This window comes from Oncorhynchus masou, chromosome 25, assembly GCF_036934945.1.
Source record: "Oncorhynchus masou masou isolate Uvic2021 chromosome 25, UVic_Omas_1.1, whole genome shotgun sequence".
Lineage (NCBI taxonomy): Eukaryota > Metazoa > Chordata > Actinopteri > Salmoniformes > Salmonidae > Oncorhynchus > Oncorhynchus masou.
This window is the reverse complement of record NC_088236.1, coordinates 28,199,070-28,487,427: the sequence shown is the minus strand read 5'-3', so window position 1 is coordinate 28,487,427 and position 288,358 is coordinate 28,199,070. Positions and strand designations below refer to the sequence as shown.

At 43.6% G+C, this 288,358-nt stretch overlaps 7 protein-coding genes across 25 annotated transcripts in view; 4 read left to right on the top strand and 3 right to left on the bottom strand.

The window, feature by feature from the left end:
- LOC135513531 (transcription factor COE2-like) overlaps positions 1-12,794 on the top strand; it is a 68,154-nt gene extending 55,360 nt beyond the window's left edge. Inside the window, exons 7-16 of the mRNA XM_064936411.1 lie at positions 6,306-6,387; positions 8,167-8,308; positions 8,990-9,120; positions 9,370-9,496; positions 9,644-9,732; positions 9,859-9,924; positions 10,034-10,208; positions 10,382-10,567; positions 10,748-10,912; positions 11,128-12,794. Coding sequence (XP_064792483.1) covers positions 6,306-6,387; positions 8,167-8,308; positions 8,990-9,120; positions 9,370-9,496; positions 9,644-9,732; positions 9,859-9,924; positions 10,034-10,208; positions 10,382-10,567; positions 10,748-10,912; positions 11,128-11,159 — 1,195 coding nt within the window. The 3' untranslated portion in view covers positions 11,160-12,794. The remainder of the gene's footprint in view (positions 1-6,305; positions 6,388-8,166; positions 8,309-8,989; positions 9,121-9,369; positions 9,497-9,643; positions 9,733-9,858; positions 9,925-10,033; positions 10,209-10,381; positions 10,568-10,747; positions 10,913-11,127) is intronic.
- Positions 12,795-84,708: 71,914 nt separating this feature from the next.
- LOC135514047 (ankyrin-1-like) lies at positions 84,709-234,036 on the top strand. 13 transcript variants are annotated; one of them, XM_064937204.1, is made up of 45 exons: positions 84,709-84,848; positions 148,166-148,258; positions 180,003-180,104; positions 184,265-184,363; positions 184,561-184,659; positions 187,750-187,845; positions 188,066-188,251; positions 188,414-188,512; positions 188,633-188,731; positions 188,909-189,007; positions 189,118-189,315; positions 189,402-189,500; positions 189,637-189,735; positions 189,870-189,968; positions 190,092-190,289; positions 190,440-190,538; positions 190,675-190,773; positions 190,862-191,059; positions 191,608-191,706; positions 192,355-192,453; positions 192,610-192,708; positions 192,795-192,887; positions 193,016-193,088; positions 193,360-193,380; positions 199,293-199,389; positions 199,619-199,697; positions 199,840-199,955; positions 200,408-200,632; positions 200,858-201,012; positions 201,165-201,376; positions 203,787-203,991; positions 208,216-208,312; positions 208,515-208,743; positions 208,862-208,990; positions 209,257-209,376; positions 209,541-209,631; positions 209,883-209,957; positions 210,091-210,222; positions 210,592-210,747; positions 219,329-220,055; positions 220,420-220,786; positions 224,327-224,410; positions 224,932-225,075; positions 226,995-227,105; positions 230,171-234,036. In XM_064937204.1, the coding sequence occupies exons 1-44, from the start codon at positions 84,723-84,725 to the stop codon at positions 227,064-227,066; spliced, it is 6,183 nt and encodes a 2,060-aa protein (XP_064793276.1). In that variant the 5' UTR covers positions 84,709-84,722; the 3' UTR covers positions 227,067-227,105; positions 230,171-234,036. The 13 variants fall into 13 exon arrangements, with proteins under 13 accessions (XP_064793276.1, XP_064793277.1, XP_064793275.1 ...); XM_064937205.1 differs by having other exon boundaries at positions 187,747-187,845; positions 209,541-209,625; XM_064937203.1 differs by having other exon boundaries at positions 187,747-187,845.
- Positions 234,037-234,546: 510 nt separating this feature from the next.
- On the top strand, positions 234,547-243,975 carry LOC135514046 (eukaryotic translation initiation factor 4E-binding protein 2-like). Its single transcript, XM_064937200.1, has 3 exons — positions 234,547-234,924; positions 241,533-241,721; positions 243,352-243,975. The coding sequence occupies exons 1-3, from the start codon at positions 234,789-234,791 to the stop codon at positions 243,381-243,383; spliced, it is 357 nt and encodes a 118-aa protein (XP_064793272.1). The 5' UTR covers positions 234,547-234,788; the 3' UTR covers positions 243,384-243,975.
- A 3,620-nt stretch (positions 243,976-247,595) lies between these two features.
- On the bottom strand, positions 247,596-251,050 carry LOC135514044 (nodal homolog). Its single transcript, XM_064937197.1, has 3 exons — positions 249,812-251,050; positions 248,364-249,181; positions 247,596-248,247 (listed from the first exon to the last, which is right to left on the bottom strand). Exons 1-3 carry the CDS (start codon positions 250,101-250,103, stop codon positions 248,095-248,097), a joined length of 1,263 nt encoding a protein of 420 aa, XP_064793269.1. The 5' UTR covers positions 250,104-251,050; the 3' UTR covers positions 247,596-248,094.
- A 295-nt stretch (positions 251,051-251,345) lies between these two features.
- Positions 251,346-257,058, bottom strand: dguok (deoxyguanosine kinase). Of its 2 annotated transcripts, none has more exons than XM_064937198.1 (7): positions 256,512-257,058; positions 255,054-255,163; positions 254,662-254,840; positions 254,407-254,554; positions 254,094-254,209; positions 253,766-253,865; positions 251,346-252,203 (listed from the first exon to the last, which is right to left on the bottom strand). In XM_064937198.1, the coding sequence occupies exons 1-7, from the start codon at positions 256,768-256,770 to the stop codon at positions 252,177-252,179; spliced, it is 939 nt and encodes a 312-aa protein (XP_064793270.1). In that variant the 5' UTR covers positions 256,771-257,058; the 3' UTR covers positions 251,346-252,176. The 2 variants fall into 2 exon arrangements, with proteins under 2 accessions (XP_064793270.1, XP_064793271.1); XM_064937199.1 differs by having other exon boundaries at positions 254,662-254,837.
- A 465-nt stretch (positions 257,059-257,523) lies between these two features.
- Positions 257,524-262,195, bottom strand: LOC135514041 (transcobalamin-2-like). Its single transcript, XM_064937189.1, has 10 exons — positions 262,071-262,195; positions 261,821-261,888; positions 260,705-260,897; positions 259,655-259,824; positions 259,372-259,524; positions 259,027-259,196; positions 258,742-258,920; positions 258,471-258,647; positions 258,164-258,282; positions 257,524-257,979 (listed from the first exon to the last, which is right to left on the bottom strand). The coding sequence occupies exons 2-10, from the start codon at positions 261,876-261,878 to the stop codon at positions 257,918-257,920; spliced, it is 1,281 nt and encodes a 426-aa protein (XP_064793261.1). The 5' UTR covers positions 261,879-261,888; positions 262,071-262,195; the 3' UTR covers positions 257,524-257,917.
- A 74-nt stretch (positions 262,196-262,269) lies between these two features.
- On the top strand, positions 262,270-266,235 carry LOC135514042 (coiled-coil domain-containing protein 117-like). Of its 6 annotated transcripts, none has more exons than XM_064937194.1 (6): positions 262,270-262,394; positions 263,023-263,213; positions 263,369-263,419; positions 263,536-263,811; positions 263,997-264,143; positions 264,316-266,235. In XM_064937194.1, exons 2-6 carry the CDS (start codon positions 263,065-263,067, stop codon positions 264,554-264,556), a joined length of 864 nt encoding a protein of 287 aa, XP_064793266.1. In that variant the 5' UTR covers positions 262,270-262,394; positions 263,023-263,064; the 3' UTR covers positions 264,557-266,235. The 6 variants fall into 6 exon arrangements, with proteins under 6 accessions (XP_064793266.1, XP_064793264.1, XP_064793262.1 ...); XM_064937192.1 differs by having other exon boundaries at positions 262,958-263,213; XM_064937190.1 differs by having other exon boundaries at positions 262,270-262,428.
- The last annotated feature ends 22,123 nt before the right edge of the window (positions 266,236-288,358 follow it).

Genomic DNA, 288,358 nt, shown 5'->3' with positions numbered 1-288,358 from the left:
AGACGGGGTGGGCTGGGCCGGAGGGGTGAGGCTAGGGTGGGCTGGGCCGGAGGGGTGAGGCTAGGGTGGGCTGGGCCAGAGGGGTGAGGCTAGGGTGTGCTGGGCCGGAGGGGTGAGGCTAGGGTGGGCTGGGCCGGAGGGGTGAGGCTAGGGTGAGCTGGGCCAGAGGCGTGAGGCTAGGGTGGGCTGGGCCGGAGGGGTGAGGCTAGGGTGGGCTGGGCCGGAGGGGTGAGGCTAGGGTGGGATGAAATGGAGAAGGGGCCATGGGGGCACAACCAATCCAGCAATCAAACTTTAAGAAACAGAGTCCTCATTCCCCATGCTCTGTTTCAGTCTATGTGGCACATCGCCAATGAATCTAGCTGCTATTTTGATACAACAGGCCAATCTGAGTCCTACCCTCCACTATTGATCTGGTGTACCCATCTCATGTCAGTGTATGATTGTTAGTGTGTAGAGCGGTGGGTGTTGGTATGCCTGACTGTCAACCCATAAAGACAGGTTTAATCCCTGGATCAGAAAAGGCGTCAATGAGAGATTTACATTGTCCAGATTATAGATTATGACAGGTTGGGATTAGGAAAGGTGGGGGTTGCTGGAAATTCGAGAGGACAGAGGTGCATAGCCGTGCACCCAATAAAACTTAACAAAAGTAGGAGAAACCCCTGCTAAAACAAGTTGTTAAGGGTTAGTTAAAAACATATTTTTGTTGTTGTTGATTACTTTTAAAAAAATGATGCAGTTGGACAGGGAGGGTGAGTGATAGGAGGTGAGAGTTATATAAAGTATGTTAAGTAAAGTTGAGTGCACGACTAAGTATTATTTCTGTTGTAAAATATGAGGGGACGGGTTAGTAGGCTTGTGTGAAAGGTCCCGTGGTGGTATGCGACAGAGGGGTATCAGTTCGTGGAGGGTTCTCTGTGCCCCATTAGCAGTGTCAAAGGTCAGGTGCCCCGGGTGTTAACCCTGGTGACCAGTCTAGCTTCCAGTCTGCCAGGGGACCCCGGGATCCAGGGGTATTTATTACCTGCTCCCTAGCCCCCTCCTCCCCAGTCACTCCCTAGCCCCCTCCTCCCCAGTCACTCCCCCCCTCCCCAACTCTCCCCATGGAGAAAAAAAACTCCCCCATCCCTCACCACAACCAATTCCATATATTCATTGGATGCATATCCATACATTGATGCATGACGACCCATCTGTAGAGTTCTGCATCAGCGTAAAATATGATCAGGTCAACTCTGGCCTGTGCACAACTCAGCCAATAGCTAGGAGCCATGACCCTTGCTTGACCCAATACTTGCATATTTTGCGCATACATTTAATTTGTGTTTAAGTTGTGTTCATTGTAGTTTGTTTGTGTGTATGTAATGTTTGTGTGCTTGCATGTGGCATGTGAACATGTGAGCGTGTGTATGTGTGTGTGTGTGTATGAGTTACTGTTCCCAGTGTTTGAGTGTGGCAGAAGAAGGTCCTCAGCATGTCAGTATGTTTTAATGCCTCACATCTGTTTTCCTAATTTTCCTCCCCTACCCCCCCCTCTCCCTCTCCCTCCCTTCTTCTCTCTCACTTTCAATCTTGTCTTTCCCCACCACCTATCCACACCTTCCCTCTCTACTTCCTTCAGTCTTTCAGCCTGTCGTCTAAATACTGATAGAAGGAATATCATGCTCCTGACCTGTCACTCCATCCCTGTTATCTCTCTTCCTTCCTTTCTATCTTCCTTCCTTCTTTCCGCTGTGTTTATTGGTGTTCCTAGATAGAGAACAGAGACACTCCCACCCTGTCAGACTAAATTATCTCCATTTTAGTCCTCTTTCGCTACCTCTCATGGTTCAAATCCCTCCCAAGTCTTTTATTGAAATGTGATTATGTCATCATTAATGCAGATGTCTGAAACTACCCGTCTCCAGTCTCACATGAGCAGGACTGATCTCCCACAGGAAGACAAGGCTGCAGGAACTGGTCTAGTTATGTGGGAGCTTCATATGGCCTCTATAAAGCCTGTATTATAGCTGATAAATCTATGTATGTAGCATAAAGATCTGTTGACACTGATACAGCTTTGTGTCTAATCAGCATAGATAGAGAGTGATGTGTTGTGTCTTTGTGACATGGCAGTTCATGTCAGTAGTAATTAAGGTTGATAAATGCCAATAAAAGTTATTGTTAGGGGTCCTGTGCAGCTTTTGTTCTAGCAGTGTGTAACGGCTCAGCTACATGTAACAGATGCCTTAGATAGGACTGACTGAGGCTGAACGTGGTCTGAAGGCAAGTCGATGCATAAGTGAACATGTAGGACTAATACAATTACAGAGTTAAGTTTGTAACTTTGCTGTTACTGCAGTGTCATGACTTACTCTGTCATTTTTTTGAACTCGTTTTAGTTAAGAAAGTTGTCACCCTGCGAATTGCTTAACCCACGCTGTGAGGCCTGTGTTTAGTCTTGGGAACTGAAGCAGATGCAGACAAAGGGGATCTGGAGGCCTCGACAGAGATACAGACTGGAAGACTGAGGGGAAAACAGACTCCCCATTGAGCCAGTGTGGAAATTGATCCCAAGGCTTAAGACTTGGGCCTACCTTTTGTTTGTGTTTCCTAATCAGGGTCTCTGAGGAGGGTCGTGGGGAACACCAGTTGGAGGGGTTATAGCTTGATCTACATTAATGACAACTGGACAACTCATTAAATATTAAACTGGCATCTCAACTAGTCCCCCCCCCCCCCCCACAATTTTTTTTTCTCCAAATTAAATAGTGATTGAATGGGAAATATGATCGAATGGGAAATAAATTCCAGTGACTGTGTATGGTTATGTACGTTTATGGAATAACAACTTTGAGTAAGAGAGGCAGAGCTGCAAATACATACCTATGAGTCTAATCTACAGTGTAGCTAATAGAGTTCTCCTATGAAAGTCCTGGACCTTCCTCCGCGCACACAGTTTCCTTCTGACATCCAGATGAATGTTTTCCAAGTCCTCCTCTTCTCTAGCCTGTGGGCGGGGAGGTGTGTGGGCGTGTTGCATTACCTAAACAAAACAAACAATGGTGATATTAAACTTTGCGACCACAATAGAGGGGGAAAAAAGAGGGTCCTCGACTTCTTATTAATTATGCAAGATTAGTCTAATTATAATTCAGCAAATGAATGTGTGGCAGAAGGTGCGAGGCGACGGGGCTGGAAGATTTGCATGTTAAGTGGGTAGGGGAAAGTGGCTAATGCATGCTAATATATGCACCAACGTCTCGCTTTAATTTCAGCATTTGCAGCTGTGTGTGTCCGAACTGAGGGGGGTGAAAAGTTGACTGAATGGGGTTTGGGGCGACAGAGGTGGTGGTGGTGGAGGGTGTTGTATGGAAGTGTGTATGATGTTACACAAGTTAACACAGTGAGGGAATAATGGGTGAAAGTCAGAATAAAGGAGAAACAAATCCACACTGACCAGTGGGAATGTCTGCATAGAACATGTCCTATCTCAAAGAGGGTCGTCGCTACATGTACAATGTGTCCTTAATGGGATGTCACACATCCCTGCTGTGAAGTCACCAATGCGACTGGTTGGAGTGAGCGGTCAGTGCTGGCTGGGTGCACTTGAAGTGGCCAGAGATCCAAAGAGCAGGTGGCCGGGCAGGGAGAGGAGAGTGTCTAGGACAGAGCCGGGCCATGGCCACAGTCATTTAGCCCAACAAAGGAGCCTGCGGTAATGTTGTCATAAATTACTTTGCAGCGTCTCTGTATGGGAGTTCCCACATGAACTTGAAGCAAATTAATATAATGTTCCCTGTCATATATCAGGGTAGAAGTCACATATCTCAAGTGCACTGTTAAAAAGAAGTGGACCAAAACAGCAGAACATAATCCAATATATCCCTCATCAGCAGATATGAAGCCAACTGGATTCAAACACTGAGCATAACACACTGTAACATATCATATAAATCATGACAGCATGATAGATACTGTACAGAGAGAGGATAGAGAGGTAAGGGAGGGAAATACAGAGAGGGGGGAGTGAGGGCGTGAAAGATGGAGAGAGAGATGGGGATTGGGATAGAAAGAGGAGGAAGTAGTTAGAGGGAGGGAGAGGCTATGTGGCCTGTTGTGCACATCCACCCGGAGCCCAACTGTAGAGGAGCGGAGAGGTTGGAGGTCCGAGCTCTCACTAATAAATCATAATCATCCCCCGCCAACAACAATATTGATTGTCCTCCACTGAAATAGTTCAAATCAAGAAATATTGGACACTGTTTTGGAAGCAAGCGTTCGTTCTGAATAAGGGCCTGTTCGTGAGGGAGGAGGGGAGGAAGTGATGGAAGAAGAGAGAGAAAGCGGCTGAGAGAGGGAAGGAGAGAGAGAAAGCGGCTGAGAGAGGGAAGAAGAGAGAGAAAGCGGCTGAGAGAGGGAAGGAGAGAGAAAGCGGCTGAGAGAGGGAAGGAGAGAGAGAAAGCGGCTGAGAGAGGGAAGAAGAGAGAGAAAGCGGCTGAGAGAGGGAAGGAGAGAGAGAAAGCGGCTGAGAGAGGGAAGGAGAGAGAGAAAGCGGCTGAGAGAGGGAAGGAGAGAGAGAAAGCGGCTGAGAGAGGGAAGGAGAGAGAGAGAAAGCGGCTGAGAGAGGGAAGGGAGAGAGAGAAAGCGGCTGAGAGAGGGAAGGAGAGAGAGAAAGCGGCTGAGAGGGAAGGAGAGAGAGAAAGCGGCTGAGAGAGGGAAGGAGAGAGAGAAAGCGGCTGAGAGAGGGAAGGAGAGAGAGAAAGCGGCTGAGAGAGGGAAGGGAGAGAGAAAGCGGCTGAGAGAGGGAAGGAGAGAGAAAGCGGCTGAGAGAGGGAAGGAGAGAGAGAAAGCGGCTGAGAGAGGGAAGGAGAGAGAGAAAGCGGCTGAGAGAGGGAAGGAGAGAGAGAAAGCGGCTGAGAGAGGGAAGGAGAGAGAGAAAGCGGCTGAGAGAGGGAAGGAGAGAGAGAAAGCGGCTGAGAGAGGGAAGGAGAGAGAGAAAGCGGCTGAGAGAGGGAAGGAGAGATTACTATTGGATTGAAGGGTCCTGGGCTGCGGAGCCAATAGAAAGTCCCTCGCCAAACAAACTCTATCCATTAACATGACTTATATTTGCAGTGTTCACAATGTGGGTGGGATTGGATAACTGGCTGCCCAGCTCCTGCTTCTCAAGCTCCCCATCATTTATCCTCATCACTGTTGTTATTTGTTTAATTTCAGCTTTGGGTGTGTCAGTGAAATTGAGCCCATATTTGTGGCTAAAATGACAAAGCATCTGATCCATGAACACACATATATCAGTTGTCCTGATCTAACCATGTCCCATTTCACTCTCAGTCTCTTTTTCTCTTCAGACCATTTCTTTACTCCCTCAACTCCCTCCACTATCTCCCCAGCTCCCCTGCCTCCTCTCCATCTCCCCTGCCTATACCCTTTCTATCTCTTCCTCCCCCACCCCACCCCTCCCTCTCTCTCTCTCTCTCTCTCTCGGAATGTGTTCCTTGTGGTTGCCTTCTCTTTCCAATCTCTGTCTTTACCTATCAGCGTGGGGACTTTGGGATTGCGGCAGAGCTGCGTTGCCATGGCAGCGGGCTGTGTTGCCGAACTGTGTACACCTGGGATTTGGAGTCTCTCCCCTCCCCCTCCCCTCCCTCCCCCTCCCCTCCCTCCCCTCCCCTCCCCTCCCCCTCCCCTCCCTCCTCAGCTTCATTTCAGACTCTCCAGCTCTCGCTCCCTCTCTCTGCTCTTCTCTGCTGTAGTGGAGGCTATCAGCCCCCCCTCTCTCTCTCAGATATACACACACACAAACACAGTTAATGAGATACATACATATGAAAACACACCCACAAACCTCATTCAAACATGCACATGTGCACATGTACATACAAATTCTCTGTCCTTCTAGTTTCACTTTTTCTCTTCCACCACAGTTCTAATGTGGGGGTTCAAAAACAGCATTGCGGGGTACCATGTTCCCCAGAGTCCCCTGGCATACATCCCTGTCTCCTGTTCACTTTGAAACACAGCAGTAGTTTTCACTGGACTGAATTTCAAATTCTTATCATTTGATTTAAAGTGTAATAACATTGGCTCTAATGCTAAACTAAACAGCAGTGATTAATGCCAGGGCAGATATCACGCAGCAGCATTGACACACACTCACTCTCAGATGTTCATAATGCATATATGACCGGAACAGTAATCAGCATCTTCTTGACTGACAGGCCAACAAATAATGAATGCATTGTTCACGTTATGTTTTCTTGTCTATTGAGTTAATGATTTTTATGTACTTGTCCTGTTTTTTTCTCTTACCCCTGCAGGTTCTTCTTGAAGTTTTTCTTGAAGTGTAACCAGAATTGTCTGAAGACAGCAGGAAACCCAAGGGACATGAGAAGATTTCAGGTATGGAGAGTAGGAGAGAGAGGTTTGTGTACATGTGCGAGAGGGAAAGAGAGAGAGAGGTTTGTGTATGTGTGCGAGAGGGAAAGAGAGAGAGAGGTTTGTGTACGTGTGCGAGAGGGAAAGAGAGAGAGAGGTTTGTGTATGTGTGTGAGAGGGAAAGAGAGAGAGAGGTTTGTGTACGTGTGCGAGAGGGAAAGAGAGAGAGAGAGGTTTGTGTACGTGTGCGAGAGGGAAAGAGAGAGAGAGGTTTGTGTACGTGTGCGAGAGGGAACGAGAGAGAGCGTGTGTGCAGCATATATGATGTTGAAAATAGCAATTATTCTATTCTATCTAAAATAGAATAAAAACTATCCCACCTTGCCTTCCTCTCTACTTTCACAAAGAGGGATTTTTTTGTTCAGGGTCTGCCCAGGTATAGTTGGGACCACATTTCTCCATTCCGTAGCCCGAAGCACTGCTTAGACATTTTCCAATGGAAGGAATGGAGGGGAAAGTTAAAGGTGAAAGTACAAAATCTACAGTGAAACAAAGAGGGAGAGAAGGGAAAAGGGTGTATTGGGGTGGGAGAGACAAGGGGGAGGCGGGCAGGAAATAGGCTGAGGTGTTTCAGGAAGTTGTCAAGAATTGAGTGATTGGCTCCAGATGGGGGAGGTCATGCTCCGTGACCCAGGAAGTGGTCACAGGGGACACTCCCGCTTCACTTCCTCTGCTGTCTTTCAGCACCGGAGCCACTGTCTGTCTCTCTCTCTCTCTCGTTCCTCTTCTCTTTTCTTTTCTCTTCTCTCTCTCCCGGATCTCTCTGCCTCTCCCTTTTTCTCTCTCTCCCTGTCTTCTACCATGTTTGTTTTAACTCCTGCGCTTTGACGCATGCTGAGAAGTTATGAGCGGGCGGCCGCTCCGAGGCCCTCACCTCCAGGTTAAAAGGCGATTAGAGCTGGACAGGAGCCTGTTTATGGTGCTTGATCAACAATTTACTGTTATTTTCCTATAGATTCCTCACCACTCAACCATCTACAAGCACATCTGCTTTCTCTCTCTCTCTTTCCTTCTCAGCATCTGTGCTCCAGAGTCTCTTCATGTGCAGCTCTGGGATTCTGAAACACTTCTGTCTTATCTTTGCCCTTACACATCACTTTCTTATTGTAAAGCCTATTTCAAAATGTCTCAAGCTTAGTCTTTCAGTACTTCATAGACATAGACCCTACACCACCATCAACACCCCCTCCTGCATGTATACCTATAGATATACAGTATGGACACTCTTAAACACACAGACCCAAGGCAAGCACACAAGAATACACATTTTGTATGCATGTCCTCCATGGGGAACTGATGTATCTCGTGGAGAGGGTAGGGACACACATGCTGTTGGCCAGGAATCAAATTAGGTTCACCATATATCACACTCTACTTTAACGGCCAGTACAAATAGGAGATTCAGTCCATATGTCTGGTGTCAGTGAGGGATTAGGCCTGAACCTCTGTGAGCTGTTGGTCCAGACCACAACTCCAACCACAGTCTCAGGAGGGGAGAGGAGGGGGGAGAGAAAGGGAGAGGCCACAGAGAGGGGGGCGGTGATGTAAAAATATGATATAGTGTAGTAGGGTTGTCACATTACCCATTGAGAAATATTCCTATCAGCTGGATGTTGAAATGGATTGTGGCCAAGGGATTTTGCAGGAAACCAAATCTCACAAAAAGTGAACTGATATCACTTATAAACCCAGATAGACTCATGGTATGTATTTTCCTCTTCCCCGTCCTCCCCTGTCTTTTAGGTGGCCCTGTCCAGCACTGTCAGTGTAGACGGCCATGTCTTAGCCGTGTCTGACAACATGTTTGTCCACAATAACTCCAAACATGGCCGGAGAGCTCGCAGGCTAGAGCCTGGAGAGTCAGTGGAGAACGGTATGGAGTATGGTAAGAAGAGACCCAACACGGCCTGCCCTGGGGTCCTGATACATCAGGAACACACTCATACTGTAGGCATTCATACTGTAGACATTCCTACTGTAGACATTCCTACTGTAGACATTCCTACTGTAGACATTCATACTGTAGACATTCCTACTGTAGACATTCATACTGTAGACATTCCTACTGTAGACATTCATACTGTAGACATTCCTACTGTAGACACTCATACTGTAGACATTCATACTGTAGACATTCCTACTGTAGACATTCCTACTGTAGACATTCATACTGTAGACATTCCTACTGTAGACATTCATACTGTAGACACTCATACTGTAGACATTCCTACTGTAGACATTCCTACTGTAGACATTCATACTGTAGACATTCCTACTGTAGACATTCCTACTGTAGACATTCCTACTGTAGACACTCATACTGTAGACATTCCTACTGTAGACATTCCTACTGTAGACATTCCTACTGTAGACATTCATACTGTGCTTCTACATCTGTAGAAGCACTTTGCAACAACTGCTGATACATTTGATTGATGGATTAACTACTGCTGTACTAATGGCTAACCTCAAGGTCTAGGGCTGACACCCTGAAACAGACACTAAATACATTGCCAAGAGATGCAATAAGTTATATTAAAATGACATTATTGCCCTTCCTCTCCAGCCACCCCATGTATCAAAGCCATCAGCCCCAGTGAGGGCTGGACCACGGGCGGGGCCATGGTCATCGTGATCGGGGAGAACTTCTTTGACGGGCTGCAGGTGGTGTTCGGCAGCATGCTGGTGTGGAGCGAGGTAGCTATGTGGCTTCACTGTAACTGTCTCTTTAAAACAACTCATTAACGAGACTTACTGATTGAAAACATAAGGGACAAGGTAACAAAAGCATATGGCTTGTCTCATTTTGTCCAGTCATTTAGTGGCTGCCTTCTACATGTTGGCATTATGAGAGCAAACCGCATTATTCTGTCAGATACTGTAGACTGTCAAACAGTCGTTGCTCATTCCTTCTCTGTCTTGTCCCTGTTTCTCTCCCTCTCTTAGTTGATCACGCCCCACGCCATCCGTGTCCAGACGCCCCCACGCCACATCCCGGGGGTCGTGGAGGTCACGCTGTCCTACAAATCTAAACAATTCTGTAAGGGGGCACCTGGACGCTTTATCTATACAGGTAAACACACACCTCCTATTAACCCCACCGCCCCAGCCATATCTACCCTATCCAGCAACCATTCACCAACAACATATCAAACAGCACCATTCCATGGGATGAGTCAGGACCAAGTGCTCATGTATCTGTGGGTGTGTTTGTGTATAGCGCTGAATGAGCCCACCATAGACTACGGTTTCCAGAGGCTTCAAAAGGTCATTCCCAGACACCCTGGTGACCCTGACAAACTAGCTAAGGTGAGTGAGAACATACCACACATAGTGAGATGATGTACATGCCATATGTCACCACACCTCACCTTTGACAATAAAGTACACTATGTAACACCAGAGGCTAATTCATGTCTCTCTGTCTGTGTGTAGGAGATGCTACTGAAGAGAGCAGCTGATCTGGTAGAGGCCTTGTATGGAAACCCACACAGTAATCAGGTAACCAGCACTGTTTAGTCGCTCCGTTTCTCTACTAATTCCACTCATCAATAACTACTGTAAATCTGTGAGGTCTGGGTTAGTAACAGTTTGTATTGTCTCTCTTTAGGACATGTTGCTGAAGCGTGCAGCGGACATCGCTGAGGCCCTGTACAGTGTTCCCCGTCCCCACAGCCAGCTGCAGGCCCTGCCCAGCTCCCCAGCCCACGGCAGTGTCATGGGCCTGGGCTCATACCCCTCCCAGCTGGGGGTTAGCATTGGTGAGCCAGGACAAACCAGCCAAGGTGAGCAGGACAAGACTTACAATTGGATCTGGCCCTTTGATTTCCTTCTAGTTGGTGATATTATCCCCAGTGGGAAAATCACTTGTGTCTTCCTGTCTTTTACTATCCTCTGTCTTTCTTGTTCTAACACTTTGTATTTCTCTCTCTCTTTGTTTCCCTCTCTCTGGCTCCAGGTTATATTCGTAACTCCAGCAGTTTGTCCCCCCGGGGGTACCCCTCTGCCTCCACCCCTCAGCAGTCGGGCTATGGGGGTGGTGGAGGCATGAGTGGGGGGTACGGGGCAGTGCCCATGACTAGTCTGGGGGTGCCAGGGTCCCCTGGTTTCAGCAGTGCCTCCCCCAATGGTTCTCCCTATGGCAGTGAGTGTCTCTCCTTTTACTCAATCAATCTATCCTGTGTTTTCCTCCTGTACCTGTTACAATAAAACATAATTTTCCACCATTGACAAAGGTTGACCATTGCCTAGAATCCTTCTGTTATAAAGTAACATCTCTCTCTCTCTCTCTCTCTCTCTCTCTCTCTCTCTCTCATATCCACAGTAATGCCATCTAGTCCCACTATCCCGGGTTCCAGCTCCTCCTCCCTCCTGCCATTCTCCTCCTTCCCGTCCTCAGCCAAACAAAAGAGCGCCTTCGCTCCTGTCCTCCGGCCCCAGGGCTCCTCCTCTCCTGCCTGTCCTGCTTCAGGAGGCAACAGCTTCAGAGGTAGAACCAAACTACAATCTTAGAAACATCTCTTTGTGTGTTAAAGCCCCCCTCTTTCTTTCTAAAAACTAATCTATGCCCACATACACATAGTTTAGGCAGGCATGACAATACAATATGTCTGTTTTTTGGGGGGTTATAATAATGATTGCCATTGTCAAGAATAAGATTTTATCTAAAACATAATAGATTATTACTATTCTCTTTCTCTATAGCGATGACTGGCCTGGTAGTTCCCCCGATGTAGCAGCACTCCACCACCTCCCATCCATCACCAACAAACCAGACCAGACCAATGCTCCCACACTGCTGCCCCTCTGCAGGCACTGACAGGGATAAATGGAACACACACTGACTTCTCAACCACCAACAACTCTCCTCACTGATGCCCTGCCGCTTGTTGAGTCCATGTTTCATCCAACTGAATGAAAGGGAATGGGACAGAAAGAGTCAAAAGACCAGCCAGTCACTCCAGATGCAGAGAGAAGAAGACCTCTTCATCTGCAGTAGCTGTAAAGACATGAGATTTCCTTGGGCCACACCACAACACAATGGAGCTCTATGGGTGTCTTTTGGTGTCTCTGTATTTTGAAAGGACAGCAGAAGTCAACGTCAAGATGCCTTCACGAGCTTCAAAAGCACTTGTACCACCCAATGCTACAGCCATATGCCTACCCTGAACTGATCAATCTCTTGGCTAGCAGTGTGCTTGAAGAAAATGTCTGTTGATGATTTGTTGTTAGAGTACTGAACTGAATGGACAATGGACAACTCTGATACTATGTGCTGAAAGTCTATGAAGCAGGGTGCTATTTGTCTCTGTCAGGACACTGTCAAAGGCATGTATGTACATTGTCCCTGAGAAGACTCCAAGTTTTTTGTAGCAGAGTTTTTGAAGGTGATTTACATTCCAGAATGATAGACCCTTTATTTTTTGTTCTGATCCCCATCATTTTACAAGGGCAAACTCTTTGTCCTCCAGGGTTGGTAATACAACATTTATTCATATATTGATTTATTTAAGAAGAAAAAAACAAGCAATTTAACTTATTATTATAGTTACTTTAGGGAATAATATAAACGTGTTTTAATTCCTTTTTTGCAATTGTTATAAATATGATTATGTTATCGCTATGTTGCCATTGTTGTTGTTTTAATTGAAATCTTTGGGGTTTTGTCAGACATGACTGATGATTAACACATAAGAGAGAATGAAGTAATACGCCATGAAACGTTTATTTGAAATCAGTTCTTGGCCAATACTTTTCCCTGGTTAGTCACATAACAAAATAGAACTGTTATGTTCAGTGTAAAAAAAATCACATTACCTTGCTGTTCTCCATAAAGGAAAATGAGTTCGCCTATATTATTATTCATTTCCTTTTTATGCATGTTATTTCCACACTGATTTCCTGCTATTATTTCATTACATGTTGCAAATTTGAAATTGTATGTCAAAGTTTAGGATTTTTAATTGTTCATTCATTTGATGTTTTTCATCCCATAGTCTCTGGTCACGATGCAGTAAAGTAACAAGCATACATAAACTGAAAACAAAGTAAGGAACATGTTGGGAATTTGTTATAAACCCATGCAACAGTTTTCTTACTCACTGTTGTAGCACAATACAAACATCATACTCAGGATTAGAAAACAAAGAATTGAAAAGAGGTAGCTAACATCTATTCAAAGTTGTTTGTTGTGTTTTGCTGGTTTTATTTATTTGAAAGTCGTTAGTAAAATGTAAGGTTACTCAAAGTTTTTTTCTCCCAAAACCTATCTTTCTTTTTTAATGGTACAGAATAACATGATGACTGTCTGAAAATGTGATGTGTATATCTTAAACTGTAATTATATTTTGTCCTCCCAAATAAAACAAAAAAATCACAGTAAGAACTCACTGTTGGTAATAATTCAGAACTGTGTGTTTGCATTATGCAATTAGACATGGTATAGAAATGTACAGATATCCATAGTACAGCATGTGAGTTGAGGTTTTGTTATGTACAGCATTATGGTAATATTTCAAGTCCACACCAAGACTATTTTTTAACTCACCTGTATGTTTGTATAGTTTGACACAAACCTGATGAGGCGCAGCATCTTAATTGTGGAGTGAGCGTTGCAGACTGTAGCTACTGCCTGTGAAGATAAACAACATCCCCCATCACTCTCCTCTCCTCCACTCCAGCAGCAAACCTGCTTATTCCTCTAAGGACCAGGCCTCTGGGGGCCCCACTAAGAACCACATGAGCCTCTCCTCCTTCGCTCTCTCTGGCGTGTGCCCTCTTTTTCTCCCTCTCGCTACCCTGCCATTACTTCTTTCAGTCTTTGTTTCAATCCCCTTTCATCCCTTCTTTCTTTCTCCCTCTCTCCCTCTGTAATGGCTTCTCTCTGTTAATGTAATTAGCACTGGTAAAGGAGGGCAGTTAATTACCAGCTCTTTTTTGATGGGGTAATTAATGTTATGCCAGGAAACAGCAACTGTTTCATTAACACAGCGCTCAAAGCAGCGAGGGGGTTGGGCAGTGCTGAGTGTATGCATGTCCATATGTGCATCAATGTGTGTGGTTGGATACTACATGTCTGCGTGTACACTACAGTAGAGTATAACACTGAGTGAACAAAACATTAAGAACACCTGCTCTTTCCGTTACAAAGACCGAAAGTTTCCCGTTAAGATGACGCAAGAGAGAAAGGCTTCCATTTCATGGGCTCTTAACCGTGCATTTTTGTTTGTTTTTTTTCATATTTTTCATAACTTATTTTGCACATAACGTTGCTGCTTTTGTCTCTTATGACCCCAAAAAGCTCTGGAAAATGAGAACACTGATTACTCACCTTGGACTGGATGAAGAATATCTCTTTAATGAGTTGGACAAGAGGGATTTACTCCAGACACCCGAACAGGCCCTCATTCCCGTCATTTGCAGGAGAAAAAGACGGAAGAGGATTCGCGGAAAGAGATCGGGGTGCCTTGTGAGGAACTGCCGACGAGTGGCTAATCTGCCTTTGCCATCCGTACTACTGCCACTTTAAACAAGGCTACCTGATATAATGTTTACATACCCTACATTATACATCTCATATGTATACGTATATACTGTACTCTATATCATCTACTGCGTCCTTGTGTAATACATGTATCACTAGCCACTTTAACTATACCACTTTGTTTACATACTCATCTCATATGTATATACTGTACTCGATACCATCTACTGTATCTTGCCTATGCTGCTCTGTACCATCACTCATTCATATATCTTTATGTACATATTCTTTATCCCCTTACACTGTGTATAAGACAGTAGTTTTGGAATTGTTAGTTAGCGTTAACGTACAATCGCTGGATAATAAATTGGACAAACTAAAAGCACGTATTTCCAACAGGACATCAAAAAAAGGTAATATCTTATGTTTCACCGAGTCGTGGCTGAACGACAACATGAATAACATACAGCTGGCGGGTTATACACTGTATCGGAAGGATAAAACAGCAGCCTCTGTTAAGACAAGGGGTGGCGGTCTATGTACATTTGTAAACAACAGTTGGTGCATGATATTTAAGGAACTCGGGAACAGGAAAACACTCATCCAGAGGCGGCGCTCCTAGTGGCCGGAGACTATAATGCAGGGAAACTCAAATCCGTTTTACCTCATTTGTTAAACGTGCAACCAGAGGGAAAACATTCTAGACCACCTTTACTCCACACACAGAGATGAGTAGTGACTCGGACACCAGTGACTCGGTCAATAAAAAAGTGGTAAAATGAAGCAGATGCTAAGCTACTGGACTGTTTTGCTAACACAGACTGGAATGTTTTCTGGAATTCTTCCAATGGCAATGAGGAGTATACCACATCAGTCACTGGCTTCATCAATAAGTGCATCGATGATGTTGTCCCCAAGGTGACTGTACATATATACCCCAACCAGAAGCCATGGATTATGGGCAACATCCACACTGAGCTAAAGGGTAGAGCTGCCGCTTTCAAGGAGCGGGAATCTTACCCGGAAGCTTATAAGAAATCCTGCTAAGCCCTCCGAGGAACCATCAAACAGGCAAAGCTTTAAAGCAGGACTAAGATCGAAACGTACTAAACTAGCTCCAACGCTCGTCGGATGTGGCAGGGATTGCAAACTATTATAGTCTACAAAGGGAAGCACAGCTGAGAGCTGCCCAGTGACACGTGCATACCAGACGAGATAAATTACTTCTATGCATGCTTTGAGGCAAGTAACACTGAAACATGCATGAGAGGACCAGCTGTTCCGGACGACTGTGTGATCACGCTCTCCGCAGCCGATGGGAGTAAAACCATTAAACAGGTCAACATTCACAAGGCCACAGGGCCAGACGGATTACTAGGACGTGTACTCTGAGCATGCGCTGACCAACTGACAAGTGTCTTTACTGAAATTTTCAACCTCTCCCTGTCTGTGTCTGTAATACCAACATGTTTCAAGCAGACCACCATAGTCCCTGTGACCAAGAACCCTAAGGTAACCTGCCTAAATTAATCACATCCGTGTTACAGCAAATGAGTGAGGAGGTGTGGAGTCAGGTGCAGAGAGCAAAAGATGTGGGAAAAAACACGCTTTAATGTCCCGGAAAAATAACATGAACAAAAGTAGGAAAACAAATAATCAGAAATAATAACGGACAATGCGAAACCCAAAATACAAACAAAATACACTCAAACATAGAACAGACGAACAAGCCCGCACGAAACAGAAGCGGGCTGAACAAACTATATATAACCCTACCCTAACAACCAAACAAGAAACAGATGATACCAATCAGACAAAACCAAAGGAACACAGAACAACGGATCGGTTATAGCTAGTAGACCGGCGACGACGACCGCCGAGCGCCACCCGAACAAGAAGGGGAGTCAACTTCGGTAATATTCGTGACAATCTGTAGCCAAGATGTGCTTTGAAAGGCTGGTCATGGCTCACATCAACACCATTATCCCAGAAACACTAGACCAACTCCAATTTGCAAACTGCCCCAACAGATCCACAGATGATGCAATCTCTATTGCACTCAACACTGCCCTTTCCCAACTGGGCAAAAGGAACACCTACATGAGAATGCTGTTCATTGACTACAGCTCAGTGTTCAACACCATAGTGCCCTCAAAGCTCATCACTGGATCCTGGACTTTCTGATGGGCCGCCCCCAGGTGGTAAGGGTAGATAACAACACATCCGCCATGCTGATCCTCAACACATGGGCCCGTCAGGAGTGCGTGCTTAGTCCCCTCCTGTACTCCCTGTTCACTCATGACTGCACGACCAGGCACGACTCCAACACCACCATTAAGTTTGCAGATGACACAACAGTGTTAGGCCTGATCACAAACAATGATGAAATAGCAAACAGGGAGGAGGTCAGAGACCTGGCTATGTGGTGCCAGGACAACAACCTCTCCCTCAACGTGATCAAGACTAAGGAGATGATTGTGGACTACAGGTTAAAGAGGATGGAGCACACCCCCATTCTCATCGACGGCGCAATAGTGGAACAGGTTGAGAGCTTCAAGTTCCTTGGTGTCCACATCACATTTACATTACATTTACATTTAAGTCATTTGGCAGACGCTCTTATCCAGAGCGACTTACAAATTGGTGAATTCACCTTATGACATCCAGTGGAACAGCCACTTTACAATAGTGCATCTAAATCATTTAAGGGGGGGGGGGTGAGAAGGATTACTTTATCCTATCCTAGGTATTCCTTAAAGAGGTGGGGTTTCAGGTGTCTCCGGAAGGTGGTGATTGACTCCGCTGTCCTGGCGTCGTGAGGGAGTTTGTTCTACCATTGGGGGGCCAGAGCAGCGAACAGTTTTGACTGGGCTGAGCGGGAACTGTACTTCACCAACAAACTAACATGGTTTAAGCAGACCAAGACAGTTGTGAAGAGGGCAAGACAAAATATATTCCCCCTCAGGAGACTGAAAAGATTTGGCATGGGTCCTCAGATCCTCAAAAGGTTCTACAGCTGCACCTTCAAGAGCATCCTGACTGGTTGCATCACTGTCTGGTATGGCAACTGCTCAGCCCCCGTCCGCAAGGCACTACAGAGGGTAGTACGTACGGCCCAGAACATCACTGGGGCCAAGCTTCCTGCCATCCATGACCTCTACACCAGACGGTGTCAGAGGAAGGCCCTAAAAATGGTCAAAGACTCCAGCCACCCTAGTCATAGATGGTTCTCTCTGGTACCACACGGCAAGCGGTACCGGAGTGCCAAGTCTAGGTCCAAGAGGCTTCTAAACAGCTTCTACCCCCAAGCCATAAGACTCCTGAACATCTAATCAAATGGCTACCCAGACTATTTGCAACCCCTCCCCCCTCTTTTACGCTGCTGCTACTCTCTGTTATTATCTATACACAAGTCCCTTTAATAACTCTACCCACATGTATATATTACGTCAATTACCTCAACTAACCGGTGCCCCCGCACATGAACTCTGTACCGGTACCCCCTGTATACAGCCTCGCTATTGTTATTTTACTGCTGCTCCTTAATGGTTTGTTCCTTTTAGTTCTTATTTTGTAGGTATTTTTCTTAAAACTGCATTGTTGGTTAAGGGCTTGTAAGTAAGCATTTCACTGTAGGTATTCGGCGCATGTGACAAATAAAATTTGATTTGATTTGAAAGCTATGATCTTTCAATCAAATCCACTTCAATCAATCTAGATGAATGGAAGGAGACAGGTTAAAGAAGGATTGTTATGCCTTGAGACACTTGAGACATGGATTGTGTGTGCCATTCAGAGGGTGAATGGGCAAGACAAAAGATTTAAGTGCCTTTGAATGAGTTATGGCAGTACAGTAGGTGCCATGTGCACTGGTTTGAGTTTGTCAAGAACTGCAACACTGCAGGATTTTTAACCCTCAACAGTCTCCTGTGTGTTCCAAGAATGGTCCACCACCCAAAAGACATCCAGCCTACTTGTCACAACTGTGGGAAGCGTTGGAGTCAACTTGAGCCATAATCCCAGTGGAATGCTTTCGACACCTTGTAGAGTCCATGCCCTGACAAATTGAGGCTGTTCTGAAGGCAAAAGGGGGGTGCAACTCAATATTAGGATGTTGTTCTTATTTTTTTGTACACTCAGTATAGATAATTATGCTCAAGGATGGAGTCATATAGAGAGGTATTGACTTTGTAAAACAGAGCTGTTCTCCCTTTCAGATGTAGCTTTTGTTTGATTCTTTGTCACCATCAAGTGGCACTTGACAAAGAAGTCAAAGCTGCTACCGATCCCCCCCCCCCTCTCTTTTTCTCTCTCTCCCTTTCTACCTCTCTCTCTCCCCTTCTCTCTATACTTCTCTCTTCCTTTCTACCTCTCTCTCCCTCTTTCTCTCTCCAGTTCATCCCCCCATTTCTTTTCTCTCACTTTACACCTCTCTCTCCCTATCTCACTGTAAACGTGCTGCTAATTTGACAAGTTAAAGTCAGCTTTGTTGTCAGCCCCTCAGCATTCATCCCACTGAGTGCTCCTTCTGCCCAGTGGTACAGGAGCCATATGCTCATCTTCCTGACTGTTTAGTTGTTGTTTTGGCTGCTGCATCACAGGGCCCATTTCTCTGTCTTCTGATCACACATTCCATTAAGGAAGGATGTTACACCGCCTGCCGTCAAGCACTTCTCACAGACTTGCTCTTATTGTAAGCAGCACCACCATTTTTATATTCATGTTTTAGATTGAATGTAAAAGCAATACAAATAAATGGATGATGTTTTAACATGAATTGACTCGTCATGTAGCAGGATAGAAAAGAAAATAGAAAATGGAGAGAAAAATGTAAATAAAGAGCATATCAGACAAACGTCCACCCCCCTTTCTCTCAAGGGATGTGTTTGTGTTTATATAATCAATTAGCCCTCTGGCCACAGCATGGGATCACATTAGGCTGACATTAGCCCCAGTGTGTGCAGTTTGTATAGCATGTGTGTGTGTGTCCATCCCGTTCTCATTTGGATCTTAGAAGATGGCCAGCTAAAGGCAGTCTGAGACTTGAGAGGGGGACTGTTTGGGCAAATAAATGTGTAGATTGGCTCAACCTTTGGCCAATCCCCAACTCCTGTATATTTGTCCATTAGACCACTGGACCCCCTTTCCTTTTTCCAAAATGAACCCCCCACCCCTCTATCCCCATTCCCTTGGGTGTCAGTAGAGTGGGGTGACAGATGGGATAGACAGAGAACTGCCCCATGAGACAACCTACCCAACAAAACACACACACACACACACACACACACACACACACACACACACACACACACACACACACACACACACACACACACCCTCCACACACACAGACCTCATCTGTCACTCTTATGCTTTTGTTCACTATGGAAAAGTGTGCTCTGTGAACACAGAGTGACGCCTCTACCACCCCTATTTCATTCTCTCTGTGTGTGTGTGTGTGTGTGTGTGTGTGTGTGTTGAATGACATTAGCAGAGTATACGTTTAATTTCTACTGTTTATTATATCTCTGGTTTTACTTTTCCATTATTTCTCTATTTTATTTGTCTCTGTATTGCTGGGAAGGGCCCATACAGGGCCTTTGGAAAGTATTCAGACCCCTTGACTTTTCCACATTTTGTTACATTACAACCTTATTCTAAAATGTATTAAAATTTTTATTTCTCATCAACCACACAACACACCATAATAATGAAGTAAAAACAGGTTTTTAGGCATTTTAGCAAATGTATTAAAAAATGTAGAAATATCACATTTACACAAGTATTCAGACCTTTTACTCAGTACATTGTTGAAGCATCTTTTGCAGAGATTACAGACTCAAGTCTTCTTGGGTATGACTCCACAAGCTTGGCACACCTGTATTGGGGAATTTCTACCATTATGTTCTGCAGATCTTCTCAAGCTCTGTCAGCTTGGATGGGGAGCGTCGCTGCACAGCTATTTTCAGGTCTCTCCAGAGATGTTCCATCGTGTTCAAGTCCTGGCTCTGGCTGAGCTACTCAAGGACATTCAGAGACTTGTCCTGGAGCCACTCCTGCATTGTCTTGGCTGTGTGCTTAGGGTCGTTGTCCCATTGGAAGGTGTACGTTTACCCCAGACTGGGGTCCTGAGCAGTCTTTCATCAAGGATCTCTCTGTACTTTGCTCCATTCATCTTTTCCTCGATCCTAACTTGTCTCCCAGTCCCTGCCTATGAAAAACATCCACCCAGCATGATGCTGCCACCCCCATGAATCACCGTAGTGATGGTGCCAGGTTTCCTCTAGATGTGACGCTTGGCATTCAGGCCAAAGAGTTCAATCTTGGTTTCATCAGACCAGAGAATCTTGTTTCTCGTGGTCTGAGAGTCTTTAGGTGCCTTTTAGCAAACTCTAAGCGGGCTGTCATGTGCCTTTTACTGAGGAGTGGCTTCCATGTGGCCACTCTACCATAAAGGCCTGATTGGTGGAATGCTGCAGAGATGGTTGTCTTTCTGGAAGGTTCTCCTATCTCCACAGAGGAACTCTGTCAGAGTGAATATCGGTATCTTGGTCACCTCTGTCATGACGTTGGCCTGGGGGTAGTTTTATGACAGTCATAAATACCTTGTTCCCCCTTTTTCCTCTCTCTACCCTACTGATGTTACATTTGCAAACCCCTTGGTTAACATAGAGATTCTGGAAACATCAGAAGGTGGGGGGAAATGAACTATATTCTGGTAATCCGACCAATTGAACATATGCGGTGGTACTTAATGAATATGATGTCAGTTTGGTTGTCATCTGAGACATTCTCATCAATGATAAGATGACATAAACTCTACAGTGGAAAGTCTACACATCAGAGTTATCGGATTCACATGGAATTGTTGTTCAATTTAAATGTTTGAATATGAAATTATTTGTGATGGGAGGAATGTGATTTTGGCTTCTAAAATGTGAGATGTGGGTTTTCATAAGGTTAGGGCTCTGCTCCGTCTATCACACAACAACGTTACTACAACGTATCCAATTGACCACCAGAGACATTCTTCAAAGGACAAAGGGCTCGGTTTGGCAACATGGTCTTCCATCTACCACCAACCTACCGAATCGCAGCTCAGAGTAAATATTTATTGCATTTTCCTTTTCCAAATGGGCGGTAATTTAGAATGTATAAAATACTTTATTTACCATAGCACAGCTTCTTCCTTTGGTCCTCAGTCTTCCCACTCTTTCACTCAAAACCAGCCCTTTTCTTTTGTGTAACCAGCTGTCATATCTGTTCTGCCCGCTAGGCACGTTTTCCTTTATGACGTAATTTGTAATCAAGTTATGATTAATTATGTGTATGTGTAATTCTGTGTGATTAGTTAGGTATTTAGTAAATAAATAATTAACCCAATTTTGCATTGCTGATTCAACTTGTTAGGCAGGGTTCGTGAAGATAACCAAGAATTTACAACTTTCAGATGAGACTGAATTAAGGTGACGATTAATATTGACTGCTATTGATGTAAAATATTACTAGGTCTTTAAGAATTTATTCGGAAGTTAACAGCTCTATAAATATTATTTTGTGGTGCCCCGACTCTCTAGTTAATTACATTTACATGATTAGCTCAATCAGGTAATATTACGGAGAAATTATTTTATAGAATAGCATGTCATATCACTTAATCCGGCATAGCCAAAGACACGACACCTTCCTGACCAAGGTCCTTCTCCCTCGATTGCTCAGTTTGGCCGGGCGGCCAGCTCTAGGATGAGTCTTGGTGGTTCCAAACTTCTTCCATTTAAGAATGATGGAGGCCACTGTGTTCTTGGGGACCTTCAATGCTGCAGAAATATTTTGGTACCCCTTCCCCAGATCTGTGCCTTGACACAATCCTGTCTCGGAGCTCTACCAACAATTCCTTCAATCTTGTGGCTTGGTTTTTTCTCTGACATGCATTGTTAACTGTGGGACCTTACTGTATAGAGAAAGGTGTGTGCCTTTTCAAATCATGTCCTATAAATGTAATTTACCACAAGTGGACTTCAATCTGGTGGAAACATCTCAAGGATGATCAGTGGAACAGGATGCAACTGAGTTCAATTTCGAGTGTCATAGAAAATGGTCTGAGTACTTAATTTTTTAAATACATTTGCTAAAATTCTAAAAACCTGTTGTCATTTTGTAATCATAGGGTATTGTGTAGATTGATGAGGAACATTTTTGACTTTAATCCATTTCTGAATACGGCTGTAATGTAACAAAATGTGGAAAAATTCAACTGGTCTGAATACTTTCAGAAGGCACAGTAAGTAAGCATTTCACTGTTAGTCTACACCTGTTGTTTACGAAGCATGTGACGAATACAATTAGATTTGATTGATTTGATTTAAAGTGTGGGGTGAACGATTCTCAGATGAAGCCAGATGTACTCAATCATCATTTTCAGAACTGTATGTTGTTAGTGTACACACAATGCCGTATGGTACCTCATTATGATGCTTGGCTACTGTGTGGAGGAGAGGACCCAGATGTGCAGGTTTTATGTCTGGCCACCTCAGAAATGACATCTAACCTAAAATCTCACGGGAAGATACAATTATAGGTTGCCAATTTAAAGTATGGACACTACATTTCCTTTTTATGGCAAACATTCCAACATGTCATTGTAGCCTAAGTAGAACATTTCTGTTGTGAATAGGCCTACAATCAATAGATACAAATATACACTGAACAAAAATATGAACATAGCATGTAAAATGTTGGTCCCATGTTTCATGAGTTTCATAAATAAATTAGCCAAGACATTTTCCATATTCACAAAAACCTTACTTCTCTCAAATGTTGTGCACAAATTTGTTTACATCCCTGTTATTGAGCATTTCTCCTGTGCCAAGATAATCCATCCACCTGACAGGTGTGGCATTTCAAGAAGATGATTAAACAACATGATCAATACACAGGAGCACCTTGTGTTGGGGACAAGAAAAGGCAGTTTTGTCACACAACACAATGCCACAGATGTCTCAAGTTTTGAAGGACCGTGCAATTGGGATGCTGACTTCAGGAATGTCCACCAGAGCTGTTGCCAGATAATTTAATGTTAATTTCTCTACCATAAGCCTCCAACTTTGTTTTAGAGAATTTGGCAATAGGTTCAGCCGGCCCCACAACCACAGGCTACCTGTATGGCCTTGTGTGGGCGAGCGGTTGGCTGATGTCAACGTTGTGAACAGAGTGCCCCATGGTGGCGGTGGTGTTATGGTATGGGCAGGCTTAAGCTATGGACAACGAACACAATTGCATTTATCGGTGGCAATTTGAAGACAAAGAGATAGCTTGACGAAATCCTGAGGCCCATTGTTGTGCCATTCATCCGCCGCCATCACCTCATGTTTCAGCTTGATAATGCATAGCCCTGTGTCGCAAGGATTTGTACACTATTCCATGGCCTGCATACTCACCCGACATATCATCAATTGAGGGTGTTTGGGATGCTCTGGATTGACGTGTGTACGACAGCTTGATCCTGTTCCCGCCAATATCCAGCAACTTCACACAGCCATTGAAGAGGAGTGGGACAACATTCCACAGGTCACAATCAACAGCCTGATCAACTATATGCGAAGTAGATGTGTCACAAGGAAAATGGTGGTCACACCAGATACTGACTGGTTATTTGATCCACACCCCAAACTTTTTTTGAAGGTACATGTGACCAACATATGCATATCTGTATTCCCAGTCATGTGAAATCCATAGATTAGGGCCTAATGCATTTATTTCAATTGACTGATTCCCTGATATCAACTGTATCTCTGAAAAATCTTTGAAATTGTTGCATGTTGCGTTTATATTTTTGTTCAGTATATTATATTGTTAGAGGATTTTATTACTTTATTTAGATTCTGAGCCACTTCAAGTATCAATGTAGACTGGCCTACAGGACAGACTTTGCATTTTGGATATTTTTTTAAACTTTTAATATTGACAAAAGCAGAGTAGAATCAGTGAATATCTAATCTGGCCTAACTGCACATATTGGCTGTTTTTGTAGAGTGGAGGTCTGAGGAGGTGAGAAGGCCCTGTACCAGTGATTAATTACAACCACGCCGGGTGACAGCAGTGGGATCTCAAAACGTGGTCCCTACAACCGACACAGACGGAAACCCACCCTGGCTAATTGACCCGGCTTCTGTTAGGCCATCCATCACCAGTGGCCCAAGTGCCCCCCTAAGAAACACATTATTCAGGGGTAAGTTAGTTAACCAATTACCACTCCACCTTTCATGAATGGTATTAGCTTCACGGACGTGCCTGGTTAGAAAGATTTGTGTAGGGGCTTGTTTTCCTAAAGGAAATAACCTTTGTGCGCCTAAATAAGTGCCAAAATTTGAATGCACTGATATTATAAGTGTCCCTTTTTGAAAAGCAATCAACAATTTTTCATTTTGTAGTTCTATAAGCCTGACAGGCTTAATATGCACGTGTGGCTGCTTGAGTAGGCCAAGGCCTAATATGGATGAGTGGCTGCTTGAGTAGGCCAAGGCCTAATATGGATGAGTGGCTGCTTGGGTAGGCCAAGGCCTAATATGGATGAGTGGCTGCTTGAGTAGGCCAAGGCCTAATATGGATGAGTGGCTGCTTGGGTAGGCCAAGGCCTAATATGGATGAGTGGCTGCTTGAGTAGGCCAAGGCCTAATATGGATGAGTGGCTGCTTGGGTAGGCCAAGGCCTAATATGGATGAGTGGCTGCTTTAGTAAGCCAAGGCCTAATATGGATGAGTGGCTGCTTGAGTAGGCCAAGGCCTAATATGGATGAGTGGCTGCTTGGGTAGGCCAAGGCCTAATATGGATGAGTGGCTGCTTGAGTAGGCCAAGGCCTAATATGGATGAGTGGCTGCTTGGGTAGGCCAAGGCCTAATATGGATGAGTGGCTGCTTTAGTAAGCCAAGGCCTAATATGGATGAGTGGCTGCTTTAGTAAGCCAAGGCCTAATATGGATCAAATCAAATCAAATCAAATCAAATTTATTTATATAGCCCTTCGTACATCAGCTGATATCTCAAAGTGCTGTACAGAAACCCAGCCTAAATCCCCAAACAGCAAGCAATGCAGGTGTAGAAGCACGGTGGCTAGGAAAAACTCCCTAGAAAAGCCAAAACCTAGGAAGAAACCTAGAGAGGAACCAGGCTATGTGGGGTGGCCAGTCCTCTTCTGGCTGTGCCGGGTAGAGATTATAACAGAACATGGCCAAGATGTTCAAATGTTCATAAATGACCAGCATGGTCGAATAATAATAAGGCAGAACAGTTGAAACTGGAGCAGCAGCACGGCCAGGTGGACTGGGGACAGCAAGGAGTCATCATGTCAGGTAGTCCTGAGGCATGGTCCTAGGGCTCAGGTCCTCCGAGAGAGAGAAAGAAAGAGAAAAAGAGAGAATTAGAGAGAGCATACTTAAATTCACACAGGACACCGGATAGGACAGGAGAAGTACTCTAGATATAACAAACTGAACCTAGCCCCCCGACACATAAACTACTGCAGCATAAATACTGGAGGCTGAGACAGGAGGGGTCAGGAGACACTGTGGCCCCACCCGAGGACACCCCCGGACAGGGCCAAACAGGAAGGATATAACCCCACCCACTTTGCCAAAGCACAGCCCCCACACCACTGGAGGGATATCTTCAACCACCAACTTACCATCCTGAGACAAAGCTGAGTATAGCCCGCAAAGATCTCCGCCACGGCACAACCCAAGGGGGGGCGCCAACCCAGACAGGATGACCACATCAGTGAATCAACCCACTCAGGTGACGCACCCCCTCCAGGGACGGCATGAGAGAGCCCCAGCAAGCCAGTGACTCAGCCCCTGTAATAGGGTTAGAGGCAGAGAATCCCAGTGGAAAGAGGGGAACCGGCCAGGCAGAGACAGCAAGGGTGGTTCGTTGCTCCAGAGCCTTTCCGTTCACCTTCCCACTCCTGGGCCAGACTACACTCAATCATATGACCCACTGAAGAGATGAGTCTTCAGTAAAGACTTAAAGGTTGAGACCGAGTTTGCGTCTCTGACATGGGTAGGCAGACCGTTCCATAAAAATGGAGCTCTATAGGAGAAAGCCCTGCCTCCAGCTGTTTGCTTAGAAATTCTAGGGACAATTAGGAGGCCTGCGTCTTGTGACCGTAGCGTACGTGTAGGTATGTACGGCAGGACCAAATCAGAGAGATAGGTAGGAGCAAGCCCATGCAATGCTTTGTAGGTTAGCAGTAAAACCTTTAAATCAGCCCTTGCTTTGACAGGAAGCCAGTGTAGGGAGGCTAGCACTGGAGTAATATGATCAAATTTTTTGGTTCTAGTCAGGATTCTAGCAGCCGTATTTAGCACTAACTGAAGTTTATTTAGTGCTTTATCCGGGTAGCCGGAAAGTAGAGCATTGCAGTAGTCTAACCTAGAAGTGACAAAAGCATGGATTAATTTTTCTGCATCATTTTTGGACAGAAAGTTTCTGATTTTTGCAATGTTACGTAGATGGAAAAAAGCTGTCCTTGAAATGGTCTTGATATGTTCTTCAAAAGAGAGATCAGGGTCCAGAGTAACGCCGAGGTCCTTCACAGTTTTATTTGAGATGACTGTACAACCATTAAGATTAATTGTCAGATTCAACAGAAGATCTCTTTGTTTCTTGGGACCTAGAACAAGCATCTCTGTTTTATCCGAGTTTAAAAGTAGAAAGTTTGCTGCCATCCACTTCCTTATGTCTGAAACACATGCTTCTAGCGAGGGCAATTTTGGGGCTTCACCATGTTTCATTGAAATGTACAGCTGTGTATCATCCCCATAGCAGTGAAAGTTAACATTATGTTTTCGAATAACATCCCCAAGAGGTAAAATATATAGTGAAAACAACAGCGGTCCTAAAACGGAACCTTGAGGAACACCGAAATTTACAGTTGATTTGTCAGAGGACAAACCATCCACAGAGACAAACTGATATCTTTCCGACAGATAAGATCTAAACCAGGCCAGAACTTGTCCGTGTAGACCAATTTGGGTTTCCAATCTCTCCAAAAGAATGTGGTGATCGATGGTATCAAAAGCAGCACTAAGGTCTAGGAGCACGAGGACAGATGCAGAGCCTCGGTCCGATGCCATTAAAATGTCATTTACCACCTTCACAAGTGCCGTCTCAGTGCTATGATGGGGTCTAAAACCAGACTGAAGCATTTCATATACATTGTTTGTCTTCAGGAAGGCAGTGAGTTGCTGAGCAACAGCCTTTTCTAAGATTTTTGAGAGGAATGGAAGATTCGATATAGGCCGATAGTTTTTTATATTTTCTGGGTCAAGGTTTGGCTTTTTCAAGAGAGGCTTTATTACTGCCACTTTTAGTGAGTTTGGTACACATCCGGTGGATAGAGAGCCGTTTATTATGTTCAAGGGCCAAGCACAGGAAGCAGCTCTTTCAGTAGTTTAGTTGGAATAGGGTCCAGTAAGCAGCTTGAAGGTTTAGAGGCCATGATTATTTTCATCATTGTGTCAAGAGATATAGTACTAAAACACTTGAGCGTCTCTCTTGATCCTAGGTCCACGCAGAGTTGTGCAGACTCAGGACAACTGAGCTTTGAAGGAATACGCAGATTTAAAGAGGAGTCTGTAATTTGCTTTCTAATAATCATAATTTTTTCCTCAAAGAAGTTCATGAATTTATCACTGCTAAAGTGAAAGTCATCCTCTCTTGGGGAATGCTGCTTTTTAGTTAGCTTTGCGACCGTATCAAAAAGGAATTTTGGATTGTTCTTATTGTCCTCAATTAAGTTAGAAAAATAGGATGATCGAGCAGCAGTAAGGGCTCTTCGGTACTGCACGGTACTGTCTTTCCAAGCTAGACGGAAGACTTCCAATATGGATGAGTGGCTGCTTTAGTAGGCCAAGGCCTAATATGGATGAGTGGCTGCTTTAGTAGGCCAAGGCCTAATATGGATGAGTGGCTGCTTTAGTAGGCCAAGGCCTAATATGGATGAGTGGCTGCTTTAGTAGGCCAAGGCCTAATATGGATGAGTGGCTGCTTTAGTAGGCCAAGGCCTAATATGGATGAGTGGCTGCTTTAGTAGGCCAAGGCCTAATATGGATGAGTGGCTGCTTTAGTAGGCCAAGGCCTAATATGGATGAGTGGCTGCTTTAGTAGGCCAAGGCCTAATATGGATGAGTGGCTGCTTTAGTAGGCCAAGGCCTAATATGGATGAGTGGCTGCTTTAGTAGGCCAAGGCCTAATATGGATGAGTGGCTGCTTGAGTAGGCCAAGGCCTAATATGGATGAGTGGCTGCTTTAGTAGGCCAAGGCCTAATATGGATGAGTGGCTGCTTGAGTAGGCCAAGGCCTAATATGGACATGTGGCTGCTTGAGTAGGCCAAGGCCTAATATGGACATGTGGCTGCTTGAGTAGGCCAAGGCCTAATATGGACATGTGGCTGCTTGAGTAGGCCAAGGCCTAATATGGACATGTGGCTGCTTGAGTAGGCCAAGGCCTAATATGGACGTAGGCCTACCTTCATTATTAGCCATGATCTCTCTTGGAATTCCTCAACTTGACTGAATGGAGTGTTCTTCAGAGAAGTACACATGGCTGTGTGTTACAAAGCCTCCCGCCGATGTACAACACCCTCTCACTGGCTCTCACAGTTCCATTGGAGCAAAACTGGGGAGGAACTGTCATACTTTGGCTTGAAGCATGTGTTATTCAAAACACAGCCATGTGGAACTGTGCTAAAACTGCATACAGTAGGTGTATCTTTTGTATTTGAAAGGTTTTTCTTGCTGATATGAAAGTTAAGTTCCAAAGGTTTTCAAAACCGTATCGCAAGCGAGAGGTATCAACGTTTAGACAGAGCAGAGCTTCAGGCCATTTCCTTCACACGGTATATATGTTTGTGAATACATTTACATTTTATATTTTAGTCATTTAGCAGAAGCTCTTATACAGAGCGACTTACAGTAGCAGCGCATACATTTTCATATATATATATATATTCATACTGAATAGGCACTAATGCACTAATGTTTACCATCTATGAATGGACAAATTATGTGGTATGCTAGAGATTTGGTTCAGTTTTCTCTGAAAATTGCATCCAAAAACAAGGAGGGACCAGATCTGAAGGGGTCATAATTTAACACAACAGGATAATTTTGATCTGAGTTAAGGGTTCTATTCAGTCTGTATCGCTGAAGCGTTATAGATTGAGTGATAGAAATGTAAAGGTTATTTCCGATTGAGCTGACAAGACATACAGCGTTTACCGTGAATGCAGTCTCCGCTAACGTGACAACATTGCCTTTAAATTTCAATCATGCTTTAACGCTGAATCTCCGCGATAAGGATTGAATAGAGCCCTAAATGTTTTTAAAACTGGGCCCTGGGTTAAATAGGCAAATGGTAGTTTAAGTGAATCCCAGTGGTGAAAGCCTTTGCAGGCTGTAGGTTACATGTATTTATATCCTTATATTAGGAAGCCTCATGAAACTCCATTTAATTTCCCAATCAACATAAGATACTAAAGAGGTCTTACTGTGTTACAGTTAGGGCTTCAGGTCATAGCTTGGTTGCTTTGTACTTCTCAGTCGTTTGCTTAATTGGAGTCATTCCCTCTCTGTCCTTAGTACACAGTAGGGTACATTAAGCTACAGTAGGCTGGAGTAGTGTAGAGTAGTCTACAGTAGGGTCCAGTAAGGTACAGTAGAATACAGTATGGAACAGTAGGCTACAGCAGGGTAGAGTAGGATGCAGTAGGGTGGAGTTGGGTCCAGTTGTGTACAGTAGGGTAAAGTAGGATCCAGTAGCCTACAGTAGGCTACAGTAGGGTAGGGTAGGCTAAAGTAAGGGACAAGTAGCGTCCAGTAGCGTACAGTAGGCTGCAGTAGGGTGAGTAGGGTCCAGTAGGGAACAGTAGCCTACAGTAGGATACAGTAGGGTCCAGTATGGAACAGTAGCCTACAGTAGGATACAGTAGGGTAGAGTAGGGTCCAGTAGGGAACAGTAGCCTACAGTAGGCTACAGTAGGGCTGAGTAGGGTCCAGTAGGGAACAGTAGCCTACAGTAGGGTTGAGTAGGGTCCAGTAGGGAACAGTAGCCCACTGTAGGATACAGTAGGGTTGAGATGGGAACAGTAGCCTACAGTAGGATACAGTAGGGAACAGTAGTCTACAGTAGGATACAGTAGGGTAGAGTAGGCGACTGAAGGTAGAGTAGGGTCCAGGGGGTCCAGTAGGGTGCAGTACGGTTGAGCAGTGTCAGGTAGGCTACAGTAGACTGCAGTAGGGTCTAGTAGGCTACAGTAGGGGGGAGTAGAGTACAGTAGCCTACAGTAGGGTACAGCAGGCTACAGTAGGGTACAGTAGGCTACAGTAGAGTCCAGAAAACTACAGTAGGGTAGAGTAGGTTCCAGTAGGCTACAGTAGGGTAGAGTAAACTACAGTAGGGTCCAGTAGGGTCCAGTATGCTACAGTAGGGTAGAGTAGGGTAGTGTAGGCTACAGTAGGGGAGAGTAGGGTCCATTACGGTCCAGTTGGGTACAGTAGACTACAGTACGGTAGAGTAGGCTACAGTGTAGAGTAGGGTCTAGTAGGCTACATTAGGCCACAGTAGGCTACAGTAGAGTCCAGTGGGGTCCAGTAGGTTACAGTTGGGTAGAGTAGGGTGCAGTAGAGTAGAGTGGGGTGTAGTAGGCTACAGTACAGTAGAGGAGGGTAGAGTAGGGTTGTGTAGGCTACAGTAGGCTGCAGTAGGGTCCAGTAGGCTACAGTAGGGTCCATGTGGGCTACAGTAGGGTAGTGTAGGGTACAGTAGTGTAGAGTAGTGTCCAGAAGGGCACAGTAGGCTACAGTAGGGTACAGTAGGTTACAGTAGGGTAGAGTAGAGACCAGTAGGATACGGTAGACTACAGTAGGATTGTGTAGGCTATAGTAGGGTGGAGTAGGGTCAAGTAGGGTGGAGTAGGGTACAGTAGACTATGGTGGGGTACAGTAGGGTACAGTAGGTTACAGTAGGGTACAATAGGGTACAGTAGGCTACAGTTGGCTACAGTAGGGTAGAGGAGGGTCCAGTAGGGTCCAGTAGGATACAGTTGGCTACATTAGGGTCCAGTAGGGTCCATTAGGGTCCAGAAAGGTAGATTAGCGTCCAGTAGGCTACAGTAAGCCACAGTAGGCTATGGTAGGCACAGTAGGGTTGAGCAGGCTTCAGTAGGGTGAGGTAGTGAAAGGAGGGTACAGTAGGGTCCAGGAGACTACAGTAGGGTCCAGTAGTGTCCAGTAGAGTAGAGCAGGGTGCAGTAGAGTAGAGTAGGATCTAGTAGGCTACAGTAGAGTACTGTAGGGTGGAGTAGGCTACTGTAGGGTAGAGTTGTTCAAAGTAGGGTCCAGTAGATTCCAGTAGGCTACAGTAGGGTGCAGTAGGGTACAGTAGGCTACAGCAGGGTCCAGCGGACTACAGTAGGGTAGAGTAGGGTAGAGTATGGTCCAGTAGGCTACAGTTGATTTCAGTTGGCTTGATGATCACAGCAGTTCAGTATGGTGTGTGTCTGGGTGAGGACAGCAGATAGACAGGAAGAGATGGAATGGCCTACGTCCTCTATCCTTCACACCAGGTCTGGTCAGGGCCCACATGTGGTTTCGCTTTGCTCCTCAGGAAACGGAGGGACAGTCAGCGAGAAGAAGGGAGAGGAGGGGTGAGACATATATTAGAGAGGGAGAGCCGTGGGGAGAGACTGTGAGCAGGATAAATGATTTCTTATCCCCAATGGGTAACTCAGTCATACCAGAAACTCTCCCAAAATTACCGCCACTTTCTCTCCCACCGAGAAAGCTGGCTCAGTGTTTACAGAGGTACACAGCTTGAGCAGTTAGAGTTGATGCAAACAAGCCTACTATGGACAGCTGTCTGTAACACAGGAGGTTGGATGCAACTTATTTGGAGAGGGCAGGCTCGTGGTAATGGCTGGAGCAGAATTAGTGAAATGGTATCAAATATATACGGTTTCCATGTGTTTGATTCCATTCGCTCCGGTCCAGCCATTATTATGAGCCATCCTCCACTCAGCAGCCTCCACTGGTCTCTAGTGAGATAAGGGTGTAATGGTCTGCACAGTATAAAAAGTTAGACAGTGGCGCTACGGTTGCTGCCTGTAGTTTTGGACTGTGCAAAGAAGCTCTAGAATGCCACCTTCTGGTAAAATAAAATACTGTCTCTATTTTAATTCTTATTGGTCTCTAGTCAAAGATAAAGTGATGAGTTGGTCAGTGTCCATCTGTTCTTGTGTGCGTGGGCATGTGCTTGTCTGTGTATGTGTTTAAGCCTGTCCCACCTCAGCTCCAGTCAGTGCATCTCTGTGGGGTAACAACATTGTGACAACACAAACAACCAGTGCATCTCCATTCCACCCAGTGCACCACTGAATAAAAACATGCATAAATATGCAGCAAGATATCTAATCAAATAAATCCATTAATTAACAGAGCTGCTGGTATTTCTTATTTTGCATTAATTACACAGTCATTACCATATCAATTAGGGAAATCAGAGATCATGTAATTAAGGTTTAACCAGGAGCACCTGCTACTTCAGTGTTGTTTGTATTTGTGTGTGTGTGTGTGTTCCAGTCCTAATCTCATCTGGGGTCTTTGACAGGACTCTCCCTCATCAATCTGATCTGTCGGAATTAAACGTTTTTGTTGTTTTCTTTCAGTGGGGGGAGGGGGGGGTTGTAAGGGGCTGAGTAGGAAATGTTATCATGGCGATTCAATTGATTGGCATGGACCCCTATTTAGAAAGGAGAGGGACAGGTGGAGAGAGGCTGGCTGGCCCATCTTAAGGAATAGATTGGGCTAGAGTGAGAACACGGGGCGTCAGGCGGTATTTTGTGTGTGTGTTATTAATAGTGTTATGAAAGCTCGGATAACACAAGGCAAAACAAATACTCTCTCTTACTGGTCACAGAAAATGTGTGTTGAGGGCTTGCTTGAAGCTTTGTCCCTGTTTACAAACATCTGGGCATCTGGATAGATGAAAAGCTGTCTTTTAAAAAGCACATGGATGAGTTAGTTAAGATGCTGAATAAAAATGGGCTTCTTTTATAGAAATAGGTTCTGCCTCTCCTTAAATAGTAGACTATGACGACATCATCTACATGAACGTAGCTGCTACTTCATTATAGCAGTTTGATGCAGTTTATCAGAGCTCACTGCACTTTATTGCGTGCAACAATTTTAGTACTCATCACTGAATTCTCTACCAGAAAGTTGATTGGCCCTTTTTGATGTCACGTAGGTTGATGCTATGTTTTCATGTATAAAGCCCTCTTACAAAAAGTCCCATTGTCTTTCCTTATCTTTAGACATACAAGTCAACACCCGATCTCAGGGATGGCTGACTCTGGAAATTCCTTTGGTCTCTGCTGAGTTAGGTAAATCAGCTTTTCGTTTTCTTCCACCTTATTTGTGGGACAATCTTCAAAATGTTCTTAAATTTGATGTTTTAGTGCCTCTAGGGCAATTCAGAAAGCTGATTGAGGACCTTATTACTGATGAATGTGTTTGTTTTTTATTATATAGATATAATAATGCAACATGTAGTATTGGTCCCCAAAATTTTCCATACCCACAAAAAGTAATTTCTCAAAAATGTTGTGCACAAATTTGTTTACATTCCTGTAAGTGACCATTTATCCTTTGCCAAGATAAAGAATCCACCTGACAGGTGTGGCATATCAAGAAGCTAATTAAACAGCATGATCATTACACATGTGTACCTGAGATCAGCCATCCAGACAGTGGATGAAACTGGGATCGTACAACCCAAGAATTACTGCACAAACTGTCAGAAACCGTCTCAGGGAAGCTCATCTGCATGCTCGTTGTCCTCACCAGGGTCTTAAACTGACTGTGTTGTTACTGACTTCAGTGGGAAGTCACTGGCATGCTGGAGAAGTGTGGTCTTTATGGATGAATGAATAATGGTGACCAAGGAGATGGCTGCCGTTTTACGATCACGTAACCAATTTTGCTATTGTGTATGTTTTTTCGCATTATTTGTAACTTATTTTGTACATAATGTTTCTGCCACCGAGTCTTATGCCTGAAAACAGCTTTTTGATATCAGGGCATCGATTACTCACCCCGTACTGGAGGAATTCCTGTTCTTCAACGCTTCGGACGAGTCGGACGAGAAGGATTTACCTCGGCACCCGACATTCGTAGGAGGAAAAGACAGAGATATTGTGGACGACGGCCATGTAAGGATCCGATGCTGAGAAGCTAATCTACCTTTACCATCGGTCCTATTAGCCAACGTACAATCAATCGATAATAAAATAGACGAGCTACGAGTACGTATATCCTACCAACGGGACATTAGAAACTGTAATATCTGTTTCACCGAGTCGTGGCTGAACGGCAACATGATTAACATACAGCTCGCGGGTTTTAAGCTCATTCGGCAGGATAGAACAGCGGCCTCTGGTAAGACAAGGGGCCTATGTACATTTGTAAACAACAGCTGGTGCACAAAATCTAAGGAAGTCTCAAGGTGTTGCTTGCCTGAGGTAGAGTATCTCATGATAAACTGTAGACCACACTATTTACCAAGAGAGTTTACATCTATATTTTTCGTGGCTGTATACATACCACCGCAGACCAATAAGGGCACTAAGACCGCACTGAAAAAGCTGTATACGGCTATAAGCAAACAGGAAAATACTAATCCAAAGGCGGTGCTGCTAGTGGCCAGGAACTTTAAGCAGGGAATCTCAAATCCGTTTTACCTCATCTCTACCAGCATGTTAAATGTGCAACCAGAGGGAAAGAAACTCTAGACCACCTTTACTCCAAACACATAGACGCGTACAAAGCTCTCCCTTGCCCTCCATTTGGCAAATCGGACCATAAATCTATCCTCCTGATTCCTGCTTAGAATCAAAAACTAAAGCAGGAAGCACCTGTGACTAGGTCAATAAGAAAGAGGTCAGATGAAGCAGATGCTAAGCAACTGGACTGTTTTGCTGGAATAAATTCTGGGATTCTTCCGATGGGAATTGAGGAGTACACCACATCAGTCACTGGCTTCATCAATAAGTGCATCGATGACGTCGCCCCCCACAGTGACCGTACGTACATAACCCAACCAGAAGCCATGGATTACAGGCAATATCCACACTGCGCTAAAGGGAAGAGCTGACGCTTTCAAGGAGCGGGAATCTTACCCGGAAGCTTATAAGAAATCCTGCTATACCCTCGGATGAACCATCAAACAGGCAAAGCGTCAATACAGTACTAAGATTGAATCGTACTACACTGGCTCCGATGCTTGTCGAATGTGGCAGGGCTTGCAAACTATTACAGACTACAATGGGAAGCACAGCCGCAAGCTGCCCAGTGACACGAGCCTACCAGACGAGATAAATTACTTATATGCTCGCTTCGAGGCAAGTAACACTGAAACATGCATGAGAGCACCAGCTGTTCTGAACGACTGTGTGATCACGCTCTCATCAGCCGATGTGAGTAAGACCTTTGAACAGGTCAACATTCACAAGGCTGCAGGGCCAGACGGATTACCAGGATGTGTACTCCGAGCATGCGCTGATCAACTGGAAAGTGTCTTTACTGACATTTTCAACCAGTCCCTGACTGAGTCTGTAATACCAACATTTTTCAAGCAGACCACCATATTCCTTGTGACCAAGAACACTAAGGTAACCTGCCTAAATGACTACTGACTCGTAGCATTCACGTCTGTAGCCATGAAATGCTTTGAAAGGCTGGTCATGGCTCACATCAACACCATTATCCCAGAAACCCTCGATACTATATGCCCTCGATACTACATTTGAACTGATTGCCCCCCATCTATCTTCTGAGCTCGTGCTACTAGGTGACCTAAACTGGGACATGCTTAACACCCCGGCCATCCTACAAACTAAGCTTGATGCCCTCAATCTCACACAAATTATCAATGAACCTACCAGGTACAACCCCAAATCAGTAAACACGGGCACCCTCATAGATGTCATCCTAACTAATTCCCCCTAAGGATACACCTCTGCTGTTTTCAATCAAGATCTCAGCGATCACTGCCTCATTGCCTGCCTCCGTAATGGGTCTGCGACCAAACGACCACCCCTCATCACTGTCAAACGCTCCCTGAAACACTTCTGTGAGCAGGCCTTTCTAATCGACCTGGCCGGGGTATCCTGGAATGACATTGACCTCATCCCGTCAGTAGATGATGCCTGGCAATTCTTTAAAAGTGCCTTCCTCACCATCTTAAACCTCTTGGAACTACCCATCCCGGATCCGGGAGAATTGTCATCAACTGACACTAATTAGCATAACGCAACGGACAAAAAATATTACTAGAAAATATTCATATTCATGAAATCACAAGTGAAATATATTGAAACACAGCTTAGCCTTTTGTTAATCACCTTGCCATCTCAGATTTTTAAATTATGCTTTACAGCCAAAGCAAGACAAGCATTTGTGTAAGTTTATCGATAGCCTAGCATAGCATTATGCCTAGCTATTAGCAGGCAGCTTGGTCACGAAAATCAGAAAAGCAATCAAATTAAATGTTTTCACTCATGAGACTCCCAGTTAGACAGCAAATGTTCATTTTGTCACATAAAGATTATTTTTATAGCCGAAATACCTCCGTTTGTACTTCACGTTTGGTTGAGAAAACCATGGGAAACTGTGGTCACGACAACACCGAAAAATATTCCAAATTAGATCCATAATATTGACAGAAACATGGCAAACGTTTTTTTTATCATCAATCCTCAAGGTGTTTTTCAAATATCTATTCGATAATATATCAACCGGGACAGGTGGCTTCTTAGTAGGAAAGAGAGAAACAATAGCCGCATTTGTCTATTACGCACAAATCACTCTGAGAGCCTCCAGCTGACCACTGACGCAATGTTGTCGATCAGGCTCATTTTTCAAAATAAAAGCCTGAAACTATGTATTGTGACACTAGACACATTAGGGAAGCCATAGAAAAAGGAATCTGGTTGATATCCCTTTCACTGCTCAATAGGGACGCATAGGAACGCAGAGTTTTTCTAAATAAGAGTCCCTTCCTGATTGGATTTTTCTCAGACTTTCGCCTGCAATATCAGTTCTGTTATACTCACAGACAATATGTTTACAGTTTTGGAAACTTTAGAGTGTTTTCTATCCAAAGCTGTCAATTATATGCATATTCTAGCATCTTGTCCTGACAAAATAGCCCGTTTACTTTGGGAACGTTATTTTTCCAAAAATGAAAATAGTGCCCCCTAGTTTCAAGAATTATATAATCATGCCCCTCTCAAAAAATGTAGAACTAGGAATAGAGTTCTAGGAATATAGTTCTTGGTTCACGCCAGACCTGTCTGCCCTTGACCAGCACAAAAACATCCTGTGGCGTTCTGCATTAGCATCGAATAACCCCCGTGAAATGCAACTTTTCAGGGAAGTTTGGAACAAATATACACAGGCAGTTAGAAAAGCTAAGTCAAGCTTTTTCAAACAGAAATTTGCATCCTGTAGTACTAACTCAAAAAAGTTCTGGGACACTGTAAAGTCCATGAATAATAAGAGCACCTCCTCTCAGCTGCCCACTGCTCTGAGGCTAGGAAACATTGTCACCACCGATAAATCCACTATAATTGAGAATTTCAATAAGCATTTCTCTACGGCTGGCCATGCTTTCCACATGGTCAACTTTCCTACCCCGGTCAACTGCACCCTCCACAGCAACCCGCCAAAGCCCCCACCATTTCTCCTTTACCCAAATCCAGATATCCGATGTTCTGAAAGAGCTGCAAAATCTGGACCCCTACAAATCAGCCGGGCTAGACAATCTGGACCCTCTCTTTCTAAAATGATCTGCCGAAATTGTTGCAACCCCTATTACTAGCCTGTTCAACCTCTCTTTCGTATCGTCTGAGATTCCCAAAGATTGGAAAGCTGCCGCGATCATCCCCCTCTTCAAAGGGGGTGACACTCTAGACCCAAACTACTACAGACCTATATCTATCCTACCCTGTCTTTCTAAGGTCTTCGAAAGCCAAGTTAACAAACAGATTACTGACCATTTCGAATCCCACCATACCTTCTCCGCTATGCAATCTGGTTTCAGAGCTGGTCATGGGTGCACCTCAGCCACGCTCAAAGTTATAAATGACATCATAACCGCCATCGATAAGAGACATTACTGTGCAGCTGTATTCATCGACCTGGCCAAGGCTTTCGTCTCTGTCAATCACAACATTCTTATTGGCAGACTCGACAGCCTTGGTTTCTCAAATGATTGCCTCGCCTGGTTTACCAACTACTTCTCTGATAGAGTTCAGTGTGTCAAATCTGAGGGCCTGTTGTCTGGACCTCTGACAGTCTCTATGGGTGTGCCACAGGGTTCAATTCTCGGGTCGACTCGGGTCGACTTTTCTGTATACATCAGTGATGTTGCTCTTGCTGCTCGTGATTCTCTGATCCACCTCTATGCAGGCGACACCATTCTGTATACTTCTGGCCCCTCCTTGGACACTGTGTTAACTAACTTCCAGATGAGCTTCAATGCCATACAACTCTCCTTCTGTGGCCTCCAACTGCTCTTAAATGCAAGTAAAACTAAATGCATGCTTTTCAATCAATCGCTGCCCGCACCTGCTCGCCCGTCCAGCATCACTACTCTGGACGGCTCTGACTTAGAATACGTGGACAACTACAAATACCTGGGTGTCTGGTTAGACTGTAAACTCTCCTTCCAGACTCATATTAAGCATCTCCAATCCAAAATCAAATCTAGAATTGGCTTCCTATATCGCAACAAAGCATCCTTCACTCATGCTGCCAAACATGCCCTCGTAAAACTGACCATCCTCGACTTAGGTGATGTCATCTATAAAATAGCCTCCAACACTCTACTCAACAAATGGATGCAGTCTATCACAGTGCCATCCGTTTTGTCACCAAAGCCCCATACACTACCCACCATTGAGACCTGTACTCTCTCGTTTGTTGGCCCTCGCTTCATACTCGTCGCCAAACCCACTGGCTACAGGTTATCTACAAGTCTCTGTTAGGTAAAGCCCCGCCTTATCTCAGCTCACTGGTCACCATAGCAGCACCCACTCGTAGCACGCACTCCAGCAGGTATATCTCACTGGTCACCACCAAAGCCAATTCCTCCTTTGGTCGTCTTTCCTTACAGTTCTCTGCTGCCCATGACTGGAATGAATTGCAAAAATCTCTGAAGCTGGAGACTCACATCTCCCTCACTAGCTTTAAGCACAAGCTGTCAGAGCAGTTTAAAGACCACTGCACCTGTACTTAGCCTATCTGTAAACAGCACATCTATCTACCTACCTCATCCCCATACTGGTATTTATTTATTTATTTTGCTCCTTTGCACCCCAGTATCTCTACCTGCACATTCATCTTCTGCCGCACTACCATTCCAGTGTTTAATTGCTATATTGTAATTACTTCGCCACCATGGCCTATTTATTTCCTTAACTTACCTCATTTGCACTCACTGTATGTAGACCTTTTGTTTTCTTTTGTTCTACTGTATTATTGACTGTATGTTTTGTTTATTTCATGTGTAACTCTGTGTTGTTGTATGTGTCGAATTGCTACGCTTTATCTTGGCCAGGTCGCAGTTGCAAATGAGAACTTGTTCTCAACTAGCCTACCTGGTTAAATAAAGGTGAAATAAAATAAAAAATATAAAAAATATGTGCGAATGCTATTTATTGACCACAGCTCAGCGTTCAACACCATAGTGTCCTCAAAGCTCATCACTAAGCTAAAGACCCTGGGACTAAACACCTCCCTCTGCAACTGGATCCTGGACTTCCTGACAGGCCACCCCCAGGTGGTAAGGGAAGGGAACAACACATCCGCCATGCTGATCCTCAACACAGGGGTCCCTCAAGGGTGCATGCTCAGTCCCCTCCTGTACTCCCTGTTCACTCTTGACTGCAGTGCCAGGCACAACTCTAACACCATCATCAAGTTTGCTGATGACGCATCAGTGATAGGCCTGATCACCGACAACGATGAGGCAACCTATAGAGAGGAGGACAGTGACCTGGCCGTGTGGTGCCAGGACAACAACCTCTCCCTCAACGTGATCAAGACAAAGGAGATGATTGTGGACTACAGGAAAAGGAGGACAGAGCACACCCACATTCTCATCGACAGAGCTGTAGTGGAACAGGTTGAGAGCTTGAAGTTCCTTGGTGTCCACATCACCAACAAACTATCATGGTCCAAGCACACTAAGACAGTCATGAAAGAAAAACACCCAGAGGAAAAGGGGCAGTGGTGGTGAGGAAAGGGAGCGGGCAAGGGGAAGGGAGGGCATTTTGGGAATGTGGCTCTTGGGAACATGTCTCAGCTGCATAGGGCCTCAGAGTGGCACCTACCTCCGGCCTGCTACCTTGTTCTTTAATGTTCCACTTCCTCTGTTTTCTCTCTTCTGCTACCCCCCCCACCCCTCTCTCATTCTATGGACACTAACCATATCCCTCTAGATGGTCCTCAACATACACTAACACTAACTTAGACAAATTCCCTTACTTAAACAAATATCTAGTACACACTAACATCATCACATACAGTGCATTCGGTAAGTAGGCTACCTGGGGCGGCAGGTAGCCTAGTGGTTAGAGCGTTAGCCCAGTAACAGAAAGGTTGCGAGATCTAATCCGACCGGACAAGGTAAAAATCTGCCATTCTGCCCCTGAACAAGGCAGTTAACCGAGGCCGTCATTGTGAATTTGTTTTGTTCTAGTTAATTAAAAAAATAAAAGTATTCAGACTTTGCATACAGCCTTATTCTAAAATAGATTAAATAAAACATTTTCCCCATCAATCTACACACAATACCCCATATCGTTTTTACGCATTTTTGCAAATGTATTAAAAATTAAAACAGAAATACCTTATTTACATAAGTATTCAGACCTTTTGCTATGAGACTCAAAATTGAGCAAAGGTGCATCCTGTTTCCTTTGATCAATCTTGAGATGTTTCTACAACTTGATTGGAGTCCACATGTAGTAAATTAAACTGATTAGACATAATTTGGAAAGGCACACACCTGTCTATATAAGGTCCCACAGTTGACAGTGCATGTCAGAGCAAAAACCAAGCCACAAGGTCGAAGGAATTATCCGTAGAGCTCTGAGACAGGATTGGGTAGAGGCACAGATCGGGGAAGGGTACCAAAAAATGTCTGCAGCATTGAAGGTCCCCAAGAACACAGTGGCCTCCATCATTCTTAAATGAAAGAAGTTTGGAACCACCAAGACTCTTCCTAGAGCTGGCCACCTGGCATATCTGAGCAATCGGGGGAGAAGGGCCTTGGTCAGGGAGGTGACCAAGAACCCGATGGTCACTCTGACAGAGCTCCAGAGTTCCTCTGTGGAGATGAGAGAACCTTCAAGAAGGACAACCATCTCTGCAGCACTCCACCAATCAAGCCTTTATTGCCAGAAAGAAGCCACTCATCAGTAAAAGGCACATGGTAGCCCACTTGGAGTTTGCCAAAAGGCACCTAAACGACTCAGACCATGAGAAACAAGATTCTCTGTTCTGATGAAACCAAGATTGAACTCTTTGGCCTGAATGCCAAGCATCACATCTGGAGAAACCTGGCATGGGGTGGCAGCATGCTGTGGGAATGTTTTTCAGTGGGAGGGGAGGGGGAACAGAGAAAAGTGGGAGGGAACAGAGAAAAGTACAGAGAGATCCTTGATGAAAACCTGCTCCAGTGTGCTCAGACTGGGGGGAAGGTTCACCTTCCAACAGGACAATGACACTAAGCACACAGCCAAGACAATGCAGGGGTGGCTTCAGGACAAGTCTTTGAATGTCCTTGAGTGGTCCAGCCAGAGCCCGGACTTGAACACGATCGAACATCTCTGGAGAGACCTTAAAATAGCTGTGCAGCAACGTCCCCCATCCAACTCGACAGAGCATCATACCCAAGAAGAGTAGAGGCTGTATTTGCTGTCAAAGGTGCTTCAACAAAGTACTAAGTGAAGGGTCTGAATACTTATGTAAATGTGTATTTCATTTTTTATTTTTAAAAAATATAAAAAATAAAACATTTCTAAAAAACTGTTTTGCTTTGTCATTATGAGGTATTGTGTGTAGATTGATAAGGGGGGGGGACAATTTAATCCATATTAGAATACGGCTGTAATGTAACAACATTTGGAAAAAGTCAAGGGGTCTGAATACTTTCCGTATGCACTGTATACACACCTGTAGCAGTTGTAGCGATTCGGATCCCTTGCCCTGACAACCTCCTAGGTCTATTACATCCTCTGGCCTCCTCCCTGTGAGCCCCACTGTGCATTGAGGTAGTAAATCCATCTCTTCCTTCTCACCAAGCCCCTCACCCCTTGTCCTCCCTCTACCTCCCACATTACATTCTCCTATCCTTAAATCACTCTCACACCCCCTGCTCAGCTCTGCAGATAGGGGGTAGTGGACCACAGCAGCACTAGCACAGTCTCTTCAACACCGCTAAGCCAGCCAGTAAAAGCACTCCTGTGTGAATATGGAGTGAATTGTCAAAATGTGAGTTTCCTGTGTGTGATGCAGTTGGTCCTGTGTGATGCCTCTGCTGGTTGAAGTAGGGCCCTATAAAATCTGTGTTGTGGAGAACCCAGACAGAGTCACGAAAAACAGACATTAAAACCAAATTCAACAATATTCCAACATTTATTGAACTTCAAATCAAATCAAATGTTATTTGTCACATGCTCCGAATACAACAGGTGTAGGTAGACCTTACCGTGAAATGCTTACTTACAAGCCCTTAACCAACAATGCAGTTCAAGAAATGGTTCAGAAAAAAATTACTAAATAAACGAAAAAATAAAAAACGAGATAAGAAGCAACACAATAAAATAACAATAATGAGGCTATATACAGGGGGTACCGGTACTGAGCCAATGTGCAGGGGGTACAGAGAGGGGGGGGGGGGGTAAATAGTCCAGATGGCCATTAGTAGGTGGCCTCAGTAGGTAATAAACTAAATGTATTGAACTTCTTAGAAAATTAATTAATTCATAAGATATGAATGAATGAACCTGATCTCTGGACCCTGCTCTCTCTTTTGAAGAACATATAAAAAAATGTTTCAAGGACAGCTTTTTTCCATCTATGTAACATCAGAAACTTTCTGTCCAAAAATGATGCAGAAAAATTAAGAAAAATTAATCCATGCTTTTGTCACTTCTAGGTTAGACTACTGCAATGCTCTACTTTCCGGCTACCCGGATAAAGCACTAAATAAACTTCAGTTAGTGCTACTGTTAGTGCTTATGTCTAGCCGTTAGCAAAGATGCTAATGATAACCGTTTTCTGGTAGAGATGGAAAGACTTTCTCAAAAACCTTCTCAAAGAAATGTTAACTACAAAGTAGCCTATGCCTACCTGGCAGAATGAGATCATGATTATTTGCATCAATCCATCAATATAGTGGCCATTTGTTTTTGCAAACTCTGCAATCACCTGAGCGTTACAGAAACATCTGGTGCACACTTGCATTAAAGGGTCTACATCCCCCCCCAAAGATGTATTTGACCACTCAAAAGTGGTCTCCTGAAGTGGTTTAAGCATTGTTGTGGAATTACAAAATCCAATTTGATTGTTTTCTATTAAAAATGTGTGATTCTGAGAGCCAAAACCTTAAAAAGCTGAAATCCAGAAAAACAGTTTTGGAAAAAAATAAAGATAATAGGCAAAACATATAACTGATTTTATAGAGCACTATTGATTAAGGCAACACTCTGCACCTCTCTGATTTAGAGGGGTTGGGTTAAATGCGGAAGACACAATTCAGTTGAATGCATTGTACCACTGACTAGGTATCTAGGTATCTGCTTTGCCCAGATGTCTTACTTTTGATATTTAAAGCCATGCAATGCCATAAAATACCACTAGGTGGAAGGAGTAAACTGTATCTTAATCAATAGCAGCTCAGCTCTGCATTTCTCCCTGCTGTCATGCACTATTCTAGCAGAGCTCAAATCTGTCACTAGATCCTAACCTCACCCTTTCCCCAGGTCATTTATAATTGGTCAGCTGATAATGGACTGTATTCTGAGCCTTTGACCATTTTTGGGCCTTCCTCTGACACCGCCTACTATAGAGGTACTGGACGGCTGGAAGCTTGGCCACCGTGATGTATTGGGCCGTACACACTTCACTCTGTAGCGCCTTACGGTCGGATGCCGAGCAGTTGCCATACCAAGCGGTGATGCAGACATCTAGTAGAAGTGTCAATAATTGCCACTCGGATCACTTTATAACTTTGTCTGTTTGTGAATGATGAGAGAAACAGCATATCTCCAGAGACCTGTAATACCCAAATTAAACTTATTAATAAGAGAATGTTTAGAAAAAAATGCTTTAACTCTCCCATTAGAGCAGCCTGGTCTCAGAGCAAAACGTATTATATGACACAGTTGAAGTCGGAAGTTTTCATACATTTAGGTTCATTTAGAGTCATTAAAATCCGTTTTTCAACCACTCCACAAATTTCTTGTTAACAAACTATAGTTTTGGCAAGTCGGTTAGGACATCTACTTTGTGCATGATACAAGTAATTTTTCCAACAATTGTTTAAAGACAGATTATTTCACTTCTAATTCACTGTATCATAACTCCAGTGGGTCAGAAGTTTACATAAACTAGTAGAAAGAGGAGGAAGGGAAGCGCTACTAAGGTACACAATAGTACATTTTGGTAGACAGAAGGTGATTTTTGGTAAAAGGGGTGAATTGGTCATCAAAAAGAAAGGAAGACCAATGCACTCATAATATAATTAATTAAAATGCCTTTATTTGTATGGAATGTTCAATAGAAACAAAATTGTAAAAATCTGTGAAATAATGTAGCTATGTTATCAAAAATGAAAGCTGCAAGCTAGAGTATTAGAACGCCTAGAAAGGTAGTTCTAACCTTAAATATGACTGGGAGAAGTGTCAAGAATAAGAAAGCAATATATTCCATAGTCCACTAGAACACAGCAAACATGAACAACAGTCTGAACATAGCTGAGGGCAATTGAGCAAAATGTCCACTAGATGACAGCAAATGGACCAATCACAACCCTACAGGAAGGGTGAGAAATTCATATCTTAATTTAAACCAGGGTACTTAGTGGCCTGTAGTTTGTAAATCCATATCTTCATTTAAACCAGGGTATTTAGTGGCCTGTAGTTTGTAAATCCATATCTTAATTTAAACCAGGGTACTTAGTGGCCTGTAGTTTGTAAATCCATATCTTAATTTAAACCAGGATATTTAGTGGCCTGTAGTTTGTAAATCCATATCTTAATTTAAACCAGGGTACTTAGTGGCCTGTAGTTTGTAAATCCATATCTTAATTTAAACCAGGGTACTTGGTGGTCTGTAGTTTGTAAATCCATATCTTAATTTAAACCAGGGTACTTAGTGGCCTGTAGTTTGCAAATCCATATAATCATTTAAACCAGGGTACTTTGTCGCCTGTAGTTTGTAAATCCACATCTTCATTTAAACCAGGGTACTTAGTGGCCTGCAGTTTGTAAATCCATATCTTCATTTAAACCAGGGTATTTAGTGGCCTGTAGTTTGTAAATCCATATCTTCATTTAAACCAGGGTATTTAGTGGCCTGTAGTTTGTAAATCCATATCTTCATTTAAACCAGGGTATTTAGTGGCCTGTAGTTTGTAAATCCATATCTTCATTTAAACCAGGGTATTTAGTGGCCTGTAGTTTGTAAATCCATATCTTCATTTAAATCAGGGTATTTAGTGGCCTGTAGTTTGTAAATCCATATCTTCATTTAAACCAGGGTATTTAGTGGCATGTAGTTTGTAAATCCATATCTTCATTTAAACCAGGGTATTTAGTGGCCTGTAGTTTGTAAATCCAAAAACTTTCCCTTTGGTTTAACTGTTTAAGACGGTCCCCTTTTCTAAAAGAGGCCGGAATATGATCAATATCCATAGCTTGTAGGGAGGCAGGGTTGCCATGGTGTAAGGACTTGTAGTGCCTTGCCATGGGGTAGTCTTCATTATCTACCTGTATGGCGTACTTGTGTTCCGCTAAGCGGTCTTGAAGGCGTCTCTTTGTCCGTCCAATGTGGAACACCTTGCACTGTGGACATTCCAATCTATAGATGACATGAGTGGTTTTACAGTTAATGAAATGCTTGACTTAATACTCCATTTTAGAAGCTGTGTCAACAAAATACTTCTGTGCAATATTACTGCAATGGTTGCAATGGTTACACTTAAAAGAGCCCTTGGGTTTGTGGTCAAGCCAAGTTTTTTGAGAGTCACCCGGAAGATAACTGTGGACTAATTTGTCATTAGGGTAGGACATCTCTTAAAGCTTATGACTGGTGGCTCAGGGAAGACTTGGCGTAGTAACGTATCAATTTGGGTGATTCCCCAATTATTTTTAGTGATTCTTTTAACGTTCTCTACATAAGTGCTGTATTTTGTAACAAATTACACTCTCTCTGATGTATCACGAGGCACTCCCCTTCTCAACAAGTTCTCTCTGTCAAGTATTCCACCCCTTATACCTGCATCTTTCAGGACCTGAACACTGTAGCCCTGATTCAAGAAGTAGTTCACCAATTCAGCAGATTTGACACTGTAGTCTGTTTCCTGATCGCAAATTTGTCGGACTCTTTGGAATTGGCCATATGGAATGTTCTCTTTTAGCCTTTTGGGGTGAAAGATGTCTGCCCTCAGAATGATATTCCCATCTGTAGGCTTCCTGAAGATTGATGTGTGCAAACAACCTTGGTCATTTTTACTGATGTCGAGGTCCTAAAAATGAATGTTATCCTTGCTGTACTCCATAGTTAGTTTGATGTTAGGGTTAATGTCAAGGTATTGGTGGAAGGAAATAAATTCATCTTCTGAGCCGGACCAAAACAGGCAAACGTCATCAATATAGCGTCCCCCCATATAATCTGGTCAAAGAACTGGTTATCAGAAGGATCCAAAATGAAGTACAAACCAGCGTAGGAAGGGCTGTAGCTCCCATGGCACACCCTTTGACCTGTTTAGAAATACTGTCCTGAAAGATAAAGATGTTATGATTAAGAGTCCATTCAGTCAGTGAGAAAATTAATTCTGTAGGAGGCATCTCAGTTTCAGGTCGGGTACTCAAGAAATGGTGCATAGCTGCCAAACCTTGTTTAAGCTCAATGGTGGTGTGTATAGAGACTCCACGTCCATGGGGACTGAAAAGGAAGCTGTATCTATATTGTTCAATTCCTTCATTTTGTTCAACACATCTGTGGTATCTTGAAGATGGGCTGGGAGTGACATCACAAAAGGCTTAGTAAAGTAATCAATGTACTTAGAGATGGGTTCTGTCAGACTTTAATTACCACTGATGACTGGTCTGCCTGGGGGATTTTTAAGAATTTTGTGGACTTATGGAAGAAGGTAAAAACATTTGAGCTCAATTCAGTTTTTAGGTCCTCTGTAGGGTTGAAGGTAAGAGATTGGAAGAATTCATCATTGTCTAATTGACAGTAGGCTTCTGTCACATATTTGTCTTCACTCCACACTACTGTAGTGCCAGTGTCTGCTTTTTTAACCACAAACAGCTATGTTTAGACTATTGTTCATGTTTGCTGTGTTCTAGTGGACTATATTTCTTTCTTACTCTTGACACTTCTCCCAGTCATACCTTTCTAGGCATTCTGATACTTCAAGCTTGGAGTCAATTGGAGGTGTACCTGTGGATGTATTTCAAGGCCTACATTCAAGTTCAGCGGGAACATGGGAAAATTAAAAAAGAAAACAGCCAAGACCTCAGAAAAAAAATTGTAGACCTCCACAAGTCTGGTTCCTCCTTGGGAGCAATTTCCAAACGCCTGAATGTACCACGTTCATCTGTACAAACAATAGTATGCAAGTATAAATGCCATGGGACCATGCAGCCATCATACCGCTCAGCAAGAAGACGCATTCTGTCTCCTAGAGATGAACATACTTTGGTGCGAAAAGTGCAAATCAATCCCAGAACAACAGCAAAGGACCTTGTGAAGATGCTGGAGGAAACAAGTACAAAAATATCTATATCCACAGTAAAACGAGTCCTATATCAAAATAACCTGAAAGGCCGCTCAGCAAGGAAGAAGCCACTGCTCCAAAACCGCTATAAAAACCCAGACTACGGTTTACAACTGCACATGGGGACAAAGATCATACTTTTTGAAGAAATGTTCTCTGGTCTGATGAAACAAAAATATAACTGATTGGCCATAGTGACCATCGTTATGTTTGGAGGAAAAAGGGGGAGGCTTGCAAGCCGAAGAACACCATCCCAACCGAGAAGCACGGGGGTGACAGCATCATGTTGTGGGGGTGCTTTGCTGCAGGGGGGACTGGTGCACTTCACAAAATAGATGGCATCATGAGGACGGAAAATTATGTGTATATATTGAAGCAACATCTCAAGACATCAGTTAAGTTAAAGCTTGGTCGCAAATGGGTCTTCCAAATGGACAATGACCCCAAGCATACTTCCAAAGTTGTGGCAAAATGGCTTAAGGACAACAAAGTCAAGGTATTGGAGTGGCCATCACAAAGCCCTGACTTCAATCCTATAGAAATTCAGTGGGCAGAACTGAAAAAGCGTGTGCAAGCAAGGAGGCCAACACACCTGACCCAGTTACACGAGCTCTGTCAGGAGGAATGGGCCAAAATTCACCCAACTTGTCGTGGGAAGCTTGTCGAAGGCTACCCGAAACGTTTGACCCAAGTTAAACAATTTAAAGGCAATGCCACCAAATACTAATTGAGTGTATGTAAACTTCTGATCCACTGGGAATGTGATGAAAGAAATAAAAGCTGAAATAAATCATTCTCTATTATTATTCTGACATTTCACGTTCTTAAAATAAAGTGGTGATCCTAACTGACCTACGACAGGGATTTTTTACTTGGATTAAATGTCAGGAATTGTGAAAAACTGAGTTTAAATGTATTTGGCGAAGGTATATGTAAACTTCCGACTTCAACTGTTTATAAACTCCGTGCCATTCCATTTAGTACAGGGGACTCCAGCCTTTTGGAAAAACTACATAGAATGCCCACCCCAACTCATGCCCCGACCAAACCAAAATAGAGACATAAAAAAGGAACTAAGGTCAGGGCGTAACAGTACCCCCCCCCCTCCCAAAGATGCGGACTCCGGCCGCAAAACCTAAACCCATAGGGAAGGGTCTGGGTGGGCATCTAACCGCGGTGGCGGCTCTGGCGCGGGACGGGGACCCCACTCCACCTTAGTCTTGGTCCACTTAGGTGGCGCCTCTGGAGCGGCTCTGGGCAGCCCTGGCGGCTCCGGACTGGCGGGCGGCTCTGGCGGCTCCGGAATGGCGGGCGGCTCTGGCGGCTTCGGACTGGCGGGCGGCTCTGGCGGCTCCGGACTGATGGGCGGCTCTGGCGGCTCTGGACTGACGGGCCACTCTGGCGGGTACGGACTGACGGGCGGCTCTGTCAGCTACGGACTGGAGGCAGACTCTGAAAGGAGAAGACGCAGAGACAGCCTGGTGCGTGGGGCTGCCACAGTGCCCACCAGGCTGGGGAGACCTACAGGAGGCCTGGTGAGTAGAGGAGGCACCGGATAAACCGGGCTGTGGGGGAACACTGGAGCTCTGGTGCGCAGCCATGGCACCACTCCTCCAGGCTGAATGCCCACTTTAGCCCGGCCCCTCCAGAGTTCAGGCACAGGTGAAACCGTGCTGTGGGGGATCACTGGAGATCTGGTGCTTACCACTCGCATCTCTCCATTAGGCTCAATGCCCACTTTCGCTCTGGCACGGGTGGAGCGCAGGCATAGGACAAACAGCAACCTCCCAGCGCCCTGGAGACACGGCACACAGAGCCGGCGCAGGATACCCTGGGCCGAAACGATGCACCGGAGACCAAACACGCTGGGCTGGCACAATCCGCCCTGGCTGGATGCCTACTCTCGCATGGCACTTGTGGGGGCTGGCCTATAGCGCTCCGGGCTATGAGCGCGCACTGGCAGCACTGTGCGCTTCACCGCATAACGCGGTGCCTGACCAGTACTATGCTGCTTCCGGTAAGCACGGGGAGGTGGCTCAGGTCTATCACCTGACTCCGCCAATCTCCCCGTGTGCCCCCATCCAAAAAAATGGGGGGCTGCCTCATGCCTGCTTCGCTGCCTTACCTCATATCGCCGCCTCTCCGCTTTCGCCGCCTCCAGTTCAGCCCCGACCAAACCAAAATAGAGACATAAAAAAGGAACTGGGCGGTCAGGGCGTGACAGTCACACATTGTGGTTGCAAGTCCGATTTGCAAATGTGTAATTTAATCTCTCAAGTTTGTATCATGATGTGTGAAAGATTTAACAGTGGAAAACTTGCAACTTGACATTTGAAAATTTTCAATAAGATTTGCAAGCATAATTTATTTTACGAATATGAATATTCTGCTGTGAATCAAAAATACACTTACAGATTTTGAATCTGCGCTCGCTTTGCTTCGCGTTCCTAGCAAACTATGCAGGACAAACTGAAATGGTCCACCCACACAGACAGCGTCGTGAAGAAGGCGCAGCAGCGCCTCTTCAACCTCAGGAGGCTGAAGAAATTCGGCTTGTCACCAAAAGCACTCACAAACTTCTACAGATGCACAATCGAGAGCATCCTGTCGGGCTGTATCACCGCCGGGTACGGCAACTGCTCCGCCCACAACCGTAAGGCTCTCCAGAGGGTAGTGAGGTCTGCACAACGCATCACCGGGGGCAAACTACCCACCCTCCAGGACACATACACCAGCCGATGTCACATGAAGGCCATAAAGATCATCAAGGACAACAACCACCCAAGCCACTGCCTGTTCACACCGCTATCATCCAGAAGGCGAGGTCAGTACAGGTGCATCAAAGCAGGGACTGAGAGACTGAAAAACAGCTTCTATCTCAAGGCCATCAGACTGTTAAACAGCCACCACTAACATTGAGTGGCTGCTGCCAACACACTGACTCAACTCTAGCTACTTTAATAATGGGAATTGATGGAAATTGATGTAAAAGATATCACTAGCCACTTTAAACAATGCTACGTAATATAATGTTTACATACCCTACATTACTCATTTCATATGTATATGTATATACTGTACTCGATACCATCTACTGCATCTTGCCTATGCCGTTCTGTACCATCCCTCATTCATATATCTTTATGTACATATTCTTTATCCCTTTACACTTGTGTGTATAAGGTAGTAGTTTTGGAATTGTTAGGTTAGATTACTCGTTGGTTATTACTGCATTGTCGGAACTAGAAGCACAAGCATTTCGCTATACTCGCATTAACATCTGCTAACCATGTGTATGTGACAAATACATTTGATTTGATTTGTTGTCAGGTTACCAAGAGGTTCGTAGAGTTGTAGCAAGTTTTTTTTGTTTGTAAAAAAATGGGCAAGTAAAATGTTACTTGATTTGAGATGATCTGGGGACCTTTTACTCCTGACAAGTCAGTTCCCTCTGCCAAAACCATAGCCACCTAACCATGGGCTGGATTGTTCCATCATGATCCACATTTTTCTCTTATTCCATCCCTTTACTTAGATTTATGCCTATTAAGAAAGTTGTTGTGGAATTGTTAGATTACTTATTGGTATTGCTGCACTGTCAGAACTAGAAGCACAAGAATTTCGCTACACTCACAATAACACCTGCATATGTGTATGTGACCAATAACATTTGATTTGATTTGAGGATGAGGACTGAACTGTATACATGTTTTTGTTCAATTTAGGACACAATTATTTTAATGAAGTGTTAGTGCAGTGCTGGAACAAAAACCTGTACACTCCTGTGTAAAGAACCTATGGCTTTCAATGACCTCAATTGACAAAATACAGTTACCATTTTCTTCTGTTAATCTATGTAGGTTTGTCATATGCTTTACAGGAGCCTGATGTAGATGGATACAGCCATTTTCAACCTGCATCCAGGTTGAGGCCTGCTAACAGCAGGAACATGGACCACTCCATGCCAGTGTCCGGGCTCTGGCTGGGCCACTCAAGGACATTCAGAGACGTCCCAAAGTCACTCCTGCGTTGTCTTGTCTTTGTGCTTAGGGTCGTTGTCCTGATGTCCTTATTGCATTGGAGCAGGCTTTCATTAAGGATCTCTCTGTACTTTGCTCCATTCATCTTTCCCTCGATCCTGACCAGTCTCCCAGTCCATGCCCCAGAAAAACATCCCCACAGCATGATGCTGACACCCCCATGCATCACCGTAGGGATGGTGCCAGGTTTCCTCCAGACGTGACGCTTGGCATTCAGGCCAAAGAGTTCAATCTTGGTTTCATCAGACCAGAGAATCTTGTTTCTCATGGTCTGAGAGTCCTTTCAGGTGCCTTTTGGCAAACTCCAAGTGGGCTGTCATGTTCCTTTTACTGAGGTGTGGCTTCTGTCTGGCCACTCTACCATAAAGGCCTGATTGGTGGAGTACTGCAGAGATGGTTGTCCTTCTGGAAGGTTCTTCCATCTCCACATAGGAACTCTGGAGCTCTGTCAGTGTGAACATCGGGTTCTTGGTCTCCTTCCTGACCAAGGCCCTTCTCCCCTGATTGCTGAGTTTGGCCGGGCGGCCAGCTCTAGGAAGAGTCTTGGTGGTTCCAAACTTCTTCCATTTAAGAATGATGGAGGCCACTGTGTTCTTGGGGACCTTCAATGCTGCAGAAATGTTTTGGTACCCTTCCCCAGATCTGTGCCTCAACACAATCCTGTCTCAGAGCTCTACGGAAAATTCCTTTGACCTGATGGCTTGGTTTTTGCTCGGACTATGGGAGCTTATATCGACAGGTGCGTGCCTTTCTATATCACATCCAATCAATTGAATGTACCACAGGTGGACTCCAATCAAGTTGTAGAAACATCTCAAGGAGGAACAATGAAAACAGGATGCACCTAAGCTCAATTTCGAAGCCCTATGCACCATAAACTTGTCGACTCCTTGAATAAATCCTTGTCAGAGAGACTGATTAGATGGTTTGGCAGGAGGCCCTGGGCCAATGGGAGGTCAGTGGTGAGGGGTTAGGGGTCATAGGGAGTGAGAGTGAATTTGCAGACATGAAGATACAACTTGAACCACAGATTAAGGCTACCTTTAAACCAAAATGCATGAAACACATGTCCAACGCAGCTGTTTGTTGGGGAATAATGCTGTTTCACAGTTTTAGTTGGTTGATGGATAGTCTTTGCAACTATTCTGAAGGGACAGCACAACAAGCCTCAATATCCAGGTCATAAGCATTGACTGTAATACCTGGGTCCTGTGGTTGTCTGGCAACATGCTGCTTTCTCGCGATCTTACTTCCTCTCCACCTGAAATGCAATAACAAAAAAAAACTTCTATAATAATAAGCCTTGTCGAGGGGCATTTTCCTCGCCAACCTTTTCAGTCACCAATGAATCAATAAACAGGCAGTGCAATGAACATAAGTAGTTCTGTCACAAGAATTATGTTCTCAATGTTCATAAACCAATTCAATTAAACTACTCAGTCTGCTCATCAGGATTTGTAAGAAACTGATTGAAATGAAACAGACGGAGGCCCAGCTAAAATAGTCAATAAGGTTTATTCACGAGAGTGCTAGTCTGTTGTACAAAACCAGTCTTTTTATACTGGCTTCTTACGCACATACTTTCACCCCACAAACATTAGGTCCTACGCACACACATTCACACTAACATATGTACACACATTCACACTAACATACGCACACAGTCTGTGTTTAAGACACTTTAGAGACTACACATTTATTGATTATAATTGTATACATTCTAATCAATTCAATACAGTTATATGGTTTCAGGGTGGAATATTCCAATCATTCAATTAACAGATAAATCCCATTAACATTGACAAAAAGTGTTCAAAAGTCAGTAACAAGTCATTAAACTATAGCTAGCGAATCTATTATTTTTTAGAAACCTAGCTAACATTAGCTACTCTGCAGTAATGATGGTGGGAGTTAGCTAGCAGTTTCAATTTAGCTTCGTACTCATAGCTAGCTAAGTAATGGCCTTTATTTCATCTTTAGCAACAGATGGTTAACTAGCAAATATATTTATTTTCCCTTCGCATCTAAAGCTGCCTGATAAAGCTAGCCAGTTGATAATAAAGTTGATAATAAGCTAGGATGAATAGCGTCTGTCAATGCAATGGCTGGTCTTGAATTAGTCTGAAATGTACCATTATATTTCACATGATAAGCAAACTACTGTCATGCATTTTCACACAAAAGAAAGCTGTACCCAGATGAAAGAGACGATTGCTTTCAATTATATTGTTTTGGTTTTATTTACCTCATCCTCACTTGCTCATGTGTGTAGCTACTTCCTGAGATTTGATTAATGGAACAATCCAGCCAATGGTTATGGCTGTGGTTTTGGCAGAGGGAACTAATTGGTTAGCAGTAAAACGTCTTTCCCCCAGAGCTGCTCTCTCACGTTGTGTGAAGGTTCGGGAGACAGGCGTGGGAATGCGTAACAGTTTTTTTTATTGACCCAAATTACAGCGTGCCATGTAAAGGCATGAGTACGAAGACCAAACAAACACTTATACAAAACACAGGGTTGAAACCCAAACAAAAAGAGTGAGGAGTACCTAAACTAAATACACAGGGCGAGACCCGTAATCATGTATGCACCATCCAAACGGCACGAAAGCCAAAACAGCACAGGTACTCACAAGCACAACGGACATGGGAACAATAATCGACAGCCCAATGGTGAAACAAAGGGCACATTTATACAAATGCAATCAGTGAGGAATTGGAACCAGGTGTGCGTAATGACACAGTTCAGTGCCTAGAAGCTGGTGACGTAGACCCCCGAAACTGGTGCACGGAATGAGTAACAGTACCGGAGGGATCCGTGACAAGTTCAAATCCTAAACTTAGCCCTTTCCTGTTTAAGCAGGACAATGCCCCCATGCACAAAGCAAGGTCCATACAGAAATTATTTGTCGTGATCGGTGTGGAAGAACTTGACAGGCCTGCACAGAGCCCTGAATTGGAACGCCGACTGCCATCCAAGCCTAATCACCCAACATCAGTGCCCAACCTCACTAATGCTCTTGTGGCTGAATGCAAGCAAGTCCCTGCAGCAATGTTGCAACAGCAATGTTTCATATTAATGCCCATGATTTTGGAACGAGATGTTCAACGAGCAGGTGTCCACATACTTCTGGTCATGTAGTGTTTATCATACTAAAGCAGTCGAACATAATATAAAATACTAAAGCAGTCCAATGTGCATATCATACTAAGCAGTCGACCGTAATATATCATTATAAAGCAGCTGAACGTAGCATATCATACTCAAGCAGTTCAACATAATATATCATACTAAAGCAGACGAACGTAATATATCATACTAACCAATCAAGATGTAGAATACTATATGTCCTACAATTTGTATTATATTGTACAACTGCTATTATGTTGGTATGTCAATTTAATGTAACCTAACGCAAAGTAACATATCATACTAAAAGGAGTGGTTTGGATTTTGTAAAATATAATACGTTTTTGTCTGAGACCAGGTTGCACATTAGAGCTCTTTACTAAAGCCAAGCTGGGGCTTTTTTTCATTCAGTACCACTGAGTTAGAGGTTTCAGTTGATTGAACATTTCTTAGCTTGTTTGTACACATTCCTTGGGTTTAGAACACATTTCTTTTTATTTAGTAAAACATTTTTTTTACAAAGGCAAAAAACACATAAAGCTGTTGTTTTGACCAGCGAATGGACATGTGTTTATAGTGAGATAGTGGGCAATTTCCTCAGGCTTTGGGGGTTAAACCCAATTATTTATATGTATGCTAGATGACTGACAGGGGGCGCTGTTTTGAAGCCACTGCACCTCCGTCTTCTCACTCAACCACCGTTGTACATTTTTTTGAGAAGCTATCGAAATGCATTTATTAATGTTTACGTTTGTTTTTGCCACGTGTATTCTATTACAGATACCTTAATCCATACTATATTATTTGAGCTAAACATAAAGATGTTTTTTCTTTTATATTCTTAAAGTATATATTTTTTGAAGTTCTAATGTTACTTTCCCCACCACAACAACTAAAAATACTTAAATACATGTAATTTTGTCATTGCAACATTTAATTCAATCCTATGGAGGACTGCTTCTTCTGGGGGGTGCCAATATGGCTGGCCAGTGGCTTCAAAGAATTTTGTTGGCCAATACATAGCATCAGCAATCCAAGGTTTATATATATCATTGGTAAACCCTTGTTGTGTTTCGAGGGAAGAGCAGTAGAATACCCCTGGCTTTAACAAGAGCCTGTACATCCCAACCCTTTATCTTTTGATATAGATTTCTCTCCGCCACTTAGCAGTAGTGGTGCCATAGTCATCAGAGGCATGAGACAGGATAGTGGTGGTTGCCAAGCTGCCCTAGGCTGTTGTCATTCCCAGTTGGTGTGACCCGGCGATACCCAACACTTACCCCATGGTTATCATAACACCCTCAGGCCTGCCCACACTGGCCACTGGTCAACACACACACACATACAACGTGTACACCAGCGGATGGCTCATAATAACGGCAGGAATGGAGTGAATGGAATGGTATCAAACACCATTCCATTCACTCCATTCCAGCCATTACACTCCATTCCAGCCATTACACTCCATTCCAGCCATTATCATGAGCCATCCTCCCCTCAGCAGCCTCCACTGATGTACAGTCGTGGGCAAAAGTTTTGAGAATGACACAAACATGAATTTTCACAAAGTCTGCTGCGTGATCAGATGAATTGCAATTAATTGCCATGCAAATGAACTAAATCCCCTAAAAACATTTCCAATGCATTTCAGCCCTGCCACAAAAGGACCAGCTGACATCATGTCAGTGATTCTCTCATTAACACAGGTGTAAGTGTTGACGAGGACAAGGCTGGAGATCAGTCTGTCATGCTGATTGAGTTCGAATAACAGACTGGAAGCTTCAAAAGGAGGGTGGAGCTTGGAATCATTGTTATTCCTCTGACAAACATGGTTACCTGCAAGGAAACACGTGCCGTCATCATTGCTTTGCACAAAAAGGGCTTCACAGGCAAGGATATTGCTACCAGTAAGATTGCACCTAAATCAACCATTTGTGCAAACCATCAGATCATCAAGAACTTCAAGGAGAGTGGTTCAATTGTTGTGAAGAAGGCTTCAGGGCGCCCAAGAAAGTCCAGCAAGCGCCAGGACCGCCAGGAAAAACATCATGGACAGACTGATATTCTCCAAAAAGTACAGGGATTGGACTGCTGAGGACTGGGGTAAAGTAATTTTCCGGGCATCCGGAAAAAAGCTTGTCCGGAGAAGACAATGTGAGCGCTACCATCAGTCCTGTTTCATGCCAACAGTAAAGCATCCTGAGACCATACATGTGTGGGGTTTCTTCTCAGCCAAGGGAGTGGGCTCATTCATATTTTTGCTTAAGAACACAGCTATGAATAAAGAATGGTACTAACACATCCTCGAGAGCAACTTCTCCCAACCATCCAGGAACAGTTTGGTGACGAACAATGCCTTTTCCAGCATAATGGAGCACCTTGCCATAAGGCAAAAGTGATAACTAACTTCATGTAATTGTCAATGAAAGCCTTTGACACTTATGAAATGCTTGTGATTATACTTCAGTATTCCATAGTAACATCTGACAAAAATATCATCAAGACACTGAGGCACCAAACTTTGTGAAAATGTATAACGGCCACGACTGTACACACACACACACACACACACACACACACACACACACACACACACACACACACACACACACACACACACACACACACACACACACACACACACACACACACACACACACACACACACACACACACACACACACACACACACACACACACACACACTGCAGTATTAGTGACTGATCAGCCCTTCGGATTACATGTCAGAGTGCCAGGGCTGTGTGAGAGTGTGGTTGTGATTCCCTGCCCTTGGTTTGTTATCCACCATATGGCATTCCCAATCAGTCCCCTCTCTTGATGCTGTGTCAGGACCAGGCAGCCCAGCACCAACAGGCTCACCAGAGGAGACACTCCAAAGCTCTGAGCCTGAGCTCTAGGGATTTATGCTCCGCCATGAAACAGACAAATGTCAGAGATGCTTTTGAAAAGGAACTAAATGTCAGAAGGGCTGTATGGGTATTAATCATCTAGTTTACTAATTTGCTAGACATGGAGAATATGAAAAAGAAGATGCTGGCGTTCTCGTATTTTAATATGTAAATCTATGACGCAGGTTTGTCATTGCTGACGCAAAAGAGGGATGCCTGACTCAGACGTTGCTGCAACTACTGTAATACTAACAGATCACCGTCCCGTGGTGTTGTGTTGGCTTAGATGTCATAATATTATACTACCTTTACAGTGTTTGATTAGTAGTACTTTGTGTGTTTGTTTGCATATAGGAGGCGTTGTGTATGTATTTTGCTGTCTGGGTTGAGCGGTGGTCTTTACTGGAGCTGTGCTCTGGGTTTGCTCTGTGGTGCAGTGCAGTGCTGAACCTCCAGCTATATAACATACACCATCTGATAACACTTCCAGTATCCTCCACAGGGGGCGCCATTGGTCAGGGAGTAGCATTCAAACAGCAGGTTGAAACACCTCTGCCACTGCAACATTCCTTTTTTCTGCTCTTTCAATTACATTTTCAGTCACGTCGTCAGATTAGATAACAGATTCATTGAAAAATCATATTTGCTTGATCAGAAGTTGGCCTACAGGTTTACAGTGATTGAAATTATTGTGGGCACTTGGGTGACTGGTTAGGCTAGGAGGTTGACTGAACAGGTGAACAGGTGAACCACGGTTAGATGGTTAGATGGAATCAAGAAAGAACACTAAGAATGGGATCCTCTTCAGTCTCACTCATGGTGAGGTTTATTATATTCAGTGTGAGTGTGTGGTTGGTTCTTTGCACACACTCAAAGGAAATAATATTATTAATTGTTTCTGGGTAAGATGGCATGGATCCAACAACAGGTGAGAAGGTGGAGTTCAATGCCAGCAATGACAGACATTTTTAAATCCCAGGGGCACTGGCAGCTCTTAAAGGGCCTGTATCCCATATTGGCCTTTGGAGCACAGGTTCTGCTGGGCATTTCATACAGTGATAACACAAATGGAGGTAGTGTCTCATTAACCAGTCCCTCTTTTATTCTGTTGGGGCTGGTGTACTGTTCTCTGTCAATACTGACCCTTCTCTGTCCTGTACCCCCTGTCTCATCAATGCTTACACTCTCCACTAGATGGGGTCAGTTACTCTGCACTACTCATACTTTTAGTCCCTGACTGTAATGGGAGAGAGGGGTAACACAATGAACACCACCCTCTGCAATTGGAACCTGAACTTCCTTATGGGCAGACCTGAGGTGGTAGGCAACAACACCTCTGCCATGCTGACTTTCAACGTGGGGGCCCACCAAAGGTGTGTGCTTAGTCCCCTCCAGTACTCCCTGTTCACCCACAACTGTGTGGTCAAACATGACACCAACACCCTCATCAAGTTTGCTGACGACACGATGGCAGAAGGCCTGATCGACAACAATTATGAGAAAGCCTACATTGAGGAGGTTTGAGCTCTGGCAGAGTGGTGCCAGGTCAATGACCTCTCCCTTAACATCAGCAAAACCAATGAGCTGATCGTGGACTATAGGAAGAATAGGGGGGAGCATGCTCCCATCCACATTGACAGGGCTGCAGCAGAGAGGGTCAAAAACTTCAAGTTCCTATGTGTACATACATATCACTGAGGACTTAACGTCCCATCACACCGAGCAGCGCCTCAGGCAGCTGAAGAGATTTGGCATGGCCCTTCCGATCGTCTGGAACTTATACAGATGAACTATTGAGAGCATTATGTCTGGCTGCATCACCACATGGTACAGCAGCTGCACCGCCCTCAGTCATAAGTCTCTACAGAGGGTGGCGTGGATGGCCCAGCACATCACTGGGTCGAGCTCCCAGCCATCTACTACCAGGCAGTGTCTGAGGAATTTTTGGGGGTCAAAGACTTCAACCATGGACTGTTCTGCCCGCCACCGTCTGGGAAGTGGTACCGTAGCATCAGGTCTCAAGCCAACAGGCTCCGGGACACTCCTACCTCCAAGTAATAAGACCACCGACGAACAGCTAATCTAGGGTTGACTTCCTACACCCATCTGCACTGACTATATACACACTCATAGATTCTACCCACACATACAGTGACACTCTCACCCCCCCCCCCAACACACACACATGCACACACACACAGTGAAGCTTATACACACACACAAGCACTCGCACACTATACACACGAACAAACACTCACACACACAACAACACATACACTTACACAATCACCATATTTGCTGCTGTTACTATTTATTATATTTATCCTGTTGCTCAGTAACATAATTAAGCTCAAAAAATTATATTGTGTTATTTTGAAATACATTTTCTTAATATCATAATGTTTCTTAAGACCTGCCTAAACAAACAAATGTATTTATTTGTGTTGGTGCATACTAAATGGATTTATGTGACTGTTAAAATGTAGATGCCCCAAGGGCACTGCATTGGCAGTATCACGTTTCAGGGAAGACCCAGACGCAGACAGTGTCGAAGTAACAAAAGTTTATTACTAGAACAAGGGGCAGGCAAAACAATGGGTCAAGGGCAGGCAGAGGTCAGTAATCCAGATCAGAGTCCAAAAGGTACAGAACGGCAGACCAACAGAGAACACAGGTATAAATACACTGGGGATAATGGGTAAGATGGGCGACACCTGGAGGGAGGTGGAGACAAGTACAAAGACAGGTTAAACAGATCACGGTGTGACAGGCAGCTAAAGTAGCACTGTAGACAGACAATAACACAAGACCTGTTCATCTATATGATTCTGCAGAATAGTGAGCTACTATCAGATGAGGGGATGCTTTTGCAGGAGAAAGAGAGGAGGGGAGGGGGAGAGAGAGAGAGAGTGAGAACAGGCAGAGTGTAAAGGAGAAATGTAGCAGCACAATGAGAGGGTTCAATGTTTGAAAGACCTTAAAACACATCCTTGATACAAGGCAAATTCATTTGATTCACTGAATACAAATGTAATTTTCATGTGAGGGACTTCATTTCCTCCTCACTAAGGAAGAAACTTGGATGCAAATTTGGTTCAGCATAATTAATTATTCTGCAGTAATGGTAAGACATTTTGGTAGAGGGTGAGAAAGTTAGGGAGGGAGAATGAAGAAGAATGCAAGAGAAAGAAGAGAAAGAAGAGAATGAGAGAGAGAAGAGAGAGAGAGAGAGAGAGAGAGAGAGAGAGAGAGAGAGAGAGAGAGTCAACGATGTCGGTGAGATGGAATCATGTGTTTGTGCCAATGACTGTCGCACTACCCTCCAGGGGTCCATACAACAGGGCAGTATGAGATAATGAAAGAAGCAAAAAAACTCCCTCTATTGAATTGAATTCCAACATCTTACCTCTCTTCCCTTCCTCTCTCCTTCTCTCCATTCCCTCCTGCAATAGTTAATTTACTCTGAAATGATCAATGAATTAAGACAGAAAGATCTCCCTATCTGTGTGTGCATGTGCATGTGTGTGTGTGTGTGTACTGTATTTGTGTGCTGCATGTGATGAACAGAGCCAGGGACAGAGAGATGTTAAAGGATCTGTTTTGCCTGCATCAGCAGCATTGCAGGGGGAGGAGAAAGAGGGAGAAGAGAGAGGGGGAGGGGTGGTTTGGAAAGTGAGAGCAGAGGGTTCGCTCGAAAAACGACCGTAGCAATACCAGTGAACAGGTGCAACCTCCGTCAGTTCCCCTCTCTGCATGCTACACAAACACACATACTGACTGACGACTGCACATGTTTAGATATACACACACTTTGACCATGACACAGGAGTAGCTTCTCTCTCTGCTGTCCATATGGTGCCCCTCTAGTGTCCATGAGGGAGAGAGGAGACAAAGAGAGAGTGACCAAGGGAAGGAGATAAAGAGAGAGCGGGAGAGAAAGCTTGAGCTTGTGGCAGGCTTGCTGGTGTTATTACTGCAGCTCAGAGTGTGATATAGAATGGTCTGTTATTGCACACATAAGCACCACGCTCACACACACACACACACACACACACACACACACACACACACACACACACACACACACACACACACACACACACACACACACACACACACACACACACACACACACACACACACACACACACACACACACACACACACACACACACACCCACACATTGCGCCAGACAGCCTGTATGGGTACCAATGGAGGGAGGGGGAGCAATGAGATAGAGAGGGAGGGAGCAGCACAGTGAGCAAGTGAGAGAGAGGCAGTTTTTTTACGTGTGTTTTTTATGTTTTCGTGTGACTGCGCTGCACTGCTGAAGAGGAGGAGGCAGAGTGTGAACACGCTCTCTCAGACGCTGCAGGGCCATACGAAGGAACACACACCGGCACCATCAGCGTCAGGGTCTGCCCGCGGCAGGCAGGACCTCCAGCACTGCTGCCTCCCAGCTCCCCAGCCCCAACCCAGGGCCTCCAGCACTAAAAACCCCCAAGCCCCAGCCCCAACCCAGGACCTCGCCAGGCCTCTACCACCTTCATCTCCACAAGACAGTCGTCTCAACCAGGCTGAAATATGGCACAAGCCGCCAAACATCTCGTGAAGAACAAGGAATTAAAAATCCAGCTCGAGGCGGAGCGCCTGCAGAAGGAGGAGGAGAAGGCCAAGAAGAGGAACCGATCGCGGGATAAAAAGCGCAAGGTAAGGGGTCCACTCACAGGGGGTCGGAGGGGGTGGGAAGGGGGAGAGATGGAGAGGGGGGCAGGAGGGAGAGAGACACCCCCCTTCTTTCTCTCTCATGCTAAGCTCTGATCAGGGGTGCTGGGGCACACATGGACAAATACTGATGCATTTCTACAGTGTGTGCACAGTGGCACTGGCAGACATGTACTGTGCATACAGACATGAGGAAACTGTAAACACACTGCATGCTCTCCTACTCCTCTTCCTGCTTTACTGACTGTCCTGTGGCAGAACTGTCCTATGGGTCGGTCTGTGTGGTACTCTACCTCTTTCTCTCTCTTCTTTTATCTCTCTGTCGCTCTCCGTTTATTTCTCTGTCGCTCCGTCTTTCTTTCTTTCTCTTTTTCTCTTTTTCTCTTTTTCTCTTTTTCTCTCTCTCTCTTTATCCCTTTCCCTCTTCTCTCTCTCTCTCTCTCTCTCTCTCTCTCTCTCTCTCTTTGTCTTCACACTGCAGCGTATTGTGTCAATGAGCAAGATTTCACTGCCGATCCACTCAGTGGTAACTTCAAAATTACAGGACTGAGAGAGGACATGTTTTTGTGTCCCTCTCTCTCCTCATCCTCTTCTTTCTACCTCTCCTTTAAGAACCTTTGTAATGACTGCTGACTAAGGAGTAATACATACCTGCGGGTTTTTCTCATACTGGAACCTTGTGCACAGCGCTGCCAGAGCTGGTGGTTGTTGTCGCACTAGTGGCACTCGCCTCAAACATTACATCTCTGCTTCATCAATTACTGGCTGCATCAGCGGTATATTTCATGATGACTGGGACAGCAGGAAATGCCGACTTAGCTCTTTTACATCACATTTCACTTAGTTTCATGAATGAAAATGAGCAGTTATCAAAGCCATTGATGAGCATCGTTTAGCATATTGATAAGACATATATTTTCGTCTGTCTGTCTGTTCCAGTCTGTCTGTCTGTCAATATTTATATATAGTATATATCAGACTAGTGGGAGGAGCTATATGATTATGGGCTCATTGTGAAGACTGAAATGGAATTAATGGAATAGTATCAAACATATGAAAACCACGTTTGATTCTTTTCCATTGAATCCATTTCAGCCATTACAATGAGCCCATCCTCCTGTAGCTCCTCCCACCAGCCTCCTCTGGTATATATATTGGGTGGCCAACTACAGCATGGAATCTGTGTTGTGGACACACAGCAGATCTCCTCTGTAGCCATGTATGGACAGCCATCTCCAGTGAGATGAGGGTGTAATGGGCCTGGGTAGTAGATGATAAGTTACAACGACAGTTGTTCCATGATCTCTATCAGGCAGTGGAGGTGGGGTTATGCTGCTATGCTGTTCAGACCCTGTAGCAAGGCATTGTGCAGCTGCACATGGGACTGCATTACAAAGTTTGAAAAGTTAGACAATGGTGCTGCAGTTGCTTAGCCTGGCTACCTAAACTTCTTGCTCCGATCAAATGCTACGCCACGCCTACGGATGTTTAGTTTCTTCTCCGCAGCGAACATAGAGCAGTGGAGAATTCAGTTTGAGTTGTCAAGCAAGCGGTTGCTGCCTGATGATGTGCTCTTGGACTGTGGAAAGAAGCTCTAGAATGCCACCTTCTGGTAAAATAAAATATTGTCTTCATTTCAACTCTTTTGTTGGTCTCTCGTCAAAGATAAAGTAATGATTTCGGTCTGTCCATCTGTGTGTGCTTGTGTTCAGGCGTGTCCCACCTCACCTCAGCTCCACAGTCAGGGCATCTCTGTGGGGTAACAAAATTGTGACAACACAAACAACCAGTGCATCTCCATTCCACCCAGTGCACCACTGAATAAAAACATGCATAAATATGCAGCAGAATATCTAATCAAATAAATCCATTAATTAACAGTGCTGCTGGTATTTCTTATTTTGCATTAATGACATAGTCATTAACATATCAATCAAAGAAATCAGAAATCATGTAATTAAGGTTTAACCAGGAGCACCTGCTACTTCGGTGTTGTGTGTGTGTGTGTGTGTGTGTGTGTGTGTGTGTGTGTGTGTGTGTGTGTGTGTGTGTGTGTGTGTGTGTGTGTGTGTGTGTGTGTGTGTGTGTGTGTGTGTCTATATGTTCCAGTCCTAATTTCATCGCAGGTCTTTGACAGGACACTCCCTCATCAATGTGAGCAGTCGGAATGAAAGCTTTACTTTTGTTTTGTAGCTGTTTTTCAGTGAAGGGGGTGGATTTGCAGGGGGTGGAGTAGGAAATGTCACAGCGATTTTATTAATGGACACCTGATTAGAAATGAAGAAAGAGAAACAGGTGGAGAGAGGCTGGCTGGCCCATCTTAAGGAATAGATTGGGCTAGAGTGAGAACACGGGGCGTCAGGCGGTATTTTGTGTGTGTGTTATTAATAGTGTTATGAAGGCTCGGATAACACAAGGCAAAACAAATACTCTCTCTTACTGGTCACAGAAAATGTGTGTTGAGGGCTTGCTTGAAGCTTTACTGCATATTCTTGTAACAGCTGTAAAATTCTTGAAATTACAGTACTCATGAAATATTTCTAATGTATTCCACATGGATCATGAAGTAGACTTTAAATCAATTTTTTAACCACAGTTTTGTACCACAGACAGTAGTTGTCATTTCTATTTATCAAAATATCGGACCTATGAAAAGATTTGTTAATCAAAGACATATCAGTTTGGGCAATTTGATATTATACTTAAAGGACATTTCTGACCATGTTGTAGAGGAAGGGGAGTAGGTGTTAGAGGGTTTAGGATGACCACCTGACGGGAATGGATGGAGGTGGTTGGTACAAGAGAAAATTGAATATTTTTTGATATGGGGAGAAGGAAGCTCAGAAAGAAAAACACCCGTTGACATACTCTGGACGCCTCTGGCCACTCCCAACTGTGCTTTGAGATAGTAAGTCTCTTCCTCCTTACCCAGACCCAGACTCTCACCCCCTGTCCCCCCTCTACTGTCCCAGTCCTTTAATCACTCTCACACCCCCTGCTCTGCAGCCAGGAATTAGGACCTTAGAGTGGACCACAGCTGCACTAACACAGTCTCTTCAACACCGCCAAGGGAGCCGTGCCCTTTACCTTTTCCACTGTAAAGCACTCGAGTGTTAATATGGAGAAACATGTCAAAAGGTTAGGCTCCTGTGTGTGGTGTCTTTGTTTGTTAAAGGAACTACCTGTCAGCTTTCAGCCAGAACATGCCTCTCTGCCTTGTTGACAGTAAAGTGTTAGAAAGTCTGAGGCCAACAACACAACCAGTCTGCTACCACCTCAGATAAGACATTTTATGGTAAAATAGCTAAAGCCATGTGATGCACTACCACTAGGTGTCAGTAGTATGCCACTATCTATATCAATATCAGCTCTGCTTTTATCCCTGTGTCATGTACTAGGACCACTTCTAGAATCAGAGCTCAAATATGTCACTAGATTATCCTCTTTGTCCCGGCCGATGCCCATCACTGACCCCATGGTTATCATAATCCCCTCAGGCCTGCCCACGCCGGCCACCGGTCAGCACACACTTTATTTTATTTGTATTTTCATTTCACCTTTATTTAACCAGGTAGGCCAGTTGAGAACAAGTTCCCATTTACAACTCCGACCTGGTCAAGATAAAGCAAAGCAGTGAGACCTAAACAACAACACAGAGTTACACATAAAGAAACGTACAGGCAATAACACAATAGAACACACAGACACACGCACACACACACACGCACACGCACGCACGCACGGATGCACGCACGCACGCACACACACACACACACACAGACACACACACACACAGCAGTGTTTGTGACTGATCGGCCCTTCAGAGTGCCAGGGCTGTGTGAGAGTGTGGATGTGTGTCCTTTCCCTTGTTATCCACCATATGACATTCCCAAGTTTCACATCCGATTTGTCACATGCACAAGTACAGTAAAATGCTTAACTAGGAAGCCCTACCCAACAGTGCATAATTTAATATCAAAATAGAATAAAAACAAACAAAAACAAGAAACACGAGAAATAAGAAAAAAGAGAGGAAGCTATATACAGGGTCTGTGCCAGTACCAAATGTACCATGTGCAACGATACTGGAGTATTTGTGGTAGATATATACATGTAGGCAGGGATTAGGAGAAAGTGAATGGTAGCAGCATGAATAATAATAATAATAATAGTATGGCAGCAGCAGAAGTGGACGGGAGGGGTGTGCGTGGTGGTGAGTGTGTCAGTGTGAGTGTGTAAGAGTGTGAGTGTGCCAGAGGGACAGTATAGACATAATTGGTGGATATACATGTAAACAGGGCTGAAAAGAGACTGGTAGCAGAAATATATAAATACTTATAGTAATATACTAATGGTAATATATACATGTAAACAGGAGTAATAGTGACCAATAGCAGGATAAATAGATAGATACTAATGGTAATGGCAGTCAATAATCAATGGACAGCAGCTTAGTGGTAGTAATAAATCTAATCAGTAATCATTTTAGCAGCAGTGTAAATTGTGAGTGGGAACAGTACTTGTTAGCCATTTAAACATTTTATGTCCAGGAGATAGAAGCTGTTTAGGAATCTTTTGGTCTGAGCATTGATGCACCGGTACCGTCTGCCGGATGGGAGAATGGAGAACAGTCCATGTCTCGAGAGGCTGGTGTCATTGGCAATTTTTGGGCCTTTCTCAGACACCGCCTGGCATGTACGTCCTGGATGGCTGGGATCTCTCCCCCAGTGATGCGCTGGGCCATCCGCATCACAATCTGTAGGGCCTCCTGGTCAACAGCGGTGCAGTTTCCATACCAGACGTTTCCATATCAGTATGCCCTCGATGGTGCAGGATCTGAGGGGTCATGCCAAATTGTTTCAGGCTCATGAGGATGGTGTGAGAAGACCATGTTAAGTCCCCGGTAATGTGGACACCCAGGATCTTGAAGCTCTTGACCCTCTCTGTGGCACTGTCGATTTGGATGGGGGTGTGCACCCCCCCTGTTTCCTGTACTCCACAATCAACTCATTGGTCTTGCTGACATTGAGGGTGAGGTTTTTGTCATGGCGCCACACTTTCAGGTCTCTGACTTCCTCCCTGTATGTTGTTTCATCGCCGTTGGTGATCAGGCCTAGACCGTCTTGTCTTCAGCAAACTTCATCATAGATTAGAGTGCGTTGCCACACATTCGTGGATGAACAGGGAGTACAGCCCTGGGGTGCACTGTGATGAGGGTCAGCTTGGTGGAGGTGTTGTGTCCTACTCTTACCAGCTGGGGTCGGCCCGTCAAGAAGTCCAGGATCCAGTTGCAAAGAGAGGTGTTCGGTCCCAAGGTCCCGAGCTTGGTGACGAGTCCCCTCGTTCTTGATTATGGTTGTCTGGACCAGGCTGCCCAAGGCTCTGAGCCTGAGAACTAGGGCTTTATGCTTCGCCATGAAACAGACAAATGTCACAGATGCTTTAAAAAAGGAACTGAATGTCTAGTTTACTAATTTTCAAGAAATTGAACAAAAAAAGTAGCTGGCTGTTCTCGTATTTTGATTTATAAATCTATGACGCAGGTTTGTCACTGTTGATGCAAACGGAGGGGTGCCAGAGTCAGACGTTGCTGCAGATAATACTAATAGACCACTGTCCTGCCGTGTTGTGTTGGCTTAGATGTCATAATATTGTACTACCTTTACAGTGTTTGATTAGTAGTACTTTGTGTGTTTGTTTGCATATAGGAGGCGTTGTGTATGTATTTTGCTGTCTGGGTTGAGCGGTGGTCTTTACTGGAGCTGTGCTCTGGGTTTGCTCTGTGGTGCAGTGCAGTGCTGAACCTCCAGCTATATAACATACACCATCTGATAACACTTCCAGTATTCTCCACAGGGAGCGCCATTGGTCAGGGAGTAGCAGTCAAACAGCAGGTTGAAACACCTCTGCCACTGCAACATTCCTTGTCTCTGCTCTCTCAATGACGCTTTCACGCACAGAGTCAGATTAAGATAACAGATTAATTGAAAAGTCACATCTGCTTGATCAGAAGTAGGCATACAGGTTTAAAGTGATAACACAAATGGAGGTAGTGCATCATAAACCAGTCACTCAATTATTCCTGTCTGTCCGGTACGCCGTGTCTCATCAATGCTTACACTCGTCACTAGCTGTGGCCAGTAACTCTGCACAAGTCATACAGTTAGTACCTGACTGTAATGGGAGATAAGGGAAATGCAGTGAACAACTATATTTCTCTCATGATAAGGAACTGCAGGATTGTACAAGTCAAAAGTTTGGACACACCTACTCATTCAAGAGTTATTCTTTATTTTTTTAAACTATTTTCTATGATGTAGAATAATAGTGAAGAAATGAAAATTATGAAATAACACATATGGAATCATGTAATATCCAAAAAAGTGTTAAACAAATCTAAATATATTTTAGATTCTTCAAAGTAGCCACCCTTTGTCTTGATGACAGCTTTGCACACTCTTGACATTCTCTCAACCTGCTTCACCTGGAATGCTTTTCAAACAGTCTTGAAGGAGTTTCCACATATGCTGAGCACTTGTTGGCTGCTTTTCCTTCACTCTGCTCTTTAACTCATCCCAAACCATCTCAATTGGGTTGAGGTTGGGTGATTGTGGAGGCCAGGTCATCTGATGCAGCACTCCATCACTCTCCTTCTTGGTCAAATAGCCCTTACACAGCCTGGAGGTGTGTTGGGTCATTGCCCTGTTGAAAAACAAATGATAGTCCCACTAAGAGAAAACCAGATGGGATGGCGTATCCCTGCAGAATGAGTAGGTGTGTCCAAACTTTGGCTGGTACTGTATACAGTATATATACACTGTATATATAATATATATAATATAGTACATACATATATATATATATCTATATATATATATATATATTATATATATACATACATATATATACACATATATATATATATATACATATATATATACTGCCGTTCAAAAGTTTGGGGTCACTGTATATATACACTGTATATATAATATATATAATATAGTACATACATATATATATATATATATATCTATATATATATATATATATATATATATATATATATATATATATATATATATATATATATATATATATATATATATACATACATATATATACACACATATATATATATATATATATATATATATATATATATATATATATATATATATATATATATATATATATATATATATATATATATATACTGCCGTTCAAAAGTTTGGGGTCACATAGAAATGTCCTTTAAGTATAATATCAAATTGATCAGAAATACAGTGTAGACATTGTTAATGTTGTAAATTACTATTGTTGCTGGAAAAAGGCAGAATTTTTTATGGAACATCTACATAGGTGTACGGAGGCCCATTATCAGCATCACTCCTGTGTTCCAATATGCACGTTGTGTTAGCTAATCCAAGTTTATCATTTTAAAAGGCTAATTGATCATTAGAAAACCCCTTTGTAATTATGTTTGCACAGCTGAAAACTGTGGTTCTGATTAAATAAATAAATAAAACTGGCCTTCTTAGACAACAGTAGTTGAGTATCGGGAGCATCAACGTTTGTGGATTCGATTACAGGCTCAAAATGGCCAGGAACAAATAATTTTCTTCTGAAACTCATCAGTCTATTCTTGTTCAGAGAAATTAAGGCTATTCCATGTGAGAAATTGCCCTGAAACTGAAGCACTCGTACAACACTATGTACTACTCCCTTTACAGAACATCGCAAACTGGCTCTAACCAGAATAGAAAGAGGAGTGGGAGGCCCCAGTGCACAACTGAGCATGAGGACAAGTACATTAGTGTCTAGTTTGAGAAACAGACGCCTCACAAGTCCTGAAACGCTAGTGCCTGGATTTACAATGTTAAGTTTGGTACGGATAGTCCTCCTACATCTTTTTCTCTTTGTCATTTTGTTAATTTTATCCGGGATTGGTTACCTTGCCATAAACAATTAAAAACTGCACTATGGATTTTATCCCAATAGCCAGAAGGGGGAGACAAAATTAATCTGTGGCAATATAGCCATTTTGACTATAGATATTCTCCTGGTTAAAGCAACTGGTATATTAGTCCATCTAGTGAGGTCGGATTGAATTGATCTGAGTATTCTGTTAAGGTTTCTGCCAATTGTTTTATATAACTTAATCTGTATATAACTTAATCTGTATATAACTTAATCTGTATATGTTTCTATAATTCTTTATAGAAACAGGATAATCCTTGGTTGTTTAATTTGGGTTCTGAAATGTAATTCACCTGAGTCAGATTCAATTGTTGCAATATCCGCTATTGATCATTACTGTGAAGTTTGTTAGCCAGAAGACGACTGGATCGATTAACATGGAAGTACTGGTTGAGTCTAACTCGATGGATGGCAAATTCTGCTCTCTGTCTTATCAATATATTTAGTTATGTCTTGACTTTGGAGAGAGTAGTCACTCCTTGGTCTTAAAAAAGTGTTTGTTGAGAATGCTCTAACGCTGTCATGCCCGCTCTGGTGCTCGAGGGCGCCAGGCTGCCCTTCATTACGCACACCTGTCACCATCATTACGCGCATCAGCACTCATTGAACTCACCTGGACTCCTTCACCTTTTTGATTGCCCAATCTATATCTGTCTGTTCCTCCCTTGGTTCCCCGTGACAGCGTTATTGTTGTTTTGTTTTCCTCTGTCCAGACGCTGTCTGTATTCTGTTCCTGTCCTTTGCTGCTTCTCGTTTCCAGCGTCTGTCCTTACAAATGCAGCATTTCCAAAACTAGGTCCTGGGGACCCCAAGGTTTCGGTTTTTGCCCTAGCACTACACAGCTGATTCAAATAATGAACTCATCATAAAGGTTTGATTCTTTGAATCAGCTGTGTAGTACTAGGGCAAAAACTAAAACATGCACCCCTTGGGGTCCCCAGGACTGAGTTTGGGAAATGCTGCTCTAACATCATTAAGAACTTTTCCAATTCGGATATCTTCTTCAATTGTAGTTTTTGGAGCCCAGATGCAAATGCAGTTGCATTGTTTTTAATAAAACCTTCGATGGGGTCACATAAAATCTGAGGATCATCGACTGAATTTTTGTTAATCGCTATGAATTCATTCAATTCAGTTTCAAAATGTTCACAGAAAGTAGGATTTTGTAATAAGGAAACATTAAAGCTCCATCTTGTGGCTCTTTTAGAAGATTGTGAAATGTGCTTCTGGCAGTAGTAAGCATGATGATCAGATAGGCTCACATGTTGAATTGAATAGAGTAGATAATAGTACAAAATCAATTCGGGAGAATGTTTTGTGCCTGTTTGCTTTAGGGTTATGAGTTTGCCAGGCATCAATGAGATTGTAATCAGTGAGTATATGTTGGAGAGCCTTGGTTGCCTGTGGATTATAGTTGGCCTTATTAGATTTGTCCCGCATGTCCAGAATGGCATTCATGTCTGTCCCAATAACCAGTTGGAATTCAGTTAATTCTAACAATATGCTCTCCAGAGAATCAAAAAACAAAGTATAATATGAATTTGAAGCATACACATTTTAATGATGGCAATTCTTTTCTCCATTATTGATACATTTAAGGAAAGTAATGCTGCCTTCTTGGTCTTGGTAATTTATTATGAGTTTCTTATGTATCATTATGATTACACCCTTAGTTTTGTTTGGGGCTGATGAAAAAGCAGCCAGTTGGAATGGCAGGATTATGATACTTTGAGCCACTGGACATAACTGAAACAAAAGTCTCTTTTCAATGCAATTCAGAGAGTCAGTATTTAATGGACAATGGTACAGTATCTAGTAAAATACAGTAGGACTAGAGGATAACATGCACCATGTACTGTGTACTGTATTGTAGGCTGATGGACCTCTGCCAGAACAACCATTACACTCTAGAGACACTTTCTATAGAAATGCGAGGTGGACTCTACATGAGCAGCATAACAAAACCCACTTCATAGTGATCTGTAGGCTATCTCTGTAGGAGATAAAAGACAGTTATATGAAGAGGTGTTTTTTGTGTTGTCTGTCATTGGGCAGGTTTATTCTGACTTAATAAAGTGTTTACTCTCCAGACCCCGATGGTCATGTGATCATCTTTGATGAAGAGCATGACTAAATTAGATTTATGAGAATATTCCCCAGAGGCACATTCTATCTCTCTCTCTATCGCTCTTCACCTGTAGAGTGAATATGAATTGGTGTAAAAAATGGCACTTAGTTTCCATCCCCATCAGTAAAGTGTGGCCTCACACTCTCTATCGAGGCACTAAGGTCATTGTGAGGTAGGTTGTCGTGGTGGGTGTAGCAGTGAGGAGGCAGATAATGAGGGTACATTTTCTTGCCAAAGGGGAGAATTAAAAATAGGTGTCAACAAAAAAAGTCAATATTTACAAAATAATAAGCCGGAAGTGGAGCATAATAAACTGGACAGAGATCATTAAGTCAGAGAACTGGCCGAACTGCTGCCTCAAAAACGCCTAATAGCAATTAGCATAAGCAGCACCAGGGGCACATTCAGCAGGACGCACATATTTGGAATGTTCAGATAGAAATATGCCATGTAGACCAAACATGCCTTTCCGGCATGTAGAATAAGGAATCATGTTGGCTCTATTCATGGCATTTCTATCTGCAATGCACAACAATGTTTGGCAACTGAACTTGGCCCAGTATAAACCAACATTCCCCTGTATGGGCACAGGAAATAAACGGTTTAAACACATTTACCCACAATGTATTTCACCATGGAACATTCCATTATATCACAGATTATCCATTATATTGACCAGATACTCCATTGGCTTCTCTAACGATGAAAATAAGTGTCTTCAAAAATGAAAGGCTGTCAGGAATAGGCAAGATCAGGTGCAACCATTCTAGCCATTGAGAGGGCAGATGTGCGTGACAACAGGCACAACTCCGATATCAAGTTTTTTATCAAGGTTGCCGGGATGTCACATGTCCTGCTCATATCAGTACACTTGTAACAACCTAAGCATTGTGAAACTTCTATTCTATCAAAAAAGACACATAGCAAATAAGCCATCATGACGCTGGCCTGGGGGACAGGTTTATGACAGTCATAAATACCTCCTCCCCCCTTTTTCCCCTCTCTACCCTACTGATGTTACATTTGCAAAACCCTTGGTCAACATAGAGATTCTGGGAACATCAGTAGGTGGGGGGAAATGAACTATATTCTGGTAATCCGAAGAATTGAACATATGCGGTGGTACTTAATGAATATGATGTCAGTTCGGTTGTCATCTGAGACATTCTCATCAATGATAAGATGACATAAAGTTATCGGATTCACATGGAATTGTTGTTCAATTTAAATGTTTGAATATGAAATTATTTGTGATGGGATGAAATGTGATTTTAGCTTCTAAAATTAGAAATGTGGATTTTCATAGATAGGTCTGCTCAATCAGTGGCCTGCCCTGTGAAGGGACATGGGCTATAAAACTTTTCAAACACGCCCTCCTCTCCCTTCCTATATAAGCCCTTGACAACAACATAACTTCCTGTTCCGATGATGTGAGGACGACGGTCCTATGTCAGAATGGTTCAGATAATAACTACAGAACGAAGCCAACATCAGCGTGAGCTTTGGTTGCGAATGGTATGAACTTTGAACTCTTATTCACTACAGAAGTGATACCTCCTAGCCGTTGAGTTAGCAACAGCTGCTGAAAACGAGGGTTAGGAAGGAACAGACAGAGTATCCCGTCTATCACACAACGACGTTACTACAACTTATCCAATTGACCATCAGAGACATTCTTCAAAGTACAGAGGACTCGGTTTGGCAACACGGTCTTCCATCTACCACCAACCTACTGAAGCGCAGCTCAGAGTAAATATTTATTGCATTTTCCTTTTCCAAATGGGCGGTAATTTAGAATGCATCAGATACTGTATTTATGGTAGCCCAGCTTCTTCCCTTTGTTCCTCAGTCTTCCCGCTCTTTCACTCAAACCCAGCCCTTTTCTTTTGTGTAACCAGCTGTCATATCTGTTCTGCCCGCTAGGGACATTTTCCTTTATGAAGTAATTTGTAATCAAGTTATGATCAATTGTGTGTATGTGTAATTCTGCATGATTAGTTAGGTATTTAGTGAATAAATAATTAAACCCAATTTTGTATTGCTGATTCAACTTCATGCAGATAAAAGAATTTACAACCTTCAGATCAGACTGAATTAAGATGACGATTGATATTGACTGCTATTGATGTAAAATATTACTAGGTCTTTAAGAGTTTATTCGGAAGATAACAGCTCTATAAATATTATTTTGTGGTGCCCGACTCTCTAGTTAATTACATTTACATGATTAGCTCAATCAGATGAAATTAATTACAAAGAAATTATTTTATAGAATAACATGTCATATCAATTAATCCGGCATAGCCAAAGACACGACAAGGTTCTGTTAACCAAATTTGACTCTCTCTCATTGACCTCCAAACCATATCATTGACCTCCAGACCTCCATACCACCCCTCGCTTGGTGAGTGAAAAAAAAAACTCTAGCTGCTGGAGAAGACAGATTTTGGGCCCAGTTATCCCTCTCACTTCACCTCTTCCTCTCTATATGCATTTCAATGTTCACCAATTTTCCCCCTCTCTCCCTGACAATCAAGGTTGGCATGACCCACAGTTTAAACATTGCGCTCTCAAACACACTCTCGTTTGCCTGTAAAACTCTGGTCAGGAAACATGATAGGACAATAACAGGTATGCAATCACATTTCAATTAACCATACAGGTTTGATTCTTAAACATAGTCACTTTGTAGTAACTTTTAAATAACACCTGCACATAGATGCATGAAGGGAATGAGTAATATATTAGTGGAGTTAACTCACATACATTTATTTGTCCTTCCTCATGATTGGCAATTAAAATAACGCAAAAAATATACTATATATACTGTAGCTTGACCAGATTCATCTATAACACCCCCAGGTACTCAAACCCTATGTACTCAAACCCTTTGTACTCAAACCCTTTGTATTCAAACCCTCTGTACTCAAACCCTTTGGGTGCACCAAAGCTGTATTATTTCAGAATCGTGTTAACTTGTAACTTGTTAACTGAGTGACAATATGTGTCATGCTATGGACAACCACCCTACTGGGCATGACTGGCTGTGATGTTGGTTGTGTTCTCTCTTTCTCTCTTTGGGGCAGGACAGTCTGTGTATGTGTGAGGGCCTGTCACCTTAGGGCTTGTGTTTTAAGAGGGGCAGTGGAGCGGGTAATGTGCTGGCTGTGCTGGCCTTCACGGTGAAGGAGGGTAGCAAGGTGTTTCTTTCTCCCCACAGGGCCATACAACCTGTCCCTCTCTGCTGCAGCCCCAGCCTCAGCCCTGTCACTCTCAGCCCCGGCTTCAGCCCTGTCTCCCTCAGCCCCGGCCTCAGCCCTGTCCCTCTCAGCCCCAGCCTCAGCCCTGTCCCCCTCAGCCCCGGCCTCAGCCCTGTCCCCCTCAGCCCCGGCCTCAGCCCTGTCAGCCCCGGCCTCATCAGCCCCCCCAGCCCTGTCCCCCTCAGCCCCGTCCTCAGCATTGGCCTCCTCAGCCCCCTCAACCCTGCATCCCCGGCCTCAGCCCTCCCCCTCAGCCCCCCTCAGCCCTCTCCCCCTCCCCGGCCTCAGCCCTGTCCCCCTCAGCCCCAGCCTCAGCCCTGTCCCCCTCAGTCCCAGCCTCAACCCTGTCCCCCTCAGCCCCACCCTCAACCCTGTCCCCCTCAGCCCCAGCCCTGTCCCCTCAGCCCTGGCCTCAGCTCTGTCCACCTCAGCCCCGGCCTCAGCCCTGTCCACCTCACATGTTTAAAGACTCAACCTCAGGTAGGACCATCTAACCACAGGTACAAACCACAGAGACAATGCTCGGTGTAATGGTGGTAGCTCAACTTCGATTATACTGAAAAATAATATGACGTTGTGTTATGTATGTGTCAGGATGTAACATGTTGGTAAGGCCTTTCAGATGGTCATTGGTCAGGGTACATTGATGTGGTCCTCTGGCAGGGTTAACATCCCCTGTAAGCATGACGAGTCATTAGGTCAGTGAAAACACAGCACACAACTTACACAAGCCTGCTTTACTGGGCCTAGGAAAATACCTCTTCACGGGAGTAATATAACACTATTTTGGAGTCTGTAGTATTTTGCCTCCATGTTTTCCGAACCTGTAATCGCTTGTGTGACAGCCAGTGTGTGTGTCTGCCTGGTAGTGTGTGAATGAGAGTGATGTGTATGCACTAGTAGCACTGCAGACAGAAGGCAATAACACCTAGCCTGTTCATCTGTATGCTGCTGCAGAATAGTGAGCTACTATTAGATGAAGGGATGTCTTTGCAGGAGAAAGAGAGGAGGGAGGTACACTGTTAGAAAAAGGGGTTCCAAAAGGGTTAGTACCCTTGTTCCAGGTAGAACCCTTGTTGGTTATAGGTAGAACCCTGTTGGGTTCCATATACTGTAGAATTCTCTGTGGAAAGGGTTGTACATCAAACCCAAAAGGGGTTTTCAAAGGGTTCTTCTATGGGGACAGCCAATGAACCAATTTAGGTTCTAGATAGAACCTTTTTTTCTAAGAGAGAGAGGGAGAGAAAGATAACAGGTAGAGCATTAAGGAGGAATGTAGTAGCACAATGAGAAGGTTCAATGTTTGAAAGACCTTAATTATATCCTTGACACAATTTGGATCCCTAAAATAAATACATGATCTCACTTCAATACATGTTTATAGAAAGATAGCAAAAATAGATAAGATCTAGCTGCCATGGAAAGGAAAACACCTGTCTATTTGTGTAGAAATCACCCTGATTAACTATTTAGTCATATCCCAGTTTACCTATTTGCTTATGGTCTTGCCTACACCTAGCGAACATTTGATTTGGAATGGCAAGCCAGACAAAATGAAACGGGCCTATTTATAGAATTAATATGAATTCAGAGGGCAGAAATGATTGAATATTAAAGCATTAGAACTCTCGCTAAAGCCTTCAGTTATACAAAAGTTATACTTATATCCAAACTTGTTCTCTAGCAAATGAATAAGAACGTCTCACCCCATGTTCAAGAATGGCCTTTTTCCCTTTATTCAGATTACAACCCCACACTTCAGTTATTTGAAAAGGAAATCATCTCCCAAATATTGCTATTTTTAAAACAAGCCATAGAAAGTTTGCTGCAATTTCAGTTGAATCCACCAGAAAAAAACGGAACAAAAAATACAACACATATTATGGTTAAACAAAAATATACTAATAGACATAAACCATTATAATATATTTTTTAAATGGTATAATCTTTGTAAATTATATCATGAATCGACTTGTGGAGTTATGTCACATATGCAGCTAACAAAAATATATGGAAATGTCTGCTCTGCCCAAAATGACATCCAACTAATTGCAGCATTCCCACAAAAATGGATGAGGAAAGTGGAAGAGGGAAAAGTAGGGAACTTGTCTGTCAGCATTAAAGACCATCATTGGTCAAAGAAAATTGTGATAAATATAAAAGTATACCAGTTTCATTTCCAAAGAATTGACAGCTGTGCCATATAGATTGCAAAATAGTTGGGAAGAGATTTTCGACGTACCGATTACATGGCACATGGTTTATGAACTGATATGCAAAACTACTCCAGATTCAAAACATAAAATAATTTTTCCATTTAAATTATTATACTAAATTCTTGCAACCAATATAATGTTAAATATATGGGGTTATACTACCTTCCCAGCTCTGCAGATTTTTATGCGAAGAGAGAGAATCATTAGATCATTTGTTTTGGTACAGTCCATATAGAGCTTGTTTTTGGTCACAGGTCCAGGAATGGCTCAAGATTTGCAACATTTACCTGGAGCTAACTCTGAATATAGCACTACTGGGTGATCTGAAAAGTCATAGTCAATCGATCAATAATATAAGAATACTTTTAGAAAAATGTTTTCTTTTTGATTTACAATCTGTAGAAATTATGAGAATAGAAAGGTTCAGAACTTTTGTGAAACATCACAGTACAAATTCAATATGGATGGTGTTAAGAGAGAGATGGGAGGGGTTGAATGGAGCTGAAGGTTGGGAAGAATAACAACTAATAACAACAAGATAACCACTGTGTCTGTAAAAGGTATATAGGTTCAGAACGTTTGTGAAAGAAATAGATGGGAGAGGTTGAGGTTAGAGGAAGGACAGGAGTAAAAACAAACAAAATACACCTATTGTAAAATAGACTGGGCCCGTAAAATGTATATAGTATGTATAAGCTGGAAGTAGAAGCCTAAGCGTTGCTGTTCACTAGTTTACTCCTATTAAGGGAGGGGTGGTAGGGTTAGAAGGTAATAAAGGAAAATGTATTACAAAAAGTATGTACATATGTATATGTATTTATATGAATGTGTGTACAGTACCAGTCAACATTTTGGACACGCCTACTCATTCCAGGGTTTTTCTTTATTTTTACTATTTTCTACATTGTAGAATAATAGTGAATACATCAACACTATGAAATAATACATATGGAATCATGTAGTAACCAAATAAAAGTGTCAAAATATATTTTATATTTTAAATTCTTCAAAGTAGCCTCCCTTTGCCTTGATGAGCTTCATGAGGTAGTCACCTGGAATGCATTTCAATTAACAGGTATGCCTTGTTAAAAGTTCAGTTGTGGAATGTCTTTCCTTCTTAGAACTTCTTATGGACGCTAGCGTCCCACATCGACAACTTCCGGTGACATTGCAGAGCGCCAAATTCAAATTAAATTACTATAAATATTTAATTCATCAAAATAAAGCTTAGCTTGTTGTTAATCAATCCGCCATTTCAGATTTCAAAAGTCTTTACAGTGAAAGCAAACCATGTGATTATCTGAGGACAATGCTCAGCACACAAAACATTACAAACAGTTAGCAGCTAAGTAGATTAGTCACGAAAGTTAGAAATAGCAATAAAATTAATCACTTACCTTTGATGATCTTTGTATGGTTGCACTCACAAGACTCCCAGTTACACAATAAATGTTAGTTTTGTTCGATAAAGTCCAGGTATGCCTTGTTAAAAGTTCAGTTGTGGAATGTCTTTCCTTCTTAGAACTTCTTATGGACGCTAGCGTCCCACATCGACAACTTCCGGTGACATTGCAGAGCGCCAAATTCAAATTAAATTACTATAAATATTTAATTCATCAAAATAAAGCTTAGCTTGTTGTTAATCAATCCGCCATTTCAGATTTCAAAAGTCTTTACAGTGAAAGCAAACCATGTGATTATCTGAGGACAATGCTCAGCACACAAAACATTACAAACAGTTAGCAGCTAAGTAGATTAGTCACGAAAGTTAGAAATAGCAATAAAATTAATCACTTACCTTTGATGATCTTTGTATGGTTGCACTCACAAGACTCCCAGTTACACAATAAATGTTAGTTTTGTTCGATAAAGTCCCTCTTTATATCCAAAAACCTCAATTTTGTTGGTGCTTTTTGTTCAGTAATCCAATGGCTCATATGCGGTCACAAGAGGCAGACGAAAATTCCAAATAGCATCCGTAAAGTTCATTGAAACATGACAAACAATGTTTATAATCAATCCTCAGGTTGTTTTTAGCATAAATAATCTATAATTTTTCAATAATATAATAATATATAAATATAGTATTTTCACAGCTAGTGTAAGCCATAGGTAACAGAATCTGAGTCCTATCCCTTTAAATTGTGGATAGGCTTTCAATGAAAAACCACCCATTTCAAAATAATAGCACTTCCTGGATGGATTTTCCTCCGAATTTTGCCTGCTATTTCAGTTATGTTATACTCACAGACATTATATGCATATCCTAGCTTCTGGGCCTGAGTAGCACGCTTCTGGGCCTGAGTGGGCACGCTTTTCATCCAAAATTCCGAATGCTGCCCCCTATCCCAAAAAAGTTCATGCATTTGAGCCAATCAGTTGTGTTGTGTCATGGTAGGGGTGGTATACAGACGATAGTGCTATTTGGTAAAAGACCAAGTCGTTGATGTCTTCACTATTATTCTACAACTTAGATATTTATGCATATACAGTACCAGTCAAAAGTTTGGACACAACTACTCATTCAAGGGTTTTTCTGTACTTTTACTATTTTCTACATTGTAGGTTATTGTCCTGTTGTCCTGTTGTCATGTTGTCCTTTCATGTTATCCTGTTGATAAACAAATTATACTCCTACTAAGCGCAAACCAGATGGGATGCCGTATAGCTGCAGAATGCTGTGGTAGCCATACTGGTTAAGTGTGCCTTGAATTCTAAATAAATCACTGACAGTGTCATCAGAAAATCACTCCCATCACACCATCACACCTCCTCCTCCATGCTTCACGGTGGGAACCACCAATTTGTTCTTAACTGACTTGCCTAGTTAAATAAAGGTAACAATAATAATAATAATAATAACAATAAATAAACCACACGCGCAGAGATCATCCGTTCACCTACTCTGCGTCTCACAATGACTAGGCGGTTGCCCCTTCTTCTTAAAAATCAAAAATTTGGACTCATCAGACCAAAGAGCAGATTTCCACCGGTCTAATGTCCATTACTTGTGTTTCTTGACCCAGCAAGTCTCTTCTTATTATTGGTGTCCTTTAGTAGTGGTTTCTTTGCAGCAATTCGACCATGAAGGCCTGATTCATGCAGTCTCCTTGTTGAGATGTGTCTGTTACTTGAACTCTGTGAAGCATTTGTTTGGGCTGCAATCTTAGGTGTAGCTAATGCTAATGTACTATTCCTCTACAGCAGAGGTAAACATGGGTCTTCCTTTCTTGTGGCGGTCCTCATGAGAACCAGTTTTATCATAGTGCTTGATGGGTTTTGCGACTGCACTTGAAGACACTTTAAAAGATTTTCCGGATTGACTGACCTTCATGCCTTAAAGTAATGATGGACTGTCATTTCTCTTTGCTTATTTGAGCTGTTCTTGCCATAAAATGGATTTATTCTTCTGTCAAATAGAGTTATCTTCTGTATAACACCGCTACCTCGTCACAACACAACTGATTGGCTCAAACGTGTTAAGAAGGAAAGAAGGTCCATAAATTAACTTTTAAGTGACCAACTCATGAAGCTGGTTGAGAGAATGCCAAGTGTGCAAAACTGTCATCAATGCAAAGGGTTGTTGCTATGAAGAATCTAAAATACATTACGATTTGTTTAACTCTTTTTTGGTTACTACATGATTCCATATTTCATAGTTTTGATGTCTTCACTATTATTCTACAATGTAGAAAATAGTAAAAACAAATAAAAACCCTTGAATGAGTAGGTGTGTCCAAACTTTTGACTGGTAATGTATATATACATTTGCAAAAAAAGATATGGTGGATTGGAAGTGATGCAGTTAATTCCATTGACGGAAGCTACACTCTATCTGCCATATTAAAGCAGATCTACTCCCTGCATGCCCATCTTTCCTGGTTGAAGGTTGACGACAGATGAACTGCTTCACTTCTAGGTTTTATGAGAAATATTCCTGTGACGAAAATTCCAGATTGTCTGTGTAACCAAATGAGATTCAGCTCAGACATCCATACATACTTCACACATTTCTTCATAGTCCCCAAGTCCAAAACAAATTCACAGCAATGCACAGTTTTATACACAGCCATGTTAGCATGGAACTCCATTCCATCTACAATTACTCAAGCAAACAGCAAAATGATCATTAAAAAACAGATAAAAAGCAACTCATGGAACGGAGGGTACTGTGAGGGAACACAAACACATGCACAGACAGACACACTCTAACAGTCACATCATTTTGGTTTGTTGTATTGTTTGTATATTGTTGTATTTTAGATTTGGGTGTCTATCACTGTGTCAGTGTTTTGTTTTTGTGGACCCCAGGAAGAGTAACTGCTGCTTCTGCAAGACCTAATGGGGATCCAAAGAAACACATTACATGTTGTCTGATTGAGGTTGGTCCTTTACATGGTGTGATGGGTTATACTTTGGTCCATCAAAATATATTTTTCAAAATGTTTTTTATATTTAGAATATTTCTGGGAAAAAAGTTGAGAATGTCCCATCTTTCAAGAATCCCTGAGCTTTGAAAACAGCAACATTTTCTCTCAGCCTAACGGAAAAATGTGCAAAATAGCATAATATTATCTATAATACTGCAAATGTTTCTCTCTGCTCCATGAAAAATAGAGAATTATAAACAAAATCTGTATTTTTGGTGGGGGGGTGCCTTGCTCGGACCTTGCTGGAGGGCCCGCGAAACTGCGCTACGCCACTGACACTCACGAGCGCGCTCCCACACACTTATTCTCATACATGCACCCATGTCTAGACATACACATTACACAGACACACACACTGCACCAGCAAGCCTGCATGGGTACCAATCCTGTTCTCCACAGCGCCTGAAGAGCAGGGAGAGAGGGAGGGTGAGCAGCGAGAAAGAGAGCGATGGAGAGTACACTTGAGCTGGTAGCAGGCTTGCTGGTGTTATTACCGCAGCTCAGAGTGTGATATAGAATAGTATGTTATTGCACACACAAGCAGCACGCACAAATATACACACACACTGCACCAGCAAGCCTGCATTGGTACCAATGGAGGAAGGGGGAGAGGGAGCAAAGAGAGAGTGGAATAGGGAGAGGGTGGGGGAGCAGTGAGAGCGGGAGAGGAAGGTAGCAGCATAGTAAGCGAGTGAGAGCGAGGCAGTTTTTTACACGCATGTTTTGGAATGGGTTTTTTCTTCTCTGGTCTCTTGTTGAGTGAGAGTGATGATACTCAGAATGCCTGTGATGCTCAGTGCCTCCCACAGCTCTGTCCATCGCTCTGTCCGCAACTTCCTCCACAGATGTACAAGCAGCAGGACTATTAGAGAGAGAAGATAAATAAAGAAATAAAAAATTGCAACAAGAAACCAAATCAATGCAGCAGCAAGAGGAGGGAAATTTGACTTTCACTTAAAGCTGTTCAAGCTGTTCTATTTCCCTGTCCGTCCCCCTCTTCTTAATCTTTATATTTTCTTAGGTGGTCAGAATAGTTTCACAGGAATGCAGAACAGAACACGAGAGGAAGAGGGACTTTAGAGGCTAAAGAGAGAGGGAAAGGTAGAGAGAAAAAGAGACAGAAAAGTCTGCAGCATCAACTGCATTCCCCCTGTTCTGTTCCCTTGTTGTGGTTCAGAGTGAGGAGGAACGGAGGAACGGAGGAGCAGAGGAAGAAGGAGCAAAAAGAATTACACAGGGAATGTGTACATGAGTGAGAGAGAAGGGGAGAGGAAGAGATAGAGAGAGCGGGTTCTGTGATGCTCTGCAGTAGCATCCCACAGCAGACGGCTGAGGACTGCCTCCCTGTGTGTGACTGCACTGCTGAAGAGGAGGAGGAGGAGGCAGAATGTGAGCACGCCATCAGACGCTGCAAGGCCATACGTAGGAAAGCACACTGGCACCATCAGCATCCGCCCACGACAGGCAGGACCTCCAGCACTGCAACCCCCAAGCCCCAGCCCAAAACCAGGACCTCCAGCACTGCAACCCCCAAGCCCCAGTCCAAACCCAGGACCTCCAGCACTGCAACCCCAAACCCCCAAGCCCCAGCCCAAACCCAGGACCTCCAGCACTGCAACCCCCAAGCCCCAGCCCAAAACCAGGACCTCCAGCACTGCAACCCCCAAGCCCCAGCCCAAAACCAGGACCTCCAGCACTGCAACCCCCAAGCCCCAGCCCAAAACCAGGACCTCCAGCACTGCAACCCCCAAGCCCCAACCCAAACCCAGGGCCTCCAGCACTGCAGTCTTCCAGCTCCCCAGCCCCAACCCAGGACCTCGCCAGGCCTCTACCACCTTCATCTCCACCAGACAGTCGTCTCAACCAGGCTGAAATATGGCACAAGCCGCCAAACATCTCCGCAAGAATAAGGATTTAGAAGCCCAGATTGAGGCGGAGCGCCTGCAGAAGGAGGAGGAGAAGGCCAAGAAGAGGAACCGATCGCGGGATAAAAAGCGCAAGGTAAGGGGTCCACTCACAGGGGGTCGGAGGGGGTGGGAAGGGGGAGAGATGGAGAGGGGGCAGGAGGGAGAGAGACACCCCCCTTCTTTCTCTCTCATGCTAAGCTCTGATCAGGGGTGCTGGGGCACACATGGACAAATACTGATGCATTTCTACAGTGTGTGCACAGTGGCACTGGCAGACATGTACTGTGCATACAGACATGAGGAAACTGTAAACACACTGCATGCTCTCCTACTCCTCTTCCTGCTTTACTGACTGTCCTGTGGCAGAACTGTCCTATGGGTCTGTCTGGTACTCTACCTCTTTTTCTCTCTTCTTTTATCTCTCTGTCGCTCTCTCGCTCTATCTGCGTTAATTATTAAGGAGGATAGAGTTAGTTTTGCGAGCCAATGCTAACTAGCGATAGTGCAGTGATTGGAAGTCTACAGGAACAGCTAGTGTAACGGATGTGAAACGGCTAGCTTAGTTAGCGGTGGTTCACGCTAAATAGCATTTCAATCGGTGACGTCACTTGCTCTGAGACCTTGAAGTAGTGGTTCCCCTTGCTCTGCAAGGGCCGTGGCTTTTGTGGAGCGATGGGTAACGATGCTTCGTGGGTGACTGTTGTTGATGTGTGCAGAGGGTCCTTGGTTCACGCCCGGGTATGGGCGAGGGGACGGTCTAAAGTTATACTGTGACACTAGCATGATATAACAAAACTGTATACACCAGTTCATCTGACTGGGGAAGAAGCTAAAGAGCCTCATTGCCAAAATCCGGAACTATCACTTTAAAGAATTGTCCTAATGACTGCTGACTAAGGAGTAATACATACCTGCAGGCTTTTCTCATACTGGAACCTTGTGCACAGCGCTGCCAGAGCTGGTGGCTGTTGTCGCACTAGTAGCACTTGCCACAAACACTAAATCTCTGCTTCATCAGTCACTGGCCGTATCAGCGGGATCCGTGATTATGGCTGGGACAGTCACATTTCACTTAGTTTCATGAATGAAAATGAGCAGTGGAAATGCCCCTTCTTCTTTTATCACTTTTGTCTGTTATTACTTGCTGGTCTAATCCCACCCACATGGCTGTTAAGTCCACTGTTTTTTTAAATCAGCCTCAGTATTGATACATGCCACAATCCTTGGGTTGTGATAGACTTGTGTTGAACAATTCAACAGGTTTCACAGTTAATAAGTGCACGTGTTCAGCATTCCGCTCAGCCTTTTTGATTTGTGCGTGTGTGTGTGTGTGTGTGTGTTGAATCAAATCACATTTTATTGGTCACATACACTTATATAGCGGACGTTATTGCGGGTATAGAAAAATTCTTGTTGGAGTGGCATTGACTAAAATACAGTAGAATAGAATACAGTATATACATATGAGATGAGTAAAGCAGTATGTAAATATTATTAAAGTGACTAGTGTTCCATTATTAAAGTGGCCATTGATTCTATGTATATAGGGCAGCAGCCTCTAAGGTGCTGGGTTGAGTACCAGGTGGTAGCCGGCTAGTGATGGCTATTAACAGGTCTTGAGATAAAAGCTGTTTTTCAGTGTCTCGGTCCCAGCTTTGATGCACCTGTACTGACCTCGCCTTCTGGATGATGACGGGGTGAAGAGGCCGTGGCTCGGGTGGTTGATGTCCTTGTTTATCTTTTTGGCCTTCCTGTGACATCGGGAGCTGTAGTTGTACTGGAGGGCAGGCAGTGTGCCCCCGGTGATGCGTTGGGCAGACCACACCACCCTCTGGAGAGCCCTGCGGTTGCGGGTGCTGATACAGCCCGATGCTCTTGATTGTCCATCTGTAAAAGTTTGAGGATCTTAATGCAACCCACGATACAAATTTCAACAACCCGGCCAAAAAATTGGGGAATATTTGTTATTTAAAAATAAATGCCTGCAGTCATCTTGTGCACTAGGTTATAGATCAAGCAGATTGTGTTCATCATTTTGTCTGTTGCAGTATTTTTCCATTAATTTTTCATTATTTTTTAATTTCCTAAATCAGCTGATATAGCCAGCCCAGTAGTCACATGGTACATTTGTTTACAAAGAGCCCACGGAGCAAATGGAAGCTTTCGTGATGTGACGATCCACTATTGTGCAGTGCAAGAGAGGTGATCAAGTTACACTTGAAATTCTCTACTAATGTTTATCAGCTAAATATCTTATAAAATGTGCCAAAAAAAATCTCTCCAGCTTAGGGCTCCAGCTATGCATTTGGTTTGCTCACTTGCTTGCTAAGTGGCTGGCTTGTAAAATCAAGCTTCTTGGGTTACAGCAGAGACAATCAATCCTTTCTTGGATCAAGAACCCTGCTGTCTAATATTTGTTTTGTGTGTGCAGAAAACCTTTAAAGATTGTTGTACAACTTTATGAGCTGGGGTGTCTGTCATTGCAATTTGTTTATGTTCACTTGGGCTTGTTAGCATTTAGCGACTGTGCACAAACTAATTCCTGTCTCCTATTATTTCTATTTGTATTTATTAGGGATCCCCATTAGTTTCTGCCAAGGCAGCAGCTACTCTTTCTTGGTCCAAGCACATTAAGGCACTTACATTACATATAAAACAAAAGATAAAACCGTACATCATATAACATTATTACACCACTACATATCTACAATACAAAATGTATAATACCACCATACAACAATATTACAATGTACTTGTGTATAAGGTGTATTTTTACCTTTAAAAAAGACAATCTGATTCCACTGCATGCACCAGTTACCTGATGTGGAATAGAGTACTGTGTGCCTCCCATTTTCTGTCCTGGACTTGGGATTGTGAAGAGACCTCTGGTAGCTTGTCTTGTGGGGTATGAATGGGTGTCCGAGATGTGTGCTAGTAGTTTAAACAGACAGCTCTGTACAACACTTCTTACAAAAACAAGTAGTGATGAAGTCAATCTCTCTTCCACTTTGAGAGACTGACATGCATATCATTAATGTTAGCTCCCCCTGTACTTTTAAGGGCCAGTCGTGCTGCCCTGTTCTGAGACAATTGGAATTTTCCTAAGTCCCTCTTTGTGGCACCTGATCACACCACTGAACAGTAGTCCGGGTGTAACAGTTTTGCTTTTGTCCCTCTCCTCGCCCCGAACCAGGGACCCTCTACACATATCAACAACTGACATCCTCGAAGCATCGTTACCTATCACAAAAGCCGCGGCCCTTGCAGAGCAAGGGGAACAACTACTTCAAGGTCTTAGAGCGAGTGACGTCACTGAATGAATCACTATTAGCACTAACCCCGCTAACTAGCTAGCCATTTCACACCGGTTACACATCCTACCTTTTGGCATCCTACTTTTCCGCAGCAACCAGTTATCCAGGTCAACAGCATCAATGTAACTGCATTGCTTCCATCCCTCTCCTCGCCCCTACCTGGGCTTGAACCAGGGACCCTCTGCACACATCCACAACTGACACCCTCCCATGAAGCATCATTACCTATCGCTCCACAAAAGCCGCAGCACTTGCAGAGCAAGGGAAACACCTACTTCAAGGTCTCAGAGCAAGTGACATCACCCATTGAAATGCTATTAGTGTACACCCCGCTAACTAGCTTGCGGCATTTGTAAGCGGAGGTCTCTCTGCAAAACTAAGATCGTCACCGAAATAAAGAGGTTCTGCCGAGTTGTTTGAGTTGTTAATTTTCTCATTTAGCCTTTCTGTGGCTTTGGCAAATATGTGTGTGTTTTATATGCCTGTTCGCTCCTCTCTCTGTAGGCTTTACAGACTCTCCCCACCCGTGGTTGCAACCCTTCTATTTTAGTGTACCCTGCGCGAATAATGAATGTGGAATTCCTGGTCTCTGGCAGCATTTGCCGATCTGCGGTCAAGAACGCAGAGTTAATTTCTATGCTGCCCTTTAGTCCCTTGTCTTTTTGGTCCTGACAGAGACATAGTTCACTGCAGACAACACTCCTACCACAGCTGCTCTCTCTATTGACTACGTGTTCTCTCATAGTCTGAGAGCATCTAGTCATCGCGGTGGTGGCACAGGGCTACTCATTTCTTCTTAATCAAGCTTTTTCAATCTCACTCACCTGTCTATCTCCTAATTTGAATTCCATGCTGTCACTGTCACTTGTCCACTGGTCATCTATCACCTCCCAGGTGCCCTTGGAGAGATCCTCAATGAGCATGACACCTTGATAAGTTAATTTCCTGACATTGGCTAACCTATCACCTCTCCCTTTTGCTAAATATTTCTCCCTCCTGTCTCCTGATTGTGCCTCTTCAACCATACTCTCCTCCCTTTCCACATCCTATGACTCGCACTGTCCCCTTTCCTCCCAGCTGGCTCGACCCTCCCTGTTTGCTCCATGGCTCAGTGACTAATTTCAAGCTTACAGAACCGGGCTGCAGGCAACTGAGCAAAAATGTAGGAAAATGTAACTTTCGGAGGACCTATCATCCTTTCACTCCTTCCTCTCTACCTTCTCTTCCTCTATATCTGCTGCTAAAGCCACTTTATATTACTCTAAATTTCAAGCTTCTGCCTCTAACTCTTTTCCACCTTCTTATCCCTCATTAATCCCTCCTTCCCACCTCACTCTTTGTCAACCACTTTGAAAAGAAGTGAAGTTGGCGACCACTGCTCTTCATTCACTCAGCCTATTGAGTCCACTGGTCCCACTCACACAGAACCACCCTATGCCTTGACCTCTTTCTCCCCTCTCTCTTCAGATGAAATATTGACTATTATTGACTATTCGTCACCCGACAACCTGCCCGCTCGATCCCAACTACTCCTCCCTTCTCCAGACTCTATATTTTCTTTCCAAAACACTTGAGTTTGCTGTCTCTGGCCAACTCTCTCTATCTCTCTCTGAATAATCTTCTTGACCCTAATCAGTCAGGCTTCAAGACTGGTCACTCAACTGACACTGTCATCCATCAGATCCTCCTATCCACCCTCTCAGTGCTGGGGGTCACAGGCTCTGCACAGTCTAGGATTGCATGCTACCTAGCAGGCCACTTCTACCAGGTGACACTGAGAATATCTGTGTCTGCACTACGTACTCTCAATACTGGTGTCCCCCAGAGCTCGGTTCTAGGCCCTCTCCTCTTCTCTCTATACACCAAGTCACTCAGCTCGGTCATATCCTCACATGGTCTCTCCTATCATTGCTATCATTGCTAGTCCACAACTTAACTCCTTCCCCCCTTCTAACACCCAGGAGGCAACATGCATTTCTAAGTGCCTGGCGGATATCTCAGCTTGGATGTCAGCCCACCACCTCAAGTTCAACTTCAATGTGTTACCCTCACTACCTTCAGGCTATGTTCAAACCCTACACCCCAACCCGAGAAAAGGTCAAAGACTAAAAACAAGAAATAGACATTCCAACGAAAGAAGAAGATACATGTTCACACTATAGAGAAGGAGAACACTGAGGTGATTGACACATCAGACGAGGAAGTCACAAGGCTACCATGTTTCTCCCTTGCTAGAGGGGTAGCCGGTGCGTATGGAGATTCACACAGGGGCAGCTGTATCTCTTGTGTCTGCTTGTATCAGAGAGAGCCTACAAAAGACACTGAAATTACCTTCCACTGCAGCCAGCACTCACCATGTATAATGATACATGGAGACAATTGCCTACCCTCCATCATAAAAAAACATGGAGAAGTATTTAATGGAGAGCTGGGTAGCATGACAGGCAGTGATGCTTAGCATTAAGCCAGACAGCAAACCAAAGTTTCTGAAAGCACGACCCGTACCTTATGCTATCAGACCAAAAGTCCAGGCTAATTTGGACGATCTAGTCAATAATAAAAGTACTGGAGCTGGTCAGCGTGTATGAATGGGCTACACCATTCGTACCAGTTCTTAAAAATATGGTAGAATCAGGAAATGTGGAGACTTTAAAGTCACAGTTAACCATGTGTTGTCCGCTGAGCAGCATCCACTACCTCACACCGACGACCTTTTTGCGGGCTTAGCCGGAAGTCAGAAGTTCAGCAAAACCAACCTCTGCCAAGCAGATACACGTGGATGAAAAGTCAAGAGGGGCTCTTCAGGTACTGTTGTCTACAGTTTGGAATCACAAGTGCTCCAGCACTATTCCAGAGTGTGATGGACCAGATCTTGAGTATTACCGTCCAAGAGAATTCTCTGCTGTTACAGTCACAGCCGTGTATATTCACCCTCAAGCCGATACCACGACGGCCCTCAAGGAAACACACTGACTTTATGCAAACTGGAAGCCACATATCCTGAGGCCGCATTTATTTTAGCTGGGGATTTTTTACCAACCGAATTTTAGGAAAATGCTACTCAAGTTCAGTCAACACATTGACTGTAGTACTCACGCTGGGTAAACATTGAACCACTGCTATTCTCTCTCCTGGGATGCCTACAAGGCCCTCCCACGCCCTCTCTTCGGCAAATCAGATCACGTCAGAAACTCAAACAGGAAATACCCGTATTAAGGTCTATTCAACACTGGTCCGACGAATCGGAATCCATGCTTCAAGATTGTTTTCATCACGCGGACTGGGATATGTTCCAGGTAGCCTTAGATAATTACATTGATGTATACACGGGCACGGTCACTGAGTTCATCTGGAAGTGTGTAGGGGATATTGTTTCCACTGTGAATATTAAAACCTATCCAAACCAGAAACCGTGGATAGATGGTAGCATTCGCGCTAAACTGATAGTGTGAACCACCGCCTAAAATGACATACCCAAATCTAACTGCCTGTAGCTCAGGACCTGAAGCAACGATATACATATTCTTGATACCATTTGAAAGGAAACACTTTGAAGTTTGTGGAAATGTGTAATTAATGTAGGAGAATATAACACAATAGATCTGGTAAAAGATAATACAAAGAAAAAAACAACCGTTCTTTGCAACAAAATCTGTAAAAAGTCCAGGCGGGTAAATAGTTTCTGAAGGCACTGTATATATTGTATACCATGCTAGCTCACTGCTAATGTACATAGTGTGTTTATGGTGCTATGTCCTGCTCACTAGCCCAATGGTATTAGCCGCTACATGCTTTTCTCTAGTCATTACATTGTGTGCATTACAGCTGTTACTGTTAGTCTGTGCAACATGCTACATTGCTATTAGCCTTTGCTGTTGTGCAGTAGATTCCCTGTTTCATCTATTCCATTGTAGAAAACAACTATCACTGTCACTTTCACAATTTTTCCTTCTTGTTTGACATGTGCGTGTGTCTGTTTGGTGTGGTAATAAAGTGTGAGTTGTATCCCTGTCTCCTTCTGGTCATTTTCGTCCTCTTATCGGGACTCTGGGATAGTTGCACCTACAGTAAAGCTAAACCGGCACCTCTTTCGGGGACCACCACAAGGTGTCGATCTTTTTCCCAGACAATTATGGGTATTGTGTTTGGAGATGATCACATTCTGGATAAATGGTTGAACTAATGGGTATAAAGACGTGGTTATAAAACCCACAACACAAAACAAGCATGTTTTATTTTTACACATTTGGAAAGAAGTATGTGTGGTCTACAACACAAACACGCAACCAATGTACCCTAGTTGAACTACTCAATATTTTGTATTTTTACAGGGAAAAGGTTGTTTCCTGCAGTGGTACTGTATATGTATACTGTATGTTTGGACAAAAACATTTGACAGTGGCTTCTTTAACTGTTCCTCAGTTTGGCACCATATGAAAGAGGTTTCATCAGGTGATGGCTCCAGTCTGGTACACTGCGTCAGACACACAAAAGCTGTTGGACATGGCCAGTTATGCTAATCTGGGTCTGTGAGCACTGATGCATCTCCCTCTGTAACTGTCTTCACTATCAGACAGCAGTGTGACATTGGCCTGGTCTCAAAACAACTTCAATAGCAATGTATTTTACTCCACTGTCTGACTCACCCAGGTGTGTCAAGATGGTCTGTAGCTCTGCAGGTCTTTAGCAACGTCATCCTATTACACACAACATTGTTATTAATGATTTTCCTCCTCTGGAAAAATGAGGGTTGTCACTTTGGGAACAAAGACCTATTGTTCCAGTGAGCACAGAGTATTTTTCTTTATGTTTGTGTGTGTTTGTGTCGGCATTTAAACCCATTCTATTCAGGGAACTCTATGTTAAATGCTATCGAGGTAGAGATATGGTGGAGATATTTTGTCAACTTTACCTTGCTCAGATGTCATTGTCATGTTAAGGCCTACAGTCCTCAGAACATTAACAACATATATATAACACAGGACCTTGGATACTTCCTCATGACTCTTACCTGTCGTTTTATATTTTATACTGTGATATGAATAGATAGAACACCAAATATCTGACTTCAGAAAATAAGTGGAAATAAGTCAAACTGATACATTTAAGACTAAAAGGTATACTTCTCCTCTGGTAATACAGCAAAGGTCAATTTAAAGCTATATAACCAGTTAGAAAAAGTCTTTCAATTTTACAGTTTGAATTTTAATCTGTATTTGGCCATTCGGGGACTGATTTGCTCCAGATGCCAGCCCAGCTAGCACATTTAGGTCTTTGGAAGTTGTGGGAATGTACATTTTTGGTTTCCCATTGGTTCTGGGAACGAACCCATACTTTCCTTGACAGATGAAAATGTTTTTTGAAAGTTCTGAAAATTTCACCTTTTCTGGTAACGTTTATTTTTAGGTTGCAGGGAGGTTCTTTGAACATTTTACTATGGTTCCCTGAAAGTTTTCATTAACGTTCTGATAATGCAAATTATAGGTTATTTTAAGGTGATAAATAACATTATAAGAACATGTTACAATAAGACTTTTAATAACACTGCTAGCTTAATTTGGGTTAACTATTTTGAACTCCAAGCACAGATAGGACACATGGAAATTCATTTGCTCAATGATTAATCATGTAAACACATATTGTTTTATTGTGGCGCTGTGTCAGTTAGATTCAAACCTATGATGTTCTGTTCTATATCCATGGAATTAGTCCACTGCGCCACCAGGATGGAGCTAGCATGCCATGTTTGTTTTTTTACCCATACAAAGCTGTTCATTTTAGTCTATTCAAGCAGACCCCACTTCAAAGGAAGCAAGGACTCATTAAGATCAGGTGTGGACAATTGGGCACGGCCAACACACCTGAACACATTTAACAAGATAAAGGATAGAGAGAGTTTTGTTGATGCTGAAAACATAATGTACTGTATATGTTTTTAAATAACATTCAAAGAACGTTCTCTGAATGTTACTAAAGTTTTCTTGTGGGTTTTTTTGGAATGTTTTCTTAACGTTCTTGGAACATTTTGAGAATATGCCTTTAAATAGAACATTGAGGAAACGTTGTGCTGAAGTACTGAAATTCACACAGAAGAATGTTGTTTCTTAACGTTCTTGGAACAATTTGAGAACATGACTTTAAAAAGAACCATGAGGAAAATTGTAGGAAAAACTATGCTAAAGTACTGAAATTTCAACAGAAGAACGTTGTTTGTTAATGTTCTTTTACCTATTTTTGAACATTTCCAATGTCAAGCCAGTTGGATAACATTCCTAGAGCATTACCAACATTTCAATGAAATGTAACCATGTTTGAACATTTAAGAAACGTTCTGTTAAAGTAATTAAATAACAAGAAAATAACCTTTGTTTTTTTCAAGTGTCTTATGTGCGGAGAATGTTCCAAAGCTAACGAACTATCCTGCGCAATTCCCAGAAAGTTGTGGCAAGGTTTTATGCAAAATAACCATAGGACAACCATGCTATCACCAAGAGCTAAGAAACATATGGTTCTCAGAACATTATGTGCTAGCTGGGAATTGTCTTAGTACCTTAAGGATTATTTGGTTCATGCGTCCCTGTCTTCCTTTCTTCTTCTCCTCCGCTCTCTCTCTCTATCTCTCCGTCTCTCTCTCTCTATCTCTCTGTCTCTCACTCTCTCCCTGAAAGAGAGAAAGAGTCCAGTGAAAAAAACACAGCCTCTTCTCTAAGCGTTACTCTCTCTTTCCTCTCTCCTCATGTGTGTGTGTGTGTGTGTGTGTGCTGACAATACAAAAGGTGTAGGCCTGATTACCAACAATGATGAGACAGTCTACAGGGAGGAGGTTAGAGTCCTGGCAGAGCCCTATGCTTGACACTTATTGGATGGCTGAATTGGCGGTGAGAGTTGCCACAGAGTTGCCATGTTCACAAAAATCTGTCTTTCCTACTACTTACTAAAATGACATACTGTATACTAATCATACTGCATTCCATTTTGAACATACTGTTTAGTAAAATTGTATGCAATAAGCAACAAACATCAATATCCTACCCATACTGTGAATGTTTCATCTTCTGCGCAATTGCATTGTTTCCCGCTATTCGTTCATTTTGGCACAGACTGTCCTCCTATCTGATTGTCTGATTATCAGCTGTTGTCAAACGCACAGGTCAGAAAAGACACTTCTCTTCCTCAGTAGTGTGCAGTGAACCCTACTAGACGAAGAGCCGAAACGAGTATGACATTCTGGCATTTAAAGGATACAACATTTTCGAAATGTCACATAACATAAAAAAAATTGCAGTCACAGTCAGCCTACTATTTAGAACGGAAGTACAGGTATTTGGACACGGCCAGTGTGTGTCAGCAAGTGTGAATAAGAATGTGTGCGTTAAATAATACAGTCTGCCTCAATGTGTCTGTTTGTATGTAATGTATGTGTGAACCTCTGTCTGTGAAGACACTGTGTACATCTTTGTGCATTTGAATGTGCAATTCCATATAAGAAGACGATATGTAAGGGTTTGGATGTGTTATCTCAGACATGGCTACTCCTGTCCCCTGGTCTTAGTGTCTGTAGCCTGCAAGCTGATAGTACCCCAGGCCAGTAGTGGAGATTGACTGAGAGACAGTGTTGGTGGGTGATGACTGTGGCACTAGTAGTAGTATCTCAGCCTTAATGCAGAGTAGAGGTGACAGCACTGTATCAGCAGCCCAGCACTGCCTTTTCCAAGCGTTCATGCGTCCCTGTCTTCCTTTCTTCTCCTCCACTCTCTCTCTCTCTATCTCTCTGTCTCTCTCTCTCTATCTCTCCGTCTCTCTCTCTCCCCCTGAAAGAGAGAAAGAGTCCAGTGAAAAAAACACAGCCTCTTCTCTAAGCGTTACAGCCTCTCTTTCCTCTCTCCTCGTTGTGTGTGTGTGTGTGTGTGCTGACAATACAACAGCCTGATTACCAACAACGATGAGCCTACAGGGAGGAGGTTAGAGTCCTGGCAGAGCCCTATGCTTGAGACTTATTGGATGGCTGAATTGGGGGTGATCTGTTTGGAGTTGATTGTCTTTGGTTCTTGTGCCTACTGCATAGAGTGGTTATTTGTGTTGTAGCAGTAGAGGTGAGCTCAGCTGTGTGTGTTTGTGAGTTTCTGCAGTGGGCTGTTTGACCCACTGCTGTGGATGGGAGGTCTCAGTAGGACCATAGGGCCCAGGCCAGGTCCTCTCCTCTGTCCCACAGTATGTCCTCTGTAGCTGGATTCAGCAGCTGCTACTGTCTGCCCTCACTCTCAGACCTCCAGGGTGGCTGCTGGTGTGGATCAGTGGAGGATTTTGGGCTGAGTGTGCATAAGTGTATCCGCATGTAAACAATTCAGTGAGAAAGCTGCTTATTGCAGCACACCTAACAAGCCACGAAACCAGACTTCAGCGGGCCCATCTCCCATCTCTGTGTGGTAACGGATCTGTCCCAATCATAATTAAGATGTGTGTGTGTGTGTGTGTGTGTGTGTGTGTGTGTGTGTGTGTGTGTGTGTGTTTATGTGTGTGAACATGTGTGTGTGCATGATTTCCTGTGTCTGTCAGCACCTTGATCAGCCCTTTGACCCCGTGGGACCCCTCCGACAGCTGACTCAGCGGGTCTGGACAGCCTCTCAGTTATTTTTATGGAGGCAAAACAGCATCTCCATCTTCAATCTCCGGCCTGCTATGGGGCGGCTGTGGGGCTGGTGGCTGGGTGGCTGTATACCACAATGCACCGTGAAGCAGCCCACACTCTTTTAATTTAAAGTGGAAATGGAGGGGTCACGTGATGCTGCCCCCCCCCCCCTCTGATAAAGCACTCGCCATAATTTCTTACAATAAAAATGCATACATTCGGCATCCGTCAGGGCAGGTTGCAGGACTCTGCATTAACACACTTACTGGTGTTATTGCTGCATGTATTATTCACTGATATACAAGACATAAGGAACACCTGCTCTTTCCATGACATAGACTGTTCAGGTGAAAGCTATGATCCCTTATTGATGTCACTTGTTAAATCCACTTCAATTCAGTGTAGATGAAGGGGAGGAGACAAGTTAAAGAAATATTTTTAAGCCTTGAGACAATTGCGACATGGATTGTGTATGTGTGCCATTCAGAGGGTGAATGGGCAACACAAAACATCAAAGTGCCTTTGAACGGGGTATGGTAGTATGTGCCAGGCGCACTGGTTTGAGTGTGTCAAGAACTGCAATGCTTCTGGGTTTTTCATGCTCAACAGTTTATTGTGTGTATCAAGAATGGTCCACCACCCAAAGGACATGCAGCCTACTTGACAGAACTGTGGGATGCTTTGGAGACAACATGGGCCAACATCCCTGTGGAACGCTTTCCAACACCTTGTAGAGTCCATGCCCCAACGAATTGAGGCTGTTCTGAGGGGAAAAGGGTGTGTGGGGCGGGGGTACAACTCAATATTAGGAAGATGTTCCTAATGTTTTGTACACTGTGTATATTCACATATCTCTATAGTTTACATGTCCTTGACCGTAGGTTCTAGGTAAGTGCAGCCACCCTGTTGTGATTCATGAAGTGTAGCTGACTGTGTGAATGGATGGATGGACTGTGAAGGGCAGGTGTTTGGTCCTGATGACTTATTCAACTGGCCTCTGGCCTGGCAGTAGTGATTATGATGAGCTTGAGTTGCGAGATCATCAACTCCTGTTTACTGCAGTACTCATCTCACTGCTGCCAGGCCAGAGTCCAGTTGAATAGCAATAACATTATCTCCTTCTGTCAGTTAGTCTGCATTATAGAAGTAATGGCTAACATTGTTTTGTCATTAGAGCTATGAGCTTGAGAGCCCCACATTCAGTCAGTAGCATAACCTGATTCTGCAGTGTTGTGCGGTGTGTGTGAAACTGCAGCGCTGTACTGCAGCCTCCTTGCCTCCCTCCCAGGTCTGGATTAGGCTCTTTATCTGTCTCTTAGCAAAACAGCTCCAACCCTGAACACATTAACACAGCCACCCTGTCAGAGATGCTATCTGAGCTCTGCTCCCATCCTGTCCTGTCCTGTCCCCACCTCACTGTTACTAAATTAATAGCCTCTCTCTCTCTCTCTCTCTCTCTCTCTCTCTCTCTCTCTCTCTCTCTCTCTCTCTCTCTCTCTCTCTCTCTCTCTCTCTCCAGTGCACTAAACTCTCCTCCCAATTGTTATTCTGATAGCGCAGCTCTTACGTAACTCCCTGAAACAAGAATTGAGAGATCAGGCTGATTGAAACGGATCCACATCATGGTCAAAAAAAGAGGGAAAGAGAGAAAGAGAGAGGGGGGGAAACAACTCTCCAGAAGAATGTGATATATTGGCACAGGACAGCAGCACATTTTTAAAAGGAAAGCATTTGGTATCTGTTTCTGGGCTTGTGCTGCCCCCCCCCCCCCCAATCCTTCCCCACCCTAAGCTTCTTCTGCCTCAATGGAGGGGACTGGAAAGAAGATGACAGGAAGCGGTAGCTACAGAGACAGGACAGGGGCTTAGAGGGGCTTGATCTCAGGGAATTCTCTTAGCAATGTCGTGAGACTCAGTTCAAACACACCACACTGTGTACTCATCTGCAGGCAGCGCACCTCTCTGCAGTGAGCAGCCTGCCTCTAGAGAACTGTACTCATAGTCTGCTCTGCTCTGCTCTACACAACAGGGGAGAAATGGAATAGTGTTTACTGTAGCAGCGGGCTGCTCACTGCAGAGAGGTACTGGAGATGTTGCTTGGATTCTGTCTCTTTCATGTTGTATTAATCTTATTTTCTGAGCAAACAATGTTTTGTCAGACAAATGCATGAGAGGGAGAGTGAGTGAGGGAGGATATGTGTGTATTGTGTTCCTGATGTAGATGTGTGGCACAGTCAGGGAGGCAGCCTTGTGTCCTCTGTTTACCCATAACTCTACAGTGGAGTGTAGATGTTCCATTTGGGTGCATCTTAGAAATCGTACTGGAGTACAGTGGAGCCTGTCTCTGTACCCATAATGAAAAGTCCCCTGTGTGTGTGTGTGTGTGTGTGTGTGTGTGTGTGTGTGTGTGTGTGTGTGTGTGTGTGTGTGTGTGTGTGTGTGTGTGTGTGTGTGTGTGTGTGTGTGTGTGTGTGTGTGTGTGTGTGTGTGTGTGTGTGTGTGTGTGTGTGTGTGTGTGTGTGTGTGTGTGTGTGTGTGTGTGTGTGTGTGTGTGTGTGTGTGTGTGTGTGTGTGTGTGTGTGTACGCATTATGTGTAGGAATAAAGAGAGAGAGAGGTGTGTGACTCTGGCTAGGGCTTTGGCCTTGGGTTGGAGGGGCTCCGTGTGCCAGTGCTCCACTCCACTCTTTCCTAATGACAATAATATGTTATTGGAACACAAATTTAGTGAGTCATTTCATCTGTGAAATGTTTCAGTGTTGGTGTCATGCAGCCCTTGTTAGGGTTTTGGTCAATTCATTGGATTCGATATATCATTCTATGGTTTGAGTTATATATAGACCCCCTCATCTGAACTCCTATAGGAAGCATTCTGACTGTCAGACTCTGACTGATTGATCCTGCTGTCCTTTTCTTTCTCCTCGTCTCCCCCATTACCTCTACAGGATGAGGCCATGACACCCTCCTCCTCCCTGTCATACACACACATGCAAGCACACTGCCACAGTGCAGGTGGAGTAGCAACCCACACCCATGTAAGGGGTGATTAGAGCAGGCTGTATGGTGAAAGGTCAGATGCCACTGGAGACTCTGATGAGACATAATATATGTTACTGATCAATGGCTGTTCTGTTACAGTTACACCCTCCTTCTGTCTGTCTGATTGTCAACTCACTGGCTCAACCCACCCACCACACTTAATGCGCTAATTCCATTTCTGGGCTATGAACTCTATGCAAATTAAACAGAAACCCAGCTAAGTGTAGAATATATTTTGAAATAGATATTAGGCGTTATTGCAGGTGCAAACTGCCTAGAGAGACAGCAAGCCAAAGATTTGCTATGAACTTCCTTATCCTCAATTCAAGTCAAGGTCATGAGATCAACTGAATCCAGGATATTATACTCAGCAATTGGTAGTATACGACACTGCCACTGTTATTGAAGACCACTCCATTGTGGCAGATCTGAACTCTTTCCAATCTGTGTGTGTGCTTCTAGTAATTAAAATTAGTGTGTTTTAATGCCAGGTACAGTGAAATGCTTTTTTGCAGGTTCTAAACCCAACAACGCAGTAATCAATATCAATGTATAACTTAAAATAACATAAAGTAGAACAAAATCAAAATAAGAAGAACACAAGAAAGTAAGTAAGCTATATACAGGGTCAGTTCAATAGCATATCTACAATGTGCAGGGATACTGGAGTGATAGAGGTAGATATGTGTAGGGGTAAGGTGACTAGGCATCAGGATATATGATAAACAGAGTAGCAGCAGCATATGATGTGTGTTTCTGTGTTTGTGTGTGTGTGTGTGTGTGTTTGTGTGTGTGTGTGTGTGTGTGTGTGTGTGTGTGTGTGTGTGTGTGTGTGTGTGTGTGTGTGTGTGTGTGTGTGTGTGTGTGTGTGTGTGTGTGTGTGTGTGTGTGTGTGTGTGTGTGTGTGTGTGTGTGTGTGTGTGTGTGTTGGAGAGTCAGTGTGCGTGAGTGTGTAAAGTCCTGTTAGTGTGTAAAGTCCTGTGAGTGTGTAAAGTCCTGTGAGTGTGTAAAGTCCTGTGAGTGTATAAAGTCCTGTGAGTGTGTAAAGTCCTGTGAGTTTGTAAAGTCCTGTTAGTGTATAAAGTCCTGTGAGTGTATAAAGTCCTGTGAGTGTGTAAAGTCCTGTGAGTGTGTAAAGTCCTGTGAGTGTGTAAAGTCCTGTGAGTGTGTAAAGTCCTGTGAGTGTGTAAAGTCCTGTGAGTGTGTAAAGTCCTGTGAGTGTGTAAATCCTGTGAGTGTGTAAAGTCCTGTAAGTGTGTATAGAAACAGTGCAAATATAAAAATAAAGTGTCAACTCAGTTCGTGTAGCCATTTTGTTAGATATTTAGCAGTCTTATCGCTTTGGCATTGAAGCTGTTCAGGACCCTGTTGGTGTCAGACTTGATGCACCTGAACCGCTTGCTGTGTGGAAGTAGAGAGAACAATCTCTGGCTTGGGTGGCTCAAGACTTTCAAACATTTCCGAGCCATCCTTTCACACCGCCTGGATGGCAGGGAGCTCAGCCCCAGTGATGTCCTGGCTGTCCAATCGCCATACGATCGAGGGTGGTGTAGCTGTATAACTGTTTGAGTATTTGAGGGCCCATGCCAAACCCTGTCAGCCTCCTGGGGGGGAGGCTGATCATCGCCGGTTATCAGGCCTACTACCGTCGTGTCGTCAGCAAACTCAATGGTGTTTGAGTCGTGCGTGGCCACGCAGTCATGGGTGAACGGTAAGTACAGGAGGGATGATGGAGTTGATGTCTGCTATAACAAGCCTTACAGTCATGGGTGAACAGGAAGTACAGGAGGGATGATGGAGTTGATGTCTGCCATAACAAGCCTTACAGTCGTGGGTGAACAGGAAGCACAGGAGGGATGATGGAGTTGATGTCTGCCATAACAAGCCTTACAGTCATGGGTGAACAGGAAGTACAGGAGGGATGATGGAGTTGATGTCTGCCATAACAAGCCTTACAGTCGTGGGTGAACAGGAAGCACAGGAGGGATGATGGAGTTGATGTCTGCCATAACAAGCCTTACAGTCGTGGGTGAACAGGAAGCACAGGAGGGATGATGGAGTTGATGTCTGCCATAACAAGCCTTACAGTCGTGGGTGAACAGGAAGTACAGGAGGGATGATGGAGTTGATGTCTGCCATAACAAGCCTTACAGTCGTGGGTGAACAGGAAGCACAGGAGGGATGATGGAGTTGATGTCTGCCATAACAAGCCTTACAGTCGTGGGTGAACGGTAAGTACAGGTGGGATGATGGAGTTGGTGTCTGCCATAACAAGCCTTACAGTCGTGGGTGAACAGGAAGTACAGGAGGGATGATGGAGTTGATGTCTGCCATAACAAGCCTTACAGTCATGGGTGAACAGGAAGTACAGGAGGGATGATGGAGTTGATGTCTGCCATAACAAGCCTTACAGAACAGGAAGTACAGGAGGGATGATGGAGTTGATGTCTGCCATAACAAGCCTTACAGTCATGGGTGAACAGGAAGTACAGGAGGGATGATGGAGTTGATGTCTGCCATAACAAGCCTTACAGTCGTGGGTGAACAGGAATACAGGAGGGATGATGGAGTTGACATAACAAGCCTTACAGTCATGGGTGAACAGGAAGTACAGGAGGGATGATGGAGTTGATGTCTGCCATAACAAGCCTTACAGTTTTTGGGAACAGGAATGATGGTGGTCAGGTTAAGACGTGAGGATTACAGACGACAGGACAAGGAAAGGTTGAAAAGGAATATTCCTGCCAGATGTTCTGCGCATGCTCTGAGAAAGTGCACTGGAATACCATCCAGTCCTGTGGCATTGCGAAAGTTGACCTGATTGAAGACCTTACTCATGTCGGCCTTAGAGAGTGAGATCACCCAGTCCTCTGGGTCAGTGGGGGCCCTCATGCACGGTGTGGTGTTGTCATTGTTCATCTGGTAGAGTGGCATCGTTGGGCAGATCACAGCTGGATCTTCCTTTGTAATCCGTAATGGACTGTAGCACCTTCCACATGCGGCGGGCGGCGGAGCCTGTGCAATATGATTCCACTTTTTCCTATATTGTTATTTTGTTTGTTTGATGACTCTGCAGATGTCGTAGAGGGACATCTTGTGTGGGGTAGCCCTCTGTGTTAATCCAGGGCTTTTGTTTGGGGAAGCAGCGAACCATCACTATGAGGACAACATTGCAGATGCATTTCCTGATGAATCCGGTGAAGGAGGTGGTTACTGTAGCTCATCGATGTTATCAGCGGAATCTCGGAACATATTCCAATTAGCGCTAGCAAAGCAGTCCTGTAGCTCATCCATCTTATTATCAAGTGACTGTACACTGAGTGTACAAAACATTAGGAACCTTCCATGACACAGACTGACCAGGTGAATGCAGGTGAAAGTTATGATCCCTTATTGATGACACTTGTTAAATCCACTCAGTGTAGATGAAGGGGAGGAGACGGGTTAAAGAAGGATTTTTAAGCCTTGAGACAATTGAGATATGGATTGTGTATGTCTGCTATTCAGAGAGTGAATGGGGAAGACAAAATATTTAAGTGCCTTTGAACGGGTATGGTAGTAGGTGCCAGGGGCACCAGTTTGTGCCAAGAACTGCAACGCTGCTGGGTTTTTCATGTTCAACAGTTTCTTGTGTGTATCAAGAATGGTCCACCACTCAAAGGACATCCAGCCAACTTGACAAAACTGTAGGGGGCATTGGAGTCAACATAGGCCAGCATTGCTGTGGAATGCTTTCAACACCTTGTAGAATCCATGCCCCAATGAATTCAGGCTCTTATGAGGGCAAAAGGTGGAGTGCAACTCAATATTAGGAAGGTGGTCCTAATGTTTTGTACTTTCCAATAGACTGGAGGGAAGAGTTGACTGGTTTTCCCTTTGCCTTAATCTCGACAGGACTCCCCACTCTTGCCGCTCTAACGGGTTTCCTCTTGGACACCCCGAAAATTGGGTCAGAATTACAGAAAGAGCCCAGGGCAGATGACACAAAGTCGAAGTTGAAGTAACTGCCGATCTGAAAAAAAGTTATTGTCGGTTATAAGAAATTATAGAGGATACATTTTGTGAAATGAAAGTAAAAATAAACACCAAGAGAATCACAAAATGGTTAAGATGGGTCGAAGCTCGCAAACAGCATCGATACAGTACGGTGTGTGTGTGTGTGTGTGTGTGTGTGTGTGTGTGTGTGTGTGTGTGTGTGTGTGTGTGTGTGTGTGTGTGTGTGTGTGTGTGTGTGTGTGTGTGTGTGTGTGTGTGTGTGTGTCAGGCACGTGTGCTGTCTTGGGCAGGGATTTACTGTCGGGCTGGGAGAGTATTAGTGTCACCCTCTCTAATTGGCTGACCTCAAATATTTTTAATGTCCCTCTTTCCATCTCTCCAGTCCTCCCTTCATCAGTCCTCCTCTGCTCGCACACTGGCTACATCTCCCTCATACTATTTTCCTTCTCAATGTCTTTATTCCTCCCTCCCTCCCTCTATCACAGCACAGTGCAGCACCACCCAGGATATTGCTCTGGCTCAAGCTCCCCCCCCTCCCCTTCTCCATCTACACCTGACTCTGCGCCAAACTTTAGATACACATTTAGAGGGAGGGAGGGAGGGAGAGAGGGAGAGAGGGAGAGAGGGAGAGAGGGAGAGAGGGGGAGAGGGAGATTGGGAGAGAGGGGGAGAGGGAGAGAGGGAGAGGTGATGGACCATCATTCAATTGTACTGTTGTCAGCACCCCAATATCCTTCATCCACATTAAGAGAGGAGGAGAGAGCAAAAGAAGGAGGTTCTGTGCACTAAATAATGAAAATAAATCATTTTTATATAAGCTTTGATGTGGTAAACAGTGATGCATAACAGATAATGCTCCTAGCTGTGTTTAATACTGGGCTGAAGTGAGCCATTTTTTTAAGGACAGACAGGAGAGAGCAATTGTCTGTGCATTGCAGACTGTAGCCGTATCAGGTTAGGAGAGAGACTGCATATATGCGTCAACTCTCCAAGGTCAATCACACCTCACACAGGCTCACTTGTAAGCTCAAATGTACAGTATCCGAGCACACAGACATGCATCCACAAAGAGCCAACCTCTCCCTCTCCTCTCTCTCTCTCTCTCTCTCTCTCTCTCTCTCTCTCTCTCTCTCTCTCCCTCTCTTTCTCTCTCTCTCTCTCTCTCTCTCTCTCCCTCTCCCTCTCCCTCCCTCTCCCTCTCCCTCCTCTCTCTCTCTCCTCTCCCCTCCCTCTCCCTCTCCCCTCCCTCTCCCTCTCCCCTCTCTCCCCCTCTCTCTCTCCCTCTCCCTCTCCTCTCTCTCCCTCTCCCCTCTCTCCCTCTCTCTCTCTCTCTCTCTCTCTCTCTCTCTCTCTCTCTCTCTCTCTCAGCCCTTACTCAGCACTAGATTGGTTCTGGAAGAGACTAATGTTGCCCCCTGGTGTTGAAACAGCAGACCACATCATTACACTAAAACCTGACATCATCTCAACTCTCTAATAAACAATCACACTCTCTCTCTATTTTGTGATGAGGATAATTATATTTTGTTCATTGTGCGTAAGGGAAACCAGTACCACACAGCTAGTTTTGTCTTTTGGGAAGCTCAATGGGGCCTCATGGAGCTACCCCCCAACTGCAGGGAGGAAAACGTTCTCTGAAGCTCTGAAGCTCAGAGGAGGTGCAGTACTTTGTCCCCTCTGCCCTTGTCCCAGGGCACTGTGGTTGTATGTGTGTGTGAGCCTGCCCCTGCCGAGAGCCAATAGCTGGCCAAGAAACGGCCCTAATTACCTGTTGTCAGAGACACAGCACAACCACCTATTACATCCAGCTCACACACACACACCCATGTGTAATTTGCTCGTGAATAACTGTGATTAGAGACTATATGTGCCAGTTTGTGTTTGTGAATGTGTGATGGTCTATAGTCTACCAATAATCTGTCTATTTCTCACTATTATGTTTGTTACTCTCCCACATGCCCCTCTCCATCTCCACTCTCCCATTTTCATCTCTCACTCTCTTCTCTTCTCTCTTTCTCTCTCTATGTCTCCTTAATGAGTGTAAGTGAAGGGGTATAGATAGGAGAGCTGAAGGCAGTGTGAGGCAGGGCAGGTAGTCTGCTGGTAATAGAGAAATTGTTTGTCAGAGCACTGTGACTGGCCACTACACCCAAAAACAACCATTGCATCAATATCCTTTATGCCCCTTCTTCCCTTAAGCGTAAAATATATATAAAATATAACTAAATATTTAACAGCTACAAATCCATCTGTACTTTCTTGCTACTGATCAAGGGGGCTACAAAATCTATATGTAGCTGTTGCAAGAGGGGCAGCAAGCTTGAACGAAGGGCTGTGATGCATTGATGTTCTCACTACTTAGTCTGCGTGTGGAAATGAGGAGATAAGTCACCAATTCACAAATACTAAACCCTTTCCTTTCGCGATCTCTTTCACACACACGGACACACTTGCAGTCTGTCTCTCTCTACCTTTCTCTCTGTCTCTCTGGCCCCGCCCTTAGCATCGTTGGCTGAACCTACACCTGCTACGTTACGTTACTCTGGCCCTATTTCTTTATCCCAGGAAACGCTAATTGACACTCTCTCTCGCGCTCTCTCTTCTCCCCACTACCGCTATCCTAAATAACCCATCTGGTCCTATGTTATTGATCAGCCCAGGCTCTGAGTCATTGTATTGCAGAGGTCTCTGTGGAAGAAAATTACTTCCTGTTCCAGTGAAGCGTTGTTAAGGGAATTTTTACCTATAATGACTAATTATGTATACATTTCAATCAGGCCTGATGAGTCAGAATACTATTATGTTACTGTATATGTACTAATCAGAATACTATTATGTTACTGTATATGTACTAATCAGAATACTATTATGTTACTGTACATGTATGAATTTTCTTTATTGATCCCAGTACTGAATATAATGTGGTGAATGTGGTCAAGAGTTAGAACAATGACGGTCTGTTCCTTGGTACAAATGAATGAACTATATCTCCAGACTGACTAGAATGCTTATCTACACTGGCTGACCTTGGCTCTAGGCGAGGAGGGAATGATTGAGAACTATAGAGCCTTTCTACCAGTGTCAAGAAGAGACGGAACATTTAGAAAATGCTGACGTCATTTTCAGTTTATTAACTGTGGTAAAATGTGTAAGTACTCAGTACTCTCGTGAATAAAGGCTGCTATTTGATTTAAGACCGGGCTCTGTCCATTCCTATAAAATAAGGGTCTTACAAATTCTTATGAATTGACAGAGTGTTTAATTTTAATTGGGAATTAAAACAGAGGAATTAAATTCCTTCAACAAGCGTGTAGTACACAGAAATCAAGTACAGCACATGTGGTCCAGGTGAAGCCAGCTGTAGTAGATGTGGATTCCATGTGTCAACTGGAGGAAAGGGAGGGGGAGTACTCCAGCTTCCTCTCCTCTCTGTATCTTCCCTCTCTTCCAAGTTTGGCAAGCTTTTTCCCCTAAGGACCCCCCCTCCTCTACCACCCCCCCTCCCCCCATCATACCCTTCCCCAGATTAACTAGTTATATCCCTAGGTGAGGGTACTGCACCTCTGGTTCTATTCCTCCTCATGTGACATTTAAGCACTCATGTCCACTCCAACTCTCCGGCCTGCTGTATGGGGCACGATTGTATCTCTGCATCTCCAATTGTGTCTTTCCACAGTGACACTTTATCCCTGCTGTACCATCATCCACAACACACTGGACATAATAGAGTCTGGCACAGCTGTGCTGTATGTTAGACCCTTTCTCAGCCACTGTTCCACCTCACTGTGTAAATCACTTGACGTGCAGAGGTGGTCCTCAACATATGCTGAGTAGATTAAGTGTGCACTGGGATGTTTTAGTTCCAGAGGAAGGGGTGGGGGTTTGCCCACAGCCCTGCACCGTCATCACTACATCTGTTCCCATCAACAGCAAGATATAGCTGCATAGACAGATAGAACAGGACAGAGGAGAGGGGAGAGGAGAGGAAGTGCTAGAGGTCGAAGAGAAAGAGATGGATGGAGATGGATGGAGGTGCAGCAGGAATAGCCTATGACAGGTAAACAGACGTTTCATCTTGATTGTTTTTCCAAATGAATTCTGTTTGAAAAGATGTAGTACGGCAGGTACTATTTCCTGTTTCTCCATTCAGCAGATTGACTGGCAGACAGACAGACTGACAGACAGGTGAATGCCTGAAGGGGCTCTTCCTGGTCAATGGGGCTGTACTGGACTGACTATGGTTGCCTGGTTGTCCCAAATGGTACCCTCTTCCCTATTTAGTGCACTAGGGCTCTGGTAAAACGTAGTGCAATATGTAGGGAATAGGGTGAAATTTGGGATGCGTACCTGGACTGACTGTGTTAGCCAACTGGGGTTCTGACACACAGCTCCACATCATACCTGACTGACTGTGTTAGCCCACTGGTGTTCTGACACACAGGTCCACATCATACCTGACTGACTGTGTTAGCCCACTGGTGTTCTGACACACAGGTCCACGTCATACCTGACTGACTGTGTTAGCCCACTGGTGTTCTGACACACAGGTCCACATCATACCTGACTGACTGTGTTAGCCCACTGGTGTTCTGACACACAGGTGCACATCACACCTGACTGACTGTGTTAGCCCACTGGGGTTCTGACACACAGCTCCACATCAACCCAGCTCCACATCAACCAAGCATTAGGTGGAAATCACATCTCTGTAGCTTCAAAAACCATTGAGTCAGACCAGGACACAAGTCAATCCCCAATGACTACTGACTAGAGTGAACCATGCCTGTCGGTTATACTGAGTGGAGAGCACCACCGTTTGGAAATGGCCAATATGTGGTCTGTCCAGTGTCCACACTTGACACAGACGTACAGTTGAAGCTGAAAGTTTACATACACTTAGGTTGGAGTCATTAACCTCTTGAAACTCTAGGGGCGCTATATAATTTTTGGATAAAAAGACGTGCCCGTTTTAAGTGCAATATTTTGTCACAAAAAGATGCTCGACTATGCATATAATTGGTAGCTTTGGAAAGAAAACACTCTGACGTGTCCAGAACTGCAAAGATATTCTCTGTGCGTGCCCTAGAACGTGAGCTACAGGCAAAACCAAGATGAGACGGCATCCAGGAAATGAGCAGGATTTTTGAGGCTCCGTTTTCCATTGTCTCCTTATATGGCTGTGAATGCTGAGAGGAATGAGTCTGCCCTTTCTGTCGTTTCCCCAAGGTGTCTGCAGTCCACATCATTGACTGACGTATTTGTAGGCATATCATTGGAAGATTGACCATAAGAGACCACATTTACCAGGTGTCCGCCCGGTGTCCTGCGCACGAAATTGGTGCGCAAAACTCAGCTGCAAGTATTTTTCCATGGAATTCAGAGAAGAAAGCATGCTTCCACTGAACGATATATCAATGAAGAGATATGTGAAAAAACACCTGACTGACTGTGGATTGATTCCAAACAACGTTTGCCATGTTTGACACACAGGTCGATATTATGGAGTTAATTCTGAAAAAGTTTGACGTTGTTGGTGACTGAATTTTGACACACAGGTTCATTTGACTGGTAGCCAAATGTGATGTACAAAATCATACCTGACTGATTTCGTGTTCTACACAAAGATGCTTTCAGGAAAAACTGGACATTTGCTATGTAACTGAGAGTCTCCTCATTGAACATGACAACCAAAGCTCTTCAAAGGTAAATGATTATATTTATTTGGTTATCTGGTTTTTGTGAAAATGTTGACTGTGCTAAATGCTACTCAAAATGCTAAGCTAGCTTAGCATACTCTGACACACAAATTAGTGACTGTGCTATGGTTCAAAAGCATATTTTGAAAATCTGAGATGACAGTGTTGTTAAGAAAAGGCTAAGCTTGAGAGTAGGCGCATTATTTTCATTTTATTTGCGATTTTCAGAAATCGTTAACGTTGCGTTATGCTAATGAGCCTGAGGCTTTAGTCACGATCCCGGATCCGGGATGGGGAGTTTCAAGATTAACACTTGTTTTTCAACCACTCCACAAATGTCTTGTTAACAAACTATAGTTTTGGCAAGTCGGTTAGGACATCTACTTTGTGCACGACACAAGTGATTTTTCCAACAATTATTTACAGACAGATTATTTCACTTATAATTCACTGTATCACAATTCCAGTGGGTCAGAAGTTTATATGCACTAAGTTGACTGTGCCTTTAAACAGCTTGGAAAATTCCAGAAAATTATGTCATGGCTTTAGAAGCTTCTGATAGGCTATTTGACATAATTTGAGTCAATTGGCAGTGTACCTGTGGATGTATTTCAAGGCCTACCTTCAAACTCAGTGCCTCTTTGCTTGACATCATGGGAAAATCAAAAGAAATCAGCCAAGAAGTCAGAAAAAAAGTGTAGAACTCCACAAGTCTGGTCCAACGCCTGAAGGTACCACGTTCATCTGTACAAACAATAGTAGGCAAGTATAAACACCATGGGATCACGCAGCCGTCATACCGCTCAGGAAGGAGACGCGTTCAGTCTCCTAGAGATGAACGTGCTTTGGTGCGAAAAGTGCAAATAAATTCCAGAACAACAGCAAAGGCCCTTGTGAAGATGCTGGAGGAAACAGGTACAAAAGTATCTATATCCACAGTAAAATGAGTCCTATATCGACATAACCTGAAAGGCCGCTCAGCAAGGAAGAAGCCACTGCTCCAAAACCGCCATAAAAAAGCAAGACTACTGTTTGCAACAGCACATGGGGACAAAGATGGTACTTTTTGGAGAAATGTGCTCTTGTCTGATGAAACAAAAATAGACCTGTTTGTCCATAATTACCATTGTTGTATTTGGAGGAAAAAGGGGGAGGCTTGCAAGCCGAAGAACACCATCCGAACCGTGAAGCACGGGGGTGGCAGCATCATGTTGTGGGGGTGCTTTGCTGCAGGAGGGACTGGTGCACTTCACTAAATAGATGGCATCATGAGAGAGGAAAATTATGTGGATATATTGAAGCAACATCTCACAACATCAGTCAAGAATTTAACGCTTGGTCGCAAATCGGTTTTTCAAATAGACAATGACACCAAGCATACTTCAAAAGTTGCGGCAACATGGCTTAAGGACAACAAAGTCAAGGTATTGGAGTGGCCATCACAAAGCCCTGACCTCAATCCTATAGAAAATTTGTGGGCAGAACTGGAAAAGTGTGTGCGAGCAAAGAGGCCTACAAACCCGACTCAGTTACATCAGCTCTGTCAGGAGGAATGGGCCAAAATTCACCCAACTTAGTGTGGGAAGCTTGTGGAAGGCTACCTGAAATGTTTGACCCAGGTTAAACAATGAAGTGGTGATCCTAATTGACCTAAGACAAGGAATTGTTACTAGGGTTGAATGTCAGGAATTGTGAAAAACTGTGTTTAAATGTATTTGGCTAAGGTATATGTAAGCTTCCGACTTCAACTGTATACACGCATGCAAACACACGCACACACACACAGTCTGAGCAGCCTCTCTCCCTCTTCAATCCAGTTCAGGGATTTTATGCTGATCTGCAATATTGTTACGCAGAGTCATCAATTATTCATTAAGACCTGGATTTCTGCACTCGTTCAGACAGAGGGGGAAGGAGAGAGGTGGAGAGAGATGGAATACAAGGCTGATGATGATGAAATAACAAGTATTTTATCTATACATTTTATTCAGCCGTCTCATTAAGTAAAGAAATGCATCTTTATTTGGTTTTTAGATTGGAGGAAGTATTCTACTGCAGGGCCATCAAACCTTTCTGCAGTGTGAGAAATAATTGTTCTATATCATAGACGTGATGTGTAAACACTAAAGACCAACAACAAGTTATTTATAAGTCATATTAGTTAAGTTAACATGTAGCATTGCCTGCCTCTCCAGAGCCCAAACTTGACTGTCTATAAACTAATTTTCCAATCATGTAGTCATCCTGCCCCATAGTTCCTGTAAATAGTCATCCCGAACGTGACATGGATTATGTATTAGCTTGGTGATGAGCCTGTATTTTTTTGTGGTATTGAGTGAAAGTTATGTAAACTCCCCTGGTTTCTCAGCAGCTGCTGCAGTGGCTATCAGAGAGCAGGAATCGATGCGGCCCATGTGTGAGTGACTTGGTGAGGTCATTTGTCAGTAATCGCGGAGACATTTCATAAGCTGTCAGGACGGACTGGAGGAAGTGAAACGTTAGTGGTCGTAGAAGGTGAGTGATGTCACATGGAACCCCCCAGGGAGGGTGTGTAGCCAGCACCACCAAGCCCTGTGAGGCAGAGGCCTTCTGTCTATCTGCAGCGCAGCATCATTAATATGGAGAGGAGGAGCTGATCGATGGTGCAGAGAAGAACGGCCATGGAGAAAGAGGGATGAGGAGGAAGAGGAGGAGAGAGAGTGTCAGAGAGAGTCAGAGTTAGACTCACTGCATAATAAAGAGACACTCAGAGACAGACTCTGACAGTCAGAGAACAAGTATATTTTTAGCAAGTGAAAGGGGTACAGAGTGAGGCGTAGGATACAGAATGGACATTACACACAAACTGAAAGCTGTGTGTGTATTAGAGGGATGCCAGAGTGGTAGAGGCTGGCTCTCGATAGATAGTGTGTGTGTTGAGGGAGAGAGTTTGAGATAGACGCAGAGTGTTAGAGACAGGCCGGTGACTGTGTGGGGCAGAGTACTGCAGCCTTATGAATGATTTAACAGAGGAAGAGGTGAGCTCCTCCCTCCTTCTGACTCTCTCTCTCTCTCTCTCTCTCTCTCTCTCTCTCTCTCTCTCTCTCTCTCTCTCTCTCTCACAAGCACACGTTTTGATAATGAAACATGGGGTTTCATTATCATTATTTTATCCATTTGTTATATTGATCTATTGACCGATGGTATATTTGTAACTTACATCTACAGAGGGGAATGCAACCAGCATAAAATACATCCTACGGAAGTGTACAGTCTCATTCAATCACAGGAGAGGGTAAACGTGTGTGTGTGAGTGAGTGTGAAATAGGCCTGGGGGAGGGAACGCAGATATCCAAGGTCATGCATAGTGTATGCAAACTGTCATGCACACAAATACTCCCTTGCCCATGTTAGCAGACATATTATAGTCTTGTGTTTCTATTGGTGGAAAAAGTACCCAATTGTCATGTTTGAGTAAAAGTAAAGATGCCTTAATAGAAAATGAGTAAAAGTAAAAGTCACCCAGTAAAATACTACTTGAGTAAAATTCTAAAAGTTTTTGGTTTGAAATATATAATTGCTCAAATATACTTCAGTATCAAAATTAAAAGTATAAATGGTTTCAAATTCCTTATATTAAGCTAATCTTTTTAATTTACGGATAGCCAGGGACACACTCCAACACTCAGACATAATTTACAAACAAAGCATTTGTATTTTGTGAGTCCGTGAATCTGCCAGATCAGAGGCAGTAGGGATGACCAGGGATGTTCCCTTGATTAGTGTGTGAATTGGACCATTTTCCTGTCTTGCTAAGCATTACAAATGTAATGAATTATTTTGTGTGTCGGGGAAAACGTATGGAGTAAAAAGTACATTATTTTATTTAGGAATGAAGTGAAGTAAAAGTACAAGTTGTCAAAAATATAAATGGTAAAGTACAGATACCATAAAAAACTAATTTAAGTAGTACTTTAAAGTATTTTTTACTTAAGTACTTTACACCACTGTGTTTTTCACTTGAGATGACATATGCTGTTACACTGCCATGTCATACATCATTAGCTGCTCTCTCTCTAACATACTGTACTGTGTGGCTGGCTGGTGCATGCCAGGGTTGGACTGCAACCATTTTACATGGTCATACACATTCACGAGCCTGCTGCCTGGGTTTATTCATGTACAGGATCAGATATCACACTAGAGGTCTCTCCTCCCTCTTTCATTACTCTAGCCAAATAAATACACATCTGGAGAATGCATAGATGGTTATCTCTTCATAAAGGGCTAGACAGTCAATGGATCCTTAAAAACAGTGAATCTCCTCTTTTCTCTTCAATCTCCTTTTTTTCATCTCCTATCCTTTTTCTTCTCATTCATCTTCCTCCTTGGTTATGATAATGAATCAGGGACATGGTTTTAGAGGTCGTGACAGTGTTTACCTCCACATCATCAACACATTACTCCAACTGAAATATGAAATACGACATTTATATACTCTGTAATATCAAACTGGTACCATGCATTAATGTTCCTCAGAGAATTATCTTATTTCTTGTAATAGTCATGTATATTTAATACTTTTCTCCTGTTAGCATATCCCAGCCGTTTAGCAGCAGCAAACAGTCATTCAATCTGGCACACGTTCCTTACTGGTAAGCCTGATGAATGATGATATGAGTTTGCGTCCATCTTGACAGTATGCAGTTACATAAGCTGAAACTAAATATATTTAGACTCTGATGTTTCAGTTCTGTAAAGTTGTTTTAGCTATGTTGTACATATTTCATGGCCGGATGAAATTATTCAACCAAATACATAATGTGTTTCGTAACACCCTTTTACACATGCAGTCTCAGAGATGCACCACAGTATTCAGCCTCGTAGCCCTGTCCTATCTACCATCACACGGCTGTAGCATTACTGCATTACTGTACCCATTACTGTTTTTTTCCACCCTGCTACCACGAAAATACATTAATCTTGCCACCACACAGCAGGTGAACGGAAGCATTTCGCGGGACTGTGCCTCAAAACCTAATGTCTACCTGGCCCACCACTCCACCCTGGTCTCGAACAGACTTTACAACCAGGTCCACCAATACAAGGCATCAATCCCAACTTTTGCCCTGAAGGACGTCACCCTCAACCGCTGCCCCAACACCTCACACAGGAGCAACAGAGCAACGGACACCCTCCCAGACCAGCGAGACACCCTCCCAGACCAGCGAGACACCCTCCCAGACCTGCAAGGCCCCCACCTGCTGCACCGAGAAAACCCACGCCAAGAAGACCTACACCCAGACCTCAGCTTCACCAGCTTCACCAGCCACACCCCAACTAGCTGAGGCCACCACAATCAAACTCTGGCCACACGCTATATAGGCCCACCCAGATCAGACCTATGCCCCCCGCCCCTGCAGCAAAGGCCAAAACATGACAGCCGCACATATGCCCAGGCCGTGAGCAAAGCAACAGGCCCAAGCCCCATTCTGCGACCTAAGAGGTATGTATCAGATGCTCAACATGGTCTGCTCACACCTACTGTAATGGTCCAAGCCTAAACCACACAAAAACAACACTAGACACTATGGAACATAAAGCTTTCACTATCTCATCCTGGAATATACAAGGTCTGAGGTCATCTGCCTTTGGCCTAAAGTGCAGGAACCCAGACTTCATCAAAGAAATTGGAAATACAGACATTGTCATCCTACAAGAAACATAGTATTGAGGAGACAGACCCATTGGTTGCCCTCTAAGTTATGGAGAGCTGATAGTCCCATCTACCAAACTACCAGGTGTGAAACAGGGAAGAGACTCAGGGGGTATGCTAATTTGGAATAGAGCAGACCTAACCTACTCTATTAAATTAGTTAGAATAGGAACATTTTACATCTGGCTAGAAATGAATAAGGAAATGATCTCAACAGAGAAAAATGTCCTCTTGTGTGCCACCTATATCCCCCCAATAGAATCCCCATACTTTAACGATGACAGCTTCCCCATCCTAGAGGGGAAGATCAACCATTTCCAGGCCCAGGGACATGCCAGAACTGGACAAGAACCTGGCACTCTCAGCAAACAGTGGGACAAACACCTTCCTGGAGGTGACAGTATTCCCTCCCAAATATGTTCCCCTAGGCACAACTATCACAAAACAACCAACAAAAGGTGTCACAACTCCTGCAGCTCTGTCGCACGCTGAGTCTGTACATAGTCAATGGTAGTCTTCGAGGAGACACCTATTGTAAGTACACCTACAGCTCCTCCCTTGGCAGGAGTACTGTAGATTACTTTATCACTGACCTCAACCCAGAGTCTCTCAGAGCGTTCACAGTCAGCCCACTAACTGATCAGATCTAATTGCTCAGATCACAGCAGATCAGAGCACAGTCTACCTGAACATAGTAATACTCAATCATGAGGCATCAAAGCCAAAGGAATTGCACAATATTAAGAAATGCTATAGATGGAAGGAAAGTAGTGTAGAAACCTACCAAAAACAATTAGGCAACAACAAATTCAATCCCTTTAAGACAACTTCCTGGACAAAACATTTCACTGTAATAGTGAAGGTGTAAACTTGGCAGTAGAAAGCCGAAACAGAATATTTGACCTTTCCGCTTCCCTATCAAATCTAAACATTTCAAGCAGACAACCTAAGAAAATGAACAACAATGACAAATGGTTTGATGAAGAATGCATAAACCTAAGAAAGTCTACGCCTTCACTATGGTGAATTACTAAAACATACAGAAATACACTACGGAAAAAGCAGGAACAGCATGTCAGAATTCAGCTCAATGTAATTGAAGAATCCATAGAATCTAACTGCTTCTGGGAAAATTGGAAAACACTAAACAAACAACACAAAGAGTTATCTATCCAAAACAGAGATGTGTGGATAAACCACTTTTCCAATCTTTTTGGCTCTATAACAAAGAACAATTAGCAAAAACATGTACATGATAAATTACAAATCTTAGAATCAGCTATTAAAGACTACCAGAACGCACTGGATGCTCCTATTACATTAAAGGAACTACAGGACAAAATACAAACCCTCCAACCCAAACAGGCCTGTGGTGTTGACGTTATCCTACATGGTAAAATATACAGACTACAAATTCCAATTGGCTACGCTTAAACTCTTTAACATCATCCTCAGCTCTGGCATTTTCCCCAATATTTGGAACCAAGGAATGATAACCCCAATCCACACAAGTGGAGATAAATTTGACCCCAACAGCAACCTTGGGAAAATCCTCTGCGTTATCATTAACCGCAGACTTGTACATTTCCTCAGTGAAAACAATGTACTGAGCAAATGTCAAATTGGCCGTTTACCAAATTACCAACAGACCACGTTTTCACCCTGCACACCCTAATTGACAAACAAACAAACCAAAACCAAAGCAATGTCTTCTTGTGCTTTATTGACTCAATTTGGCATGAGGGTCTGCTATACAAATTGATGGAAAGTGGTGTTGGGGGAAAAACATACAACATTATAAACTCCATGTACACAAAGAAGTGTGCGGGTAAAATTGGCAAAAAACACATTTCTTTCCACAGAGCCATCGGGTGAGACAGGGATGCACCCTCTTCCACATGAAAATCAATGAATTGCCAAGGGCACTAGAACAGTCTGCAGCACCTGGCCTCACCCTACTAGAATCTGAAGTTAAAAATGTCTACTGTTTGCTGATGATCTGGTGCTTCTGTCCCCAACTAAGGAGGGCCTACAGCAGCACCTAGATCTTCTGCACAGATTCTGTCAGACCTGGGTCCTGTCAGTAAATCTCAGTAAGACAAAAATAATTGTGTTCCAAAAAAGGTCCAGTTGCCAGGACCAGAAATACAAATTCCATTTACAGTAGACAGCGTTGCCCTGGAGCACAAAAAAACTATACATACCTCAGCCTAAACATCAGCGCCACAGGTAACTTCCACAAAGCTGTGAATGATCTGAGACAAGGGCCTTCTATGCCATCAAAAGGAACATAAGATTTGAAATACCAATTAGGATCTGGCTAAAAATACTTGAATCAGTTATAGAACCCTTTATGGTTGTGAGGTCTGGGGTCCGCCCATCAAACAAGAATTCACAAAATGGGACAAACACCAAATTGAGAATCTGCATGCAGAATTCAGCAAAAATATCCTCAGTGTACAACGTAAAACACCAAATTTGTCCGATTCCCACTAATTATCAAAATCCAGAAAAGAGCTGTTAAATTCTACAATCACCTAAAAGGAAGTGACTCCCAAACCTTCCATAACAAAGCCATCACCTACAGAGAAATGAACCTGGAGAAGAGGCCCCTAAGCAAACTGGTTCTGGGGCTTTTTTCACCAAGACAAAAATATCCCACAGAGCCTCAGGAGAGCAAAACAATTAGACCCAACCAAATCATGAGAAAACAAACAGATAATTAACACTTTGGAAAGAATTAATAAAAAAACTCAGCAAACTAGAATGCTATTTGGCCCTAAACAGAGAGTACACATTGGCAGAATACCTGACCACTGTGACTGACCCACAATTAAGGAAAGCTTTGACTATGTATAGACTAAGTGAGCATAGCAGACCTGGCTCTCAAGAGAAGACAGACTATGTGCACACTGCCCACAAAATGAGGTAGAAACTGAGCTGCACTTCCTAACCTCCTGTCAAATGTATGACCATATTAGAGACACACATTTCCCTCAGATTACACAGACCCACAAAGAATTCGAAAACAAATCAAATTTTGATAAATTCTAATATCTACTGGGTGTACAATCACAGCAGAATGATTTGTGACCTGTTGCCACAAGAAAAGGGCCACCAGTGAAGAACAAACACCCTTGTAAATACAACCCATATTTATGTTTATTTATTCTCCCTTTTGTACTTTAATTATTTGCATTGTTAAAGCACTGTATATAGACATAATATGACATTTGAAATGTCTCTGTTATTTGGAACTTGTGAATGTAATATTTACTGTACATTTTTTATTTGTTCATATTACTTTTGTTTACTTTGGCAATGTAAACATATGTTTCTCATGCCAATAAAGCCCCTTGAATTAAATTGAGAGAGAGATCTGTGTCCACAGCAGATTGAGGAGATGGTGGGGGAAACTATATAGCATTGACGGTTCATTCCTCTTTCACGCTCCAGTTGGTTGGTCAAAATGGTAGCCAGTATGTTGTCTCCATTTGAGGGATCTCTTCTGTTCCTAGATGTTGTTTTTCCATGCCAGTAAGGAAGTTTGCTGAGTCTGTAATCTAGATTCAGCACATTTCACAGTATGCTCCCTCCTGTCCTTGCTATATAGCACGGCTTACCTTGGAACCATACTGAGCTGCCATAACACAAAACTACTATGACATCGTGCAAAAAGCCACAGTAAATTGTCCACACATTTCTGTCTGTTTTTGGTTCTGTCCTTCTGAACGTTGTTGGTTGATGAGTTTCTAAGGTCAGAAATGAAACCATTCCCTAACATGTTGTGCAGGTGTGTACAGCAGGTGTCTTCAACCTCTTCTTTAACCAGGGATCCCCGCCTAGGCAAACTGGGACCCCCATCATATGTTATCGAAACCATTGTTTTCCCACATGTCTTGTCTTGTCATCCAGTGAATGATAATGGCAAGGAATTTGGTCGTACCTGCTAATTATCAAAAATGTGTGAAGAGGGCACTACAATACTTATTCCCCCTCAGGAGACTGAAAAGATTTGGAATGGGTCCTCAGATCCTCAAAAAGTTCTACAGCTGCACTATCATCGACCGACCGCAAGGTACTACAGAGGGTAGTGCGTACGGCCCAGTACATCACCGGGGTCAAGCTTCCTGCCATCCAGGACCTCTAAACCAGGCGGTGTCAGAGGAAGGCCCTAAAAATTGTCAAAGACTCCAGCCACCCTAATCATAGACTGTTCTCTCTGCTACCACACGGCAAGCAGTACCGGAGTCTAGGTCTAGGTCCAAGAAGCTTCTAAACAGCTTCTACCCCAAGCCATAACACTCCTCAACATCTAATCGAATGGCTACCTAGACTATTTGCATTGCCACCCCCCTCTTCTAAGCTGCCGCTACTCTCTGTTATTATCTATGCATAGTCACTGTAATAACTCTACCTACATGTGCGTATTACCTCAATTACCTTGACTAACCGGTGCCCCGGCACATTGACTCTGTACGATTAATTGTCTTGCAAATGGCCACAGTTAAGATAATAATTGTAATTTTAGTTGAACATTTTTTCGAGCTTGTAATGTATCATAATGGTAAATTAGCTACGACATACCTCATGAATACAACACAGCTTTGGTGACACCCCTCTCTCAAAAACAATGTTTTTTACTGCTTAAAACTTTGGAAATTAAACTTCTCCTCCTAACCATGCCGTTCTGCTCATAAAAACATATTGGCAACTTTATCCACTTCATCTAAAAAGGAAAAACTACTATTGGGTAAACTATGTCTACTTGAATATAAAGTTAAATTCCCCCTTCTCCTAAAATGAATGTCTTAGGACGATTGCAACTATTATTAAGCCATAATTATGCCAGCCCTACTCCAAACCCATGTTCGCTAATAGCAGCTGTTTAGTTAAAGAAAGGTTAGCAAGGTGTTGAAATGTATGTCCAAGTCAGGAAAGCTTGACCAGCAGTCAGTGTCACTTGCCGCAACTGGTACTTACAGGTGCTTTTTCAAAGCCTATGTCAGATACCCTGGTGACTGTTATTAGCTCCAATGAGTGTAATTTTAGGAGATGAGAAATAAAGTCGACCATTAGAAAGAAGATATTCCCTCTTTTCTACTGTAGGTATGTAATTCATTTAGTCTGTTGCTAGCGATATTCACAAAAATCCACAGTGAGTCTACCAACCATTAGGAACACCTTCCTAACAATGAGTTGCCCCCCCTTTTGCCCTCAGAACAGTTTCCATTCATCGGGGCAGGATTCTACAAGGTGTCCAAAGCGTTCCACAGGGATGCTGGCACATTTTGACTCCAATGCTTCCCACAGTTGGCTGGATGTCCTTTGGGTGGTGGACCATTCTTGATACAAACGAGAAACTGTTGAGCGTGAAAAGCCCAGCAGCGGTGCAGTTCTTGACACAAACCAGTGCACCTGGCACCTACTATACTATGATACCATGTTCATAGGCACTTAAATATTTTGCCTTGCCCATTCACCATATGAATGCCACACATACACAATCCATTTATTTAACCTTTATTTAAGTAGGCAAGTCAGTTAAGAACCAATTCTTATTTTACAATGACAGCCCACCCCGGCTAAACCCTCCCCTAACCCGGAGGACGCTGGGCCAATTGTGCGCCGCCCTATTGGACTCCCGATCACGACCTGCTGTGATACAGCCCGGGATCGAACCATGGTCTGTAGTGATGCCTCTAGCACTGAAATGCATTGCCTTAGACTGCTGCACCACTCGGGAGCCCATATCTATATCCTTACTTAGCCTGTCTCCTCCCCTTCATCAACACTGATTGAAGAGACAATAAATTATCATAGCTTTCACCTGGATTCACCTGGTCAGTCTATGTCATGTAAAAACCAGGTGTTTTTAATGTTTTGTAAACTCAGTGTATATACAGTATATATACATTTTTTTGTGGAGCTCCTAGGAGGCAGGGTGTACTGTATGTTTATCCCAGGTTAAATATCCCTGGTGTACTGTATGTTTACCTCAGGTTAAATATCCCTGGTGTACTGTATGTTTATCCCAGGTTAAATATCCCTGGTGTACTGTATGTTTATCCCAGGTTAAATATCCCTGGTGTACGGTATGTTTACCCCAGGTTAAATATCCCTGGTGTACTGTATGTTTACCCCATGTTAAATATCACTTTTGCTGTGGTTGTTTCTTTGAAGGTCTTTGTTGAGTGTGATCCTTTTTAGATGAGGGACTTTTGTTTGTGTTTGTAGTTGTTGCAAAGTTTGTTCTGTCCTCTCTCACATTGAATTATTGAATACAGTCGTTATTTGGAGACTTTGGCAGTCTCCCTAACATGCATATCTAACTTGTGTCTGCACGTCAACTTGCACTGCCAATCTGACTACAAAGAATTCTCACTTTGTTTCCTTATTACACACACAGAACAGAGAGTTGTACCTCTCATTCTTAATTTCTTCCCCTTAACCCCTCTCATAACTTGTCCATCTTTCTTTCCACAAATGCAAACGTTTCACTCCACTTCGCTCTCCTCTTTTCTTTTGTACTTCTTTCCTATTTTTCCCTCTGGGCCTCCATGGTTTGCTCCCTCTTCACCTCCCCTCTTCACCTCCCCTCTTCCACCCAACCCAGCCCATCTCACATGCATTCTTCCTGCCTAATAGTGCTCCAGAGGAAGGTGAGAGGGGTTTGTAGAGGGCAATTGGAGGTTGTACTGTGTCGTGTTTGGAAAGGGCACAAGTGAGGATTAGAAGAGCACTTCAGTGTATTTTGTCAGGCACAGACAGGTGTGGTAAGGTCATGCTGTTTGTGAGTTGTTACTGTGTGTGTTCTCTCAGTTCGGCAGAGGGAAGGTGGTATTGAAGGGAATGTTGGGTGACATCAATTTAAGGTATCTGGTGATTATAGGCTTTGTACACCCACACGTCTTTGTCTGTAGCTAGCTGGCTGCATACTGTATGCTGTGGTCTGACTCGGCTGCATCAATATTGCAGACTTTCTGTTTTAGCACAGAGGGGAAAAAATAGGCACCTCTAATCTTTTGTGTGCCTATTTATTATTTATTTAAAAGCGCACTTGAACTTTGGTGCTGCTGTGTGTGTGTGGTGGCTGTGCATCCTTTCTGATATTCTACCTACCTCTCTGGCTCCCTTTGCAAGTACAGTATGCTACAGTATACAAGCTGTTTACTGACAGACAGAGAGAGGATGACAGAGAAGGTTGTCGGGAAGACTGGGGAAGAGAGAGTGTCATTAACACAAAGAGAAGAGAGGAAGGAGAGAGCATGAGAGGGATGGAGAGAATGGAGACATGGAGGGATGGTTCGATGATGCACGTACATACAGTAATCGGCAGTGAACCAGTGTAGGACACAGTTACTGCACTGTAGGTACTTCACTGCACTGGAACTAAACTAGTGAAAATGAGGCCTGTCACCCGATTGTGTTTTTGTCATAAAATTTATCAGCATAACATTCATTAACCTATCTATTAATCGATTCACATTCTGCATAAGACTGGACGCATCATAGGCTACTGTTTCTGAGCTACTTGATAACCCTTCAGATCTCTGGCATTGATACTTTGGGGTAAAACATTTAGTGATGCAGTATCCATCAACAATGTCTTCAGTCTTAGAGTGCTCCTTTAGAGCAGCCTGTATTTATATGTACAGCATACTTCATGTTTCTTTAGACCTGCCTAACGCCTCCATCACACCGACCAAGTCATTGCGTTTTGGTACACCAGAAGTACATTCATTTCCAATGGAATGCTGTGTTCACCTTGCAGCGTTGCGTTGCAGAGGCATTTGCAGTGCGTTCTGTGTGCTGCATACATTGGATTAATCGAACGTATGCGTCAAACTGTATGCGTATATGGCTTGACAGAAATGGTAGCAGAAGGTGAATGTTGAACTTTTCTTGCTCACATATTCAGATTATGCTGCGTACCTTTTTGCACAATGACACTGTCGATGCTACATGTAATGCTGTATCCATAAGAAGAGTTGTTTGCCTAGAAGCATCTGCAGATAACATACTGCTACAATGAGGACCAACAGTCTCTGAGTCTAACACATCAGGACTTTTTTATAAGGAAAGAAGGGGCCAGATAAAGAGGAGAGATGAAAATGATTTGAGCCTTTTGTTGAAACACTGTTTCACTCCTTCTTCTCCTGTACTATTTGTCACACTTAATAGGCAGGATCCACTTAATAGACAGGATCCACTTAATAGACATGATCCACTTAATAGACATGATCCACTTAATAGACATTTAAGCTGTCTGATGTTTTGTTTCCATTTCTTTCTTCCCTTTGTCTTTTTGCCCTTTCTGAACTCTTCTACGTCTTTGTTGATGTCATTACATATATCAGAGAGAGTCTGTTGTCCTCTGGGAAGCAGCTTTCAGTCTTCCTTTATCTTTCTCTGCTGCTGGGTGTCAACCACCAGCACTCCTATCATGTGGCCCCAGCTCATTTAAACACAGAATAGAGAGAGTAGCAGAGAGAGAGAGAACAGCAGAGAGAGAGAGATCAGGAGAGAGACAGCAGGAGAGAGAGAGATCAGGAGAGAGAGACAGCAGGAGAGAGAGAGAGATCAGGAGAGAGAGACAACAGGAGAGCGAGAGATCAGGAGAGAGAGACAGCGGGAGAGAGAGCAGCAGAGAGAGAGAGAGAGATCAGGAGAGAGACAGCAGGAGAGAGAGACAAAGTGAGCAGGAGAGAAAGCGAGCAGGAGAGAGAGAACAGGAAAGAGAGAGCAGGAGAGAGACAGGGTGAGCAGGAGCAGGGGAGAAAACGAGCAGGAGAGAGAGAGCGAGAGAGAGAGCGAGAGAGAGAGCGAGAGAGAGCGAGAGAGAGCGAGAGAGAGAGCGAGAGAGAGAGCGAGAGAGAGAGAGAGAGAGAGAGAGCGAGAGAGAGAGAGAGAGAGAGAGCGAGAGAGAGCGAGCGAGAGAAAGAGAGCGAAAGAGAGCGAGAGAGAGAGAGCGAGAGAGAGAGAGCGAGAGAGAGAGAGCGAGAGAGAGAGAGAGCGAGAGAGCGAGAGAGAGAGAGAGAGAGAGAGAGAGAGCGAAAGAGAGCGAGAGAGAGAGAGAGCGAGAGAGAGAGCGAGAGAGAGAGAGAGAGAGAGAGAGAGAGAGAGAGAGAGAGAGAGAATGAAAGGAATAATAATGCCTGTGGGGTTGATCTTTATACACTGATCAAAAATGTAAACGCGACATGTAAAGTGTTGTTACCATGTTTCGTGAGCTGAAATAAAAGATCCCAGAAATGTTCCAATTGCACAAAAAGCTTATTTCTCTCAAATTTTGTGCACAAATTTGTTAACATCCCTGTTAGTGAGCATTTCTCCTTTGCCAAGATAATCCATCCACCTGACAGGTATGGCATATCAATAAGCTGATTAAACAGCATGATCATTACACAGGTGCCCTTTGTACTGGGGACAATAAAAGGCCTCTCTACAATGTGCAGTTTTGTCACACAACACAATGCCTCAGATGTCTCAAATGTTGAGGGAGCGTGCATTTTGCATGCTGACTGCAGGAATTTCCACTAGAGCTGTTGCCAGAGAATGTAATGTTAATTTCTCTATCACACGCGTTTTAGAGAATTTGGCAGTACATCCAACCGGCCTCACAACCGCAGACCATGTGTATGGTGTCATGTGGGCCAGCGGTTGGTTTATGTCAATGTTGCGAACAGAGTGCCCCATGGTGGCGGTGGGGTTATGTTATGGGCAGGCATAAGCTACGGACTACGAACATAATTACATTTTATCAATGGCAATTTGAATGCACAGAAATAGCGTGACGAGCTCCCGAGGCCCATTGTGAGGCCCATTATCTGTGACCAACAGATGCATATCTGTATTCCCAGTCATGTGAAATCCATAGATTCGTGCCTCCAAAACAAAACTACTCTGTTTGTAAATGATGTCTGAGTGTTGGTGTATGTCCCTGGCTGAGCGTAAATAAAAAAAATCAAGAAATTGTGTCATCTGGTTTGCTTATTAATATAAGGAATTTGATGTATAGCATTTACTTATACTATTTACTTTTACTCAAGTATGACAACTGAGTACTTTTCCCACCATTGTACTTAAGTACATTTAAAACCATATACAGGGTACTTGCAGCTTTTACTCAAGTAGTAATTTACTGGGTGACTTTTACATGAGTCATTTTCTATTAAAGTATCTTTACTTTTTCTCAAGTGTGACAATTTAGTACTTTTTCCACCACTGCTGGCTGTCTGGTGCAGAGAAGATAGGAACCCATAAGTACCACAGTGAGTGGCATTTGTTCTGACCTAGGACCTGCCTGCCTGTAGCAGACCATGTGTATGTGGGATATTACTGCTGCTGCAGGGACTACCCATTACACACACACCTAATACAGAGAGAAATAAATAGAGAGAGAAACAGAGTGAGAGAAAGTGAGTGAGAGAGGGGGGAGAGAGAAAGCGAATGAGAGAGTGGGGGTAAATAGTGTGAAAGAGAGCCTGAGAGCACCTTATTAAGACATGATTCCTTTTAATATCGTTACCAGTGAACGATTGCTTCCATAGCTCTCGCTGGCTCATACTGGAATCACACAAAGCACTGTAGCCAATGACCTAAAGCTCTCTAGGCTCTCTGTCTGACATGCACTATCTGCTGTCTATCGGGGATTTAGTCATTGTGGTCCTACCATTACAGAGTCCTGTGTATCATGGCCCGCTGAGTAATTTACTGCTATTACCAGACAGTCCCATTCAAGCCAGAAGAAGCAGGACTGCCTTGTGTCCACAATCTCCACATCACTCTCTCTCTCCTTTCTCTCCTGTGCTCTCCTCTCTCCTTTGTTTCTCTCCTCTCCTCTCTTCTCCACTCTCCTCTTCTCTTTCCTATCACCTCTCGTCTCTCTCCCTTCTCCTGTCCATCCTATTTCCTCTACTCCCCTCTCCCTCTCTCTATCTCGCTCTCTCTCTTTCGTGCTCTCTGTACTCTTTCCTCTCATTTTTCTCTCTCCTCCCTCCTCTCTTCTCTCTTCTTTCTTCAAAAATCAAATCAAATCAAGTTGATTTATATAGCCCTTCTTACATCAGCTGATACCTTCTCCTCTCTCCTCTCTCACCCCTCCAGCCAGGTCTCCAAGGCACTTAAGACTGGTGTTACACACTTAGTGAGAGTTTCAACATTGTGTGAACACCTCCAGGACAGAGCTGCTACACACACACACGGATGCACACACACACCCCAACACGGACGTGACTGCGGCCAACCAGTCCTGGTCTCTCTGGAGGCTGGTCTCTCTGGAGGCTCTCTCACCTTTCTCACCTGCACTCCCCTCTCCCTCCTCTCTTCTCCACTCTCCTCTTCTCTCTCCTATCTCCAGTCTCTCCTATCTCTCCTTTCCCTCCTCTCTTCTCCACTCCACTCTCCTCTTCTCTCTCCTATCTCCAGTCTCTCCTCTCTCTCCTCTCCCTCCTCTCTTCTCCACTCTCCTCTTCTCTCTCCTATCTCCAGTCTCTCCTCGATCTCCCCGTATCTCTGTTCTCCTGTTCATCTTATCTGCTCCCCTCTCTCTCTCCCTATCTTCTGCTCTTTCTCTTTCTTTCTCTCTCCTCTTTCCTCTCCACTCCTCTCTCTCTCCTCCCTCCTCTATTCTCTCTTCTCCTCCCTCCTCTCTCACCCTTCCAGCCAGGTTTTAGAAGGCAAGATGTCGATCCACGATGGCTTAGCAGTTTAGACGTCTTTGTCTTTGTCTTGTCGTGTCCCGTGTATATATATTTTTTTCTTCGTATATATTTTGAATATATTTTTTAATATTTTTAACCTTAATTTCAACATACTCTCCTGCAACCCACCTCACCCAATGTGGTATGGATCTGCAATTTTCTATACTTTAGAAACAAAACCCCCAACAGAAGCTAGCCAGCTAACTAGCTACGAGCTAGTAGTCAGTTAGCCACTGCTAGCGGTCATCAGCTACCCTCAGCCCGGTCAACTCCTGCCTGTCTGCACAGGGCAATTCAACCCAGAGCATCCCGGACAGCTTTTTCTCCACATCTCCGGATTCCTACCGCAAGCTCTGAACCTTTTCAACTGGATCATTGCAGCTAGCTAGCTGCTATCCGAGTGGCTACTCCTGGCGAACGTCTCCGTCCCGAAGCAAGCACCAATTAGCCTGGAACTAGCCTCATGCTAAGCCCATCTGCCGGCTAGCTGAAGAGGTCCATCAGCCACTCCTTGGGCTACAATACCTATTTTGCCAATTGGCCTGGACGCCTTTTACTGCCGACACGGAGCCCCGTCGATCCATCACGACTGGTCTACCGACGTAATCCGCCCGGGGGGGTTGCAACAGGCTCCTCCGTCGCAACGATTTTTCTATGGCTGGCCATACTTTCCACCTGGCTACCCCTACCCCGGTTAAGAGCCCTGCACCCCCCACAGCAACTTGCCCAAGCCTTCCCCATTTCTCCTTCACCCAAATCCAGATAGCTGATGTTCTGAAAGTGTTGTAAAATCTGGACCCCTACAAATCAGCTGGGCTAAACAATCTGGACCCTCTCTTTCTAAAATTATCCGCCGCAATTGTTGCAACCCCTATTACTAGCCTGTTCAACCTCTCTTTCGTATCATCTGAGATCCCCAAAGGCGGTCATCCCCCTCTTCAAACGGGGAGACACTCTAGACCCAAACTGTTACAGACCTATATCTATCCTGCCCTGCCTTTCTAAGGTCTTCGAAAGCCAAGTTAACAAACAGATCTGGTTTCCAAACTGGTCATGGGTGCACCTCAGCCACGCTCAAGGTCCTAAACGATATCATAACTGGCATCGATAAAAGACAATACTGTGCAGCCATATTCATCGACCTGGCCAAGGCTTTTGACTCAATCACCACATACTTTTTTTTAATTTAATTTTTTAATTTTTATTTTTTTTAACCATTTTTTCTCCCCAATTTCGTGGTATCTAATTGGTAGTGGTTACAGTCTTGTCTCATCGCTGCAACTCCCGTACGGACTCGGGAGAGGTGAAGGTCGAGAGCCATGCGTTCTCCGAAACACAACCCAACCAAACCACACTGCTTCTTGACACAATGCACATCCAACCCGGAAGCCAGCCGCACCAACGTGTTGGAGGAAACACCGTACACCTGGCGACCTGGTCAGCGTTCACTGCGCCCGGCCCGCCACAGGAGTCGCTAGTGCGCGATGAGACAAGGATATACGTGCCAGCCAAACCCTCCCTAAACCGGACGACGCTTGGCAAATTGCAAAAATCACTGAAGCTGGAGTCTTATATCTCCCTCACTAACTTTAAGCATCAGCTGTCAGAGCAGCTTACCGATCATTGCACCTGTACACAGCCCAACTGTGCGGGGCCCGCCCAACAACCTCATCCCCATATTGTTATTTGTTTTTTGCTCCTTTGCACCTCTACTTGCACATTCATCTCCTGCACATCTATCACTCCAGTGTTTAATTGCTAAATTGTAATTACTTCGCCCTCTACGGCCTATTTATTGCCTTACCTCCCTAATCTCACCTCATTTGCACACACTGTATATATAGATTTTTTCTATTGTGTTATTGACTGTATGTTTTGTTTTTTCCATGTGTAACTCTATGTTGTTGTTTGTGTCTCACTGCTTTGCTGTATCTTGGCCAGGTCGCAGTTGTAAATGAGAACTTGTTCTCAACTGGCCTACCTGGTTAAATAAAGGTGAAAAAAAAACAACTTAAGACTGGTGTTACTGTCACGTCCTGACCATAGAAAGCCTTTATTTATTTATTTTATTATTTCTATGTGTAGTCTAGTTTTTTGTATTTCTATGTTGGCCTGGTATGGTTCCCAATCAGAGGCAGCTGTCTATCATTGGGGATCATATTTAGGCAGCCTTTTCCCACCTGTTGTTTGTGGGATCTTGTTTTTGTATTGTTGCTTTTGAGCCCTACAAGGCTGTACGTTCGTTTGTTTGTTTCTCTTTATTGTTTTGTTGCTGTTTCACATTTAAATAAAATATGATGAACCCAAATCACACTGCGCCTTGGTCTCCCCATTTCGACGAGCGTTACAGTTACACACTTAGTGAGAGCTTCAATATTGTGTGAACACCCCCAGGACAGAGCTGCTACACACACACACGGACACACACACACACATACACACACACACAGACGTGACTGCAGCCAAACCAGGGTTGGTCTCTCTGGAGGCTGGTCACTCTGGAGGCTGAGTCAGCACCGTGAGGAGAAAGAAAGTGGGATGAAGAAGGGAGGAATGAGAACTTCAGCTCTTAACAGCTAAACATGTAGTATTTCATATATCCGTCTGCCCATTTATGTCTCTGTCCATATGCATTTAGTTTTTGTAATAGTAGGTGCAGTTTCTCTCTGCCTTTCTGAGGTGCAGAGCAGCGGCAGAACTTTACTGACATATTGTATGTATATATAAGGTGGATATTACATCAGGTTGCGCTTTGCCCTTCGGATAGACACGTCAGCATGGTCAGAGGAGGACATGGTGAGTGCATAATATATGTATAGGATTTGAGGCCTGAGGTTGTGAAATTAAATTAGCGTTAGAAAATAATCTTAAGAACGTGTGAACAGTACAACTCCCACTGGCCCCACACACCAAGGGTAACGTTGTATCATTTAGTATTATGTCAGTATTATTTTCTAATTTAATTTCCTCCCCCATTGCAGTCTCTTAATGAGATGTCCCGCTTTGCCGATTTTTGGGGCCTTTGTCTTTTAAAGGTTAGAAAGACAAATCCATTTATCTGTGGGGGTTCTCTGGCTCAATGTGTTCGCTCTCCCTGCTCACTGTTTTCGTACCTTCCCCTCTTGAGAATATTGCCCTTTAGATTCAATTCCTCCACTGCAAATCTAATCAAAGGGATGTAGGGGGCACAGCTCTGATAAATGACCACTAGGCCTTGCTTGGAGGGCAGATTGCATCTGGGAGCAGGAGTCACAACAGTGCACTCATATACATATAAACCCTGTCAGCAAGTTGAGCACAGGGCAACACACACACACACACACCTCTCTGAAGGGCAACTTCATCGCCCTTCTCTCTCTGTGTGTGCAGGCGTGTGTTCTGCCGCTGCTGTTTTTATATACAGTATGTGTATCAGTTGTGTTTGCTCTCAGATATAGACATTGAACTGCTTTCTTCTGCTGGTCTATACTGTATACGATACTGTCCTGGTTCTGCCCTGGCTAAAAGAGCTTCACTGTCTGTCTGTCTGTCTGTCTGTCTGTCTGTCTGTCTGTCTGTCTGTCTGTCTGTCTGTCTGTCTGTCTGTGTGAATGCTCTCTGATGCTTGAGGTAGAGCAGCTACTCCTGTTGGTTTACCCACATGAAAAAATACTATAGTGTATACTATAGTAGGAATACTATTGTATTCACTGTAGTGTCTTTGCTGTCTTTACTGTAGTATTTAATGTAGTCCACTGTTGTATTAAACGTTATTATAATATAAATAATGTAGTAAAAAAGAGTAGTATATACTATAGTAATTACTGTAGTGTTTTTGCAGACTAGTATCTTGTAGTATTTACTGTAGTTGTTTGGCGGACTATAGTATGCTGTAGTATTTACTATAGTTTTTTGGCAGACTAGTACGTTATGCTGTAGTATTTACTGTAGTGTTTTTACAGACTGTAGTATATTGTAGTATTTACTGTAGTGTTTTAGGGGCCATTACTGTAGTATTTACTAAAGTGTTTATGTTTTATTATTTTTTGACAGAAGAGGGAGACTTTCTCCTTGAGGAAACCTACTGGAGAAATGCTAAAAAAAAACATTTTCCATAACCGGTAAGCATTGTGAGTACTGTAGGTAGTTCTGGGTTCTGAACGGAGAGTTCAGAGCTTATGCTCTTTTCTATAACCTTTAGAGAACACAATATATGGTCTATACTTGGCATGTAGGTTCCTCAATTATAGGTGGCACAAATTGGGATACAAATTGGTATACGGGGAGGGAAATGGGCAAGCATTTTGCTGCACTCGCATTAACATCTGCTAACCATGTGTATGTGACCAATCAAATTTGATTTGATTTGGCAGGGTATTTGCAAATGAAATACTGTAGTATTTGCCTCGCCTGGTTCACCAACTACTTCTCAGACAGAGTTCAGTGTGTCAGATCGGAGGGCCTTTTGTCTGGACCTCTGGCAGTCTCTATGGGGGTGTCACAGGGTTCAAGTCTATTTTCTCTGTATACATCAGTGATGTCGCTCTTGCTGCTGGTGATCCTCTGGTCCACCTCTGCGCAGACGATATCATTCTGTATACTTCTGGCTCTTCTTTGGACACTGTGTTAACGGGCCTCCAGACAAGCTTCAATGCCATACAACTCTCCTTCCGTGGACTCCAACTGCTCTTAAACGCTAGTAAAACTAAATGCACGCTCTTCAACAGATCGCGGCCGCACCCACCCGCCCGTCTAGCATCACTACTCTGGACGGTTCTGACTTAGAATATGTGGACAACTACAAATACCTAGGTGTCTGGTTAGACTGTAAACTCTCCTTCCAGACTCACATTGAGCATCTCCAGTTCAATATTAAATCTAGAATCGGCTTCCTATTTCACAAGCAAGGCCTGTGTGCTCTCGTAAAGCCCCGCCTTATTTCAGCTCACCGGTCACCATAACGGCACACACCTGTGGCACGCTCTCCAGCAGGTATATTTCAATTGTCGTCCCCAAAGATAACTCCTCCTCTGGCTGCCTTTCCTCCCAATTCTCTGCTGCCAATGACTGGAACGAATTGCAAAAATCACTGAAGCTGGAGTCTTGTATCTCCCTCACTAACTCTAAGCATCAGCTGTCAGAGCAGCTTACCGATCATTGCACCTGTACACAGCCCAACTGTGCGGGGCCCGCCCAACAACCTCATCCCCATATTGTTATTTGTTTTTTGTTCCTTTGCACCTCTACTTGCACATTCATCTTCTGCACATCTATCACTCCAGTGTTTAATTGCTAAATTGTAATTACTTTGCCACTATGGCCTATTTATTGCCTTACCTCCTTTATCCTACTACAATTGCACACACTGTATGTAGACCTTTCTATTGTGTTATTGACTGTACATTTGTTTATCCCATGTGTAACTCTGTGTTGTTTGTTTCGCACTGCTTTGCTTTATCTTGGCCAGGTCGCAGTTGTAAATGAGAACTTGTTCTCAACTGGCCTATCTGGTTAAATAAAGGTGAAATAAAGGTGAAATATTTTTTTTAAAATAGTATACATTGCATTCGGAAAGTATTCAGACCCCTTACATTTTTCAACATTTTGTTAAGTTACAGCTTTATTCTAAAATGGGTGAAATCCATGTTTTTCCTCACCAATCTACACACAATACCCCATAATAAAAACAGAAATACCTTATTTACATAAATATTCAGACCCTTTGCTATGAGACTTGAAATTGAGCTCAGGTGCATCCTGTTTCCATTGATCATCCTTGAGATGTTTCTACAACCTGATTGGAGTCCACCTGAGGTAAATTCAATTGATTGGACATGTTTTGGAAAGGCACACACCTGTCTATATAAGGTCCAGTTGACAGTGCATGTCAAAGCAAAAAGTAAGCCATGAGGTCAAACAAATGCTTTCTAGAGCTCCGAGACAGGATTGTGTTGAGGCACATATCTGGGGAAGGGGACCAAAACATTCCTGCAGCATTGAAGGTCCCCAAGAACACAGTGGCCTCCATAATTCTTAAATGGAAGAAGTTTGAAACCATCAAGACTCTTCCTAGAGCTGGCTGCTTGGCTAAACTCAGCAATCAGGGAAGAAAAGTACATAGAGATCCTTCATGAAAACCTGCTCCAGAGTGCTCAGGACCTCAGACTGAGGTGAAGGTTCACCTTCCAAAAGGACAACGACCCTAAGCACACAGCCAAGACAACGCAGGAGTGGCTTCGTGACAAGTCTCTGAATGTCATTGAGTGGCCCAGTCACAGTCCGGACTTCAACCCATTGTAACATCTCTGGAGAGACCTGAAAATAGTTGTGCAGCGATGCTCCCCATCCAACCTGACAGAGCTTGAGAGGATCTGCAGAGAATAATGAGAGAAACTCCCCAAATACAGGTGTGCCAAGCTTGTAGTGTCATACCCATGAAGACTCGAGGCTGTAATCTCTGCCAAAGGTGCTTCAACAAAGTACTGAGTAAAGGGTATGAATACTTATGTACAGTGGGGAGAACAAGTATTTGATACACTGCTGATTTTGCAGGTTTTCCTACTTACAAAGCATGTAGAGGTCTGTAATTTTTATCATAGGTACACTTCAACTGTGAGAGACGGAATCTAAAACAAAAATCCAGAAAATCACGTTGTATGATTTTTAAGTAATTACTTTGCATTTTTTTGCATGGCATAAGTATTTGATCACCTACATACCAGTAAGAATTCCGGCTCTCACAGACCTGTTTGTTTTTCTTTAAGAAGCCCTCCTCTTCTCCAATCATTACCTGTATTACCTGCACCTGTTTGAACGCATTACCTGTATAAAAGACAACTGTCCACACACTCAATCAAACAGACTCCAACCTCTCCACAATGGCCAAGACCAGAGAGCTGTGTAAGGACATCAGGAATAAAATTGTAGACCTGCACAAGACTGGGATGGGCTACAAGACAATAGGCAAGCATCTTGGTGTGAAGGTAACAACTGTTGGCGCAATTATTAGAAAATGGAAGAAGTTCAAGATGACGGCCAATCACCCTCGGTCTGGGGCTCCATGCAAGATCTCACCTCGATATTTAAGTTGTTGTTTTTTTGTACATTTTGTTGCAAAAACATCTAAAAACCTGTTTTTGATTTGTCATTATAGTGCACTGTGTGTAGATGAATTAGGGAGGGGGGGGGACTATTTAATCCATTTTAGAATAAGGCTGTGAAGTAACAAAATGTGGAAAAATTCAAGGGGTCTGAATACGGTCCGAATGCACTGTATACTATAGTTAAAAAATGTAGTGTTTTTGTATTGTTTTTTTGAGTGGATAATACTGTCGTATTTACTATAATATTCTACAGTATACTACAAAAGTACTACACTTGATTGAGGAATACTACAGTTAGTAGTTTTCTACAGTTTACTACAGAATAATATAGTACTGTGCCTTTAGAAAGTATTTACACACCTTGACTTTTTCCCATTTTTGTTGTGTTACAGCCTTAATTTAAAATCTATTACATTTTGATCTTTGGTCATTGGCCTACACACAATAACCTATAATGTCAAATTGGAATTGTGTTTTTCCACATTTTTACAAATTAATAAAAATGAAAATACACAATGAAATGTGTTGAGTCGATAAGTATTCAACCTCTCACTTAAGAAAAAAGATTGCAGTCTGAGTTCAGTATAACTGCAATACAATGCGATGTAACTGCAGTTACAGTGCAGTCTAACTTCAGTGTGCAGCAGTACACTGCATTTATTCTGCAATTACTGTGTCCAAAATATCACAGTCTACTGAAGTTCCTGCACTATTACTGCAGTTTAAAAACTCACTCTGTGTGTTTTAACATGATTTTTTAAGGACAACCTTCTCTGTACTCCACACATACAATTATCTGTAAGGTCCCTCAGTCGTGCAATGAATTTCAAACACAGATTCAACCACAAAGACCAGGGAGGTTTTCCAATGTCTCGCAAAGAAGATCACCTAAAGGTAGATGGCAACACAAAACAAAAAAGCAGAAATTGAATATCCCATTGATCATGGTGACGTTATTAATTACACTTTGGATGGTGTATCAATAAAAGCAGTCACTACAAAGATACAGGCAAGAGCCATGCGTCCTTCGAAACACGACCCAGCCAAGCCACACTGCCTGCTTAACCCAGAAGCCAGCCGCACCAATGTGTCGGAGGAAACACTGTGCACCTGGTGACCATTTCAGCCTGCATGCGCCCGGCCCACCACAGTTGCTAGAGTGTGATGGGACAAAGACCCTCCCCTAATGACGCTGGGCCAATTGTGCGCCGCCTCATGGAATCAAACCAGGATCTGTAGTGACACAGCTAGCACTGCGATGAACAATTTTGAAAATAATAATGGAAAAAGGTTGCGCAATCCAGGTGTGGAAATCTATTAGAGACTTCACAGAAAGACTCACAGCTGTAATTGCTGCCAAAGGTGATTCTACAAAGTATCAACTCAGGTGTGAATACTTATGTAAATTTGATTTTTCTGTATTTGACTTTCAATAAATTTGCGAACGGTTCTAGAAACATGTTTTCACTTTGTCATTATGGAGCATTGTGTGTAGATGGCTGTTGTTTGTTGTTGTTGATATTTAATACATTTTTTATTCAGACTGAAACACCACAAAATGTGGAATAAGTCAAGGGGTATGAATACTTTCTGAATGCACTGTAAGTACTGTAGTATTCTATATTAAACTGTGGTATTTAATTTAGCTCCACTTGTTATAGTATGTAACATTCATGCAACAATTGGCAGTGTTCACAGATTAGAGGTGTTTTGAGGAGAAGTCAGAAGTCAGTAGTTGTTAGTGGTGTTGAAGTGGGGCATTTCCATCAAAAGGTACCCATGAGCACCAACATGGGAAGTTCATAAAAGCATATCAAATTAGGTGTCTATGAAAGCTAACTACAGTTGTTTCACCTGCTACCGTCCTCCCTTCCACTGTACTGTTATGTTCAGCTGATACCTGTTTTCTTTCTCTTTCTGTCGTCTGGTGGTCAAACCAAGAGTGTTAAAACAGTCAGTCTGAACAACCCCTCCCCCCTCTCTCTCTCTCTCTCTCTGCCTTTCTCTCTCTCTCTCTCTCTCTCTCTCTCTCTCTCTCTCTCTTTCTCTCTCTCTCTCTCTGCCTTTCTCTCTCTCTGCCTTTCTCTCTCTCTGCCTTTCTGTCTCTCCCTCCAGTTAATGTCACCTCTCCCAGCTCTTACTGACACCTACCCATGAGCCCCTCTCTTTCCATTTACTGTAACCAGCATCCTCACCCACTGAGCACCGACCAACACTGGACATCCATAAACATTGAAAAGTCGTTGAAATTTGGTCAGTCCACTCTGGCCTTCATGTTGACGTCCACAGATGGACTGGAATGGACCAAATCATATCATAGACGTACATTATGTTTCACAAGTTTGTATAGCACAGTAATGTACAATACAGTGAGTAGAGCGCAGAAGTATACAGTAAAAATTCTACATTACTGTACTGAACTTTACTCTACTGTACTTTACTGCACTATACTGAACTATACTCTGCTCTACTCTATTCGGCTCTGCTGTGCTGTATTGTACTGCACTGTACTCTACTGTGCTCTGCTATGCTATGCTGTGAAACATGAGGAGAATGACATTCATATCCATAATTATGCATTTCCACTTCACTTCCTGTAGTTCAATAACCAAAATAGATGTTTTCAAACTCAAGGTGCCATGTCATAGCTGACACCCCATTCTTTCTGTAGACATCTTTGAATCTTAATTCAGAGCAGATATGGTCACATAAAAAACTGAGGGAGATTTTACTTCATTACCATGGTGTGCATCTGCACAATTCTTCTACTAAGTTAGTTTTTGTCCGTGAACATTGTTAAAAGTAGTCCTTGTGCATAGTGTTGTATGGTCTGTTTAACTTTGAAATGAATGGGGTTTTTTTGGATACATTTTAAAGTGGAAAAACTGAGTCAAAGCATAATTCCGTTGCCATGGATTTGCCCAGTGTTAGTGTGTGAAGGGGGGGAGCTTCTAGACTCAGACAAAAGAGAAGAGATGAAAAGCATCATAATGACGCCCAGAAAGAAAGAAAAGGCATGTCTCTTTCCATTTCTCTGAGCGAAAAGAATGGAACAACAAGGAAGAGGGAGTGAAAGAAAGATGAAAATAAGGCCCTCAAATCCAGGTTTTTGGCTGTGATGTCTCTTTGGGTTTATTATTTCTGCGCGTGTGTTTTATTATGGTAATGAAATGGCAGTAAAAATAGTCTGGAATGGAAGAGTTCCCCCTCTCAAAGGAGGGAGGAGTTAGTGAGAAAAGGAGGGGTGGAGTTAGTGAGAAAAGGAGGGGGGGAGTTAGTGAGAAAAGGAGGGGTGCAGGGGGGCCTCTAAATGTCATTGATAAAAACAGTTTTCTCTCCTTCCTCACATACCCTCCATTTTTCTGTTGTCCTCCTCCTCCCCTCCCTCTCTTCTCTCCTTCATCTCCCAGTCAGACCTTCTCTGCTTCACTGGTCCCATGGGATACATGAGAAATGTTCATAGGTCTTCTCAGTACAATAATTACTACAGTATTCACTCAAATGTTTTTGCAGAAATAAAGTCTGGGTAACACTACATAGAATACCACAGCAAAGTCCACAAAAACACTTCAGTGAATTCTATATTATTTATACCACAGTATACTATAGTATTTTTTTGTGTGGGTAGGATCCTTTAACCAGAATCATTAGGCTAATTGCTCAAGGCAGTCACTACACAACTACTACAGATAATTGAAAAAAGGCAATAAATAAAGAATAATTGAAACATCTTACTAACTCATTCAGGATCCTAAGCCTTGCTCTCAACTTGCCCCATCTTCTGTCTATCATTGACTCCCAGTTTAAAACCAGCTAGAGGTCATGTGAAAGTTACCAACCAAAAGCAACAGGAGACGATCAGTGCTTCAGTGTGTACAAAGCAGGCAAAAGGGGATTTGATGTAGATCTTTTGAGTTTTTGCTGTACAGTAAAGTCATGGCATCACCCAATGCTTATTCATACCCCAGGCTTCTAAAAGATCCTTTGTTAAAACAGACTCTTCCTTCCCCCCCTTTTCACTCCCCCTCTTCTGTCTCCCTGGAGCCTAACTGCCTGAGAGTGAAGGAACAGAGAGAAAAAGAGGAGAGAGAGTTGAAGTTCAGCAGAGGCGACGCTCCCTCTCAACCACAGAGCAGATCAAAGAGCTGCTCTCCTCTCCTCTGCTGTGATGTGAATCGGCCTGGTTTAAAGGGAAATATCCACAGGCTTCTAACAGAGAGGCTCCAGGGGCCCCTAACAGAGGGGGCAGTGGACCACGGTCTTCCCCTCCAGGCTGAGGCCTCCACACACACACAGCTCCCCTGGCAGTCCTGGACCAGTCCACTGCGTGAGGCAGAATCTTAACAATACAGAAATTGAATGGAAAGATGGATAGCACCGTGCATGTGTATGTTCATCTGTGTGTCCTTGAGTGAGAGAGAGAATGTAATGGTGTAGAGAGTGAGAGAGTGAAGGTAGAGGTGACTGCAGTCCCTATCCTCTCCTCTCTTACCTGGCTCCTCCTCTACCTGTGTCTCTCCAGATGACATCTCAGCTCTCTGCTGATGGAGAACTCTGCTGCTCTGCTCTCTCTGCTCTCTCTGCTCTGCCATGTAGAGCTGGCAGCTCTCCCTCCACAATGCATTATTTATCAGTCTGGGATCTGAGTAATTCTCATTTCTCGCTTACTAGCAATTCCTTTCAGAAAATAACAGGTATAAACTTTGCACAGCTGCAAGTGCTTAGTAAATCTGGTCCTTCTAATGTTTTCATCCTGTGACATGTGGTCGGATCCCCCACCTGCCAATCTGCACCAGAGGGGCTAAAACTCTCCATCGATCTGTAATGTGTTTTCCAGGCCCCAGGTTGAGGATCAATCTGACAGGAAGGATTCAGGACCATCTTGATGTCCACTAATCAATGTTCTAATATTCCTAATATTGTTTCTTAATAGCCCAGCTAGGATGTGTACTGACCTATGATTGTCTGTGTGTGACTGAGACAGATGGAGACTTCAGCTAGCAATGTGTGTGTGGCTGTACGCTCTACGTGACTGGTCCACAGCCTACCTGCTGTTTTATGGGATTTTATTTGATATTAATTCATGCACTACCCTTAGAACACAGTTCCTCGTTTTTAACACGATGTGAATGATTTAGTACGGGTCCATTGAGTCTAGAGATACTGTGTCAGCCTTTTTACAGGACTGGCAGGTTTGAAGCCAGGCGTACTGTAGCAGTGGCCCTTGATGAGGATGACAGGGAAAGAGGAGAGAAAGAGCGGTATAATTTTTATTTGTATTTTACCTTTATTTAACTAGTCAAGTCAGTTAAGAAAAATGTCTTATTTACAATGATGGCCTACTCCGGCCAAACCCGGACGACGCTGGGCCAATTGTGCGCCGCCCTATGGAACTCCCAATCACAGTCGGATGTGATTCAGCCTGGATTGAAACCAGGGACTGTAGTGATGCCTCTTGCACTGAGATGCAGTGCCTTAGCAGCCGTAGAGAAAAAGACGTGTGTTTTTTTGATCAACATGAAATAAAGTGATGATTGTTGATTCGCTGTGACATTAATACTGTATGGCTGGTGGTTTCTTCACTTCTGCACCAGTCATGTGTAGATATGACTTGCTATCTGGCTATGAGTTGGCCAACAACTGGCTCTCTAGCTATGCTTACACCTGGCTCTCTGGCTATGAGTTGGCCTACACCTGGCTCTCTGGCTATGAGTTGGCCTACACCTGGCTCTCTGGCTATGAGTTGGCCTACACCTGGCTCTTTGGCTATGAGTTGGCCTACACCTGGCTCTCTAGCTATGAGTTGGCCTACACCTGGCTCTCTGGCTATGAGTTTGCCGACACCTGGCTCTCAAGCTATGAGTTGGCCTACACCTGGCTCTCTGGCTATGAGTTGGCCTACACCTGGCTCTCTAGCTATGAGTTGGCCTACACCTGGCTCTCTAGCTATGAGTTGGCCGACACCTGGCTCTCTAGCTATAAGTTGGCCTAGTCCTGGCTCTCTCTAGCTATGAGTTGGCCTACACCTGGCTCTCTGGATATCAGTTGGCCTACACCTGGCTCTCTGGCTATGAGTTGGCCTACACCTGGCTCTCTGGCTATTAGTTGGCCTACACCTGGCTCTCTGGCTATGAGTTGGCCTACACCTGGCTCTCTGGCTATGAGTTGGCCTACACCTGGCTCTCTGGCTATGAGTTGGCCTACACCTGGCTCTCTGGCTATGAGTTGGCCGACACCTGGCTCTCTAGCTATAAGTTGGCCTAGTCCTGGCTCTCTCTAGCTATGAGTTGGCCTACACCTGGCTCTCTGGCTATGAGTTTGCCGACACCTGGCTCTCAAGCTATGAGTTGGCCTACACCTGGCTCTCTAGCTATGAGTTGGCCTACACCTGGCTCTCTAGCTATGAGTTGGCCTACACCTGGCTCTCTGGCTATGAGTTTGCCTACACCTGACACTCTAGCTATGAGTTGGCCTACACCTGGCTCTCTAGCTATGAGTTGGCCTACACCTGACTCTCTAGCTATGATTTGGCCTAAACCTGACTCTCTGGCTATGATTTGGCCTACACCTGGCTCTCTGGCTATGAGTTGGCCTACACCTGGCTCTCTGGCTATGAGTTGGCCGACACCTGGCTCTCTAGCTATAAGTTGGCCTAGTCCTGGCTCTCTCTAGCTATGAGTTGGCCTACACCTGGCTCTCTGGATATCAGTTGGCCTACACCTGGCTCTCTGGCTATGAGTTGGCCTACACCTGGCTCTCTGGCTATGAGTTGGCCTACACCTGGCTCTCTGGCTATGAGTTGGCCTACACCTGGCTCTCTAGCTATGAGTTGGCCTAGTCCTGGCTGTCTGGCTATGAGGTGGCCTACACCTGGCTCTCTAGCTATGAGTTGGCCTACACCTGGCTCTCTAGCTATGAGTTGGCCTACACCTGGCTCTCTAGCTATGAGTTGGCCTACACCTAGCTCTCTGGCTATGAGTTGGCCTACACCTGGCTCTCTAGCTATGAGTTGGCCTACACCTGGCTCTCTGGCTATGAGTTGGCCTACACCTGGCTCGGTGGCTATGAGTTGACCTACACCTGGCTCTCTAGCTATGAGTTGGCCTACACCTGGTTCTCTGGCTATGAGTTGGCCTACACCTGGCTCTCTGGCTATGAGTTGGCCTACACCTGGCTCTCTGGCTATGAGTTGGCCTACACCTGGCTCTCTAGCTATGAGTTGGCCTACACCTGGCTCTCTGGCTGTGAGTTGGCCTACACCTGACTCTCTGGCTATGAGTTGGCCTACACCTGGCTCTCTGGCTATGAATTGGCTTTCAGCTGGCTCTCTGGCTATGAGTTAGCCTTCACCTGGCTCTCTGGCTATGAGTTGGCATACACCTGACTCTCTGGCTATGAGTTGGCCTACTCCTGGCTCTCTGGCTATGAGTTGGCCTACACCTGACTCTCTGGCTATGAGTTGGCCTACACCTGGCTCTCTGGCTATGAGTTGGCCTACACCTGGCTCTCTGGCTATGAGTTGGCCGACACCTGGCTCTCTAGCTATAAGTTGGCCTAGTCCTGGCTCTCTCTAGCTATGAGTTGGCCTACACCTGGCTCTCTCTAGCTATGAGTTGGCCTACACCTGGCTCTCTGGCTATGAGTTGGCCTACACCTGGCTCGGTGGCTATGAGTTGACCTACACCTGGCTCTCTAGCTATGAGTTGGCCTACACCTGGCTCTCTAGCTATGAGTTGGCCTACACCTGGCTCTCTAGCTATGAGTTGGCCTACACCTGGCTCTCTAGCTATGAGTTGGCCTAGTCCTGGCTGTCTGGCTATGAGGTGGCCGACACCTGGCTCTCTAGCTATAAGTTGGCCTAGTCCTGGCTCTCTCTAGCTATGAGTTGGCCTACACCTGGCTCTCTCTAGCTATGAGTTGGCCTACACCTGGCTCTCTGGCTATGAGTTGGCCTACACCTGGCTCGGTGGCTATGAGTTGACCTACACCTAGCTCTCTAGCTATGAGTTGGCCTACACCTGGCTCTCTGGCTATGAGTTGGCCTACACCTGGCTCTCTGGCTATGAGTTGGCCTACACCTGGCTCTCTAGCTATGAGTTGGCCTACACCTGGCTCTCTGGCTGTGAGTTGGCCTACACCTGACTCTCTGGCTATGAGTTGGCCTACACCTGGCTCTCTGGCTATGAATTGGCTTTCAGCTGGCTCTCTGGCTATGAGTTAGCCTTCACCTGGCTCTCTGGCTATGAGTTGGCATACACCTGACTCTCTGGCTATGAGTTGGCCTCCACCTGGCTCTCTGGCTTTGAGGTGGCCTACACCTGGCTCTCTAGCTATGAGATGGCCTGCACCTGGCTCTCTAGCTATGAGTTGGCCTACACCTGGCTCTCTGGCTATGAGTTGGCCTACCCCTCGCTCTCTGGCTATGAGTTGGCCTACACCTGGCTCTCTGGCTATGAGTTGGCCTATACCTGGCTCTCTCTAGCTATGGGTTGGACTACACCTGGCTCTCTGGCTATGAGTTGGCCTACACCTGGCTCTCTGGCTATGAGTTGGCCTACACTTGGCTGTCTGGCTATGAGATGGCCTGCACCTGGCTCTCTGGCTATGAGCTGGCCTACACCTGGCTCTCTGGCTATGAGTTGGCCTACACCTGGCTCTCTATAGCTATGACTTGGCCTACTCTTGGCTCTCCCTGGCTATGAGTCGGCCTATCTCCTGGCTCTCTCTGGCTATGAGTCGGCCTATCTCCTGGCTCTCTCTGGCTATGAGTCGGCCTATCTCCTGGCTCTCCCTGGCTATGAGTCGGCCTACCTCCTGGCTCTCTCTGGCTATGAGTCGGCCTATCTCCTGGCTCTCTGGCTATGAGTCGGCCTATCTCCTGGCTCTCCCTGGCTATGAGTCGGCCTATCTCCTGGCTCTCCCTGGCTATGAGTCGGCCTATCTCCTGGCTCTCCCTGGCTATGAGTCGGCCTATCTCCTGGCTCTCTCTGGCTATGAGTCGGCCTATCTCCTGGCTCTCTCTGGCTATGAGTCGGCCTATCTCCTGGCTCTCTCTGGCTATGAGTCAGCCTATCTCCTGGCTCTCTCTGGCTATGAGTCGGCCTATCTCCTGGCTCTCTGGCTATGAGTCGGCCTATCTCCTGGCTCTCCCTGGCTATGAGTCGGCCTATCTCCTGGCTCTCCCTGGCTATGAGTCGGCCTATCTCCTGGCTCTCCCTGGCTATGAGTCGGCCTATCTCCTGGCTCTCCCTGGCTATGAGTCGGCCTATCTCCTGGCTCTCTCTGGCTATGAGTCGGCCTATCTCCTGGCTCTCTCTGCTTCATTTTGTTCTGTTTTCACTATCTTTTCTCATCCTGTCATTGGCCTACCATTCACTTTCTGTTTTAACTTGGATCCCGAGACACACACACACCTCTCCCCATCCTATCCCAGCTCTTGATACTCTGTGCTGCTGCAGTAATTGACATTGTGAAGGATGAGCTGCAAATGAATGTGGAGAGATGACAGGTCTCCAACTGGCCCTGCTCCAGAAGTCATCAAGGGGGCATCGTGATTAAAAACCCATTTAATCCAACTGCCAAGAGACAGAGAGAGAGAGAGAGGGAGGGAGAAAGAGAAAGAGATGGAGGCAGGGCTGGATTAAGAAATCATAGGTCCCATGGGTTTTTTACATTTTTATAGTGAGATGCGGAGATGGAGAGAGATGGAAAGATGCAGGAAAAGAGAGAAGGGAGCATCTGATGACCTCTGTAGGTTGTTATTTGTACAGTATCATTAGTAGGGCTAGTGCTTATAAGCCATGTTTGGCAGAAGCCTAGCAATTATATTTGTAGATCGTCTATTTGCGCTATACAGTAAGTATACAAAACATTAAGAACACCTGACCAGGTGAATCCAGGTGAAAGTTATGATCCCTTATTGATGTCACTTTTTAAAATGCGCTGTAGTCAGTGTAGATGAAGGGGAGGAGACAGGTTAAAGAAGGATTTTTAAGCCTTGAGACAATTGAGACATGGATTGTGTATGCGTGCCATTGTGTCAAGAACTGCAACGCTGCTGGGTTTTTCAAGCTCAACAGTTTGCTGTTGGTACCAAGAATGGTCCATCACCTAAAGGACATTGAGTCCTGTGTGGCTCAGTCGGTAGAGCATGGCGCTTGCAACGCCAAGCGTCGTGGGTTCGTTTCCCACTGGGGCCACCCATATGTAAAAGTAGTGGTCCCAGCCGACTTGTAAGTCGCTTTGGACAAAAGCGTCTGCTAAATGGGATATATATTATTTATATATATCCAGCCAACTTGACACAACTGTGGGAAGCATTGGAATCAACATGGGCCAGCATCCCTGTGGGACGCGTTCAACACCTTGTAGAGTCCATGCCCCGACGAACTGAGGCAAAAGGGTGAGGTACAACTCAATATTAGTTTTCCTAATGTTTGGTATATTCAGTGTATTTTCCAGTAGTCTGTCCATAGTTAATCTAATTTCCCAATTTTATAGTAATATACATGTTTAATTGAGTTTCAAGCATACGTGCCTGCCAAACTACCTGGAGACTAGTTAGTCATTGAGGGACTTTGAGAGACCCTGCTCCTAATCTAAAGTGTAACCATTCACGTGTGAAGTGTTTCCTCTGAGGACTTTGTATCTCTCCTCATTTCTCTGGTTTTCCCAAAGGCTTTAGAGCCAATGACCTGTCACTCTTATCAGCAACTCTTCTACCTCTTCCTCCTTCTCCCTCCCTCCCTCCCTCCCTCCCTCCCTCTATTTTTCTCCTCTTTTCTTGCCTCTCTCCCTCCCTCTTTCCCTCCCTCTTTCCCTCCCTCCCTCCCTCCCTCCCTCCCTCTTTCCCTGCCACCACTGCCCATCTGCTACATAATCCAATTATTCCATAAACTGACACGCTCTGTGACTCACCACAAACACATAGCAGGCTGCGTCACACACACACACACACACACACACACACATGCAAACACATACCTTATGTACGTACACACTTACACACTCAGATACATGTCAAGCCAGTATATGGAATTATTCCCTTGAGGTGACTCTCTGTCTCTCTTCTCTGTTCCTTTGAGGTGACTGTGTCTGTCTCTCTGTGTTTCTGTGTGATGTTCTTCTGCTGCTGTGCTGCTCTGTGATTATGAGCCATCACATCTGTCTTCTCAAACACTGGCGTGTCACAAAAAGGTTTCAGTTCTACGTGTGAGGTTCACCTCACTGCATTCTCAAAGGCATCCAAGTCATGTAGCTTTTTCAAACATACTATATATATCAAACTCTTAAAAACTCTTTTTAGAGCCCTAATGTTTCAGCAAAGGATATTAAATGCAAATGTTGCTTCAAGGCCCTTTTTAGAATTCCATTATTATTTAGTTATACATTGTGTTCAGTGATTTCAATTCAGTCAGCACCTCGCTCAAAACTATTCTGCTGGAAAACATAAATAAAAAGCTTCACTGGTCATTGTACACAACAGAAATCAGATTGCTTTAGTAAACGTCCTGTAGAAGACCCAGTCCACTCTGTTCCCTTGATGAGAGTGGCTTGTCTGAAAGCCCAATGAAGTTTGGGATTGTGTAATGTTAGCCCACTGCAGGACAATTGCAGACCTTGTCAGGTATTTGTGCTCCTCAGAGCATCACCAAGAGGCCATGTTGTGTTATTTTTAGTTCGGACACAACAAGAGTGCAGAGTAACAGATGGGGTGGGAGGCGTGTGGGGTGAAACAGGAAGGAGGGCCAGAACCAGGGTGGATCACAGCAGAGAGAGGGAGTCTGAACAGGGCTGTTACTCTCTGCTTTACTCTGTAAAACAGCAGAGGGAGGGAGTCTGAACAGGGCTGTTACTCTCTGCTTTACTCTGTAAAACAGCAGAGGGAGGGAGTCTGAACAGGGCTGTTAATCTATGTGTTACTCTGTAAAACAGCAAATTAATGGAGTCTGAACAGGGCTGTTACTCTCTGCTTTACTCTGTAAAACAGCAAATGGATGGAGTCTGAACAGGGCTGTTACTCTCTGTGTTACTCTGTAAAACAGCAAATGGATGGAGTCTGAACAGGGCTGTTACTCTCTGTGTTACTCTGTAAAACAGCAGCGGGAGGGAGTCTGAACAGGGCTGTTAATCTATGTGTTACTCTGTAAAACAGCAAATTAATGGAGTCTGAACAGGGCTGTTACTCTCTGCTTTACTCTGTAAAACAGCAAATGGATGGAGTCTGAACAGGGCTGTTACTCTCTGTGTTACTCTGTAAAACAGCAGAGGGAAGGAGTCTGAACAGGGCTGTTACTCTCTGTGTTACTCTGTAAAACAGCAGAGGGAAGGAGTCTGAACAGGGCTGTTACTCTCTGTGTTACTCTGTAAAACAGCAGCGGGAGGGAGTCTGAACAGGGCTGTTAATCTCTGTGTTACTCTGTAAAACAGCAGCGGGAGGGAGTCTAAACAGGGCTGTTACTCTCTGTGTTACTCTGTAAAACAGCAGAGGGAGGGAGTCTGAACAGGGCTGTTACTCTCTGTGTTACTCTGTAAAACAGCAGAGGGAAGGAGTCTGAACAGGGCTGTTACTCTCTGCTTTACTCTGTAAAACAGCAGAGGGAGGGAGTCTGAGCAGGGCTGTTACTCTCTGCTTTACTCTGTAAAACAGCAGAGGGAGGGAGTCTGAGCAGGGCTGTTACTCTCTGCTTTACTCTGTAAAACAGCAGCGGGAGGGAGTCTGAACAGGGTTGTTACTCTCTGCTTTACTCTGTAAAACAGCAGAGGGAGGAAGTCTGAGCAGGGCTGTTACTCTCTGCTTTACTCTGTAAAACAGCAGAGGGGGGAGTCCGAAAAGGGTGTCTCTTGCATGTTGACCTGCATGTTGATCTCTCTCTTATCTGTGGTTCCTCTTCCCTGTGTGGTAGTGTGTATGTCACTGAGAAAAGAGGACTGTACCTCTCTAGTGGCGAGGAGGCATCCCCTGCAGAGCCATTCGGCCCTGCTTGCACTAAATGTTGTGTATTAGGGGTGGTGGTCAAAGTCCCCTGTACCTGGCTCCTCTAGTCTCCTCATCCATCCCCCATGCTTGCTTCAACCTAACCTGCACTGCTCTTCTCTTTCTTACACATGCCCAACTGTTCCTAAATATACTGTACGTGTGACAGTAGCTCGACAAGCAAAATAACAATATTCTCTGACACTTCTACGTTCTATGCACAGTACATGACAATGTTGCACTGTGTATTTTACCACATAAATGTTTCCTAATAGTGTAATAACAATACAAATTAACACACTTGTGTAAAACTGGTGAGGAGTTTTGTGTACATATATTGTTTCAGTGTTACAATCAATCTCAGTGTAATAATACAGTTGGATTTGGTTTCTGTGTATTTACATGTACTATACGTGTTTGTTCGAGGTATTGTAACTACAGTGTACTGTCAATAACATGTTTTTGTGTTGAGTGTAATTTCCATGTGTTCACCCTTAACACAGTACTTATTTTAACTGTACCTTGTCCTATGTGAAGCCATGGTAAGTACACCACATTTCCACAAAGGAAATTATTGGCATGAACCTGTAGTTAACTGTAATTGCCCAGAAACATGTTATTCTTATGTTTTAAGTAAGAAATCACATAGGGAGAGATTCTAATGCTAAATACTCACTGGAAGAGTAAAGACCACAATAGTAAAGGCCACAGTAGTATAGATCATAATTGTACAGCCGAGCCATCCATTATGACCCATCACTATGGATACAGGACATGTTAACATCAGCGCAGGCTAGTACCACTACTTCACAAGCACACCTATCCCTAGCACCCACTCCTGATCCCCCATGCCAAGCACTGACCACTGTGTATGGTGTCATATCCCATAGTCCTACCTCATGGTCCTGCCATGCCCATACATATGTCCCATCTTAACCTGACCTGTTTCCCACAGCTGAGTGCGTGTGAGAGAGGGGAGGGGGAGGGGGAGGGAGGGTGCGGCCATGGGACTGGGATGGGGTGGGATGCTTCCTCTCCTGCTTCTGTCTTCCTCCTCCTCCTCTCCTCTTGTTTTCTAGCTATGTCTGAATATGATGCTCTTCTCTTCCCTTTCTCCTCCCCTTCTTTCTCATTGCCCTCCCATTATTCTGTACACTCTCTCCCCTGTCCACCCTCTCTCTCTCTCTCCATTATTTCTCTCTCTCTCCCTCTCTCTGTCTCTCTGTCACTGTGACTGTTGAGATTAACTGGGCTCTGTCTTTATGTCGTGTGTCTTTTTAGGCCCACGCGGTGCATCGCTGGCTAATCGATCAGGACGATAGTTTGAGCTCTGAGCTGCCGGATGGCCAAGGAGTATGGCACTTTGATGAAGCAGTAAATATCCGCCACACGTATATCTGGCTTTTTTACTCCTTATATATATCTATATATCTATATATCACCATCTTGTATCTGTCTTTTTAAGGTATGTGTCACTGTTGCTCTTGCTGTTGTTTTATCTTACTCTCTTTTTTCTTATCTGTTGCTTCTGGTAATTGTAGTTCTATCTGGTTGTGTTGAGAGTCCAGTGTTGCTGTTGTGGTGTAAGCTGGTTTAGTCAGGTGTCGTAAAGTCAGGCTGGAGTTTTTTCTTTCTTCCTGTTATCGTTGCTTGACCTATTTAACTTCCGTCTTTGGTTTATTTTGCGTTTATGCTTAATTTGTGTGTGTGTGTATATCTATATCTTTGTGTGTGGTTTATCAGATAATGTTCTCTCATGTAGTATATTACATGCCAAGAGTCCACGGGCAAAATATACTATGATGATAGTTCTCATGAAATAGTACCCATACACATTCCTGTACTTATACAGATGTTACGTGTATATGGAAAATCAAAAAGCTTTTTTTGAAAGCATGCAACACAGGTACTATGTAATCAAACATTCAGGAACAACTATTTTTCCTGTGGGTTCTTCTGATTTAGAAAAAAATATTCTATTTTGGTGTATTTGTGTGTATTCACAAGTGCGTGTGTGTGTGTGTGTGTGTGTGTGTGTGTGTGTGGTGTGTGTGTGTGTGTGTGTGTGTCTGAGAGAGAGAGAGCGAGAGAGAGAGAGAGAGAGAGAGAATACATAAACAGTATGTGGTTGGGAGAACTTGTGTCTTCACCTTCTGATTGTCTGTATGTCTGGTGCTGTACCCATGTTTACGTGTTTGCACACTTGCACAGCTCCGAGCTGTGTATTGGTGTTAACTGTGTCTGTGTGGATGTGTTGTTTTTTTTCCTGTGCTGAAGCTGTTGTGAATTGTGTCAATGTGGTGTCTGTCTTGTCAGTTATGTCAGTGTGATGTTTGTCATTTGTCAGTGTTGTGTTTTTTGAATTTTCTGTGTCAGTTGCTGTGCGGTGCTGTGTTGAGATGTCTTATGTCTATGTCTTGTTATGTCTAATGTTGTGGTTTTGTACGTTGTGTCTTGTTAGTTCTATGTGATGTCTGTTTAATTTAACCTGATGCTTTCCTGTTCCTCCACCTCCATTGGCTGCTTCAACACTCTACAACCTCAAATGACACAATGACTCCACCTTTATTCCCTCAGTCGACGTCCTCTACACACTATACAGGGCCTTCAGAAAGTTTTCACACCCCTTTCCTTTTTACACATTTGATGTGTTACAAAGTGTGATTCAAAATGATTTAATTGTCCATTTATGTCAACGATCTACACACAATACTATGTCATGTCAAAGTGTAAGAAGAATCCGTACAGCATTAATCAAAAATAAAACACTAATTATATATATTGATTAGATAAGTATCCCTCCCCCTGAGTCAATACATGTTAAAGTGGCAGCAATTACAGCTGTGAGTCTTTCTGGGTAAGTCTTTTTTGCACACCTGGATTGTACAATATTTGCAAATTATTATTTTTTTAATTCTTCAAGCTCTGTCAAGTTGGTTGCTGATCATTGCTAGACAGCCAAGTTCATGTCTCGCCATAGATTTTCAATCCGATTTAAGAACTGTAACTAGGCCACTCAGGAACATTCAATGTCGTCTTGGTAAGCAACTCCAGTGTATATTTGGCCTTGGGTTTTAGGCTATTGTCCTGCTGAAAGGTGAATTTGTCTCCCAGTGTCTGTTGGAAAGCAGACTGAACCAGGTTTTCCTCTAGGATTTTGCTTGTGCTTAGGTCTATTCCATGTATTTTTATCCCCCCAAAAAACTCTGCATTCCTTGCCGAAGACAAGCATACCCATAACATGATGCAGCCACCACCATGCTTGAAAATATTAAAAGTGGTACTCAGTGTTGTGTTGTTTGACTTACCACAAACATTGTATTCAGGACATAAAGCAAATTATCTTTGCCACATTTTTTGCAGTTTTACTTTAATGCCTTGTTGCAAACAGGATACATGTTTTGTAATATTTGTATTCTGTACAGGCTTCCTTCTAATCACTCTGTCATTTAGATTAGTATTGTGGAGTAACTACAATGTTGTTGATCCATCCTCAGTTTTCTGTTCTAAAGTTTCCTTCCTGTCCGGAAAATGAGTTAGGAAGGACGCCTTTATCTTTGTAGTGATGGGTGTATTGCTACACCATCTTAAGTGTAATTATACTGAAAAGAAATGTAAACATGACAAAAAATTTAAAAATGTCCATATGCACAAAAAGTTCTCAAATTGTGTGCACAAATGTGTTTACATCCCTGTTAGTGAGCATTTTATCCTTTGTCAAGATAATCCATCCATTTTACAGGTGTGGCACATCAAGAAGCTGATTAAACAGCATGATCATTACACATATGTACCTTGTGCTGAGGACAATGGCAGAACATCCAACCGGTCTCACAATCGCAGACCAGGTGTAACTACGCCAGCTCAGGATCCTCCACATTTTGTTTCTTCACCTGCACTTCTTTGCAAGGCATTGGAAAACCTCCCTGGTCTTTGAAATTCACTGCTCGACTGAGGGACCTTACAGATAATTGTATTTTTGGGGTACAGAGATGAGGTAGTCATTAAAAATATATCTTTTTAGCACTATTATTGCAACTTATTATGTAACTTGTTAAGCACATTTTTACTCCTGAACTTATTTAGGTTTGCATAACAAAGAGGTTGAATACTTATTGAATGGAGATTTTTCAGCTTTTCATATTTTATACATTTCTATCAATTTCGAAAAAAACATAAATCCACTTTGACATTATGTTTTTTTTGTGTAGGCCAGTGATACAACATCTAAATGTAATCCATTTTAAATCAGGCTGTAACACAACCAAATGTGTATAACTTAAAGGGGTGTGAATACTTTCTGAAGGCTCTGTATACTACAAGTCCATAGGGCTTTCACAGTACCCTTTCCACACAGCACATGCTCCTTCAACTGATTTTCTAAACAGTGTAGCTCTTATGCTGTACTGTATATTCACACTCTGCATCACAGAAAAGTAGGTCACAGATAAGACATCCCAACAGTTCACAAATGCACTAATAATGACCGTAAGTCTGACAACACATACAGGCCTTACCTACTTATCGATGTTGAATGTTATTTTTCCTTTTGTGGTGTCTGTATGGATGATTTCACTTTGACAATTGTTTTTGGTTTGTATTTTTGGTTCCTATGTTGTAGTCATTTTCTGTGTTTGAACAAACTTAGAGCGTAAGAGAGTGTTTTTGTTTGTCTACCCAAGTATCTATTGGTTTGACTACGAGCCAAACCCTATCCTTATCCACTAGCAGGACAATGTAGTTTCCTTCAAGTGCCCAGACAAGGAAAGCTCCCAATGGAAATACAAGTTACTGATCTTATTCAATTCATTTACGTAGGAATGGAGATGGTAAGGAGATAGCATTTGGGGGTATTATCCCCATGTGACAAAAAAAAAAGACACAAAATAACATGTCAGTTTTGTTCCTGTCCTGGGCTGAGATAGGGGGCAGAGAGGTTGTGTGTTTTCAGAGAGGAGCGAGAGAGTGTTCACAGTGCTGCAGTGATGAATCTTCGTATAGAATCCAATCCCCCTGCCTGGCCCATCGCCAATGCAGCAGAGCAGTGAAAAACAACAGCAGCACAGGCCCCTGCAATGGACCCCCAGCAGTCTATAACATGCTCTCTCCCCTTCACTCTTCCCTACACAATCATTTAAATGATGACCCTCCAAAGGTTCTCCTTTCCCTTCATCGTCAAAATAGGAAAAGTCAAAGTGTAGTGAGAAATGTGCAGACAGTTTAACAGGGCAGTTGAGTGATTTAAAGCAAACAGTCACCTCCTAAACCCTGCTCTACGGTCCATGACACATCACTCGGGGCCCAATTTAATTTACACCAAATGAAAAGCTCCCTAGAACCTCCCCCTCCCTCCCTGTAAGATAAAAAATATGAGGTGTCAGTTGTTTATGTAAAGCGTTGGTCTCTCACATCTCCAGTAATGGCTGCTTTAATATGTGCTATAGTAGCGTGTCCCTTATTGTCCCGACATCCCTGATCACCCCTCATTGAGCCCTCAGCAGCAGATGCCCAGGAACACCAAAGCCCCATTTGTCACAGTTCAACTCCACCACAGTCACAATATGAGAAAAGTGACTGTCACTCCCCAGCACTGTCAAGTGGATTCATCTCTCTTAGTCACAGCTGCTCTCCCAGCCTACTGTAGCAAGAGACTACATTAAGAAGCCCATTGATGCCCAGTCACCAGCAGTCCACTCTAATTTGTTTCGTGTAAGGGTGTTAGATTTGAATTTGCATGTGAAAAACCCTGGCTAGCGTTTAAAATAGCATCTTTAAACTCCAATTTTACTCATAGTAAAATCGATGCTGGCAGAACAGAAATCAGATTAAGGTTATGGGAGATTTTATTAAACTACAAAAATTGTTTTATAATATCTTTGGCGACCGACCAAATGTTTGGAAGAAGAAATGATAGCATAATATTTCCCTTAGTTCTCTGGCTGACCCACTAGGACGGGGTAATATTTTGGCTTCAGCAGAAGTGCTATGCAGTCTGGCCTAATATAGATGGACCCCACCCAAGCAAGGATGGCCCCTAAAGTCGTAATTGAAAGACATAAACCATAGCACTTAATTCATTTGAAGGGCTTTTAAAATCCTTTGAAATGCTGCTTAAGACGACTCCAACATCTAGACCTATGAGCTCAACCACAGGCAACTCAAATTCATTTAGTCTAGATAACTTTTACACATTTTTCTATAACAGTGAAATGGGAAGTGTTTGAACAATCTAAAAGCCAATATCTCCTGACAGATTCTTGTAGGCCTATGTTTTAAGGTTAGGGTTAAGTCTAGGCATTAACTCTGAATGGTTAAGGTGAGGGTTAAGGTTTGGGATAGGCTTAAAACAAAAATATCTTTCTATCGCTGGATTTGAACTTCCAACCTTTGGAATCAGAGACAGATAATAAAACATACATACACACATATTTTTCAAAATATATTTTCCTTTATTACCTTCAATACTTATGCACATCCGCCATCCACAACACCTGAGTAAAACCAAAACCTACTTGAAGGTAACAGAGCTCACTGTTGCCCCTAGTGGCCAGTTTCCACGTCATCTTCCGACATCGTCAGACACGGATGAACGTCGAATACTGACTTGTATCACGGGTGACCCGGCTGGAAAATCCATACACCAGTGCAGGATTCCCAGTGTGCAATGCTACTTAATAATGTAAACCTTCGCTATATCTTCAGCTTGGAAGTACAGTGTGTCCATCTCAACCTTCAATGACGTTGACACGCGTTATTATAGCCTTAAGAAAAATGAAGGATTTGGAAGAGCCATCTGTACACACACACATTGAGACAGGACCTGGAATCAAAGAGAAGAGAAGACAACTGTTTCTATTTCCTCTATCAAAGTCCATACATGCTTGGTAACATTTTATGGACTTTATGGCTCTGAGGAACCCTTCTCCATTTATGTAATCAGTTTTGATTTCTGCATTGTTTGGTTTTCATTGTGTGTGTGTGTGTGTGTGTGTGTGTGTGTGTGTGTGTGTGTGTGTGTGTGTGTGTGTGTGTGTGTGTGTGTGTGTGTGTGTGTGTGTGTGTGTGTGTGTGTGTGTGTGTGTGTGTGTGTGTGTGTGTGTGTGTGTGTGTTTTTTTTGAGGGAGACCGAGAGGTGAGATGGAGGTGGTGGTGGAGCAGGTAATAGAGTGATTGGCGTCTGATGTACAGCATGTCTGCAGGCTGTCCTTGTGTTGACTGATGAGAGCAACTCTTAATCACATAGATCTCATATTTATTAACAGTACACCTTCTGATAGGCCAGACAGCAGCTTCACAACTACCCCCAGAAAGGATGGAATGATGAAAGAGCGAGGGATGGAGGACAGAGACAGGCAGATGGGGAATATTTACTGCCCAAATTGATGGGAAGCAGATAGATTAGTATGGTGATTAATATGTCTCTGTGGGCCTGTGTTTACAACACTGTTTGTGTACCCTCCTGTATACTATTATCCCACTCTGCTGCAGCAGCCTCCACTGTCTACACTATCTGATGATTGAAAGATTGATGGAGAAAAGCGGGAGGGAGGGATGGAGAGAGCGAGAGAGCTTAGGCACCGTCTTAGTGTAACATTGTAAATGAAGTGTATCACACTGTCAACGAGATTCCTGAACAAGCACACATGCAGAAACTCAATAAAATGTATTTATAAAGCCCTTTTTACATCAGCCTAGAACCACAAACAGCAAGCAACAGTGGCTCGGAAAAACTCCCTAGAAAGGCAGGAACCTAGGAAGAAACCTAGAGAGGAACCAGGCTTTGAGCGGTGGCCAGTCCTCTTCTGGCTGTGCCGGGTGGTGATAAGAGTACATGGCCATTTAAGGCCAGATTGTTCTTCAAGATGTTCAAACTTCATAGATGACCAGCAGGGTCAAATAATAATCACAGTGGTTGTAGAGAGTATAACAGATCAGTACGTCAGGAGTAAATGTCAGATGGCTTTTCGTAGCCGAGCATTCAGAGGTCGAGACAAAGGGGCGGGAGAGAGAGAGATAGGTCCGGGACAAGGTAGTACGTCCGGTGAACAGGAAAAGGTTCTCTAGCTGCAGGCAGAACAGTTGAAACTGGAGGAGCAGCACAACCAGGTGGACTGGGAACAGCCAGGAGTCATCAGGCCAGCTAGTCCTGAAGGGTAAGGGGGGGGAAGAGAGAGAATTAGAGGGAGCATACAATTCACACAGAACAACAGAGAATTACACTAGATATAACAGACTGACCTTAGCCCCCCAGCACATAGACCATTGTAGCATAGATACTGGAGACTGAGACACAGGTGGGTCGGGGGACACTGTGGCCCCGTCCGATGACAGAGCCAACCAGGCAGGATATAACCCCATCCACTTTGCCAAAGAACAGACCCCACACCACTAGAGGGATATCAACAGACCACCAACTCACTACACAGAGACAGGGCGGAGTATAGCCCAGGAAGATCTCCTCTACCGCACAAGTCCGAGGGGGGCGCAAAACCAGACAGGAAGAAAATGTCTGTGACTCAACCCACTCAAGTGACGCATCCCTCATAGGGACGGCAACAAAGAGCACTAGTAAGCCAGTGACTCAGCCTCCGTAATAGCATCAGAGGCAGAGAGTCCCAGTGGCGAGAGAGGAGCCGGCTAGAAGAGACAGCAAGGGCAGTTCGTCGCTCCAGTGCCTTACAGTTCACCGTCGCACCCCTGGGCCAGACTACACTCAATCATAGGACCTACTGAAGAGATGAGTCTTCAGTAAAGACTTAAAGGTCGAGACCGCGTCTGCGTCTCACATGGGTAGGCAGATCATTCCATAGAAATGGAGCTCTATAGGAGAAAGCCCAGCCACCAGCTGTTTGCTTAGAAATTCTAGGGACAATAAGGAGGCCTTCATCTTGTGACCGTAGTGTGTGTGTTGGTATGTACGGCAGGACCAAATCGGAAAGATGGGTAGGAGGAAGCCTATGTAATGCTTTGTAGGTTAGCAGTAAAACCATGAAATCAGCCCTTGCCTTGACAGGAAGCCAGTGTAGGGAGGCAAGCACTGGAGTAATATGATAAGATTTTTTGGTTCTAGTTAAGATTCTAGCAGCTGTCTTTAGCACTAACTGAAGTGTATTTAGTGCTTTATCCGGGTAGCCGGAAAGTAGAGCATTGCAGTAGTCTAACCTAGAAGTGACAAAAGCATGGATGAATTTGTCTGCATTATTTTTGGACAAAAAGTTAGATTTTTGCAATGGTACGAAGATAGAAAAAAGCTGTCCTTGAAATATTCTTGATATGTTCGTCAACCATCAAGATTAATTGTCAGATCCAACAGCGTATCTCTTTATTTCTTGGGATCTAGAACTAGCATCTATTTTGTCCGAGTTTAAAAGTAAAACATTTGCCGCCATACACTTCCTTATGTCTGAAACACAGGCTTTTAGGGGGAGGCAATTTTGGGGCTTCACCATGTTTCATCGAAACGTACAGCTGTGTGTCGTCCACATAGCAATGAAAGTTGACCTTGTGTTTCCGAATGACACCACCATGAGGTAGAATATATAGTGAAAACAATAGTAGTCCTAAAATAGAACCTTGAGGAAAGCCGAAACTTACAATTGATTTGTCGGAGGACAAACCATCCACAGAGACGAACTGATATCTTTCCGACAGATAAGATCTATACCAGGCAAGAACTTGTCCATGTAGACTAATTAGGGTTTCTAATCTCTCCAAAAGAATGTGGTGATCAGTGGTGTCAAAAGCAGCACTAAGGTCTAGGTGCACGAGGACAGATGCAGAGCCTTGGTCTGACGCCATTAAAGGGTAAATTACTACCTTCACGAGTGCAGTCTCAGTGCTATGATGGGGTCTAAGACCAAACTGAAGCATTTTGTATACATCATTTGTCTTCAGGAAGGTAGTGAGATGCTGCGCAACAGCTTTTTCTTTTTTTTTAGAGGAATGAGAGATTTGATATGGGCCGATAGTTTTTTTGACATTTTCCAGGTCAAGGTTTAGCTTTTTCAAGAGAGGCTTTATTACTGCCACTTTTAGTGAGTTTGGTACCGGTGGATAGAGAGACGTTTATTATGTTCAACATAGGAGGGCCAAGCACAGGAAGTAGCTCTTTCAGCAGTTTAGTTGGAATAGGGTCCAGTATGCAGCTTGACAGTTTAGAGGCCATGACTATTTTCATGAATGTGTCGAGACACAGGATTAAAAAATGTGTGTCTCCATTGATCCTAGGTCCTGGCATTTTGGATTGTTGTTATTCACCTCAATTAGGTTGGAAAAATAGATTCTCACACACACACACACATAAAGCCAGTTAGCAATGGAGGCCTGTACCCCTCTCAAGGCCTGTACATCTGGACATGCCAGGCAAGCTGTCCTGAAGCCCCAGAATGGCGGAGCCCGTTTTTGACAGTGTCAAAGGAGTGCCTTAGGTTTGAATGGAGTCAGTCACTTAATAAACAGGTTGAGTGAATTATGGCCAGGCGGGCTGCTTGGACCGGACTCGCCCCTGAATGCATCACCATGTCTCTCAGACTCACTCATTCTGCAGAGAGGCTCGTTCAGACAGCTCTGCAGCTCATACCCTTGCAGAACAGAGACACAGGGAGTGACTAACCACTCCATGAGGCTGCCATACAATAATAGTACCCAGCACAGGACACTATAAGTGTAGTGTAATGGGGCTGTGTGTTAGCTGGCCCGGCCCAGTTGGTGCAGTGCGAGTTAGCCAGCCTGTGTGTTTTATTACCAGACTGGAGCAGATTGAAGTGACAGAACATTCTTATAACAGGACATGGCCAGCATAGATTGGCATCCCTGATGGCAGTGTAGCACAATCTCTCCTCTTTCAATATCACCTTGTTTTCCCTGCTTTCTCTCACACATATACACTGAGTGTACAAATAATGCTCTCTCCATGACAGACGACCAAGTGAATGCTTTATCCCTTATTGATGTCACCTCTTCATCTACACTGAAGTGGATTTAAAGGGAAGAGACAGATTAAAGAAGGATTTTTAAGCATTGAGACAATTGAAAGATGGATTGTGTGCCATTCAGAGGGTGAATGGGCAAGACAAAATATAAGTGCCTTTGAACGAGGTATAGTAGGTGTCAGGCCCAACGCTTCGACTGTGTCAAGAACTGCAACGCTGCTGGGTTTCACACTCAACAGTTTCCCGTGTGTATCAAAGGACATCCAGCCAACTTGAGAAAACCGTGGGAAGCATTGGAGTCAACATGGGCCAGAATCACTGTGGAACACTTTCCATGCCCAGACGAACACTCTATACACACAGTATTCATACACACTAATACACTCATTCCATAAGTTTCACGCTCCTCCTCCGCACAGCACCACACAGCCAGGAGAGACAGAGGGGGAGGAGAGCTCAATGGCCATGACTCATTCTGTGCTTTAGCCAGCTCTCTGATGCCCCTCTCACACAAACGCTCTTCACACAAACGCTCTCCCCCCTCCATTATATTTCTCTCCATCTCGCCACTCAAAAAGACTAATGGGTCGCTAGTCTTGGTCTAAAGGTGCTGCCATTGCTCTGAAATGCTATGGTCACAGTGTTACACAGGTCCATTTTGTCTTTACCTCTCTACAGGCAAATCTCTCACCCGGTTGGTGTGATTGGGGCACAGTAGCTTACAGTATGTATAGTGCAGTTAGATTAACAATAATGTAAGCTTTCTGTCAACATCAGATAAGTCTACGTCCTGGGAAATTGTCTTGTTACTTACAACCGCATGCTAATCGCATTAGCCTACTTTAGGTCAACCGTCCCGCGGCGGACCCACCGATCCTGTAGAGGTTTTAAATCACAAAACAAGATAGCAATCTCTGTCCAGGGAAGTCCCCAAAGCATATTGCATGTACAGTAACAGACAGTTACATGACCTACAGTACAGCATAGTCAAGCATGTTCATGTTTCCAACATTTTCGGACCACTAAACTAGTGTTGTCAGAGAGACAACAGGAGCCGCCTCCACTATTCCAGCACCATTTCATCATCATCAAATCACCACTGCTCCGTCTAATACAGTGACAACTATGTAAAAGATACCAAAAACAATTTAGTCCAATCAACGTAAGTTTTCCACATTTTGACTTTGTTTTGACTTTTTCCACATTTTGTTACGTTACGGCCTTATTCTAAAATTGATTCAATCGTTTTTTTTCATCAATCTACATACAATACCCCATAATGACAAAGCAAAAACAGATTTACATTTTTTTTAAATAAAACTGAAATATCACATTTACATAAGGATTCAGACTCTTTACTCAGTACTTTGTTGAAGCACCTTTTTTCTTCATAGGTATGACGCTAGAAGCTTAGCACACCTGTATTTGGAGAGTTGGAGGTTGGATGGGGAGCTTGGCTGCACAGCTATTTTCAGGTCTCTCCAGAGCTGTTCGATCGGGTTCAAGTCCGGGCTCTGACTGGGCCACTCAAGGACATTCAGAGACTTGTCCTGAAGCCACACCTGCGTTGTCTTGGCTGTGTGCTTAGGGTCGTTGTCCTGTTGGAAGGTGAATCTTCGCTCCAGTCTGAGGTCCTGAGTGCTCTGGAGCAGGTTTTCATCAAGGATCTCTGTATCTCTGTGCTCCGTTCATCTTTCCCTCAATCCTGACTAGGCTCCCAGTCCCTGTCGCTGAAAAACATCCCCACAGCATTATGCTGCCACCACCATGCTTCACCGTAGGGATGGTGCCAGGTTTCCTCCAGACGTGACGTTTGACATTCAGTCCAAAGTGTTGGTTTCATCAGACCAGAGAATCTTGTTACTCATGGTCTGAGAGTCTTTAGATGCCTTTAGACAAACTACAAGCTGGCTGTCATGTTCCTTTTACTGAGGAATGACTTCCGTCTGGCCACAACCATAAAGGCCTGAATGGTGGCGCGCTGCAGAGATGGTTGTCCTTCTGGAAGGTTCTCCCATCTCCACAGAGGAACTCTGGAGCTCTGTCAGAGTGACCATCGGGTTCTTGGTCACCTCCCTGACCAAGGCCCTTCTCCCCGGTTGCTCAGTTTGGCTGGGCGGCCAGCTCTAGGAAGAGTCTTGGTGGTTCCAAACTTCTTCCATTTAAGAATGATGGAGGCCATTGTGTTCTTGGGGACCTTCAATGCTGCATACATTTTTCAGTACCCTTCCCCAGATCTGTGCCTCGACACAATCCTGTCTCAGAGCTCTACGGTCAATTCCTTTGACCTCATTGTTTGGTTTTTGCTCTGAATTGCACTGTCAACTGTTGGACCTTATATAGACAGGTGTGTCTCTTTCCAAATCATGTCCAATCAATTGAATTTACCACAGGTGGACTCCAATCAAGTTGTAGAAACATCAAGGATGATCAATGGAAACAGGATGCACCGGAGCTCAATTTCAAGTCTCATAGCAAAGGTTCAAAAATGTGCAAAAAAAAACAACAACAAAAAGTTTTGCTATGATATTATGGGCAGATTTCAGATTGATGAGGGGGAATTTAAAAAAATATATATTTTAGAATAAGGCTGTAACGTAACAAAATGTGTAAAATGTCAAGAAGTCTGAGTACTTTCCGAATGCATTGTATGATGTGGCTGTCCAGGGATGTGGTTTAAGTGTGTGCACATGCGTTTGTGCAACTAGAAAAACATGGTGACTCACCCTACTTGAAGAGAAACTCCAATGCCATCCTCCTTTCTTTCATGTTGACGAACCGGTCTTTCACTCTTTCATACAGTACACGCTTTTATTTTTTGTTGTCCTAAGCCCTATTCGCACAGGACTAGTATCATAGAATGTCGTTTACATAATTACTACCCCAGCATGTCTGTTTTCCAGCAGATGATTTGGAGGTGATTAGTTTTACCAAACTGCCCCTGTAATATTATTATTATTATTACATTTTTTCTTCATTCAAAATTGACCGTTATGACAGAAGCCTGGAGGATCTTCTAGGAGTGAAGATATTTCACATGTCTAAGGATAGCCTAATGTTGGCCTAATGGCCAGTCAAAATATTAATGCATATCAATATCCTAAAGCCATGAAGTGTAACCTATGGAGACATTTAATTAACTGACGTATTTGGCAATTTATCAATTCAATATCGTCCACTTCATCTTTAAATAGAGAAGTATGGCACTAGGAAAGTTGATGTGTCAAGACAGCTAGGTCCATAACACTTTGTTTGAAGCATCAATTTGTTCCCATGTTCTTCTTACCCAAACTGGGTGCAGCACCTTAAAACACAGGGATAACGCTATGCACGGGATAAGTATTATTAGAGGACCTGGGAGTTTGCTGGAAAACGCTAGGCTTTTAGGGCTGGGATAATAACCTTCCTACCTAGTAAAAATTACTGACATGGCAGAGTCAGACGGAAACAAAATGACAGATGTTGTGATTTGAGCACATAATTACATTACCTGAGCTACTGCAGTAAAATGTATCCCGTCCTAATAGGGCTCTAGGCTACCTGGCTAAAATGCTTGCTAGCTAGCCTAACTTCCATTCATGGGCGTTAGTTAGTTATCATTAGCCTTCTACATCTAGCTACATATTGAACTTCCATCCTCTCAGGCCAGGGGCACAACAATGAAGGAAATAATGGTTGGATCAGAATCGTCGTTATAATCATTGGCCAGTATGGAGAATTAAGTAAAATCACAAGTCCAATCCATATGTCCATCCATGGCTAATTTAGGAAAGGGACAATTTTAGCTACTTTCCGTCAATGATGTAAACTCTCAATGGGATTTGAACCGCGCTTCTTAACACCCGCCCGCTTAACCCAGAAGCCTGCCACGCCAATGTGTCGGAGGAAACACTGTTCCCTAACCCGGACAACGCTGGGTCAATTGTGAGCCGCCCCAGTCACGGCCGGATATGACACAGCCTGGGATGTGGCGTCTGTAGTGACGCCACAAGCACTGCGATGCAATGACTTAGACCGCTGTTCCACTCGGAAGGCCAGTTTTTTCAATAATTTTGTCAAGGAGGCCAGACCCTTGCTGGCTTCCCTTGTCTTTAATGCAACGGGCGGCAACAATGTCATACTCGTTTGGACTTGACAGCATCAGATAGATGGCCTACATGTAGAGACAACATGTAGAGAGACAGAGGGGCCCTGTTTCACTCACTCGGATGCTTTCTCCTGTAAGATACATTCAGCCACTTGTGAAATGTAGGAAAATTAAATTAATGTTTTTTTTCTTGGCATGAATACACACCACTGGAAATAGCGTGCATTGTGTCAGCCGTCATCTGAGCATTGTAGAGGCATCGGTTCGGCTCCACCCTCTTGGGCGAGTAGCAGTCACGGAAGTAAGCTCTGAGCTCTCCTTTTGAGCAGTGCAGTGACTGGTTAGAGTGAATCAATACAGGTGTGCCAGTCCAGGGCAACACCCATCTCCAAGGAGACCAGCCAAGGGGGTGGGACTAAATTAATCAATTAGGGGAAACACACAGAGGAGAGAGAGGCACAGCAAACCAACGAAAACATGCACAGCCAAGAATAAAGCACACAGTTACAAAATGTCCACTGCAACTCAAATAAACACCATATTCACAAATGAAGAGCTAAAAAGTGAATAATAGCCGACTGGGACCTGCGACTTGTGTGTGTAACACGCCCGTTCTAAACCCTCTCTGGAGCGGTGCTGAGGCTGCAGGCCAATAATACACTTCCCCACGCAGCCACCAGACGGCTGTAGCTCCAGTGCTATGGACTACATTACAGTATCATCGCTACACAGGCGCATGCCAGGGAGATTTGCTCTCCAGTATCTGTGCATTATCTCTGTAGTAGCTTTGATCTGGATCAGATGGTGTCAGTTAGTCTTCTACTGTAGCAGCCCTTCAGTTTAGTTGATTTTAGCTACATCTTAGTCATTTGGCAGACACTCAAGTCTAGATGCACTATACTGTGTGTGCGTGCCTGCCTTCACACCTGTGTTCATGCATGCAATAAAGAGTCTGTGTGTGTGTGTGTGTGTGTGTGTGTGTGTGTGTGTGTGTGTGTGTGTGTGTGTGTGTGCGTGCGTGCGTGCGTGCGTGCGTGCGTGCGTGCGTGCGTATGTGTGTGTGTGTGCGTGCGTGCGTGCGTGCGTGCGTATGTGTGTGTGCGTGCGTATGTGTGTGCGTGCGTATGTGTGTGTGCGTGCGTATGTGTGTGCGTGCGTATGTGTGTGTGCGTGCGTATGTGTGTGCGTGCGTATGTGTGTGTGCGTGCATGCATGCGTGCGTATGTGTGTGTGCGTGCGTATGTGTGTGTGTCAACGAAAGTGTGTGACAGAATGACAGGTTTAAAGAGGGGGACTGACGGAGTGTCCATGTTGATGTTGATTCCTACCCCACATTTTGAAGTCTCCTCAGTGTTTCAGCAAGCATCAGGAAACAGGCAATAAAACCCCACAAAGCGCCCGCCACATGCTGATGGCAGTGGCCCTAAAGAGCAGGGAGTGAGAGTAATTGTCCTGCTCATGAGGGGGGCAAGATGTAACATCTAGAGGGCACGTCTGTCCCCAACCTAAATCAGCCACACCACAAAACAGGAGAGCACAGTATATCTCAATATATAACCCTGGGCCATACACATTCTGAGTAGTGGGTCGTACCTCTCTCTGTCCCTCTATGTACCCGTCTAGGCCTAGTCTTGAGGTCATGTGTGGGCCAGAAAGAATGTTTGGTAAAGTATGACTATGGGAGGCCAGACAGACTGTTTGGTAAAGTATGACTATAGGAGGCCAGACAGACTGTTTGGTAAAGTATGACTATAGGAGGCCAGACAGACTGTTTGGTAAAGTATGACTATAGGAGGCCAGACAGACTGTTTGGTAAAGTATGACTATAGGAGACAAGACCGACTGTTTGGTAAAGTATGACTATAGGAGACAAGACCGACTGTTTGGTAAAGTATGACTATAGGAGGCCAGACAGACTGTTTGGTAAAGTATGACTATAGGAGGCCAGACAAACTGGTAAAGTATGACTATAGGAGGCCAGACAGACTGTTTGGTAAAGTATGACTATAGGAGGCCAGACAGACTGCTTGGTAAAAGTATGACTATCGGAGGCCAGACAGACTGTTTGGTAAAGTATGACTATAGGAGGCCAGACAGGCTGTTTGGTAAAAGTATGAGAATCAGTATCAGAATGGTGATGTTTTAGAAGTCTCTGTAACAGGAAACATCATTGGCTCTTGAAAGATACCAGACTGGTTCCATCATTATGTACGTCTGGAATCTGAAGGGCTCTTATCAGTCTGTTATTCCTGCTATGTTATCATTCAACTTTAGCTTCCTCAGTGGACTCAGAGCCATGGGATATGATAGAGCAGAGTTTTGTTCGATAATACTAGGATTATGAAAGGAGCTTGTTTTTCCTCTATAGCTGAGGACCACGGGCTAATTTGTCATCTCTTCATGTACATTAGTGTCTCCAGTCCCCTGCTCTGCAGTGGTTGGCACTGGTAACTCTCCCCCACAAACACACCCGAACACAGGGCTGAGCCAGTCACGTGATATGTTTACCGAGGTCACGGTCCAGTGCTACTGAGTGGTGTATAACCCCCTCTCGGGTGAGGCTTTGGTTCCCCTCTCCTCACATCCCCCTCTCCCCACATCCCCCTCTCCTCACATCCCCCTCTCCTCACATCCCCCTCTCCTCACATCCCCCTCTCCTCACATCCCCCTCTCCCCACATCCCCCTCTCCTCACATCCCCCTCTCCTCACATCCCCCTCTCCTCACATCCCCCTCTCCCCACATCCCCCTCTCCTCACATCCCCCTCTCCCCACATCCCCCCTCTCCTCACATCCCCCTCTCCCCACATCCCCCTCTCCTCACATCCCACTCTCCTCACACCCCCTTCTCCCCACATCCCCCTCTCCTCACATCCCCCTCTCCTCACATCCCCCTCTCCCACATCCCCCTCTCCTCACATCCCCCTCTCCTCACATCCCCCTCTCCCCACATCCCCCTCTCCCCACATCCCCCTCTCCTCACATCCCCCTCTCCCCACATCCCCCGCTCCTCACACCCCCTTATCCTCACATCCCCCTCTCCTCACATCCCTCTCTCCCCACATCCCCCACTCCTCACATCCCCCTCTCCTCACACCCCTTTCTCTTCACATCCCCCTCTCCTCACATCCCCCTTCTCCCCACATCCCCCTCTCCTCACATCCCCCTCTCCTCACACCCCCTTCTCTCCACATCCCCCTCTCCTCACATCCCCCTTCTCCCCACATCCCCCTCTCCTACAAGCATTTATCTCTCTGCGTGGTTTTGGCAGCGATGTGCTTTTCCCAGCGTTTAGCCAGGAGAGACAGAGAGGAGGAAGAGGGGGAGAAAAGGAGGCCTTTTCAGGCAGGGAATGACGGCCGCTTTATTAAAAAAGGCACGGCCCTTTGAGAAGCTGGCCTCCCCCCGCCCCGTGCGTCTGGTCCATTGTCATGGGGTAGTGGCAACGTAAATGGCCCCCCCACTGAGCGCTTTGTCACTGTAAGTCATTCCACAGACTGGAACAGACCCGCTCACAGAGCACAGGAATTCTCCACCCAAAACACAACGCCTGTCTGTAAATGGCAGGCTGAGAAAAAAAAAGATTGTCTGGCTGTCACAAAAAAAGGCAGGAGGGACAGAGAGATGTGGGAAGACATGTAGCTAAGGAGGGATAGCAGAAAAGAAGGGATCAACACACACTCTACACTCTCTCTTTCACCCCAAGGGATCAATCTCGAGGTGAAAGAGAGAGAGCTGGGGGACATCAAAACAAGTGAAAAGTAAAGAGAGAGAATGAGGGGGGGGCTGGTGGAGAGAGAGGAAGACAGTAAATGGAAAGTGTCATGGAGGAGAGAAGATGAAGAAAGAGAGAAAAGGAAATAGACAAATGAGTGAAAGAGAGACAGGGAGAGGTAGTGGGCGAGGCGACACAGCGTGAGATTGAGGGGAGTGTGTGTTCAATGTGTGTCTTTAGATACAGGCAGCATTCCTCTAGAGATAAACACCCCCTCCCCTCCCACACTGGACGGGCCCTGTTCACTCAAGTGTGTGTGTCTGCGTGTGTGTGTTTAGGTAGGACATGGTCTCAGTGCCCAGTCCCAGCAAACACTCTCGGGGGGCAAGGAAACAGCAGTGGAGTGTGTGTGTAAGAGAGAGAGAGAGAGAGAGAGAGAGAGAGAGAGAGAGAGAGAGGGAAAGAAGAGAGAGAAAGAAGAGGGAGAGAGAGAGAGAGAGAGAGAAAAGCAGAGAGAGGGAGTGGAGGGCCAGCAAGCATGCCGGCCAAGCTCATCACCTGTGGAGTGAGTAGAAACTGGATTGTGTTCCATAACTGTCTCGTTATTATTCCTTTATCACTGTAATCTCTTCACTCTCTCCTTCACTCTATTCCTCATGCTTCTGTCTCTCTGACAGTCTGTGTTCCTCATGCTACTGTCTCTCTGACAGTCTGTATTCATCATGCTACTGTCTCTCTGACAGTCTGTATTCCTCATGCTACTGTCTCTCTGACAGTCTGTATTCATCATGCTACTGTCTCTCTGACAGTCTGTATTCCTCATGCTACTGTCTCTCTGACAGTCTGTATTCATCATGCTACTGTCTCTCTGACAGTCTGTATTCCTCATGCTACTGTCTCTCTGACAGTCTGTATTCCTCATGCTACTGTCTCTCTGACAGTCTGTATTCCTCATGCTACTGTCTCTCTGACAGTCTGTATTCATCATGCTACTGTCTCTCTGACAGTTTGTATTCCTCATGCTACTGTCTCTCTGACAGTCTGTATTCATCATGCTACTGTCTCTCTGACAGTCTGTATTCATCATGCTACTGTCTCTCTGACAGTCTGTATTCCTCATGCTACTGTCTCTCTGACAGTCTGTATTCATCATGCTACTGTCTCTCTGACAGTTTGTATTCATCATGCTACTGTCTCTCTGACAGTCTGTATTCATCATGCTACTGTCTCTCTGACAGTCTGTATTCATCATGCTACTGTCTCTCTGACAGTCTGTTTGTGGGTTTATCTGTTTGCTCTGTTAGCAGTCTTGTTTCTGTATACTACAGTTTAACCATGTTGTGGTCTTAGATCACTTTCTTAGAACTTCCACTACCTTTCCCGGTGATTTCTAACGAACCCAACTGTCAATTTCCCCTGTCTGTCCACCTAAATCATTTTACTGCACAGTTATTAAACTTTTATTTTGATCATCTCTCTATTTTGAATCAATGAACGGATGCAACTCCAAACCTTCTAATATATTAATCTTCAGTTACAGTATAATTCACTTAGAACAGCTCATCTTTACTTTCCTACATCTTCATGCAGTTAAGATTCTCTCATCATTAACTATTTGGAGACCTCTTCCTCGCTTCCCTCTCTCTATGTGGTCTTCCCTTCATTAATGAATCTGTCCATGTCTCTGTCTGTCACAGAGAGAAGGAGAGTGAAGGATAGAGGACAAGGAGATGATGAGTAGAGGGCTATTTGAGACACTGTAAACACAGTTGTCTATTCCATATTGATGCTTCCTGATGACATTTGTCTCATATTAAACAGATTCATCTTTTAGTTAATTAGTATTTTAGTTGCGTTCAATAGAATAGAACAATAGTGACTGAATCTTTTTGCTGTTCATGTTTTGTCCATTACATTCATTTGACTTGGTGTCCCATAGCAACTACAGATCTCCGTAAGGGAGAGAGAGTCTAGCTAGTCGTTTGGGATACATTTTAGGGAGTAACGGTGCATGTGTGTCTGTGAGATTGTGTGTGAGACATGCGTGTGTGTGATGGTTGTGTGTCCTGTTCTGTAGTCTTCTTTGAATCTTGTTATGACTTAGTTTAGTGCTCTGTTCTGTTCTGTTGTGGAATGTCTGTTGTGGGTGGGTGGTAAGTAAGCTGATGATCAGTACACTTATCTCTCATTAGCTACATCATTTTATCTCGACTTCACTGAAGCTCCTGCTAATTTAGGTAGTATGAACATTAAAAGACACACAGCAGACATCTACAATATTTTGTCTGTATACTGTATAGCCAGAGGACTGCTGATTCAGCACTTAAGTTTAAAGGGGGATTTTGGCTACAGCAAAGACGCTCAGCAGCAGCAGACATCATCTGGTTAAGCATGCCGTGAAAGGCCAGATGATGCAACCTTAAAGATATGTAACATTCAAAATACGGAAATCATCCCCTTATGATGCATTTTGCAAAATATAATTTTTAAAATTTATTTGATTTATTTAACCTTTATTTAACCAGGTAGGCTAGTTGAGAACAAGTTCTCATTTACAACTGCGACCTGGCCAAGATAAAGCATAGCAGTGTGAACAGACAACAACACAGAGTTACACATGGAGTAAACAATAAACAAGTCAATAACACAGTAGAAAAAAAGAGTCTATATACATTGTGTGCAAAAGGCATGAGGAGGTAGGCGAATAATTACAATTTAGCAGATTAACACTGGAGTGATAAATGATCAGATGGGCATGTGCAGGTAGAGATACTGGTGTGCAAAAGAGCAGAAAAGTAAATAAATAAAAACAGTATGGGGATGAGGTAGGTAAATTGGGTGGGCTATTTACCGATGGACTATGTACAGCTGCAGCGAACGGTTTGCTGCTCAGATAGAGGATGTTTAAAGTTGGTGAGGGAGATAAAAGTCTCCAACTTCAGCGATTTTTGCAATTTGTTCCAGTCACAGGCAGCAGAGAACTGGAAGGAAAGGCGGCCAAATGAGGTGTTGGCTTTAGGGATGATCAGTGAGATACACCTGCTGGAGCGCGTGCTACGGGTGGGTGTTGCCATCGTGACCAGTGAACTGAGATAAGGCGGAGCTTTACCTAGCATGGACTTGTAGATGACCTGGAGCCAGTGGGTCTGGCGACGAATATGTAGCGAGGGCCAGTCGACTAGAGCATACAGGTCGCAGTGGTGGGTGGTATAAGGTGCTTTAGTAACAAAACGGATGGCACTGTGATAAACAGCATCCAGTTTGCTGAGTAGAGTATTGGAAGCTGTTTTGTAGATGACATCGCCGAAGTCGAGGATCGGTAGGATAGTCAGTTTTACTAGGGAAAGTTTGGCGGCGTGAGTGAAGGAGGCTTTGTTGCAGAATAGAAAGCCGACTCTAGATTTGATTTTAGATTGGAGATGTTTGATATGAGTCTGGAAGGAGAGTTTACAGTCTAGCCAGACACCTAGGTACTTATAGATGTCCACATATTCTAGGTCGGAACCATCCAGGGTGGTGATGCTGGTGGGGCGTGCGGGTGCAGGCAGCGAACGGTTGAAAAGCATGCATTTGGTTTTATTAGCGTTTAAGAGCAGTTGGAGGCCACGGAAGGAGTGTTGTATGGCATTGAAGCTTGTTTGGAGGTTAGATAGCACAGTGTCCAAGGAAGGGCTAGAAGTATACAGAATGGTGTCGTTTGCGTAGAGGTGGATCAGGGAATCACCCGCAGCAAGAGCAACATCATTGATATATACAGAGAAAAGAGTCGGCCCGAGAATTGAACCCTGTGGCACCCCCATAGAGACTGCCAGAGGACTGGACAACATGCCCTCCGATTTGACACAATGAACTCTGTCTGCAAAGTAGTTGGTGAACCAGGCAAGGCAGTCATTAGATGGTGATTGACAGAGTCGAAAGCCTTGGCCAGGTTGATGAAGACGGCTACACAGTACTGTCTTTTATCGATGGCGGTTATGATATCGTTTAGTACCTTGAGCGTGGCTGAGGTGCACCCGTGACCGGCTCGGAAACCAGATTGCACAGCGGAGAAGGTACGGTGGGATTTGCGGATGGTCAGTGATCTGTTTGTTGACTAGGCTTTCGAAGACCTTAGATAGGCAGGGCAGGATGGATATAGGTCTGTAACAGTTTGGGTCCAGGGTGTCTCCCCCTTTGAAGAGGGGAATGACTGCGGCAGCTTTCCAATCCTTGGGGATCTCAGGCGATATGAAAGAGAGGTTGAACAGGCTGGTAATAGGGGTTGCGACAATGGCGGCGGATAGTTTCAGAAATAGAGGGCCCAGATTGTCAAGACCAGCTAATTTATACAGGTCCAGGTTTCTGCGTTTTGCATTACTGGATGCAAAATGCATCATACGAGAAGATTTCTGTATTTTGAATGTTACATATCTTGAAAACTTGATTTCTGACAAGCAAAACATTTTGGGACTATGTCAACAATGGACAACTGAAACAGATACCAAAATATTGTTTAGTAGTGGAATGTTCCATTAAGAAATGTTAAATTCACCTATGTGTGGGCATTATTGATAGTTGTGAGGATGGGCTAAACATTTTGTACTGTTACAATTACTGTATCTGATAAGATTGCAATTCTCACTCCCCCCTTGCTCCCTGTCTTGTCCTCTGTCTCTCTCTCTCTCTCACACACACACACACACACACACACACACACACACACACACACACACACACACACACACACACACACACACACACACACACACACACACACACACACACACACACACACACACAGAGCTCAATGCTGCAGCCGTATTTAATTGTCAGTATAGAGTCACACTCAGTGATGGTCGGATCAAAGCTGTAGATCCGCTGGCTGTGCTTCTGTTTGATATTTCATAGATGACAGCTCAGACTCCCTCTGAGTTCTCTACACAGCTCACTCAATCACCCACTCTCTTCTGCTCAGACTCTAAAGTGTAACCCCACAGTGACTACTTAGCTATTTAGTTGTTAACCTAATTACAAAGTATATTGTAAACATGGGACTTATTAGCAGTCTCTAGTTAATTCTCTATACTTGCATCCTTGTTACCAAAAGTAACGATAGCGTAACTACGCAGTAGTACACAGGCTACATGATTAACGTCAATTTCTACCATTCTTTCTCACGCTCTGTAAACAGTCCCCTCTCTACTTCTATGGTTCCCCCTCCCTCCATCTTTCCACAAAAGATCTCAAAAACCATGACAATCTCATCCACTGCTGAGGGGTCCAGATAGAGGGGTGAGTCAAAGAGAAGGACAGACACACAGGAACACGGAAATAGAAAGAGAGTTAGAAAGCGTGAGAAAGTAAACAGTCAAAAGGAGAGGGAAATATAGGCTTGTGATCAGTGTGTATAGCTGAAGCAGACAGACAGACAGACAGACAGGAAGGCAGACAGACAAACTGACAGACGGACGGACGGACGGACGGGCGGGCAGACAGACAGACAGACAGACAGACAGGCAGGCAGGCAGGCAGGCAGGCAGACAGGCAGGCAGGCAGGCAGGCAGGCAGACAGGCAGGCAGGCAGGCAGGCAGACAGACAGACAGACAGGCAGGCAGGCAGGCAGACAAACTGACAGACGGACGGACGGACGGACGGGCGGGCAGACAGACAGACAGACAGACAGACAGACAGGCAGGCAGGCAGGCAGGCAGACAGGCAGGCAGGCAGGCAGAGACCCAGACCCAGACAGACAGACAGACTGTGTTGAGTGAGTGGTTGTAATTGCTTGACCAGGCTGGTTCCTGTAAGTGTGTCCAGAGTAGAGTCCCTGGGGGTCTCTGTCTGACTGGCTCCTCCTCACCACAACACCACCACCCTGACCGGAAACAACGCGTTCACTCTGCAGCTAGCTAGCTAAAACACTGAGAGATGGAGGGATGGAGAAAGGTGAAAGATGCAAAGAAAATCAATTTCCTGAACAAATGCAAGTCAGCAGAAAAGGGAAACGGAATAGCTGCTTAAGACGTCTCCGCAGGAATTTCCACACCCATTTAGTCATGTTGTGGCCCTCGATAGCATGCTGTAGCCGTACTATATGGGCAGGATACTATCTCATCAGAAACTACACGTAACACCCCTTATTGGCACCTTTCTGCAGGGTCCACAAATAGCTGAGGTGTCATCTAAAATATGTATGATTTGCACCTGGTGCACCTTTGCACCTCTGCAAAGCCTTAGTGTGCCATTATGGAGAGGGGATTGTGTGTGTTATAAACATAAAATCAAATCAAAGTTTATTTGTCACGTACACTGGATATACAACAGGTGTAGTAGACCTTACAGTGAAATGCTTACTTACAGGCTCTAACCAATAGTGCAAAAAAAGGTATTAAGTGAAAAATAGGTAAGTAAAGAAATAAAACAACAGAAAAAAGACAGGCTATATACGTACAGTAGCGAGGCTATAAAAGTAGCGAGGCTACATACAGACGTTCATGCATTCATTCTCAAGAATGCATCTATCCCAGTGTTGACAGCGATCTGTGTACTTCAGGCTATGCATAGTGCAGACTCAGCACTGGTTTCTGCATCCGTTTCATTGCAGGTTAATGGTTAGCTGCATGGGTCAGCCTCACACACAGGTCCATAGGGACCAGAGGAGAGGGTTACCTTAAGATCAATGGCCCAGCCCTGTGATACTCCCTGGGAGACCAAGAGCCTGAAACCAGGCAGCTCCATGCCTCCATGCACTGTTCCTTCTTTCCTATCCCAGCCACAACCTCACATGGTCCTGTCATCCAGGGCTTAAAGTAGAACCGTCACTGTTTAAAGCATGTCATCAAACACACACAGAGGCATTTGTGCCTTGGTTATCCCCTGGTCTCTGTCAGGTTTCACACCTACTTAGACACTGAGAGACAGTTATCCCTTACTGTTGACACTACTGAATGGGACTCATGAGACACAAACACACACTCACATACATGCACGCACACACACACGCACCCACACACACGTGTGCACACACGCACTGAATCTCTTACAGACAAACACACACTCACACACCGACTGTGTCACACTGCTGCAGTACACCAGCTAGAAGGTGATGTCATCATGTCTGCCGCAGCACCAGCACGAGAGAGGGGGGGAAAGAGAGGGGGAGAGAGAGAGAGAGAGAGAGCGCATTGAGAGGTGAGGGAAAATGGAGGAGGGAAAAGAGGAGAGGGATTGAACAAGGATTATATGAGACGGGGATGAACAAAGGAAAAGGAAGTAAAGCAGGGTAGAATTAGTCAAATGTGATAAGGGAAGAATGTGAGGATTGAAGAGAAAGGGACAGAGGTACAGTGGACAGACCCTGAGGACAATGGGATACCCCATAGCGCTACAGTGTGATGTGATGCTAATGATGACACACTGCAGCTTATTGTCTCTCCTTCCATACAGTGCAGTAACAGTAGAGGGTGATTTATGATGTGGTTCCACTAACCCCAGCCAGCCCCGCCACACAGCACTGTCCTCTCTCTGGGGCTTCTAGGACCTAGACCCACATCCATCTCCATCACACTGGGTTAGTTAAGATTAGCATGAGGATTTACAAGGCATGAGAGGATTTCTGCATATGTGTGTTTGTATTATGGTTTGTGTGTAAGAGAGAGGGGATAGGGATAGACAGGCTAGTGAGCCAGTGAAAGTGTGCATGTTTACACTGAGAGTGGGGTGACTGTGTCAGCCTGGCATGCAGAGGTCGGGTGTGGCCTTCAAAGTGCCTCTTCTACCCTTATCTGACTGCACCACACACTTACCTCACACATTAGTGTAGACTGAACTCACACCAACATAAACACACTGTACTGAACATTACAAATGTGCATAATTTTATCCAAAGATCGTCATTGACATTGCATTCTCCAAGTTATTGAACTGAAAAAGTAAGGCTACTGTTAGTGCTCTGTCCAGTCTGTCCACTGCAGGGATAGGTCATGTCAGACTTCTGCACTCTCCCTGTGCTAAAATGACCCTCTGAGATCTGAACTTTGCCTGACCTATGCACTCCTTGTAGGCGTGCGTGCGTGTGTGGACATTAAGCATCTTTTAACACATCACCTACTCTTGCCCTTAACAGGTACATCATTTCCCCACTACTTCTCTTCTCTGTAATGCAGTGCTGGTCAGGTCTTGATCTCCCTCTAGCTCCAGGACAGGTGGAACTGCAGGCCCAGGGTTGGGGTAGGCTAGAGGCTAGTGGGGGCTGGCTAAGGGGTGCAGTAGGGGTGGTCAGAGATTGGGTGGTGGTAAGCCAACTACGGAGGCCTCAGTGGGGGTCACCATGGTGTTACCATGCCACCTCATACTGGTTATCCACATATACTCTCCTGCTTGGCCTGTGTGTGTGTGTGTGTGTGTGTGTGTGTGTGTGTGTGTGTGTGTGTGTGTGTGTGTGTGTGTGTGTGTGTGTGTGTGTGTGTGTGTGTGTGTGTGTGTGTGTGTGTGTGTGTGTGTGTGTGTGTGTGTGTGTGTGTGTGTGTGTGTGTGTGTGTGTGTGTGTGTGTGTGTGTTTTGAGGGAGCTGTCTTTGCTTGAACTGTGGAGAAAATATTTTCTCTGAGTCACCATGGCAGTGACTGCACACACAATCAACTAGAAAAGACAACCTAATTACACTCTGACCAGCTGTGCACAGTCTTTGGTGGAATGTGAAGCACCCTATGCATCGTGTGTGGGCAGTATCTATTTGAGGCTAAGTAGGTTTCTAGACATCTGTGTGTGCGCACACACACACACACACACACACACACACACACACACACACACACACACACACACACACACACACACTGTATGAGTTTCTATTTCTGTCAGGAGGGTACCCCACCACGGTAAGTTTAACTGTTGTAACAGGTGGGTGTGTGTATCAGTGTTTGTGGGTACAACAGGAAGAGTAATTGAGGAGTACTAAGGGGGTCAGTTTGTTGTCGTGAAGCAGGCTGGAGGGAGGGGATTTGGGTGCTATCGCCTTTCTCACAGTGGACTGGTTGGAGAGGCAAAGTATGAGAGGAAAGGAGAAAGAGGAGAGAGGCCATGGCTGACCAGGACAACTCTATCACTGTGAGTAACTGAGGAAGGTCTGCTTGCGCAATCCTAGTGTTGTTGTTCACCTTCTATATCTTAGATAACTAGCTGCTAAGTGCTTGCAAAAAGCTAAGTGCAGTTTGGTGTTCACTCCAAGAAGACAGTGTCTCAGCCTTAACTTTCCACATGGGACAGAAGTTGATCAAAACAACTTTAAACACTAACACTCTTTAGTGTGTATGCAAGAACAGTGTGTGAGGAAGTCTTTGTATGCAAGAACAGTGTGTGAGGAAGTCTTTATACGTTTTAACATGTGTATGTGCATGTCTGTGTGAGTATGTGTTCAAGGTCTTGTACATGTATAGAGTTTCCAGAGTGACAGTGTGAAGAAAGACGTTGACAGATGGAGAGAAAGAGTTAAGTAGTGAGTTAATGAGGTAGTTAAGGCGGTAGTTCAGGAGAGAGTTAAGAAGGTAATTAAGGAGCGAGTTAAGAAGGTAGTTAAGAAGGTAATTAATTAAGGAGAGAGTTAAGAAGAGAGTTAAGGAGATAGTTAAGGAGAGAAAGGAGAAAGTTAGGAAGGTAGTTAGGGGAGAGTTAAGGAGAGAGTTAACCTCACTAGGGTATGTGGGACGCTAGCATCCCACCTGGCCAACATCCAGTGAAATTGCAGAGCGCCAAATTCAAAAACAGAAAAATTATAAAAATTAATAAAACATACAAGTGTTATACATCGGTTTAAAGATTAACTTCTTGTTAATCCAACCATGGTGTCAGATTTCAAAAAGGCTTTACGGCGAAAGCATACCATGCGATTATCTGAGAACAGCGCCCAGCAGACAAATCATTACAAACAGTTACCAGCCAAGTAGAGTTGTTACACAAGTCAGAAATAGCGATAAAATTAATCACCTACCTTTGATGATCTTCATATGGTTGCACTCACAAGACTCCCATTTACTCAATAAATGTTTGTTTTGTTCAATAACGTCCCTGTTTATATCCAAAAAAACTCAGTTTTGTTCGCGCGTTTTGTTCAGTAATCCACAGGCTCAAACGCAGCTACAACAGGCAGACGAAAAATCCAAATAGTCCCCGTAAAGTTCGTAGAAACATGTCAAACGTTGTTTATAATCAATCCTAAGGTGGTTTTTAGCCACCCCATTTTTAGCCACCACATTCACAAAAATGGATTGCTCCTACAAACAGTGAGTCACATGGCCGTGGCATGCTATATAAAGCAAGCAGACAGGCATTGAGGCATTTAGTCACAGTTCAATTGAATGTTAGAATAGGCAAAACAAGTGACTTTGTCAGCAGGCAGTCCTGTTGGCAAAAACAGCTCGTTGATGAGAGAGGTAAAAGGAGATGGCAATAATCATGCAAGCTAACAGGCGGGCCACAAACAGACAAATAGAGGTGCAGAACGATATCTCGGAACGCTAAACTCGGTGATCCTTGTCACGGATCGGCTATACCAGCAGACGACCACACCGGGTTCCACTCCTATCAGCTAAAAACAAAAAGTATTGGCTCCAGTGGGCACACAATCACCAACACTGAACAATTGAGTAGTAGAAAACATTGCCTGGAACATGATAGTGAGTTAAGTTTACTTGAGCGGCCTGAGCAGTTCCCAGACCTCAACTCAATGTACTGCCGTCCAATCTGCTGCAACTGCGTGATGTCATCACGTCGACATGGGCCAACATCCCTGTGGAAGGTTTCCGGTACCTTGTAGAATGCCCCGAATAATTCAGGCTGTTTTGGAGGCATAAGTCGCTCTGGATAAGAGCGTCTGCCAAATGACTTAAATGTAATGTAAATGTATAGGCGGGTCCAATCCGATACTAGATGGGTGTACCTGATAAACTGTCAAAGTGTATATACAGTGCCTTGCGAAAGTATTCGGCCCCTTTGAACTTTGCGACCTTTTGCCACATTTCAGGCTTCAAACATAAAGATATAAAACTGTATTTTTTGTGAAGAATCAACAACAAGTGGGACACAATCATGAAGTGGAACGACATTTATTGGATATTTCAAACTTTTTTAACAAATTAAAAACTGAAAAATTGGGCATGCAAAATTATTCAGCCCCCTTAAGTTAATACTTTGTAGTGCCACCTTTTGCTGCGATTACAGCTGTAAGTCGCTTGGGGTATGTCTCGATCAGTTTTGCACATCGAGAGACTGAAATTTTTTCCCATTCCTCCTTGCAAAACAGCTCGAGCTCAGTGAGGTTGGATGGAGAGCATTTGTGAACAGCAGTTTTCAGGTCTTTCCACAGATTCTCGATTGGATTCAGGTCTGGACTTTGACTTGGCCATTCTAACACCTGGATATGTTTATTTTTGAACCATTCCATTGTAGATTTTGCTTTATGTTTTGGATCATTGTCTTGTTGGAAGACAAATCTCCGTCCCAGTCTCAGGTCTTTTGCAGACTCCATCAGGTTTTCTTCCAAAATGGTCCTGTATTTGGCTCCATCCATCTTCCCATCAATTTTAACCATCTTCCCTGTCCCTGCTGAAGAAAAACAGGCCCAAACCATGATGCTGCCACCACCATGTTTGACAGTGGGTATGGTGTGTTCAGGGTGATGAGCTGTGTTGCTTTTACGCCAAACATAACATTTTGCATTGTTGCCAAAAAGCTCAATTTTGGTTTCATCTGACCAGAGCACCTTCTTCCACATGTTTGGTGTGTCTCCCAGGTGGCTTGTGGCAAACTTTAAACAACACTTTTTATGGATATCTTTAAGAAATGGCTTTCTTCTTGCCACTCTTCCATAAAGGCCAGATTTGTGCAATATACGACTGATTGTTGCCCTATGGACAGAGTCTCCCACCTCAGCTGTAGATCTCTGCAGTTCATCCAGAGTGATCATAGGCCTCTTGGCTGCATCTCTGATCAGTCTTCTCCTTGTATGAGCTGAAAGTTTAGAGGGACGGCCAGGTCTTGGTAGATTTGCAGTGGTCTGATACTCCTTCCATTTCAATATTATCGCTTGCACAGTGCTCCTTGGGATGTTTAAAGCTTGGGAAATCTTTTTGTATCCAAATCCGGCTTTAAACTTCTTCACAACAGTATCTCGGACCTGCCTGGTGTGTTCCTTGTTCTTCATGATGCTCTCTGCGCTTTTAACGGACCTCTGAGACTATCACAGTGCAGGTGTATTTATATGGAGACTTGATTACACAAAGGTGGATTGTATTTATCATCATTAGTCATTTAGGTCAACATTGGATCATTCAGAGATCCTCACTGAACTTCTGGAGAGAGTTTGCTGCACTGAAAGTAAAGGGGCTGAATAATTTTGCACGCCCAATTTTACAGTTTTTGATTTGTTAAAAAAGTTTGACATTTCCAATAAATGTCGTTCCACTTCATGATTGTGTCCCACTTGTTGTTGATTCTTCACAAAAAAATACAGTTTTATATCTTTATGTTTGAAGCCTGAAATGTGGCAAAAGGTCGCAAAGTTCAAGGGGGGGCGAATACTTTCGCAAGGCACTTGATACAAAAAAAAATGTCAAGTGAGAGCCATGAAGTTACCTAAGACTAACTAGCCTACACTTCCCAGAAAGAACTGTAGCTTTTCCTTTAACTAGGGAGCAATGTTAAACAAGATTACATTAACCTTTGAAAGTTGGAAACATTGTGACTTTTTCTTGATGAATCTCTCATGGCTGAGAGATACATGGTGAGTTTTGGGTGTGCTCAGGCTGTGTGGAGTTAGCGTGCTGCTAGCTAGCGGCCCAGCTATCAAGGCCTACCAGTTTGTTACAGGGAAAACGCTCTGAAAGATTTTCTTCTGCAGGCAGGTGGAAATAGCTTTCCCTTTCATTCGTTTTCCTCTTCTCTTTATCAATCATGCCATCTCTTTCCCTTCCTCTCACTTTTTTTTAAGTAGTCCTTTTCTTTGCGCAGTGCTGCACCACTTGCACTAGTGCTCTGTTGATGGGTGATGGTTTGTATCATAAGTTGCCATGCCCACAGCATGGACTTGTGGGTCTTCATTCTCTCTGTTACCACTGTCTGAAAAGAGGGCCAGTGTTTCACACATAGCTGAACGGGGGCCAACATCAATGTCACTGTGACTGTGTGTGTTGAGTAACTTGTGTTGAACACATTTTGAGTCACTGTGTGTGTGGTTGCACTTGCTTGGGTGGGTATGTGTGTGTGTGTCTGTTTTTGTTTCAGAGAGTGGCCTATGTGTAAATGTGTGTGTGTGTGTTTGTAATTCAGGATTTTGCGACTTGGGATTTCACAAAAAGTGTATTGACGGTTGCTCAGGATCTTATTGACATGGAGAAATCCCTGTCCATACTTTAGTCAGACACCAGAGAGAAAAAGAGGGAGGAAAGAAGGAGAATGGGGGATGGACAGAGAGACTGGCGGCGTGATACCACCTAGACATTAAGAAAATGAGTCATGAGTGCTCCTGAGGAGTGTGGGAATAAATGATAGAGCTAGATACTGTAGATAGAATGAGAGAGACTAATGGTGGGGGAAGGATGGTTTGCCGCAGTAGACTCTCTCTCCCTTTCCCCCCTCTCTCTCTTCATCTCCCTCCTTCTCTCTCTCTCTCTCTCTGTCCCTCTCTCTTTTCCCCTCTCCCCATGTCCCTCTCCCTCATGCCGCATGAGTGATCCTGCCTCAGCACCCCTGCCTGAGAGGCATGAAGCCCCCAGACACAAACAAAACAGAGACAAGAACACAGCCAGACCATGTGTTAGACCATTAGGCAGAGCGTTCACTAAACACACACACACACCACCCCAGAGCACCAGCCAGACCGCCAGCCACACCACTGGGCAGCATAGCAGGGCAGACACACACCCCACCATAACGCTAAGGTTTGCATCCCAATTGGCACCCTATTCTCTACTTTTGACCAGAGCCCTATGTTGGGAATAGGGTGCCATTTAGGACACAGATGGTTCAGGGAGTCAGAGGTGACGGGGATGGAGCCTGGGACAGAGGCTGTCTGTCTTTATGGACGCCAATCCCCTGCACCCCCTCCTCTAGGGTCCCCACCCTGCCAGGCCTGGCTCTGATTGGCCAATGGGAGGGGGCTGGGCCGACTGTCCTGTCCTGTTCAATAACAGTGAGGAGGGAGATGAGGCAAACACCAATGGAAAGCGTCTATAGTCTCGTCCTGTCCATGTGTCTTTGACATTGTGTGGTTTTGATTTGAATGATGCCAATAATAGAAATCTCTCTCCATCCCCCTCTCTGTCTTCCCTTTTGACATATATCTGTCCCTCTCCCACTCTATGTGCCTCTGTTCATCCCCCACCCCCTTTATCCCTGCCTTTCTTTCTCTCAGGCTGATGCTGTCAGTAGTTTTCTGCGGGCGGCTCGTTCTGGTAACATGGACAAGGCCATTGACCACATAAAGAATGGCATAGACATCAACACAGCCAATCAGGTGAGAGAGCTACAAAGCCTGGTTACCAATCAAAATGCTCCTAGAGAGTGCATCAGGGCACGTCCCCAAACTCTAAGATGCATTTTGGATTTACCAGGAGGACCAATTAAATCTTTCCTGTTTGTCAAAGTTTCATTATCTGTTAATGAACCTGATTTATTATGGTCTTTCATTTAATTTGTCCATTTACATTGGCTGTGATAATATTGTTGCATATCTGATGTTGCATCATCATACTGCAGCGCTAGAATAATGCATGAATACACGTAAGAAAACAAGTTAACTACTGTAAAGGTACAGCAGATCAAAAAGACAAGTCATATTTCATTCCGCGCACGTGCAAAACAACAGCACACACACACACACACACACAGGAAGAGTCTTATCAGCAAGGTTCAGAACAAGATGGATAGACGGAAAGAGAACATATGGAAGAGCGGGAAATGGCAAGAGAGAGAGGTTAACCCTAGTCTAGTCAGTGTAGGGCACTGGTTAACCATAGTCTAGTCAGTGTAGGGCACTGGTTAACCCTAGCCTAGTCAGTGTAGGGCACTGGTTAACCCTAGTCTAGTCAGTGTAGGGCACTGGTTAACCCTAGCCTAGTCAGTGTAGGGCACTGGTTAACCCTAGCCTAGTCAGTGTAGGGCACTGGTTAACCCTAGTCTAGTCAGTGTAGGGCACTGGTTAACCCTAGCCTAGTCAGTGTAGGGCACTGGTTAACCCTAGCCTAGTCAGTGTAGGGCACTGGTTAACCATAGTCTAGTCAGTGTAGGGCACTGGTTAACCCTAGCCTAGTCAGTGTAGGGCACTGGTTAATCCTAGCCTAGTCAGTGTAGGGCACTGGTTAACCCTAGTCTAGTCAGTGTAGGGCACTGGTTAACCCTAGTCTAGTCAGTGTAGGGCACTGGTTAACCTTAACCTAGTCAGTGTAGGGCACTGGTTAACCCTAGCCTAGTCAGTGTAGGGCACTGGTTAACCCTAGCTTAGTCAGTGTAGGGCACTGGTTAACCCTAGCCTAGTCAGTGTAGGGCACTGGTTAACCCTAGCCTAGTCAGTGTAGGGCACTGGTTAACCCTAGCCTAGTCAGTGTAGGGCACTGGTTAACCCTAGCCTAGTCAGTGTAGGGCACTGGTTAACCCTAGCCTAGTCAGTGTAGGGCACTGGTTAACCCTAGCCTAGTCAGTGTAGGGCACTGGTTAACCCTAGCCTAGTCAGTGTAGGGCACTGGTTAACCCTAGTCTAGTCAGTGTAGGGCACTGGTTAACCCTAGTCTAGTCCGTGTAGGGCACTGGTTAACCCTAGTCTAGTCAGTGTAGGGCACTGGTTAACCCTAGTCTAGTCAGTGTAGGGTACTGGTTAACCCTAGTCTAGACAGTGCACTGGTTAACACTAGTCTAGACAGTGCACTGGTTAACACTAGTCTAGTAAGTGTAGGGCACTGGTTAACACTAGTCTAGTAAGTGTTGGGCACTAGTCTAGTCACTGGTTAACACTAGTCTAGTCAGTGCAGGGCACTGGTTAACACTAGTATAGTCACTGGTTAACACTAGTCTAGACAGTGCACTGGTTAACACTAGTCTAGTAAGTGTAGGGCACTGGTTAACACTAGTCTAGTAAGTGTTGGGCACTAGTCTAGTCACTGGTTAACACTAGTCTAGTCAGTGCAGGGCACTGGTTAACACTAGTATAGTCACTGGTTAACACTAGTCTAGTCACTGGTTAACACTAGTCTAGTCAATGGTTAAAACTAGTCTAGTCACTGGTTAACACTAGTCGAGTCAGTGCAGGGCACTGGTTAACACAAGTATAGTCACTGGTTAACACTAGTATAGTCACTGGTTAACACTAGTCTAGTCACTGGTTAACACTCGTCTAGTCACTGGTTAACACTAGTCTAGTCACTGGTTAACACTAGTCTAGTCACTGGTTAACACTAGTATAGTCACTGGTTAACACTCGTCTAGTCACTGGTTAACACTCGTCTAGTCACTGGTTAACACTAGTCTAGTCACTGGTTAACACTAGTCTAGTCACTGGTTAACACTAGTCTAGTCACTGGTTAACACTAGTATAGTCACTGGTTAACACTAGTCTAGTCACTGGTTAACACTAGTCTAGTCAGTGGCTAACACTAGTCTAGTCAGTGCAGGGCACTGGTTAACACTAGTCTAGTCACTGGTTAACACTAGTCTAGTCAGTGGTTAACACTAGTCTAGTCAGTGCAGGGCACTGGTTAACACTAGTCTAGTCACTGGTTAACACTAGTCTAGTCAGTGTACGGCATCTCACAAACACATGTTTCAGAAGCAATCTAAAAACCCTTATGTAGATAGCATGCTGACTGTTACTGTGAGATGGCTGTAATGATCCCCTCTCTATTGGAATGAGGTGATTGAGTGAATCCCAAATAGCACAATATTCCCTAAATAATGCATTACTTTTGACCAGGGCCCATAGCACTACATAGGGAACAGGGTGCCATTTGAGTGTACAGTGTCTAACTCAGTGTACAGTGTGTTCTGTTCTGCTCCAGTACCTACTTTTCTGGATTGTCTCTGACTGCATGTACGTTATATCATTGTTTGTGTTGAATGGAAATTACTGTATGTGTTTATTTTTGTGTGTTAGATTTCAGTGTTTGAAATATGTGTGTGTGTGAGAGAGAGAGAGAGAGAGAGAGAGAGAGAGAGAGAGAGAGAGAGAGAGAGAGAGTTTGGAGACCCAGGTAGCCAGTCTCCTAGCAGCAGTTGACAGGAAGGACTGAGTGGGACTGATGGGGAGGTGTTAAATAGGGCAGGAGTTACTCCTCTAGCCACTCTCCTCCATCCTGCCTGCTTTACCCTGACGGCTTCTCCCATGGTGGCCAGAAATGGCCACATCGTGAGGGGAATGGGGCTGCCCACAGGCCACACAAACAAAGTTGTGTATGTGTGTGTGCTACAATCAAGATTAGCATCAAGCACATTCACAGCTGTAAATCTCATTACTAACATAGGATTCAATGCATAGAGTGAATGTAGCCAATACAGTGAATGTATGTATGTGTACTATATTATCTTTACATAATTATATGCAATTGTATGATTAAAAAAAAGTAACTGTAGAAAGACATCAGGCTGCTAAAGAGAGACATCCTGTGGACAAACAGGAACACTACAGACATAACCTGAACAGTTTATCTGCAGTCTCAGGATACCATTGACAGCCTGGCTCATGCCATTCTTCTTCAAGTCATATGAATTAATGCAATGTGTATCATTTCAAACCAAGTCCGTATTAGTGTTTTGGAATTGTGTCAAGTGTGTTGAATGTGGTTGTGGAAGTGATATTAGTTCTGTGTTGTGTGTGATAGGTGAGCGTCACCGTGTGTTGTTGTTGTATTTATTGTGCGGTGTCGGCCTGATGGAGGTTAGGTAGAGGCTTTGCTGTGGCAGTCGTGTCTCTCGTACCCAGTCTGAGTAGATGCCTCTGCCATGGGCTAGCTCACCAACCACCCAGCCGCATTGCCTCTCTGCCTCCCCTCCCTTCCTTCCCCTCAACCCTCCTCACATCCTCTTAACCCCTTAAGTTATTTCTCTCTTACTCGCTCTTCTTCTTTTGCATCATCCCTTCTTCCTTTTACCTGTTTTTCTTTCTCATCAATGCTCCCCCCTCCTCCCTTCCCTCCCCTCTCCCCTCCCCCAGTCTGCAATAGAGTGATGGTGTGCTGTGGTCTCTCCACTCAGAGGAATAATATCAGTGGTGTGGGAAAGGTCCAACCTCACATGTCCTGTGTGGCTGAAGGAAGGCTGTGTGAGGTCAGACCTATCCCACACGGCTCGTATTCTTCCCAGCCCCGAGACCACCGGCCTGCCATCCTCTTCCTCCTCCTCGCCATCATCTTCATCACCTTTCCGGTCACCATTATTGCTAAATAAGCACAGTTAATATCTGGTAGATGCTGTATGTGTTGAAGCTGTTTGTCCTGACCATAAGGTACAGTTTGGCTCAGTAACATGCTTTTGCATTTTATACATCTAGCAGGTGCTGTATATAAGAAGAGCAGTGCTGGTCTGAGGATCTGATCCTTTGGTGTGTGTCAGTATGCAGTGTGTTCAGTGTGATCAGTGTGTTAGGGACCCTACAGTGTGAGGTCTCCTCTTCTCTCTCTCCTCCCTCAGAACGGGCTAAACGGGTTGCATTTGGCCTCTAAAGAAGGCCACGTTAAAATGGTGCTGGAGTTACTGCATGGAGGCATCGATGTGGAAACCCAGACTAAGGTACTCAGTCAACCTCATACACTATGCCACATTACCACACCCATGAACTCCTTAAGCCTATGTCACCACCAAAGTACAATATACTGAATGATTCAATTATTCTACGTATTAAAACGTATTCCTACTTACTTACTGCTTTCACAAAGACACTACTACAGTATATGTCTCATGTCTTCTCTTGTCCTGTGCCTCCACAGAAAGGCAACACAGCTCTGCACATTGCTGCCCTGGCTGGGCAGGAGCAAGTGGTGGCAGAGCTGGTAAATTACGGGGCCAACATCAATGCCCAGTCCCAGGTGAGACCCCAGCCAGTGTCAGATGAGACCCCGACCCCCCTGGCAGAGCCCCCTGCAGAGGAGCCACCAGCCACAACGGATAACCATACAGTTAGAAACAGTTATAATACAGTTATGCTGCATTATACTGCATGGAACTCAGGGTTTGGGGTCTGAATTTCTGAATGTATTTCAATTCAAACCATGAATTGAAATGTGAATTTGAATTAAAGAAAGCAGAGATTAATTCAAAGAAATTCAACTGAGACATGAAACATGACAGTCGCATTCCGTTGCCACATCTGCCACTTATTACTAAAACAAATATAGATACCATTTCAAACATAAGCTTGATTATAACTCAGATATGTCAACAGTATTTTGATTTTTGTCATGAAATGTTAGGTTCCCTTCCATTCTGGAGTGTTTGATCTAATGGGAAATGTATTTTTTCCAATATTTCATAACATGCAAGAGAATTAAGAATTATTACAGACCAACTACAAAATGATCTCAGAATATTTCCAGACCACTTTAATGATTTAAACTCCTTTTAAGAGGAATTTAAAAACTGAAATAATTCAATGTTATACATAGTATTACCATACACGATGTAGAAATAAATATTTGTACTGTGAATTGTAAAATATATTAGCAATTAGCATTTAATTGAATTGAATTTAATTCAACTGTGCTTCCTTTAGTTAAAATTCAATTACATATCTGCTGCCTGTGGTATGTGGCCAATTCAAATCAATAATTGAATTGAAAACATAGCTGTGAGCAGCATTAACAGGGTCTGAGCAATAGAAATAGTATATCTTGGTCACCCATTGGGCACTCTGGCAATGAAATGGGCAAAGGCCATACTTTTAATAAGCATGTTTATCAATTGCATGTTTTCCAAGTTGCAAGATTCTACCTCTAATATGTAATGAGTTATGTCTAATACATGCTACCATGCTACTGCCATAGACTACTGTCCCTTCCAACTTCATGTTTACCAAATTCCTATGGTTCAATAGTAATAGCCTTCAGTGAACAGTAGTGCCCTCCACTGGCGTAGAATGGCCATATCCCTCGCTAGGAACTAGTTAATGTAGCTAGGGACTAGTTCAGAGATTCTACATACCAAATATTGGGTGAATCTGAGTTGTGGTTTATGAGAAGAAGATGATTTTTTAAGGAATTTAGCATTATGCTAGCACTTTTTGGTCAAAGTTTGATGATCTGTGGTTTCCATGTTTTTTTTTATGTATCACTTAACTTGGAACATATCTTCAGGGACATGTTGTCAATCATCTGTACGAGTTGGATTTGATAGTTTGGGCTAATGTTTTGAATGTGTTTTGAATGTGTGCATGGTTTTTAATGAACTGCACCTAGGGGCCAATGAGTGCTAATGTTGGCACCATAGGTACGCATTATGGGTTCTAACATCCTGCCAAATTAGACGTTTTTACCAATGTGTTGTTGAGATATTGACAAAAATGAACAACAATGGGGTCAATTTCATGCCTTAAGTATTGAATTCAAAATCAAATTAATTGTAAACATGAAAAATGAAGTTGAAAATGTAGATCAAACCCCCCCCAAAAAAAAGTATCAATAATGATATAAAAAAACAACAAAATTAAATGAAAGCAAATGTTTTTTTAGCGTGAGAAATAGTCTAATTTAAAAGGAAGAACAAACTATTTGATAACCAATGTAAAAATACTTTTCAGTTCAACTTTTCCAACAACCAACCCTATTGAATCTGTTTAGCCTACCAAATCAAATCAAATGTCTATATAAAGCCCTCTTTACATCAGCAGATGTCAAATAGTGGTTATACAGAAACCGGAAAAACTCTGTAGAAAGGCAGAAACCTAGAGAGGAACCAGGCTCTGAGAGGTGGCCAGTCCTCTTCTGGTTGTGCCGGTTGGAGATTATAACCGAACATGGCCATTAAGGCCAGATCGTTCTTCAAGATGTTCAAACGTTTACAGGCGACCAGCAGGGTCAAATAATAATCACAGTGGTTGTAGAGGGTGCAACAGGTCAGCACCTCAGGAGTAAATGTCTGTTGGCTTTTCATAGCCGAGCATTTAGAGAGAGAAAGAGAGAGAGAGGGTTGGTTGGTTGGTTCTTGGAATAGTTTAACTGAAAATCCTTCTTGCAATAGTTTTAAAATCATTTCATCTTGCTTTGAAATTAGAGTTTTGTTTATGATTTCAACTTCCATTATTTAACTTTTCCTTGAAAATATATATTTTTTCATAATTTATTTGTATTTTATTTTGAATTCAATACTTAAAGTGTGATATTGACCCCATAAAAAAACACAGAAAGAACTAGGAGAACACAGAAAACTATAGGTGCTACTGTAGGATGCCTAATTAAGAAGAAATTTGCAATTAAATTCCGAATTGACTCCAACCCTGATTGAGTAAGAATAAAGAAAGTTGTTGGGAGCACTTATATAATGTGAAACTTTCTTTATTTTTACACAGTTTCAGTTTACTATTCTGTTAGTCAGCACCTCTACTAACATTTTTTGGGTGTGCATAAGCTCCTGCATTTGACCCAACCCCCAACTGAAACATGACGTTAGGCCATCGTACACTCTTACAAGAAAAGGGTATATCTAGAGCCTAAAAGGGTTCTTTGGCAGTCCTCATAGGAGAACTTTGAAGAACCCTTTTTGGTTCCAGGTAGAAACCAAAAGAGTTCGACCTGGAACCAAAAAGGGTTCTAAGTGGAAGCAAAAAAGATTCTCCTGACGGGACAGCCGAAGATCCCTTTTGGAACCCTTTTCTCTAAGAGTGTACTAACTCAATGCATCTCTATGTTAATATCTGTCTGCCTTCTGGTCTTTCTGTGTGCCTGTGCTTCCTTCCTCTGTGTGTGTGTGTGTGTGTGTGTGTGTGTGTGTGTGTGTGTGTGTGTGTGTGTGTGTGTGTGTGTGTGTGTGTGTGTGTGTGTGTGTGTGTGTGTGTGTGTGTGTGTGTGTGTGTGTGTGTGTGTGTGTGTGTGTGTGTGTGTGTGTGTGTGTGTGTGTGTTGTGCTGCTGTGTTGTGCTCCTCCCTGTGTGTGTGTGTCCATGTATGTGTCTGTCTGTAACAGAAGGGCTTCACTCCGCTCTACATGGCCTCACAAGAGAATCATCTAGAAGTTGTGAAGTTCCTTTTGGAGAACGGGGCCAATCAAAGCCTTCCCACTGAGGTAACAGCCAATCAGCAGAGCATAGGGTTGGAAGATTCCCGAAATCAGAAAGGAATAAGCAGGAAATTATTCCATTTACACCTACACCACTATACCTCCTGCACTATTCCCTCCATCACTTATCAATCCTTTTGACTCTCACTGTCCTTCCCTTCGCCATTTGTTTCTTTAGGTCACTTAACCTTTCTTGAGCTCTGTCTCCTCCTCTTTCCTCTGTCAGGATGGCTTCACCCCTCTCGCCGTGGCTCTTCAGCAGGGACATGAGAATGTCGTGGCCCTGCTCATCAACTATGGCACCAAGGGAAAAGTCCGTCTCCCCGCGCTGCACATAGCAGCGCGGAATGATGACACACGCACAGCTGCCGTGCTTCTACAGAACGACCCTAACGCAGACGTCCTGAGCAAGGTAGGTACTCACTGTGTGTTTGTTTGTGTGTTAGTCTTCACTTTAGTGGCACATTTTAGTTTAGTGTGTGCCACAGTGAGTGAAGATGATACTTGTAGAATTAGAGGCCGTCAGTTTTAGAGCTGTATAGAATAAGGTATGGTCTCCTGTGTGTCACTATAGACAGGCTTCACACCGCTCCATATCGCCGCACACTACGAGAACCTGAACGTAGCCCAATTGTTGCTCAACAGAGGAGCCAATGTCAATTTCACCCCTAAGGTATGTCTGTTCCCCTCTGCCCTAGTATCACTGACACATAGTATTGTTACCAGTCCCTCACTGGTCTCTTTATGGTCTTACTGTCGATCCCCTACTTAATGTGTCTGTATTTCTCTCTAGAATGGCATCACACCTTTGCACATCGCATCCAGGCGGGGGAACGTGATCATGGTACGACTCCTGCTGGACCGAGGGGCACAGATTGATGCCAAGACCAAGGTACTGTACTGCATCCCCTCCCCGTGTCTCTCTCTCTACCTCATCTGGTCAGGCCCTGCCCTGCTACACATACAGTGCTATACTGTCCCAGTCCAGGTGTTAACTGTCCTCTCTCTCTCTCTCTCTCTCTCTCTCTCTCTCTCTCACTCTCCCCCTCCCTCCCTCCCTCCCTCCCAGGATGAGTTGACTCCACTGCACTGTGCAGCCAGGAACGGACACGTGAGGATCATTGAGATCCTACTGGACCAAGGGGCTCCCATCCAGGCCAAAACCAAGGTACACATAACACTAACACACCAAGGCCTGATTTCTGGACTGTTGTTCTCAAATACTGTATGCACACAACACAATAAGTCATGGATTGTATCGCTCTCTCTTTCCATTAGAATGGCCTGTCTCCCATCCACATGTCAGCACAGGGGGACCACATGGACTGTGTGAGACAACTCCTGCAATACAACGCTGAGATTGATGACATCACATTGGACCACCTGACCCCCCTGCACGTGGCAGCCCACTGTGGGCACCACCGCATGGCCAAAGTGCTGCTGGACAAGGGAGCAAAACCCAACTCCCGTGCACTGGTCAGTACTACACTCATAAATACCTACCACACATCTTTGTTGAAGTGTGTTGCCTTCGTGACCATGCTGTTGTATTGTGTTCTCAGAATGGTTTCACTCCGCTTCACATTGCCTGTAAGAAGAACCACATGCGTGTGATGGACCACCTGCTCAAACACTCAGCGTCCCTAGAGGCTGTGACAGAGGTGAGAGAGGCAGTGGCAAGAGAAAGAAATTGAATGTAATCTAGAGTAAGAAAAGAGAGGGATTCTACCAAGGAGAGAGGGATGGATATCTTTATTTCTACATGATTCTTTCATTGCTTGTTTTTTCTCTCCCAAGTCTGGCCTGACTCCTCTACACGTGGCCTCGTTCATGGGCCACCGCAAAATAGTCACCCATCTGGTACAGAAGGGGGCTTCTCCTAGTGCTTCCAATGTAGTGAGTACCCGAATGTTACCCATCCACCCACCTCATCACTGACCGAACCAGTTACTCTGGCCAATTTTCACAATGTTTTTGTGTTAGCGATTTACACTGCTCACACACGTGTTTGCCTGGTTATGTGTGAGCAGAAAGTGGAGACTCCTCTCCACATGGCATGTAGAGCTGGACACTATGAGGTGGCAGAGTTCTTACTGACCAATGCAGCACCAGTAGACGCCAAGGCAAAGGTAATGACTTCACACACACACACAATCTAAACAACATTAATTTATCTTGCCACTTGACTCCCATGTATATTTATCTCTCCTCTTCTCTCCCTCTCTTCTCTCCCCCTGCCACACCCTGTCCAGGATGACCAGACACCACTCCACTGTGCGTGTCGGATGGGCCACAAGGAGCTGGTCACTCTGCTGCTGGAACACAAGGCCAACCCCAACTCCACCACCACAGCCGGACACACACCCCTCCACATCGCTGCCCGTGAGGGACACACTCAGACTACACGCATCCTACTGGACATGGAGGCCCAGCAGACCAAGATGACCAAGGTACAGTCTGTTGTCCAATGCCCACACACTCTACATACACACCCCTCTATCAACTGTCTAATACTTACACTCTCCTAACCTTTTCTCTGTGTGGGACTGTGTGGTCTGTGGTCTCTCCCTGACGTCTCTCTATCTGGGATGTCTCTGCAGAAAGGCTTCACTCCTCTCCATGTGGCTTCTAAATATGGCAAAGTGGACGTGGCAGAGCTGCTGCTGGAGAGAGGGGCCAACCCTAACGCTTCTGGCAAGGTACAGTACGGGTTGGAGAACATAGGGAAGGGGGAAGAACAGGGGTGTTGGGAGGGAAGGGTCAAGGTATTTCAGGTGGAAAGATGTTAGAGTTAAGTTATGGTGGTTTATATGTGTGTATCTCCTTTACCTTTAGAATGGACTGACTTCTCTCCATGTGGCTGTCCATCACAACAACCTGGACGTGGTTAATCTGCTGGTCAGCAAGGGAGGCTCCCCACACAGTGCAGCAAGGGTGAGAGACTACACACACACATACTCACAGACGCAGATATCATCTTACAATGCACTCATAACCATTAACTCCGGTCCTCTTGTTTCAGAATGGCTACACCCCTCTCCACATAGCTTCCAAGCAGAACCAGGTGGAGGTTGCCAACAGCCTGCTGCAGTACGGCGCCTCGGCCAATGCTGAATCCCTCCAGGGGGTCACGCCCCTTCACCTGGCAGCTCAGGAGGGCCGGCCTGACATGGTGGCCCTGCTCATCTCCAAACAGGCCAACGTCAACCTGGGGAACAAGGTGAGGCCTCAGGGACTGATGCAGGGAAGGAGTTAAGATTATTTGGGTGAAAGCTGTTAGTACTGCTGCACCCTCAGCCGGTCGGGAGAAACCGGAAACATCTGGTTTTCATGGGAAAAGAAAGACAGCCTGTGAAATATATAGCGGACAGCTATAGATAGTGCCTTTCTTTCTTTGAGATTAATTCTTGCCACAAAGTCGACAGACACCTCATACCAATTTTGTTGGTGTCAACTTTGTCGGAGATTCCATTATTGCTAGATAACGCTAGCTAATATCAGTCTAGCAGCTATGTATCTATGATATGTGCTAGCTTGCTCTCTGAAGTTGTTTCCCTCCAGAATATGAACAAGGCAACACTCTATCTTAACTCCTCCTCCATATTTACTGGATTGGTTGAACAGTGCAGAAGAAAACCTCATCTGACAATTTTTTATGTTGTTATGACCAGATGTGGGGCATCCCGCTCAGGTGATTCTTTATGACTGCGACGTTAGTTCTGCTGTAACAATATGCCTGATTTTTGCCCCTGGCTCCTCTCCCCTCAGAGTGGACTGACTCCTCTCCACCTGGTGGCACAGGAAGGCCACGTGGGCATCGCTGACATCCTGGTGAAGCAAGGGGCATCAGTGTATGCTGCCACACGGGTAAGACCACACTCCTGTTGACCTCTGGGACAAAGCAAGGGACACAAAAGTCTCTCTCTGCTCAGTAGCATCTAGCGACACACTGTACCACCTCTGGAGTCTGTAAACACCTTTAATTTTTAAAGCATCTCAGTAGATAATAGGATATTGCAGTAGAGAACTTCATTCCACCCAACATGAACACTCCTCCTTTGTGTCAGGTTGTAGAAAGTTGGTATAAAGTACACACCCCTGCCTTATCATGACATACACACTGTTACAGTTCATTGCTATCTGGAACCAAACAGTAACAGTGCTACATAGTGAACGATGGGTGCTCCATGGCAGATAGAGTATCTGAGACGTGACCTTTCCTCTTCCTTAGTATAAATAGCCACTGACTGGTTCTCCTGTCTCAGGGTTACATTACCATCATCATTACACAGCCTAGCCTGCTAGCATAGCTCAGACCAGCTAGGGCCTCCATTACCCTGAAACTTAGTATGTCAACCGCAGAGTATATATGGTAGGAGACATACTATAGATATTGTGTGGTGTGTATGTGTTGAATTTGTAATCATGTGACTCAGTGTCGAGTTAACTGTCTGTCTCGTAGTAAGTCTGTGCTGGTTGTATTGGATACTGATGGGATCCTAATCTCTCTTTCAGATGGGATACACCCCTCTCCATGTTGCCTGCCACTATGGCAATGTAAAGATGGTGAAGTTCCTCCTGCAGCAGCAGTCCAACGTCAACAGCAAGACCAAGGTGAGCACCTCCCTCTGGACATCTATGGAACTACACTTACACAAAATTATCCTTCGATTTTAACAGTGAATCACAGTAAATATGAACTGGCTATGTGATGTGATTCCTTCCATTGTGTCTCGTCAGTATGTTAATGTTTGTGTCTCTTTCCCCCAGGTTGGTTACACTGCACTGCACCAGGCAGCCCAACAGGGCCACACAGATATCGTCACCTTGTTGCTCAAACATGGAGCCCCGCCCAACGAGGTCACCACTGTAAGTACCACTGCTTTTCACTCTCTTTCACTCCTCCACTCTTCCCTCGATCCCTCCACCTCACTCACTCTCTCTCTCTCTGTTAGAACGGCACGTCAGCCCTGTCCATCGCCAAGCGGTTGGGGTACATCTCCGTAATCGACGTTCTCAAACTGGTCACAGAGGAGACGGTTTCCATTGTAAGGAGTAAACAAGTACCAACTCTTCAAATATTTATATTACACTCCTTCTGACACAATGCAGACAATCCTTCCATACTCTTTGTCTCATCTTGAACCTGTCTCTCTTCTGCCATTCTCTCCCTCAGACCACCACAGAGAAACATCGTATGAGTTTCCCAGAAACAGTGGATGAGATATTGGACGTATCAGAGGATGAAGGTACACAACACTTACAATAATTTACAGACAGTAGAACACACGAAGACAGATACCCCACAGAACACACTTTGTCCTCTTTTTGGGAAGATAGAAGATATTTTGTACATTCATTTCTTATGAATAAAAATCCTCATATCTTGCAGTACAGTTAGTTGCCAGTCCATTCTGGCTTTAAAAATGTATGAACAATTTGAACAGACTTATTGCAAATGATTTTATAATATTGCAGGGCCTCCTAAAATATCCCTCTTTCACCTTTTGATTTTTTTAGGAATTACACAGCTAACAATGGGTATGACTGTCTCCTTCTCTCTTCTCTGTGCAGTGCTCATAGGTCGTCTTAGAGTGTGTGGCTCCATTTCAAGCTCTTGCCGTCTTTCTCTCCACCTCTCTTCTTCTACACCTGGTCCTTTTGGGACTGTCTCTCTCCTGATGTTCAATGTGGTGCATGCGTTTCATGGTTTCATGTCTATAACCTTTCTTTATCCCTCCAGTAACATAGCCCTGACTCTCAGTCACTAACTCCCCAGATCAGATCAGTACTCTACAGTATCTCTCTCTCCATGTCACCGCAGCTGGGGGGCTAGGGATGGCTGTCCTCACCAGCCTACAGTACTCTAAGAGAAAAGCCCAGTAGTGGAGACTGGACACTCACCCATTCAGTTTATCAAACCACTCACTACAATTTTTTTATCAAGGTGAAAATGGAATTCTCTGGTTAAAAAAAATGTGCCAAAGCTACTGTACTGTATCAACACTCCAAGATGTTGATGTTTTCTGGATGTTGTCTTGTTTATGTAGTTGGTTTGATGTTTTTATTAATGTTCCTTCATTACATCAGCTGTTATTTGTATAGTTTGTGTCTGTAGTCTGTAAAGATGTGTGTACGTGCTGTGTTTCCATTGGTGTACATATACTGTGTAAGGAAATGAAAACACAGTGACTGTGAAAAAAATACATTTTGCACACAAGTCTTTAGACCCACGGGTGTCTGATCAACCAGTAAAGTTCACAGCGTAAACATTACAACACCCTTGACAGTGATGTCAGAGGACGTCACACCCTAGTATTTTTAGCTCCATGATAACTAAACTGAAAAATTGACACTGTTGGTCTAAAATTAGAAAGTAGTCTAGTTGCTGCCTTAAAGACACATATAACCTACTCACTACAATGTTCAAATATATAATAGACAATTAATATTTAGACTATGGTACTTTACACTTCTGTTTTTGAAAACATCTGACACAGCGCTCAAGAGATATGTTGACACATTTTGAACCTGATGAAGTAGAACATTGACTTGGCTCTGGGCCACATCCATGCACCCACTCAAACACTCACCGAAGCCAACCCTAACACCTTTTGTGCTGATACACAGACACAAACACATGCATTAACGGAGCAATTGCATTTATTTGGTGCTGGTGACTTCTGTCCATTAATCTCAGGATTTGAGGGGGTACGTAACCATAACCTGCCTTAGCTTCCTGGTAGAAACTAAGAGGGGTAGAACACAAACAAGAAAACATAATAGCATAATGATATATATATATATATCATGCCAGTCTCTTGTGAAGTACATACTCCTGTGCTGAGATTGTGTCTGCATTACTGTGCATAATTGTATGTGTGCCAGTCAAAGATAGATGGAGGACTCATCTTTATATCTGAGCCATTATAGCATCTGTAACAGCATGGGCAGCACAATTGAGGCTACAACCCGTAGGAATCCCCAACCAGTTGACTACTTTAAAATGGCGGAAGCCCTCAATGGCAATGTCCATGCTAAAATGGGATAGTATAGTCATTCTGGTCGGCTCGACTATAGTAGGGATTGATTGAAGCGCAATGTTAAATTCAAAACACCCCGCCTCTCGCCATGAGCCGTCACAGAGAACATACCAGATTTTTTACATTTCTGTCCATTATGAACCAACGATATGCTGCCTTTTGTAGCATTTCTGACAATGCTAACATCTTTTTCAGCCAAAGCTCAGCGATCTAACACCAGGTCGGTTGCTCGGCAACAACACATCTGCTTGCACCAGGCTGCCAGTCATAAGCTGTATGCGAACGCGAACAAACCTAGGCTACTGTACATACCTAGCTTTATGGTGATATTCGAGCTGAGGTTAATCAATACGTGCAAACAGATATTTAGATTTACTCGGTAGCTAGCTATATCTCTAGCTAACGTTTTGTTGCTTGTCCAAGTCCAACAGCTAGCCTGTGTAGTTAGCTAACGCCAGTCTGCTGGAAGCTTGCTAACGAACAGGCAAATAACGGTAGCTAGCCAATTAATGTAGTTTTGTTTTAATTAGCTGGGTAGCTAGCTAACATAACGTTATACCAGTCAGATGAGAGCTAATGTTGACTAGGTAGCTAAACAACAAGAGAGGAAAGCTAGCTATATTTTGCCAAGTAAGGTTTTTCATAAGGCTAAAGTCATGTGTAAACTGCTGACCTAGACACTTGCGTGTAATCATAGCACAAACGAATATGAAAACATAAGCTAGCTAACGTTAGCTATGTTAAGTTTAAAAAGACCAACATTTGACAAACTGCCATGATGCTCATGTTAGTTTGCATTGCTAGCTACAACCAATGATATGCATTGTTTACTCCCGAACGCGCGAGTGAGTAAGCCAATTTTACCCCAATAAGATTGTACCACAACTCAATGTTGATGTTCTATCCTAGCTACATTTTTCCACAAAAAAATAGCTAAATAGGTTCAAAGCCAAATTTTGGGAAACTGTCATAGCTAACTATCTTGCAATGGGCAGAGCAAAACTAGCTAGGTAGACCAAGCTATGGTAAGATGAAGTCGTAAAAATGCAATGGTTCTGATGAACTTAGCTTTGATGCTTTTGGGAAACTGGGCCCTTGACAATAAATTATGCGAGAGACACACATACTTTTATCGTAGACATAATTTGAAGTACACGTGACATTTTCGAAAGACACCTAATTTAATTTTGTATAAATCACCTTCCGATATAAAAACCATGGGAATTAAAAACTAAATTAAGTGAGAAGTAGGGATTGGTCTGAAGCTGAAAAATAAATTAAATTCACATGAGCACCACAATGCCTACTTCACTTATGCTCTACCAAGGATTTTCCAGCACACAACTTTGAAAGTAGCTATGTTTGTCCATTGTTCTTCAAACAATGTGTGTGCAGGTTACTTAGGATTCAACTCTCAAACAGCTTAATTTATACTCTTCAGAGGACTTTAGTGTCCTGATATTAAATAATATATACATCATATATACAGTGGGGAGAAGTAGTATTTGATAACCTGCAAAAATCGGCAGTGTTTCCTACTTACGAAGCATGTAGAGGTCTAATTTTTATCATAGGTACACTTCAACTGTTGAGACAAAAACAAAAATCCAGAAAAATCACATTGTATGATTAAGTAATTCATTTGCATTTTATTGCATGACATAAGTATTTTATACATCAGAAAAGCAGAACTTAATATTTGGTACAGAAACCTGTGTTTGCAATTACAGAGATCACACGTTTCTTGTAGTTCTTGACCTGGTTTGCACACACTGCAGCAGGGATTTTGGCCCACTCCTCCATACAGACCTTCTCCAGCTCCTTCAGGTTTCGGGGCTGTTGCTGGGCAATACGGACATTACATTACATTTAAGTCATTTAGCAGACGCTCTTATCCAGAGCGACTTACAAATTCAGCTCCCTCCAAAGATTTTCTATTGGGTTCAGGTCTGGAGACTGGCTGGGCCACTCCAGGACCTTGAGAAGCTTCTTACGGAGCCACTCCTTAGTTGCCCTGGCTGTCTGTTTCGGTCGTTGTCATGCTGTAAGACCCAGCCACAACCCATCTTCAATGCTCTTACTGAGGGAAGGAGGTTGTTGGCCAAGATCTAGTGATACATGGCCCCATCCATCCTCCCCTCAATACGGTGCAGTCATTCTGTCCCCTTTGCAGAAAAGCGTCCCCAAAGAATGATGTTTCCACCTCCATGCTTCACGGTTGGGATGGTGTTCTTGGGGTTGTACTCATCCATCTTCCTCCAAACACGGAGAGTGGAGTTTAGACCAAAAAGCTCTATTTTTGTATCATCAGACCACATGACCTTCTCCCATTCCTCCTCTGGATCATCCTGATGGTCATAGGCAAACTTCAGACGGGCCTGGACATGCACTGGCTTTAGCAGGGGGACTTTGCGTGCGCTGCAGGATTTTAATCCATGACGGCGTAGTGTGTTACTATTGGTTTTCTTTGAGACTGTGGTCCCAGCTCTCTTCAGGTCATAGACCAGGTCCTGCCGTGTAGTTCTGGGCTGATCCCTCACCTTACTCATGATCATTGATGCCCCACGAGGTGAGATCTTGCATGGAGCCCCAGACTGAGGGTGATTGACCGTCATCTTGAACTTCTTCCATTTTCTAATAATTGCGCCAACAGTTGTTGCCTTCTCACCAAGCTGCTTGCCTATTGTCCTGTAGCCCACCCAGCCTTGTGCATGTCTACAATTTTATTCCTGTTTTCCTTACACAGCTCTCTGGTCTTGGCCATTGTGGAGAGGTTAGAGTCTGTTTGATTGAGTGTGTGGACAGGTGTCTTTTATACAGGTAACGAGTTCACACAGGTGCAGTTAATACAGGTAATGAGTGGAGAAGAGGAGGGCTTCTTAAAGAAAAACTAACAGGTCTGTGAGAGCTGGAATTCTTACTGGTTGGTAGGTGATCAAATACTTATGTCATGCAATAAAATGCAAAGTAATTACTTAAAAATCATACAATGTGATTTTCTGGATTTTTGTTTTAGATTCCGTCTCTCACAGTTGAAGTGTACCTATGATTAAAAAATTACAGACCTACATGCTTTGTAAGTAGGAAACCCTGCAAAATCGGCAGTGTATCAAATACTTGTTCTCCCCACTGTATATAATTAGGCTGTATGTATTTTTAGATATAGGCCGATTGTGAATGTGTATTATTGTTTCTTAGCCTATGTCAATATTACAGAGGTAAATTAACAGTTACAGAAATCAGGAGTGGTTTAAGGAGGTGGAACTACAGGCAGGCACCACGTTAATACAATACAAAACAGCTCGCTCCATCAATGATAGTCTTGTAAGAATAAAAGCAAAGCTTGCTTTCATATAATAATAAAAAGGTTTGAAAAGGTAGTAGAAAAGGATTAGTGTGGTGTGTGAAAAATACAATACTTGAACTTATATGTGGTACAAATCCCATTATTGTGGGAGCACCTCTTCTAAGAGTATGAATTAGGCAGTTTGAGAAGTTTTGAATCCTAAGCAACCTGCATACACATTGTTTGGCATAGCTACTATAGTAGGTCAAAGCTGTGTGCTGGAAAACCTTGGTGGAGCATGGGTGGAGTAGGCGTTTTGGTGCTCACCTGAATTTCCTTTCTACTTCGTAATCAGACCAATCCCTGCTTCTCACCTTAAAAAAAAATGTTTGTTTTAAAAATCCATGATGAGTCCTCTATCTTTATGGTGCCAGTGCACTTGTGTGTCCATGTAGTAGTACTCTATGTACTTTGTGTGTTTTGTCACAGCCAGGACTCCCAGAGGGAGAAGAAACCTCTCAACCCTGTTTAAATCAGTTTAATCGTGCCAGGTTGGGTCCATGTTGACGTGGACTATGTCTAAAGGGACAGCAAAATCCCAATGGACATGGCTCTGGTGATGTTGTCTTGTTTTAGACTCAGTTCATGCTGGGCCATATTGTAACTCTCCAGATGTTAAGGACATCTGGGATATTTTACCATACATATCCAATGTGCTGTGCTCCAAATATTCAACTACTGGAAACAGTTTATGGATGAAAGGTATTTGAACACATCACATTTGAGATGAATATTGAACAAAGTGTAGGGGCCATATTATTTCTGTCTTTCTCCATGTTCTCTCTCCATCTGCCTTTGGGTCTCACTGTGACCGTGGCTTCACTAAATCTCTATCCATTGACATGTGTACAGCATTAACACATACACAGTGTGTGGAGTGTAGTAGCTAATCCCTTTAACTCACCAACCTAACTACTATATAAACCATGTGTTATATTTACTGAACTCATTCGATGCTCTCTAACTCTGACTCACATGTTTCAGTTATCTTGTATGTCTTTATCTATTACACCCCTCTGACCCGGTCTGTCCTCACTCTCTGCCCTTCTTGTTGTTGTCTAAAGGGGAGGAGCTGTTGGGGACAGAAGGAGCCAGGTACATGAAGATGGATGACTTGAAGGACCATGATGACGATTTCCTGTCACCCAAGAAATCTATGGAGTACGAGAGGGCTGGGCACTGTGTAGGGGGCCTAGGGTGGGGGTGGGGGGGGGGGGGGGTGGTAGAAGGTTGGGGTTAGAGTGTGAGTGAATGGGGGTATATTGGTAGTAAAAGAAAGGTGTAGGTATTGTGAAGAGTGGGGAATGGATGGGTTAAAGCTATACTGGGATGTAGGAAGTGGAAGGAGAATATATCCCCTACACACTCCTTGTTTTCTTCTCTCCAACAGCAACTACTCGCCTGCCATTCCCAGGATCCCTTGTGTATCCCCAGAGATGGTCCACCTAAAGGAGCATGAGATGGAGCAGGTACAGAACAAACTGGTTAGGTTCAATCCCATGAGGTTTCCATATTATTAATGAAAATATTTGTATCACTGTAACCATGTGGAGGATGAGTAGAAAAGTAAAAATGCTACGATAAGACAAGGTTTTTCGGTCTATATTTTAGGTACACACTCCAATGCCATTACATAGGGAGTATGATGACGACTCCCTGATCCCCAGCAGTCCAGCTACAGAGACTTCTGACAACGTCAGTCCTGTGGCCAGCCCCATACACACAGGGTCAGTACACAACCCTAACCCTAAGTCTAACCCATACACACAGGGTCAGTACACAACCCTAACCCTAAGTCTGACCCATACACACAGGGTCAGTACACAACCCTAACCCTAAGTCTAACCCATACACACAGGGTCAGTACACAACCCTAACCTTAAGTCTAACCCATACACACAGGGTCAGTACACAACCCTAAGTCTAACCCATACACACATGGTCAGTAGACAACCCTGACCCTAAGTCTAACCCATACACACATGGTCAGTACACAACCCTAACCCTAAGTCTAACCCATACACACAGGGTCAGTAGACACAGCCATGTGTGTGTCCATCCTATCCAGCCTGCAGGCCTACACTGACAAATGTCTTATGTTGTCCATAAATCAATCTCTAAGAGTGAAAATATAAACGTTATTATACCGTGTAATAATGTGAGGCATGTCTCCTGTCAGGTTCCTAGTGAGTTTCATGGTGGATGCTCGGGGTGGCTCGATGCGAGGCAGCAGACACAACGGTCTGCGTGTCATCATCCCTCCACGGACCTGTGCCGCCCCCACACGTATAACCTGCCGTCTGGTCAAGCCCCAGAAGCTCCCCACCCCTCCCCCCCTGGTGGAGGGAGAGGGCCTGGCCAGCCGTATCATCTCTCTGGGCCCAGCCAGCATGCAGTTCCTAGGGTGAGGACTTGAATAAACACAATGTAGAGTATTGAAGGGAGGACAGGTGCATGAGTTTTCAGCAAAAGACAATAGGTCAAATTTTGAGATCAGGATAAAAATTGTGTTCCACCTTCTGTGAGGGTATCCCCTAATTCAGGGGTGTCAAACATACAACTAATTACATTGTGAGAATGACGTTTGAAGCCTCAATGATGTGTGTCTCTATGTCTGTGTGTCTGTCAGGCCTGTGATCGTGGAGATCCCACACTTTGCAGCCCTGGGTCGAGGGGACCGGGAGCTGGTGGTTCTGAGGAGTGAGAATGGCTCTGTTTGGAAGGAACACCGCAATCGCTACGGGGACGATGTGCTGGAGACTATCCTCAATGGGATGGATGAAGGTAGTAGAATGAGAAGTTCTACTAACTCAGTCATACCTGATTACGGTCACTGATAATGGCCTGTTTGGTGATTATTAGTGCTTACTTATCAGTACTGTATCAGTGTTCCCCACTCTTATTGACCGCTACGTTCTGCCTGTTTATTCCTTTAGATCTGGAGAGCCAAGAGGAGCTTGGGAAGAAGCGTATCCGACGAATCATCTCCACTGACTTCCCCCTCTACTTTGCTGTGGTGTCGCGTGTCCAGCAGGAGAGTGACCTGATTGGCCCAGAAGGGGGTCAACTGACCAGTAAGCTGGTGCCGATGGTCCAGGCTACGTTCCCTGAGACAGCGGTCACCAAGCGAGTCCGTCTGGGCCTGCAGGTGAGATGGGAGGATGAGGAGGAAGAAGCAGGAGGAAGACATTATCGTTAGTGCCTGCCTGTATGACCAAGCATGCTATATGCAGGGTTGTGGGGTAACTACATTACAGTTACATGTTTGTTTTTTTACTGTAACTAATCAGTTACTTTACCTGCAAAAATATTAGAATCAGATTACAGATCATTTAAAACATGATGATTACTTCTTGGATTACTTTTAAATATAGAAGGGATGTTTGCGAAAATATATTTTGTCAACTTTCTGTTTTCTCAATGACATTAATTCAGCATTAAAAAAGGCGCAAGTTTAAGTTTGTTCCAGCTGAGCAAGCCTGACCACAAGTCAAAGACCACTATGATGACACACCAAATGCGTTTGATGGATCCTTTGTCTTCTTCAAATGCCTCTTAAGGGGAAAGTAATCCAAAAGTGTCGGAAAGTAATTAAGTTACTGAGTTTAGGTAATCCAGAAGTTACATTACTGATGACCATTTTGGACAGGTAACTAGTAAATGTAACAGACTACATTTAGAAAGTAACCTACCCAACCCTAGCTATATGTATGCTATATGTATTTGGTTTGATTAGCACATTTATATAAATGTTTTCCTTGCCAAGGAAATTGCCTTTTTCTTTGTTCTACACACAAACAATGAGATTTACTACATACACGTAGTACAGTAGTCACTTAACAGTGGGAATATTAACCTTCAAAGTTTATATGAGGCTGTTTTGAAAGGGAATCATCTAGTCACCAATGTTTGCAAATGATTATGCCAGTATCCTAAAGCTTAATGCATCATTCACTAATGTGGTTATGTTCTATAACTATAGTCATGGTCACATAATGCAGAGGGACCTTGTTACAGTGAATGTTCTTTAGCAGCATGCCTGTTATGATCCGAGTGAGTGGTTTAATTGGCCTACATACTGAAGCAGTCTCCTATTTTGAGGGAAATATGTGTATGTTACGGTGAACATGGCACAGCATGGACTTCCACCTCCCCTGCTGCTTTGGAGCATCCACTGTGCTCTCTTCCCCCCCCCCCCCCCCTCGTTGGTAGGATATTTGTGATCGTACCTCGTCTAGTTTATTGTACAATGATTGCACGTTGGCGAGTAGTATTGACGGTAAACGGCAGCTTTCCCACTCGCCTTTTCCTGGTCCTGACCAGGCATCCGGCTCTTTGTCCTCTGTACCTGCGTCGCTTCCTCTTGCAAATAACGGGGATGTTGGCCGTGTCAGGTGTTTGGAGAATATCTTGCTTGTAGAAGGAAAGATCTTTGTCTAATCCGAGGTGAATGATCGCTGTCCTGATATCCAGAAGCTCTTTTCTGCCGTAAAATACGGTTGCAGAAACATTATGTACAAAATAAGTTACAAATAACGCGAAAGCTTTCTCTACCCTTAACCTTGTCCTCCAAAACAAAGGTCATGTGGTTTGGTAAGAAGAATGTCCCTCTACCCACAGGTGTTATTACTACCTCTGAGGGTTTAGAGTTTGAGGTAGTCACCTCATACAAGTACTTGGGATTATGGCTAGACGTTGCACTGTCCTTCTCTCAGCACAAAGCTGCAGGCTAAAGTTGCAGGCCAAAGTTAAATCTAGACTTGGTTACCTCTATTGTAATCGGTCCTCTTTCACCCCAGCTGCCAAACGAACCCTGATTCAGATGACCATCCAACCCATGCTAGATTACAGAGACATAATCTATAGATCAGCAGGTACGGGTGCTCTCGAGCGGCTAGATGTTCTTTACCATTTGGCCATCAGATTTGCCACCAATGCCACCATGTGTTGCTGCCTTGTTATGTTGTTGTTTTAGGTCTCTCTTGTTGTGATGTGTGTTTTGTCCTATATTTATATTGTTGTATAATTATTCTTAATTAAATGTAAAAAATCCCAGGCCCCCTTAAACCCACAGGAGGCCTTTTGCCTTTTGGCAGGCCGTCATTGTAAATAAGAATTTGTTCTTATTAACTGACTTGCCTAGTTAAATAAATGTTAAATAAATGTTAATTAAAATGGAAAGAGCAGGTGTTCCTAATGTTTTGTACACTCAGTGTAGGTTGTAAATGTTCAACTTTGTTTTATGAACAACACTGATGAATAATGAAATGCACTGTGTCTTTTCAAGTTGTTTGTATGTTTTGGTATGGTATAAAATTGCATTTTATTGACCATAGACTTCTCTTTCTCTTCATCCTTCATTTCTCCCATTTGATTTATTTACCTGTCCATTGTCATCCATTACATCATTACATACCTCATATTATCTCTCTTCTTTTCTCATCCTATTTCTCTCTACATTGCTATCAATCTGTATCTTTTTATCAATCTCTCTTCTCCACACTCATCCACCACATCATCATCCCTCTTTCCGCACATCCTCTCCCTTCTAACCTCAGGCCCAACCAGTCCCAGACGAGCTGGTTGCCAAGCTGCTGGGTAACCAGGCAACCTTCAGCCCCGTGGTGACTGTGGAGCCACGGCGACGCAAGTTCCACCGGCCCATCGGCCTGTGCATCCCCCTGCCCCCCTCCTGGAGAGAGAGCCCCCGGGACTCTGGGGAGGGGGACACCACCAGCCTGCGCCTGCTGTGCAGTGTCATCGGTACGCCAACACTGTCTGTCACACTTTAGTAAGCCTGGCTGAGGCCTTATGGTGGACTAATGGCACAGTGAAACTGTATTACTTAAGGAATAGTTTAATGGTGCCCCTTAATAGTGCCATGTGGCACAGATAGTAGAGCATGGCGCTTGCAATGGCAGGGTTGTGGGTTTGATTCCCACGGGGAACCAGTATGAAAAATGTATGAAAATGTGTCAACTCACTACTGTAAGTCGCTCTGGATAGGAGCATCTGCTAAATCACGTAAATGTACAATTTAGAGTAAACTATGAGTTAGACTGCATGAATACCTCATAGAAGGAAATTGATTGAACATAGTGATTCAATGTCTCTCATCTGTGGGATGGGATCCACATTTATGTAGGTCTGCAAGCCAGAGAAGAAGCAATGTCATTACTATACTGAGCAACTGTTAATTATCTTAATTACGATGGGCGTAAAAGTGATATGGTGAAGTAAAATCACCTCGCATGAATGAATTACATTTTATTTTCGTGTCAAATCTCCAGTTGGCAACCAATATTTTACGGGATTAATTGACACATAAACATTACAATGATTCACAGTGATAATTCATTCAGTGATACTTATTCCGGTGTTCTGTGCAGTGTGCACCTCATAAAAAAATGAAAAATAAATCAATACATAATAGTAGATAATAGTAATAGCAGTAGAGCAGTAAAAAGGTTTAACAAAAAATTCAGATAAATAAATACAGAAAATTTAAACGGAAAGCGTTTATCCAGGTCTGACACAAAGAGAAGATGAAACAGGCTGATACACAATCTATATACATCAGTTGAAGTCAGAAGTTTACATGCACCTTAGCAAAACACATTTAAGTATTTCACAATTCCTGACATTTAATCCTAGTAAAAATTCCCTTCCTTAGGTCAGTTAGGATCACCACTTTATTTTAATAATGTGAAATGTCAGAATAATAGTGGAGAGTATGATTTATTTCAGCTTTTATTTGTTTCATCACATTCCCAGTGGGTCAGAAGTTTACAAACACTCAATTAGTATTTGGTAGCATTGCCTTTAAATTGTTTAACTTGGGTCAAACGTTTTGGGTAGCCTTCCACAAGCTTCTCACAATAAGTTGGGTGAATTTTGGCACATTCCTCCTGACAGAGCTGGTGTAACTGAGTCAGGTTTGCAGGCCTCCTTGCTTGCATAAACGTTTTCAGTTCTGCCCACAAATCTTCTATAGGATTGAGGTCGGCTTTGTGATGGCCACTCCAATACCTTGACTTTGTTGTCCTTAATCCATTTTGCCACAACCTTAGAAGTATGCTTGGGGTCATTGTCCATTTGGAGACCCATTTGCGACCAAGCTTTAACTTCCTGACTGATGTCTTGAGATATTGCTTCAATATATCCGCATCATTTTCCTCTCTCATGATGCCATCTATTTAGTGAAGTGCATCAGTCTCTCCTGCAGCAAAGCACTCCCACAACATGATGCTGTCACCCCAATGCTTCATGGTTGGGATGGTGTTCTTCGGCTTGCATAATAACAATGGTCATTATGGCCAAACAGTTCTGTTTTGTTTCATCAGACCAGAGGACATTTCTCCAAAAAGTACGATCTTTGTCCCCATGTGCAGTTGCAAGCCGTAGTCTGGCTTTTTTATGGCGGTTTTGGAGCAGTGGCTTCTTCCATGCTCAGCGGCCTTTCAAGTTATGTCGATATAGGACACGTTTTAGTGTGGATATAGATACTGTTGTACCTGTTTCCTCCAGCATCTTCACAAGGTCCTTTGCTGTTGTTCTGGGATTGATTTGCACCTTTCGCACCAAAGTACATTCATCTCTAGGATACAGAACGCGTCTCCTTCCTGAGCGGTATGGCGGCTGCGTCGTCCCATGGTGTTTATACTTCCGTACTATTGTTTGTACAGATGAACGTGGTACCTTCAGGCATTTTGAAATTTCTCCCAAGGATGAACCAGACTTGTGGAGGTCTACACATTTTTTAAGGTGTTGGCTGATTTCTTTTGATTTTCCCATGATGTCAAGCAAAGAGGCACTGAGTTTGAAGGTAGGCCTTGAAACACATCCACAGGTACACCTCCAATTGACTCAATTTATGTCAATTAGCCTATCAGATGCTTCTAAAGCCATGACATAATTTTCTGGAATTTTCCAAGCTGTTTAAAAGCACAGTCAACTTAGTATAGTAAACTTCTGACACACTGGAATTGTGATACAGTGAATTATAAGTGATATTCTGTCTGTAAACAATTGTTGGAAAAATTACTTGTGTCATGCACAAAGTAGAAGTCCTACCTGACTTGCCAGAACTATAGTTTGTTTAACAAGAAATTTGTGGAGTGGTTGAAAACGAGTTTTAATGACTCCAACCTATGTGTATGTAAACTTCCGACTTCAACTGTACGGGCACTTTGCTATATGTCTAGAAAGAAATATTTGTATAATTTAATTATAGGTCACCTTTTCTTTTTTTCCATGCTTGATCTGAAAATTCAGTAAGCGAAAATGCACAAAGGACAAAAAAACTTTTCAGTTTCTCCTCATCGCTCAGCCACATAATGCCAGGGTGTATCTGGTGGGCTTTCTGGAATAATGAAAAGTGTATAATCGTGGTACAAAAGGGCAATAGAGGATAAAATTAATTTCATTCTCTGTCTCTTCAAGGTCACAGTGGTTTACCTATATAGTTTTTCCTGGAAAAGGTCACATTTCAGTTGCCTAGGCTCTCTCTATGGAGTGATCCCATTGAAACCTAGCTGGCTATTTTGGCAAGACTGCCATCTCACCTCCCAGGGTTCCTAGCCCATGTTCCAAGTATAGGCACAAACTTGATATGCGGGGGAACCCAAGAGCAGACTCAGACGAGGAGACTGGTATGAAGTAACCAAGGTATTTATTGACACACGGGGGAGAGGAAGTGCAGGTCAGGGGAAGCTCGGGCGGGTTGCTGGAAACCAGGTGCGGAGGCTGAGGCTGGAGCGAGAGGGGTTGAGACAAGGTAAGCAGGTCCAGAGGGGAATCCAAGGGAGTAGTAGAGTGGGGAATCCAGGACAGAGTAGCAGGATGACGAGACGTGGGACTGGAGACAGTGTCCAGAGTCAGAGCGGGCAGAACTGTAGCGGAGAGGAAAACAGCATCAGGCAAGGAAAACAGGATAACCGGATCTGAATAGTAACAAACGGCTGGAAACATAGACTGACTGAGCATAGATTACAATCTGGCAGCATAGAAGTGGCAGGGCTGAGTGTTTGTAGAGGTCTTGATTATGGAACAGGTTGCAGCTGGTGGGGATCTGCTCTGACTCCAGCACACCTGTCTCCGCCCACACAATCACACACACAGAGAGAGAGGGAGAGGTAGAGAGTACTGGGGGAGTGGTGGCAGGTCAAGGAGACAGGATGAGAGGTAGAGGGCGTTGCAGGAGCTGATGTGACACTTGTGAACAAACCTAAACAATGACGTACTGCTCTATTATGGATATGTTGGTTTTTGAGATACAGTACCTCTTAGATACAGTACCTCTTAGAACTCCACACTCCTGCTGAATGAGGTTCAGGATGAGGTTTTAGGATGTCAACTTGTGTGTCTAATTTACAGGATTTCATGTTTAATATACCTTTTTCTCAACCAAATCTCCAATTTAAACGTCAACCTATTGCGTAACTGCAGTAATAGAATCACGCCAGGGCTTGACGTAGTAATTACACCAGGTGTTGTTGTATTTTAGCTGTCAGTTAAACTCCTCAAAAGTTCAACTAAAACTTAAATTTAGGGATTAATTCCGAATGGTGAAGGTTAGCGTTAGGGATAGGGTTAAACTTAAGGTATGTCATTAATTCCGAATGGTTATGGTTAGGGTTAAGGTTTGGAAAAGGCTTTAAAAAAAGAAAGAGTGTCTAGCACTGGGATTAAACACGCGACCTTCGTAGCCGGAGTCTGCCATTTAAATGCCCATCCTCCATCCCCCATCCACCATCCCTGTTCACAATGCCCTAGCAAGCCGCAAGCCTACTAAAAGGTAATAGGCGCTCATGTTGCCCCTAGTGGAATGCGTTCACATTTTTTATCGTTCACATTTCGCCAGCTCCAAACGTAATCTGGTACCTGCAGAATCGGCACCTCCTGGCGTATTCTATAAGAGAATGGGCTGCTTTTTCTCCTCCTCCTTCCTATATCTTTGTGTAACTGATGTCTCTTCCTTCTCTCCAGGTGGCACAGCCCCAGCCCAGTGGGAGGACATCACTGGTACCACCAAGCTCATATATAGCAAAGACTGTGCCAACTTCACAACCAATGTGTCAGCACGGTAAGTATAGTGTAGCAACTCACTCACTAGCATTCATGTTAATTAAACAAATAAATCCACATCCTAAATCTCACGATCTAAACCTCAATCCAGCTCTTTTTGTTACTTGAGAGCAGTTATTAAGATATGCTTATCTCAAAGGATCCAACCATGAGTAACTTAAGGGTTGCCATAAGTCCTACACAATGGTGTCTCTTCTCAGGTTCTGGCTGGCTGACTGTCCTAGGACAGCCGAGGCTGTGTCTTTCTCCAACCTCCTGTATCGAGAGCTCTCAGCTGTGCCCTACATGGCCAAGTTTGTGGTGTTTGCAAAGATGAACGAGGTCCGTGAGGGCCGCCTGCGCTGCTACTGCATGACTGATGACAAGATGGACAAAACCCTGGAGCAACACGAGAACTTCAGTGAGGTGGCCCGCAGTCGTGACATCGAGGTCAGTACAGGGAGTCATAATGATGGTTATCATGATTATGTCATTGTTTATTAGCTTCAGCTATAGAGACACTGTAAAGTGAGTGGAGTGAGTAGATCAGTCTGTATAACCCTCTCAGGTGATGGAGGGAATGCCACTGCACCTGGAGTGTTCTGGGAACCTGGTTCCAGTGAGGAAGGCTACCCAGCAGCCTCGTTGTTTCAGCTTCCAGGCCTTCAAAGACAACAGACTCCCCGTCTCAGTCAAGGTGCTTAACCCTCCATCTCTGTGTCTTCATCCCTCTCTCCATTACTCCCTCCCTCTCTGTTTCTTCATCCCTCTCACCATTACTCCCTCACTCTCTGGGTCTTCATCTCTCACTCCATTACTCCCTCCCTCTCTGGGTCTCCCTCTCTCCATTACTCCCTCCCTCTCTGGGTCTTCATCTCTCTCTCCATTACTCCCTCCCTCTCTGGGTCTCCCTCTCCCTCTGAAAATGTATCTTGTCTGTTTCTCTCGGTTCTCCTCTCCAAGGTGAGAGACAGTAGCAAGGATCACTCTGGATTCCTGTCCTTCCTACGCAAGTCTACCAAGTACGAAGACAGCCAGCATGTGTTGTGCAACCTCAACATTACCATGCCCCCGTGTATCAAGGTAGGCCTCAACAAATACTTCAAGTTTTTGGGGTGCTTTGAAAAGCACTGTACTTTCATTTTAGAATACACACATACATATTTCATGTTGTGAACTTGTGAGATCTGAGACAAATCTGCTGTGCTGATTTATTCCAGAGGCTTTTGCTTGTATTTGATTGGTAGGCTGCTGGTAGTGAAGACCGGAGGCGAACTCTGACCCCATTAGCCCTGCGAGAGAGATACAGCGCCATGAATGAGCCTGCCATGGGTAAAGGTGCCTGCCATCCCATCCCATCCCTATGATACTCCATACAGACCGCCATTGTCTTCCGACAGGTGGCATCATTCCTACATGACGCTCGACCCTCAATCAGTGCAGACGAGTTAGTCAAGCTACCTGACATAAGACAATGACATACCCCACACCAACACGTTCACATTCCATGTGCCCCTTCATGCAGTAATAATCACAACGGTGCATTAACTTCTCATGTTAAAGTATCAGTTGTGGTCTGGTTTCTGCAGCATCAATGAGTGCCATGGAAAGGACAGAGTTGAAGATGGCTTTGATAGCTGAACAGTTGGGACTGAGCTGGGCTGGTGAGTGAGTGGAATGAGTGTCTGTGTCTCGTGCCTGTGTTGTATCAGTGTTTAATGGCTTGGGGCTGCTTTTCCCTTCCCCCCTGCCTCTGTCTCTCAATGGTCTGTACCTCCTCCACCTTTGTCTCTCCAGAGCTGGCGAGGGAGCTACAGTTCAGTGTAGATGACATTAATAAGATCCGTGTGGAGAATCCTAACTCCCTATTGGAGCAGAGTTCTGCCCTGCTCAACCTATGGGCCACCCGTGAGGGCAAGAGAGCCAAGAGTAAGTACCTGAGATCCCATATATAGGTCAGTGGATCCCTCCTGTGCATCCTCTTGTCCTAAATTCATCATCTCCATTCTCCACTCGTCTTGCACTGGCTCCTGGATTTGCACGTGAGACTTCTCCAGTCTATGCAGTATCTTATATTAACATTGTGCTAACTCTTTAGTTTTCTGGGACAGACCTGGGTCTGTCAGAGTACTGGTAAACAATTTCCTTATTCTCCTCATAATATCTTCCACTTCCTTGTCTGTTATTTAACTGTCCATTTCCCATTTTCCTGCCTCTCGTCTCTGTTTTCTCTCTCTCTATCCTTCTCTCCTCCCCCTTTCTCTGTCTCTCTTTGTCTCTTGTGGCTCCTATTTGCAGTGGATAGTTTGTATACAGCTCTGAAGAGCATTGACCGGATGGACATAGTGAACACGTTGGAGGGCCAGGGGCCACAGCCTGCAGGGAGGCAGGCCCGGGAGTCAAGCAGACGCAGACACAACGAGACTGACCACGTCTCCCCCAGCCTGAGCAATGGTAAGGCTTCTCCCCTCCCCATGCAGCCCTTTCCCACACCCAACCCCCATATCCTACCAGTTCTTCTCTCTCCTCTTCCTCTCTGCTGCCACCATCACCTTCCTACCTCAATCCTCAGTCAAGGGCTGTTCTATGCTACTGCCATAAACTTGAGATTTCTACATGTAACGCAGCAACCTGGACCAGGGCTCAAGACACTCTGACAACAACTGCCTCTGTGGTGGCACTCTAAAGCCTGACTCGGATGCATTCTCTTGTTTCTGGTTGAATACAATGAATCAATGACCTATAGTGCCTTCAATCAGAATCACAACCTTGTCTAATAGTACCAGCTAGATTTTAGGACTTTAGGATCTCCCACTGAAATGGCCCTTGAAACATTTTTCTTTGGGGCGAAACTATTACTGGTATATGGATTTAAGAAATATGAACGGAGCCTGCCAATAATAGTATAGATTAAAATAGAGATACTTTTTTATTTTTTTATATATATATTACAACTTCAAGAAACATTTGTTTTAATTTCTGTTTGATAAGGTTATAGGAGAGTTGATGATTTAAAAATAAATAAAAATCTATATAAAAATAAAGAGATAAAATGACTGAAATGCTTAGTGTTAGTTGGTGTGTATGGTGTGTTGGGTGAGTCTCAGATTCTGTTCATGCCAAATGTACATTTTGTTGGATCTTTATTCAGTGCATAAGTTATTACACTGCCTCACTACTGTGTCATATCTGTGTATGTGACATATTTATGTTACTACATCCTATAAAGTATAATATTGGTTATGAGTGGATTATGTTAATCTTCATCCAACATGATTTTAAACCCCAATCTGCCTCCATAGGCCATATGTGAGATAAAGTGCAGGATATCTTCTGTCCGTAAAGAAAACTCATACATCCAGTCTGTAGCTTTTATTTCAAGCGTACTGTAGTTGGCTTTCCTTCCAGTGGTCACTTCTCAAACGTTGACTCCTTTTCCTCATGGTTTATTATTTTACACAAGCATGATATACATCAGATTGACTCCAATTTCATCCCCGGACCAGTATGAGAAAAACAAACGCACTGGTCTGACCATCACTGGAGTGCTGTGGCCTCTCTTCTGGCTCTGCTCTGTGCCCCAGTGTCTCGTGTCATCACTGCAGGTGCCAGTGCCAGGTCCCTTCAGTGAAAACTGGAGCAATAACTGGTGATGTAACTCATGCATAGATATGACCATGATGGACAAAGGGACAAACAGGAGATGCTCAGTCAGATCACAGCTGCAGTGAATCTGATATCTGACACCTGTCCAGTCTGCCTCCCAAAGCTCTTTCCTTTGATGCTGTCTGTGTGTCTGTGTAACAAGGTGGTCACACTCTCACGGGACAATACCAACCTGACCTCCAGATATGGTATTGTGTGTTTATTACAACAATGATTTTCAAGAGGTCTATGATTTATATGAGTTCAAACTGATGACAAAGAAGAGATGTCGATAGATAACACGGTATGTGATATCAGGGGATGGTACAGAATGAGGATTCACTCTCTGGCTCACTGTCAGTCTGGAAGATCATTACTCCCTTGGTGACTATTAAAAGAGTTCCCTAATTAACCTTCACAATCATAGGAATTGAGATAGCAATAGATTCTGATGTGGGAATCTAAACCTGGAGACTGCAACTAAATCCCACATTATAGTCTTAACCCAGTCAGACTCTATAGGAACCATGTTTGTTTTAGACATTGTGTAAAACATGTATTTTTACGGTACCTTCCAGTCTACCTGACCCTGTCTTTTCCTTTTTTTTGTCACATTGGGCTCTTAGTGATTTTGCCATTCAATTCCCTTTCTTAGCTCTAGTGTTTTGAGTGGTTTGAGTCTGAGACACATCATTTGTGATTCAATAAAAGCGATGTGATCAGTTTAGTAATACCAGAGAGGTTTGGGAGGCTCCTGTAAGGGTAACACATGACTTTCTCTCTGCATGGCTGAGTAGTATGAGTCTCTTCAGACAGGGGGTCGTTCCGTTCGGTGTACTGTTTGTTCCTCTGGGATCACCCTACTTGTTCCCTTTGACTATCTGTCCCCTCTCTCTTTGTGTTTCTCCGGACATGTCATCTGCAGCCCAGCCGCCCTACTCTTCCTCCTTCTCACTCCTCCTCTCCGACCTCTGAACTCATGCCCTCCGACCTCATGTTGACCTCTGGCCCTCACCTTTATTTTGATGACCAGTTGTGCATAATTTTTTATAACTCTTTATTTTTGTACTCTTGAAAATTCCACTTTTTTTAACCGTCTGCTCTGTGACCAATCCCCCTCACACACTGTGTGCTCAGCACCCCCGGAAGGGGGAAGTGTCCCTCGCTCTGTCACACTGTCCATCTCTCCCTCTTTCTTCCTTGTCTCCTGTCTCTGTCTGTCTGTCTTTTTCTCTGGGCCTGTCTTTTTCTGTCTTCCTCTATCTGTCCTCTTCCCTCCTATGTTCCCTATCTGTGTTTTCCTCCCTGCCCTGCCCTGCATGAGGCCCACTCTCGTCTCCCACCTCCGATATGCTTGCATGGAAGCATTGTAATGAGTTTGCAGTTGCAGTGGCCTGTGTGAGACTTAGTCTGGGAGCTGTGCATGCCTCTGCGCCTTGTAGCTGCTTTACTAACAGACTGTTATTGCATGGTATGCATGCTGGGCACAGGTGGCACCTTAATTGGGGAGAACGGGCACGTGGTAATGGTTGGAGCAGAATTAGTGAAATGGTATCAAGTATATCAAACACAGGGTTTCCATGGTTTCCAGGTGTTTGATGCCATTCCATTTGCTCCGTTCTGGCCATTATTATGAGCCGTCCTCCCCTCAGCAGCCTCCTGTCATGCTGGGGAATGACCCGACTCTTTAGTCTGCCTGTTTAGATCCTCTATAATATTGTATTCCTTGTGGGTGGTAAAAAAAAGGACCTGAACCCTTTTTTAACCGTGTATTGTGACTGCTCTGTTCATGTATGAGTGTTGTGAAGTGTTGTTGGTCTGTTTTCTGTGTGTGTGTGGGATTGTCATGTGTCTTTGAGTCACTCCAGAATTAGGGGATGTAGTATTTATGCCCCTTCTCTGTCACACACCTCATATTTGCGGGGAGTGTGTTCATGTGACCCTTCCATTGAATCTCTCTGTTCTTTGCGCATTGGTGTGTGTGTGTTTCTGTTTGTTTCTGTTTGTGTGTGTGTTTCTGTGTGTGTGTGTGTGTATATATATATGTGTGTGTGTGTATATGTGTGTGTGTGTATATATGTGTGTTTGTGTGTGTGTGTGTGTGTGTGTACATGTCTGTGTTTTTATGTGTTTTGTCCAGTGTGTTGTCGTTGTGTATTTCAGTGTGTGCCTTTTTCCAGTCTGTGCGTGACTGTATGTGTTTCACTCTGTATGTGTTTCACTCTGTATGTGTTTCACTCTGTATGTGTTTCACTGTGTATGTGAGCTTCAGCCAGTTTTCTATGTTTACAATGTATTGTCTTTTCACCAGGAGGATCAGGCCACCATGTTCAGTCCTTCTCACTAACACACTCTAATAATCCCCCATCCCCTCCTCCCTCTCTCTGTCACCGTCCAACTGACCATGGGAGTGACACCACCCCCAGACACAAACATAGAGAGAGAGAGAGAAGGACTGGCAACCAGACTGGATGGCAACGAGACTGGATGGCAGGATCACACACTAACACACAGATTTTAGACTGTCTTTTAGATTGTAAGAGACACACACAGACAATCTAAAACCATGTACAGTAGAAACATATTGATCACCAGGAGGCACTATTGTCAGCTACCGTAAGTGTTCAGGTTATTCAAGTGCAAATTGTTATGATATGAGGGGAAGGTTAGTGTTAGGGCATAGACTAACACACTACCAGGATATCCTTCCAATCTCCACCCCTAGGTGGCAGCACCAACCGGGTCAAAGTCTGTTCTGCCAGGAATCTTTGATACTTCCTGTCAGTCCTGGAGAGAGAGGAGGCCAGAAGCCTCTCAGGCGGGCTTTGTTTGTTTCTTTGTGTTAGTTAACCTCTTTAGTTGGCATGCCTTTTATAGTTTGGTTTTTGTACATATTTATTTTGTCACCATGAACATATGAATAATCTGCTTGGACTGGCTGACCAAGAGGTCATGACAGAGCTGGCCCTGGACTAGCTATAGATTGTAACACCAGGTAATGTCGTTTAACCCGAAGAAATTGATATCCATTATACTGGAAGTTACAGGTTTGCCCATAAAAAATATCACCAGAGATTTTTTAACTAACCTGGTATTAGCGATGGTACCGTCATTCTCAATTTGTGGAAGCAGTCTCATAAAATATCAGTGTCCAGCTGCAGGGAGTCGTTTGAATTTAGAAAATGCTCCGTTATTAAAATAAATGTTTTGCTCCATGAAGTAATCCAGTTATCTCATTGATTGAGATAAGTGGGTGTCCCCCCCAAAGTGCTGCATGTCATGATGACAGACACCTGTCTCGATCAATGAGAGAAGACTTGAAATAGACAAGATGGCAGCGTACACATTGTTGGATTACTTCATGGAGCAAAACTTTTACTTCTTATAATTACGGATCGTTGTCTAAATTCAGACAGACTCCTTGCAACTGGACACAGACAATTTAGGAGACTCCTGTTTCAACAAATCGAGAACGAAGATAGTATCGCCAATACCAGGCTAGTTGAAACATTTCTGACAACGTTTTGTATAGGCAAACCTGTAACTCCCAGTATAACGGATAACATCATTGTTTTGTTAAATCACATTATCTGTTGTTACAATCTGTAGCTAGTCCTGGACCGAAGGTAAGGTGGCTGTCTCCCTGGGCACATGTACATACAACCATCCTCATACACTGATTTCTCACATACATGCACATCTTAAATAAGGTTACAGACCAGTTAACTAAGACTAAGACCCCTAAACTTAGCAAGTGCAACAATATTAGCAGGCTAGTTATTGGTTCCGTATCAACATACACAACCTCAGAAGATGGTATTACAAACAGACAGTATACTGTGATATTTATATGACATGAATCATCCTCACCCCACTGGCTATAGAGTAATGGATATAGGAAAGTTTATCAGCTGGAAGTCTGAAAGGTTGTGGAAATGTTAAGAGAATTCTATAGTACAGGGTTTATGTGTATCTTATTGAAGGACGCTTGGTATGTGAATAACTGATATAGAGAAATGTGTTGAACTTGTGACCCACATGTAAACAGCCTCCCCGGTCATATGGCCTTCTGAGTGGGAGATCTTCAGAGAGGTTCTGCTGTCTTGTAACTCAGGGAGATGAGAGGTCCAGGAGGCCAGCTGGTGTCCCTCATACCTACTGCGCATTCAACATAACTCAACGGCAACAATGAATCATGTTGCACCTCTCTCTCTCTCACGCATGCATACACACAAACACACACACACATAGTGTTCTTACGCTTGCACACACACACTGCTGCCTCCTACACTCCCTCCTCAAAGCTCTTGTCTTCTCCACCTCATGCTAAATCTAGTATCTTCTCTCGGTTGATGCCAGTATGTAATCAATTCCATTTCTACCACTGGTCAGTCAGAATGAAATGGCGCAATTTGTCTTTATATACATATCCATTCATCACTGGGTTTATTTGTCTGATTCAAAATATCTTTATGTTCCTCATGGTCATCTCAGTTGCAGAGAAGTACAGTAGCTACTGTTGCACAATAGCATTTTACTATAGCCATACTTAGTTAGTTGCACTGAATGGACAACTTTTCCTCAACTGCAGTACCGCTGTATCTGTCGAAGCCTGATGGTTAGCTGATGCTTGTTCAACTAATCAAAAAGTTTCTTTGGTCTTCCTGACCTTGATTTTGACTTTTCATTTACTTTACTTTACTTACAGTGGGGCAAAAAAGTATTTAGTCAGCCACCAATTGTGCAAATTCTCCCACTTAAAAAGATGAGAGAGGCCTGTAATTTTCATCATAGGTACACTTCAACTATGACAGACAAAATGAGAAAAAGAAATCCAGAAAATCACATTGTAGGATTTTTTATGAATTTATTTGCAAATTATGGTGGAAAATAAGTATGTGATCAATAACAAGTTTTCACACACCGTTGCTGGTATTTTGGCCCATTCCTCCATGCAGATCTCCTCTAGAGCAGTGATGTTTTGGGGCTGTTGCTGGGCAACAAAGACTTTCAACTCCCTCCAAAGATTTTCTATGGGGTTGAGATCTGGAGACTGGCTAGACCACTCCAGGACCTTGAAATGCTTCTTATGAAGCCACTCCTTCGTTGCCCGGGCGGTGTGTTTGGGATCATTGTCATGCTGAAAGACCCAGCCACGTTTCATCTTCAATGCCCTTGCTGATGGAAGGAGGTTTTCACTCAAAATCTCACGATACATGGCCCCATTCATTCTTTCCTTTACACGGATCAGTCGTCCTGGTCCCTTTGCAGAAAAACAGTCCCAAAGCATGATGTTTCCACCCCCATGCATCACAGTAGGTATGGTGTTCTTTGGATGCAACTCACCATTCTTTGTCCTCCAAACACGACGAGTTGAGTTTTTACCAAAAAGTTCTATTTTGGTTTCATCTGACCATATGACATTCTCCCAATCTTCTTCTGGATCATCCAAATGCTCTCTAGCAAACTTCAGACGGGCCTGTACATGTACTGGCTTAAGCAGGGGGACACGTCTGGCACTGCAGGATTTGAGTCCCTGGCGGCGTAGTGTGTTACTGATGGTAGGCTTTGTTACTTTGATGCCAGCTCTCTGCAGGTCATTCACTAGGTCCCCCCGTGTGGTTCTGGGATTTTTGCTCACCGTTCTTGTGATCATTTTCACCCCACAGGGTGAGATCTTGCATGGAGCTCCAGATCGAGGGAGATTATCAGTGGTCTTATATGTCTTCCATTTCCTAATAATTACTCCCACAGTTGATTTCTTCAAACCAAGCTGCTTTCCTATTGCAGATTCAGTCTTCCCAGCCTGGTGCAGGTCTACAATTTTGTTTCTGGTGTCATTTTACAGCTCTTTGGTCTTGGCCATAGTGGAGTTTGGAGTGTGACTGTTTGAGGTTGTGGACAGGTGTCTTATATACTGATAACAAGTTCAAACATGTGCCATTAATACAGATAATGAGTGGAGGACAGAGGAGCCTCTTAAAGAAGAAGTTACAGGTCTGTGAGAGCCAGAAATCGTGCTTGTTTGTAGGTGACCAAATACTTATTTTCCACCATAATTTGCAAATAAATTCATTAAAAATCTTACAATGTGATTTTTCTGGATTTTTTTTTGTTGTTGAAGTGTACCTATGATGAAAATTACAGGCCTCTCTCATATTTTTAAGTGGGAGAACTTGCACAATTGGTGGCTGACTAAATACTTTTTTGCCCCACTGTATCTCTCTCAGGTCATTTCTCATACAGTAGATATTTAGTTCACTCCCACTGAAATGTGAGCTAGCGTGAGAGTTGGAAGAGAGCAGACAGAAAGCAGCTTTGGCACCGTTCTCTTGTTCTGAGGCTGTCCACGAAAGAGAACGTACCATGCTTACTGTACCACACCACTGCATGTTCAAAACTTAAAGCACTCTTAATGATACCAGACAAGAAATGTCTATTCTCAACTAGAGGTGTTGTTGGAGTGACTTGAGTCAAAGGTTCATCAGTAGCAAATTCTCAACGTTCGATTCCCTGTTGATATAAAATGGGGTTTGGGGTAGCTATGCTTGATGTGAGCTATAATAAATGAAACTGTATATAAACATGTATGTGTGGTGTGAGTGCATCTTTGTGTGTGTATGTGTATAGTGTGTACCTGTATGTGGTTGTGTTTTTTTGTTTTCTAAGGTTTGTACTGTAATATCTGTTGTGGTGGGTGGATAGGTGAGAGTGTGCGTTTGTTGAAGAACAAGATTGCTTGCAAGCATGCTGTTCAGCCTGACTAGAATATTTAACTTGCCTGGTTTGTGTGGGTGCGTGTGTGGGACAGTTAGTGTGTGTATGTCTGGGTAAGCCTTTGTGTGTATGGACGTGTGTATGGCATGTGTACGTGTTTTTAAGTGTGTGTCCCAGGCGGACAGGTGTGTGTCCCAGCCCCAGGTTGGTTCGGGGCAGAGGCAGTAACTCCTGTCCCTCTACCTGCAGGTGGCAGACAGCGGAGCAGCACCAGTCACCAGCGGGCCTCTCTCTCTTGGTCTGTCTCTCTGCCTGGCCCTGGCCATGGCTCTGGCTCTGGTTCTGGCTGTGTGTCTGCTGCTGCCTCCACTGCTGCTCTCACTGTCAGTGCTGGCTGATCTGGCTTGTTAATCCCCCCAGAAGCCCCCCTTGCTCCCTTGCCCCCATCTCCTTGCACCTCTTCTTGAGATCCCACTCTGGCCCCTTCCTCTCCCCTCTCCCTCCTTTCCCCCTGGGCTCCCCCTCTGCCACCTCCCCTGGCTGCCCTGCTCCTGGGCAGGGGCACATCCCCCCCGCCCTGGGGTCCCTCCCGGTGTTGGTGGGGCGAGGTGGGGGGCGAGGTGAGGTAAGGCGGGGGGCCCGTGTCAGTGTGCCTCTCTCTGTGTCGCTCCAGGTTACGGGCTGATGCAGGAGGAGCTGCTCTCCCCTCCCTCCATGCAGTACAGCCTGCCCTCCCCGCTGGGCAACGAGCCCTACTGGCAGGAGGTCTCCAGTCTGGAGTGTGCTCCAATGGCCACCACTGAGGAGGACACGCTCATGGAGATGTCCGATGTGCAGGTGTGGCCCTCTGGCAACAGCCCCTCCATAGTGGCCGTGGAGGACTCCTCGCTGGAGTGCAGCAATGCCGACGACTCGGAGGGGCTGCTGGGGCTGCCGTATGGGAGCCTGGGCCGGCCGGGCAGTGGGGCCAGCGGTGGGGGGCTGAGTGGATCTATGGAGCTGGTGGAGGACAACTCAGAGATGGGGGCTGTTGACTCATTCAGCACCGCCACACATGCCACCCCTGCCTCGTTCAGCACCGCAACACCTGCCACCCCTGCCACCCCTGCCTCGTTCAGCACCGCCACCCCTGCCACACCTTCTTCGTTCGGAGGCACCATCGCCGCCGCGGTCAACAACATTAATGGGCTGGACAAAGGTCAAGTGTCAAATGTCGTGAGGTCGGAGGCAGCAGCGGTCGGAGGCAACATGACGGGTGGAGATGGAGCTGGAGGAGGAGGAGGAGGAGGGACAGGCTCAGAGGAAGGGCTTTCTCTTGTTGCAGGACAACAGCAGCGGGTGTACGCCCGGCTGAGCGAGTCGCCCGGTCTGAGCCGCGTGGCAGATCGTAATGGAGACAGGTGAGTGTGTCCTCAGACCTCAGTCAGTCAGTCTGCAGCTCAGCTGGACACCGCACTGGCCAGACAGGGGGTGGTCCAGAGTCCAGACACTCACCTCTGAGACAACTCACTGAGCCTCAGGACAGGTCAATGTTGCTGTGTTTCCTAACCTAATAATACAATATTTAGTTCTGGTAAAAGAGTTCTATGAAGGAATAATAGCGTCAGCTTATGTTTGACACACATTTGATACACATTGGCATTTTTCTCCTTCTTTGACTCTCTCCTCTCCTCTCACTTCTCCTTTCTCTCCTCTCACTTGTCCTCTCTCTCCACCTCTCTTCATCTCTCTCCTCCTATTCTCACTCATCCTCTACCTCCTTAGGTCCAGTGGTGGTAGTGGAGGCAGCGGTGGAGGTGGTGGAGGCTCTTTCCTGTCCTACCTGCAGGAGCAGTCGGGTCCAGGCTGGCAACCTGTCACAGACCACACTCAGGCCTGGGTGGGCTCGCAGACAGCCAAACCCAGGCAGGCCATGGACTCTATGATGTCATCAGTACGCGCCGCCATGGACGTGGACCCCAGCCAGTCCCGCGTGTCCCAAGAGGCCTTGCTTCAGCCAGTGCGTGACATGGGGCACACAGAGATCCTGCGTGGGCACTTCAGAGGCACCCAGCCATTTGAGAAGGGCCTGGGGTTCCCTCACAGGGTGCCAGAGCTGCGGACCTGGGACGAAGTACGCCTGAGGGGGCAGGTGAGTAGGAAACCCATCCTATTATCTTAGCTATCACATCTTATATGACACTTAAATGAAGTACAATAATTCTGGCCCAAGTATGCATTTTGACATATCCTTGAGATGGTTAGTAAACATTGATTAAAGGCAGATATAATACATTAGGTATGGACAGGACTGTAAATGATCCAGCTCATCATGTAAAAACTGTTTTAATGCTGTAGGAGTTGTCTGACCAGAGTCCAAACCCAGTGGCAGTAGGCTATGACTGAATTCCATTATTTATGGTACTGTAATCCCACACCCATATAAACACACACACAAGGCCCAAGAAGGGCAGGAACAACCTGTCAAGCCAAATATAGCAGCCCCTGTCACTGGATCCCCAATCCCACCCCATCACACGTGTCATCTACTGTGGTATACTGGCACTGCATCAGACCAATCAGAGCACCCTGAAGGACATGTCAACTTTACCACGCTGTGAGACGGCAAAGAGGGACTTTTGCTGTTTGAGTCGCTGGGTAATCCCTGGTAGGTGATTATATTGTGACTGCCAGTGTGTTGGTACAGTTATCACAGATAACATTGTTTCCCATGGAGAACCAGTGGCAGGAAATGGTCTTGCTGCAGACTATCTGCATCTTACTGTACTGTGTAAGTGAAATTGATCCCAAACCATTACAGAATAATAACGTATGTATGTGTGGTGGAATATATACCTACATGCCATGAGAAGTAATAATGTAAGTTGTGTGTACCAGAGGGAGAATAGTTTGAGTTCCTGAGGGAGGCCTGAAGGTCGGGGTGCAAGTGTCTCAGTGTTCTTCCCTCTCAGCCACATAGCCTCTCAGACTTACAGAGCAGAGCAGAGCACCTCTCTAGAACAGCCAGAGGTATTTAAAGACTACGGATCATATGGCTGGGAGAGAGAGAGAGCAGAGGGGTGAAGGGTGAGAGGGTTTGGTTTTGAAAGCACAGACGAGGGGAGAGAGAGAGGGTGAACGAAAGAGAGGGAGAGGAAATAGGAGCCTCCCAAGGTTGCAGCCGCCTGGATCTGATGGCATGGGTCAGCCATTCCTACTGACCAGCTGACAGACAGAGAGCAAGGGAGAAGGAGCCAGAGAAAGAGGGAACAGGGTCCGGTGGAGTAGAGCTGAAGAAGGGACACAAACAGAGGGAGAAATAGAAGGAGACGACGCCAGCCCTGTTGAAAGAAGCGAAGGCCCCGAGGGTGCAGCTGTTGCTCCAGACTGACAGAGAAGTGTCGGTGGAGAGTCGACAAGAGCCTGCACAGGCCTGTGTTTGTTTGTGTGTTGTGGGTGTGTAGTGTGCTCCACTGGATTGCTTGGTTGGACACACTCTGCCCAGAGGTAGAAGCTTAGAAGGGCAGTGATGTGGGCCATGGTAACTGAGCTGCTCTTCAGCTTTGTGCTGCTGGCCTTCCTGGTGATAAGCTGTCAGAATGTGATCCATATAGCCAGCGGCTCCCTGCGCTCTGTGCTCTCCTACGTGCACGCTGCGCTGGACCGCGAGCTGGGTGAGGCTGAAGGTGTGGCCGACGAGGAGGAGAACGTCACCACCCGTGTGGTCCGCCGCAGGGTCATCCTCAAGGTACCCCACAGAGAGGGGAGGGGAAGGGAAGGATGAGAGAATTGACTAGCAATGGAAAAACATCCAAAGAAAGCGTGGTGGAAACACATTGTGTGTGTGTGTGTGTGTGTGTGTGTGTGTGTGTGTGTGTGTGTGTGTGTGTGTGTGTGTGTGTGTGTGTGTGTGTGTGTGTGTGTGTGTGTGTGTGTGTGTGTGTGTGTGTGTGTGTGTGTGTGTGTGTGTGTGTGTGGCTCAGAGGTAATTGTAAAGCTCAGAGGTGATTTAAGGTTTGGCTGCGACAGAGGGAAATGTTGGTTAGGAGCGAGTGGAGAGACGTACCTCTGTTTGTTTACCGCATCAACTTCTGACAATGCAATTTCTCCCCTGTAATGGATTCAGTGAGCAAAGATTGTGTTAATAAAACAGTCATGCATTTATATTGTAGAATTTAGTTATACAGGATACATGATAGATGCAGTTTGCACAACTTTTGTTTTGCAGTATTTTCAAGGAACATCTCTTTGGATCGTATTGTTCATATTTGGCCAGGTGAGATGGGATAGTAACAGAGGGAGGTAAGAAGAAAACTAGGGATGTTCAAACAAACCATAGGCCTACAGTTGAGACCCACTTATACAGGCCTTATACGTGCTGTTGTGGCTGTGAATGGTTCAACTTGTGTGTTCTAATTGTGAGTGTTTAAACCTATGAGCTGTTCGTTGTTGTAAGACTCGGACCAAAGTGCAGTGGTATGGTTCCATCATCTTTTATTAGAAGTGAAACAAATAAAAAACAATAAAGTGCCAAACGAAACGTGAAGCTAATGTGCTCGCAGGCAACTATACCTAGACAAGATCCCCCCCAAAAAACAGTGGGAAAAGGCTGCCTAAATATGATCCCCAATCAGAGACAACGATAGACAGCTGCCTCTGATTGGGAACCATACCGGGCCAACATAGAAATACAAAAACTAGAGTACCCACCATAGTCACACCCTGGCCTAACCAAATTAGAGAATAAAAGACTCTCTAAGGTCAGGGCGTGACATGAGCTCAGCTCAGACTCTAAACTCACTGTAATAAGGACTAGGGCTGTGACATTACCAGTATCGCAATATTTTTTCCATGGCAAAAATTATAGCACAAAGCAGACCAAACTTTTTGGTCCATTAAAAACCTGCTGTATGTAAAAAATGGTGTGCTAAAGCTTGAAAAATAACTCAATGTGACTCTGGATGACATAATGATGTTTGTTTCCAACAGGGCTGTTTTCCTAAAGAAGTTACATCTACTTCATGCTTTGTTTCCTTGTCACAATACTAACGAGTATCGCGACACTGGCATCATCCCGGCCCTAATAAGGACTGTAGTCCTCTACCACCCCATTATCATATTCTCCTCCTCAACACCTCTAATAACTCTATTCATTCCTGCCTCTATGGATTGTGGGGGATAGGGCAGCTTTTCCCATAACCATATGGGAAAAGCTGTCGAGCTCTGTGTTCACTAGTTAAGCTGTGGGACCTTTTAAGACTATAAATAGCTGTGCTGGCGCCTCCCATGTTATTAGGGAGTAATAGCTGCATTATCATGAACCTCATCCACTGTGATTGTATTAGTGCTAACACCACAGCAGTGCCATTAGTGATCCCCTGATATTTACTGTATATCTCTCTGTTTCTCTCTCTCTCTGTCTTGGGGGGTTGGGGTTGGTGACAATGGCTAAATGATGAGACTCTCTCTCTCTGGAGGGCTATTTTAAAGTGCTCTAGATTCCAGGAAACTTTTCGTTCTGTTCGACTCTTGGTTTTCTCTCTGAGTCAGACTCCTAACTGTGTAAGTGTGTGCTGTTGATTCGTTTGCCATGAATCTATGAGCAGGTGTGTGATGTAGTACATTATACCATGTGTACTACAGTATGACAGTATTGTTTTGTGATGTTCAGTACATGTTGTCTGTCCCGTAGGGTGACGAGGCCAAGGATCTCCCAGGGGAACAAGTGAGCGAGGAGCAGTTCACAGACGAGCACGGAAACATTGTCACCAAGAAGGTCAGATATCTATCCCAGCATGCATCTCTCTACTCTACAGCACTGCGCTGTGGCTTATCTACCAGTTCCCCCCTGTTACTATTCATGTTCAACTCACTACACTCATCCTCATAGAAATGATTATCACATTGATAATCAAGAACCATCACATTCATCATCATGCCTTGACTTATTCCCATGTCATGATTCTGTAATCGCGGCATGGGAAAATGACGTGTCACAGTCATGTGTAGTTACTGAATGAAAGGTTGTGGGTCACAGCTATAAGGAGGATGATACATATAACCAGGACAATGTTTTGTAATGAACATGAAGGTCCTTTACTGTGAGTGAGAGGTACACAGAGAACTCAATATAGTGAGTTTACGTGTAGGTTCAACCTCATTCAATCTTTCCTTCCTTCCCTGCATTTCTCTCATTCTCTCTCTCTTTACCTGTCTTTCCCACCACCCTCTATCATCCTGCTCTCTATCCCTCCCCTGGTGTGTGTGTGTGTGTGTGTGTGTGAGTGTGTGGCGTAGATTGTGAGGAAAGTGGTGCGCAGGGGGAAGGGCTCAGGTGATGAGGGGTGTCAGGAGCGTTCAGTGGGCGTGGATGGCTCTCTGCAGGATGAGCTGGAGGCTGAAGCGGAGCAGTTCATGAACTACGCCGTCCTGAGCAGCAAGGTGGGCCACTGACCTGCATCAGCCAGGCTACACTCACCTGGGCTATTGTACGAGGGGCTGAGACTCTAAACAAACACAGTCATCTGACATAGGAAGAGCATTGGTTCACAAAGTGGACTCAAACTAAAGGGACCCATGTATACTGCCTTGAATGTATATAGGGACTCAATGTAGCAATCAACCACTACAGAAGATGACTAGGGTGTAGCTGGGAACTAGGAACTCTTTACAGTGCTGGGATATATAGATTCCTCTGCTAGTCCAAACTAGACCATAGTGGGCTAAACCTGCATGGCCTGTGGTGTGTGAATGAGGTGTGTGTGTTTGTAATTTAGATCAACCTGTGTTATAAATCCCCAACCCCCTTAGCGACAAACAAACGGAAGAAAAAAAGATTGCTTGCTGTAGTGTACTATCCTCTTGGCTTCCGCTTGTTGTAGTGTACTATCCTCTTGGCTTCCCCTTGCTGTAGTGTACTATCCTCTTGGCTTCCGCTTGTTGTAGTGTACTATCCTCTTGGCTTCCCCTTGCTGTAGTGTACTATCCTCTTGGCTTCCCCTTGCTGTAGTGTACTATCCTCTTGGCTTCCCCTTGCTGTAGTGTACTATCCTCTTGGCTTCCCCTTGCTGTAGTGTACTATCCTCTTGGCTTCCCCTTGCTGTAGTGTACTATCCTCTTGGCTTCCCCTTGCTGTAGTGTACTATCTTCTTGGCTTCCCCTTGCTGTAGTGTACTATCCTCTTGGCTTCCCCTTGCTGTAGTGTACTATCCTCTTGGCTTCCCCTTGCTTTAGTGTACTAGCCATCCACCTTGCAAGCCTCACTCATCCGTGCTTAATTTCCTCATCATGTCCTGACCTGCATGTAGGACCAACCAAATAATCCACAACTTTATCTTGCTCTGATAGCTTGCACTGTCTCTCTGCATTGGCTGAAACAACAAACGAATACTTTCCTAACCGCAGTCATGGATATCTGCTTTGTGTCTCCAGTCAGTACATAGATAAATGTATTTTTCTCTCCAGTTGATATGAATGGCTGGGTGTTGGTTGGTTTCTATTGCTGTGCAAATGTAATGAGGTCCATTCTTTCCCCTTCAGTAACCCACATTGACTGACTGTATATCTGTCTTCCCTACCTCCATCCATTCAAAGACTCTGGTCCATTAACTGACTGTATATCTGTCTTCCCTACCTCCATCCATTCAAAGACTCTGGTCCATTAACTGACTGTATATCTGTCTTCCCTACCTCCATCCATTCAAAGACTCTGGTCCATTAACTGACTGTGTGCTGTATCACTGTATCACTCCAACCTGCAGTACTCTCTATTCCATGTCAATGTTTCTGATGCTTCTCCCTTTTCTCTTTTCCTGTCTGTCTTTCCCAACCCCCACCCCAACTCTCTTGGCTTGGCTGTCTTTCCATCATTGAATTCTCTCCATTCCTCTCCTTTTGTTGTCTTCAACTCATCTCTCTCTTTGCTCCTTACCTCAATTTTCACTTTTAACCTCTTCTCCTCTCCATCGTCTCTTCATACACCTCCTCACCACCTCCTGTTTCCATTCTCACACACTGTCCCACTATTCCCTCTCTCTCCCTATGTCCTGATTCCCTCGTCTATTTCCTGATTCCCTCCTCTATCTCTCCCTATGTCCTGATTCCCTCCTCTATCTCTCCCTATGTCCTGATTCCCTCCTATCTTTCCCTGTCTCCTGATTCCCTCTCGCTCCTCTCCATCTTTTTGTTCTCCCACTAATTCCCCCTAACTTTAACTTCCACCTTTCCATCCTACTTTCATCCTCTTTTCCATCTGTCTCTGTCCCTCCTCTTCCCATCTTCCTCTCCTCCGCCTCTCCACCCCTTCTCTGGCCCTCTCCTATCCTTCTCTCCTCCGCCCCTGTCTCTTCCCCCCGATGTAGCCGGATATTGTGGATGTGAAGAAGGGTGCTCAGATAGTGAAATGTGCCAGTCTGCGGAGAGTAAAGCAGTGAGGCATGCAGACAGAGTGGCAGAGTGACGCGTCCCCGCAGGTACAGGACCGTATGACCCAATGAGACACCTCTCACCTGGGATAGGGCTCCTCCAGTTAATCCTGCCTCTCTGTCTGGATTAAATAGACCTAAATTGACCTGATCATGTTGTTACAGTAATTCAGTATTAATTTTAGTAGTGCAGTGGAGAGTGACATTTGATGTGGATTAGCTTTGAACTAATACGGTATCATTTGCATTCGATGCCACTACTGTGCATTATTATATTACAGTATGACTGTAGTGTGGTATCCATTTAGTAGATTCACATTTAATGTTGACTATAGATCTGTGCTGGCAACGGAGGTACTAGTCCCGACTCAGCCTTTCCTGCCTATGACCTTGAACTTTCCTCCCTTTGTCTCTTAATTGCCCATCTCCCCCTGTCTGCAGCACTTCCAAATATTCTATCAGAAAGTAACATAGAACTTTATAAGATATTATATTAGTGTGTAGAGTTTTGTTGTAGATGAGTATCGGTGTGTCATATACAGTTGGATCATGGATGTACAGCACATTTGTTGTCCTAATGTCTTCGGAGAGACTAAACTACAGCTGAATTTGTGCTCAGTGTGTGTAGACTGTGTTAGAGTGGGTATTCAGCAGGGTGTGAAGGTCAGTTCAATGTGTGTCAGTGTGTGGGGGTGTAGTACTAATAGAGTACATGTCTGACTGGATTTGATAAGAAAAATACAGTAGGCCTAGCTACATGCAGTATTTTTCTCCCTGTGTTTATGTTAGCGCTGACTGTTGTGCCTATTACAGATGGCATGGCATGTAGTTCTAGAATGGCAAAGGGTGCTGGGGATCCAGAATGCTTTCAAAGGTCAAAGTTGACAGGCTAGTTGTTCTTTCAAATGAAAACAATCTGGAGCACCTGTGTTCATGGGTGTGTGAGTGTGTGTAAAAGCTTGACTTGCTTTGTGCATGAGTGTGTGTCACCCAGACGAGAAACATGTCCCATGAATTTGCACTCTGAGGAATGCAGTAGCTTTCCTCCGATTGCTGACATTTCCGACCAGAGACGGCACACTATTAAATGTCACCTACTACATTAAGTTTCACTTTGGTCAGTAAGACAGAAAAACATACATTATAAACAGACTAATCACATACTTGACTAACAATGCACAACACTCTCATAAAGCAGGAGAAATAGAGCCCCCTATAGCCATAGATACAGTGCCTTCCAAATTTTGTTGCGTTAAAGCCTGAATTTAAAATGGATTAAATAGATTTTTTTTATCACTGGTCTACACACAATAACCCCATAATGTCAATGTGGAGTTATGTTTTTCAAATATTGTATTTTAATCAATTAAAATTCAAAAGCTGAAATGTCGATAAGTATTCAACCCCTTTGTTATGCCAAGTCTAAATCAGTTCAGAAGTAAAAATGTGCTTAACAAGTCACAAAATAAGTTTCATGGACTCACTCTGTGTGCAATAATAGTGTTTAACATCTCTGTACCCCACACACAATTATCTGTAAGGTCTCTCAGTCGAGCAGTGAAACACAGATTCAACCACAAAGACCAGGGAGGTTTTCTAATGCCACGCAAAGTAGGGCACCAATTGGTAGATGGGTAAAAAAAAAAAGACATTGAAAACCCCTTTGAGCATGAGTCATTTTAATTACACTTTGAATGGTGTATCAATACACCCAGTCACAACAAAGTTACAGGCGTCCTTCCTAACTCAGTTGCCAGAGAGGAAGGAAACCACTCAGGGATTTCACTATGAGGCCAATAGTGACTTTAAAACAGTTACAGAGTTTCATGGCTGTGATAGGAGAAAACTGAGGATGGATCAACAATATTGTAGTTACTCCACAATACTAACCTAATTGACATAGAGTGAAAAGAATGAAGCCTGTACATAATACAACTATTCCAAAACATGCATCCTGTTTGCAACAAGGCACTAAAATAATACTGCTGAAAATGTGGCAAAGCAATTCACTTTTTGCCCTCAACACAAAGTGTTGTGTTTGCTGCAAATCCAATGCAGCACATTACTAAGTGCCACTCTCCATATTTCCAAGTATAGCGGTGGCTGCATCATGTTATGGGTATGCTTGTGATCGCTAAGGACTGGGGAGGTTTTCAGGATAAAAAATAAATGGAATGGCGCTAAACACAGGCACAATCCTGGAGGAAAACCTGCTTCAGTCTGCTTTCCACCAGACACTGGGAGATGAATGAATCTTTCAACAAGACAATAACCTAAAACACAAGGCCAAATCTACAATGGAGTTGCTTACCAAGTGTATGTTCCTGAGTGGTCAAGTTAGTTTTGAATTAAAATTGTCTTAAATCTATGGCAAGATTTAAATGGTTGTCTAGCAATGATCAACAACCAATTTGATGGAGCTTGAATTATGTTGAAAATAATAATGGGCAAATATTGTATAATCCAGGTGTGCAAAGCTCTTAGAGACTTACCCAGAAAGACTCACAGCTGTAATCGCTGCCAAAAGTGATTCTAAAAATGTATTGACTCAGGTGTGTGAATACATACAGTATGTAAATTAGATATTTCTGTACTTCCTTTTCAATACATTTATTTGCACAAAATGTCTAAGAACATGTTGACACTAACATTATTGGGTATTAGGTGAGAAAAAATGTATTGAATCCATTTTGAATTCAATATGTAAAATAAGTCAAGGGGTATGAATACTTGCTGAAGGCATTGTATATATGACTCTGGTGTCTGGAGTCCCCTATTTCCAAGCTTGAAAGGAAGGTTGGGGTAAATTGCCTCTTTATCCAAGCTCTGACCTAGCTACTGTTAGAAACCCTAATATGTGAATGCTTCCATACGAGGTTACTGCTTGGCTAATGGAAAACGCCGCCATAGATTTGAGCTAACCCGGTATTGCCGATACTCCCTTTGTTCTTGATTACAGAAAACAGTTAAATTACAAATGTCCAGTTGCAGATGGTTCTGCAAACAGTAGAGAACTGCATACCGAAAAAAGCATAACTGTTTGGTCTGATTCTCCTCACACTGATGGGAAGCTTGTCCTTGTGCCATATGAACCTGTTTCTCTTTCCCTCCAGGAGTTGAACCCCACACCAAAACAACCCTACTTAGACACATGACCGGCAGCAGGAGACAGGGAAGAGTGCACATGAAGAGGAGTGTAATAATGGAGATAAAAGAAGAGAGATCTTAATGACAAAACACCAACTTCATAATAACGACAACCACAGTGGCTACACCGATGATCAGCACGCACCGGAGAAGGAAATGGATTTACTTGTAGTTTTCGTACTTTTTTTTTTAAGAAACAATCAAAAAAACATTAACTACTAGGCTAGAAGCATGATTTCTTATAAAACAAAAACCAAACAGAGACAACAAAAAAACTAGCAACCAAAATGTGCTTCCTGTTATATGTATCAGCATGAATTACTGCTGGCGCATGGCCTGTCTTTAACTACAGTACTAGGGGTTATGAGGGGGGGGGGGACCACTCCCATGTGGGATGGGAGGTCATGATGAGGTGTAGGGAAAGGTGAATATGTCATACATCCCTTTCCTGAAGAAAAATGGCAGTGTTTGTTTGTGAAACTTCTGAAAAGGGAGTCTGTTAAATACTCTGAATTATCTCTAGGCAAAGGTTTGCTCCCCTCTCCCTGTCACACTAATCAAACTCTTCTAGCAAACAAACAAACATCACCACAGGCTAGTTTCAGCCTTATGTCCCACTGTCCCACTCCAGTAGCCTACACTTAGGATTTTGGTGTTGTACATACTATATGCACTTAAATGATACGCGACTGAGTGTTACGTGTGTTTTATGTCACAAAAACCTTATGCAGTGCTGATGATGATGCTGCTGTTTCAGATCTGCCCTGGTTTTCTTGTTTGGTTAACTCTATGTGCATATTCTATATATCTTGATCTGTGTGGACATAAGAACAAACAAAACAATCTTTGTGTCATTCTGCCTGTTTTATCTGTCAGTTTTTGTTTGTCTGGTTATTTGTTATTTTGTGATTTTCATGTGCTCCCTCCCTTTGCTCCCTTCATCTCACCTACAGGGCATTATTGGCTTCAGAAACATTTCATAGTTCTTTGTGTTTTAGGAAGAGGAGTTTCTATGTTGACTTGCATCCCCAACCCCATAACCAACCACCCCCAGAGTGGTTTGTGTGTTTGCAAGGTGAATGTTATTGGAGTAAATGCTGGTGCGATTATTAGGACTTTGAATAGGCCTTTCCCCTACCCTACAGTATGTGTACAGCTATAGTCTAGTTTGTCTGGTGGATCCTGTCACCACCATCTCCTGTATGCAGCCCACTTCAGGCATCTATACACCCCATCCTCCCTACACCTCTCCCTGCACTCCCCCGTCCCTCTCAATGTGGATGGAGCAGTCCTGTCCTGTCCCTATCGATGTGGATGTAGTAGTCCTGTCCTCTACCAGCAGGGGTCAGTGTTTCCTACTAATTAATGTAGCATCTCCCCTCTGTTGTGTCTGTCCAACAGTGACAGTGTTTCTGTCTGATATCACAGGATATATCCAAGAAAGAGTTTACAGATCATCTCAGCACCTACCCGTAATTTGATAAGGGTAAATAAGTAACTTGACCACCATAGGCAATAATGTAGCTTTGGTTAAGCTGGTTACAGGTGAGAGTCAGCCAGAGAGCGGAACGTAGCTACTGAGATTTGTAAGTGTTGGGATTGTAAGTGTTGTTTGTATTGTTGGCAACTCTCAGAAGTGTAGCGAAGACAGCCAGCCACCAATCACTGTGATAAAAAACTGTAATATTGACCCCACAACTGTGAGCCCACACAAACCCACCCCAAACCTTGCTCCTGTCCTCTCACCCCTCGCTTCATGTCTGTACAACCCTACCCTGTTTCCCATCAGAAATGTATTGTTGGATGTTTGTTTTAAGGAAAGCAATAACTTTGGTTGAAGGAGTAGGTCTTTGTGTGTGTGTGTGTGTGTGTGTGCACTATGATCCCCTTGATCTCTCACTACTTTGACTTTAGATGTACTGTCTGATCAGGAGCTATGCCAGAACCTGAGTAACCCACTTGCTATCCACTTGACCTGCATGGAACAGAAAGAGTTTGGTTGTGTAAAGTAGACCAAGGAGACATGTTAGTGGACTGAGTAACTGGTTATGGGTTGTTGGAGAGTTCTCTTAATCCAAATGTTTTTCTCCCAGTCCCAACAGTGTTTATTTTTTTTGTGTGATTGTGTGTGTTTGAAGGTTGGGGGGGCAAGGAATCTAACTTCATACCAGCCATTCCCTGAGTTTTATGCAAGCTGTCAAATGTCTCATTTTCAAACTCATCAAGGGAATGTAGCAACACTGAAAAACAGCTAAAAGTGTCCACTCAATGTTGATTTAAGCCTTAATGACATTCATATTTTACTTTAAGGAAACATTTGAATGTTGTGTGCGTGAGTGCATGTGATGAGTCCTCTGATTGTAAGTACAATTGAGACTGACACAGTACAACAGCATTTAGTTTTGACAAATGACAGTGCATGTTTGAAGGAGGTAAATCGGCATGGGTGTGAAAGTGATATGACACTACTGGTGGACATAACAGAGGCTCTCCAGTCCCTAACCTAATTCATACAAAACATGGTCACAGTAATGTTACCTCAGTACATTATACCATCCTACATCATATTAGATGTATAGATCATCTTGGCACTGTACCGTAACTGATCTAATACATTACATTTCTCATATCGAAGGAAAATGTGTCACAAACACTCCAGCGAGTATATGAATCAACACTCTGCAATAATGATACCTATACATGTAAATGAATCTCCAGTCCAGGTCCATGCTTTATCCGCCTCTGTAGCCACAGATAATGAATGTAAGGTGTTGCTCTGTAGATGTTAGTTGAGTAGGAAGGCTAGATGTCAGGCTGTTTGAGTCTATCTACAGAACTCAGGATCTGTTGTTTATCAAAGAAACTGTATAAAACTGAACACTCTTATATGCATACATATTCAGAAGTCAATACCCATCCATGCATGATCAGAACAAGAGAAAGAGCAAGAGAAAGAGAACAGATCTTCAGCTCAGGATTTTGTATTGAGACATTTTATCATCTATCCCTCCCTCTGCCGGGGGGGGGGGGTGACAGGGAAAGCAGACTGGGCTATGTGGATCTATGGTAGAAGAGCGTTAGACAACTCTGACAATACATGGGGACTTCATTTGTTAGGTTTTTTTTAGATGGCAAGCATTTTTCCTCAACACCGCCCACCCCCATTCCATCCCTGCTCCCTAAAACCAAAAAGAGATTGAGCCAGTTCTAAGGCTTCCTTCCACACAGTGACAGGTTGAGCGGAGGAGTCAATGAGAGGGAGGAGTGGATAGGACTTTAGACTTATTCAAAGTTATAGTGAAAATATCATGAACTGAAGGACTATGGAGGTGACGACATAAACCAAGTTCATGCAAAAAATATTAACTGTTGCAAAAACTAGAGAACACATATACTCCTTTAGAATGTATTGAAGACATTATTAACGCAATAGCATATTACTCAATACTTAGGAATGCAACTGCGCACATGCACAGAAAATGTTTTTAATATAAATGAATATATATAATATATGAAAATATATATTTACTTAGAATGCTATGCACCCTTGTCAACAGGAATATAGTAATGTTATGGATGTACTTTTGGCATCATAGCTACCAAGAGACTGTTGAGTTATGGGTAATGCCTGAAACCTGGGAAAAATAGGGGTCTTGTGGGTATTTTAACTTGTTTTGTTTGCTTTTTTTTATTGTTATGAAGAGGTCAAATATGGAAAACGTATATAAATGTACAATCCTTTTAATCAAATGGAATCCGATGACATCTATAGATAATCTACCCTGTACACCAGCTCAAATCATTTACAAAATTAATAAAGAAATTAAATGTCCCTGTGTTTGTGTGTGTGTGTGTTTGTATGAGATTAGCATTATTTTACCTGTTGAATGTATGTGAACAATATTAATACATTTCACTGGATGGCCAGAGGCCTCTAGCTTGTTTTTTCAATGGCTCTAAGGTTTTCACAGTTGGAGTATTCTTTCACAGAAGGATATGGTAGGGAGCAGATCTGGCGATGAGAAATTGGTTCTTATTATGAAAGTTGTATTATGAAAGTCCTGGAGCATGTCAGTAATAGCTCAGGATATTGAATAGGTCACCTTTACTCAAAAGCCATGCATTGCATCCGTCATTATATAATAACTATAATGTTTCTAATATTTTCAAGAACACAGACACACTGATTAACCGTATCATATTATTACACCGCATTGAATGATGCCTAAATCAGTTTGGCTCACTCGCTATTTTCCAACTTGGACATTTGTCGATATACTGTGTCTAAGAAGCAACACCATCCAACAGTGGGGGGCGATATAATACCAATGAGTGCGTGCTGAGGGTGAGTTTGGAAGAACGTGTGCGAAAGTGCTTTAATAAATAAAGAACCTGGCCTCTGCTATAGGTTTGCGTGTTGGAATGTGTGACTAGTTAACATTATTTGTACTTATTTTATGAAAAGTAGCTAGTTTGCTATTGAACCAAAGCAAAGAACTGAGAAACCCACAACAAAAGTTTAATGTCCAGGATCTTTGCGTTGTTTAATTTGGAGATATTAGAAAACGGCCCTGTGTTTGGAAAATGTCTTCGGGCTGTCAGAAAACCACTACTAGCAAGTCCATTCCGACCAGATGGGTGACTATAAACGAGGCGGCGCACATGCCCCACGACTACTCCACAACTCCTGGAGGAACTCCGTTCAGTATAACTCCTGGAGGTAACAGTATCTAGCCTTTATATATGTGTGTTATGCCATATGTACGGGAAATTATTAGATTGCTAGCCTAATTACTATGCGTTCGAGCTATGCATGTGCCCCGAACACAACCTCGATGGGTTGTCAAATGTCTAGATAAAGGACAAGGCTAGCAGTCAAATTTCTCTAGCAAAATGTTTGCGGTGCAGTATTGTACACTGACAAACGCATTAACGCCTGCAACATGCTCAGTGACTTTGTTTTGTTTCTGATAGTATGCCATTGTTTGCATCCGCTTGTTAACTATAAAGCTTTAAAGTGTAACGTTGTTTACTTTGTACCACCACGATCATCATGTACCAAGCTGGTGTGACTTGATATCTGTAGGAATCTTGCTTCAATCAGCTGTCTCGGCTAATAACTGGAAGTAGTGGTAACTTATAGACAACTACGAGAGATCGCCACTTGGCTTAATTATTTAGCTACACAATGTTAGCTAACTAGTAGTTACAGCAGTCCCGGGGCCCCGGGTTGGTTTCTGCCCTAGCACTAGGCAGATGATTCAAATAACCAACTCATCGTCAAGCGTAGCTTATTTCAAACCCTGGTTTATAGCACGGTAACAATAGATTGCTTTGTTAAACTAGGCAAGTCAGTTAAGAACAAATTCTTATTTACAATGACAGCTTACTGGGGACAGAAAACTGCCTTGTTTAGGGGCAGAACAACTGATGTTTACCTTGTCAGCTCGGGGATTCGTTACTAGTCCAACTCTCTAACCACTAGGCTACCTGCCGTCCTAGCAAATTACCGAAGTGATTATGCAATGGAAATCACAGGTTTTCCCTTTTTTAAATTAAGTTAAATGAAAACAGACAGGGCAGGGATATGGGTATGATTACCGCAAATTAGACCTAACTGACAACATGGACTCGTCAGCTTTTTCCTAGATCAGAGTTTAAGTGTGCACTATGTAGGTTCAATTCATATTCTGTTTTATGACAGGCTTTTATTAGGATCCCCATTAGCTGTTGCAAAAGCCACAGCAATTCTTCCTTGGGTCCACATATAACATAACAATTCAGAACAATAATAGACAAGAACAGAGATGCATACGTTTAAAAGTGTATAATGTGTTGACCGAACACTACATACATAACTTATACATACCATTTAACATGTACATACAAGTGTAATGAAGTCAGATATGGGAGAGGTGTTACTTTATTTGTTTTTTAAAACCATGTTTGGTGTTCACTTTGGCTGTCTGAGATGGGAGTTCCATGCAATCATGGCTCTAAAAAGTACTTTACCTGAATTTGTTCTGGACCTGGGGGCTGTGAAAAGACCCCTAGTGGAGTAAGTTAATTTTGGGGGGAATTTTCATATTAATGTTTCCTAGAAAAACAAGAAGCGATGCAGTCACTCTCCTCAACTTATAACCAAGAGAGGCTGGCATGCATAGTATTGCCAAATGCTAATAAAACAAAATGTATTTTGTTCTCTTGGTCTTGTAATATTGACCGTGAGAACCTGCATATTTGCACATTGAAGAGAGCCTAAATTGAGCAAAAATACTTGGGTATTTTGATTGACAATAAGCTCTTGTAAAACACACATTGGAAAGTAGCCCTCTGATTACAGTGAAGAGCAAGACTGGCTGCTCTGTTCTGGACCAGCTGCAGCTTTCTTAGGTCGTTCTTTGCAGCACTTGACCATATGACTGGGCAATAATAAAGATAACATAGAACTAGAGCCTGCCTCTCTTTACCACGGACAGACTTCTCTCCATCTTTACAACCATTGAGTTGTAATGGAACCATTATGCTTTAACCAAGACGGTTTACAATCTAAGGTAACACCAAGTAGTTTAGTCTAATCATCTTGATCAACAGCCACATTATTCATTATCAGATTCAGCTGAGGTCTGTCTATAACTTAAGGAATGCTTTGCACCAAATACAATGGTTTTAGTTTGAGAGATGTTTAGGACGAGTCACCCATTCTAAAACGGAACAACTCTTTGTTTAGGGTTACAATTATTTCATTATCTGCGTTTTCTGGCGTGTATAATGTTGAATCATTCGCATACATGGACACAGGCTTTACTTAAGGCTAGGTATGGCATTAGTAAAAATAGAAAACAGTAAATGCCCAAGAGAGCTGCGACACACCAACATCAACTTTTTTAAATATTTTTTTTTACATAGGCAAGTCGGGCAAGAACAAATTCTTATTTACAATGACAGCCTACTGGGAACAGTGGGTTCACTGCCTTGTTTAGGGGCAGAACAATTGATTTTTACTTTGTCAGCTTGGGAATCGATCCAGCAACCTTTCGGTTACTGGCCCAACGCTCTAACCACTAGGTTTACCTTCCACCCCACTTGTTGTATTCATAGGATGCATTATATGCACATGCATGTGTGGTTACATCTGTGCAACAACTGACATGAGTCCTTTCATATCGTGTGAAGCAGGTAGAGACTAGAGTGCATTGCAAAGTAAAAGTATCTGACATTTTAAGTAGTCCAAGAGAACATATTTGTTGCATGATTAATGCATGGATTGCATGCCATTGTGAATTGAATTATGAATAGGTAGGCTAGGACACTGTTGCTTTTCATGTTTTTTAAAGTGTTTCCACACGGAAAAGTCTAAACAGAATCCTTGTGACATCCCAACTCTGATGTAACCCTATTGAAATTGACATTTTCAAACGGCTATGGTTTAGGTTATGGACGTTTCAAGGATCCAGGAAAGCACTAAATGTTTCCACACAAGGCCTTTCACTTCCTCCCTCTTCACTTGGTCACAGCTGAAGAATTGGTGGTGGCGTTCAACACTGATTCAGATATGATTAATGCACTAGCAGAACCTGCCAGATCATGTTGCAGTTTCTTATCTTTCAGCAGCAGCTGTTTTGAACCCTCTGTCACAAGATGCCATTAACAAATGAGACACATATAGAGTTTCCTAGAACTTAAATGCATTGAACGATATGTAAAATATGAGGGATAAAAATGTTCCTACTAATTTCCTGAATAATAGTGACATTTGTTTCTTGACATGTGGTGATGTCATGGTGTGCTGGTTAACTCCCAGGGAGTGTCCCAAATGGCACCCTATTCCCTATAGTGATGTGGCAAAAAATAAATACAGTTACATTTTTGGAATATTATTTTTGACAATGTATTTTTTTGACAATACCGCAATATTATTTTTTGAGCTAGTTGGCTGTACCTGTGCTAGTTGGCTGTACCTGTGCTAGTTGGCTGTACCTGTGCTAGTTGGCTGTACCTGCGCTAGTTGGCTGTACCTGCGCTAGTTGGCTGTTCCTGCGCTAGTTGGCTGTACCTGCGCTAGTTGGCTGTACCTGCGCTAGTTGGCTGTACCTGCGCTAGTTGGCTGTACCTGCGCTAGTTGGCTGTACCTGCGCTAGTTGGCTGTACCTGTGCTAGTTGGCTGTACCTGCACCAAAACCACAGTATTTTTCCTTCAAAGCTTGTTATCCAAGTAGGGAGACAATTTGTTTTCACTAATAAACACTTGTTTTCCCATGTCTCTCTCTCTTGTCCCTCTGCAGCAGACATATGGTGAGCAATTTGTTTGGAACATCGAATCGCAATAAAATCAGAGTATCACATTACATATAGAATTGTGAGAATCACTATACTGTGATTTTATTGCGTCTGTGTGTGTGTGTGTGTGTGTGTGTGTGTGTGTGTGTGTGTGTGTGTGTGTGTGTGTGTGTGTGTGTGTGTGTGTGTGTGTGTGTGTGTGTGTGTGTGTGAATTTGTTTTACTTTTATTTAGACGGGGATCACCATTGAGGCCAGGGTCTCATTCTCAAGGAAGCCTTGTGAACATGAATGCACAATTCAATACAACAAGATTAATCAAAACAAACACAACTATCACATATTATCTCCCTCAAAATGGCTCCAAACTGTCCAATGGAGACCAGCGAGTCAAGTCCCCAGCTCAGTGGAGACCCATGGGTCCTCCAGAACCAGACAGTCCAGAGAGCGGGTCTGAAAGTTGCTGGATCTCCAATTAATACGTGAGTCGAGGTAGTTGTGGATTCTGAAGAACCTTTTTAAATACAAAAAGTAGGCAATGTTGAGCCCTTCTGGTAGTCAGACTCCCAGCCAACAGAACTATACAAAATGCAGTGATGTGTATGAAAATTGTCCCCAGTGATAAAACACAGTGCTGAGTGATAGACTGAGTCTAGAGGTTTTAAAACAGAGGCTGCCACATGTATGTAGACTATATCACCATAATCAAGTACTGGGAGAAGCGTTGTTCAAGCAATCTTCCTCCTACTTTCCAAAGTGAGGCAGGATTTATTACTAGAAATGAAACCAATCTTATTTCTCTTTTTTTTGTTGTCAGTTTTTCAATGTGTGTTTTAAGAGCTTATTGCCAATCAAAATAACCAAGTATTTTGATTGGGGAACTTGCTCAGTTTAGGCTCCCTTTAATGTGCAAAAATGCAGGTCCTCACGGTTAATATTATGAGACGGAGAGAGCAAAATACATTTGGTTTTATTAGCATTTAGCACGTTTAAAATCAGTACGCAATTTTTGAATTGAGTCAACAAAGTTGAAGGTCATGAATGGCCTGCTGTACTGAGAGCACGAGGGTAAATAACTGTATGATCTGTGTAGAGATGAATGTTACAGGTTTTAACAAACAAATATTATTTATATAAATAGCGAAGAGAGAAGGACCCAAAATCGACCCATGTGGCACACCTTTCGTAATATTGAAGAAACTACATTTGATACCGTTAGATAGGCAACTTGCAATTGGTTCAATAACTATTTCAGACAACCTTTGAAGAAGTAAGAAATGGTTAACTGTGTCAAACGCCTTTGACAAGTCAATATATAAGTCAGCGCAATTACTTTTTTATGATCTAAACAATATAGCACATCATCTAAGATAATTGTAGCCACTGAAACAGTGCTATGTCCAGGTCTAAAACCAGATGGATGCTCATTAAGAACAGAATGAGAAGTTAAAACCGTTCTAGGCTGAGAGTTGGCCAGGGACTTTGTCAAGGCAAGATGACTTGGAAATTGGACAGTAGTTATCCAATTCAGAAGGATCTCCGCCTTTGTGTAGGTGGAAGACTTGTGCCCCTTTCCAGATCTACAAAAATCTCTGAAACTGGAAACACTTATCTCCCTCACTAGCTTTAAGCACCAACTGTCAGAGTAGCTCACAGATTACTGCACCTGTACATAGCCCACCTATAATTTAGCCCAAACAACTACCTCTTTCCCTACTGTATTTAATTAATTTATTTATTTTGCTCCTTTGCACCCCATTATTTTTATTTCTACTTTGCACATTATTCCATTTCAAATCTACCATTCCAGTGTTTTACTTGCTATATTGTATTTACTTTGCCACCATGGCCTTTCTTTGCCTTTACCTCCCTTATCTCACCTCATTTGCTCACATCGTATATAGACTTGTTTATACTGTATTATTGACGGTATGTTTGTTTTACTCCATGTGTAACTCTGTGTCGTTGTATGTGCCGAACTGCTTTGCTTTATCTTGTCCAGGTCGCAATTGTAAATGAGAACTTGTTCTCAACTTGCCTACCTGGTTAAATAAAGGTGAAATAAAAATTAAAAAAATTAAAAATCTTACGGATAATCACAGAATAAATTGTCAAGTTAAAACTATAGGTTAATGATTCTGCAATAAGTGTGGCAGAAAGCTGCAGCAAAAGGGGATCAAGTGTGTAAGCCCCAGTGGATTATTTTACATCGCTCTTCAATAAGGCACTTAGTACATCATAGACATCAAATGGTTGAAATAAATTAGGAATTGGCACCTAGGTATTGTAATATCATATCCTGAGGTCCCTTGCAATTCCCACCCCTAATTCCCTATAGAGTGCACAACTTTTGACCAGGGCCCATTATATAGGGAATAGGATGCAGAGAGCTCAGTTTCTTGCTCTAATATTAGTCCAAGGTTAACAGGAGGGGTAATGCAAGGAGGGCTCCCACGGGTTACGCCTCTGCCTTTTTGCTGAGGTTTGTCCTTTTCGGCCACTCGTCAGTAACGTGGGAACTTCTGGCACAGAAAGCAGCTGGCCGATTTATATGTAGGCTAGCTTGCCTTGAACCATCCTTTGGTGAGCAGATATCAGTGACTGACTACCCTGTGGACAGGACAGTACAAACAGAACCATTTTGCACCATATATATTTTAAGGATTCATGCAATCTCTGCATTTGATTCATTGGTTGATGCCATTAGTTGTAGTTTTTTTCAGCCATACACATACATATCAACTTATTGGGTTGGTATGTTGACTTATGCACTTGTAGATTATTAAAAGTACACACATTTTTAATTATCATTATTTATGTAGAGCTTTCACTTCACACACGTTCTCAGTGTTCCAAAATATCCAGACACCTGCTGTGAAAAGTATGAAAGAGTATATGATGTGTGAGGTTTCAGTGCAGGGAGGGTTCAACCAAATAGGACTGCGGAACAGGATGAGTGCTATGGGGGGATTGTGCTCCTGTTTGATCCAGAACATTTGCATCACTATTTATTGAACATTTCTACCCCTACCCTCCTCTTTCACCTTAGGTACAAGAATTATCTACGACCGGCAGTACCTGCTGGAGTGCCGCAGTTCCCCGCTGGCCAGGACTCCCCCGTACTCTCTCCCTGACATTCCAGGGGTCACCAGCCCACACTCAAAACACATCATCAATGTAAATGCCCATAATGGAGAACCACTGAACAACATCGCAGCACCTGCTGACAGGAGTGCTGGTAAGATCGTGATCCAGTCAGGCAGGAAAACTATTTACTCGTATCTCAGATATTACTGTGCCAACAACAAAATAACATCCCCGAAAACAGTCATAGGAAATCAATTTGTTTTATGGAAAATATGTTATTTATAATGAGAGAAAATGTTCAGATTTACTGGAAGCTCAATGTTTGGATCATTTTCAGGTTTCAATATTTTCCCCTTATGAAAGTATTGCCTGTCAGACTCTTCAAATAGGCTTTTATATAGGGTCAGTAGGAAATAAATGTCAGACTCTTCAAATAGGCTTTTATATAGAGTCAGTAGGAAATAAATGTCAGACTCTTCAAATAGGCTTTAATGTAGAGTCAGTAGGAAATAAATGTCAGACTCTTCAAATAGGCTTTAATGTAGGGTCAGTAGGAAATAAATGTCACTCTTCAAATAGGCTTTTATATAGGGTCAGTAGGAAATAAATGTCAGATTCTTCAAATAGGCTTTAATGTAGGGTCAGTAGGAAATAAATGTCAGACTCTTCAAATAGGCTTTTATATAGGGTCAGTAGGAAATAAATGTCAGATTCTTCAAATAGGCTTTTATATAGGGTCAGTAGGAAATAAATGTCACTCTTCAAATAGGCTTCTATATAGAGTCAGTATGAAATAAATGTCAGACTCTTCAAATAGGCTTTTATGTAGGGTCAGTAGGAAATAAATGTCAGATTCTTCAAATAGGCTTTTATATAGGGTCAGTATGAAATAAATGTCAGATTCTTCAAATAGGCTTTAATCTAGGGTCAGTAGGAAATAAATGTCAGATTCTTCAAATAGGCTTTTATATAGGGTCAGTATGAAATAAATGTCAGATTCTTCAAATAGGCTTTTATATAGAGTCAGTAGGAAATAAATGTCAGACTCTTCAAATTGGCTTTAATGTAGGGTCAGTAGGAAATAAATGTCAGACTCTTCAAATAGGCTTTTATATAGAGTCAGTAGGAAATAAATGTCAGACTCTTCAAATAGGCTTTTATGTAGAGTCAGTAGGAAATAAATGTCAGACTCTTCAAATTGGCTTTAATGTAGGGTCAGTAGGAAATAAATGTCACTCTTCAAATAGGCTTTTATATAGAGTCAGTAGGAAATAAATGTCAGACTCTTCAAATAGGCTTTTATGTAGGGTCAGTAGGAAATAAATGTCAGATTCTTCAAATAGGCTTTTATATAGGGTCAATATGAAATAAATGTCAGATTCTTCAAATAGGCTTTAATGTAGGGTCAGTAGGAAATAAATGTCAGATTCTTCAAATAGGCTTTTATATAGGGTCAGTATGAAATAAATGTCAGATTCTTCAAATAGGCTTTTATATAGAGTCAGTAGGAAATAAATGTCAGACTCTTCAAATTGGCTTTAATGTAGAGTCAGTAGGAAATAAATGTCAGACTCTTCAAATAGGCTTTTATGTAGAGTCAGTAGGAAATAAATGTCAGACTCTTCAAATTGGCTTTAATGTAGGGTCAGTAGGAAATAAATGTCAGACTCTTCAAATTGGCTTTAATGTAGGGTCAGTAGGAAATAAATGTCAGACTCTTCAAATTGGCTTTAATGTAGGGTCAGTAGGAAATAAATGAACATGTGTTTTTGTTTGTGAAGGGGATGATGCACAGTTTGAAATGGACATCTAACTGCTGGTGAAATGAGCATTCTACTTCACATACTACCATGATGCTAAAGAAGAGGTCCAGCCAATCCCCTGTCCAGACTCGCTACAATATTGTCACCCTGTGTTTACAGATGTGTCCATTAGTTGATGTGTGTTAACCTTCAATACCAGTGGTGTGTGTTAACCTTCAATACCAGTGGTGTTGTTACTGTGAACACTGCTCAAAGGTCGTCTGTTGCCTTTCTCTTGTGAACCCAGCAACAACACTGAAAACGACTGGCGTGGTGTGGAGGTAATGATTCAATACAATTGTTTTCATTCTTTAAAATGATTTTGATACTCAAATCACCCTAATCATGGGCTACCCACTCTTCACCTCTCTTCAAATACTGCCTTCAAAAAACGTTACATTTTTACAGATAGTCATACAAAGGAATGTTTTTGTCACCTTTTTAAGTTTTGAGACAAAATAAATAAATTTTCACATGGTATGTAAGAAGAAGAAGAAATAAAGCAAAGAGAACATATATTTGGTAGTAGACTTGTTTCCTAAAAAAGTAACCTGTGTGAATAGAATGGGTATGTGTATTCCAGAATCACAGGATAGCTTCTGTCAAACCCTCGGGCACTCTCGGTAATCTGGCAATTGTCATTAGTCTCATGGTAAATGGGTTGCTGACTGCAATACATGTTCCCCTATTGGAAAGCCCCTTGGTATCTGACAGAAAAAAATGAATGACCCACAAATGGTTATTCCACTGGTAATATAATGTACCAGTAAAATAAAAGACTATCGTTACTATGAGTTCTAAATTACAATTCCAGCTTTTCCTGAAACGTTTAATTTTAAATGTACATGAAGCCATTACATAATTTTACCTCTAGTCGATGTTAAATTTAGCTCGAACTCAAAACGCACTACAATGGTTGAACTTGATGTCACTGTTCACATCCATCAGAAGCTATCGGCACCGCGGCTACACATCCACTGGCACGCTTCCATTCTTCTGTGAAGCAAAGCGGTAAATGTCCTGTGTTTGTAGTGTTGCAGGAGTTACATCTGTGGAATTCTTCAGGAAGTTCCCTCCTGCAACTGATAACATTCCAGAACCAGCAGCCTGGAAAGCAGTAATCAATACACACCATGATGTCCTTCCTCTCATCCAAAAGCCACAAAAAAATCGTGATTGGGCTACCTGTCGAAACGCAGCCTATGATTCATATTGGCTGTAAATGGAAGAACTTGAACTACAAGACCTATGATTATTTTAAAAGTAGGTTCGTCTTTTTTTTTAAACATCCATTATATGCTTTAGAGGTGATACATTCATGACTTTATTATTTAGAGAATTAAATTAAATGGGTGCTTACATATTCTGATAAATCCCAATGTAAATTGGGACATTTAGCCTTCAAGCGACTGTGATATTACCTGTCTGTGAGACTCTGTCAAACTAGTTATTTAGCAGTAAGTTGGGTATCGGGTCCAGTCAGAACAAAGCAAGAATGACACACCACACCACAGGGCCCTGCAGACATTTTTCAAATTGTAATCTAGCACTTCATTCTGCCTAGCCACTAGCAGTGTCAACCAGATGCCCTACTTGCCAAGCAGGAACCAAGGTATGTTCCTCTGTCAGAATTCAATAATGCATAACATCCTATGCACTGTCGATCTTTCTTTTTTTGTTCTCTGTGGGAATCTGTACCAATAAAAGTAAGGGTGCTATGCATAGGACATTGTGAAACAACATTTAGGATACATGGACTGACCACCGGGGTGCTATGTGTGTGGTGGGGAACAGAAGGGGGTTGTTCATGAGGGTTCAGTGTTTTGTGAAAATCGACACGTACAAGAGAAGCTGTGACACCTGGCTCCTTGTCACTATCCTGAAACTGTAGCACTAACGGGAAACCCACTGGGCCAGTTCCCCATGCCCTGCCGTGGTGTCTGAACAAACACTCAAGGGTCCAACCCCAGGCCCCATAATGACCACTGCCATAGGAGGACCCAATGACCATGACAGACTTTTGTCACCCCAACAGATCAGCCTGTTTAAATCGCTTTACTATTGATCAGCATGGATTGTCATGGAGGCAACAGTGATTATTAATCTGGGCACACTGAGCTTTAGTTATTAGTTAATGCGGCTTTGATGATAGCTTTGAATTCAGATTTGACCTCTTGACTGTCTGTGATCACACTTTTTTTTGGGCTGTACTTGCATAAATGACATTAACAGCTTAGTTTTGGAACGCAACCTACCTCTTAGTTGGTGCACGGGTTAAAACTCTCTTGAGGGCAGTGTCTTTCCTTTTGCTAAGAGAGAGACTTAGGATGGGTGTAATTTCAGGGCAGGGGAGTGTGAAGATGTGGAACGACACTTTGCACTTTACCACTCCTCCTGGCCATGCACACAGTAGCTTCACTAACACCACTCTGCTCTTGTTAGGGGGTCTATATTCCCCCATTCCTGTCACTCTTGCTTCCTGGCACCCCTAAAATAAACAACTGTTTTTTTCTTTCCACCATTCCCCACCCCTGTCTTGACCCATTCCTAGTCATTGCTCTGTTCATTTCCTCCCTATACCCGTTGCTTTGAACACAATCAACTAGGAAATTGCTCAGCTGGGCCTTTTTACAAGGGGCACTGATGTCTCCCCATAATCTGTGCAGTAATACTATAAAAATATATGTGGATTTGAGGTGAGGATGGTCAAGCAGTTCACAAGTAACTGGTCTGAAAAGCCATAAACATGCTTGTCTTGTTCAGTTCATCATGACAGTTTAAGAACATATTAGGCTTGTTGGGGGCCATCCTATTCTCAAGTACACTGTAAAAAAACAACAGTTGTATCTACATACAATATCAATATTAGATATATATATTAGATATTAACATTGTTTAGGCTTACCATTTATTTTTCTTAACACAAAACTACCTCGAGATTTCCGTTTGTTTGTATAGGTTACCTTCAGATGAGTAATAGTGATACTTGTGGGGGTCATGGAGCAAAATTAAGAACATCTTGTTCATGAGAGGCTTCGCTAGTGTTCAAAATAGTTTGTAGGCAAAACCGTTCATACATTTTTGTTACATGACTGATTTTTTTGGCTCGGCCACCTTCCACCGCAGATGCGGAAGACCGACATGGAGGGATGTGGAAGGTTGATTGAGATTTTTTTTGAACCTTTTATTTAACTAGGCAAGTCAGTTTAATAAGAACAAATTCTTAATTTCAATGACCGCCTACACCAGCCAAACCTGGACGATGCTTGGCCAATTGTGCACCACCCTATGGGACTCCTAATCACGGCCGGATGTGATAAAGCCTGGATCCGAACCAGGGACTGTAGTGACGCCTCTTGCACTGAGTTGCAGTGCTTTAGACCACTGCAGCCCATGCAAAAAAAACTAAAGCTTAAAATGACGGATTTTGATGGGGATTTTTTTGTTAGTGACGCATGGATGCATCAATAGAGTATCAATCATGCTCCACAACAAGCTGCTTGAAGCTGTAATATCTCACTTTTTGATAAACCCGACCAAATTCACATAGAAATCAGTTGTCATTCGCATTGAAAGCAAGGATGAGAAGCAGTAGATCCATTCTGTGTGTACTATTTCTATGCCTCCTGTTCTTAAGTTTCCTTTTTGTGTCTAACTTTCGGGTTTTGTACACCGGCTTCAAACAGCTGAAAATACATTTTTGGTTATAGAAAATGTATTCAGTGGTTTAGATGGTACAAATATTCTCTACACTCAGAATGTTTCTTTGTCACAAAATTTGGCAAACTACTAGATTTTTAGCAACTAGAAAATGGCAGAGCGATTTCTGCATATTGCACCTTTTAACACTAATATAGAAATTTGATTCAAGTTGTATGCATGTTTTAAGAGAAAAGTAAAATAAATCAGTCAAAACAACTTGAATTACCCACAATCCTCTAAACGGAGCCAAGTGGCAAGTTGTTGCAAAAACTTAAAATTATTAAATGGAGCTAAATATTACAATTTTGTAAATTAAATCACAATACCGTTTGGGAACATGAAATTAACAAATCATTGAAAGGACTTGCATTCATTTTTATTAAATATGTGGTTATTTTTTTGGTAAATTTAAATTCACCCCAGAATAGGTTTTTGGCAGTCAAAAATACAGGCCAATACAATACTGAAATGTCCTACATTTCTCACTTAAGTGGATTAAATCAATAAATGTCACACTTCGATGAACAGAATAAAATGCTTTAATATATATTTTTTTCAATGTACAAAAATATCTTTAATAAATGAGTGACAAAGTAATCATAACAAGATACCATTTTGGCAGAATATTCCTTTATAAACTTCTTAAATACCGAAACTGCCGATATAAATGCATACAGCCAAAGTACGACCCTAAAAGTGAAGTCTTTCTTCTTGAAATATTCAAATAAATAAGAGTACATCTTTATCATAAAGTAAATACATTGGCTCAATCTAAGGACACATCTAAGATGCAATGCTGTTTCAGATAAGAACACCTGATATGATGACTGTGTAAGATATAGTAAGTATCAAAGAAATTGATCTTCCATGTTACAGACCACAAACAGCCTGAAGTATAAATTGAATCAGATGGACACCTTCAATAATAGTCATTTCATGATGCACAACATGCCATTCTAAGTGAAGCGTTTTAAATAAGTGGTATTTTTGGTTACAGGGTGAGGTGACATGGCTGGGGTATCAGTGACAGCCACACTCCTCCACGATCATGTCCTCATGATGCCGTAACACCAGATCTTCATCACCATAGTACAGCATGGACAGCGGGCTGAGGCGCGTAGGCACGCAGGAGGGACACCCCACACGATCCGGATGGTACAGTCTCAACAGGCTCTGAAAAATAAAATAAGCATATTTTACGGAAAGCTGCACTAGGCATAAATGCATAGGAACTTAAACGTTTCCATTTGATTTTGGTTTAGGTATGTTTTTGTTTTCATATATCTTACCTTCATGTATGCATGGTTGGTGGGACTGAAGGATTCATCCACCGGAGTAGGGCACTCGCCCTCGCAACGGAACGCGTTGTAGCGCTTTGGATACACAATCCACTCGTTCCAGCCGATCTGGTCGAAATCTACCCACATGTCCACCTTCCGACATAGTGGGCGTTGGACGGCTTCAGCCAGTGACCCAGTAGCATTCGCTGCAATTCCGCCAGCCATCCGCACTCTCTCCATTCGGTTTCTCTTGTGGCGTCGCCCTTGAGCTTCATCGCTGACTTGGTCCAAAATTGCGTATTTGGAGTGCTCCACAGTACGGATGAGAGTGGGTGCGCTCTCGCCATCTCGAGGCAGGTTGTGCTTGGAGAAGACAACCATCATAACCCGTTCGGCTGTCGGATGGTGAACCTTCCTTCGCCTGTGCGTAAAATGCTTAATGTAGGGCATGTAGATCTCTCCATCTACCCCACTCCCGTGATCGTCCTCCATCACATCTCCAACTCTTGCTTCTTGACTCTCCGTCACTGCGTCTCCCTGGTGCAACCAATATTTGAGCAGAGCTGTTACATTGAAAACGTTCAACGGAGACTTGGTGTCACTGGGCGATGCGCCAAAGCTGCCCAAGAGAAGGCGCTCGTCGCGGCACATTTCAGTGTCAGACTCGCAGTCCTGCTTTCGCGAGTGATAAATGTCCAATGTGACGCGCTTGGAGGCGGAAAAAGCTGGTAGTCTGACCCGAAGCTCTGACAGCTGGACATCGTCAGTCGCAGAGATGGAGGACATGTCGAAAGTGACGGTCCATTTCTCACCCACTTGATGGCAACCTGGAAGAAACGAACAAAGTCAGTAAACCAGCTGAATACAGTCAGTGTACCATCAACAAAACGTACGTATACGTCACCACAAACTAGCCAAACCACTCGGCCTAGCCTACTAGACAAACGTCAAAGCTTTGGAGGGAGTGGGAGGAGAGGGCAGCAGAGGGTGAGAGCAGGATGTGTATTGAACCCCCTTTTGTATAGCGGTCTGAGGGGCTAATACACACAACCGCTCACATAAAAAAGCCTTTAAAGTCGAATAAGCATTGTGACACTTCTGGGTTGTAAAGAGGGAAGATCTGATAAACCCAGATAACACACCCTGCAACCAAAGTGGCTGGCAGTGATGGAGAGGACATGTGTGAAGAGATCTAACCTGGCTCGGACGCTTGCTTGAACTATAAGTCAAAACACATTATCGTAAACTACAATACACACGTCAAACTAAGTATTATTGGTCCAAAAAGTGACAAGTTAAAGACGTGTCAAACTGAATGGCCAGTTCAATAATGTGGTAAAATGTTTGAAACGCAAATTCAAAATGCCAAACCAACGAAACAAAACAAGAATAACCTGAAAGTGTTTCCAATAGAGCGTAACACGTTTTTAATATGCCTAACAAAAACTAAAACCCACCTTTTGCTATGAGACTGATGACTGAGTCAGAATGCCGCAGTAAGTGGCTGGCATCGGCTGCGCTGACGGTGTTGACAGCCGTGGACTGTGAGGAGTCTGCAGCCTTGAAGGAGCGGTACAGCTGCATCATGTAGAGAGGGTACCTGCTGGGATGGTACGAATTTAGATTTCCTAAACTGGACTCGGGTGCGCTCTTGTGATACCGGGAATGGTGCGACAGTTTCTCCGAACTGCCAAGCCTGAAAAAGCAGATGAGGAGCGCGCAAAGGACGAGCCATGCCAAGCATTCCATTTTTGACAGAAGCGGTGTTTCCACTGTAGCGTTAAGTCACGTTGAAAAGTAAGGAGAAGATGGCATCAACTAGTCAGCCTCCTTCTAGCTTGTCTTGGTTTGAAATGATGCTGTGAGCAGACAGAAGTCCAGACAGAAGAAAACAGGGCATTTATAGTGGACAGCTGCCCTTTGACTCCAGCCATCTTAACAACTCTCTGATTGATCCCCAGTGCACATCAGAGGGACGACAACAAGGCAGCATTTAGCCAAGGTCATTGTCTGTCGAAACTATCCAGACATTTACATTCATTAGGTCGTAGGACTATACCCCTAGTTGATGGATGATCCTAGCTGTTAGAACCCCTTTTGATTTCACACTTTAAAAAACAGTAATATTAGTTAAAACATTTCAAACTATTTTCATTAGACAAGCCATGTGGAGATTAAGATTCCACTAATAGACACACATCGCTTTTATTAACCAGTTATGTATACCATTGCTTGTTTCTAAATAGTCATTACTATTGAATAGTTCATTAAAGTTCCCTGCATTATCCTGGCCGCCTTTTTTTAAAACATTAAACAAAAGTCAATTGAAAATGTTCATGAAAAACTCGCATGACCAAAAATTCTTGACAGTAGTAAAACAATTATTTATCGGTTTTCTGCCTATCAATATTATGAAATCGAAACCTATTGACGTACTTACATTAGGTAGTAAAAGCCATGCAATTGATGCTTTCCAAAGTATCGGATCCATTGATCGTGGGAAAATATTAACTGATTGGAATTTAATACATTTGCCTGAAAACGTATCTTTTGAAATTAGCGGAAGCCTACATTAGTTTTAGTTGAATTATTAAATCCTCCAAGATTAGTTCTCGAAACCGATGTCCACGTTTAAAGCAATATTTAGCATGTTTTTGAATTGGTCAACTGTGAATCTGAACCAATTTATACTGCGTTACAATGAAGACATTGGTAAATAAAGCTTATATTCGATAAAAAAAAATATAAAAAAAGGTATACAAAATAATTAAACCACAATTTTAATTCAATTTATTAACCTTTTATCAGATTTGGCTACAACATATTTATTGATGTGGTATTCTGAATAACATGTCAAAGCAGCTCAAATAGGATGCAACTCTGACACCATAAATACAGGAATAAGTAAATAACTAAATACCCAAAGTAACATTGAAGTCGAAACCAATATAGAGGAGAAACAACATCTGTAACAGACTACTTGACCAGTGAAAGGGGAAAAATCCTGTATAAGCGCTTTAATCTTGTATACAGTAGCAGAGGCAATGTGATGAAGAATTACTTTAATTGTTCTTAATGCTAAACTTTTATGCACATGTGCTGTATGAGCCTTAAACCTGTACATTTCTACTGTCTGTTTGAAGGTATTTTTCCACTCTGCCTCCTGAGAGAGACCAGTGTCTCAGTCCATCCCGTTCTTCTCATATGTTTCAAGGGCACAGCTGTGTGGAGATATGAGGTGAACAGAGTCTGGTTTGAACAGAGGAGTAACGGAACTAACATGACTTGTTTGTGCGCTATGACCCGATGCACATAGCCACAAGAAGAAAACAAGGTGATCTGCCGGGGAGGGGTGGAACCATTTTTAGGTCCACTCTAAGACCTTAACATTGTCCAGCTCCATAATTGCAATAATTAATTGATATTAAAGTATGATTGTATGAAGAAAGTCTCTCCTGATTGGTTAGAATTCCCACAACACCAGACAATTTTGCATCAGATTGTGGCCTATTTATTTTTTTACAGTTCCCAGATAACAATCCAAAATCTGCTTCTTTATTTATGTTGAATATGGTCCAATATAGATCTGATTCTAAATTCACAAACTGCATACTGAAATCTGTAATTAGTCAACGGAAACCCCACAATTGGAAGTTTGACATACCACAAAATAAGTGAGGATATAGTGAAAGGATGTGGGGGATAAATCAGACAGAGAACAGTTGCAAGTTTACATTTGTAAATGCCATATACTGACTGAGGTCCAAATGGTTGCAGATATCTTGATCCCATGGAGTTCATAGCCGCACAACTGACTGTACCTCATAGTCCAGTGAAGAAGTCCTTCACCTAAGTAGAGGGAAATAAGAGACCACCAATAACCCAATATATCAAACAACCTCATACAACTCCAATAAATACTTAATATCAAACACACAAGACATCAGAAATATACAAATGTGAAAACATCAAATGTTAATGACATATTAGCACCTACTAATATTGAAGACAAACAATAAGGTAAAAATGTAGGTCTTTGAAGCCAAGTTAAACGTTTTCCAACAGCAAGACTGTCATAAGTTCCCCCATGTGGTCAAACTGGGTTTTGTCTAGAAGGGATACAGCTTCTATCAATATTTTTTTTTATTTAACCAGGTAGGCTGGTTGAGAACAAGTTCTCATTTACAACTGCAACCTGGCCAACATAAAGCAAAGCAGTACGACAGAGTTACACATGGAATAAACAAGCGTACAGTCAATAACACAAAAAAGTCTATATACAGTGTGTCCAAATGGTGTGAGGAGGTTGGCAATAAATAGGCCATAGTAGCGAAGTAATTACAATTTAGCAGATTAACACGAGTGATAAATGAGCAAATTATGTGCAAGTAGGGATAATGGTGTGGAAAAGAGCAGAAAAGTAAAAAAACAATATGGGGATGAGGTAGGTAGATTGGGTGGGCTATTCACAGATGGACTATGTACAGCTGCAGCGATTGGTTTAGCTGCTCAGATAGCTGATGTTTAAAGTTAGTGAGGGAAATATGAGTCTCCAGCTTCAGCCATTTTTGCAATTCATTCCAGTCACTGGCAGCAGAGAACTGGAAGGAGAGGTGGCCAAAGGAGGTGTTGGCTTTCGGGATGACCAGTGAGATATACTTGCTGAAGTGCGTGCTACGGGTGGGTGTAATCGTGACCAGTGAGCTGAGATAAGGCGGAGCTTTACCTAGCAAAGACTTAGATGACCTGGAGCCAGCGGGTCTGGCGACGAATATGTAGCAAGGGCCAGCCGACTAGAGCATACAGGTCGCAGTGGTGGGTGGTATAAGGGGCTTTGGTAACAAAACGGATGGTACTGTGATAGACTCCATCCAGTTTGCTGAGTAGAGTATTGTAAGCTATTTTGTAGACGACATCGTCACCCTTAGCAAGAGCGACACCATTGATATATACAGAGAAAAGAGTCGGCCCGAGAATTGAACCCTGGGGTCCCCCCATAGAGACTCCCTGAGGTCCGGACAACATGCCCTCCAATTTGACACACTGAACTCTGTCTGCGTAGTAGTTGGTGAACCAGGCAAGGCAGTCATTTGAGAAATCAAGGCTATTGAGTCTGCCAATAAGAATAAGGTGATTGACAGAGTCGAAAGCCCAATATTTACTTTTCGTAGTAGGTTAAAGAGAACTTCTACAGCAGATAAATAGAATTAACATAGCAGGTTAGGAGACTTGGTTTAAGGTGAGGAGATGGGTTAGGGTTCGAAAACGCACCAAAAATACATAATTTGACAAAAGCCGTATCCCATCTAGATATGACCGTCAAACTGTGGTACAACCTTCAGATCAAGAGGTAGGTATTTGCATGTGTGTGTAGTTGTGCATGAATGTAGAAAAAAATATGAGTCACATACCTGTGTGATAAATTTGGCCCACACCTTAGGGTCCTCCTCAAACTCTAGACTGGCATCCAGAACCAATACAGGCACCCGGGTCAACTGCTCAAAGTGCAGCCTTAGGAGAGATGGTCACTGCATGAAACACTGACCATTACAACACCCAAGAACCTTCAGAATTACACTGACCATTGCTGCAAATTCAACAACGGGAAATGTAATACCTCAAAAGATATTAGCATCATCACTTCATAAGTATAAGATAACAATCAAGGGAAAGTCTCATAATAAAAACTGAGTGGAACAACAGGATATGTTAGTTTGTCTAAACATGTTGCGGACTCACTTAGTGCTCTTGTCTATGAGCCACCTCTCATGCTGGGTGTGTAGTTTCTCCAGGTAGTCTAGCTGCACTCCTTTCTCCTCCACCCGCCCCCGTTGTCCCAGACGCTCCATACACTTCTGACAGGAACACAAACACAATCCAAACCTTACACAATCTACTACAAAACATCAACTGTAACCTCCCAAAACCTTCGGGGGAGTTGTACTCACATGTGTACAGATACTCATATTTAATTATATTTAGGAAATGCTGTATGGCTTGTGAGTCACCCTTGATAAAATCAACTTATACTAGAGTGAATGTAAGGCTGTACCTGTGGGGGGGCTCGGAGGTAAATTATGCCCTCCAGTTCCACCTGACGGCCAAACTGTTCCACCAGGAAGGAATGCCAGTCCTGGTAGACAGCCCACTCAGTAGAGTTGATGCAGCCCAGCTCAAACATGTTCAGGGCAAATACATACCTGAAGAAATGAAATGTGTATGGGGAGGCAATGGAGACGGGCAGCATGGGCACAGCTGCACAAACTATCAAGCAGCAGCATCAATTGCCCTCTCCCCATCCTCTTACCTATCACTGTACACAGAGCGCTCAAAGACCTGCACAGGGACGCCCTCTGCTCTGAACAGGCGTGCTGGTGGTGGCTGCAGCTGGGTGCGCATGCGGCTCATGCAGGAGTTGGTCTGAAAGGTGTAGGACCAGCGCTGAGGGTCCTGGTACATCATATCCAGCAGGTTACTGACCTTCTGCTGATGAGATGGGCCAGAACAAAGTGAACAAGCAATTAGATAAAACATACAATAAACAAGGATTTTCCCAGCCCGTCTCTCTTATTGATTGTGTAGCTAACAACATTTAATGTAAGGAGACTGAATGTAAACTATCTTTAATAATATGGCATATGAATACGTGACCATTCAAGACCCACATTCATAAGCTGTCAACATTGGTGATTAACTTACTTGTGAAGACCCACTCTCGATGCTCTGCCATTTCCCCACGGGCTCAGGAACCACTTCCCAGTCTTGGCCAGCAAACTGCAGGAGTTGCGCGAATGTTGACTTTCCTACCGCTGAAGATGGCATAGAACAAGAACAGCATCACCAACCCAGACAAGTCAATACTCTTCTTCGATGGGGTTTAACGGCAGTTGGCATCCAACCTTAATGGTGCATTACCGCCACCAGCTGGACGGGATATTGAATAAGACAACAACAAAAAAACATTGCGGGAAAGGGGGAAAACAACATACAAAATAAAACACATCAACTACGAAAACCCATCCCACTTCTTCAGTCACAGTCCACTCCAAAATACATCCCTACACAGGCTCAGGGGCCTGTGATGGCAGTACATTCACCGACAGGAATTCTTGCACGGCCTCAGCTGCGGATCACGAAAACCCCCAAAACGTTCAGTGGCATTCACAATGATTCCCGTTTTCTTAGACTTCTTCTCCGCTTATGCTGTACAGTTTATGACCATTGCAATAAATAATACCAAGTCCACCTTTTTAACATGTAGCATTTCACAATCCCTCAGTTGATGAGGACCCTTCACTGGTTGTGGTGGCTCTACCATCATTGTTTCTTCCCTGCCACTTGTTCTTCTCACCGCCTCTAGATAGGAGACACGCTGGGCACTCCTTACCCTTGCCACCTCATTCGCCTTCACCCTAACAGGGCACTCCAGGAATTCAGGGGCATGATCACCTTTACAGTTGCAGCATTTCACTTCATCTGGCATAGCTACTCTTCCCTTCTGCACACATGACCAAATATTTTACATCTATGACACTGAAGGGGCTTGTGCACAAAAGCTCTTCCAGGGTATCTCATGAATCCTAACTTTATATGAGAAGCGAGAGACTTCATCAAAGAACAGTAGCATGGATGAAGTGAATTCATTTTTCCATCCACCATACAGGTCAGTCGACGTGAACCAACCACTCCATCGATGTCTTCAGTAATATCCTCTGCCTTTTTCCTGCGCCACCCCAGAAATAAATCCCTTGATATGCGCCTGGCTAAGAAAATCCATACAGGAAATATTCCACTCCTATATCTTCTTTGATTCTTAAAGCACGCTTCTTCTGCTCAGCAAACACACAAAAAATCTAAATACGACCACTTCCTGTGACTCTCACCGACTCCACACTTTCCTCCAACACACATTACAGATTTTCCTTGAGGCGTTAAACGGATTTCCCAAGTAGCATTGATCCAAATCCCTCACTCTGACAACAAAAAAGTATAGTTTCCTATTTTACACCACAGCGTTACTTCTTTTGTTTCCCCTTTTCTTCGCCACTCATTCAGACAAAACCCCAGTTTCCGCCACCTTCAACTTCCTCAAGTCAATATTCTACTCTTGTCACCTCAAATTTACTCCAACTGCCTGAAAATCATGCTCACTCTTACCAATGTTGCCTTCAATAGAGACCCTCTTAACTCGGTTAATGTCGTCCATTGGCCCGGTGCTTGAATGACAGTGTGGTGAGCGCAACAGGCAGAGGTTGGTCGCCCTTCTCGCAATTGTTGAGTAGAGAAGCACTGGATTTTCGTCTCGGCGGGTTCTCAAAACATGCCGCTTAACCGATCCGGTATATCGCAACGAGACTGTGAGGTTTTTACAATGGGAAATCAGATTCAACACCAGGAACCGGTAGAATGAGTACATGACATTGGTGACCAGATGGCTAGCTATCGCTAGGTCAAACAAACTGTTTGGGGCTACAGTAACGTTAGCTAGCTGTCACAAGAAATCAATGCCAAGTTCGGCCATTAAATAGCATACACAAGAGGCATAATTTGAACATCATTACATTAAAATATCGTTTACAGCGCCGTCATACAAGTTTAATTAATGCTCTTCTAAAGGCTGCGTTTTATTTATTTTTGGCTTCTCAGACGTCTCAATTTGTCACACGCTTGCTAAAGCCGGATGTTTTGGACATCAGCCCTGCATTTCCGGTTGTCGAGTTAAAAATAATCTTAGCTGGTGCATAGCTACTGCCACCTGCTGTTGATTCTGGGTGTGAATTGTAAGGGTGAGGAGGTGATTTGAGTTTTATTTCATTCTCACCTTCACATAATTATTTACTAATACTGTAGTATAGGCTCAGCCTACTTTTTTTGGTACACTGTCCACCCCAACCCTTTTTTTTAACCTTTATTTAACTAGGCAAGTCAGTTAAGAACAAATTCTTATTTTCAATGATGGCTGAGGAACAGTGGGTTAACTGCCTGTTCAGGGGCAGAACGACAGATTTGTACCTTGTCAGCTCGGGGGTTTGAACTTGCAAGCTTTCAGTAACTAGTCCAATGCTCTAACCGCTAGGCTACCCTGCCACCCCTTCAGACAATAGAGCTAAAATGTCTGTATATTTTGCTATCATATTTCTGTAACAACTAGCAAAATAAAGCAGACAAATTTATCCTAAGGTTTATTATCATGTTGTTTCTTCAAATGCAAAAACGTTCAAACCACACATTTAACAGATAATATAATTGCCTTGTTATACCTCTCTATAAAATGTGAATTCACAGAATGTGTCGTAAAATAATCCATAGAGGTCGAAGTACAAATTTATCGAGTCGATTGTCTCTGCTAAAATTAACAGTGAATTTTCACTCCCCATGGGACTGAATCAAGTCCATAAAAGATGTTGCAAACCTTTGAGGATCCTAAAATCTCCGATTTTTTACTCCTAAAATCTCATACAGTACATGACAGTATAAAGCACATTTTTGAGCTGGATTGCTTTCCCATCAGATAATTTGACATGACACATTTGTCAATCACTGTGCTTCACACATTTTGATTCTCAGTATCTGGTGTTTTTGATGGTGATCTGTTGAGCCGTCTCAATCTTGAAATCTTTGATACCTAAGGGAGAAACAAAATCATTGATTTTTAGTCACAATAGTGAGGAAATCAATGTTTAGATCAAAGCAGTTAAGACATTAATTGTATTGTTGAGTAATAACTAGTAAACGACATAAGAAAGCTATCTTTTGCATGTGCATTTGTTTGTGTGTTGACTATGCCACATAACCCTCTGTGTTCTTACCCTGGCTGAGAGTGTTGCCATCTGAGGAGAGGTGCCAGTATCTGCGGTCGGTCTGTCTAGCCAGTTCCCCATTCACCACACTCAGGAAAGGTCCCCAAAGGCTGGTCTCCTTCTCAAACCTGCAGTGTAGGCAGAGGATGGAGCAAGGAGGACAATTCATAATGTTCTACTTATGATAGGACACTTTAAGCTATTCACAACACTGGGAAGTTTTTTTTATACAAGATAAATTAGCTCACCAAAAAGTATACATTTGGAACTTGATTAATGTCTCAACCAAAAAAACACAAGCGCCCCATTAACTCACGTGAAGTCAATGTTGGTCTTTTGAAGGAGTTCAAGGGCATCAACCAACGAAGTGCCCGTTGGCACATCCACAGAATAGACAACAGATGCCCCATGCGATTTGACCACCTCCACCTTCAGGACTACGTTGGTATGACTCTGTAACACCGTCACTGGCTCCCTGGCCTCCAGGACCAGGCTGTCTGCAGAGGAAACCCACAAAAAAGCAGAGTGAGGAGGCTCACACCTCAAAAACAGATTGACAACTATTTGGTTAGGTGATAATGCAGCACTTGCCATCCTCATTGCGGCACTCCTTGCTCTTGACTTGCAGATAGGATTTCTGCTGGAGAGCAGGCAGAGTTTGGGACATGGCCATGGGGTTGAGATAGGTTCCCTTCCTCACATCTGACCTCATGGCCTCCATGGAGCTAGCACACTCCTGCACCTGGCTGCCCATGGCCAGCAGGGCCTGGGACATTGGCATGCGAAATGCTTGTATTGCACCAATCAGTCATTTACTTAAATGCTGCACATGTTAATATAGGCCTCAAGAGGGGAAGTGGCCCAGTCCTTACCTGCACTGCCAGGCCTGTGCTGAACTCATTGCCCATGTGACCATCAGCCCGCTGGGAGTCCAGTAGCTTCAGCTTGATGAGGTCCAGGGCTTTGTCCAGAGCCGCATCCTGCTCCTGGGTGTCAGACTCCTTCAGGCACTGCAGGGCCATCCCAGCCATGGCAAACGTGTCTAAAAAAGGACAGAGGGGATTAAGCAAGGCTATAGAGTCATCTCCATGAAATCAACTATATAGAATCTAATTGGGAGGGAGCCAGTGTGGGTGAATACATTTTTAAACAGCTTAACTATAGAAAAAGAGATTCAGAGTAGGGAGAGGCTACTGAATTTCCTAGGTCAGACTTACCAATGCTATCGGAGGCTTCATGTTTGATATGTCCATGCCCTACAGCCCTGATGAGCTTGTTGCTGACGTGAGAGTTGACTCTAACACCACTCACACACAGTGCCAGCACGCCCAGAGAATACTGGTAGTAGTTAGTCAGAGGACGCTGGCTGACTGCAGCAGAGAAAGACAGACATAGCAGACAAAATAATTAACAGCAACTGAGAACAAACAAAGAATGGCAGACATTGTATAGAGCATTAACAAAGATGGTAGAGATAGATGGAGGAATGAGGAGGCTTACAGGCGATGTGGTCTTTCTCCAGTTCCATCTGTCTCTTGAGATGAGTCAGCAGGGTCTCGCTCCTCTGATTGACAGTGAAGGTCAGGGTGTTGAGGTCGTAGCAGGAGGCCTTCAGGGCCAGAGTGTACAGGGCCAGGAGACCCACCACTGGCTGGCTGTTGGCCAGAGAGCTGAAAGGAGAGGATACAGGGTAAGGCGGAGAGACGGAAGGTTTTTGAAGGGTAAAGACTATTCAATATGATCTTAAATCAAACTATTTGTCACATGCTCCAAATACAAGTGTAGACCTTACTGTGAAATGCTCACTTACAAGCCCTTAACCAACAGTGCAGTTCAAGAAGAGTAAAAAAAACATTTACCAAATAAACTAAAGTACAAAATAATACAATGTAAAACAATAAAATAACGAGGCTATATACAGGAGGTACTGATTCCGAGTCAATGTGCAGGGGTACAGATTAGTCGAGGTAATTTGTACATATAGGTAGGGGTGAAGTGCCTATGCATAGATAATAAACAGCGAGTAGCAGCAGTGTACATGTAGGTAGGGGTGAAGTGCCTATGCATAGATAATAAACAGCGAGTAGCAGCAGTGTACATGTAGGTAGGGGTGAAGTGCCTATGCATAGATAATAAACAGCAAGTAGCAGCAGTGTACATGTAGGTAGGGGTGAAGTGCCTATGCATAGATAATAAACAGCGAGTAGCAGCAGTGTACATGTAGGTAGGGGTGAAGTGCCTATGCATAGATAATAAACAGCGAGTAGCAGCAGTGTACATGTAGGTAGGGGTGAAGTGCCTATGCATAGATAATAAACAGCGAGTAGCAGCAGTGTACATGTAGGTAGGGGTGAAGTGCCTATGCATAGATAATAAACAGCGAGTAGCAGCAGTGCCAATGTAAATAGTCCAGTGGCCATTTGAAAGTATCAATTGTAACTGAAAACAAGAAATTGAATACAACCACACTGCAGGTCATTTTTAAGACATGGAATACATAAAATGATGTTTGCACTTATTAAGAAGGGCTTTATAAACATGCTATTTTACCTCTCAATGTCAGTGTGTAAATTGGTTTTAAGTGCATTCAGGTGATCACTCTCCATGCCAAGGTTGTGGTGAGTGGACAGGCGCAGGGCCAGGTGCACACTGGGATTGGGGGACGTTCCTTCATCCTCCAGAGAACGCAGCAGATTCTTATTGAGTGAGAGGAGCAGCTCACCAGGCTCTGATCCTACAGGATCTGGACACACAATACAGATTGACAACTGAAGAAACAAGAAAATGATGCAGTATAGAAGTAAAATCACTTCACGTTTAGCATAACCACAAGTTAAATAACTTGCCTAAGGATAACTTCCAATGTTACCAAGAGATATGAGATATGACTAATAAACCCACAGTAAGACGACAAAAGACCTGTTGTGTGCTCACTGAGATCATATAAAGTGTCATCAAGGTCAAAGCATTGCACAACCAGTGTGTTTCCTGTGCTGTATCAGCAATCACACACACACAATGGAGAAGCAAAGACCTTAGCAACTTAATAACCAAAAGGAATTTCCACAAGGCAGCCAATGTGTCCTAAGAATGCCTTCTCCAACGGTCACCTTGATGTAATTGACACATGACAAGTACAACCGGCTCAGAGAGAATCTCAATTGCACACTCCTCGCCTCCTTCTCAAAACCCACTGTCCCTCTTCTCTGATCTCCTTCACTGGGTTTTGAGAAGGAGGCTGGAGGACACAAGGAGTATGCAATTGAGATTCTGCCCAGTGCCAGTGGGGTTTTGCAGGCACTGACATAGACATATGTACTGATAAGAACACTTTAGCAACATGAAATACATTCTGTGCATCAAATGACAGAACATCAACAGAGCAGAGGTGACAGGACACATGTGAGATTATTTGCATCACAGAAGATTTGTTCAACAAGAGGGGTTGTGGATTATCTATTCAAACTCATCCAATAATCCATTGCAAAATCATTGACAGTACTGCCAGTGGATGAATTGGTATATGGTCCACCTCTATACTTTCCAACTGGCTCTTCGAATAACTTGTTTTGAGTAAATACATTTGAGGAAACTCAGGCATAGACAGAGGCATGCACATGTTTACTAATTAGGTGTTATTGTGTTTCAGGGTTAAATTATAGTTACCACAGGGTTTGCTTGCAACCAGTGCCAGCAGTCCACTAAGAATGTATAGGGTATACATTCTGACCAACCTATAGAGGAAAAAAACATAGCTGGTCTCAATAGATTTAAGTTCAGTAGCCAACTATGAAGTGAAAATAACATGCAGTGTCCATCCATACCTTATTGTTTATTGGAACAGATGATCTATCCCAAACATTACATTTCAAACATTACTAATGTTCTTGTAATGGTCAAGATATACGTCACTTACCTGTAGAGCGAACTTGTCGTTATGAAAGCGTTTAGGTACAGATTTCGGTACAAACTGATTTTATGTTGACATCGCTCTTATGGTCGAGTCACATGACCTGTGCTTTGATAAACTACAACATATTTTCCCTTTACAACTACAAGTCCCAGAAACGAGTGCTCACTTACTTTCTAGAACGTCAACGAGTGTTTTTTTTGCGTGCCTCGATTCTTCATGAACATTTGCGAATCGTGCTTGGCTCACTGTTGTTAGCGCCTAACTGCATTCATTCAACCCAGAATTGATTCTCAGAAAAGCGGAACACGTGACAGAGAAAATAAGGAGGTAACGTTATATAAACACAGTGAAAGTGATACAGGTATGTTTGCTAGCTAGATACGTTCAAAAGTTCCAACTGCAACAGGTTCAAGTTAAATAAAGGTAGCCCTTTATAATCAGCAAAATATTCGTTTGTTTGCCTTCCTCTTCTGCAATAGATTCGTCTCGGCTATCTAAGGCTAGCAAGCTAGCTAACTGAGCTAGCAAGGTCCAACATGATCCTGCCTGTTGTTGTGAACCCTCTTTAGACTGCGTTTCTTCCTGCCAAATAAAGTTTGCTAGATAGCTACTAGTTAGCTAGCCAGCTGACTTAAGTAGCTAGCTAGTGTTAGCAAGCTTGCCAGCTAGCTACTGTTTCAGGGCCTCCTAACTTTATATAAAAAAGGCAGCTAGCCTAGCCAAGAGTGACAATTTACATGATTCTGCGTTAGCACCTAACATTCGCCACAATACCCTAGTGAGTTAGTATTTGTTATGATGGATTGGCGACCAAAACAGTTATGCCTGCTGTAGCAAAAATTCCACCCGTGGAATGGTTAATTTAAAAAAATCATATCTTTGTATTTTAGATTGGTCTTCGAAAACTCCATTTATCCTCCTCCCTGTGTTTTCCATTTGCACATCTACCATCCAGAGTTCTGTTCAAACCTTCCACCTCACCTAAACCTGAGGCATCATGCATCATCCTAGCCCCATGAGCAGTGAGCTGGGCTTGTTGCCTGCCATGTACTCATTCCCTGGCCTTATCAACGTCACTGAAATCGGGATCAATATTGGCCCTGCAAATACCTGTCAACACCTGCCGGGAGTATTGCCCCCAAACACGTGAGTAGAGGAGTCTAGTGATGAGAGCACTACACTACATACATATGTAAGCATGTGCTTTACAGGAGATTTGACTTGCTAACACAGGAGAACCAGACTTGCTAACACATTACATTTCACTTCCATTTCTTTATCTCTTATTGCTATTCCTTCAGGAGTTGGGAGAGACGATGCCTGAGAAAGCACAGGAGGAGAGCAGATGACGAGTAAGTTAAGAATGGGAAAAAAAAATCAATAATATTAACATTTAGTGTTTATTCTGAAGCTCATTTTAGTTTCAAATGTTAAATGATTTGCTTCAAAACAATTGTTTGTTCTCCAGAGGATGCAGTGCCAAAAAGAGGAGGCTGATGGAAGAGGCAGGATGCGATCCTTTGGATTACCTCAGCCCCAAAGTGTTTCATAACTGGCCACCAGGCAACAGCAGCCCCCCTCTACCTGAATCATCTAGCCAAGCACTCCCCCAGCCCTGTCTGGGAACTCAGGACCTGGGGCTGCCCTTATCTGGGTCTTCTTCCACTCTGGCCTGTCTAGAAGCAGAAGGCTCCTGCATGGAGGTGGAGGCAGCACAGAGGAGACTGCAGGAGATTGAGGAGAGGTGAGTCATGAGACCATATGGGGGCAATGTGAGAGTCCAGACTACTGGCCATAACTCATCATAATTATAATGTGCTTTATTACTGTATATGATTTGTATCAGCTTTACCTTTATTTTGTCTGCACAGTGCATTACACACTCTGTATAAACACTGTCACACAGTGAAGTTAGTCTGTTTCTGTCAGGATCACCCTGGAGGATGATGACGACGATGAGGACCTGGATGTGGAGCCAGCACCCAGGAGGCCCATGCTGGTGATGTCTGACAGTCTGAGGGAGGGGCTTCAGCGTGGCATCAGTGACATCCTCCCCCACACTGTGGCCCAGTCTGTGTACGTACCTTTTCCTTCTTATACTCCACCTTAGCGGAACCTTTAATTGAAGTACCTACCCATCTGTCATTGTAGCCAGTAGTGAATAATCGTTATAACTTTGGGAGGTGTCCACTATTTATTTCTCTCTGTCAGTCTCGTCGACTCACCTGTTCCTCGTCTGTTACTGTAGGAGCCACTCCTGTATGGAACTGGTAGTATGGCGCCCCCCAGAGGTTGCGCTGGCCCGGCGGCTGAAGGACTCCCTACAGAGGCAGAGGAAGCAGCAGATTACCAGCAGGCAACCCCCGAGCCCTAGTGCCTCTCTGAGTTCCCTCACCCCCACAAACACCCCAGGGGAGACATACTCCCCTATGTATTGCAGCCCAGGAGCAGGTGCCCACAGCGCTGGAGAGGAGGACATGGAGCTGTAGGGCCTGGGAAAACCAGCATCAGTTGTGCCGAGAACAGCTACAGCTCTCAGCCTTGGTTCACTTTGTTGACCTTCGAGAAGCCATGGAGAGGCAGAGAAGACAGCATAGACAGATCCAAAAGTTTCATAGTGATATGCGTTCACATGCTATCAAGGTTATCAGAAGCTCCGAGTTCCCAGTGGAAATTTTACTTGAACAACTCTCCATGTTGGAATTACAAGTGGGAAACTGAGAATGTTGTTACTCGATGTGATGTTTCAAAACTGACCGTTTACCTTTTCAAACAATCAATTTGACAAATACAACCTTATCAATATTGATAATCTAGCTAGTTTGACCCTATTGTCAATGTTAAGCAAACTTGCTAGCTAAAATCTTAGTGGTTGAAGAATTGTTAAGACTTCAAAAGCATTTGAACACAATCATGTCAGACTTCCCAGTTTCCCATTTCTCACGAGCGTGTGAAGCCACCATATTCAACGTCCACTTTGGTTCAAGACCAGACTGTTGGGCAGCATGGCATGTGTATGCCACTTGGCCAAAAGAGGGATAGCAACCCCTTTCTTTGCGTTACAATCAGATAATGCTGGATTTTAGTCCTTACTATGATCCAGAAAAATATGCAATGGGACAAATTATAACAAGTACCACAAAGCCACAGTCATTTACAAAAGACACCTTTTAAAGCTGTAATATGTAACCTTTTGGGCGACCTGCCGAAATGTGTGTTATAGATCTGCCATTCTCATTGAAAGCAAGTCTAAAGGCGTCCTCATGCTTCCCAGCCAAAACAGTTAGGAACAGTTTGTGCATATATTATGACATTTTGAAATGTTTTTGTTTGTTTTGGACTTCGGTAACGGTTGTTTCAGGCAAACATTTTTTTCTTGAAGCAAGCCGAAGTCTGTAGCCAAAGTCTACGCCCCTTCGTCAGTGGTTGGTCAACCGTAAGGATTCTTTAATAGTTTTTGTTGTGATTCAACAAGAGACGACTTGTTTTGCACCAAATATCTTAGTTAGATGTAGAATTGCGCGACTAAGATCTCCTTGGGAAAAAGGTAAATTAATGACATTTCTTGAGTTATCTTAGAGTAATTCTGACTCCTTTGAGGAAGTGTATACTGGCTACGGTGTCTCAAAATAGACAAATGGTACTATTGCCGCTTTTTACCTGTTTTTCAAGCAAAGGTCTTAAGGGAGTATGCGAGCACACTTGTTCAGCTGGCCTAGCCGAGTTTGGCTAGGCACCAGCTGAACTGAAGCATGCTGATGCCTTAAGAAGTGTTAGATCTGTTCTATGTGCACTATTTCTATGCTTCCCGTTCTTGAGATTTGTTTTTGTGTCTTTTACTTTCGGTTTTGCACACAGTTGAAAATACAATATTTTTGGTTATGGAAAATATATTTAACAGCGGTTTAGTGGTACAATGATTCTATACTTTACTTGCTTGTTTTGTCACAAACTGAAATTACGCGAACTAATAATAGAATTTTCGCAACCAGGAAATGGAGGGATTTCTGCATAGTGCACCTTTAATGGAATGTCTCATTTGAAACATTTAAGACCAGTGCCAGCACACTCTGTTGTAATCCTAATGTAACAACTTGGCTAAGTGGTCTGCTTAGCCAACTTGGAGAAGTCTCTGTTTTGTAGTTACATTAAATGCAAGCAAATATGACCTGTGCTCAGCAAATGCTTTGTTTTACAGAGGACAAGGGTGTAAGACATTCAAAGGGAAGTAGAGACATTGAGCTCAGATTGTCACTATGAACGTTTTATACTCAGCGTTTAGCTTGGGGTTATGTTTTTAAGAACAGTTACTTTTCAAAGATGGTTTGGTCCTTTTTTTCGCATTCAAGAAAAAGTTTTCTGGAAGCATGTCAGCTGTCTTGAAACTGTTGTAATGCGTTGTAAGCTACAATATACCAGTTTGCTTTGGAGGGAAGATGGCTATGATGCTCTACCTACAATAATGTGAAAAATAATGCAATTCACCATCATTGTACATTTTGATTGTATCCTTAATATGCATTAGCCAATGTCTACATTGGGCATGATGATTACAATAGCTCTCTTGCAACATAGCAATCAACTGTTACAAGATGACTTGTAGCTTCAAAGGATCCTTCTGATTGCAGCCTGGTCACGTGATCCTACCTCCTATATAGACATCTCCTGAATATGCAGACATGTCAGTCGATCAAACATTCACTCACTCCCCAGCCTTTAGACGAGCAGTTAAACTTAACTGCTTTAAAGCCAGAGGAACGTGAACTTAATAACCCATTTTGTTATTGTGACCTTTAGGCCATTTACCCCATCATTTAGGATGTCATCCATTTTATGAGCCATGGTGACACGTGGTCTGTGGTTGTGAGGCTGGTTGGACGTGCTGCCAAATTCTCTAAAACGATGTTGGAGGCAGCTTATGGTAGGGAAATTAATCAATTCTCTGGCAACAGCTCTGCTGGACATTCCTGCAGTCAGCATGTCAATTGCACTCTCAAAACAGCACCCTCAAAACTTGAGACGTCTGTGGCATTGTATTGTGTGACAAAACAGCACATTTTAGAGTGGCTGTTTATTGTCCCCAGAACAAGGTACACCTGTGTAATGATCATGCTGTTTAATCAGCTTCTTGATATGCCACACCTATCAGGTGGATGGAATATCTTGGCAAAGGAGAAATGTTCACAAAGAGTGATGTAAACAAATTTGTGCACAACATTTGAGAGAAATAAGCTTTCTGTGCGTATGGAACATTTCTGGCATCTTTTATTTCAGCTCATGAAACACGGGACCAACACTTTACATGTTGCGTTTATATTATTGTTCAGTATGGTTGCCCTAGACTCTATGGTGACCAGATGTCACAATTCTACCCAGGGCAGTACTTACATCTGTCCCGTATTTCAGACTTCTCAATCATTTGATGAGAATTGACATTGATATTGATTGCGTTCCAAGCCGTCTATTTTTGGAGGGGTGTGGACATGAAGCTAGGATTAAGTTTAGGTTTAGGGCTATTTCTAGGGTTAGGGTTGAGCTAGGGTTAGGGTTATTGATTAATTTGGTTAAAGTTATTATTTTGAGTTTAAAAAAAATATATATATAATTGTAATCCAACTTAATATAATAAATTTCAATCCAACTCAAAGAAATGCATTTACCCAACAAAACAATTACAATTCCATTCAAATCAAATTATTTAAATCAGTTTACCCACCACAAAATAATCCAAATTCAATTTTTTCAACAGATTGGGCTAACCCTTACCCTAACTTTAAGGGCACATCCTGTTAATCCTAACCAGTGAACTACTTCAGACCTAAAAAAGCTCTTTTGTAGCTTCGTGTTAAGGCTCCCCTGGTCCTATATGGTGATGTTAACCCCAGTAATGCATCTCATCTCCCCTTCCAATTTCTTCAGCTTCCTCTGTTTCTACTCTTGTGCCTTTGGTGCCTTTCTGCACCACAAACATAACTAGATGTAATAGATTGTCTGTAAGAAATATCTTCTCCTGACACAGCATAACTAATGTGCAACTTTGATGGCTAAAGTATATCACTTTTTATTTTACCTTTATTTAACCAGGTAGGCTATTTGAGAACAAGTTCTCATTTGCAACAGCGACCTGGCCAAGATAAAGCAAAGCAGTTCGACACATACAACAACAGAGTTACACATGGAATAAACAAACATACAATCAATAATACAGTAGAAAAATCTATATACAGCATGTGCAAATGAGGTGAGATAAGAGAAGTAAGGCAATAAATAGGCCATGGTGGCGAAGTAATTACAATATAGCAATTAAACACTGAAATGGTAGAATGTGCAGAAGATGAATGTGCAAGTAGAGATACTGGGGTGCAAAGGAGCAAGATAAATAAATAAATACAATATGAGGATGAGGTAGATTGGATTGGCTAGTTTACAGATGAGCTATGTACAGGTGCTGTGAGCTGCTCTGACAGCTAGTGCTTAAAGCTAGTGAGGAAAGTAAGAGTCTCCAGCTTTAGTGATTTTTGCAGTTTGTTCCAGTCATTGACAGCAGAGAACTGGAAGGAGAGGCGGCCAAAGGAAGAATTGGCTTTGGGGGTGACCAGTGAGATATACCTGCTGGAGCGCGCGCTACAGGTGGGTGCTGCTATGGTGACCAGTGAGCTGAGATAAGGCAAGGCTTTACCTAGCAAAGACTTATAGATGACCTGGAGCCAGTGGGTTTGGCAACGAGTATGAAGCGAGGGCCAGCCAACGAGAGCGTACAGGTCGCAGTGGTGGGTAGTATATGGGGCTTTGGTGACAAAATGGATGGCACTGTGATAGACTGCATCCAATTTGTTGTGTAGAGTGTTGGAGGCTATTTTGTAAATGACATCTCCAAAGTCGAGGATCGATAGGATGGTCAGTTTTACAAGGGTATGTTTGGCAGCATGAGTGAAGGATGCTTTGTTGCGAAATAGGAAGCCAATTCTAGATTTAATTTTGGATTGGAGATGTTTAATATGAGTCTGAAAGGAGAGTTTACAGTCTAACCAGACACCTAGGTATTTGTAGTTGTCCACATATTCTAAGTCAGAACCGTCCAGAGTAGCGATGCTGGGCGGGCAGGCAGGTGCGGGCAGCGATCGGTTGAAGAGCATGCATTTAGTTTTACTTGCATTTAAGAGCAGTTGGAGGCCACGGAAGGAGAGTTGTATGGCATTGCTCATCTGGAGGTTAGTTAACACAGTGTCCAAAGAAGGGCCAGAGGTATACAGAATGGTATGATAACATTGTAGAAACTACTGAACTGAGCTGCTCTACAGTGAGTTGAGATGTTTTCTAAGGAGAATGGGATGACTAGTGTGAGGGCAATTTCTGTTAAACCTTACTAATGCTTGTATACTAAAATATAATTCTTTAGGTCTAGGGATTGGGCTTGAGATTTTCTTTAACAAACTCATATAAAGATAGAAAAGTGTGTGCACATTAATAAGAGGCCTGTTCTAACTGTTTGTGTGTGTAGAATGATCCCATTTCGTCTGGACACTCTAAGAATATGACAGAAACTGACTGGTACTTTTTAAGTTAACTGGAGACAGAGTGAAGGTTATATGCTGCACACCAGTAACAGAGCTATTGTTCTGTTTGGAACCTGTTTCTGGGCGAAAGATACATGTTTTGTGTGTGACCAGTACAGCCATATATAATCTGTGCCGACAGTCTAAAGCACTTGCTCAACTTGAACTGTTGAGCTACTGTCTGGAGTGACTTCCTGTCATTCTGGTGCTTATTGGCCTCACTCAGTTGCGACAGACTGAGGCAAACTTTTCACCCAGTTGTCTCCCCCACACACACATGCATAGGGTCACGTGTTTTGCAGATGCTTGCATGGGGTAGCTTGACTATATAAATGATCCGGTGCTCTGTGCACAGGGAGGCTCTCACTCCATCTCACCTGTGGGGGTGGGGCAACCAGCCTCATTATGGTAATACCTTTTCAATTAAAGTAATACCTTGATTGATTATTGATTTTGCCTCTCCTCATTATTAGTTAAAGGTAGAATTTCCACCACACGAGTTAATGAGTTTGAGTCAAGGCTTAGTCTCTAGACATGCTGTCTCAATGCTAAAGTCCATTCCCACCCCTTTAACAACTTTGCTTCGCACCTGCGGAGTGGAAAAAGTGAAAATGCTGAACACCTCAAAACACTTCCCAAAGTCTGTTAATGATATAACCAAAGCCGGCACACCTTCGACAAAAACATGGGCCAAAAGTAAAGTGACTACTTCAATAGTCCTTTAAAAGTCCCCTCTGTGTACATAATGTGGGATTTGATGGTACAAACCCCTCCAGTTTGGCTGTCAGCTCCTCCAAAAACCTGCATGCCAAGCAAGCCGTGGTCTGTTCTTTCTACTGTCCCATGCTCCTCTGCACTAGGCACAGTTCCTGGTCTTTGGCTTGCAGCTGCCTGCGCAGAGAAGCAGCCACACCACCTGCCTCGTCTCCACCCTCCCGCACCTAGGCCCGCTGCAGACTACGCAGCTCCTCAATTTGCTCCTGTAGCATCAACATATGACGTGGAGAGTGCGTGCGTGCGTGCGTGTGTGCGTCTGTCACAAAGATAGTCAGATCTATACCTGAATGAGTCTTTCCTTCAGTGAGTCCAAGGCCTGCTCTTTCTTTATCCCCATTGGTTCTCTCTAAATACGTAACTTCCACTCCTAAAGCACACAAATGTGATTCTTAACAGTGTGTGTAACGCAACAAGAATGTAAGCATGTTTGTATGGGCTGTATATCGGTGTGTTTTTGTGTGTATTTAAGTGAGTGTGTCTTCCTGAACACACCTTGTTCCGGCTCAGCTGCTGAGTGCTGCGTCTCTGTGAGTCCAGCTCCTGCTGTGGTCGAATGATTGTCTGCAGAAACTGCTCTTTGAGGGCCTACAGGGTTTGGAATGACTGGGGTACCGTAGGACTGCAGCACAGCACCAATATAGAGCACAACAACAAAATATTAGAATACAGAGTACTATATACAAATTCATATGCTGATCAAGAATAGTGTGCTTCTATATGAATATGAGAATGTGTGAAAGAGTACCTGTGTGGGAGCTGAAGGGAGCGGTGTTCCAGCAGGTGCTGCAGATCCTGACACTACCCCCAGCTCCTGGGCCCAGTGTTGTTCTGCTGCTCTAGCTTGGCTGTGGCCTGCTTGTGGATGTGGCCTGCTTGTGGCTGTGCTCCCCCTTGGCCTTGAGATAGAAGTCTCTTGGCCCCAGCTTTGATGCAACTGTACTGACCTCGCCTTATGCATGATAGCAGGGAGGTCAGGCCGTGGCTTGGGTGGTTAATGTCCTTGACAATCTTTTTGGCCTTCCTGTGACATCGGGTGCTGTAGGTGTCCTGGAGGGCAGGTAGTTTGTCCCCGGTGATGCGTTGGGCAGACCGTATCATCCTCTGGAGAGCCCCGAGGTTGCAGTGCAGTTGCCATGCCAGGCAGGATGCTCTCAATTGTGCATCTGTAAAGGTTTGTGAGGGTTTTAGGTGCCAAGCCAAATTTCTTCAGCCTCCTGAGGATTTTCATCACACTGTCGGTGTGGGTGGACCATTTCAGATCGTCAGTGATGTGTACACAGAGGAACTTGAAGCCTCCACCTGCTCCACTGCGATCCCATCAATGTGGAGAGGGCTGTGCTCCCTCTGCTGTTTTCTGAAGTCCACAATCAGCCCTTTTGTTTTGTTGACATTGAGTGAGGGGTTATTTTCCTGGCACCACTCACCCAGGGCCCTCACCCCCTCCCTATAGGCTGTCTTGTCATTGTTGGTAATCAGACCTACTACTGATGAGTCGTCTGTAAACTTGATGATTGAGTTGGAGGCGTGCATGGCCATGCATTCATGGGTGAACAGGGAGTACAGGAGGAGGCTGAGCATGCACCCTTGTGAGGCCCCTGTGTTGAGGATCAGCGAAGTGGAGGTGTTGTTTCCTACCTTTACCACCTGGGGGCGGACCGTCAGGAGGTCCAGAACCCAGTTGCACAGGGTGGGGTTTAGACCCAGGGCCCCAAGCATAATGATGAGCTAGGAGGGTACTATAGTGTTGAATGCTGAGCTATAGTCAATGAACATCATTCTTACATAGGTCCAGATGGGATAGGACAGTGTGCAGTGCGATGGCAATTGCATCGTCTGAATCTATTGGGGCGGTAAGCAAATTGAAGTGGGTCTAGTGTGTCAGGTTAGGTGGAGGTGATATGATCCTTAACTATCCTCTTAAAGCACTTCATGATGACAGAAGTGAGTGCTACGGTCATTTAGTTCCGTTACCTTTGCTTTCTTGGGTACAAGAACAATGGTGGACAACTTGAAGCAAGTGTGGACAGCAGACTGGGATAGGGAGAGATTGAATATGTCCATAAACACTTCAGCCAGCTCTGCGCATGATTTGAGGATGCGGCTAGGGATGTCGTCTGGGCCAGCAGCCTTGCAAGGGTTAACATGATTAAATATCTTATTCACGACGGCAACAGAGAACAAGAGCCCACTTTCCTTGGTAGCGGGCTGCGTCGGTGGCACGGTGTTATTCTCAAAGCGGGCGAAGAAGGTGTTTAGCTTGTCCGGAAGCAAGACGTCGGTGTCTGCAATGTGTCTGGTTTTCCCGTTGTAATCCGTGATTGTCTGTAGACCCTGCCCCATACATCTCGTGTCTGAGCAGGTGAATTACGATTCCACTTTGTCTCTGTACTGACATTTTGCATGTTTGATTGCCTTATGGAGGGAATAACTACACTGTATTCGGCCATATTCCCAGTCACCTTGCCACTGTTAAATGTGGTGGTTCGTGCTTTCAGTTTTGCCTGAATGTCGACATCTATCCACTGTTTCTGGTTTGGGTAGGTTTTTATAGTCACAGTGGGTACAACATCTTCTATACACTTCCTGATGAACTCAGTCACCGTATCTGTGTATTCGTCAATGTTATTTTCAGAGGCTACCCAGAATATATCACACTCTGCGTGATCAAAACAATCTTGAAGCATGGATTCCGATTGGTCAGACCAGCATTGAATAAACGTTAGCATGGGTACTTCCTGTGAGTGTCTTCCTATAGGAAGAGAGGAGCAAAATGGAGTCTGTCAATAGTCAGTGTCAAAACTCCAGGCACTCCTGGTGGAGACAGGAAGAGGCTGCAGTTACCGTTAGTGATGAATTCATTATTTAGCTTAAATAATATCCTGGGTGTCTGGTACATGACTATACATAAATATAACTGTAACCATGAAATAGCATAGATTGTATGAGCTAAATGAGTAGAGTACCTGCCAGGTATCTGTTGGTGGTTCTAGAAGCATGGAACTGGAACAGGCCTCAGTGAGAACCCCTATACCAACATTGCTGTTGCTGGAAGGACCAGGGACTGACACTGGAACCAGTAGGAAAAGGCAGAAGCATCAGTGTCATCATGGAGGAACAAAATAAGTGAGAGCTCTTACAGTATAACAGTAACTTCTATGACTACTGTCCCCTTTACCCTCAGATTACTACCCAAAACTCTGACACTAGACCCACTGCTGGAGGATTTCAGCCCTCTCACCTGTGTCTGGCTGGTAAAACACAAAGGACTACGAGAGCATGATTATATTGACAGCTGTGTATCACCCCCTGGTGGAGTCACTAGATACCAAAGTGTCTGCTGTCCTTTCAGCCTCTTCCTGTCTATATGGCTGTCCCAGGCTGTTATTCCTGTCTCTGGCCAGTCTTTGTATAGTCCTGTCTGGCAGCCCCACCACCACCATCTCAGTGCAAAGTCCTCGGTGCAGACACTGTCTAAAGGGGGGCACAGCTCTACTGCTAACCCTCCTCCTCCACAGGCATCAACCCCCAACAGCCTCTCCAGCGACACTGCTCCCTACACCCTCCTCTTCATCTTTCATCACTTCCACTGTCCTTTGCTCCTCTTCCTCCCGATTGGCAGGTTCCACCTGGCCTCCTGAGTTCTTATCAGAGGCGAGAGGAGAGGTGAGAGACAGACTAAACCAAGGTCCAGGTCAGAGGAGGGGAGATGCTTGGCCAGGTGGGTACAGTCAGGAGGGTAAGGGTAAAGGAGTCTCTGTAAACGACAGTGAGTTCTAATATCCAGTGGTCCTTTTTCTGAGGGTTCTCTCCATAATGGTAACACTGTGGAGTTGGTTGCTCAGTTCTGGCACATTATTCTTGAACAATCCATAATCCTCACACTCTAAAAGGGATCACGTTATAATGTATGTAAGGACTGGATTAAGACAAGTTGAAGAGGACAATGTGTGTAGCATTTCTCACCGGAAGAAAGGTCCTTGGTCTCAGAGCGTACCAAGACAAGAGATGGGGGTGTCATAAGTACCACTCAAGATGTGCCGTGATAAAATACAAATCAAATGCATTTTATAAAGCGCTTTTTACATCAGCAGTAGTCATAAAGTGTTTTTCAGATACCCAGCCTGAAACCCCAAAGAGCAAGCAATGCAGATGTTGAAGCACAGTGGCTAGGAGAAACTCCCTTGAAAGGCAGGTAAGGATGAAACCTAGAGGAAGCAGGTTCTGGGGGGTGGCCAGTTCTCTTTTGGCTGTGCCGGGTGGAGAGTATAACAGTACATGGCTATTCAGGCCAGATCGTTCTTAAGACAACTACAGACAACAACATGCCTGGTTTGATGCAATCATGTTTTCTGGAGATACCCTCAGTCCCATTGCTATGGCTCCACAACGGTGAACATTTAGCTACTCAAGTGGGTTCATAACAGTATGACTTTGTAGATAAACAGAACAAAAAGAAGATGAACCCTGAGGATGGAAGCAACACACTGACCTGCAGGCGGCTCAGCTGGGCATTTTAACCTTTATTTAACTAGGCAAGTCAGTTAAGAACAAATTCATATTTACAATGGCGGCCTACCCCGGCCAAATCCGGACGACGCTGGGCCAATTGTGCACTGCCCTATGGGACTCCCAATCATGGCCGGATGTGATATAGCCTAGATTCTAACCAGGGACTGGAGTGACGCCTCGTGCACTGAGATTCAGTGCCTTAGAAAGGCTGCACCACTCGGGAGCCCAATCTATGGCATCTAGGAGGAGGTCACAGTGATTCTGTGGCAGAGGGGCATTGCTGTCGACACCAGGTCTGGGTGAGCAGAAAAGAACGAGTAGGAAGAAAGACTGATTGAAGTATATATCTTAAATGATTGAAGTATCTATGGTCTTAGATAGGACATAATCTGACAAGTATAAAGAGGCTCATTCTTCAGCATCTCATTCTGCCCCTTCATGACTGCCATCGGCAACTTCCTGAGAAACACATCATCAAATAGACACAACATTCTCTAATACCAAACAGCAAAGTGAGGTCGGTGGTGGTGAGTGGGGGTTGTTGTTGATCATAGGTTGCCCTGGAAGCAAAACCTTTGCCAAGGGGCCTTCAGGCTGCTGATCTTCCTTTCAAAAAGTAGTCAATTGATTATGGTGCCACTATGGCCAGCTCATATGCAAATCTACACTTTGTAGTTCACAGTGATTGTGGAATTCCTTCCATTGAAGACTGAGTAGGAAAGCTGTCCATTAGGCTTACAATTTGGAAACAACATTACAAATTCCCAATGTTTTCAGAAAAATGATTAACCAGCTCTGAGTAGATATGATGCTGGTTCCATTCAAATTCACACACTCTCATGAAAACTCAATGCATGGGTGCATTTGATTGAAAATTGCACATAATGCGCAAACAAGACTATAATTTGACTTATACAATATCCGATATCTATACGTTTCGCATTTACACTACACAGCCGGTAGTCCATGTCGTCAAAACAGAAGCAGCATATTTGGTTTCCTCTCATTATTTTAATCATAAATCCACACCTGCAATCCCAAACACAAATGAAACAAGACTAACTTTCTGGATGGTATGAAACAAAGTTGGTAGCTATGTTCTACACCTGCATTGCTTGCTGTTTGGGGTTTTAGGCTGGGTTTCTGTACAGCACTTTGAGATATCAGCTGATGTACGAAGGGCAATATAAATAAATTTGATTTGATTTGAAAATGCTCATCCAGAAGCGGTGCTCCTAGTGGCCGGGGACTTAAATGCAGGCAAACTTTACCTTATTTCTATCAGTATGTCACATGTGCAACCAGAGGAAAAACAAACTCTAAACCACCTTTACTCCACACACCAAGACACATGCAAAGCTCTCCCTCGCCCTCCATTTGGCAAATCTGACCATAATTATATCCTCCTGATTGCTGCTTACAAGCAAAACCTAAAGCAAGAAGTACCAGTGACTCGCTCAATAGGGAAGTTGTCAGATGATGCGCATGCTACGCTACAGGACTGTTTTGTTAGTACAGACTGGAATATGAGTATACCAGCTCAGTCACCGGTGTTGGGATTTGTTCCTTGTTCCTTGTCAATCATTTGCTTATTGGTGAAATTAGCTTTCAGACAATATCTTTAAGTAAATCAATCATTCATTTATTAATGCAATTGCAGACAGAAGTTGACAACGACAACATAGCACGCAGGTTTCCGAGTAAGTTCTGCCAAATAGGAAAGGGTCCAAGTTGCTTTATTACGCTTGCAGTCAACCCCTAGTGATGTCACTGCCAACGTCAACACCATCTACTCATGAGACCAAGCCCATGCACACACAGCTATACAAACGATAGTTCCAGTGTTATCTAAAGGCTCAGCAGGTAATTGTCCACTCCCCAAGTTGATTTATAGTGGTATGTCTGACTAGTCTGTGACGACCCTCCCACTCCGTCTGCTGTATTCGGTTTGTTCTTGTTTCCTTATTAGGATGCCGGTGGGCATCTTATCTCTTTCACTCCACTGCAGGGTTCTGTGTCTATGAATCTCTTTAAGCCTTTTGGCGCTTTCACACAGACACCCTGTTTTGACTGCAATAACTCACACATCTCTCAGACCTTTTTTTTATAAGAGGCAGAGACTAGAAAAAACAGTGGAGCAATATTAAACGGCAGACTCGACAGCCTTGGTTTCTCAAATGATTGCCTCGCCTGGTCCACCAACTACTTCTCTGATAGAGTTCAGTGTGTCAAATCGGAGGGTCTGCTGTCCGGACCTCTGGCAGTCTCTATGGGGGTGCCACAGGGTTCAATTCTTGGACCGACTCTCTTCTCTGTATACATCAATGAGGTCGCTCTTGCTGCTGGTGAGTCTCTGATCCACCTCTACGCAGACGACACCATTCTGTATACTTCTGGCCCTTCTTTGGACACTGTGTTAACAACCCTCCAGGCAAGCTTCAATGCCATACAACTCTCCTTCCGTGGCCTCCAATTGCTCTTAAATACAAGTAAAACTAAATGCATGCTCTTCAACCGATTGCTACCTGCACCTACCCGCCTGTCCAACATTACTACTCTGGACGGCTCTGACTTAGAATATGTGGACAACTATAAATACTTAGGTGTCTGGTTAGATGGTAAACTCTCCTTCCAGACCCATATCAAACATCTCCAATCCAAAGTTAAATCTAGAATTGGCTTCATTTTTCGCAACAAAGCATCCTTCACTCATGCTGCCAAACATACCCTTGTAAAATTGACCATCCTACCAATCCTCGACTTCGGTGATGTTATTTACAAAATAGCCTCCAATACCCTACTCAACAAATTGGATGCAGTCTATCACAGTGCAATCCGTTTTGTCACCAAAGCCCCATATACTACCCACCATTGCGACCTGTACGCTAGCACACGCTCCAGCAGGTAGGTCTCACTAGTCACCCTCCCAAAACCAATTCTTTATTTGGCTGAATCTCCTTCCAGTTCTCTGCTGCCAATGACTGGAACAAACTACAAAAATCTCTGAAACTGGAAACACTTATCTCCCTCACTAGCTTTAAGCACCAACTGTCAGAGCAGCTCACAGATTACTGCACCTGTACATAGCCCACCTATAATTTAGCCCAAACAACTACCTCTTTCCCTACTGTATTTAATTAATTTAGTTATTTTCCTCCTTTGCACCCCATTATTTTTATTTCTACTTTGCACATTCTTCCATTGCAAATCTACCATTCCAGTGTTTTACTTGCTATATTGTATTTACTTTGCCACCATGGCCTTTTTTTGCCTTTACCTCCCTTATCTCACCTCATTTGCTCACATCGTATATAGACTTGTTTATACTGTATTATTGACTGTATGTTTGTTTTACTCCATGTGTAACTCTGTGTCATTGTATGTGTCGAACTGCTTTGCTTTATCTTGGCCAGGTCGCAATTGTAAATGAGAACTTGTTCTTAACTTGCCTACCTGGTTAAATAAAGGTGAAATAAAAAAATTAAAATAAAACCTTATAATGAATATATATATATTGTTAATCTGTAGTCTAGGACCCCATACATGTAGTGGGGGAAGGGTCTTATAGCCCCTCCCCTTCTATTAATACAACATAAGCATAATCAATTATTATAATACATCAAACATTTGGTGCAGCCCCTATCATGACCCCAAGGTGAACCCCGTCACCGGCTTCATCAATAAGTGCATTGACGTCATTGTCCCCACAATGACTGTACGTGCATATCCCAACAAGAAGCCATGGACTACAGGCAAAAAGGGCTAAGATTGAATCCTACTACACCGGCTCTGATGCTCGTCGGATGTGGCAGAGCTTGCAAACTATTACGGACTACAAAGGGAAACCTAGATGCAAGCTGCCCAGTGATGCAAGCCTACCAGATGAGCTAAATTCCTTTTATGGTCGTTTCGAGGCAAGCAACACTGAAGCATGCATGAGAGCACCAGCTGTTCAGGACGACTGTGTGATCACACTCTCTGTAGCCCATGTGAGCAAGACCTTAAAAAAAGGTCAACATTCACAAAGCCGCAGGACCAGACAGTTTATGAGGACATGTACTCAAAGCATGCGCAGACCAAATGGCAAGTGTCTTCACTGATATTTTCAACTTCTTCCTGACTGAGTCTGTTATCCTACATGTTTCAAGCAGACCACCATAGTCCCTGTGTCCAAAAAAGTGAAGGTAATCTGCCTAAATGATTACCGCCCTGTAGCACTCATATCTGTAGCCATGAAGTGCTTTGAAAGGCTAGTCATGGCTCACAACACCATCATCCCGGAAACCCTAGACCCACTCCAATTCACATACCACCCCAACAGATCCACAGATGACGCAATATCAATCGCACTCCACACGGCCCTTTCCCACCTAGAAAAAAGGAACACCTATGTGAAAATGCTGTTCATTGACTACAGCTGAGCATTCAACACCATAGTGCCTACAAAGCTCCTCACTAAGCTAAGGGCCCTGGGACTAAACACCTCCTTCTGCAACTGGATCCTGGACTTCATGACGGACCGCCGTTGGTAAGGGTAGGCAACAACACATCTGCCACGCTGATCCTCAACACTGGGGCCCCTCAGGGGTGCGTGCTTAGTCCCCTCCTGTACTCCCTGTTCACCCACGATTGCATGGCCAAACACGACTCCAACACCATCATTAAGTTTGCTGATGACACAATAGTGTTAGGTCTGATCACAGACAACGACGAGACAGCCTGTAGGGAGGTCAGAGACCTGGCAATGTGTTGCCAGGACAACAACCTTTCCCTCAATGTGAGCAAGACAAAGGAGCTGATCGTGGACTACAGGAAAAGGCATTCCTTGGTGTCCACATCACCAACGAACTATCATGGTCCAAACACACCAAGACAGTCTTGAAGAGGGCACAACAACACCTTTTCCCCCTCGGGGACTGAAAAGATTTGGCATGGGTCCCCAGATCCTCAAAGTTCTACAGCTGCACCTTCGAGAGCATCCTGACCAGTTGCATCACCGCCTGGTATGGAAACTTCTCGGAATCTGACCCGTAAGGCGCTAAAGAGGGTAGTGCATACGGCCCAGAACATCACCTTTATACAAGGCGGTGTCAGAGAAAGGCCCAAAGAATTGTCAAAGACTCCAGTCACCCAAGTCATAGACTGCTCTCTCTCCTATCACACGGCAAGTGATACCGGAGCACCAAGTCTAGGACCAAAAGGCTCCTTAACAGCTTCTACCCCCAAGCCATAAAACTACTGAACAGTGAATCAAATGGCCACCCTGACTGTCTACATTGGCACACCCCCACCCCCCTTTGTTTATACACTGCTGCTACTCGCCGTTTATTATCTATGCATAGTCTACCCCCACCTACATGTACAAATTACCTCAACTAACCTGTACCCCCGCACACTGACTCGGTACCTGTACCCCCTGTATACAGCCTCGTTATTATTTCTTTTGTGTTATTTGATTTTTTTCTCTCATTTATTTAGTAAATATTTTCTTAACTCTATTTTTTTTAAACTGCATTGTTGGTTAAGTGTAAGGTCTAAACCTGTTGTAATTCTGCACAAATTTGATTTTGATTTCATAATGTCTTCTTGGCATGTCTCTAATGTAAGACTCGACTGGTGATTGTGTGTTGCAACCCTCACCTTCAATTTCTCATGTCTTTTCTACCCACATTTTCTGAAATCAAACATTTTCTCAGTAGTGTTCACCTTTGCAAAAAAGACTCCTACTCCCCACAATTTAAGCTCAAAATGAGTAGAAGGCCACACACAGATCAAATTGAACAGACATACATCCAGTTTCAACAGAAACAACTTTATCATCTCCTTTTTGTCATTGTGTCTTTCCTTTAAAGACAATGTTACATGTGTAGAAATAAAGGGAGAAGAAACACAATTCAAAAGGAACACCAACCCCAATTGGAAACACTGGAGTTACACCTGAACACAGGTGCATATGTGTCCGTGTGTCGAATATGTGTGTGAGAGTGAGGTTGAAGTGAGAATGGTAAAAGGCAGGACCCCTGCTCACGTCTGTCCTTCCACCCACCCCTTCAGTACCAGGCATCAAGTGATTTAGGTCACACAAGCTCTTAGTGTATTAGAACAAGGCCAAACAGCACAGAGTCCACAGACCAGCAGGGTTTCATTCAGATGAGGTATCTCCCAATCTTCATTACAATACTCCTGCCACAGAGCAGCACACAACAAAAGACACATGTACAGTATCAGTCAAAGGTTTGGACAAACCTACTCATTTTTCTTTATTTTTACTATTTTCTACATTGTTGAATATTAGTGAAGACATCAGAACTATGAAATAACACATGGAATCCTGTAGTAACCAAAAAAGTGTTAAACAAATAAAAATATATTTTATATTTGAGATTCTTCAAAGTAGCCACCCTTTGCCTTGATGACAGCTTTGCACACTCTTGGCACTCAACCAGCTTCACCTGGAATACTTTCCCAACAGTCTTGAAATATTTCCCACATATGCGGAGTACTTGTTGGCTGCTTTTCATTCACTCTACGGTCAAACTCATCTCAATTGGGTTAAGGTTGGGTGATTGTGGAGGCCAGGTCATCTGATGCAGCACTCCATTACTCTCCTTCATGGTCAAATAGCCCTTACACAGCCTAGATGTGTGTTGGGTCATTGTCCTTTTGATAACAAATGATAGTCCCACTAAGCGCAAACCAGATGGGATGGCATATCGCTGCAGAACGCTGTGGTAGCCATGCTGGTTAAGTGTGCCTTGAATTCTAAATAAATCACAGACAGTGTCTCCTCTGAACAGTTGATGTTGAGATCTGTCTGTTACTTGAACACTGTGAAGCATTTATTTGGGCTACAATTTCTGAGGCTGGTAACACTAATGAACTTAACTTTTAATAAAGCACACCTGTTAATTGAAATGCATTCCCGGTGACTACCTCATGAAGCTGGTTGAGAGCATGCAAAGAGTGTGCAAAGCTGTCATCAAGGCCAAAGGGATTTGTTTAACACATTTTTGGTTACTAAATGATTCCATGTGTTATTTCATAGTTTTATTCAACAATGTAGAAAACAAAGTAAAAATGAAGAAAACCCCTTGAATGAGCCGGTGTGTCCAAACTATTGACTGGTGCTGTACATCTTAGATACATACAAATAGTCTGTAAATGAAAGACAAACAATACAACAAAAACAAAGCATTGACATTAAAGCTAAATCAAACCATTATGGATTATGTGTTGTTGGGTGAGAAAAACAAACGAAGTGTCTTTCATTAGGAAGGCAGGCAAATAGTATTTTCGGGCTTCAGTACCATCTGCACTGACACAATTTTTCATTATTTACATTTTTTAATTTAACCTTTTATTTAACTAGGCAAGTCAGTTAAAAACAAAGTCTTATTTACAATAACGGTCTGCCAGGGAACAGTGGGTTAACTGCCTTGTTCAGGGGCAGAACGACAGATTTTTACCTTGTCATTCAAAATATATGAATATTAATATATAAAAATCATCATGTTTCAAACCCAATATATTTAACTAAATCTATAAGGAGTTGATCATTGAGAAAAAAACAGTAATACTTGACCTGCACATCCTATACTTTCTTCCCCACATTTCAATACTGTTTGTCACCCAGTAATACTGTACATGACGGTATAGTATTATCTATACAATGACACATTTACAATACAGCAAAACTAAAACCCCTTACTGGGATTGTGTCCAGTTTAGTTCATTCCAATGTGGGGAACCATGTCATCCTATTTTACACCTTGATTTGTTCCACTAATAATGTACTGTTCTCGCCAATGTGGTCAGTACTTATACATGTGCTTGTCTGCATGTGTGTGTGTATGTGGGTTATAGTTATGTGACTAATGTATGAGTACCTGTGTGTCTGCTGAAAGGTAATGGGTACAAAGTGGATAGACTGGAACCAAACATAAATAGTGCAGAAAATGAAGGCTGTTGTTCAGGGGGTTAAAGAGAATAAGTGCCTGGACAGAATGTGCTTGTAACAATCACTAGTCACTAATTCTCTAAACCTTTTAGGCTTGATATTACAGGCTTCAGGTGGAGGAGGGTAGTTGAACTGAAAAACAGTTGGGAGCATGAAAAAAACATTTGAAAATGTTTGCACTTACTACTCACTCTGTAAGTCGCTCTGGATAAGAGCATCTGCTAAATTACAAAAATGTAATTGGGGTAGAATTTTATTCAGCACTTGACAGTTTCTATACTGAACAAAAATATAAATGAAGCACGTAACATTTTTAACATTATAGTATATAAGGAAATCAGTCAATTGAAATAAATGGTTTACGCCCTAAACTATGGATTTCACATGACTGGGCAGGGGTGCAACTATGGGTAGGCCTGGCAAGGTATAAGCCCACCCACTTGGGAGCCAGGCCCAGCCAATCAGAACGAGTTTTCCCCCACAAAAATGGCTTTATTACAGACAGAAATACTCCTCAGTTTCATCAGCTGTCTGGGTGGCTTGTCCCAGATGATCCCTCAGGTAAAGAAGCCAGATGTGGAGGTCCTGGGCTGGTGTGGTCTGCGGTTGTGAGGCTGGTTGGCCATACTGCCAAATTCTCTAAAACGAAGTTGAGGCGGCTTATGGTAGAGAAATTAACATTAAATCCTCTGGAAACAGTTCTGGTGGACATTCCTGCAGTCAGCATGCCAATTGCATGCACGCTCAATACTTGAGACATCTGTGGCATTGTGCTGTGTGACAAAACTGCAGATTTTAGAGTGGCCTTTTATTGTCCCCAGAACAAGGTGCACCTGTGTAATGATCATGCTGTATAATCAGCTTATTGTTATGTCACACCTATCAGATGGATGGATTTACTTGGCAAAGGAGAAATGCTCACTAACAGAGATGTCAATAAATTTGTGCACAAAATTTTTGAGAAATCCGCTTTTTGTGCGTATGTAACATTTCTCCGCTCTTTTATTTCAGCTCATGAAACCAACACTTTACATGTTGCATTTATATTTTTGTTCAGTATAGTTTGCATGCTGTTTATCCCATCACTCCCAGCAACCCCTCGAGCTCAATATGTTGGGTTGAGAATGGTATTCTGTGCGTCCTCCAGAGCACATGCCAGATCCCTGTAGCTGCCCTCAGAAACCTTAAGGGCCACATCAGAATGTGATTGTTTGTGAACTTTAAATCTAAACCAAGTAAACACTATGCCAGTATCAAGAACTTTGTATAAAAATTATGTTCAGTGTGTAAGTCTCTTTTAATATAAAACATTAAATATGCAACCAAACTGTGGGCGCTAGTCAGAATCAACTTCTAACTGGCTGGATCAATTTGGATTAAAAGGTACATTTTACAGTACATTTTAATTAAAACTTCAGATTTCAACTACACACAATTTATTATTCAGATTATTGTAACTCTTCGTTTTATAATCATATTATTGTCTTGGTATTATCTTATCACAAAATATACACACAGAAGGCCAGACAGTGGGTACAATACTTCCAGCCCAAATTCTACATTCCTAACAGTAATTACAAAATAATCATCTCCCCTAAGACATGAAGTGCACAAGTCAGGGGACTTCTCCCTTATTCAGTTTCTTAAAGGCAAAAGACTGACAGTGTCTTCACCAGCTGATCCCAGATCAGCCTGTCCACAGCTCTTCAACACTGGGATTCAGGACCAGGTTTCAGCTCAAGTGAACCTGGATCAGTGCCTGGGAGTCAGTGACCCCACTAGCAGCCCTCCCTGGCTGCAGCTCACTGAACAGTGGTGTGCTATGGGAGGCCTGAGCAGCATGCTCTGTCTGTCTGTAGTAAGATGCCAATATGCTGTCAGTAGCCACCATGGGCTTTCTTCAGCGCTATAGCAACATCAGACAGCTCTGTATAAATGCATCTACAGGTCCAGAGCAGACTGATCTGTCATGTAGGCTGTAGAACTATACACTGTGGTGTAGAATTCACACTCTGCCGAGATATTAATGTGTGGGATGATGGATTCGTTTTAGGGATGAGTAATTGGTATGTAGGTTCTAGCTACAATACACTTTCTATCCTGTAAATGACTCACTGCACGATATAAGTGTTATATGTGTTTCAAATGGTAAAGCACCAAAGGACTGGGTGTGTGCACTGCACAGGCTGAAGTCTCCTCAATATCAACACAGATATGGATTAGGCTGTGGAAACCTACAGTGAATAGTGCTCATTTACCTCCATAGATACAGCTTCAATTACCAGTGGAGTGAAAGTGGGACAGTGTTTGGATGGTAATATATCACAACATACCTAGTTTGTGTGAGGAAAAGTACTCTGGTTGTGTGGTTCTCTCTGAGCTAACTCCATCCGAGAGCAACTCCAGACAGGTCGTTCAATACGGGCCTCAAACAACTGTTGATATTATTATATTTGCCTAGTTGAATAAAGGTTAAATGTATTTAACTATCACAGTCCCTATAGCTGCTGCTAACAACAGAGGAAGCAGCCTTGGGACCATGTCACTCAACATCTAATATGGTTATACTGTATGTACAGCGCCATGAAGTAGTATTTATCCCCTTTCTGATTTTCTCTATTTTTGCATATTTTTGATACAGAATGTTATCAGATCTTCAACCAAAACCTAAGCTTACAAATAACAAATGAATGCTTATTTTATGTATTTAATTAAAGTTATGCAACACCCAATTTCCCTGTGTGAAAAAGTAATTGCCCCCTTATTTTTGACATCCACAAATGTCGCTGAGTTACAGCAGTTCTGCATGGAAGGATGGGCCAAAACTCCTCCACAGCGACGTGAGAGACTGATGAACAACTACAGGAAGTGTTTGGTTGGAGTCATTGCAGCTTAAGGTGGCACAACCAGTTATTGAGTGTAAGGGGGCAATTACTTTTTCACACAGGGGCATTGGATGTTGCACTTTAAACTTTGTTTCATGAAATAAGTATGTAATTGTTGTGTTATTTGTTCACTCAGGTTTCCTTTATCTAATATTAGGTTTTGGTTGAAGATCTGATTACATTCTGTATCAAAACTATGCAAAAGTAGAGAAAATTTGAAAGGGGAAAATTCTTTTTCAGGGCAATGTAGGTCTAAACCTGGTTCCTCCTGCAATGGAGAAAACAAGTTGTTTACCAGGCACAGACATAGATGGAGAACTAATTCAAGCTTTGGAGTCTGTACCTACTGCACATTCTCAATACCAGTTAATAAAATAGGGGTCAAAATAAATGTCCATCCTTTTGGGGGCCATAAGTGAGATTTGGTTGGGTCAATTACACTGCATTTCAAACAGTCAGCAATAATCAAATTCATTCAGGGCTTGTGATATTATACCCAGGCTAAATATATAAAGTCTTTCACAACTGTAAGACCCACTAATAATTGAATTATTTTATCAAAATAGTTTAAATCAGTTTTTTGCAAGAATCACTTCTCTGGCTTTCAAGTCGGTCTATGAAAATGGCATTTTCGTTACAAATTTAACCAGAACCATGCATAATGCACATCCACTAATAATGACTAACTTCTTGTAGCAGGCATTATTGAAAACTAACACAGGTCTCATAAGCACGTGCTAGTGAGTAGCCGGATAATCTTAATCTTTTAAATTGAGCAAACTTGGATATATTTGCTAGCTAACAAGGCATAACAGTTGAATTGTTATGAGCACACCCTTCCGTCTGAACAGCATGCTAGCCCGCCCACTTTGTTGAAATCAAGTGGCCTACCGTATTTCCCCGAATGAAAACGAGTTGCCCATTCCTTATATAATTGCGTTTTGTGTTTTATAAATGTGCATTAAGCATAGACTAGACAGCTAGTATAACAGTCTTTGGCTAAAATGCTACTAGTGGAACGTGATACCGCACGGCAAACTGAGCATTCATTTTCCAGAATCAATGTTCATTGATACTCCTGTTTTAGTAGTGATTGCTCTGCGATCAATTTGAATATTTGAGACATAAAAAGGGTATCGTTAGAAATGTTAACGTGTCCTCTATTACAGTACAATTATGTCCCAATGTGTTTCCGTGTCCATATGATCGATTTTGTGGGACCAAAGCTCAAATGCATATAGCGAGTTGAAACCTCTTGTCAGAGAGGAATTAGTGATCTCTCAGCTTTGTTGTAAGTGGAAAGGGGAGGGTCTTGATATGTGTGCGTGAACAGAGAAGAGGCAAAGCAAGAGTTTTCACTCTCGCCAAAATCGGTCCTCTAAAAAAAATGCAGTTCTATGGTCTTATTTTGGACCTAAGCTTGTCGCCTGCCTTCCTGCCTTTGCGAAAACGACTCCCATTGTCAGGGCGGAGACATGAGCATTTCATCATTATATCCAGTACTCTGGTGTAAATGGGAAGGTGCACGCACACAGCACAGGAGTGAAGGAGACGAGACCAGAAAGAGATGAGAACAAGCGGACATAAACGCTCATAAAATCAAAAAATATTCTTGTGATACAGGCATTTGGAATATTGCGCAAAAACATACATTCGAATTAATCTAATTAATTCGATATATCGCCCAGCCCTATCCCCCACTTAACAGTGTAGAGACAAATGTTCATTTTAACGTTAATTTCCTGCAATTCTACACATTTTTTCCATGGGGCAGAGAGAAAATGATGCAGTTTAACAACACATTTCAAGCAATTCTACCCATTTTGCCATGGATAGAAATCTTTTCAGTTTGAATGCCATGTTAATATGATATCTGAGTGAGAATGACTAACAAAATCAAATGGGGGCCCCCTGGAAGTCAGGGCCCCTGGGCAAATGCCTTGTGTGCCCAGTCAGTATTCGACCATGATTACTATAAGTTAGATAGCTGGCTAGACAAGCTACCAATCTAAAATTGCTAGCTGACATGGCTAATTGAGTGACTGTCAGTGACTGACATAAAAAGTTAAAAACTGCTGATGCACAACCACATTTTGAAATTGCACCTGGTGTATTCTACTATTATTTCTCTCATTAGTAAATGGAGACCCTGACTGATTTCCTAAAAATAAATATATAAATGGCTAAAATGGGTATCGTTATATATATGTGTGTGTGTGTGTGTGTATTTTCTACATTGTTGAATAATAGTGAAGACATCAAAGCTATGAAGTAACACACAGTAATCATAGTAACAAATAGTAACTACATGGAATCATGTAGTAACCAAAAAAAGTGTTTCAAGAACTTTGAAAGTTTCTTCAAGTGCAGTTGCAAAAACCCTCAAGCGCTATGATGAAACTGGCTCTCATGAGGACCGCCACAGGAAAGGAAGACCCGGAGTTACCTCTGCTGCAGAGGATAAGTTCATTCGAATGAACAGATTGCAACCCAAATAAATAATTGAGTTCAAGTAACAGACACATCTCAACATCAACTGTTCAGAGGAGACTGTGTGCATCAGGCCTTCATGGTTGAATTGCTGCAAAGAAACCACTACTAAAGGAC

Excerpts from the sequence above, each read along its gene's own strand:
- LOC135514047 (XM_064937201.1), top strand. The coding sequence starts at position 84,723 with ATGGCACAAGCCGCCAAACATCTCCGCAAGAATAAGGATTTAGAAGCC. Across the intron at positions 190,774-190,861 it reads CCCCACACAGTGCAGCAAGG|AATGGCTACACCCCTCTCCA; the intron begins GTGAGAGACTAC and ends CTCTTGTTTCAG. Across the intron at positions 193,089-193,359 it reads GGACGTATCAGAGGATGAAG|GAATTACACAGCTAACAATG; the intron begins GTACACAACACT and ends TGATTTTTTTAG.
- LOC135514046 (XM_064937200.1), top strand. The coding sequence starts at position 234,789 with ATGTCTTCGGGCTGTCAGAAAACCACTACTAGCAAGTCCATTCCGACC. Across the intron at positions 234,925-241,532 it reads GTTCAGTATAACTCCTGGAG|GTACAAGAATTATCTACGAC; the intron begins GTAACAGTATCT and ends CTTTCACCTTAG. Across the intron at positions 241,722-243,351 it reads ACCTGCTGACAGGAGTGCTG|GGGATGATGCACAGTTTGAA; the intron begins GTAAGATCGTGA and ends TTGTTTGTGAAG.
- LOC135514044 (XM_064937197.1), bottom strand. The coding sequence starts at position 250,103 with ATGGAATGCTTGGCATGGCTCGTCCTTTGCGCGCTCCTCATCTGCTTT. Across the intron at positions 249,182-249,811 it reads CATCAGTCTCATAGCAAAAG|GTTGCCATCAAGTGGGTGAG; the intron begins GTGGGTTTTAGT and ends CGTTTCTTCCAG. Across the intron at positions 248,248-248,363 it reads CCAACCATGCATACATGAAG|AGCCTGTTGAGACTGTACCA; the intron begins GTAAGATATATG and ends TTTATTTTTCAG.
- dguok (XM_064937198.1), bottom strand. The coding sequence starts at position 256,770 with ATGTACTCATTCTACCGGTTCCTGGTGTTGAATCTGATTTCCCATTGT. Across the intron at positions 255,164-256,511 it reads CTCTATTGAAGGCAACATTG|CGGTAGGAAAGTCAACATTC; the intron begins GTAAGAGTGAGC and ends TGCCATCTTCAG. Across the intron at positions 252,204-253,765 it reads GGGCCAAATTTATCACACAG|GTGAAGGACTTCTTCACTGG; the intron begins GTATGTGACTCA and ends CCCTCTACTTAG.
- LOC135514041 (XM_064937189.1), bottom strand. The coding sequence starts at position 261,878 with ATGTATACCCTATACATTCTTAGTGGACTGCTGGCACTGGTTGCAAGC. Across the intron at positions 259,825-260,704 it reads TTACACACTGACATTGAGAG|CTCTCTGGCCAACAGCCAGC; the intron begins GTAAAATAGCAT and ends CTCTCCTTTCAG. Across the intron at positions 258,648-258,741 it reads TGCCGCAATGAGGATGGCAA|CCTGGTCCTGGAGGCCAGGG; the intron begins GTGCTGCATTAT and ends CTCTGCAGACAG.
- LOC135514042 (XM_064937194.1), top strand. The coding sequence starts at position 263,065 with ATGCATCATCCTAGCCCCATGAGCAGTGAGCTGGGCTTGTTGCCTGCC. Across the intron at positions 263,214-263,368 it reads GGAGTATTGCCCCCAAACAC|GAGTTGGGAGAGACGATGCC; the intron begins GTGAGTAGAGGA and ends CTATTCCTTCAG. Across the intron at positions 263,420-263,535 it reads AGGAGGAGAGCAGATGACGA|AGGATGCAGTGCCAAAAAGA; the intron begins GTAAGTTAAGAA and ends TTTGTTCTCCAG.